At 45.9% G+C, this 288,358-nt stretch overlaps 2 protein-coding genes across 17 annotated transcripts in view; both read left to right on the forward strand.

The window, feature by feature from the left end:
- Window positions 1-13,190: 13,190 nt before the first annotated feature.
- NKAIN1 (sodium/potassium transporting ATPase interacting 1) lies at window positions 13,191-228,064 on the forward strand. 7 transcript variants are annotated; one of them, XM_073564399.1, is made up of 8 exons: window positions 13,191-13,624; window positions 29,329-29,354; window positions 129,175-129,312; window positions 178,657-178,737; window positions 182,691-182,888; window positions 191,541-191,601; window positions 204,307-204,388; window positions 224,990-228,064. In XM_073564399.1, the coding sequence occupies exons 3-8, from the start codon at window positions 129,253-129,255 to the stop codon at window positions 224,997-224,999; spliced, it is 492 nt and encodes a 163-aa protein (XP_073420500.1). In that variant the 5' UTR covers window positions 13,191-13,624; window positions 29,329-29,354; window positions 129,175-129,252; the 3' UTR covers window positions 225,000-228,064. The 7 variants fall into 7 exon arrangements, with proteins under 7 accessions (XP_073420500.1, XP_073420484.1, XP_073420504.1 ...); XM_073564383.1 differs by lacking the exon at window positions 29,329-29,354; XM_073564375.1 differs by lacking the exons at window positions 13,191-13,624; window positions 29,329-29,354 and adding an exon at window positions 71,442-71,613.
- A 34,214-nt stretch (window positions 228,065-262,278) lies between these two features.
- Window positions 262,279-288,358, forward strand: part of PUM1 (pumilio RNA binding family member 1) — a 224,883-nt gene continuing 198,803 nt past the window's right edge. For 3 of the 10 annotated variants that reach the window (XM_073564418.1, XM_073564462.1, XM_073564469.1), the window contains exon 1: window positions 262,531-262,683. The gene's annotated coding sequence lies outside the window, so the exon portion shown is untranslated. The other 7 variants (XM_073564477.1, XM_073564484.1, XM_073564492.1 and 4 more) reach the window with 5 other exon arrangements.

The following is a 288,358-nucleotide window of genomic DNA, read 5'->3' on the forward strand; positions in this document are numbered from 1 at the left end:
GGTCATCTGGACCAGGGTGTGAATCAGCTTGTGTCAGCAACTCCTTTACTAGACGAACAGCAGGGTCACTATCTTGCGTCTCTGCCCACTCGTGATGGGGTAATGGATTCAACGTTACCTCTCGTACGATATAGTACTTATTCCTCACCCCTTGGGAGCGCTGGGCTGCAACTGGACGGTGGAAGGCTGGTAACTCGATTTCTTTGAGTTCTTCTGGATCTTCTCCCCCGTCGGGTGAATTGGGCATCCTGGACAGCGCATCAGCATTAGCGTTCTTATGTCCTGCTCGGTACTTGATGGTAAACTCGTAGTTGGACAGCCGGGCTATCCATTGCTGCTCAAGTACACCTAGCTTTGCCGTTTCAAGGTGGGTTAGCGGATTATTGTCTGTGTAGATGGTGAACTTTGCTGAAGAAAAAGTAGTGCTTGAAGTGCTCTGTTACCGCCCAGATTATGGCTAGGAACTCCAGTTTATAGGAACTGTAGTTGTTGTGGTTCCTCTCAATGGGATGAAGCTTCCTGCTGGCGTAGGCAATCACTCTGTCGCTGCCTTTCTGCACTTGTGACAGCAATGCTCCCAATTCAACATTGCTGGCGTCAGTGTAAAGTACAAATGGTTGGTCATAGTCAGGGTATGCCAGGACCTCATCTCCCATGAGGGCCAATTTTAACCTGATGAAGGACTCTTCTATCCTTTTTTTCCTCTCGAATGGAAGACTCTTGTTCTTGGAGCTATTTTGGTGAAGTCCTTTATAAATCTTCGGTAGTAGCCTACTAACCTAAGAAACTGCCTTACTTCATGAATAGTGCTGGGGCTTTGCCAGTCCCGGATAACGATGACTTTGTCAGGGTCGGGTGCCACACCTTCTGCACTTACCATATGGCCTAGATACTGCACCTTGGGCTTCAAAAGGTGACATTTGGATGGCTTTACTTTCAAGCCAAAGTTGTACAGGGCTTCGAATACCTCGGCTAGGTGCTTCAAATGGTCTTCGTAGGTTTTAGAGAAGACAATGATGTCATCCAGGTACAGCAGAACGGTTTCAAAGTTTTTATGTTCAAGGCAGCATTCCATTAACTGCTGAAATGTTCCTGGCGCATTGCTGAGCCCGAACGGCATGTAGTTAAACTCGCAGACGCCCATTGGTGTCATAAACGCCGTCTACTCTTTGTCTGCCTCTGCCACGGGAACCTGCCAATACCCACTGGTGAGATCTAAAGTAGAGAAATAGTTAGCGGTTCTCAGTGCAGCTAGTGGTTCCTCAATTCTAGGTAATGGATAAGCGTCCTTATGTGTAATGCTGTTAATCCGCCTGTAGTCTACACACATTCTCATAGTACCATCTTTCTTTTTAACGAGGACTAATGGAGCTGCCCAGGGGCAACAACTATCTCTGATTACCCCAGCCTCCTTCATCTCCCGCCACATACCCTTGGAACATTGATAGTGTGCTGGGGGTACAGGCCGGTGCCTCTATTTAATGGGTGAATGATCTCCGGTGGGGATATAGTGTTGGACCCCTTTTGCCTGCCCAAAGTCGAGAGGATGTTTGCTGAAGACCCGTTCAAATTCTCAAGCCACCGGTAAGCCCCATGCTTTTGGTGCGAAGGGGTGGAGTCAGTGCCTACGTGTAGCTGCTGTCACCAATCCTCCTGCTGCCCTTGAGAGCCATTGTCTTCCACCTTGTCGCACGGAAGCAAGGGTTCTGCTGCCTCTATTGCATTGTTACTGACAGTGAACAGCTAAGCAAGGGTGGCATACCGGGGTAAATGGACCTCTCCCCACAATTTACGATGTGTATTGGTACTCTCCCCTTGCGGACATCAACTACCCCTCTGGCTGTCAGGATAGTGGGCCTACTATCAGAGTACATGGGTTCTACCAGGGCTTGGTAATCTTGACCCCTGAGGCCTGTTGCTGCCCAACACCAAATTAACATTTCACTTCTGTGAGGTACTGCAATGGGGAAACGATCACTCACTCTGACACTGCTGACTTCTCCACCAGACAGCTCTACCTGTTGTCTCGGCATCAGGGCTCTGATCTCCTTTTGCAGGACCCGCTGCTGACTGGAGCTGGTGGTCTCGGCTACCTCTTGCAATAAAAAATAAAATCTCCAAGACAATTTTGAATTACATTAGTGCCTAAAGTGATCATAGGATGGCATTCTCGTTTGTCAATATCAACTATAATCAAACCTTGCAACTGCAATTCTTCTCGGCCAATCTTGATGGTCACCTCTTTATATCCCATCTGAGGCAAGGGCTGACCATTGCTGGCAAGGATGGTAAGGTCTTTATCTGGGCTGTGAGTAATGTCTGAATCAGCCCAGTACTGCTTAAAGAGGACATATGGCATCTTTGTCACTTGGGAGCCGGTGTCCAGTAAAGTGTTCATCGGGAAGCCATCAATCACAACGGGCAGGACATGCCATCCTCCTACGTACTTGTCTCGCCAATTTGATGGGCCTGGTTGTCTTATTCCTGAGGGGTGGCTCTTTGCCCCAGGGGTTGCTTGTTTAAATGACAGAATCTTGCAATGTGTCCCGCCTTGTTGCAGCGACGTCAGATGGGCTGTCCATCCTCGTCGTAACGATCGCTATCTCTCCCTCTGGTCACTGGGATTCTCCTCTGCTGTTGCCACGGGACATCATCTGAATTGGAGGCCAGCTGGATCTTCTTCTTTGGAGCCACTTGTATGGACTGCACAGTTTTTGTAAGTGCAGCCACACTTTTGGTTAGTTCCTTGACCTGGAGACATAGGTCTGTGGCAGAGTCATCATCTTGGACCGGCGTGTCAGTCTCAATAGGGGTCTGGGGAAAGGATGCTGCCTTCTTCTGGTAAGTAATTGCTGGATGCCTAGAGGGCTCTGTGCCGCTAGGATTTGGTTCACGCAGCACTCGGATGGCTTTTTCCTTAAAGTGTGCAAAGTCCAATTCAGGGTTTTGTAGGGCGATTATGCGCAGCTGTGTCCTTTGATTGTTAGAATGGAGTCCCTCTATAAACTGCTCCATTAGTAATCTATCTTCATCTTGCACGTTCTCAGGGTCAACCTGCTTTACGGCCTGTAGCACCTCCTGAAGGTTAAGAGCATGGTCCCGTATACTGTCCTACACCCTTTGTTTGCACCCAAAGAATCTCATTTTTATCTCTGCTGCAGTACGGATGTCAAAAGTGTTCTTCAGTCTGGCTAAGATTTGTTTGACAGTTCCTTTATCAGTGTCCGGCCAGGACTTTACTTCTCTCTTGGCTGCACCAGTTAACTGGCCAATGAGGATGCTGACTTTTTGACTCTCAGACAGGGGGTACACATTGAACAAACTACATAGTCTTTCATTAAAATCGCTCAGGGTGTGCGACTCCCCTGAGTACTTTGGTAACCAGGCCGCTCCTGGTATATATGGCATTGATAGCGGCATTATGGAGGCTGAAGCTGCGACCGCCGCCAAATCTCCACCCAAGTTGGGCATTTTCTTTCTCCCTCAGTGAACCTCAGCCAAGCTCTGTTTACCTTTACCGTTGTCAACAGCTGCTCTCTGACGGGCTGGATTGAGCTCCTCCTGGTCTCCAAATTGGATCTTCCTGCTTTTCAATCGCTCACAATAGAGCACAGCTCCAGCTTCACTTTGCCCACTGACGTCAGAGCGTGGCAGGGCTTCGCGTCGTGCTCTATTTCTGGCTCCGCACATGATGGCATGCTCCTCTCTGCTCGCACGCACTGTGTGATGCAGTTATGGCGGTGATTTGAAAGCTTGTTAAAGTATCTAGCACACAATTTAATTAAGTCTCTAGCACACAGTACCCAGCTTTGCTAGGCTCAATGATCCTGTTCGTGATGCCAGTTGGAGCGCCACGCAGGGCCTTAGGTTACTCAGTACTGGGACGGTCAAGCTCTCAAAAGGAGATGTCATGGTGGCAGTGACCCGGTTCGTGGCCCTGGGGTCCAGTAATTAAATAGAGGATAGTTATGTGGTGTTTAATTGTGACGCCACCCGTGGTGTTCGGCAATGGGTGGCTGATGCTGCGGTTTTGGTCCTCTGGGGCTGATGGTAACATAGTAACATAGTTATTAAGGTTGAAGGAAGACTTTAAGGCTATGTGCACACGTTGCGGATTCCGATGCGGTTTTTCCGCGCGGAAACGCAGGTAAAACCGCAGGTAAAGTGACCTGTGGTTTTCCTGCGGTTTGGTCTGCGGTTTTGCCCTGCGGTTTCACACCTATGGTAGAGGTATGAAACCGCTGCGGAAACCGCACAAACAATTGACATGCTGCGGTTTGTAAACCGCAGCAAAACCGCGCGGAAAAAACCGCACCGTCAGCACAGCGTTTTTGAAACCCCATAGGGTTTCATTGTACTGTACTTTGTCAGCGGAACTGCTGCGTTTCCGCAGGGGCAAAACCGCTGCGGAAACGCAGCAGAAACCGCACCGTGTGCACACAGCCTAAGTCCATCTAGTTCAATCCATATCCTATCCTTACTTGCCCTAACATGTTGATCCAGAGGAAGGCAAAAAAACCCATGTGGCAAACAGTAAGCTTCACAATGGGGAAAAAATTCCTTCCCTACTCCACCTACGGCAATCAGACTAGCTCCCTGGATCAACGCAATATTAAGGAAACTAGTGTATATATCCTGTAATATTATACTTTTCAAGAAAGGCATCCAGACCCTTCTTAAATTTTAGTAGGGAATCACTCATTACAACCTCATATGGCAGAGAGTTCCATAGTCTCACTGCTCTTACAGTGAAGAATCCGCGTCTGTGAGTATGCTTAAACCTTCTTTCCTACAAACGTAGAGGATGCCCCCTTGTCCCCGTCACAGGTCTATGAGTAAAAAGATCATTAGAAAGGTTTTTGTACTGTCCCCGCATATATTTATACATTGTAATAAGATCACCCCTAAGTCTTCGATTTTCCAAACTAAATAACCCCAAGTGTAATAACCTGTCTAGGTATTGCAGACCCCCCAGTTCCCTAATAATCTTAGTCGCTCTTCTCTGCACCCGCTCCAGTTCAGCTATGTCTTTATTATACACTGGAAGCCAGAACTGTACGCAGTTTTCTAAGTGTGGTCGCACTAGTGACTTATATAGAGGTAAAATGATGTTCTCCTCATGAGCATCTATGCCTCTTCTAATGCATCCCATTATGTTATTTGCCTTTGCAGCAGCTGCCTGACACTGGCCACTAAATGTGAGTTTGTCGTCCCCCCCCATACACCCAGGTCTTTTTCAGTGAGTTTTGCCCAGTGTTTTACAATTATGCACATAATTATACATCTTGTTTGTTCTACCCAAGTGCATGACCTTACATTTATCCCCATTAAAGCTCATTTGCCATTTATCATCTCAAGCTTCTAGTTTACATAAATCCTCCTGTAATATAAAATTGTCCTCCTCTGTATTCATTACCCTGCAGAGTATAGTGTCATCTGCAAATATTGAAATTCTACTCTCTATGCCCCCTACAAGGTCATTAATAAATATGCTAAAAATAAATGGGCCCAATACTGACCCCTGTGGTACCCCACTGCTAACCGTGATCCAGTCCGAGTGTGCTCCATTAATAACCACCCTTTGTTTCCTATCCCTGAGCCAACTCTTAACCCAATTGCACATATTTTCCCCTTTCCCCATTGTTCTCATTTTATGTATCATCCTTTTGTGTGGCACCATATCAAAAGCTGTTGAAAAGTCCATGTACACCACGTCCACTGGTGACGCAGCAAAGCTGGTTCAGCTCCCCACGGGTAGAGCGGGGCCCCAGGGCAAATATATTTGATTGTTCAGATGGTGGCGAACGTTGGGGTGCAGAGAATAAGTGAAGGACACAGAGAGGTGCAGTTTTCTTTACTTTTTACTTGAAAGTAGTTGCAATCTGGGGTACCACATACAGATGATGGATTGAGTCTGGCTCACCTGGAGGCATTCAGGGGATCCACCCTGCCAGGTGGGGTTGGGGACCTTCCTTCTGCGCTCTGTTTTTGGGTCCCTGCTGCTGTAGCTAAGCTGCGGCCCTCTCCTGCGTAATGATCTCTAACCTGTACTGTATGACTGACAGCGTGAGCCTATATCACGGGTACTGTCCTTTTCACTGACAGCCCTGGACTCTTGGTCTGCTGCCGTGCCTTCAGGTATTCAGTGTGTCCAAGGAACTTGCAGTCCCCTGTACTCCAGATTCGGCTGTCAGGGTGTACAGCTCCTGCCCAGCCAAGGACTCTGGCATCCCTTTTTATATCAGTGCTTCACTCAGGGGTCGGCTATATGCCATTTAGTTCCCCTGAGCCCTTGTCTCTCCTCCTGTTCCTTCCCTCTCCACAGACCAACTTCAACTGTCCTATCTGTCTTGTCATGAGCTCCAGCTGCAATTGTCATGTAACCTGTGCTACCTGCATGGGGACCCCCCTCCTGCCTCCAGGCATGACCTCACCCCTTAGAGGAAGGAAATGTCACTATGGCAACCAGACTCTGGGGTGCACATATACATAGATTAGGCTATTTACCTTACAGAGACTGAGCATCTCCGCAAGGTAAACAGACATGCTGCGGTCTAAAAAGACGTACCGCACGTCCGGTTTCGTGGGTGTGTCACCCGCGTATTTGCACGCTAGGTGAAGACGGGATTTCATAAAATCCCCTCCACTATGCTGTAACATCTGGCCGCTGCCGATTGAACGCTGTGGCTGTACGCAGTGTCCAACCCGCAGGTAATCCGAATGTATTCCTGAACGTGGAAATGGGTCACCCTCCCAGGGCTGTGGGGTACTCGGTACCGGGCCGGTGTCAGGGGGGAAAGGTGTCACAGCGGCGGTGACCCAGTCCGTGGCCCTGGGCGCCCAAATCAATGGTGGTTTGTGATATAGTTTATGTGATAGTTCGTGACGCCACCTGTGGTGTTTGGCAAGCAAGATGTTAAGCCAACGCTGCGTGCACATCCTCTGGGGCTGATGGTGTGTTGCAGCATAGATGGTGTAGCTCCCCACAGGTGAAGCTGTAACCCCAGGGCAGTGTAATGGCAATAGATGAGAATAGGCGCAGGCGGTGTGAGGAATGTTGGTACCCAGATGTAGCGGTGCTGACGGTGTTAGCGCACTAATGAATGGAAGACACCTGGGCTTGCAGTTCCAAAGCTTTACTCAGTCCGTGGTACACACTGGTGCCTGCCTCCGTGCCGTGTCCTCCGGGGCAGAGACTCAATCAACCTCCCGGGCAAGTCAGGATTCTTCTCTCCAACACTCTGCCAACATGTACCTCTCCTGAATGACTCCTCTATTGCGCCTTAAGGTGTGAAGAGCTCCAGTACTGTAGTACTCTGGAGTTACTCCTGTCAGATGTTCCTAACAACTCTACTTGTATGACAGACAGCTGTAGCCTCTCTCGGGACTCCCTTCTCTGGAGTCCTGGCTCTCTATTCAGTTGCTGTTGGGCCCCAAGTCTTAGATGGGAGTAGTGCATTTACAGCCAACTACTCCACCGGTGTCTGCTGCAGAACCATAAGTGTCCATACAGCCTCGGGGACCGGGCCCCGGCCTTGCGCTGAGAACCTATAGGCAGGGTTCCTCTTCCAACCCACGTCTCCTCTCTGTTCTCCTACTCCTTCGTTCCGCACTGTTCCTTCTCTCTCTTATGGAAGCGTAGGTTGCAGTTCTACATCTTTCTCCTTCTGTTCCTCTCCCATGCCAGCTGGCTCAGATCACTGAGGCAACTGCAGCACTCCTTCTCTCCCTCTTCTAGGGATCTCCTTCCTCTCGGACCCGTCCTCAGACTCTCCTGACTGACTGTCCAGACTGATCTGTAATTCTAAAGCTTCCCAACCTTTTATATGGATCTCAACTCCACCCACCTCCCAGCAAATCCAGTGTTCCAAGCAGGGAACCACCAGAGGCACTCCTAATGTCTAGGAGGAGCGAGACACCTCAATGTGGTTATGCAGAACTACCCTGTTGTGTGGGGTGCGAGTGTTGAAGTGTGGAAAGGAGTTCCCAACTTACCTAGGTGGTGGGGCACTACACCTTAGGAGAAGGTGCAGTACCTCTGTGGTGACTGAGCCTCAGGGGCGCCACATACCCCCCTGTTAAACACAGCATGTTCGCGGGCTGCAAGACAAAAAAGTTGACAGTACAGGAACATACAAAAAATTTTATAATGCTGCATAAACAATTCTTATACTAAACTTCCTAGTATAGGAGGTACTTATTCTTGAACGTTACAAACAATTCTTAATTAACTATCTAAATGTCAAGTCAAAAAGTGCAATTTTTTTTTCTAAGTGCCATTATCTGTGACTCACTATCACTTCAGTATTATTCAGCTTTTCCTTCTCTAGTACACATTTCTTTATTATTGTTCTCTCTTCTAGACGCAAGACGCTGACCGCGAGTACCTGGTTCGTCACCTGTCTACTTTCAATTCTTTATTCTGCAAAACATTCTCAATTTTCTATAAAAGCCATTTCTCAGTTACTAATACTCTTAATAAAACACATTATCAAATACTTCACTGTAAAACATTCAACAATTATTCTTGTAAGTGCTGGACACCGCTCCCAGCCGGGATTTCTTGCAGTGTCCTTTGAGGTAGACATCATCTTCGAAAAGTGTCCATGCAAAACATCATCTTCGCAAAGTGTCTATGTAAAACCAAGAGAGAGCACCTAAAGAGGTGCAAACTATTTACAATAAAAGTTTTTGGATCACTCCAAGTTCATGATCGCTTAGTTCAGTAGGAAGGCTGCCAGTTGCTGGATGGTGGCTTGACATTGGGCCCATTTCTCCTCTTCCTCCCGCTCCTCCTGGGACCAATACAGGCTGGTATGGTACTGTGGCACCACCTTCAGGGGTTCCGGTGTTCCCCCCGGGGACTGATATCCCGGTCCCAGACCAGATCTAGCACGACCTGGCCAGCCGCTGCGACCGTGGTGCACCCCAGGGCCTTCCCAGTTGACGGGACATCAGACGTACCTGGGGCCTCCTGGTGGTGTGGTCTCTGCTCCGGTGCAGCGGCGGTAGTCACCGCAGGTGTAGGCCCCTCCTGGGCGCGTTGCCGGTTCAGTCTCTCCAAGGCCTCCTGTCTCAGCTGCAGCCGGATGGTCAGTTTGACTATTTCTTCTTCCAGCTGCCAGCGGTTCATCTCTGAGATCGAGTCGGAGCCTTCAGCCATGGCGCCAGGGAGATCCGTTTCCCCACGCTCCGCAGGCCTCCTTCCCTCACTCTCCAAAATGGCGTTCTCGCGTTCTTCCTGCCTCTGCCCCTTTCCCGCCTCTGGCTTCTGCCCCTCCTCCCGGGGGCGGCGTCTTCTTCCAGCGCCTCCATACCAAGCCAGTATACGAACCCCTCGGGGGGTGGGCCATGTCGCTGTCACATAGTAATTCAGGCAGGGAAGGCACAATACTCTTCGCGATCTTTTCCTAGGACCTCCCATCTCTTCACGCCCTTCTTCTCCGCGCCAGCGGCCATTTCTAATGTCCATTTTACAGTCTATTAAATTGGGTCTTCTGCACATTTTCAAAAGTTCAAAGTCTCACAAATTTCAGGCGCACAGAACCCGATGGTATCGGGTCTCGTCATCCTGTTCGTGACGCCAAAATTGGGTCGCCCTCCCAGGGCTGTGGGGTACTCGATACCAGGCCGGTGTCAGGGGGGAAAGGTGTTACAGTGGCGGTGACCCGGTCCGTGGCCCTGGGTGCCCAAATCAATGGTGGTTTGTGATATAGTTTATGTGATAGTTCATGACGCCACCTGTGGTGTTTGGCAAGCAAGATGTTAAGCCAACGCTGCTTGCAGATCCTCTGGGGCTGATGGTGTGTTGCATCATAGATGGGTAGCTCCCCACAGGTGAAGCTGTAACCCCAGGGCAGCATAATGGCATTAGATGAGAATAAGCACAGGCGGTGTGAGGAATGCTGGTACCCAGATGTTACGGTGCTGACGGTGTTAGCGCACAAATGAATGGAAGACACCAGGGCTTGCAGTTCCAAAGCTTTACTCACAGTCCATGGTACACACTGGTGCCTGCCTCCGTGCCGTGTCCTTCGGGGCAGAGACTCAATCAACCTCCTGGGCAAGTCAGGATTCTCCTCTCCAACACTCCGCCAACATGTACCTCTTCTGAACGACTCCTCTATTGCGCCTTAAGGTGTGAAGAGCTCCAGTACCATGGTACGCTGGAGTTCCTCCTGTCAGATGTTCCTAACAACTCTACTTGTATGGCAGACAGCTGTAGCTTCTCTCGGGGACTCCCTTCTCTGGAGTCCTGGCTCTCTATTCAGTTGCTGTTGGGCCCCAAGTCTTAGATGGGAGTAGTGCATTTACAGCCAACTACTCCACCGGTGTCTGCTGCAGAACCATAAGTGTCCATACAACCTCAGGGACCGGGCCCCGGCCTTGCGCTGAGAACCTATAGGCAGGGTTCCTCTTCCAACCCACAACTCCTCTCTGTTCTCCTACTCCTTCGTTCCGCACTGTTCTTTCTCTCTCTTACGGAAGCTTAGGTTGCAGTTCTACGTCTTTCTCCTTCTGTTCCTCTCCCGTGCCAGCTGGCTCAGATCACTGAGGCAGCTGCAGCACTCCTTCTTCTCTCCCTCTTCTAGGGATCTCCTTCCTTTCGGACCCGTCCTCAGACTCTCCTGACTGACTGTCCAGACTCCCCTCAGACTGACCTCCAGACTGATCTGTAATTCTAAACCTTCCCAACCTTTTATATGGATCTCAACTCCACCCACCTCCCAGCACATCCAGTGTTCCAAGCAGGGAACCACCAGAGGTGCTCTGCTACTCTCTAAGCACTGAGCCGCAATGTGGTTGTGCAGAACTACCCTGTTGTGTGGGGTGCGAGTGTTGGAGTGTGGAAAGGAGTTCCCAACTTACCTAGGTGGTGGGGCACCACACCTTAGGAGAAGGTGCAGTACCTCTGTGGTGACTGAGCCTCAGGGGCGCCACAGATATAGTTCCTCTATTGAAACCAACCTTTGCAGAAGCAGCTCTCTGGTGTTCAGTCAAGTCTGGTGTATGGAATCCTGTTGCTGTGCTATCTGTGGTGTGGAGTTAAGCAGCGGTGTGCACAAGCTAAGTGATGTATTTTTGTTACCTTGTCCCTTTGGTGTCTGTCAGTTCCCCCTGTGTGTTTTATCTGCAGAGGTGAGGCTAGAACTCCTTGCCAGCCAGTGCACTAGCCAGGACAGATCTAGGTGACAAATAGGGACGAGGTATCCTGACGTCGGCAGGGGGAAGGACCTGCGTAGGGTGTTAGGTGAGAACAGGGACAGGCTCAGGGTGGAGCTCAGGAGGTGACCGTCCCTAATTCCCTATTGTCAGGGCCTTCCTCTCCCCTATTCCATTGGTGTTGTGTTGTGCCATTTGGTGACCGATCAACCGTTAGGTCGTGTCACACTGGTCAGTCACTCGGTGACGATGCCCCATCAATAGAGCAGACTGGAAGCGGAAGAGCTACTCTGTAGATGAGATATAATATGAAGCAGGAGAATTGTGGGCTGAGATCCTCTCTGTCCAGAATAGGCAGGTACTTAGCCTCATATTATACTTACCAATATAGTGTACACTATAGTTTTTCAATGTAGATCATACAATTGTCCTGCACATATTCACTTCTTGCCCTTTTGCAGTATGGCGCCAGTCTGTGCTCTTGCCAACTCTGGTTCACTGTCCAGAGCATTGCTGACGGCATTTGTAGCTGACGTCACAGGGGATTTCTCGCTGAGCCGCCGTGTCATAATGGGTAAGATATTAATCCTAAATTACTGATAGTCTATTTACTGACCTTTTAAATGTATATTATCTATGTTTACTTCAGCCTATCGGCTTTGTAACCATATAACCGTCATACGTTTGTACTAATAGTGCCCCCTTATATTATATGTGGAGACCTTGTGCCTTTTTCACCAGAGTCTTCGTTACAGATTTTATTACTATTAAGTATGTTTTATGCCACTTTTTATATATGTTGAAGCCCAGTATCCAGCACAAACTTTCCCTCTCTCCTCTGCTTTCAATGGCTGCAAGCGTGCTCTAGATACTGGGCAGTGACATGCGGTGAAACGCCACCTGCAGCCCAGTCAATAAGGAGGGGAGTGCGCGACTGGGTCACGTCTGGTTAAATCAAGGAAGTCCGGAAGCTGACGTGGCATCAGCGGATTGCAGTGGCGGCTGCAGCCGGAGTCACGTGATGCGAGCAGAGATAGCGCCACTCACAGGCACATATGGCAACATACTGTAAGGTATTTACAAAAATACTTCTGTAAAAGGTGTAAATTGATAGGTGAATTATACACTGTAGTGGACTACCTATTTAAATAAAACAGGGTTATTTGTTATTTGGAATTATGAGGATATGACAGGGGACACCTAACACTGCACCCAGGTTAAGGTCTGTTGTAGACACAGAATTGGTAAAAGATGAAAGTCTGCAAGAAAAGTCTTGGTTGTCGAAAATAATTGCTGCTTTCTGATATAATAATATTGGACTAAACTGACCTGAACATAAAGGTAGTGTCACACTTAGCGATGCACCAGCGATCCCGACCAGCGATCTGACCCGGTCAGGATCGCTGGTGCATCGCTAAGAGGTCGCTAGTGAGCTGCCACACAGGCAGATCTCACCAGCGACATCGCAGGGGTCGGGGGTCGCTACTTACCTGTCAGACGAGGCGATCCTGCGTCCTCCCGCCCAGCTGCACGCTCGTCGCTCATCTCCACAGCAGGAAGCTGACGACGAGAAACAGTCCAGGACGTTCTCGCGCGATCAGCGATAACCAGCGGGGGAGCGGGTCGTAGGTAAGTATCAGACACAGCGATGTCGCTAACAATATCGCTATAACGTCACAAGTTATAGCGATATTGCTAGCGATATCACTTAGTGTGACAGTAACTTTACAGAAAAGCCTTGTAATAAGGCCAAGGGTTACTGAGCCCCTCCATTGTACAAGACAAAGCAATCCAAGGACACATCACATGCTCAGACCTTTCATCAAATGTGATGCCGTGAATTTGGGTTATCGGAGCGAGGTGAAGGACCAATGTCCATGTTCTGTACAACGCTGAGGATCTGCTTTTCTTCAGCACTGTAACAAAAGAGCTTTGCAGCTGGCACTCATTCTCTGGTGGGTATTAAAAAGGGGGGTGGCAAATGGTGCTTTCTAGTCTGGCTGTGGTTTCCCCCTCCTCCTGTCTCCACACCCAGGGACTGGCCAGGAAGGAATGAATAGCATGCATGCTCCCTACTACCCAAGAGGAGGGGAGGGTGCATCCTTGTTGGGTGGGTGTGTGGCTTGTCCTCTCTGCCTGCCACTCCTAGCCTCCCCCTCTGATACACAAAACACACAATAGACCAACACAAAGAGGACATAAGGGTGATTGCTCCTCCTCTCCTAGATGGCATGTCGATTTGTAGGGGAGCATTGCTAAACATGGTCCTGTAAGACATCAGGCCTTTTCTGTACAGGGACAATGCAGAATCTCCTAGGCTGAGGAGCTGACATTTGCAGGATCACCTTATCAGATCAGGATTGTCTACACCAAAGCCTGCTGTCTGTAGGATCACAAGCTGGCCACTATGGGCAGATGCACTGGGAGATGCACCTTGGTGGGGATCTGCTGCCTGCAGCTGGTGAGTTACCACAATCACAAGATGAACACATCATTCCTGAATGGTCACTAATGATGCCATCCAAATGGCTCCACATCATCCTATTCTATCCATATCCCCATTGTAAGATGGCAGCACTTCTAATTAATCTTGTCCAGGTAGAGTCTCCTTGTAAACCATCGTTCACATTTGCATTGTAGACACTTCTTAATATTAAGAAAATATCAGACTCATTTACACAAGTACTTCCATTCTATATACACATGGATGCCATTGTCACGTGTAACGCGATGCGTCTTTAAATATGATCCACCTTCAGACTGGTAGTATTTGTGCCATTTCTATTACTGTGTGTGTATAATATGTGTCCGCTCACATTTCATTATTAATGACTATTGCATTAAATTGTAGGTATTGGACAAAATGACATTGTCATATTCCAGGACTTCATCTGTGTGTCTCATTACCAATATTTATACAATATATGAGAGAAATGATTCCAGACTGACACATCTTCTATCCTGGTACTGATATGTGAAGTTTGCGTATTTCTTCATACCCCTTTACCCCTCCTTCTATACTGTACCTGATACTGTGTTTCCTATAATATAAACCTATATATTACAAAGTCCCTCAGCCTGGATCAGTGCGCACCTTTACTAATAATACCTGGAAAGTTCTATACAAATAATACCAACAATATACAAGAAAAACACAAAACGAGTTTATCACAAGTTGGTTAAAAATACAAAAGACCCCACCACAATTAATAAACTGACGGCCTGTGTATCCTAACCTGAATATATATACCATTCTATCTATTTTATTTCCTGTATTTCCCATATCCACATGTTAGGATTTTATGTGTAATAATAGAAATATTACAGGTAGCTTTATGATCCTGTGTAAGAAATAGAGATCATGATAAATTTCCAGTTTTGTGAACTAACAAATATTTTTCTTGTAGAGTCCAGTTTTCGTGCGATGCATAGAGTTTACATCTTTATTTTCCATGGCAGGCGATTGTCTTTATTTTCTTTACCAGAATATATCTACGGTATACATGTTTTACATGTGTGTCCCACGTTTGGAGCAGGAGCGACATTTCACTTTTGTGCCATTTGCTGTTGGCTTCATGATTGACACATTGGGTATCTGTCCCACCAAAACCCCCTGACCTTCACCACTGCCCCAGCCGTATAGACAGACATGCTGACATTTTGTTCAGATGTGAACTTTGCAAAAAGTTATTCTTCTCAAGCCAATAAATAATTCTAGGTTTTCACCTGGAATTTGAAGGCCAAGCCTGTACAACCACATAATCGGCTTGGAAATGCCATAATGTATGGGGCAACATGTTTGTTGGGTCAAGTTCATTCGGCCTCGTTGATACATGCAATAAATGTTACATTAATAGGTCTAAATATTGGATCCTAGCTTCCTAGGACATGTGGCACAAGTGTTAGTGGGTTATAGAAAAAGCGACTGTTTGTATCCCAGTTTAACAGAGATAGCTGTAGCTTATTCTAACCAGAAACAGGATTTTTGCTGAGTTGAGTGCATAATATTTCCAAAAGTAAAGGGAGTGACGAATGAAAAGTAATGGATGGTAGGGGCAGAATAGTGCCTCCTTAAGATGGGTCAAAACCTGCCTGAAATTCCCAGGAATCACCGTTACCTATGTCATTTGAGTGGTTTTAACCCAAAAACAGAATGAAGTCGTCAGGTTTCATATGTAAGTGGCTCCTGATAGCGGTGGCAGCATTAGGGCAGCTTTACACACTATGATTCTGGATGTGAATCTACACAGTTCTCCTAAAATCACTGTGTAGAAATACTGAAAGCATGTAACATAACATCTCTATATATAAAAATGAATGTGTGTGTCTCACAAACCAATCACAAAGCATCTATCATTTCACCAGAGCTGTATAAAAGAAGCTGAGCTGTGATTGGTTGCTATAAGCAACAGTTTTCCTTGCAACCAACCACTAACCATCTTTCATTTCACCAGAGCTGTTTAAAAGAAGCTGAGCTGTGCTAGGGTGCTATGAGCAACAGTTTTCCCACTCCAGAAAACACCTCAGCAGACACTGAAATGGTGAGAGAAATCTAGCATCCCCGGGAACATAAGCTCTCAGCCATTGTCTGACCCCAGAAAGGAGCAGAGAGCACATGACAGAAATGGATCCCCCCTCCCATGCCCATATACACATAACACATCCTCCATCCATAGGCACATCGTCCCTCTTAAAGGGATCATTGATATGGAAGTTAGGGCACATCCATCCAGCGCTTTGGTACTGACCCCATGCCTCTCTTAAAGGGATCCCCGGTATGGAAGTCCGGGAAAATCCCTCAGTGCTCTGATTCTGACCCCAGGCTTATATTAAAGGGATCATTGGTATGGAAGTCAGGGCAAATCCATCCAGCGCTTTGGTTCTAACCCCAAGCCTCTCTTAAAGGGATCCCCGGTATGGAAGTTAGGACAATTTCACTCAGCGTTCTGGTTCTGACACCATGCTCTCTTAAAGGGATCCCTGGTATGGAAGTCAGGGCAATAGCCTTCAAATGCTCTGGTACTGACCCCAGGCTCTCTTAAAGGGATCTCGTGTATGGAAGTTAGGGCAAATCCCTCAGCACTCTGAATCTGACCCCAGGATCCTATTAAAAGGATCATTGGTATGGAAGTCAGGACAAATCCACCCAGCGCTCTGGTTCTGATCCCAGGCTCTCTTAAAGGAATCCCCAGTATGGAAGTGAGGGCAAATCCACTCTGCGCTCTGATTCTGACCCCAGGCCCCTCTTAAAGGGATCCCCGGTAAGGAAGTGAGGGCAAATCCACTCTGCGCTTTGGTACAGATCCCAGGCCTCTCTTAAAGGGATCTCTGGTATGGAAGTTAGGGTAAATCCCTAAGCGCTCTGATTCTCACTCCACGCTTCTATTAAAGGGATCCCTGGTATGGAAGTTAGGGCCATTCCACTCAGCGCTATGGTTCTGACCCCAGGCTGATGGGATGATGTGGGATATTAGGGGGAGTAGTCCGGTGGCTCTGGCTGATGGGATGATGTGGGATATTAGGGGTAGTAGTCCGGCTGCTGTGACGGGATGATGTGGGATATTAGGAGTAGTTGTCTGATGGCTATGGCTGACGGGATGATGTGGGATATTAGGGGTAGTAGCCAGTGGCTTTGATGGGATGATGTGGGATATTAGTAGTCTGGTGGCTCTGGCTGACTGGTCGATGTGGGATATTAGGGGTAGTAGTCCAGTGGGTCTGGCTGATGGGATGATGTGGGATATTAGGGGTAGTAGTCCGGCAGCTGTGACGGGATGATGTGGGATATTAGGGGTAGTTGTCCGGTGGCTATGGCTGACGGGATGATGTGGGATGTTAGTAGTCCGGTGGCTCTGACTGTCGGGACGATGTGGGATATTAGGGGTAGTAGTCGGGCGGCTATGGCTGACGGGATGATGTAGGATATTAGAAGTAGTAGTCCGATAGCTCTGGCTGACAGGATGATGTGGGATATTATAGTGAATGTGGCTATGCGGTGTGGGCGGGGCTATACACTCAGCTTTATATATATATATATATATATATATATATAGATAGATAGATATAATCATTATAATTTGTTATAACTAACCGCAGTTAGTTACTATGCCCGGGCAGTGCCGGACTTTTCAGCTAGTCTCTATATATATAAAAATGATTTTGTGTTTGTGTATCACCAACCAATCACGAAGCATCTTTCATTTCACCAGAGCTGTTTAAAAGAAGCTGAGCTGTGATTGGTTGCTATGAGCAACTGTTTTCCCTCCCAAAAACACCTCAGCAGACACTGACATGGTGAGAGAAATCTAGCATCCCTGGGAACATAAGCTCCCAGCCATTGTCTGCCCCCCAGAAAGGAGCAGAGAGCACGACAGAAATGAATCCCCCCTCCCTGCCGATATACACATCACACATCCTCCATCCATAGGCACATATTCCCTCTTAGGCTACTTTCACACATCAGGTTTTCGGCGTCAGGCGCGATCCGGCGTCGTGACGGAACGCCGGATCCGGCAAATGTTTTGTAAAACCTGATGTGCCGGATCCGTTTTTCTGCCGGATCCGTCTTGTTCTTGACAGACAAAACCGGATCCGTCTCATCCGGTTCATCCGTTTTTCTATCCGTTTTTCGACGGATTACGCCGGCTCCGGTTTTTAAAATTGACCCTTGTGGCCTTCCGAACGGGATTGGCTACTGGAAAACTATATATAGCGTGTTCCTACAGCCCTTCTTTGACAGGTTGTAGAGGAGAAAGTGCAGGTTGGAGAGAAGAGCAAGTTACTGGCGAAGATGGATGTTGTGATTGGAAATATTTTGAAGAATTTGGCGGATTTTATAGCGGAGGCGAATTGTTTGAGGGTGATTGTTCTGGAGAAGGAGAGAGCGAGACAGCAGCGCATCAGGCATCGTAGACGACGTTTGTGGATCCACCCCATCACAGCCAAGAGAATGACGCGTGAGGTCTATTCTACACTCTGCATGGACCTTCGACGAAACCTGGATAAATTTTTTGGATATGTTCGGATGAAAATGGAGAATTTTGATTACTTGGTGGAGCGCATTGCACACCTCATAAGAAAAGCGGACACCTATTGCCGCTTCTCTGTTTCACCCGCAGAGCGTCTGATGGTGACTTTAAGGTAAGCCACATTTATTGGATGTGATCGCATCAGAGCACACTTTCACTGCAATCTTGTTGGTGGTAGTTTGTATCTCCAAGTGTTATAGCTGAGTTTTGGTATGTAATGCTGTGATTTAAAACTAATTGATTGTTTTTTAATTCCCCACAGATTTCTTGCAACTGGAGAATCCCTTTCGTCACTGCATTTCCAGTACAGACTCGGGATTTCCACCATATCTGGAATAGTGAAGTACACATGCCGTGCACTGTGGGACTCCTTAGCTGAAGAGTTTTTACCAGAGCCCACAACAGAGAGGTGGATTGAAATTGCTGACAAGTTTCAACAGATATGTCAGTTTCCCAACTGCTTGGGCGCTGTGGACGGGAAACATATCCGCATTGTAAAGCCAGCCAGATCGGGATCGGAATATTTCAATTACAAGAAATATTTTTCAATTGTCCTCATGGCCATCGCTGATGCGGAATACAAATTTATTGCTGTTGATATTGGGGCCTATGGCCGCTCCAATGACTCTCAAGTTTTCAAACTGTCTGCCATGGGGCGTAAACTGTATGGAAACACCTTCCAGTTCCCACCACCTAGACCGCTGCCGCAAACATCTGGTCCACCTATGCCATTTGTCTGTGTAGGGGATGAAGCCTTCCAGCTGTCAGAACACCTTTTGAAACCGTACTCTAGCAGAGGATTGACAAGACCAAAACGCATTTTTAATTACCGCCTCACAAGAGCAAGAAGAATGGTTGAATGTACCTTTGGTATTCTGACAGCCAAATGGCGGGTCCTATTGACTGCGATCAACCTCAAGACAGAAACTGTTGACGAGGTGATCAAAGCTTGCGTGGTACTCCACAATTTTGTTATCTGCAAGGAACCCATTTCCATTGAGGACACCTCTGAAGAAACCACCTTGCAAGATTACCATGACATTACCACTAGAAGTTCTGTGACGGTTTCAGTAATGAGGGACAATTTTGCACTATACTTTATGTCACCTCAAGGCAGAGTACACTGGCAGGATGACAGAGTGTGAAAGATTTGTGCCCTAACCAAACTTGTGTACCTTCTGTACCATCAGTATATACCTTTGCCAACCAAAGTTGGCTATCTTGTCATGGTCTCTATTTTTAGCTTTAGGCCACAGGTGTGTACCTGGTTGTGTTTTATGCAAAGTATTTCACTTTTTAACAAAAGTTGTGTACATTGTTAGGAAATCACCAACAATAAACACAACTTTTTAGGTGAAATACTTTGCTTCAAACACAACCAGGAACACAACTGTGGCAAAAAGCTAAAATTTACCCACAGTTATATACCTGGTTTTGAATACCTTTTTACCTTTTAAATACCCTGTATTTAACCTTTTTTTTTAAACATATTTCGCCGCAGAAAGAAATGACAGACAACCAGTGTAAACAATAATTTAACCTTTATTTAAAATATTTTTTTTTTGTAAACTGTTTTTAAAGTTAAAAAAACTTTTTTAATAAAGGTTTGAAACCAACTGGGTATTTTTATTACAAAACACATCATAAATCTGTGTAGTGTGGGGTGGAAATACTGCTGGAGGGGCTGCGGGACACTTCGACAATGGGAGTGTGGAGAGAGGACTGGGATCGTGGTGGGGAAGGAACAGTTAGAGGTGATGGTGTGGAAAAAGCTACAGAATGGGTGGACATGTGGGAGGCAGAAGAGGTGGTGGGCGGTGGAGTGGAGGGTTGGGCAGGGACTGTAGGAGCAGATGATGTTGATGGAAAGTTGTATGGGGAAGGAGTTTGGTACGGGGAAGGAGTTTGGTACGGGGAAGGAGTTTGGTACGGGGCAGGTTGCTGGAAGTGGGGAGATGTCTGGTACTGGGGAGGTTGCTGGTACTGGGGAGGTTGCTGGTTCTGGGCAGGTTGCTGGTATGTAATAGGAGGGGGAGGATGGAAAGTGGCTGGAGGGAGTGCAGATGTAATAGGAGGGGGAGGATGGAAAGTGGCTGGAGGGGGTGCAGGTGGAGGAACTACAGTGGTGGGAGGTGGAGGTTGGGAGGTAACCTGCTGTAGAGCACCGTGGCACGAATGCATTACATGCATCTGCTGGGTAGGAGATAGTGTTGCCATGCGCTCCACAACAGACCTGAAAAAGGTGTGGTTTGGCGAAGATCTTGCTTCTGAATGCATGGTTTGCAGAAGTGTCTTCACCTCCAAAATGCTGGAGTTGATCTGCTGAAAGCCTGTGGAGATTTGCTCTGACAAGACTTTTAGACAGTTCTGGAAAGATGCATTCAGATGCAAGAACTCTGGCGCATAACTCTTTTCCTGACCCCTCTGCCGCTGCCGCCCAGTACCCGCAGGTGTACTAGAGGTGGCAGGGGCAGAAGGGTGGGGTAAAGGGAAAGCGATCTCCTCACCAGCAGCTTCATGTAATGTAGGCGGCCACGATGCTCCTGTGCTGGTGGATGGGACAGATGGGTCGAATGTGTGGGAAGGCTGGGAAGGTGCAGATGTACCGGGGCGGTCGAAGTGTCCCTCGGTGCCGGTCTCCTCAGGGATCGCCTCAGAAGGGTCCAATCGTGCAGGCTCCCGAGTGCTGCTCACCGTGCTGTGGAATAAAGAGAAAAAAAAACAATTAAAATAGTGACATGGTATGGCCCTGGCTGAAAAAAAAAAGTTACATCTAAAAACATTTTTTTGTCACATGTGGTGTGTAATATTTACCTTCTGGTGAGCATTGTCTCCCGGAGGAACGACAGGGCTCGTGCGTACTTGTACTTGCTCCTGCGTCCTCCAGATCCACTCGGGGCCCGCATCTCTTTATTGAACTCCTTCTTGAAACGATCCCTCACAGACCGCCACCGCTTCACAATTCTCTCCCCTGAAACGAGAAAGGACAAAGTGGTTAGTATACAACATCAGTGTTTCCCAAACTCCAGTCCTCATGGTCCCCAGGGGTCATGTTTTCAGGATTTCCAAAGTAAATAGAAATCCTGAACACATGATCCATGGGGACCACGAGGACTGGAGTTCGGGAAACACTGGTTTAAATCAAGCAACCGGTACTGTATATACTTACGCTCTTTAATCTGGGCCCGAGCTTCGAGGTCCTCCCAGCGGTCCACAAGGAGTGAACAGATTTCCTCCCAGAGTCGTCGGGTAACGATAAGGTCAGCGTGGCGGCGGTCAGCCATATTCCAGAGCGGCTCCCTTTCTCTGACGAGATCGATGAGGTGGTCCACATCAATCCCTCCATCCTCACCGTCAGAGTCGGGAGCACGCTGTTAAAGAAAAAGACAAAAATAACATAATTAGCCTCCACAAAAGAAATGAAATAAAAAGTGCAAAAAAAACAAAGCAAAAATATTTATACTTACACGCTGGTGACCGCCGCGTTGCTGTCGCCGACTACCCCGGGAGGCACTGCGAGGACCTCTTGGCCGAGCACCAGATTGGGAAGACTAGAGAAGAAAACAAAAAATGTTATGTCTTTGGATGTAGGCATTTGTTTGCTGTGTGTGGTCTGCAGAACATTGTTTTCTATGTGTTGTGTGTAGTGTGATGTTGTGTTTCTGCGTTTGATGCAAAAAACTTACCAATTGTGAGCCCACTCCAAGTGTCTGTCCACCCCTTCCTTCTTCTTCTGGGAGCTCCTCTTCATCTTGTGATTCCTGTTTTGAAATAAAAGGCAATGAATAGACATATATTACAGAGATGATGGATTTTGGAAATAAAAACTTACCGTCAAACGCTGACGATGCGAGGGAGGGCTCCCAGAAGAAGATGTGCTGTCTTCCTCATGGCCAGACTCCATGGCTGTGGGTGGTGTTCCTGCTGCTGCCATTGCTGCTGCTGCTGCTGCATCTATTGGGCGGCTGTTGAATAAAGAGAAACAAAGGGCCAATGAATATCTTGATATTCCATAGCCCTAGTTTGGAGGAATGGGGGATTTGATAATTACCGTCTCTCATCTGCTGCTGGACTCCCCTCCCGTTGTTCAGCATGCTGCTCCATTTGGGGTGGTGCTGATGGTGCTGCTGCAGATGTCTGCTGCCTTCTCCTGCTCCTGGTTCTTGGCTTGGGTGTCATGTTGGGTGTGGCTGAGGGTCCCACTGTCTTGCTTTTATATATGTCTTGTGGGCAGAGCTACTGAGCATGCTCAGACCATAAAAACCGGATCCGGCCAACGGATCCGGCTGTCGCCGGATCAGGCGCATTGCGGCGCTCATAGGCTTTCATTGTATGAAAAAGCCGGACACGCCGGATCCGGCGTGTCCGGCTTTTTCGCCGGAGACAAAAAACGTTACAGTAGCCGTTTTTTCCAGACGCCGGATCGCGTCACATTGCCGGATCCGGCGAAAATCGGATGAAACGCATGGCCATCTGGCTCGATCCGGCTCTAATGCAAGTCAATGGGGGGGAAACCGGATCCGGCATTGCATTTCGCCGGATCCGGTTTTTGTCAAAAGCGCCGGATCGCGCCTGACGGCGAAAACCTGATGTGTGAAAGAGGCCTTAAAGGGGTCCCCAGTATGGAAGTCAGGGCAATTGCCTTCAAATGCTCTGGTACTGACCCCAGGCCTCTATTAAAGGCCTCTGTTAAAGGGATCATTGGTATGGAAGTCAGGCAGGTGCCTTCAAATTCTCTGGTACTGACCCCAGGCTCTCTTAAAGGGATCTACTGTATGAACGTTAGGGCAAATCCCTCAGCACTCTGAATCTGACCCCAGGATTCTTATAAAAGGATCATTGGTATGGAAGTGAGGGCAAATCCACTCAGCGCTCTGGTTCTGATCCCAGGCTCTCTTATAGGGGTGAGGGCAAATCCACTCTGCGCTCTGATTCTGACCCCAGGCCCCTCTAAAAGGGAACCCCGGTACGGAAGTGAGGGCAAATCCACTCTGCGCTTTGGTACAGACCCCAGGCCTCTCTTAAAGGGATCTCTGGTATGGAAGTTAGGGTAAATCCCTCAGCGCTCTGATTCTCACTCCAGGCTTCTTTTAAAGGGATCCCTGTTATGGAAGTTAGGGCTATTCCACTCAGCGCTCTGGTTCTGACCCCAGGCTGATGGGATGATGTGGGATATTAGGGGGAGTAGTCCGGTGGCTCTGGCTGATGGGATGATGTGGGATATTAGGGGTAGTAGTCCGGCGGCTGTGACGGGATGATGTGGGATATTAGGAGTAGTTGTCTGATGGCTATGGCTGACGGGATGATGTGGGATATTAGGGGTTGTAGTCCGGTGGCTTTGATGGGATGATGTGGGATATTAGTAGTCTGGTGGCTCTGGCTGACGGGTCGATGTGGGATATTAGGGGTAGTAGTCCAGTGGGTCTGGCTGATGGGATGATGTGGGATATTAGGGGTAGTAGTCTGGCAGCTGTGACGGGATGATGTGGGATATTAGGGGTAGTTGTCCGATAGCTCTGGCTGACGGGATGATGTGGGATATTATAGTGAATGTGGCTATGCGGTGTGGGCGGGGCTATACACTCAGCTTTATATATATAGATATAATCATTATAATTTGTTATAACTAACCGTAGTTAGTTACTATGCCCGGGCAGTGCCAGGCTTTTCAGCTAGTCTCTATATATATAAAAATGAATTTGTGTGTGTGTATCACCAACCAATCACGAAGCATCTTTCATTTCACCAGAGCTGTTTAAAAGAAGCTGAGCTGTGATTGGTTGCTATGAGCAACAGTTTTCCCTCCCGAAAACACCTCAGCAGACACTGACATGGTGAGAGAAATCTAGCATCGCTGGGAACATAAGCTCCCAGCCATTGTCTGCCCCCCAGAAAGGAGCAGAGAGCACTACAGAAATGAATCCCCCCTCCCTGCCGATATACACATCACACATCCTCCATCCATAGAGAAGGCTGGTAGTGCAATAAGAGACTGCGCTGCTGTGGTAGAATTCAAGGTATCTTTATTGTCAACGCGTTTCCTGAGCCAGTCCCAGCTCACTTCATCATGCCCTGATGAAGTGAGCTGGGGCTGGCTCAGGAAACGCGATGACAATAAAGATACCTTGAATTCTACCACAGCAGCACAGTCTCTTATTGCACTACCAGCCTTCTCTTTGTACCAAGTCCTTGGTCCTCGTGCAGACTGCTGCAGCTGTTTTATGCGATTATAGGTGTTGTGACTCTCACAACCCTATCAGGTGAGCCTAACACTTGCTGTGCACTCATCTACTTTCCATACAGACATACGCATTGGAAGCACCCTGTCTCCCCCTTTTCTCATCCTCCATCCATAGGCACATATTCCCTCTTAAAGGGATCCCCAGTATGTAAGTCAGGGCAATTGCCTTCAGTTGCTCTGGTACTGACCCCAGGCCTCTATTAAAGGCCTCTATTAAAGGGATCATTGGTATGGAAGTCAGGCAGATGCCTTCAAATTCTCTGGTACTGACCCCAGGCTCTCTTAAAGGGATCTACTGTATGAACGTTAGGGCAAATCCCTCAGCACTCTGAATCTGACCCCAGGATTCTTATAAAAGGATCATTGGTATGGAAGTGAGGGCAAATCCACTCAGCGCTCTGGTTCTGATCCCAGGCTCTCTTAAAGGGATCCCTGGTATGGAAGTGAGAGCAAATCCACTCTGCGCTTTGATTCTGACCCCAGGCCCCTCTTAAAGGGAACCCCGGTACGGAAGTGAGGGCAAATCCACTCTGCGCTTTGGTACAGACCCCAGGCCTCTCTTAAAGGGATCTCCGGTATGGAAGTTAGGGTAAATCCCTCAGTGCTCTGATTCTCACCCCAGGCTTCTATTAAAGGGATCCCTGGTTTGGAAGTTAGGGCCATTCCACTCAGCGCTCTGGTTCTGACCCCAAGCTGATGGGATGATGTGGGATATTAGGGGGAGTAGGGGGCAGTGGCTCTGACTGACAGGATGATGTGGTATATTAGGGGTAGTAGTCTGGTGGCTCTGGCTGATGGGATGATGTGGGATATTAGGGGTAGTAGTCCGGCAGCTGTGATGGGATGATGGGGATATTAGGGGTAGTAGTCCGGCGGCTGTGATGGGATGATGTGGGATATTAGGGGTAGTAGTCCGGTGGCTATGGCTGACAGGATGATGTGGGATATTTGTAGTCTGGTGGCTCTGGCTGACGGGACGATGTGGGATATTAGAGGTAGTAGTCCGGTAGCTCTGGCTGACGGGATGATGTGGGATATTATAGTGAATGTGGCTATGCGGCGTGGGCGGGGCTATATACTCAGCTATATATATATATATATATATATATATATATATATATATATAGATAGATAGAGATAGATATAGATATAATCATTATAATTTGTTATAACTAACCGTAGTTAGTTACTATGCCCGGGCAGCGCCGGGCTCTTCAGCTAGTCTCTATATATAAAAATAAATGTGTGCGTGTGTGTGTGTGTGTGTGTGTGTGTATCACCAACCAATCACAAAGCATCTTTCATTTCTTCAGTGCTGTTTGAAAGAAGCTGAGCTGTGATTGGTTGCTATGAGCAACAGTTTTCCCACTCCAGAAAACACCTTAGCAGACACTGACATGGTGAGAGACATCTAGCATCCCTGGGAACATAAGCTCCCAGCCATTGTCAGCCCCCCTGAAAGGAGCAGAGAGCATGACAGAAATAAATTCCCCCTCCCGTGCCCATATAAACATCAAACATCCTCTATCCTATAGGCACATCTTCCCTCTTAAAGGGATCATTGGTATGGAAGTCAGGGCAAATCCATCCAGTGCTTTGTTTCTAACCCCAGGCCTCTCTTAAAGGGATTCCCGGTATGGAAGTTAGGACCGTTCCACTCAGCTCTGTGGTTCTAACCCCAGGGTCTCTTAAAGGGATCCCCGGTATGGAAGTTAGGGCAATTCCACTCAGCGTTCTGGTTCTGACACAAGGCTCTCTTAAAGGGATCCCTGGTATGGAAGTTAGGGCAATTGCCTTCAAATGCTCTGGTACTGACCGCTCTCTTAAAGGGATCTCCTGTATGGAAGTTAGGGCAAATCCCTTAGCGCTCTGAATCTGACCCCAGGATTCTATTAAAAAGATCATTGGTGTGCAAGTCAGGGCAAATCCACTCAGTGCTCTGGTTCTGATCCCAGGCCCCTCTTAAAGGGATCCCCAGTACGGAAGTGAGGGCAAATCCACTCTGCGCTTTGGTACAGACCCCAGGCGTGTCTTAAAGGGATCTCCGGTATGGAAGTTAGGGTAAATCCCTCAGCGCTCTGATTCTCACCCCAGTCTTCTATTAAAGGGATCTCTGGTTTGGTAGTTAGGGCCATTCCCCTCAGCGATCTGGTTCTGACCACAGGTTGATGGGATGATGTGGAATATTAGGGGGAGTAGTCTGGTGGCTCTGGCTGACGGGATGATGTGGGAGTAGTTGTCCGGTGGCTATGGCTGACGGGATGATGTGGGATATTAGGGGTAGTAGTCCGGTGGCTTTGACGGGATGATGCGGGATATTAGTAGTCCGGTTGCTCTGGCTGATGGGACGATGTGGGATATTAGGGGTAGTAGTCCAGTGGCTCTGGCTGATGGGATGATGTGGGATATTAGGGGTAGTAGTCCAGCGGCTGTGACGGGATTACGTGGGATATTAGGGCTAGTTGTCCGGTGGCTATGGCTGACGGGACGATGTGGGATATTAGGGGTAGTAGTCCGGTGGCTTTGACGGGATGATGTGGGATATTAGTAGTCTTGTGGCTCTAACTGACGGGACGATATTGGATATTAGGGGTAGTAGTCCGGTAGCTCTGGCTGACGGGATGATGTGGGATATTATAGTGAATGTGGCTATGCGACGTTGTCGGGGCTATACCCTCAGCTTTATATATATATAGATATAGTCATTATAATTTGTTATAACTAACCGTAGTTAGTTACTATGCCCTGGCAGCGCCGGGCTCTTCAACTAGTTTAATATAAATGTCAAAAAATCATGTCAGCCATAGGAGACAAGGTGCGGCGGTACAGGGAACATGGAGATTGCTGGGTAAAGGCTATAAAGCTAAGTTTACAATTTTGTCAGAGTTTTATGGCATAGCATTTGTCTTAATAGCTCAACTCACATAGTTGGAAGTATAAACCTGGAATAAAAATAAAATGTATCTAGACTGTGCAGTAGCCACACGCTTCAAAGAGATATTTGAAAAGTGTTTCCTTTTGGCATTTGTGTTCCAGGGTTCCTAACAAAAACGTTACAATATACTGTACATTAGGGCAACATTCCCTAACTCCTATTATTAAGGCCCAGCAACAGGTAGTGTGTTCAGGATTTACTTAGTATTGCACAGGTGATAGAGTTATCCCTTGGGAAATACTAAGGAGATCCTAAATTCATGACACGTTGGTGGCTCTTAAACACTGGAGTTAGGGAACATTGCCGTAGGATGTATTTTTATAATGGTATTCAAAGGCCAGCTTATCTAAATGCCAATATGTACGGTATGTTTGTATTCATTTGCACATCATATATTTGGATTCATCACATTGTACAGTACTCACCCTTTAAAAAGAAAACAGATCCACCAAACAGCATACAACTGCAGGCCAACTTTTGTACCTTAATGTACGGATTTTTACAGATTTGGTATGAGCATATCGTAATCTCTTTTTTTTTTTCATGCCGGTTGTAATATTGGTGCATACATTTCCAGTTCTGATATTGGTGCATATATCTCCGGTTGTGTTATCATTGTATACATCTCCGGTTGTGTTATTGGTGCATACATTTCCAGTTCTGATATTGGTGCATATATCTCCGGTTGTGTTATCAGTGTATACATTTCTGGTTCTCATATCAGTGCATACATCTCCAGTTGTAACATAGTAACATAATATTTAAGGTTGAAGGGAGACTTTATGTCCATCTAGATCAACCCGTAGCCTAACAAGTTGATCCAGAGGAAGGCAAAAAAAAACCCATGCGGCAAACACTGAGCTCCACATTGGGGAAAAAAATCCTTCCGAACTCCACATACGGCAGTCAGAGTGAAACTCAGCAAGAAATTATGCACCATTATTAAACGAAGACCAAGCCGAAACGCGCGTTGGGGTGGGTGCAGGCGCAGCGGTTCTCGGGATTCAGTATCGGCTGGTAAGATTTATTATGTCTATTTCTACTTTTTCATACTCTCTATGAATTTATCAATGAGAGAGTTATGTTATTTACCTACCTTATTTTACCCTTACTGATCCTTTTGGATACTGGATCTGGATATGTATTAGCAGTGATATTTATGATTACTTTCATCTGGATATGTATTCCTGTGTACTTATACTGACCACTTGCTCCATGCATCCTTGGATGTTTTTTCTTGTTTGACACACATGTGCACTTTTGTTCCCCCTCTATCTGTTCTTTGTATATGGAAGATTTATAATAAAGTACATTTTTTTTAGAACTGCTGGATCTTTTGGTTGCTTTCTTCTCCTGTTTTCTATACGGCAATCAGACTAGCTCCCTGGATCAACACAATATCAAAGAAGCTAGTGTATATAACCTGTAATATTATACTTTTCTAGAAAGGCATCCAGTCCCTTCTTAAATTTTAGTAGGGAATCACTCATTACAACATCATAAGGCAGAGAGTTCCATAGGCTCACTGCTCTTACAGTAAAGAATCTGCATCTGTGATTATGATTAAACCTTCTTTCCTCCAGACGTAAAGGATGCCCCCTTGTCCCTGTCTCAGGTCTAAGAGTAAAAAGATCATTACAAAGGTCTTTGTATTGTCCCCGCATATATTTATACATTGTAATAAGATCACCTCTAAGCCTTCATTTTTCCAAACTAAATAACCCCAAGTGTAATAACCTGTCTTGGTATTGTAGACCCCCCCAGTTCCCTAATAACCTTGGTCGCTCTTTTCTGCACCCTCTCCAGTTCAGCTATGTCTTTCTTATACATCGGAGACCAGAAATGTACACAGTATTCTAAGTGTGGGCGCACTAGTGACTTGTATAGAGGTAAAATTATGTACTCCTCATGAGCATCTATGCCTCTTTTAATGATTCTCATTATTTTATTTGCCTTTGCAGCAGCTGCCTGACACTGGCCACCAAATGTGAGTTTGTCGTCCACCCATACACCCAGGTCTTTTTCAGTAACAGTTTTGTTCAGTGTTTTACAATTAAGCACATAATTATACATCTTGATCGTTCTACCCAAGTGCATGACCTTACATTTATCCCCATTAAAGCTCATTTGCCATTTATCAGCCCAGGCTTCTAGTTTACATTAATCCTCCTGTAATATAAAATTGTCCTCCTCTGTATTGATTACCCTGCAGAGTTTAGTGTCATCTACAAATATTGAAATTCTACTCTGTATGCCCCCTACAAGGTCATTAATAAATATGTTATAAAGAAGCAGGCCCAATATTGACCCCTGTGGTACCCCACTGCTAACCGTGACCCAGTCAGAGTGTGCTCCATTAATAACACCCTTTGTTTCCTATGCCTGAGCCAGCTCTTAACCCACCTACACATATTTCTCCCTATCTCCATTGTTCTCATTTTATGTATCAACCTTTTGTGTGGCACCGTATCAAAAGCTTTTGAAAAGTCCATGTACACCACGTCCACTGCATTCCCTTGGTCCAGTCCGGAATTTAATTCTTCATAAAAGCTTATCAGATTAGTCTGACAGGAACGGTCCCTCGTACACCCATGTTGATATTGGGTCATGAAGTTATTATTCTTCAGATACTCCAGTATAGTATCTCTAAGAAAACCCTCCAGGATTTTACCACAGTTGAGGTTAAGCTTACTGGCCTATAATTTCCAAGTTCAGTTTTTGTCTCATTTTTTGAATATTGGCACCACATTTGCTGTACGCCAGTCCTGTGGTACAGACCCTGTTATTATGGAATATTTAAAGATTAAAAATAATGGTCTATCTATGAGTGTACTTAATTCCTGCAGTACTCGGGGGTGTATCACATCCGGGCCCGAGGATTTGTCAATTTTAGTGATTTTTAGACGCCGCCGTACTTCCTGCTGGGTGGTGACATTTAATGGAGAATTGTTATCACTGATCATGTTATCCGTCATGGGATTTTCTTGTGTAAATACTGAAGAAAAAAGTCATTTAGCATATTGACTTTTTCCTCATCCACCATTTCACCCAGAATATTTTTAAGGGGTCCAACACTATCAATTTAAGTTTTTTATTATTTATGTAGTTAAAGGGAACCTATCACCACGTTTTTCAGCTATACGCTATGGCCACTGCCTTTCGGGGCTTATCTACAGCATTCTAGAATGGTGTAGATAAGCCCCCGATCTAACCTGAAAGATAAGAAAAACAAGTTTTATTATACTCACGCGGGGGCGATTCAGTCCAATGGGCGTCGCAGGTCAGAGTCCGGCGCGGCGGTGGCTCCCATCTTCATGCAGTGTCGTCATCTTCCTTGCTTCGTGTCGTGGTTCCTATGCAGGCATACTGATCTGCCCTGTTGAGGGCAGAGCCAAGTACTGCTGTGCGCAGGCGCTGGGAAAGGTCATGATGACACAAGACCTATTGCACCAACCCCACTTAACTCTAATATGAAATAAGACACACAACAACTGCTGTGGTGTCAAAATTGGCCGAGGTGCCTTTATTATCTGAAAATATTAGTATGAGTTTTATTTCATAAATCCATAAATGGGATAAATAATCATTAATTAAATAATGAACTTAATAAAATACCAGAACCAATCTGCCCAGATTACTGGGCGATTTTACCTGAAACCAACAACAAACCAGAAACTTGTCCACCTTAGATTATTATTATTTATTTATATAGCACCACTAATTCCATGGTGCTGTACATGAGAAGGGGTTACATGCAAAGTTATAGATATCATTAACAGTAAACAAGTTTCCACAACAAATTTACAATGACAGACTGGTACAGAGGGGAGAGGACCCTGTCCTTGCGGACTTACATTCTACGGGATAGGCAAGTTATTCTCACTAATGAAGGACCTCGACAGTATATAATAATAAAATCCATGAAAATCACGGAAAGCGGGCGGGAACTTTACCCCTTAGTGATGGAGCCAATTTGCAGCTCAATGACCAGGCCAATTTTTACAATTCTGACCACTGTCACTTTATGAGGTTATAACTCTGGAACGCTGTAACAGATCCTGCTGATTCTGAAAATGTTTTTTCGTGACATATATTAATTCATGTTAGTGGTTAAATTTCTACGATATGACTAGCGTTTATTTACGAAAAAAGCAGAAATATGGCGAAAATTTTTAAAATTTTGCAATTTTCAAACTTTTAATTTTTATGCCCTTAAATCAGAGAGATATGTCACACAAAAACTTAATAAATAACATTTCCAACATGTCTACTTTACATCAGAACAATTTTGGAGCCCAAATTTTTTGTATTAGGAAGATATAAGGGTTAAAAGTTGACCAGCGATTTCTCATTTTTACAACAAAATTTACAAAATCATTTTTTTTAGGGACTATTACATTTGAAGTCACTTTGAGAGGTCAACATGACAGAAAATACCCAAAAGTGACACCATTCTAAAAACTGCACCCCTCAAGTTGATCAAAGCCACATTCAAGAAGTTTAATAACCCTTTATGTGCTTCACAGGAACTGAAGCAATTTGGAAGGAAAAAATTAACATTTAATGTGACTTTTTTTTTTTTACAAACGTTTTACTTCAGAACCAATTTTATTATTTTCACAAGTGTAAAAAGAGAAAATGAACCAAAAACTGTTGAGCAATTTCTACTGAATATGCCGATACCCCATATGTGGGGGTAAACCACTGTTTGGGCGCACGGCAGAGCTTGGTACGGAAGAAGCGCCTTTTGATTTTTTCAATGCAGAAGTGGATAGAATTGAGATCGGACGTCATGTTGCGTTTGGAGAGCCCCTGATATGCCTAAACAGGAGAAATTGGACCACAAAAGTTGTTGTGCAATTTGTCCTGAGTACGCTGATACCCCATATGTGGGGGGAACCACTGTTTGGGCACATGGGAGAGCTCGGAAGGGAAGGAGCGCCATTTTGGAAAGCAGACTTTGATGGAATGTTCTGCGGGAGTCCTGTTGCGTTTGCAGAGCCCCTGATGTGCCTAAATAGTAGAACACCCCCCACAATTGACCCCATTTTGGAAACTAGACCCCCCTAAGGAGCTTATCTAGATGTGTGGTGAGCACTTTGAAGCCCCAAGTGCTTCATAGAAGTTTATAACGCAAAGCCGTGAAAATAAAAAAAAAAATTTTTCCTCAAAAATGATTTTTTTAGCCCTCTATTTTTTATTTTCACAAGGGTAACAGGAGAAATTAGACCCCCAAAGTTGGTGTGCAATTTGTCCTGAGTACGCTGATGCCCCATATGTGGGGGTAAACCACTGTTTGGGCGCATGACAGAGCTCGGAAGGGAGCACCATTTGACTTTTTGAACGCAAAATTGGCTGGAATCAATGGTGGTGCCATGTCGCAGTTGAAGACCCCCTCATGTGCCTAAATAGTGGAAATCCCTCAATTCTAGCGCCAACCCTAACCCCAACCAGGGCCGTATTTAGAGTTTATGCTGCCCTAGGCACTTTTAGTGCTGCCTCCCCCATTGGTGACTATGACTAATGCAGACACTTTGGCAAAAATCGCTGATGTGAAAGTAGCCTTTCTCCCTAGTGGAGTCATCTCCCCAGTGCAGCCATCTCCCCAGTGCAGCCATCTCCCCAGTGCAGCCATCTCCCTAGTGCAGCCATCTCCCCAGTGCAGCCATCTCCTCAGTGCAGCCATCTCCTCAGTGCACCAATCTCCCTAGTGCAGCCATCTCCTCAGTGTACCCATCTCCCCAGTGTACCCATCTCCCCAGTGCAGCCATCTCCCAGTGCACCCATCTCTGTTGTGAGTTCATTTTCCCCTTTGTCACTGAGGTCTGGTGAACTCCCTATTCTAGTAAAGGAAGGTAATGAGCCTGATTATCAGGCACCTGAGCCTAATGATGATGACTGGCTGAGTGGAGTCACGGACTGGATATAAGGCTGCGGGTGATTTCTCTGTGGACTTCTTTGAGACCAGTCTGATTCCTGCTCCTCTAAAGCTAAGTTTTCTGCTTTGCCTTTTAGCATTTGTGTTTTGTTTTTGTTTGCCTTGCTTTTCTGGATTCTGCCATTCCCTGCTGGGGTGAGCTGAATCTCCTTTTGAAGGTTGCTCTGTCTTCAGAATATTCCTGAGTACTGACATAGCTTTTTGAAGCTTAGCGTCTTCAGGGCCTTTTTTCACTGTCAGTTTGTTGGCTCTTGTTTTCATAGTGTTTTTTACGGATTGCAGACAGCAGCCTTCCTTTCCTTTCCTATCTAGTTAGCTTGGGCCCCGTCTTTGCTCAGTCTATCTTTCTGTCTGTGTTAGTGTTCTTTCTTCTTGCCTCACCGTCATTATTTGTTGGGGGCTGCCTTTTGCTTTGGGGTCTGCTCTGGGGCAGGTTAGATTTCCCTTTCTGTCTTTAGGCTATATAGTCCTCCGGCTGTGATCGAGGGGTCTAGGGCATCGTAGGAACCCCCAACGGCTACTGCTAGTTGTGTTGATAGGTTCAGGGGTCTGCAATCCGATAGCTGCCAACTTCTCTGGTTTTCTGGACTTAGCTAGCATTTCTGTTTTTGCCTCCTATGGTGACTCATTCATAACACATCTCCCTAGTGCAGCCATCTCCTCATTGCAGCCATCTCCTCAGTGCAGCCATCTCCCCTAGTGCAGCCGTCTCCCCAGTGCAGCCGTCTCCCCAGTGCAGCCGTCTCCCCAGTGCAGCCGTCTCCCCAGTGCAGCCATCTCCTCAGTGCAGCCATCTCCTCATTGCACCCATCTCTCTAGTGCAGCCATCTCCTCAGAATACCCATTTCCCCAGTGCAGCCATCTCCTCAGTGCTCCCATCTCCCTAGTGCAGCCTTCTCAGTGCATCCGTTTCCCCAGTGCAGCCATCTTCTCAGTGCATCCGTTTCTCCAGTGCACCCATCTCCCCAGTGCACCCATCTACCCCCTCCCTCCCCACTGGGCTCATTCTCATCTCCCCCCTCCCTCCCTCCCTGCTGGGCTCATTCTCATCACCTCCCACCCTGCTGGGCTCATACTCATCCGCCCCGCTCATACACATCGCCCCCCCAGGCTCATGCTCATCTCCCCCCTCCCTCCCCTCTGGGCTCATATTCATCTCCCCCCACTCATACTCATCTCCCCCTGGGCTCATACTCATCTCTCACCCCCCCCGCGCAAACTCATCTCGCCCCCCCTGGGCTCATACTGATCCCCCCCCGCTCATACTCATCTCCCCCCGCTGAGCTCATACTCATCCCCCCGGGCTCATACTCACCTCCCCCCTCTGGGCTCATACTCATCCCCCCCTGCTCATACTCACCTCCCCCTCCCTGTATGCATGGCTGGAATCACCTCGCACGGTCCCTGCATGTATCACATTTACCGCTCCAAGCACCGGCATTCTTCCTGTGTGTGAGCGGTCACGTGATACCGCTCATTAAGGTCATGGGACGCTACGCCTATGTAAGAGGAGTGGCGTCCATATTCATTACTGTAATGAGTGGTTTCACGTGACCGCTCACACACACAGGAAGAATGCCGGCGCCAGAGACCCTCGGAGCTGCAGGCACCGCTGGAGTCGATGAGGTGAGTATGATGTCTTCAGTAGGGGAGGGGAGGAGAGGGGAGCGGAGGGGAGGATCCAACTCGGACTTCTATTATAAAAAAAAACTTTTCCCAGGTGCCCCCTGCATCGTCCCGCCCTAGGTACGTGCCCGCGGGTGCCTAGTGGCAAATACGGCCCTGACCCCAACAAACCCCTAACCCTAATCCCAACCCTAACCCTAACCCTAAACCCAACCCTAATCCCAACCCTAACCTTAATCCTAAGCCTAATTCCAAGCCTAACCCTAATCCTAACCCGAACCCTAACCCTAATTCTAACACTAACTCTAATGGAAAAATGAAAATAAAAATATTTTCTTTATTTCATTATATTTCCCTACCTAAGGGGGTGATAAAGGAGGGGGTTATTTACCTTTTTTTTTTTTTATTTTGATCACTTTGATAGGATTTATCACAGTGATCAAAAGAATGAATGAATGGAATCTGCCGGCCGGCAGATCTTGGCGGGTGCACTGCGCATGCACCCGCCATTCTCTTCCATGGAGAGGAAGAGCATGGGCCGAGGGCCACAGGGAGGTACCAGGGGGGATTGGGGACCCTATTTCTCTCTCCTCTGATGTGCAATCACGTCAGAGGAGAGAGAAAGTAAATGCTAAATCGCGCCTTTTTTCGGTGGCCATTATACGGTTAATAACGGCGATCGTAAAAGCGGGGTCGGTAAAAACTGACCTGAATCATGTTCTCTGGGGTCTCGGCTACCCCCAGCAGCTGAGACCCCAGAGAAAATCCAACTCTGGGGGCGCTAAACACTTTTGGTACCCTTAACTGCCGCCGTTAAAAAACGTATCGGCGGTCGTTAAGGGGTTAAAGAATTCTTCAGCTGGACAACAGTCTTGACAGGAATGTAGGTCTATTTAGAGCTTTCATTTTGGCACCCTTTCTCTGGACCAATCATAACATACCTGCTCTGAGGAGAGAAAAGAACCAATCAAACTTATTTAAGCTGTTGCTGAGCCCACAGTTAGATTAACCCCTGATTAACTGAACTAAAATTAATACACTGCCAGGTCTGTGACATCATGCAACCACAAGCTTATGCAGCTGTGTGGTTTTCCATTATACTGTAGAATGCTGTAGATAAGCCCCGAAAGGCAGTGGCAGCAGCTAATAGCTGAAAAACGAGGTGACAGGTTCCCTTTAAAGAATATTTTGGGATTATTTTTACTTTCTCTAGCAATGAGTCTCTCTGTCTCAGGCCGTGTGCACATGTAGCGTTTTATTGCGTTTCCGCTGCGTTTTTAAACGCGCGATTTTGCAGCGAAAACGCATAAAAAAGCATTCCATGTGATCCTATTCAATTCTGCACATATGCTAATGCTGCGGATTTTACCGCTGCGGAATTGAATTGCGGTAAAATTCACAGCATGTTCAATAAATTTGCGGAATCGCGTGCAAATCCGCATACATAGACTTGTATTGAAACGCTTGAAAACCGCAAATATTAAAAACAGGACAGGAAGAACAGGAAGTGACATCTTGGCCATCCCATCATGCCATCCCATCATGCCATCCCATAATCCAGGAAGACGAGAATCCCATAATTCCTGTCTTCCTGGATCATGGCTGCCAGCATGGAGTGGTATCGCAGGATGGACCTGGATGTGCCTCTTATGATTAGTGTGGTAAGTGTCGGTGTGTGTGTCAGTGCGTGTGGTGTGTGTGTCGGGGTGTGCGGTGTATATGTGGTGTGTGTGCGGTGTATGTGTGCTGTCTGACATAGGCCGAAGAGACTACTACTCCCATCGGCCTATGTCTGTTCCCCGTACTGGCAGCAGGCTCAGCTTGATGGGAGCAGTATTTCCCATCGAACTGTTCCTGCTGTTAAAAAAAAACCCACTTTTTTTTCTTCTTTTTCCCCCTCCGTCCCTATAATTTTTATTTGCCCCCCCCCCCTTATATTTCTAATAAATATTTTTTTAATATTATTATTTATTAGGGCCCAATATAATTCCCCTTTTTTTCACCATAAATAAATTTTTTTTTTTTTTAAATATTTGTCCCAAAAATTTATTTTCATTGGTAGCCAGTGGTTACCTGTGGAAATAAGTTATAATTACCTGTCCCCGACAATCGCCACCTAAAATAAAATACTCACCTACACAGCTAATTCCCCGAAGCCCTTGATCAACCTAAAAAAAATATAAAATAGCAAACCACAAACAATACCTACCCTCCGCAGAATCCAAAAAAAAACCATGTGTCCCACGATGATCTAGAGTTTAGAGCAGGCACATAACATGTGGCTTCCCTAAACCACCAACGCCGCTACAATGAACGGGGCCATAAAGCGCCCTGGTTCATTGTATAACGATTACACCCAAAGGCAGCTCGCGCGGTGCTCACTGTGGCTGCGTGGACTCCCAGGCTGACCTGAGGTGACCTCAGGAGCGTGGGAAATTTTCCTACGTCAATCAGTTCATCTCTGGTCAGACAGGGCACCTGCGCAGAACAGAATGAACTCATTCTGCACTGGTTTACATCAGGGCTGGTCGCATTAGCACTGGTTCCTGATGTAAACTGTTTAACCCTTTGATGGATTACAGCGTGAGACCTGACTGTACTGTGGAGAGATACAGTATGTATATTTTATTTTTTATTTTTTTTCAGATTCATTTTTTTGGGGGATTAGCAGAAAAATAAAATATTGTCAAAAACTTGTTGTTATTATTTCATTAAAATATTTTTTTAATTAACATGTGTGTTTTTTTTAAACCTTATTGCAGGGTTAAAAATGGATAGGTGTCTTATTGACGCAGCTCCATTATTAACCCGGCTTAATGTCACCTGACAGAGGTGACATTAACCCTTTATTACCCCATATCCCACCACTACACGGGAGTGGAAAGAGAGGGGCTAAGTTCCAGAATTGGCGCATCTTATAGATGCGCCATTTCTGGGGCGGCTGCAGGCAGGTATTTGTAGCCGGGGAGGGCAAATATCCATGGTCCCTTCCTAGACTATGAATAACAGCCCACAGCTGTCTGCGTAGCCTTTCTGGCTATAAAATATAGGGGGACCCACGTCAATTTTTTGGGGGGGTTCCCCAATTTAAATAGCCAGTAAAGCCAATGCAGACAGCTGCGGGCTGATATTCATAGCCTGGGAAGGGGCCATGGGTATTATCCCCTTCCCAGGCTACAAATATTGTCCCCCAGCCATCTGCTTTCCCACTCTGGCGAAGAAATTTGCGTGGGAGACCACACATTTTTTTTTTGCCAACCACTTTTGTTAACCCACCCCCAAAAAAGTTTTAACCCTACCCTAACCCTAATCCCAACCTAACCCTAATCCCAACCCTAATCCTATTTTAAATTGTTATTGCCAATTTAAAATTAGGATTAAGGTTGGGATTAGGGTTAGGGTTGGGATTAGGGTTGAGATTAGGGTTAGGTTTGGGGTTAGGGTTGGGATTAGGGTTAGTGTTGGGGTTAGGGTTGGGATTAGGGTTAGGGTTGGGATTAGTGTTGGGATTAGGGTTAGGGTTGGGATTAGTGTTGGGATTAGGGTTAGGTTTAATTAGGTTTAGGATTAATTTCGCATCGGTCAAAAAAATTGTTGCTTTGTGTGTTGTGTTCGGCCGTTATGTGTTGCTTATGTGTTTATCAGTGTCTCCGGTTTGTGTCAAAAGTTTCATCACAAATCGAACCGGAGAGTAGGCTGAAAGAGCCGTGTTGGGGGGGTTGTGTGTGTGCGCACATGTGTACATGGATTCATACATATCTATATTGGTTTTGCAAGTGTGTTTCAGTCTGGATATATATGAATTCATGGGTGCAAATGTATATATTGATATAATATTTATATTTTTGAATACACAATTTTTTGGAGCAAATTTCTTGACTTTATTGTAGATTGAGAAGCATACGGCAGTTTGGGATCGTGCCAGCCAGGATTATAAAGGATCTAAGGCAATGTCTGGCCGGCAATTGTCACGGAACTTTATCCACAGGGGCCTCAGCTGCCTTAAGCTGGACAGAAACAGATTAGTAAGTATTTCATAATTTGAATTTGTGCAGTTTTTGGAAAAAAATTTTTTTGAAATCCTGTTTTTTTTATTGTTTCATTTCAGTGGACGATGTAAAGAAAAGATGTAGATCAGTCACCGATCGGTTCATAAAGTCCATGAAACCAGCAAGTCGGAGCTCGCCACCGAGGAGGGTGCAGTATGCGGATCAACTCCAGTTCATATTGACGAGCAGGAACTTGCGGAGGTAAATTATATATATATATTTTTTAATTTGTTAACATTTTTAAAGTAGTCTTTTATTAACATTGCTTTTTTCTTCCTTCTACAGAACGGACGGCAATACAAGGGCTGAAACGCCACCGTCCTATCAAAACAGCCCGGAGCAGGGTCTGGGAGAGGAGGTCGAGGACCATCTCATGTGCTCCTCACCAGATCCTTCGGAGGCCAGGACTTAATCCTTGGCGCCATCTGATGTCTCAGCTGCTAGGGCATCCTCCTCTGCGGCTGGGAGTTCGGCATCTGTGGTAGAGGTGGAGTCAGTGTCCAGTGTTGCTGCTCCTGCCTCGGGCACTGCCTGTAGCTCTGCTGGTGGCGTGTCAAGGCCCACTAGGATGGGGGCTGCTTCTGCCTGTCCTGTGGCATTGAGAAGGGCAGCACCCAAGAAGGTCCAAAATATTGAGACTGCGACTAGTGTGATAGAAAACCTCGCTAGTCGAACCCTCAAAATCCTCGACAGTTCGTCGAAGCAACATGAGCTGGACAAATTCGGCTCATTTTTAGCCATCCGCCTAAGATCCATGCCATGGGACCAGCAGAATCTGTTTATGTCAGCAGTCAATTTACTTTTAATGACTGTTGATGTCCCATCCCCAATTCCCCCGTCAGCAGCTATAATGACAGGGATTCTTAACATATTTAACCCCTTTACTCCCAAGGGTGGTTTGCATGTTAATGCCCGGGCCAATTTTTACATTTCTGACCACTGTCCCTTTATGAGGTAATAACTCTGGAACGCTTCCAAGGATCCCGGTGATTCTGACACATGTTTAAAAAAAATGAACATTTAACTTTTCACAAAAAAAATTACTTCAGGTTCAATTTTTTTATTTTACCCAGGGTATCAGAAGAAATTAGACTGGAAAAGTTATTTTGCAATTTGTCCTGAGTACTGTGATACCTGATATGTGGGGGGGAACCACTGTTTGGGCGCATGGCAGAGCTCAGAAGGTAAGGACCGCCGTTTGACTTTTTCACTGCAAAATTGGCTGGAATTCAGATCGGATGCCATGTCACGTTTGGAGAGCTCCTGATGTGCCTAAACAGTGGAAACCCCCCACAAGTGACCCCATTTTGGAAAATAGACCCCCCCAAGGAACTTATCTAGATATATGGTGAGCACTTTGAACCCCCAAGGGCTTCACAGAAGTTTATAATGTACAGCCGTACAATTAAAAGATTATATTTTTTCCACAAAAGTGATCTTTTCACCCCCAATTTTTATTTTCCCAAGGGTAACAGAACCTAATTTGTCCTGAGTACGCTGATACCCCATATGTGGGGCTAAACCACTATTTGGGCGCATGGCAGAGCTCGGAAGGGAAGCAGCGCCATTTGACTTTTTTGGTTGGAATTGAGATCAGACGCCATGTCGCGTTTGGAAAGCCGCTGATGTGCCAAAACAGTGGAAATCTCCCAATTCTAACTCCAACCCTAACCCCAACACACCCCTAACCCTAACCCTAGCCCTAATGGGAAAATGGAAATAAATGCATTTTTTTAATTTTATTATTTTTCCCTAACTAAGGGGGTGATAAAGGGGGTTTGATTTACTATATATGGCGAGTTTTTATGTTTGGCAGCTGTCATACACTAAGGCTAGTTTCACACTAGCGTTTCTGCTGTCTGCACACGGCCGCCGATAAGCCCCGCCCCCTCCTGACATCACCGCCTATTATCGCACATGGCCGCATGCAATCTGCGCACCCTATCTTTAATATAGGGTGCGCAGACTGTGCGATGACCGTGTGCTAGTAGGATTTTTTAGTGCGCTGCGCAGTTTTGAAGGTGCGCCGAGCGCGCCAAAATGCAACATGCTGCGTTCGGCGCACACCGGCGCACCTACAAAAGTGCGCAGCGCACTCAAACATCCTACTAGCGCACGGTCTGCGCACCCTATATTAAAGATAGGGTGCGCAGATCGCATGCGGCCATGTGCGATAATAGGCGGTGATGTCAGGAGGGGGGGGCTTATCGGTGGCAGTGCGCAGACGGCAGAAACGCTAGTGTGAAACTAGCCTAAAAGACGCTTTTTATTGTAAAAATAGTTTTTGCATCACCACATTTTGAGAGCTATAATTTTTCCGTATTTTTCTCCACCGAGTCATGTGAGGTCTTATTTTTTGCGGGACAAGTTGATGTTTTTATTGGTACCTTTTTCGGGCACGTGACATTTTTTGATCACTTTTTATTCTGATTTATTTGTACGCAGAACAAATGAACAAAAACCAGCATTTCATGAATTTCTTTTGGGGGGTGCGTTTACACCGTTCCGCGTGTGGTAAAATTGATAAGGCAGTTTTATTCTTCGGGTCAGTACGGTTACAGCGATACCTCATTTATGTCTTTTTTTTTTGTTTTGGCGCTTTTATGCAATGAAAACAATTTTATATAAAAAAATAATTATTTTTGCATCGCTTTATTCTGCGAGCTATAACTTTTTTATTTTTTCGCTGATGATGCTGTGTGGCAGCTCGTTTTTTGCGGGGCAAGATGACATTTTCAGCGGTACCAATGTTATTTATATCTGTCTTTTTGTTCGGCGGTATGATGATAAAGCATTATTTTTTGCTTCATTTTTTATTTTTATTTTTTAAGGGGTTCAATAAAGTGGTTAACTAGTGGGACCAAATATGATACCAAATATATGTACTTTTATTGTTTTCTTTTTTTTATTTTCAAAAAATTAATTTATTAGGGAATATTTTTTTTTTAATTTATTTAGCGATCTTTTTATAAATTATTTTTACACTTTTTTTTTTAAACTTTATTACACTGTCCCAGGGGGGACAACACTGTCATGTGACAGATCGCTGATCTGACACATCACAGATCGCTGTGACAGATCAGCGATCTGACACAGGCGCTGCACAGGCTTCCTCATGCCTGCGCTCTGCGGGCAGTGAGGAAACCGGCTCCTTGCAGGCCCCACCGCCATATTGAATCCGGGGACCTGCAGAGAAGGAGGCCCCCAGAGCAGCACATCGCGCTGCTCCGGGGGTCTCAGGGAAGCACGGAGGGAGCCCCCTCCCTGCACGCTTCTCTCCTATGCCCTGTTTGATGCTTGATTGCGGAGTGCCAGGGGTTAACGTGCCGGGGGCGGTCCGTGACTGCCCCTGACACATAGTGCCGCGTGTAAGCTGTGATAAGAAACTGACACCCGGCCGCGATCAGCGGAGCTCCCCACGGGGGGCGCCCCTGATCGCTATGACGTACTATTCCGTCCTTGGGACTTAGGTCCCCGGTCACATGGACGGATTAGTACGTCTAATGTAGGAAAGGGGTTAATCCCCAAAGTGGCCCTCCACCACTACCAGCAGCTGCATCGCAGCGTTTTGGGAAGGCGGCAGCATACAGGCCTGACGCTGCTGAAGCCTTCACTTATGGCCGCCCACCTGCACCTCCAACCTCAGGCCATCATGCAATTTCACCCAACTCTAGAATGTCATCACAAGACTTGTTTCCCACGTATGGCTACGATCCAGAATACCAACATTTTTGAAAAGTTTTGTGGTGTCAACACCAACCAGCCCTGCCGACCCAACCCCCCTCCTCCCATGTCCTGTTGACAGGGTGCTACTTTTTGGACAATGTTTGTCCTAATGGTTATAAGGGTATGTGCACACGCGGATTCTTCTGCGGATCCACAGACAGTGTGCAGTACCATGTAAGTCTATGGGATTTACAATCCGCAGTGCACATGCTGCAGTTTTTTCACTGCAGAAAAGCTGCGGTTTTAAATCATGTCAATTCTTTCTGCGGATTCCGCTGCGGTTTGACACATATTCCATTGTACAGGTGTCAAACCGCAGGGGAAAACCGCTGGCCAATCCGCAGGTAAAACCGCAGGTCACTTTACCTGCCGAACCGCACGGAAAAATCCGCTGGTGAATCCGCATCGTGTGCACATAGTCTAAGTCTTTTCATGACTTTTGTTTTATATGTTTAAAACATTATGTTTATATAAAAAAAATTTGGGGAAGAAACTGTGTGTGTGATCATTTAAAAAAAAAAAAAAAAAAGATTCCTGTGTGTGCACCACTGTCACCTCAGTTTAGGGGTAAAGACTGACCCACGGTGGAACCATTCATCCTACAATGACCAAACAATTTTTATTTTCTGCACTCCCCTTCTTCCAAAAGTTAAGGATGGGGTGCCATTACATATGGAAGGGTCCCAGGATGGGGGTCTTTACATCTTGATGGGAGTCATTTTAACAGTCTGGGGTCCAGGATGTGGATCATTATAGCAAAATTGGCTCATTACACCAGGAAGGTGCTCAAGATGGGGGACATTATACCAGGATAAGGAGCACTGTTTTACAGGAAGGGACAAGGATAGGGAACATTTTTACAGTAAAAGGCCCAGGACCGGGGATGATGTACCAGAAATTGCCCCAGGATGGGGGGGGAGACATTATTACTGGAAGAGGCCCAGCAGGAAGGTGGCCAAGATGGGGGACATTATACCAGGATGGGAAACATTGTTTCAGGAAGGTGCCAGGATTAGGGACGTTATTACAGCAAGGGGGCCAAGATGGGGCATATCTAAAGAAGAAGAGGGCCAAGATGGGGGACATTATAACAGGAAGGGGCTTAGGATGAGCGAAATTATTACATAAAGGGGCAAGGACGGTGGACATTATTACAGTAAGGTGTCATGATGTCGACACTACCTATGTGTTAATAGGATCTAGAGTGCTACTAAGGCCCTTACATTTGACCAACATGGAGTTTGACAAAATAATGGAGACCAGATTTTAATTTAAAAACAAAGTGAATTTTTATTAACTTTTTTTGGGTTTTCAAATTGTTCGAGAAAAACGGCCCTTGCTTACTTGGAGTTATTCATCAGATCTTCTCTGCTGCCCAGGCTGCTCAACACCGGCACAGGAGTTTTGCCAGTGCACGGCACCTTCAGGACTCATGAAGTAGTCAGTGAAGGTTACTCACACACGCGCACCCGAGTTGGATTGCCTTCCTTGACCCAAGTTTTCAACTGCAATTAATTCAGACAGCTGTGACTCCTCATCTACCTCTGTGCTGTATTCTCGAGCGTAGTTGTGGAGTACATAGCATGCCTTAATTACTGTGTCAACGGTCTCCGTATCAAACTGGTTGGCAGTGTGAAAGATCCTCCACTGACTACACATGATCCCGAAGGTGCATTCCACATATCTCCGTGCACGACTCAGCTGATAATTAAAAACCCTCTGCTGGTCATCCAGTGACCTTCATGGGTATGGGCGCAGCAGGTTGGTCTTTAAGGGAAACGCCTCATCCGATACCATCACAAAGGGAACTGGATGTGTGGAACCCGGCAAAGGTCTTGGGGCTGGGAGCGCTCCGTCATCTCGAAGAATTTGCAGTCCAATCTGTGATGATCGCAACGCCCGAGAGTCCCCAGTACTGCCATAAGCAACGTCGATGGCAACAAATTTGCAATGTGCATCAGCCACCGCCATCAGGACCACTGAAAAATACTTCTTAGGCTGGAGTCACACACAACGATTAAAAAATCTGTCCGATTTTTACGGTACGAAATCGTACAAAGGTTTCTTGTCCAGAGATCCGTCTGTCATCCCATTTTCCGGCGATGAACCAATTTTATTCACATCTAAGCATCAAATTGACATCCAATGCCAATGTCTGATTCTCTTTCCTGTTGACCTGGAGAAGTCTTGCGATTTAATCGCAAGTCACACGTGTGATCCGTTTTCAATGCGATTTTTAATCGCACCCATAGACTTGCATTGGGGAATCCGATCCGAAAATCGGTGACAATCGCAGCATGCTGCGATTGTCTCGGTCCGAGGAACGGATCTCATCAAAAATCGGATGATGGGAGCAGCACCATAGAATAACATTGGGACGAATGCAATGCGATTTTTTTATTGCATTTCATTCGTCCAATTTAATCGCTAGTGTGACTCCGGCCTTATAATTAAAGAAGCGTGATCCTTATCGTGGTGGCTTCAGCACTCTCAAATGTTTGCCATCGACATCACCTATGCAGTTTGGGAAATTGGCCACAGACTGAAAGCCTGCTACAACCTGCAGCCAAGTCTCCTCGGTTGGGGAAGGCATCACAATGGGTTGCAACTTCTGCCAGATGACATGTACACCTCACAATTTTAGAGATGGTGGTTTTACCAACCCTAAATTGGAGGTGCAGTGATGTGTAGCTCTCTCCTGTGGCCAAAAACCTGAAAAAAAAATTAGAAACGCAAATAAAAAAAATAAACCAAGTTTAAATGGCAAATTTGAAACATATGGAAACCTATATGGTTCTTTTAAGAAATAAGCTTCAAGCACTGAGTGAAATTTTTTTGGGGGCACTGTGCATGGCAGCATTATGGGCCACTGTGGCAGCATTATGGGGGCACTGGCTGACAGCATTATGGGGGCACTGGCTGGCAGCATTATGGGAGCACTGGCTGGCAGCATTATGGGGGCACTGGCTGACAGCATTATGCGGGCACTGGCTGGCAGCATTTTGGGGGCACTAGCGGGCAGCATTATGTGGGCACTGGCTGGCAGCATTATGGGGACACTGGCTGGCAGCATTTTGTGGGCACTGGCTGGCAGCATTATGTGGGCACTGGCTGGCAGTATTACGGGGCCACTGTGGCTGACAGTATTATGGGGGCCAAATGTGTTACCCCAAAAAAAAAATTTACACTTATCGCAAGGTGATGAGCAGCCTTTCCTCAGCAGAGATGGCTCTTCGCATGACCGTGTCCGCATAATTTAAATCTGGAGAAAGAAGGGCGAGTAGGCGATCGAATGCTTCAATTGTTAGCCTGCAAAACTGTACAAATTTATCCGGATGACTGAAAAAAAAAAAAAAAAAAAAGAAGAAGATTTATCACACAGATTACAATTTGACATACCAACAACAAAAAAAACCTTAACAATACATTAGGTGCACACGGCTGCCAATATACCTTTTTTCCATTATATATCTTACCTCCGTATATCCTGGTAAAGGAGATGGAAGTGGCCCTTTTCCGTACGCTCCTGAACAATCGGTGCCCCCACATTCTTGGTCTCCTCCTCTTCCTCCTAGAGCGCTTCTATGGGAGAATATAGTCTTTAGTAAAAAATACATTAAAATATTAAACAGATAAAAAATCGACTGACAGTATGTTACCTGCTCGTTGTAGTGGTGTAGCAGATTAATAAAGTCAGCAGCAAAATCTTCATGTTTTCTTCGCTGAGACGCCACTGGGGCTGCACTTGAGGCATCTTGAAAACAGCATGAAAACAAAATGGAGAAGAGGGGCTAGACTAGGAAATGACCTCATAGGAGCCTTTTTTTTGTCCCAACTTTATTTGGGCTCAAAGACGCTTAAAAAAACGCATAGAAAAACGCGTAAAAAACAGAATAAAATCCGCATGCGTTTTTTCTGCCAAGGGTGTGCGTTTCTGCTCAGGAAAAATCTGCTTCAAAACTGCAACGTGGGCACATACCCTCAATCTTTGCTGCCTTGGTTTGATTTTTACAGAATTTATTTAATCTTCTGTATTTATTTAATGCCTCATCACTACCTACTTGCTTTAATTCTCTAAATGCTTTATTTTTATCTCTTATTGCACCCCTTACAGCTCTATTTAGCCATAGTGGTCTCCTCCTATTTCTAGCATGTTTATTCCCATACGGTATATATTATGCACAGGTCCTATTCAGGATGTTAATAAACGTCTCCCATTTTCTTTGTGTATTTTTATGTCTCAGGATATCATCCCAGTTAATTACACCAAGATCATCTCTCATCCATTGGAAATTTGCCTTCCTGAAGTTTAGTGTCCTTGTAACCCCTCTACTACACATCTTATAAAAGGATACATGAAAACTTATTATATTGTGATCACTATTACCCAAGTGACCCTCAACCCTTATATTTGATATGCCGTCTGGCCTTTTGGTTAATATTAGGTCTAGCAGTGCCCCCCCTCTTGTTGGGTCCTGAACCAGTTGTGAAAGGTAATCGTCTCTCATAGTTATCAACCTTTGCTGGAACTGCAGGTTTCAATTCCCCAATGTATTTCAGGGTAGTTGAAGTCCCCCATAATAATGACTTCTCCATGAGTCGCAGCTTCATCTATTTGCTTTATGAGGATATTCTCTGTTGCTTCCATTATTTTTGGAGACTTATAACAAACCCCTATCAGCAGTGGCGGATTATAATGAGGTCAGTCTGGGCGGTAGCCCAGGGCCCAGTGGTGTGGGGGGGCCTGGAGCCCAGGGAAAATTGCCCCATTATAATCCGCCACCATAGCGCCACGCCCCCCCATGTACTGACCCTTTCCTCCCCCTCTCAGACCCACCGGCCACCGCAGCACCAGCCCCTCACTGATAAATCCATGCTCTGTGCGCACAGGACCTGCGATGAGGTCACAGGAGGGGAGGAGTCAGGGGTTACATGATCAGGGGTTTCAGTTGGAGGCCCCTGATCATGTGACCCCTGACTCCTCCCCTCCTGTGACCTCATCACAGGTCCTGTGCACACAGCCATCAATGTATTGTATGCGGGATTCTGCTGTACTCGTTTTAATGATGCTGGATGAGGGAAGTATGTGTGGGGTCAGGAGGGGTTTACAGGATGGATGTAGCTGCATGTGTGTGCGAGGTGTACGGAGCAGAGCTGCGAATGTGCGAGGTGTATGGAGTGGAGCCGTGTGTGTACGAGGTGTACGGAGCGGAGCTGCGAATGTGCGAAGTGTACGGAGCGGAGCCGCGAATGTGCGAGGTGTACAGAGCAGAGCCGCGAATGTGTGAGGTGTACAGAGCGGAGCCGTGTGTGTACGAGTTGTGTGGAGCGGAGCCGTGTGTGTACGAGGTGTACGGAGCGGAGCCGCGCGCGGTGTACGGAGCGGAGCCGCACGCACGAAATTTACGAGTTGTATGGAGCGGAGCCCAGTGTGTACAGAGCTGAGCTGTGCGTGTGCGAGGTATACGGAGCCGAGCCACGTGTGTGTACGAGGTATACAGCGTGGAGCTGCATGCGTGTACGGAGCGAAGCCGTGCGTGTGTGTACGAGGTGTACGGAACGGAGCCCTGTGTGTACAGAGCTGAGCTGCACGTGTGCGAGGTGTACGGAGCGGGGCTGCATGTGTGCGAGGTGTACGGAGCGAAGCCACGTGTGTGTACGAGGTGTACGGAGCGAAGCCGCGTGGGTGTACGAGGTGTACAGAATGGAGCACTGTGTGTACAGAGCAGAGCTGCACGTGTGCGAGGTGTACGGAGCGGAGCCGGGTGTGTGTACGAGGTGTACAGAGCGAAGCCGCGTGTGTGTACGGAGCCGCATATGTAAGAGGTGTACAGAACAGAGCCCTGTGTGTACAAAGCTGAGCCATGTGTTTACGGAGCGGAGCTGCGTGTGTACGAGGTGTATGGAGCAAAGCCGCATGTGTACAAGGTTTACAGAGTAGAGCCATGTGTGTACAAGGTGTACAGAGCGTGGCCGCGTGTGTATAAGGTGTACGGAGCAGAGCCGCATGTGTACGAGGTTTACGGATTGGAGCCATGTGTGTACTGAGTGGAGCCGTGTGTGTGCGAGGTGTACGGAGCGAAGCCGTGTGTACGAGGCATACAAAGCGGAACAGTGTGTGAATGAGGTGTCCGGAGCCATGCATGTACAAGGTGTATGATGTGGAGCATTCATACCTCCCAACCGTCCCAGATTTTGAGTGTCTGCCCGACTGCCCGACCGGGAGCTTACTTTTCCCACAGACACAGGAATATACGGCGGAGCCCCAAGTAGCACTAGAAAACTCGCATGTGATATTCCATCGGAAGTGACGTGCTGGAAGCTGACCAGAGGAGATTGTTATGGAACCATGGAGGCACTTCAGGGAATGCTTCAGATCATCACCATATCCTCCGACGACAGCGCGGACAGCGGGATCGCCTTGGACTCGGGGATGTCGGCCATGTGAGTGGATCATAATATGTCCTGCACCAGGAGGCTCAGGTGGGCACTACAATGTGAGCCGGGCTGCTATAGTATCTCTATAGAATCTTTCTTTCCCCTCTTTCCTTGTCTTTCTTTCTTTCACTTTCTATTCTTTCTTTCCCCTCTTTGTTTCTCTCTCCCTTTCTGTTCTTTCTTTCCCATTTCTTTCTTTTTTTCTCTCTTTGTTCTTTCTTTCACCTCTTTCTTTCTCTTTCTTTCTCTCTTTGTTCCTTCTTTCCCCTCTTTCTTTCTCTCTCCCTCGCTGTTCTCTTTCTTTCCCCTTTCTTTCTTTCTGTCTTTCTTTCTTTCTTTCTTTTTCTTTCTTTCTTTCCCTTTCTTTCTTTCTCTCTCTGCTCTTTATTTCCCCTCTTTTTTCTTTCTCCCTCTCTGTTCTTTCTTTCTTTCTTCTCTTTCTTTTTTTCTCTCTGTTCTTTTTTCCTTTCTCTCTCTGTTTCTTCTTTCTTTCTCTCTGTTCTTTCTTTCTCTCTCCTTTTTTTCTCTCTCTGTTGTTTCTTTCTTTTCTTCAGTACCAGTCAATGTGCCCACAGTACCAGCCACTGTGCCCATAATGCCAGCCACTGTGCCCTCAGTACCAGTCAGTACCAGTCAGTGTGATCAGCAGTGCTAAATGGGTGTGGTTGGGGCATGGACATGGGTGTGACTAGTTGTGAAATGGGTGTGGTCGGGTGGCCGGTAACCAATCATCATAGTGGCTGTCATCTGTTTCCATCAACTTTGTTATATGTGGGCAGTGGGCACCTCTAGTAAGGTGGGCACGAGATGGTGGGTCTTGTCGCCTCTGCCTCACACATAAGTTACTATGAGGTGTACTTTATTCCTGCCACATTTGTCTCTTGGCCTACTGAGAGAAATGTTTTGACCAGTTGAAAGTTATACAACCTGAGGATTGTGCATGTGTACGCTGCCCGCATGTAGTAATATGTGTCTGGATATATATATATATACTTACTCCGATCCCTATATAAACCCTGCCCCTCCGACCGCCATCCACTTTCCCATGCTCCTGTTCCAATCCTGGGGTCTTTTTTGTCCCCCCTTGGTCCTCCACATGCTGAACATCTGGGACATGACTAACATTGCACATTATGCGCTTGTTTGTCGCCAGATGCAGCGTCGTGTCCAGTGTGTGAGGAGACGGCGACTTGTCTGTGGCGTTAACCTCTCTGCTGCCATGTTGGGCACAGCCTGTGATGAGGAGCGTCTCTTCCACAGGCTGCACATTGGAGGCTGCTTCTTCTATCTGGGAAAGTTCATGAAGCAGAAGCCTCTGTGTGACTCATGTGAAGTAACTTGTCTGACAGGTCATGGGTCCAGGTCAGCAGGTGATTGCAGACTATTAGCTGGTTTCGATGTTAGGTACAGGTTAGTCAGGACTCCATGTTGGGTGGAAGCCTTCCAGTATTTGTAAGGCCTCGTGCACACGCTGAGTATTTGGTGAGTTTTTACCTCAGTATTTATAAGGCCTCGTGCACACGCTGAGTATTTGGTGAGTTTTTACTTCAATATTTATAAGGCCTTGTGCACATGCTGAGTATTTGATGATGTTTTACCTCAGTATTTATAATGCCTCGTGCACATGCTGAGTATTTGGTGAGTTTTTACCTCAGTGTTTATAAGGCCTCGTGCACACGCAGAGTATTTGTTGAATTTTTCACTCAGTATTTGTAAGGCCTCATGGACACACTGAGCATTTGGTGTTTTTTACCTCAGTATTTGTGAGGCCTCGTGCACACGTTGCGTATTTGCAGTTTTTTTACCTCAGTATTTAACCCCTTCCCGCCCCTTGACGCACCGTATGCGTCATGAAAACTAGTGACTTCCCGACCCTGTCACATGATCGGGGGGCCCACAGAGTCTGAACAGCCCGGGGCCCAGACTACCCTTAATCCACCCCTGCCTATCAGTAATTTATTATTTTTCCCCCACCCCTTATCTCCACCCACAGGGACTCTACATTTTCATTAGATTCACATATATTATCACGCAGAAGGGGTTTTAAGGATGATTTTACATATAAACACACGCCTCCCCCTCGTTTATTTGTACGGTCATTTCTGAACAGACTATAGCCCTGTAAATTAACCGCCCAGTCATGGCTCTCGTCCAGCCATGTCTCAGATATCCCCACCATGTCATAATTATGTTCCAAGAACATTAACTTCAATTCCTCCATCTTGTTGGCGAGGCTTCTGGCATTAGCATACATTCACTTTATACATTCACTTTATGTATCTCTCTGTACCTCTATTCTTTCTTAAATTTTTAACTGTTCTAACACCACCCCCAATTTCATTATTTGTGCCCAGGTCTCTATCTGCACTGTCTTTCCCTCCAATAAAATGAATACCTTCCCCCAGTCCCAGTTAAAACACTCCTCCAACCTTCTAGCCATTTTCTCCCCCAGCACAGCTGCACCCTCCCCATTGAGGTGCAGCCCGTCCCTAGCGTAGAACCTGTAGCCAACTGAGAAGTTGGCCCAGTTCTCCTGGAACCCAAACCCCTCCTTCCTACTCCAATTCCTGAGCCACTTATTAACCTCCCTAATCTCCCATTGCCTCTCTGGCGTGGCACGTGGTATAGGCAGTATTTCAGAGAATACCACTCTGATATGAGTGCATACATCTTCGATTGTGTTATCAGTGTATACATCTCCAGCTGTGATATCGGTGCATACATCTTCGGCTATGATATCGGTGCATATATCTCTGGTTGTGATATCGGTGCATACATCTCCGGCTGTGATATCGGTGCATACATCTTCGGCTATGATATCGGTGCATATATCTCTGGTTGTGATATCGGTGCATATATCTCCGGTTGTGATATCGGTGCATACATCTCCGGCTGTGATATCGGTGCATATATCTCTGGTTGTGATATCGGTGCATATATCTCTGGTTGTGATATCGGTGCATACATCTCCAGCTGTGATATCGGTGCATACATCTTCGGCTATGATATCGGTGCATATATCTCTGGTTGTGATATCGGTGCATACATCTCCGGCTGTGATATCGGTGCATACATCTTCGGCTATGATATCGGTGCATATATCTCTGGTTGTGATATCGGTGCATATATCTCCGGTTGTGATATCGGTGCATACATCTCCGGCTATGATATCGGTGCATATATCTCTGGTTGTGATATCGGTGCATATATCTCTGGTTGTGATATCGGTGCATACATCTCCAGCTGTGATATCGGTGCATACATCTTCGGCTATGATATCGGTGCATATATCTCTGGTTGTGATATCGGTGCATACATCTCCGGCTGTGATATCGGTGCATACATCTTCGGCTATGATATCGGTGCATATATCTCTGGTTGTGATATCGGTGCATATATCTCCGGTTGTGATATCGGTGCATACATCTCCGGCTATGATATCGGTGCATATATCTCTGGTTGTGATATCGGTGCATATATCTCCGGTTGTGATATCGGTGCATACATCTCCGACTGTGATATCGGTGCATATATCTCTGGTTGTGATATCGGTGCATATATCTCTGGTTGTGATATCGGTGCATACATCTCCAGCTGTGATATCGGTGCATACATCTTCGGCTATGATATCGGTGCATATATCTCTGGTTGTGATATCGGTGCATATATCTCCGGTTGTGATATCGGTGCATATATCTCCGGCTGAGATATCGGTGCATACATCTCCGGTTGTGATATCGGTGTATATATCTCTGGTTGTGTTATCAGTGCCAACATCTCCATTTGTGATATCGCTGCATACATCTCTATGATCACAGCCTAGCTGTTAGGATTTGTCTGTTAGCCCAGTGCTGACTGATCTTAACCCCTTAACGACCAAGCCATTTTGTAGGTTAAAGACCAGACCTTAATTTTGAAATTGGACCACTGTCACTTTATGTGGTTATATCTCTGGAACGCTTCAACGGATCCCGCTGATTCTGACTTTGTTTATTCGTGACATATTGTACTTCATGTTAGTGGTAAAATTTCTTCAATATGACTTGCGTTTATTTATGAAAAAAATGGGGATATGGCGAAAATTTTTAAAATTTTGCAATTTTCAAACTTTTAATTTTTATGCCCTTAAATCAGAGAGATATGTCACAAAAAAATAGTTAATAAATAACATTTCCCACATATCTACTTTACATCAGCACAATTTTGGAACCAAAATTTTTTTTTCTTAGGAAGTTATAAGGGTTAAAATTTGACCAGAGATTTCTCATTCTTCCAACAAAATTTACAAAACCATTTTTTTTAGGGACAACCTCACATTTGAAGTGAGTTTGGGGGGGTCAATATAACAGAAAATACCCAAAAGTGACACCATTCTAAAAATTGCACCCCTCAAGGTGTTCAAAACCACGTTCAAGAAATTTATTAACCGTTTAGGTACTTCACAAGAATTGAAGCAACGTGGAAGGAAAAAATGAACATTTAACTTTTTTTCCCCAAAATTATTGTTTGGACGCAATTTTTTTTATTTTGTTAAGGGTATCAGGAGAAAATGAATCACAATATTTGTTGTGCAATTTCTCCTTTGTACTCCGATTTTTTTCCACAAAAATGATCTTTTCACCCCCAATTTTTATTTTCCCAAGGGTAACAGGACCCCAAAAGTTATTGTGCAATATGTCCTGAGTACACTGATACCCCATATGTGGGGGTAAATTACATGTTATAGAAAGTCAAACCCCCCCCAACTGCTACATTCAGAAACCCCTCTAATCTTATTCATATTCCCTGCATGCCTTCTGTCTCTCTTAATTGTGCCCTTTGGAAATTCTCGCTTAGTGTGTAATAAACTCTCCTTAATCCATTACTTCTTTCTTTCAAATTCTCTTAACCACCTGGCTCTTACTGAAAGTTGGATCCAGCAGTCAGACACTACCGCTGCTACTGCTCTTTCATATGGGGGATTACACTTTTCTCATACCCTAAGATCAGACAAAAGAGCAGGTGGAGGCGTTGGTCTGCTTCTATCATCCAAATGTACCTTTCAGGTTATCCCTCAGGTACCCTCACTTGTCTTCCCTTCTTTTGAGGTCCATGCTGTCAGAATCTACACCCCCTTCTCCATGCGAGTGGCGATGGTGTATCATCTTCCCGGCCCCTCCCATCATTTTCTGGATCATTTTGCCACTTGGCTTCCACATTTTCTCTCCTTCTGACACCCCTAACCTCATCATGGGCGATTTCAACATCCCCATTGCTCTTCCCCTCTCCCCATCTGCTACCCACCTTTTATCTCTGACCTCCTCGTTTGGCCTTTCGCAGCTTACTAATTCTCCAACGCATGAAAACGGAAACTCCCTCGACTTGATCTTCTCCCGGCTTTGTGCAGTGGATGATTTCGCAAACTCCCCTCTATTTTCATTCTCTATCAAGAACTGCCAGGCCGCTCAGGTCACCCCCGCTGTCCATACTTATAGAAACATAAAGGCCATTAACACCCAGAAACTTATGAAGAACTTGCAGTCTTCATTGGCCCCTATCTTCTCCCTCTCATGTCCTGATTCTGCACTAAAGCATTACAATGAAACACTTCAATGTGCCTGGATGAATATACACCTCCTATACATAGAACAACATGACACAGACAGCGATAACCCTGGTACACCCTGCAAACACGTTTCCTGCAGTGGTGCTCCAGGTGTGCCGAACGTCTGTGGAGAAAATCCAGTCTACATGAAGATTTCATCCATTATAAGTTTATGCTTAGAACATACAACACTGCCCTTCACCTCTCCAAACAAACCTATTTCAACACCCTGTGGTGCAGTGACCACTATGTCCGCTACGGGGCGCTGTGTGGGTATACCAGGACGGGCCTACAGGCATATCCATTGTGGTAATGGGTATAGGATGCTGAATGACCGTTATGTATCTCAAGGTAGGTGGCCTTTGGATGGAAGCTTGAATATGTGTGTTGATCAGCAGAGGCACTGCTGAGCTGTTGTTACACTGTGTCAGCGAGAGCTACCTCCCTAAATCTGACATTTCCCTCTCTGTGGGTGGCACCATAATAACACCCCGACAGCAGGCACGCTGTCTGGGTGTTATGTTCGACTCCGATCTCTCCTTCACCTCCCATATACAATCTCTTGCCCGCTCATGCCGCTTACACCTAAAGAACATCTCTAGAATCCGCCCTTTTCTCACCATGGAAACAACAAAAACTCTCACTGTCGCCCTGATCCACTCCCGCCTGGACTACTGTAATGCTCTATTAATTGGCCTCCCTCTCACTCGACTCTCCCCTCTCCAGTCTATCCTTAATGCAGCAGCCAGGGTTGTCCATCTGGCTAATCGTTACTCAGACGCGTCCGCTCTTCGCCAGTCGTTACACTGGCTGCCAATTCATTACAGGGTACAATTCAAAGTACTTGTTCTCACCCACAAAGCTCTCCACAGTGCGGCACCCCCTTACATCTCCTCCCTCATTTCTGTCTATCGGCCTAACCGACCGCTGCGCTCTGCAAATGACTTTCGACTAACCTCTGCCCTAATCCGTACCTCCCACTCCCGACTCCAAGACTTGTCCCGTGCTGCGCCAATCCTCTGGAATGCTCTACCCCAAGATATTAGGATCATCCACAATTTGCATAGTTTTAGGCGCTCGCTCAAAGCGCATTTGTTCAGAGCGGCCTATCACATTCAGTAATCAAAGTCATGTTATGTTTGTGTGTGTGTAGCCCATTCACTATCTCCATCTAACCCCCACCCCCTGAAGATGGCTGGACCGTCATTGTAAATACATCATTGTAAATACAAACCTATGCTTTGTATCTCCCCCACCTCATTGTAGATTGTAAGCTCCACAAGCAGGGTCGTCTTATTTCGCTTTAATTATTGTATTGTTAACGTTGTTACTTATGACTGTTGTGTTTGAAACTGTTCAACTGTAAAGCGCTGCGGAATATGTTGGCGCTATATAAATAAAGATTATTATTATTATTACCTACAAACCCACCTAGAGGCGGCATCTAGAACGCCTTAATAGAGTGTATGAATGCTTGTAGGACCTGTGATGAGGTCATAGCCATGTGACCCGATGGGCGTGGCTATGGACCATATAAGGTAACCAGAGTAGGTCACATGAGAGAGAGCGCATGGATCTGATTGGGCCAAGTGGAAGGTCCCGGCAGGCCTATGTGGAGGAAGGTGTGCTACCTTCCTGAAGACCACGTGTTGAGGCTGCTGACCCGATGAGGCCTGTGGCTGTATGTGAGGACAGATAAGCCTCCTGTGTTTGCTGAGGCTCCAGGACTGAGCCTGAAATCATGGACACTTATGCTTGATTTCACCTGAGCTAAAGGCTATTCCTTGTGTAATGTGCTGCTTTATGGGTTATGAAGCAATAAACCCTGTGAACTTTTAAAAGGAACGTGCCTCCTGATTGAATCCCGTGGCTCCTGAGCGAGTTGAATCCCTACAATTGGTGACAGACTGCGGGCAGCGGTTCCAAGAAGCACATGTTGCCGTACTGGCGGCTCTGAGCCAGGAGAGCAGACAGTCTGGAAAATCATGAGTAATACTGACGGGGGTCAGAGAAAGTGACTGTATTGATATTCGTGGGATACCTCTGAGGAGAAGAGGTGTCCGAGAACCTGTGTGGCCGTCACCAACAGGTAACAGACAGGAGTCTGTGGCATGCTGACCTGGGTCAGTGGGAAAGACTGTGTACCTGGAGGGTTCAGTGAGCAAGGTCCTGGAGGGTCAGTGTTGGGAGGTTCTAGGAAAAGAGTCGGATCCCTGGAGCACATGTTATGACCTTTGACCTGGTGAGGCGTGAGTGTTGGGCAGTCTCAGGAGGAAATGAATGTCCTGAAGAGCAGCTGCTGAGCCCCTGGACCTGGTGAGGCCGGTGTGTTGGGAAACCCTGGGAGGAGGGTCGGCTCCCTGAATAGCACCCAGTGCGCCCTGTGTGTTGGACGGTCTCAGGCAGAGACGGAACGTCCTGAATAGCACACAGACAGGACACGTGAGTTTTGTGCGGTGTGGTTTTTTTTTCTTAACAGCCTGCGGTGGCTCAGTGGGAGTCAAGAAGGTGACAAGCGGCTTGCTGTAACTCGGCGGGGTTACGAAGGGGACAAGCGGCTTCCGGTAACTCGGCGGGGCTACAAAGGGGACAAGCGGCTTCCGGTGGTTCGGCGGGTCCACGAAGACGGCGCAGCAGGAGCTGCATTGACACCAGCAGCTGCTGGTCAGCGACAGCTGGAGGTGCCGGTGATTTGTGACAGCAGGAGCTGTGGCAGCGCCAGAAGGAACTGGTGTGGTGTCGTGCTTAAAGGGCCAGTACCAGCCCAAAAAGATATAAACTGTACTGTGTGAACTGTGGCATAAGAAGTTCTGCAGAACGGACATGGGGAAGTCCCGAAAGGGGTCGGTGGCCCAGAAAGGAGTGGAGTCCCAGAAGGGGGCGGTGACCCAAATTGGGGTGGTAGCCCAAAAGGGGGTGGAGTCCCAGAAGGGGCGGTGATCCAAATCAGAGTGGTAGCCCAAAAGGGGGTGGAGTCCCAGAAGGGGGCAGTGACCCAAATTGGGGTGGTAACTCAAAAGGGGTGGAGTCCCAGAGGGGGCGGTGACCCAAATTGGGGTGGTAACCCAAAAAGGGGTGGAGTCCCAGGAGGGGGCGGTGACCCAAATTGGGGTGGTTCAGGAAATGGCAACACTGGTTGCCTCAGTGGGTATGTCTGGGGAACTGCAGTGTGTGTATGAGTTTTGAGGAGTGCGGCATGTATTTTCCTGATACCGACGGGCCACAGGTGTGTACCGTGATGCTGCACCGGGAAGGAGTCCCTGGTAGGCTGGACTCAAAGAGTCAGGTGACTCTGACAGGAACTCCTCTCGTTTTATCTCTGACCGAAAAAAAGTCAGGGTTCGCTGCGACCATGGGGTCATTGTGAATTATACGAAGGACAGAATTATGATTGAGATGACAGAGGGGAAGTGTCAAGGTGGTAGTATGCCACCAAACTTAGTGCATACCTTTGAGAGGGGCCGAGACTTTGTCGTGTTTGATGACGTATGGTCAGACGATGAAGACGTTTCGACTGTGGGGCCAGCGGACACTGAGACGGTGACGCCTCCTAAAGTGGACAGGTCAGAGGTAGAACCGACCAGAAGAAAAGGTACATCTGCCCAACTTACGGACCTGACATCTCGTGACATGACGGATGGTGGGCTGGGAGAGGAGACTGATGGGACTGACCCAGTGGTACCCTTTGACAATATAATTAAAGAGGTAGTGCTGCGACACGTGCTGGCCAAAAGAGAACAAGATCATGAGATACAGTTAATAAAGGAGACAGTGGAAGAACATCTTGAACGAGAAAGAATCCTGAGACAAATGGCCGAGCACAGGGTGGAAGGGCTTGAGAAAGAAGTCTTGGAGCTCAGACGTCACCTGTCAACGTGGCAAAATGTGAACAAGACCATTAGGGATGAGATGGAAGAACTCAGAGGAGTAGTAAAAGGCCTTCTGTGGGAGAAGAGCTTGGATGGAGATGTACAGCGGCCGGGTCCGACTGGTGGTGGAACGGAGCTGCCGGGGCCCATCTTGGCAGAGGGTCGTGAAGAGATGAGATCTTGTGAAGTTGGGGAGCTAAGAGCTGAACAAGATATTCCCCCTGGTCGGGACAACTGTATTAAGGGAAGTGTCTGTGGGGAACCCAGAGCCATCTGTCCAGGATGAGAGCAAGTCCACGACCTTCAAGTGCATGATGGAGGTACCCGAAGACGTGCGAGAAGCATATGCCAGCGAGGGTGTGCAGTAAAGGCCTATAGTGTGAACTGGGCACCAGAGACAGACCAGTTGGTGATACATGCAGAAACAGAAGACACAGAGAGAAGGGTGGCTGTCCTGAAGGAGATGCACCTACAATGTCTCCGCATGAAACAGATGCTCGTGGTGCGTAATAGGAAAGCCGCTCGACGTCTGGAGCTTGTGAGGGAAGCTCAAAGTCGGCTGGGCTTTGTGGAAGACATAATTCCGTTACCCAGAAATCTGGTGTGGAAAGTCGTTGGCAGACTTGAAAGGTGATGCAGGAGATGATAAATCGATCCAGTGTGAAGAGAGTGAGGATCCCACCTGCTGGGGAAATCCAAGTTGCTGTTGAAGATGACATGGTTCCAGTCAATGTGGTTGGCTCGATGGAAAGCATTGGGAAGCATCGCATGCTCCTGGAATATCGGGTAGCGTACCTGAAGGAGATAGAGCAGCTTAGACAGGATCGACTGCAGATGAATAAGCAGATACAGAACGTCAGGTGGCATCCACCTCCAACCCAAGGTGTAAGGACCCAAAGGGATCCTCCAAATAATGAGAGGACAGGTAGTCGAAGGCAAGAATGCCGAGAGTCCACAAGTGGCAGTTCTAATCTTAGTAGCATAGGCATGAGACTCGGTGGTGGACTTAGCGACAGAGGGTCAGACTCAGACCAGCCAGTTTGCCCAACTGGACGTGGGACTCATGACCGTACGAACCGGGAGCGCCGGCCAGTGAGAGAAAGGTCATGTGACAGAGCGCACTGCAGACAGGTGGAGACTAAAGAGTGTCTGGTCATGCTGACGGACTTTGACGGGAAGGCCAAAGACCAAGGCCGAGATACTGACCGCTGGGGGCGGGGGAGGCCTAACGTAAATATGATGCAGTATGACTGCCGAAACAGATGGAGACGGTCCTCTCAACTTGTAGGGCAAGGTGACATGGGTGCCCGGTCTCGAGATCTCTGGGTGATGTCATGTGTTCAACCCCACAAGTTTGAACAGAGGGGGTTGGTATGTGTTGCATTGACCACTATGTCCGCTAGGGGGCGCTGTGTGGGTGTCCCAGGACGGGCTTACAGGCATATCCATTGTGGTAATGGGTATAGCATGCTGAATGACCGTTATGTATCCCAAGGAAAGTGGCCTTGGGATGGAAGCTTGAATATGTGTGCTGATCAGCAGAGGCACTGCTGAGCTGTTGTTACACTGTGTCAGCGAGAGCTACCTACAAACCCACCTAGGGGCGAGGTCTAGAAAGCCTTAATAGAGTGTATGAATGCTTGTAGGACCTGTGATGAGGTCATAGCCATGTGACCCAGTGGGCGTGGCTGTGGACCATATAAGGTAACCAGAGTAGGTCACATGAGAGAGCGCATGGATCTGATTAGGCCTATGTGGAGGAAGGTGTGCTACCTTCCTGAAGACCACGTGCTGAGGCTGCTGACCCGGTGAGGCCTGTGGATATTGGCTGTGTGTGAGGACAGATAAGCCTCCTGTGTTTGCTGAGGCTCCAGGACTGAGCCTGAAATCATGGACATTTATGCTTGCTTTCGCCTGAGCTAAAGGCTATTCCTTGTGTAATGTGCTGCTTTATGGGTTATGAAGCAATAAACCTTGTGAACTTTTAAAAGGAACGTGCCTCCTGATTAACTCCCGTGGCTCCTGAGCGAGTTGAATCCCTGCAACCCTCATCACCTCACTGTCCAATAACCCCAGTAGCGTAGCTACCTGGGGGGCAGAGGGGGCGGTCACCCCGGGGCCCCGAGCTCTGATGGGCCCACTGAGCTACGCTACTGTAACTGTATCGGCGTGCACAGCGCACCCATACAGTTACATTCTGTGGCAGAGCAGGGAGAATCAATCTCCCTACTCTGCCGCCCAGCCGCTATGGGCCCCTGAGAAGGTGGTGGGGGGCCCGGTGCCGGCAGTGGGCGCCCTACCTCACAGCCAGCAACGTCGTCCTGAGCTTTTCTGTGCGCACAGGATCTGTGATGAGGTCACGGGAGGGGCGGAGTCAGGGGGTCACATGATCAGGGGCTTCAGCACAGGGCTCTGCTGTGCTGGTTGTCATGGTGCTGGTGCTGGATGAGGTGAAGTAAGTTTCTGTGTGGGGTCAGGATTGGTTTACAGGGTGGATGTAGCAGAGCTGTGTGTGTATGAGGTGTACAGAGCAGAGCCATGTGTGTAGAAGGTGTACGGAGCAAAGATATGCATTTATGAGGTGTACAGAGGAGCAGAGCCGTGTGTATTGGGTGAGCAGAGCTGTTTGTGTACGGAGCGGAGCCAAGTGTGTACGGGGTGTACAGAGCAGAGCGGTGTGTGTACGGGGTGTACAGAGCAGAACCGTGTGTGTGCGGCGTGTATGGAGTGGAGCCGTGTGTACAAGGTGTACGGATTTGAGCCGTATGTGTACAAGGTGTATGGTGCGGAGCCGCGTGTGTACGGGGTGTGCGGAGCAGAGCCGTTTGTGTATAGGGGGTGTGGAGCAGAGCCGTGTGTGTATAGGGGGTATCAGGTGCAGTAATAGGGACACATACGGCAGCAGTGGCTCAGTATTGGGGCATCAGGTGCAGTAATAGGGACACATACGGCAGCAGAGGCACAGTATTGGGGAATCAGGTGCAGTAATGGGGACAGATACGGCTGCAGCGGCTCAGCACTGGGGTATCAGGTGCAGTAATAGGGACACATAAGGCAGCATCGGCTAAGTATTGGGGTATCAGCTGCAGTAATAGGGACACATACAGCAGCAGAGGCTCAGCATTGGGGTATCAGGTGCAGTAATAGGGACACATATGGCAGCAGCTCAGTATTGGGGTATCAGGTGCAGTAATAAGGACACATACGGCAGCAGAGGCTCGGTATTGGGGTATCAGGTGCAGTAATAGGGACACATACGGCAGCAGCGGCTCAGTATTGGGGTATCAGGTGCAGTAATAGGGGCACATACGGCAGCAGCGGCTCAGCATTGGGGTATCAGGTGCAGTAATAAGGACACATACAGCAGCAGAGGCTCAGTATTGGGGGTATCAGGTGCAGTAATAGGGGCACATACGGCAGCAGCGGCTCAGTATTGGGGTATCAGGTGCAGTAATAAGGACACATACGGCAGCAGTGGCTCAGCATTGGGGTATCAGGTGCAGTAATAGGGACACATACGGCAGCAGCGGCTCAGCATTGGGGTATCAGGTGCTGTAATAGGGACACATACGGCAGCAGCGGCTCAGCATTGGGGTATCAGGTGCTGTAATAGGGACACATACGGCAGCAGCGGCTCAGCATTGGGGTATCAGCAGGATGATGGGTTTGTGCAGGTTGGGGATACGTGGTGATGGGGCTGGAATATGAGAAGTGAAACGTGTCGTTGTTGTATTCTCTGTAGCCGAGTCCTGGCTGGAGGAGTTGTCATGTCGGTCTGGGCCAGATGGAAAAGACGTGAAAAGTGACCGATTCCATCAGAAAGAATGTCAGCGGTAAGACACCAACTATACCTGTGCAGTAATCACATATGTTTTGTAGGACTGGTATTTACCACTGACCACATTGCGGTAATATCCATGTTGGTCTTTATATAGGGATTATTTTCAGTAACGGCGCAGTCATCTCCTACATCCACTATTAGGGTGCGTCACCGAGTTGTAATCAAAGTTACCTAGTTAGGGGCCCACTCAGAAGTTTCGCCCCCCCTGAACCGAAACCCTAGCTACGCCTCTGAATAACCCTAAACGTCTCTTTGACACTTTTCATTCCCTGCTCAACCCAAGAGTGGAGGCCCCAACCACGGAGCTTCGAGCTGACGATCTGGCCAATTTCTTCAAAGAAAAATTTGACCAGATTCGACAGGAAATTATCTCCCAATCACCTCATACCATGCACTGTCCTCCCTCCCCCACTGCTTCTAGCTCACTCTCTGATTTTGAACCAGTCACAGAAGAAGTAAGCAGGCTGCTTGCATCTTCTCGCCCAACCACTTGCACCAGTAACCCATTTCCGTCACATCTCCTCCAGTCCCTTTCCCCTGCTGTCACCACTCACCTAACTAAAATATTTAACCTCTCTCTCTCTTCTGGTATCTTTCCCTCCTCATTTAAGCATGTCATCATACATCCACTACTTAAAAAACCATCCCTCAACCAAAATTGTGCCGCTAACTATAGACCTTTCTCTAATCTTCCCTTCATTTCTAAACTCCTGGAATGCCTGGTCCACTTCTGTCTGATCCGCTATCTCTCTCACAACTCTCTTTTCGACCCTCTCCAATCCGGTTTCCGCTCTTTACAATCTACTGAAACTGCCCTCACTAAAGTCTCTAATGATCTATTAACAGCTAAATCTAATGGTCCCTATTCCATGCTAATTCTCTTGGATCTCTCTGCAGCATTCGACATGGTGGATCATCAGCTCTTCCTCACTATGCTCTGATCCATCGGCATCAAGGACACTGTTCTCTCCTGGTTTTCCTCCTATCTCTCTGACCGCTCGTTTACTGTATCTTTTGCTGGCTCCTCCTCCTCATCTTCCACTTACTGTTGGGGTTCCTCAAGGATCGGTTCTAGGTCCCGTCCTCTTCTCTTTGTACAGTGCCCCATATTGGTCAAACAATCAGTAGATTTGGTTTCCAGTACCATCTCTATGCTGATGACACCCAATTATACGCTTCCTCTCCTGACATCACGTCTGCTTTTTTAGAAAACACCAGCGATTGTCTAAGCACTGTGTCTAACATCATGACCGCACTATATCTGAAACTGAACCTGTCAAAGACTGAACTCCTTGTGTTTTCTCCCTCTACTAATGTACCTATACCCGACACTGCCATTTCTGTGTGTGGTTCCACTATTACTCCACAGCAACATGCCCACTGTCTTGGGGTCATACTTGACTCTGAGCTTTCCTTTGCCCCCCCACATCTGATCACTGGCTCGCTCTTGTTATCTGCATCTCAAAAACATTTCTAGAATTCGACCTTTTCTTACCTTTGACTCCGCCAAAACTCTTACTGTTTCTCTTATTCATTCTCGTCTGGACTATTGTAACTCTCTTCTAATCGGTCTCCCTCTTACCAAACTTCCCCCCTCCAATCTGTCTTGAATGCTGCAGCCAGGATTATATTCCTAGCCAATCGTTACACTTATGCCTCTACCTTGTGCCAGTCCTTACAATGGCTACCCATCCACTCCAGAATCCAGTACAAACTTATTACCCTCACCCACAAAGCCCTCCATGGCACAGCACCACCCTACATCTCCTCCCTCATTTCAGTCTACCACCCTACCCGTGCCCTCCGTTCTGCTGATGACCTGAGGTTAGCATCCTCAATAATCAGAACCTCCCACTTCCGTCTCCAAGACTTTACACGTGCTGCGCCAATTCTTTGGAATGCACTTCCCAGGTCAATACGATTAGTCCCCAATCCCTACAATTTTAAGCGTGCCCTGAAAACGCATTTATTCAGATTGGCCTACCGCCTCAACACATGAACCTAACTTTCCCTGTGTGGTACAGTCAAAAGTTTTACCATAACTAGGTTCCCCGTATCATGTTTCCACATGCTTTATGCATCTATCAGCCCTCTGTGTCTGCACTGTTACACACTTAATATTATGGCTTATCCAAACAATCAGGGCAATTGTTACCACCCACTTTTCATCTCTACCTTTTTCCTCATAGATTGTAAGCTTGCGAGCAGAGCCCTCATTCCTCTTGGTATCTGTTATGATCTATGTGATTATTGTTATGCTGTAATGTCTATCGTCTGTACAAGTCCCCTCTGAAATGTAAAGTGCTGTGGAATAAAATTAAAATGTAGAAATAAAATTTATTATTATTATTATTTGGGTGCACGGCAGAGCTCCGAAGCGAACGAGCGCCATTTGACTTTTTTGGCTGGAATTGAGATCGGACGCCATGTCACATTTGGAGATCCCCTGATGTGCCTAAACAGTGGAAACCCCCTACAAGTAACCCCATTTTGGAAACTAGACCCCCCAAGGAGCTTATCTGGATGTGTGGTGAGCACTTTGAACCCCCAAGTGCTTCACAGAAGTTTATAACGTAGAGCCGTGAAAATAAAAAAATAATTTTTTTCCACAAAAATGATCTTTTTGCCCCCCAAATTTTTATTTTCACAAGGGTAACAGGAGAAATAGGACCCCAACAGTTGTGGTGCAATTTGTCCTAAGTACGCTGATACCCCATATGTGGGGTGGATCCACTGTTTGTGTGCATGGCAGAGCTCAGAAGGGAAGGAGCGCCATTTTGGAATGCAGACTTTGATGGAATGTTTTGCGGGCGTCATGTTGCGTTTGCAGAGCCCCTGATGTGCCAAAACAGTAGAAACCCCCCACAAGTGACCGCATTTTGGAAACTAGACCCCCCATGGAGCTTATCTAGATGTGTGGTGTGCACTTTGAACCCCCAAGTGCTTCACAGAAGTTTATAACGCAGACCTGTGAAAATTAAAAAATCATATTTTTTTCCACAAAAATGATCTTTAACCCCTTTCTGCCATCCGACGTACTATCCCGTCCATGGGACCTGGGCCCCTATGCCCATGGACGGGATAGTACATCGGCGCGTTCAGCGGCGCCCACGTGGTGAGCGCCGCTGATCGCGGCCGGGTGTCAGCTGATTATCACAGCTGACACCCGGCACAATGTGTCAGGGGCGGTCACGGACCGCCCCCGACACGTTAACCCCTTGCACACTGCGATCAAACACGATCGCGGTGTACCGGGGGTTAAAGGGAAGCATCGTCAGGGAGGGGGCTCCCTCCGTGCTTCCCTGAGCCCCCCACGGCAGCGCAATGTGCAGCGCTGCTGCGGGGGACTCCTTTCCTCCAGGCCCCCGAATCCAAGATGGCGACGGGGGCCTTCGGGGGCCTGCAGGAAGCTGGCTTCCTCAGTGCCTGCAAAGCGCAGGCATGAGGAAGCCTTCTGCAGTGCCTGTGACAGATTGCTGATCTGTCACAGTGATCTGTGATGTGACAGATCAGCGATCTGTCACAGGACAGTGATGTCCCACCTGGGACTATTTAATAAAGTAAAAAAAAAAATAAAAAAAAGTGTAAAAATAATTAAAAAAAAATCGCCAAATATATTAGAAAAAAAAAAATTCCCCCAATAAATCCATTTTTTGGAAATAATAAAAAAAACAAACAATAAAAGTACACATATTAGGTATCGCCGCGTCCGTAACGACCCGCCCTATAAAACTGTCCCATTAGTTAACCCCTTTAGCGAACCCCTTAAAAAATAAAAATAAAAAACGAAGCAAAAAATAATGATTTATTATCATACCGCCAAACAAAAAGTGTAATAACGTGCGATCAAAAAGACGCATATAAATATCCATGGTACCGCTGAAAACGTCATCTTGTCCCGCAAAAAACGAGCCACCACACAGCATCATCAGCGAAAAAATAAAAAAGTTATAGCTCGCTGAATAAAGCGATGCAAAAATAATTATTTTTTATATAAAATAGTTTTCATTGCATAAAACCAACAAAAACATAAAAAAACGACCTAAATGAGGTATCGCTGTAACCGTACTGACCCGAAGAATAAAACCGCTTTAACAATTTTACCGCACGTGGAACGGTGTAAACGCACCCCCCCCAAAAGAAATTCATGAAACGCTGGTTTTTGTTCATTCTGCGTCCCAAAAATCGGAATAAAAAGCGATCAAAAAATTTCACGTGCCCGAAAATGGTACCAATAAAAACGTCAACTCGTCCCGCAAAAAATAAGACCTCACATGACTCGGTGGGTCAAAATCCGGAAAAATTATAGCTCTCAATATGTGGTGATGCAAAAACTATTTTTGCAATAAAAAGCGTCTTTTAGCGTGCGACAGCCGCCAAACATAAAAACCGCCATAAATAGTAAATCAAACCCCCCATTATCACCCCCTTAGTTAGGGAAAAATAATAAAATAAAAAAATGTATTTATTTCCATTTTTCCATTAGGGTTAGGGCTAGGGTTAGGGCTAGGGGTGTGTTGGGGTAGGGTTAGGGCTAGGGTTAGGGTAGGGTTAGGGTTAGGGCTAGGGTTAGGGTTAGGGGCGTGTTGGGGTTCGGGTTGGAGTTAGAATTGGGGGTTTCCACTGTTTGAGCACATCAGGGGCTCTCCAAATGCAACATGGCGTCTGATCTCAATTCCAGCCAATTCTGCGTTGAAAAAGTCAAATGGTGCTCCTTCCCTTCCAAGCTCTGCTATGCGCCCAAACAGTGTTTTACCCCCACATGTAGGGTATCAGCCTACTCAGGACAAATTGCAAAACAATTTTTGGGGTCCAATTTCTCCTGTTACCCTTAGGAAAATAAAAAATTGGGGGCAAAAATATCATTTTTGTGGAAAAAAATGATTTTTTTATTTTCACTTCCGAGTGTTATAAACTTCTGTGAAGCACTTGGGGGTTCAAAGTGCTCACCACACATCTAGATAAGTTCCGTGGGGGGTCTAGTGTCCAAAATGGGGTCACTTGTGGGGAGTTTCAATAGTTTAGGTACATCAGGGGCTCTCCAAACGCACATGACACCCGCAGACCATTCCATCAAAGTCTGCATTCCAAAACGTCACTGCTTCCCTTCCGAGCCCCGACGTGTGTCCATACAGTAGTTTTCTCCCACATATGGGGTGTCAGCGTACTCAGGACAAATTGGACAACAACTTTTGGGGGTCCAAATTCTCCTGTTACCCTTGGGAAAATGAAAAAATTGGGGACTAATTGATCATGTTTCTGGAAAAAATACGATTTTTTTATTTTCATGCCCGGGCATTATAAACTTCTGTGAAGCCCTTGGGGGTTCAAAGCGCTCACCACACATCTAGATAAGTTCCTTAGGGGGTCTCGTTTCCAAAATGGGGTCACTTGTGGGGGTTTCCACTGTTTAGGTACATTAGGGGCTCTCCAAAGGCAACATGACACCCGCAGACCATTCCATCAAAGTCTGCATTCCAAAACGTCACTACTTCCCTTCCGAGCCCTGACGTGTGTCCATACAGTAGTTTTATCCCACATATGGGGTGTCAGCATACTCAGGACAAATTGGACAACAACTTTTGGGGTTCAATTTCTCCTGTTACCCTTGGGAAAATAAAAAAATTGGGGACTAATTGATCATGTTTGTGGAAAAAATACGATTTTTTTATTTTCATGCCCTGGCATTATAAATGTGAGTGAAGCCCTTGGGGGTTCAAAGTGCTCACCTCACATCTAGATAAGTTCCTTAGTGGGTCTAGTTTTCAAAATGGGGTCATTTGTGGGGGGTTTCCACTGTTTAGGTACATTAGGGGCTCTCCAAAGGCAACATGACACCCGCAGACCATTCCATCAAAGTCTGCATTCCAAAACGTCACTACTTCCCTTCCGAGCCCCGACGTGTGCCCATACAGTAGTTTTCTCCCACATATGGGGTATCAGCATACTCAGGACAAATTGGACAACAACTTTTGGGGTCCAATTTCTCCTGGTACCCTTGGGAAAATAAAAAAATGGTGACTAAAAGATCATGTTTGTGGAAAAAATACAAATTTTTTATTTTCACGCCCGGGCGTTATAAACTTCTGTGAAGCACTGGGGGGGGTCAAAGTGCTCACCACACATCTAGATAAGTTCCTTAGGGGGTCTAGTTTCCAAAATGGTGTCATTTGTGGGGGGTTCCACTGTTTTGGTACATCAGGGGCTTTCCAAACGCGACATGGTGTCCGATCTCAATTCCAGCTAAAAACGTCAAATGGCGCTGCTTCCCTTCCGAGCTCTGCCATGCGCCCAAATAGTGGTTTACCCCCACATGTGGGGTATCAGCGTACTCAGGACAAATTGCACAATAACTTTTAGGGTCCTGTTACCCTTGGAAAAATAAGAATTGAGGGTGAAAAGATCATTTTTGTGGAAAAAATATGATTTTTTAATTGTATGGCTTTATGTTATAAACTTCTGTGAAGCCCATGGGGGTTCAAAGTTCTCACCACACATCTAGATAAGTTCCTTAGGGGGTCTAGTTTCCAAAATGGTGTCATTTGTGGGGGGTTTCCACTGTTTTGGTACATCAGGAGTTTTCCAAACGCGACATGGTGTCCGATCTCAATTCCAGCCAAAAACGTCAAATGGCGCTGCTTCCCTTCCAAGCTCTGCCATGCGCCCAAATAGTGGTTTACCCCCACATGTGGGGTATCAGCGTACTCAGGACAAATTGCACAATAACTTTTAGGGTCCTGTTACCCTTGGAAAAATAAGAATTGAGGGTGAAAAGATCATTTTTGTGGAAAAAATATGATTTTTTAATTGTATGGCTTTATGTTATAAACTTCTGTGAAGCCCATGGGGGTTCAAAGTTCTCACCACACATCTAGATAAGTTCCTTAGGGGGTCTAGTTTCCAAAATGGTGTCATTTGTGGGGGGGTTCCACTGTTTTGGTACATCAGGAGTTTTCCAAACGCGACATGGTGTCTGATCTCAATTCCAGCCAAAAACGTCAAATGGCGCTGCTTCCCTTCCGAGCTCTGCCATGCGCCCAAATAGTGGTTTACCCCCACATGTGGGGTATCAGCGTACTCAGGACAAATTGCACAATAACTTTTAGGGTCCTGTTACCCTTGGAAAAATAAGAATTGAGGGTGAAAAGATCATTTTTGTGGAAAAAATATGATTTTTTAATTGTATGGCTTTATGTTATAAACTTCTGTGAAGCCCATGGGGGTTCAAAGTTCTCACCACACATCTAGATAAGTTCCTTAGGGGGTCTAGTTTCCAAAATGGTGTCATTTGTGGGGGGTTTCCACTGTTTTGGTACATCAGGAGTTTTCCAAACGCGACATGGTGTCCGATCTCAATTCCAGCCAAAAACGTCAAATGGCGCTGCTTCCCTTCCGAGCTCTGCCATGCGCCCAAATAGTGGTTTACCCCCACATGTGGGGTATCAGCGTACTCAGGACAAATTGCACAATAACTTTTAGGGTCCTGTTACCCTTGGAAAAATAAGAATTGAGGGTGAAAAGATCATTTTTGTGGAAAAAATATGATTTTTTAATTGTATGGCTTTATGTTATAAACTTCTGTGAAGCCCATGGGGGTTCAAAGTTCTCACCACACATCTAGATAAGTTCCTTAGGGGGTCTAGTTTCCAAAATGGTGTCATTTGTGGGGGTTTCCACTGTTTTGGTACATCAGGGGTTTTCCAAACGCGACATGGTGTCCGATCTCAATTCCAGCCAAAAACGTCAAATGGCGCCGCTTCCCTTCCGAGCTCTGCCATGCGCCCAAATAGTGGTTTACCCCCACATGTGGGGTATCAGCATACTCAGGACAAATTGCACAATAACTTTTAGGGTCCTGTTACCCTTGGGAAAATAAAAATTGGGGTGAAAAGATCATTTTTGTGGAAAAAATATGATTTTTTAATTGTACCGCTGTACGTTATAAACTTCTGTAAAGCCCTTGTGGGTTCAAAGTTCTCACCACATATCTAGATAAGTTCCTTGGGGGGTCTAGTTTCCAAAATGGGGTCACTTGTAGGGGGTTTCCACTGTTTAGGTACATCAGGGACTCTCCAAACGTGACATGGCGTCCAATCTGAATTCCAGCCAATTTTGCATTGAAAAAGTCAAACGGCGCTCCTTCCATTCTGAGCTCTGCCATGCGCCGAAACAGTCGTTTCCCCCCACATATCAGGTATCTGCGTACTCAGGACAAATTGCACAATAACTTTTGCAGTTCAATTTCTCCTGTTACCCTTGGTAAAATAAAAAAAATTGAACCTGAAGTATTTTTTTTATGAAAAAAAGTTAGATGTTCATTTTTTTTTTAAATATTCAAAAAAATTCCTGTGACGCACCTAAAGGGTTAATAAACTTCTTGAATGTGGTTTTGAGCACCTTAAGGGGTGCAGTTTTTAGAATTGTGTCACTTTTGGGTATTTTCTATCATATAGACCCCTCAAAGTGGCTTCAAATGTGATGTGGTCCTAAAAATAAAATGGTGTTGTAAAAATGAGAAATCGCTGGTCAACTTTTAACCCTTATAACTTCCTAACAAAAAAAAATTTTGGTTCCAAAATTGTGCTGATGTAAAGTAAACATGTGGGAAATGTTAGTTATCAAGTTTTTTGTGTGCCGTATCTCTGTGATTTAAGGGCATAAAAATTCAAAGTTGGAAAATTGCGAAATTTTCAAAATTTTCGCCAAATTTCCGTTTTTCTCACAAATAAACGCAAGTTATTTGAATGAAATTTTACCACTAACATGAAGTACAATATGTCACGAGAAAACAATGTCAGAATCACTGGGATCCATGGAAGCGTTCCAGAGTTATGACCTCATAAAGGTACAGTGGTCAGAATTGTAAAAATTGGCCCGGTCATGAACGTGCAAACCACCCTTGGGGGTGAAGGGGTTAACCTCTGCAGAAAAAGTAATACCCCAGTCATTCATGTTTAATGCCACAATAAATTCTTGAGCTTCAACTTCAGTGCCTTTCCAAAATACAATTAAATAATCAATAAAACGACGATAATATATTATGTTGTTACAGTAAGGTTGCTGACACAGGGGCGATGAGGACTCGAAGCACCCCATGAAAAGATTTGCGAAACTTGGCGCTACCCGAGTCCCCATTGCGGTGCCAAGCCGCTGTATATACAATTGCCCCTGGAAGGTAAAAAGGTTATGTTCTAATATGAATTTTAAACGCCTTATTAAAAATTGTCTCTGTTGTTCTGGCATATCTGCTATCCCATTCAAGTAATGTGAAACTGAATTAATTCCCAATATATGATCAATATTGGAGTAAAGGGCATGTACAGCTAAAGTTATAAACATGTACTTTTCTTCCCAAACGAAATTTTCGCATTCTTTTATTAATTGAATGGAGTCTAGGAGAAAAGAAGGTAATTTTCTGACTAGATCCTGTAAGTACAAGTCGATATAATGCGACAGCTGGCTGGTTAATGATCCGATACCCGAAATGATCGGTCTTCCGGGAGGTTTCACAGGATTTTTATGCACCTTGGGCAGGTGATAAAAGAGGGCTGTATTTGGATTTTTGTTAGTCAGGAAACGTTTTTCCCTTTTATTTAGAATGTTTTGGTTAAAGGCAGGGTCTATCAACCTATGGTATTCTTCAATATGTTTCTTGGAAGGATCAGCATCTAATTTTGTGTAGTATTTTGCATCCGATAGTATACTATATGCTTCCTCCAAATAGTCATCTCGGTCCTGAATGACAATACCCCCTCCTTTATCTGCCTCTCTAATTACAATTTTATCATTGTCCTTTAGTTTGTTTAAGGCTTCTTTTTCTTCCTTTGAAATGTTAGTTTTTTGAAAGGGTCCTTTATGCCTTATTGGTCCATTTCTTATTAAGCTTGTAGTTTCTGTTTTCCTTTTTTGTATAGTTTTACCCCCAGTTTTATTTAATTCCCGAAATTCCTCGGATACTAAAGCATAAAAAGTATCCAAATGGCTACCTCGATGGTGGGTGGGGTTAAAAGTGGATTTGGGACAAACATTTTTAATTATATTTTTGCTGAGTTGTATGGTATCCACTTTTACTTCATCCTTGTCTTTTCCTCTTCTAGCTCATCGAAACCATTTTGCCTACTTTCATGGGAAAAAGAACTAGGCATTTCATTATCAGACTCAGAAGTGCATAAGGTCCTGGCCAACTCAAATGGGTTCTCCAGATGCACCTTATTACAGGAAAACTCGAGATGGTATAGGACACCTGAATTTCTGCACCATCTTGGATTCATTGAATCCAAATTATGCTGGAGGTGCGGTCTGGGAATAGGCAACATCTCACACATCTTCTGGACCTGTCCCCTTCTAAAAGACTTTTGATCGGGGGTCAGCAAAATGCTTATAGATCTAAAGTTGATAACCAGGAACCTCTCCCCAAAAGAAGTGTTACTTTCTTCTCCCACTTCGGACTGCAGGCTAACAAAACATGGTCCTCTGGCTCTAATGTTGAGCGCGGCTAAGCATTTAATTTCATCCCACTGGAAGAGTCCATCTCCACCAACCCTTGCCGAATGGTTTGAAAAAAATCAAACACATTTACAGAATGGAGGAACTTTCCAGTTGGGAAACCCACTCGCACCCCTTTCTTTTAAAGGCTTGGGCCTCCTGGAGGCAAAAATGTGCTCCTACTTAATCTTCCAAAGCGGTGGGTAAGTTTCTGACTTTTTCCCACGCTCATTAGTTCACCTCAGGTCAGCCAGGGACTCCCCTCAGCCTCAGTGACGTCAGTGGGAGTCCCTGGCTGACCTAAAGAGAACTAATGAGCGTTGGAAAAGTCCGAAACTTTCCCACGGTAATTAGTTGATCTCCAGGCAGCCAGTGAGGCTGCACAGAGCTGAACTAATTCATTCTGTAGTAGATTACAGTGGGGCTGGTCGCATTAGCAACTGTCCACGTTGTAAACTATTTAACCCCTTGTGAAGGATTATAGCGTGGGACATCAATGAACGTTGGAGAGGTAAGGATACTGTTGCTTTTTTATGTTTTATTTTTTGCAGATCATGGTTTATTTTTGGATTAGCAGAGGAATAAAAATTAGTCAAAAACTTGTTGTCTTTATTTCATTAAAAGACTTTTTAATTAATGTCTGTGTGTTTTTTAACCATTTCGTAGTCTAGGGTTAATAATGGATCGGTGTCTTATTGACTCCTCTCCATTTTTAACCGGCTTAATGTCACCTTCCAATAGCAAGGTGATATTAACCCTTTGTTATATTAACCCATTAGCCACCCCTACAGGGCAATGGGAATAGAGAGGATAAGTGCCAGAAAAGGTACATCTAATAGATGCGCATTATCTGGGGTGTCTGGGGGCAGATGTTTGTAGCCAGGGGGGGGCAAAAACAATGGTCCCTCTCAAGGCTATTAAAATCTGCCCTCACTCACCTGCTTTACCTCTCTGGTTGACAAATTACCGCGGGAGCCCACGCAATTTTTAACAACGAATTAACCCCTTAAATTAACACCTACACCTCCCAAATTTTACACACATACCCTCATCTAATTACTAGTGAAAGACATATAAAAAAAATGTAACGAAATGGTTTACTATATGTAAACCATGTGTCATTTCATGTCGGGTTGGGGAATGATTTTACAAAAGCCGGCAAATGCTTCAGCGGCTATTCGGCTATGAAGAACTGTATGAATTACAGTTATATTGCATATATATATTGTAGGGATTTGCTCTGGTAGGTAATGGCAGGGCTGCAGTAACGAGGCAACACACAGGCTTAAAGTTTAATTTCAGTGGTTTAATGTCACTTTGCAAACAGCAGGTTAATAGAGAATCAGGAAAAACATAAATGTACTCCAGCTTGGAGAACCACTGGTCCCAGACTCACCCTTTGCAAGGGACGGGCTTAAATAAGCGGCTGCCAGGTCCTGCGGCATCCGCCAAGTGCCATTCCCAGGGTTGTTGAGAGTCTTGCTGCTATAGCCCTGCAGCACGGGGATCCTGTGTACAAGTTCAGGCTAAGTCCTGCCGAGTTCCTGTAACATCCAGACACACCTTCACCATGTGCCAAATACCAACCTCCATAACATAGCACATAACCCCTCCCACCGGTGAGGTAGACATCACATGGGCTGATCACGTGGCCATGACATCATCGCAGGTCCTGTTTTTAGGGAAAAACCCGGCCAAACATTAATCTGCTGGGAGAAATGTATCTCCCATCCAGTAAAACACCCTTTACTGTACCACAATATATATATATATATATGTGTCTCAATGACATATGTATGTATGTATGTATATATATATATATACACATGTATTCTATGTGTCTATATCTATTCTTTCGTTTCTTTATTAAACATGTCAGTGTGATTTTACTGTATTGGAAAATGAATTGCTGGCTTTTGTTAAAGGACACTGGGTGCGATTTTATCGCAAGTCACACTTGTGGTCCGTTTGTAATCCGATTTTAATCGCACCCATAGACTTGCATTGGCGAGTCCAATCCGAAAAACGAGGACAATCGCAGCATGCTGCGATTGTCTCGGTCCAAGGAAAAGATCTGAAAAAAAAAATCGGATGATGGGAGCTACACCATAGAATAACATTGGGACGATTGCAATGCAATTTTTTATCACATTGCATTAGTCCAATTTTTTTCGCTAGTGTGACTCCGGCCTTAATGTGTGATTGGTGAGAAGTGGAGTTTTTCTATGAGAGAGCAGTGGAACTGTAGACAGTTCGAAAGGTGGAGGCTGGGCTGGGGGTAAAGCCTGGGTGGAGTCTCAAGGGGGGCCCCGAAAATGTTGCCAGTATGGGGCCCCGAAATTCCTAGTGGCAGCCCTGAGTTTGATATCTGCATAGTAACATAGTAAAATAGTTATTAAGGTTGAAGGGAGACTTTAAGTCCATCTAGTTCAACCCATATCCTGTCCTAACCGGCCCTAACATGTTGATCCAGAGGAAGGCAAAAAAAAACCCATGTGGCAAACAGTAAGCTTCACATTGGGGAAAAAAATTCCTTCCCGACTCCACATACGGCAATCAGACTAGCTCCCTGGATCAACGCAATATTAAGGAAACTAGTGTATATACCCTCTAATATTATACTTTTCAAGAAAGGCATCCAGTCCCTTCTTAAATTTTAGTAGAGAGTCACTCATTACAACATCATATGGCAGAGAGTTCCATAGTCTCACTGCTCTTACAGTAAATAATCCGCGTCTGTGAGTATGCTTAAACCTTCTTTCCTCCAGACGTAGAGGATGCCCCCTTGTCCCCGTCACAGGTCTAAGAGTAAAAAGATCATTAGAAAGGTCTTTGTACTGTCCCCGCATATATTTATACATTGTAATAAGATCACCCCTAAGCCTTCGATTCTCCAAACTAAATAACCCCAAGTGTAATAACCTGTCTTGGTATTGCAGACCCCCTAGTTCCCTAATAACCTTGGTGGCTCTTCTTTGCACCCGCTCCAGTTCAGCTATGTCTTTCTTATACACCGGTGACCAGAACTGTACACAGTATTCTAAGTGTTCTAAGTGTGGTCGCACTAGTGACTTATATAGAGGTAAAATGATGTTCTCCTCATGAGCATCTATGCCTCTTTTAATGCATCCCTTTATTTTATTTGCCTTTGCAGCAGCTGCCTGACACTGGCCACTAAATGTGAGTTTGTCATCCACCCATACACCCAGGTCCTTTTCAGTTACAGTTTTGCCTAGTGTTTTACAATTAAGCACATAATTATACATCTTATTCGTTCTACCCAAGTGCATCACCTTATATTTATCCCCATTAAAGCTCATTTGCGATTTATCAGCCCAAACTTCTAGTTTACATAAATCCTCCTGTAATATAAAATTGTCCTCCTCTGTATTGATTACCCTGCAGAGTTTAGTGTCATCTGCAAATATTGAAATTCTACTCTCTATGCCCCCTACAAGGTCATTAATAAATATGTTAAAAAGAAGCGGGCCCAAAACTGACCCCTGTGGTACCCCACTGCTAACCGTGACCCAGTCCGAGTGTGCTCCATTAATAACCATCCTTTGTTTCCTATCCCTGAGTCAGCTCTTAACCCACCTACACATATTTTCCCCTATCCCCATTGTTCTCATTTTATGTATCAACCTTTTGTGTGGCACCATATCAAAAGCTTTTGAAAAGTCCATGTACACCACGTCCACTGCATTCCCTTGGTCCAGTCCGGAACTTACCTCTTCATAAAAGCTTATCAGATTAGTCTGATAGGAACGGTCCCTTGTAAACCCATGTTGATATTGGGTCATGAGGTTATTCTTCTCCAGATACTCCAGTATAGTATCTCTTAGAAAGCCCTCCAGGATTTTACCCACAGTTGAGGTTAAACTTACTGGCCTATAATTTCCAAGTTCAGTTTTTGTCCCCTTTTTGAATATTGGCACCACATTTGCTATACGCCAGTCTTGCGGTACAGACCCTGTTATTATGGAATCCTTAAAGATTAAAAATAATGGTCTATCTATGACTGTGCTTAATTCCTGCAGTACTCGGGGGTGTATCCCATCTGAGCCCGGGGATTTGTCAATTTTAGTGATTTTTAGACGCCGCCGTACTTCCTGCTGGGTTAGGCAGGTGACATTTAATGGAGAATTTTCATCCCGGATCATGTTATCCATCATGGGATTTTCTTGTGTAAATACTTGTACATATTGTTCAGTCAGTTTTACCATATAGTGAACATGGTAAATACCCCCCTCAAAAAAAACAGCTTTGTGGAATTGCACTTTTTTGCAATTTCACTGCACTTGGAACTTCCCCCCATTTCCATGTACAGTATGTCGCATAATGAATGGTGTCAGTCAAGAGTACAACTCCTCCTGCAAAAAACAAGCCCACATATGGCTATATGGCTGGAAAAATAAAAAAGTTATGGCTCTTGGAAGAAGGGAAGGAAAAAACAAAAGCGCAAAGCGGAAAATCGTGCCCAGTGTTGAAAAGGTTAAGTTGGGGGAAGAGGGTCTGCTTTAATTTCTTTATTATTTGACATTTTAAGATTATTTTCTTATTGTCTATTCCATGAAATTGACGTTCAAGAATAATGCCTGTCTGGATTTCTCACAATTCCCTGTGTCTGATTTTGTTTCTTGTACAATTCTCAGCTTTTTTCATTTTTTAGTCCAGTGAGTTTGCTCATCTGCTCTCTTTTCAATCTCAAACACTAGTTGTTTCGAATTTACAGTAAGGAGAGGAGCAAAGAGATTAGTGGGTGTAAAAAAGGTCAGTCCTTAAGATGGTTCAACTCTCTGAATTAAGTTGTATCTGCTTCTATGGTAACAGAGTCAATGTGGATTGTGTAGTCTGAATGTTATACATGCTGTTAATTAAAACAGTGGTAACCCTGCACAAAGTAATGGGTATTATACTCACCATAACTAGGAAATGCACTGAATTGCACTGGGACCTACAGTATTTCAAATAGGTTGTCACGACACAGCTGTCGGGTGACCGGAGACCAGGGGCTCCATCCCTGTCCCTAACACTAGGGGGAAACCTAGCTCGCCCTGCTCTCCGAGATACTTCAGATGGTGAAGATGCCGGGGCCTCCACCTTTGCCTTATCTCCTGAGTTAGTCCTCCATCTGTTCTCTTCCCCCACCCAGGGAAAAGGGGGCGCTACTGTGCACCGTAGTACACCAACCCAACAAACAAGGCAACTTGGACAAGGGTTAACAGAAGACTCCAGGCATACAAAATATGCACTCACATGTAACATAGGAATGCCATGGGGTGTGAAGGTAGGGGAATAAACTAAAATAGAGAAGGATAAGGAATTACCACGCATACAAACGAAGCAACAGTCACAGATTACTACTCCAACTCTCCTTGTCATATGTACTCCTCTCCCCCTCTCCCACCGATAAACATACAGCAAATGCTTGCTCTGACAAAGATTAGTAACAGTCCAGAGTATAAAGGGGAAAGGAGTGGCTAACTGAGCTCAGTTGTGAGCACAGGGATTTCCAACATGGCCGATTAACCCCTGTTCTGCCTGAAGGAATAAGCACATTTACACAATGAAGAAGTGCTTCTTCTCAGCCCTGGAGTAAGAGCAATCAGACGTTGTGGTCTTATGGCTCTACACTGTAACCCCATAACATAGGTTCAATAAACTAGTGAAGACATTTTTATTGTGCCTTATTTTCTTTTTAATCCCAAATTTTTAAATACAAACGACACCATATGGATAAAAGTATTTGAACAACTGACCATTCCACCTACAGTGGTGGCCAAAAGTATTGACACCCCTGCAATTTTGTCAGATAATACTCAGTTTCTTCCTGAAAATTATTGGAAACACAAATTCTTTGTTATTATCTTCATTTAATTTGTCTTAAATGAAAAAACGCAAAAAGAATTGTCCTAAAGCCAAATTGGATATAATTCCACACCAAACATAAAAAAGAGGGTGGACCAAAGTATTGGCACTGTTTGAAAAATCATTAGATGCGTCTCTAATTTGTGTAATTAACAGCACCTGTAACTTACCTGTGGCACCTAACAGGTGTTGCTAATAACTAAATCACACTTGCAGCCAGTTGACATGGATTAAAGTTGACTCAACCTCTGTCCTGTGTCCTTGTGTGTACCACATTGAGCATGGAGAAAAGAAAGAAGACCAAAGAACTGTCTGAGGACTTGAGAAACCAAATTGTGAGGAAGCATGAGCAATCTCAAGGCTACAATTCCATCTCCAAAGACCTGAATGCTCCTGTATCTACCGTGCGCAGTGTCATCAAGAAGTTTAAAGCCCATGGCACTGTGGCTAACCTCCCTAGATGTGGAGGGAAAAGAAAAATTGACAACAGATTTCAACGCAAGATTGTGCAGATGTTGGATAAAGAACCTCAACTAACATCCAAACAAGTTCATGCTGCCCTGCAGTCCGAAGGTACAACAGTGTCAACCCGTACTATATGTCGGCGTCTGAATGAAAAGGGACTGTATGGTAGGAGACCCAGGAAGACCCCACTTCTTACCCCGAGACATAAAAAAGCCAAGCTGGAGTTTGCCAAAACTTACCTGAAAAAGCCTAAAACGTTTTGGAAGAATGTTCTCTGGTCAGATGAGACAAAAGTAGAGCTTTTAGGGCAAAGGCATCAACATAGAGTTTACCAGAAAAAAAAGAGGCAAAGAAAAAAACACGGTCTCTACAGTCAAACATGGCAGAGGTTCCCTGATGTTTTGGGGTTGCTTAGCTGCCTCTGGCACTGGACTGCTTGACCGTGTGCATGGCATTATGAAGTCTGAAGACTACCAACAAATTTTGCAGCATAATGTAGGGCCCAGTGTGAGAAAGCTGGGTCTCCCTCAGAGGTCATGGGTCTTCCAGCAGGACAATGACCCAAAACACACTTCAAAAAGCACTAGAAAATGGTTTGAGAGAAAGCACTGGAGACTTCTAAGGTGGCCAGCAATGAGTCCAGACCTGAATCCCATAGAACACCTGTGGAGAGATCTAAAAATGGCAGTTTGGAGTAGGCACCCTTCAAATATCAGGGACCTGGAGCAGTTTGCCAAAGAAGAATGGTCTAAAATTCCAGCAGAGCATTGTAAGAAACTCATTGATGGTTACCGGAATCGGTTGATTGCAGTTATTTTGGCTAAAGGTTGTGCAACCAAGTATTAGGCTGAGGGTGCCAATACTTTTGTCTGGCCCATTTTTGGAGTTTTGTGTGAAATGATCAATGTTTTGCTTTTTGCTTCATTCTCTTTTGTGTTTTTTCATTTAGGACAAATTAAATGAAGATAATAAAACCAAAGAATTTGTGTTTGCAATCATTTTCAGGAAGAAACTGAGTATTATCTGACAAAATTGCAGGGGTGTCAAGACTTTTGGCCACAACTGTACACACAAACACACACACATTGAGCTTTACATATCTAATATATAAAGCTCAATGTGGGTGTGTATGTATGTATGTCCGGGATTGGCATCCGCACCGTCGCAGCTACAGCCACAAAATTTGGCACAGTCACACGTCTGGACCCCGAGAGCGTCATAGGCTATGTTGTGAGGCAAAATTTTAACGCCGTGCGTTACAATTCACCAAACAATTTTTCCCCTATCAACATAATGGGGAAAAAGTGTATGCATTGGCATCTGCACCGTCGTAGCTACAGCCACAAAATTTTGCACAGTCACATGTCTGGACCCCGAGAGCATCATAGGCTTTGTTATGAGGCAAAATTTTAACCCTGCGCCTTCCAATTCACCAAACAATTTTGCCCCTATCTACATAATGGGAAAAAGTGAAAGGAAAAGTGTTGGAGGCAAATTGACAGCTGCCAGATGTGAACAAGGGGGATTTAGGGCCCCGTCACACATAGCGATCTCGCTAGCGAGATCGCTGCTGAGTCACAAGTTTTGTGACACAACAACGATCTCACCAGCGAGATCGCTGTGTGTGACAGCGACCGGCCCCCCTGCCGGTATCGCTGATCGCTGCAGGAAAGCCCAGGACGTTTTTTGGTCGCTGATCTCCTGCTGGCCAGCACGCATCGCTGCGTGTGACAGGCGGGAGACCAGCGATCAGCTGGTAACTAACGTACACATCGGGTATCCAAGGGACGTGCGTCCCTTAGATACCCGATGTGTACCTTAGTTACCAGTGTGCTGATGCGTCCCTAGATACCCGATGTGTACGTTAGTTACCAGCTCCCTGCATCAGCGCGCTGGTTACTAACGAACACAGCGACGCCGCGCGCTCGGCGTCGCTGTGCTGATCGCTGGTGAAGCTGTCTGTTTGACAGCTCACCAGCGATCACATAGCGATTCACCAGTGATCCTGACACATTGATATCGTTGTCAGGATCGCTGGCGAGTCACTATGTGTGACTCCAGCTTTAAAGAATGAGAGCGATGGCGCCAAACAGTATATACCGTACAGTTGCTTAGGTGGGGCCCTGACATGGGATACTCACCACACACTGGGATATCAACACACACAAAATGCGCCACACACTACCACGTGCTTCAACACATATACCACCCTCAGCATACATTTCACCACACATACACCAAACTCGCCACATAAAAGTCGAAACACAAAAGTCGCAACTCAAAACTCACCACGCTGTCCCAGAGCTGTTTAAAAGATGAAAAATGAGCTGCGATTGGTTGCTATCAGCAACAGTTTTCTTTGTAGACAGTTGTGGTAACTGAGGCCTATTATTCTTATAATTTCTATGGTGTTATCGTCCTTCTGTAAAGCTGGAAATAACACAATTTATTACCGTGCCAACACAGACCACCCTCTGACACAGACTGCAGGGGGAGCCCAGTATCACACAGGATAGGATTAGATACACAGCTCAGCAGTCAGTATCACTCAGGATAGGATTAGATACACAGCTCAGCAGTCAGTATCACACAGGAGAGGATTAGACACATGGTTCACCAGGCAGTATCACACAGGATAGGATTAGATACACAGCTCAGCAGTCCGTATCACACAGGATAGGATTAGATACGCAGCTCAGCACACAGTATCACACAGAATAGTATTAGATACACGGCTCAGCAGACAGTATCACATAGAATAGGATTAGATACACGGCTCAGCAGTCAGTATCACACAGGATAGGATTAGATGCAAGGTTTTTATGTGCAATATAATCATTATAATTTGTTATAACTAACCACAGTTGGTTACTATGCCCAGGCAACGCTCTTCAGCTAGTATTATTTATATATATATATACACTCACTGGCCACTTTATTAGGTACACCATGCTAGTAAGGGGTTGGACCCCATTTTGCCTTCAGAACTGCCTCAATTCTTCGTGGCAGAGATTCAACAAGGTGCTGGAAGCATTCCTCAGAGATTTTGGACCATATTGACATGATGGCATCACACAGTTGGCGCAGATTTGTCGGCTGCACATCCCTGATGCGAATCTCCCGCTCCACCACATCCCAAAGATGCTCTATTGGATTGAGATCTGGTGACTGAGGAGGCCATTTGAGTACAGTAAACTCATTGTCATGTTCAAGAAACCAATCTGAGATGATTCGAGCTTTATGACATGGCGCATTATCCTGCTGAAAGTAGCCATCAGATGTTGGGTACATTGTGGTCATAAAGGGATGGACATGGTCAGCAACAATACTCAGGTAGGCTGTGGCGTTGCAACGATGCTCAATTGGTACCAAGGGGCCCAAAGAGTGCCCAGAAAAAATTCCCCACACCATGACACCACCACCACCAGCCTGAACCGTTGATACAAGGCAGGATGGATCCATGCTTTCATGTTGTTTACGCCAAATTCTGACCCTACCATCCGAATGTCGCAGCAGAAATCGAGACTCATCAGACCAGGCAACGTTTTTCCAATCTTCTACTGTCCAATTTCGATGAGCTTGTGCAAATTGTAGCCTCAGTTTCCTGTTCTTAGCTGAGAGGAGTGGTACCCAGTGTGGTCTTCTGCTGCTGTAGCCCATCTGCCTCAAAGTTCGACGCACTGTGCGTTCAGAGATGCTCTTCTGCCTACCTTGGTTGTAACGGGTGGCAATTTGAGTCACTGTTGCCTTTCTATCAGCTCCAACCAGTCTGCCCATTCTCCTCTGACCTCTGGCATCAACATGGCATTTCCGGCCACAGAACTGCCGCTCACTGGATTTTTTTTCTTTTTCGGACCATTCTCTGTAAACCCTAGAGATGGTTGTGCGTGAAAATCCCAGTAGATCAGCAGTTTCTGAAATTCTCAGACCAGCCCTTCTGGCACCAACAATCATGCCACGTTCAAAGGCACTCAAATCACCTTTCTTCCCCATACTGATGCTCGGTTTGAACTGCAGGAGATTGTCTTGACCATGTCTACATGCCTAAATGCACTGAGTTGCCGCCATGTGATTGGCTGATTAGAAATTAAGTCTTAACACACAGTTGGACAGGTGTACCTAATAAAGTGGCCAGTGAGTGTATATATATATATATATATATATATATATATATACACAGGGGTTGGACAAAATAATGGAAACACCTGGAAACATCAACAAGAGTTAGTTTAATATGGTGTAGGTCCACCTTTTGCGGCGATTACAGCCTAAATTCTCCGAGGTATGGATTCATACAAGGTGTGAATTGTTTTCAAAGGAATTGTAGCCCATTCTTCAGTTAAAACACCCTCCAGTTCTTTGAGCGACAATGGCAGCGGAAATCGACGTCTAACTTGAATCTCTAAAATCGGACATAAATCGTCAATAATGTAGAGGTCTGGGGATTGTGGGGGCCAGATGAGATGCTCAACTTCATTACAATGTTCCTCGTGCCATGCTTTAACGATTCTAGCTGTATGAATTGGTGCATTATCATCCTGAAAGATGGCGTTCCCCTCCGGGAACAGTGCTTGAACCATAGAATGCACTTGGTCGCCCAAAATGCCTAAATAATCGCGGCTGTTAATTCTTCCATGAAGGGATATCATTGACCCGCGGATCTCCACGAAATAGCACCCAAGATCATCACAGAACCTCCGCCATGTTTAACGGTTGGGAGAAGGCAGTCTGGATGGAATGCTTCTTTCGGCTGTCTCCAAACGTACACTCGGCCGGAGGTCGGAAATAGGGTAAACGATGGTTCGTCTGAGAATATCACATGTTTCCACTGCTTGAGGGACCAATTCTGGAGGTTTCTACACCACTCTAACCGCTTGGAAACATTTGTCATTGAGAGCAGCGGTTTTCAAATTGCAGCTCTTCCGTGAAATCCAGATTTGTGCAGCTCCCGACGAACAGTTTTCATGAAAACTGGGTTCTGTAGGTGTTCATTGAGCTCAGCACTGATTTTCGGAGCCGTGGTCTTGCGATTCTCTCTCACAATTTGCTTTAGAGTCCGACGGTCTCTCTCAGTCAACTTCAACTTTCGGCCGGACCTGTGCTTTGGTGCGGACGTTTTTCCTTCTCTTTCAAATGCAGTCATTACTTTGGAGACAGTATCTCTTGACACGCCAAGCATTCGGGCACTTTCTGTTACACTAGCGCCTGCCATACAAGCACCAACAATTTGGCCTCTTTGAAAATCCGAGAGGTCTGCCATTGGTATCAGGTTCTTATCAATGTTCTAACAATTCTGCAAAACAAACAGTTAATTTACATACACATCACATAACACAAATAATAAGATTATGATGCCAAAACGTTAGGTGTTTCCATTATTTTGTCCAACCTCTGTGCATATATATATATATATATATATATATATATATATATATATATATATATATATGGGAAAAAAAATTGGCAGCACTCAAATTAAATGTGAAAAAATTGGATACTTTACTGATCCTCAGATGGCAATGTTTCAACGGTGACCCGTCTTTGTCAAGCAATGTGCGCATACGCAATACAGACTTAAATAGTAGTAACACATGTGTATAAAATTCCAATGATTAATCCGTTTTACATATTCAAAATAGCCATTGTCATAGTAATGTTTACAAGTGCTCCATTAAACATATATACATATGACCAAAGATCTAGAATACAAAGTGCAACAGTGCATATACAGTGCTTTAAAAAGACTCAACTTGCCTATAAAACTGTTCATGACACAACCTATGAGGGTACTAAGGCTTATATAATTAAAAAAGTTAGTATACTTATATCTTTGCAGCTCTCTGTCAATGCTGGCTACTAGCTGTGGTCAGTGTTGTTCATTACCGCCCAGCTCCAACAAGTGACTCATCACTGCATGGCCGATCATTGCATTGTGCCTGAGCATGCTCACTAGACATACTGTTCAGAACTGCCATTTTACTTCAGGGTGTTACAGCCCTTAAGCCCCCGTTACACACTGCCATATCGCTAGCAATATCGCTGTAAAGTCACCGATTTTGTGACGTTGCAGCGATATTGCTAGCGATATCGCTGCATGTGATACTTACCTCCGACCGCTCCCCCGCTGTTTATCGCTCATCGTGCGAGAAGCTCCTGGATTATTCCTCGTCGGTCACTTCCTGCGGTGCTTCCTGCTGTGACGATGAGCGACGTGTGGAGCCGGGCGGGAGGACGCAGCATCGCCGCGTCTGACAGGTAAGTAGCGATCCCCGTCCCCAGCGATGTCGCTGGTGAGATCTGCCTGTGTGGCAGCTCACTAGCGATCACCTAGCGATGCACCAGCGATCCTGACCGCGTCATATCGCTGGTCGGGATCGCTGGTGAGTTGCTAGTTGTAACAGTACCCTTATGCTAAAATGCATATATTGATGCCTGGGGTTGTGGTTTTTACACCTGGAATGGTCACAAACCTTAGAGGCACCCATCAGGGTGACAATGTGGCTGTGTTGCTATTTTAACAAGAATGTTAAACAGTGAGTGGGAACTGCATAAAGAGTGACCTATGGTGGTGAAGGGTATTCAGGATTGGTTAATGCTGTAAAGAGAGACTGTGTGATTATTGAGGATTCAGTTCTGAACAGTATGTCTAGTGAGCATGCTCAGACACCCTGCAATGATCGGCCATGCAGTGATGAGTCACTTGTTGGAGCTGGGCGGTAATGAACAACACTGACCACAGCTAGTAGCCAGCATTGACAGAGAGCTGCAAAGATATAAGTAAAGTATACTAACTTTTTTAATTATATAAGCCTTAGTACCCTCATAGGTTGTGTCATGATCAGTTTTATAGGCAAGTTGAGTATTTTTAAAGCACTGTATATGCACTGTTGCACTTTGTATTCTAGATCTTTGGTCATATGTATATATGTTTAATGGAGCACTTGTAAACGTTACTATGACAATGACTATTTTGAATATGTAAAACAGATTAATCATTGGAATTTTATACACATGTGTTACTACTAATTAAGTCTGTATTGACTATGAGCACATTGCTTGACAAAGTCGGGTCACCATTGAAACGTTGCCATCTGAGGATCAGTAAAGTATCCACTTTTTTCACATTTAATTTGAGTGCTGCCTATTTTTTTTTTCCTTTTGTCATTTTGGCTGTTTGGACACTGCTGAATAGGTTTTGCACCTGCTGTATTATTTTGGTAGTGCTGCCCTTTCTTCTTGATTTATATATATATATATACTTATATATATATATATATATATATATATATATATATATATTGCAGGGTGATAGGCAGCAGATGAGACATCAAGCAGAGGTGTAGAGTTGTAGCATAAAAATATATTGCAGGGTGATAGGCAGCAGATGAGACAGCAAGCATAGGTGTAGCGTTGTACCTGTGTGAACAGAGGAGATGATGATAATAGATATTAGATGATAGATAATAGATAGAAAGATCGATAGATAGAAAGATAGGGAGATAGATAGATGATAGATAATAGATAGTTTATTATTATTATTTATGTATATAGCACCATTGGTTCCATGGTGCTGTACATGAGATGGGGTTACATACAAATTGCAGATATCACTTACAGGAAACAAGCTAAGGGCTCATCCTCATTTGCGATTAAAAAAACGGTGTGATTTCAGGACTGTAAAAAAGGGTGGAGTGGTATGCAAGTGCCATGCGATTTCTATGCGATTTTTAATCTTTCCAACTGTTTTCTATCCGTTTTGCATCCGTTTGCAATCCGTTTTCTTTCGCAACTATTTTTCTACAGTCATTTACAGGACCATTTACAGTGTTCTATGCCACAGAATGGTAATGTATCCGTTTAAAACGGATGGTCCGTTTTTGGTCCTTTTTTTAATCGCACCCATTGACTTGCATTGGCGAAAATCGCAGCATGCTGCGATTTTTTTCCCTGTCTGATTTTGGATGGGAAAAAAATCGCAAGTGAGATGTCACCCATTGACTAACATTGGTCAGAGTGCATTCCAATTTTAAATGGGATTGCAAACGTCCGATTTTATCGCCAGTGAGTATGAGCCCTAACAATCACAGACTGATACAGAGGGGAGATGACCCTGCCTTTGCGGGCTTAGATAGCTAGACAGATAATTTCAGAACTCCCCTACATATAATAAACTTGCACCCTTTAGTGCCTTTTATGCCAGGGGGGCAAAGTACCACGACGGCTGGAACCAGGTGGCCGGCTCACAGAAGACACGAGTGAGTGTGTCTAGCGAGGTGCAGCAGTGAATGTGCAGAAAACAAGAGTGTGCAAAGCGTGGACACAGTGGTACGCAAGGTATAGGACAGTACAGGATGTGAGCACGGAAGTACGGATCAGGACACTACAAGGTGTGTACACGAGAGCGCAGTGGGTCAGAGAAAAGCAGAACACGTGGGAGAGCACGCCAGGGTACAAGGCTAGGCAGTGCATGTGGTAGGAAGCACGCCTGGGTACACGGCAAGGCAGGGCGCGCACTTGGAAGCATGCCTGGGTACAAGACAAGGCGTAGGATGTGCTAAGAAGCGCGTCATGACACAAGGCAAGACCAGAGCGTATGCTAAGGAGCACAATAGGGCACAGTACAGAGGCTGAGCGCGTGCCAAGGAGCACGGCAGAGCGCAGTACAGAAACAGAGCTTGTGCTAAGGAGCACGACAAGACAGCGTGCATGGGCTGAGCGCGTGCTAAGCAGCATGGCAGAGTGCAAGGTAGGTGACCTGAGTCTGAGTACAGGAAGCATCACAAAACAATCACTGACCTCAGGGAGACCAGTCAAAGAAAACACTGCGGCAGCCGGTAAAGGCGCTCAATCAGTGAAATCCTAGGTGCAATGCTCCCACCCCTTGGCTGGGTCCTTCCCTGGAGGAAGATCTGGCTAGTCCCGTGTTTGAGACTCTTAAATGAGGCTCCACGGACTTTATTTGCATATGAGTACAGGAAGCGGCCGAGCAGGAACCAAACAGGCCTAGCAGGGAAGCACAACAATAATCAGACCCTCCCATAGGAAGAGGCAGCTTGATATAGGGCAAGAACACTGGGACTTCCGGGTTAGGTACTCCCGGACCAAAGCGATGGAGTGGCTGCGGCCAGAGCAGAGAGGAGCACGCATGCGCACTAGCAACAGCGTGCAGCCATAGGGCTAAGAGTGCAAGGTGCGCGTGAGCACCCGACGAGACCCCAGGGGCGGCCGCGGCACCGGAAGTGGTGATGTCAGGCACAGAGTCCCGACTTCGGGGGTCATGCGGCGAAAGCGGCATGACAGATAATAGAATAATAGACAGATTGATAATAGATTATTAAATTATATGTCTGATATCTGATAAGGGGTTATTCCCAAAATAAATCAAGTTATCCCCATTCCCGATGATGTGGTATAACGTACTGACTTTTGGGGGATGGCCCACTGGGACCCCCAGCAATCCTGAGAACAGGATTCTGCAGCTCAGCCATGAATGGATTGAGGGGGGCGCATACTTGACTTCTGCTCTATTCAGTTTATGGAACTGATGGAAATACATGCATAAACACATACACACATGCACACACATGCAAAAACACATGCACACATGTGTAATCGTACGCATGCACAGACAGACACACAGGGCTGGCTCCAGGTTTTTGTGGGCCCTGGACCAAAGAGTCTCAGTGGGCCCCTAAAAACATACCACAATTCATGATGCACAGATACGACAAAGATATATAGGTATAGTACAATGCCCAAAGATTTCACTTCTTACATTACTTAAGTGATATCTATTGTAAATTCTACAATACCATACAGCAGAGGGTACTCAGATGATCAAGGATCCACAGGTTTCAGGGTTTCAGTACCTGTAGTATTAGGGATATTGATAAATTAATTACTAAGTGCTGCGCTGAACACAAAGTGTAAGAATGAACGAAATAATCTACAAGATCTTAGTGAATAAAAACTATGTATAGAAATAATCTATATAAAAGTTAAACAAGTACCTTTTTCAGGGACCAGTGTAATATGGGATATAGATAAGGTACTAACAGCATGGCACAAAGGAGTAATTCCACATCTTCAGGTGTGAAGTCATATAGGAGAGATGAAAATTATATTAAAAATATGAGAAGTATGAAAAAGAGAGGGGCAAACTCAATACAGAAAATTTCCTTCAGGTTTCTAATCATTAGCGATCTAACAAAATGAATGCGACCATATCACTACTGTCATGCCACCACTGTATATGCACCCGGCCTCCGCGCCGCAGCCCCCCGCTGCCCGACAGCCACGGCGGTCCCTTCTGACAGGTCGGCGGCCGAAAGTGTCTCTGCATGCAATGCGCATGCGCCGTAGGCCGCAGCCGCGCCTCCCTCCTGTCACTTGTGTTCCGGCAATGCCCTGACCCGGAAGCACTGTCGGACCAATGGCAGACCAGACAGGGGCATATCAGGCCATCCTCCTTTGAGGGAGGCGCCTGATCGTTGTGTTTGCTAGCACACTGGGCCCCTGCTTCCTTGTGTACTCTCTTGTCTCTCACAGACCTGTATTCTGTGCTTCCTGCTGTCTATGCTCCAGTCCTGCAGTCCTACTCCAGTCCTGCCTCCCGAGTTCCTGCTCTGTCCCGCTCTCTATGCTCCAGTCCCGCAGTCCTACTCCGGTCCTATCTGCTGATGTCTTTGATAAGAAGGTTCTTCCTCCACACCGGCCTTTTGACTGCCAATTGAACTAATCCCTGGTTCGACTCATTCAAGGGGCAGAATCTACCCCCTGTCTCCCGCAGAGACCTTAGCCATGTCCGAATATGTCCGGGAGAACCTCGCCAAAGGCTTTATACGGAAGTCCTCTTCGCCTGCGGGAGCCGGGTTTTTCTCCGTCAAGAAAAAGGATGGATCTCTACGGCAATGCATTGACTATAGAGGCTTGAATGAGATCACCATCAAGAACAGGTATCCTCTTCCACTCATTTCGGAGTTGTTTGACTGTCTCAGAGGGGCTCGGGTCTTCTCCAAGTTACACCTTAGGGGAGTCTATAATCTGATCCGTATCTGCGTAGGTGACGAGTGGAAGATGACTTTCAACACTCGAGACTGCCATTACGAATACCTGGTCATGCCCTTTGGTCTCTGCAATGCTGCAGTGTTTCAAGAGTTCGTCAACGAGATCTTCTGGGACCGCTTGTACTCCTGTGTGGTCGTGTACTTGGATGACATCCTCGTCTTCTCGCCGCATCTCTCATCCCACAGAAAGAGCGTTCACCTGGTGTTACAGCGTCTTTGGGAGAATCGCTTGTACGCTAAGATAGAGAAATGTCTCTTTCAACAAACCTCTCTGCCGTTTCTTGGAAATGTTATCTCCAACGTTGGATTAAGGATGGATCCCGAGAAACTGACTGCCATTCTCAAATGGCCTCGCCCAGTTGGAGTAAGAGCGATACAACGGTTTCTCGGATTTGCCAATTATTACAGGCAATTCATTTCTCACTTTTCCGCAATAACCAAACCTATTTCCACTTTCACCTGAAAGGGGACAGCTCCCAATTCTTGGACTACTGAGGCGGAGGAGGCCTTTCAGACCCTAAAACGGGCTTTCTCCACGGCCCTGGTGTTGCACCATCCTGAAAGCAACCAACCCGTTGTACTCGAGGTGGACGCTTCTTCAACAGGTGCCGGGGCAGTACTGTCCCAGAGATCCACCTACGGTCGTCTGCATTCCTGTGGCTTCTTTTCGAAGGCCTTCTCTCCATCCGAGTGCAACTACTCAATCGGCGACCGTGAACTGTTGGCCATATAATTGGCACTGGAAGAATGGAGTCATCTCCTGGAGGGGGCTGTCCATCCCTTTTGTAATCTCTGACCACAAGAATTTGGCCTACCTAAGTCTGCCCAGAGACTCAATCCTCATCAGTCCAGATGGTCCTTATTTTTTGCCCGATTTAACTTCGAGAACCGCTCCGCTTTCGCCCTGGCAACAAGAACACCAAAGCCGATGCCCTATTCAGGGTCTTCCAGCCAATCGAAACAGTGGAGGAACCTTCACACATTATTGAGCCCACTAGAATCATCACGGAGGCTCCAGTGAACTAGCTCTCTCCACCTCCCAGCAAGACCCGTGTGCCTGAAAGTCTCAAGGTCCTTCTATGGGGACACTCTTCCAGATAGACCAGCCATGCCGGAATCAAGAAGGCGCTTGTGGGTCGCGCTCCCTGGGCTGTGGGGTACTCGGTACTGGGCCGGTAACTCAGGGGGAAGGTGTCACAGCAGCGGTGACCCGGTCCGTGGCCCTGGGCGCCCAAGTAAAAGGGAGATTGACTGGTGGAATGTAGTTGATTAGAGGAATAGTTTGTGACGCCACCTGTGGTGTTCGGCAAGGGGGGTGTTAAGCCGACGCTGCATGCAGATCCTCTGGGACTGATGGTATGGTGCAGCAAAGATGTAAAAGCTCCCCACAGGTAAAGCTGTAGTCCCAGGGCAGTGTAGATGTAATGGTGCAGTGATAGGCACAGGGATGTAGCGGTGCCGGAAAGGTAGCAGGAAGGAGGCAAGGACACAACAGGGTGCAGTTTCTTTACCTTTACTTGGCAAATGCAGTCCAGGGTCCTGATTACAGATGGTACAAGATAGAAAAAATACGGCACTCAGTGTGGAGGGAGGTGCACAAGTCGGGTATCCAGCCAACTAACAATGTAGTACAAAAACTTGGCACTCAAAAGAAAAATTGATTTGACAGTTCCTTTATTGTAAAAGGCATCCAGTTAAATATACTTCTTTTACTTCTTTAAACGTTTTCGGTCAAACAATTGACCTTCATCAGAAACAGAATTTTTTCACAGTTGGTTTTAATGAAATAGCGAATCCTGAGACAAGGTTCGAGTGAGCTTAGTGAAACTCCACCGGTTCCATGGGCAGTGATAGAGAGTCCGTGAGTGAGATTCGTGGTCGGCTGGTGCTACTGGATGTGCAATACCACATGAAAAGTAATAGCCGACTGGAATGAGTGCCAAGACAGGTACCTGAGAGGAACTGTAATGGAAAATTCCATTTATTATTATTGAAGAACCGCTGTCATAAGTAGGCACTATTCAGTACTGGGTATATTCATTAATAATGTGGAGAAACAGACGTCTGGGAAGCAGCAGCTACTGAGGATGAAAGGATACCATTCATGTAGGAAATCACCAGACCCGCGGTTTGACACCTTGGGTTATACAGGGACCGGTAGATCCAATAATTGGTGTGGGTGTCCAGAAATTTGTACTGTAATATATTCAGGAAACTATCCTGTATTGTTTGTGACAGGCATGAATGTCCACAACTGTGTGCTGTGATTCTCCAAATGGTATGTCCTGCCCAGGGAGGCAAGTGTGTCACAGGGAGAGTGAACGCGCTGTTCAGGAGAAGCAAAGAAGGTGCAGAGGAATAGCGCTTAGTCTGTGGCTGGACGCATGTGCTGCTGGTATGAGAGACGCTGTGACAGCGCTGTGTTCAGCTTCTCCTGAACAGCGCGTTCACTCTCCCTGTGACACACTTGCCTCCCTGGGCAGGACATACCATTTGGAGAATCACAGCACCCAGTTGTAGACATTCATGCCTGTCACAAACAATACAGGATAGTTTCCTGAATATATTACAGTACAAATTTCTGGACACCGACACCAATTATTGGATCTACCGGTCCCTGTATAACCCAAGGTGTCAAACCCGTGGGTCTGGTGATTTCCTACATGAATGGTGTCCTTTCATCCTCAGTAGCTGCTGCTTCCCAGACGTCTGTTTCTCCACATTATTAATGAATATACCCAGTACTGAATAGTGCCTACTTATGACAGCGGTTCTTTAATAATAATATATGGAATTTTCCATTACAGTTCCTCTCAGGTACCTGTCTTGGCACTCATTCCAGTCGGCTATTACTTTTCATGTGCTATTGCACATCCAGTAGCACCAGCCGACCACGAATCTCACTCACGGACTCTCTATCACTGCCCATGGAACCTGTAGAGTTTCACTAAGCTCACTTGAACCTTGTCTCAGGATTCGCTATTTCATTAAAACCAACTGTGAAAAAATTCTGTTTCTGATGAAGGTCAATTGTATGACCAAAAACGTTTAAAGAAGTAAAAGAAGTATATTTAACTGGATGCCTTTTACAATAAAGGAACTGTCAAATCAATTTTTCTTTTGAGTGCCAAGTTTTTGTACTATAGATGGTACAAGAGCAGGCTAGTCTGGAAGCAATTCAGGGATCTTGCTCTCAGCAGATGGGCTGTGTATTCTCCTTCCTATCACTCATTTGGGGTACGTCCAGTACCGAGTTACATTGACGTTCCTCCTTGTTATCATCTCTCAGAATTCCTCGTATGGCAGACAGCTGTAGCCGCTATTTCTCTCTTGGCTCACACCGTGCTGTTGTGCCTCCGAGTCTTAGGTGGGAGTCGGGTATTTACAACTTCCTACTCCTCTGGTGTCTGCTGCAGGACCATTAGTGTCCATACAACCATGGAGACCAGGCTCCAGTTCATGCGCCGTCGCTGGAGATGAGCCTTTCCTCTCTGCTCAATCTCCCAGCTCCTTCTCCACGTCTGCACACTTCACCCTCCTCACACTAACTAACTCTTCCCTTCCTGGTTCAGAGCTCCCTCTGTTGGTCTGGAGTGGGAACTGTGTTGCATGTATAGATAAACTGCTGGAGAGACCCTTCCTTGCTTCCAAGCCTGACATCACCCTCACTGGAGGAAGGCAATGCCACTGTGGCGACCATACCCCTGGGGGCGCCACATTCCCCCCTAGTGCAAGTCAGCACTCCTGGGCTGATGAAAACATATAAAACATATAAACATATAAACAATATGAAGGTTACAAGATTTGAAATATATGAAAACGTACAAAAACCAAGAGCTCCAAAAATAAGCCTGTGATGATAAGTCCAGCATCAACGTTCATGGTCCATTCCTGGGCAAATGGTGAACTATGTACAAAATAGATGACCACACATAGTCCTTTGGTTCAGTGTCCATGAAAACAGGGTAAAACTGGAAAATTCAAAGGAAACTCTTACAGATTATCTGTAGGCACAAGACTTAAACGTTACATATTTACATATTAACAGTTACTTCACTTTAACTTATTTTATATGTGGAATCTAATGGGTGGTATACCTTGGGTGGTACGGGTAGATCTGTTTAATACTGGTGTTGTTATGGACTGAACTGTTTGTCTGGTTCTAACTACTGGTGTTGCGTGTAAACTGGGTAGTAAGCGTCTGCTAGCTCTCAGTCACTGTGGGCATGACAGATTCACCACTGGCAGGGCGAGGGTTCTCTGGCTCCACTGCTGGTGCGGTATCTGCTACTTGAACTTCCTGATTTTCAGAGTTCTCTGGAATCACTTCTGCTTGTACTACCAGTTGGGGAAATGTTAACACTGGCACCACTATGGCATCATTTACTTTAGTCCAATTTGCAGGGAATTCTCCAAGTATAGTGCTGACCTTCCCTTCGTCCTCTAAGGGTTGGATGTTATTTTGTTCTTCCATTCTTTCCTTCAACAGGTCAGGGCACAGTTTCAGATGATCTCTTGATATGGCTGCTGAGATTTCTCCTCCATCTTTACTAATAAGGCATACTTTGATGTTGTCAAAGTTTGAGGGTAGAATGGTGTATGGTTCAGCTTCCCATTGGTCATCCAATTTATGCAATCTCCTTTTCCTTTTTAAGATTTGTTCTCCTGGTGACAAGGGAACAGCAGGTGCATGTTGATTATACAGCTTCTCTTGCTTTTGTCTTGCCTGAGCTAGACTCTTTTCCACACACTCTTGAATTCTGCAGTACTGTTGTTGTCTTTCTGTATCCCAGTCAGCATCTGGTGATGTTACGTCAGGTGTAAGGACTCCCATGTCCAACTCAATAGGAAGTTTACCAGGTCTTGCTCTCATTAAGTAGGCTGGAGTACAGTTGGTGGAATTTACCGGAATATGGTTGTAGAGGTCTACCAGATCTGGCAACTTTTCTGGCCACAGATTTCGCTCCTCCAAAGGCAAAGTCTTCAGTAGATCAATCACTACCTGGTTCATCTTCTCACACATGCCATTGGTCTGTGGATGGTAAGGTGTTGTCCGGATCTTCTTACAACCGTACAAGTTACAGAATTCCTGGAACACTTCTGCCTCAAAAGCGGGACCTTGATCAGTAAGCACTCGCTCAGGATATCCATGTGGTCTACAGAAGTGCTGTTGGAATGCTCTGGCTGATGTCCTGGCTGTTTGATATTTGACAGGCACAACTACCAGGAATCCTGAGTAGTGGTCCACGATGGTAAGAGCATAGATGTAACCTGAACGGCTTGGGATCAGCTTCACATGGTCCAGGGCAACCAACTCAAGTGGCTGTTTGGTGATTATTGGCTGTAGAGGAGCTCTCTGGCTGTTTCGATCTTTTCTGCGCAGGTTACATAATCCACAATCCCAGCACCACCTTTCAATGGCTTTCCTCATACCAGCCCAGTAGAATCTCTCCCGGAGCAAGGCTTCCAACTTCTTCCATCTGAAGTGTCCAGCTCCATTGTGGTATGCTTCCAGGACCATTGATGCCTCTCTCTTTGGGACTACCACCTGCCAGACCAACTCATGAGTGCGGGCATTGATACTCCTCCGACACAGCTTTGCTTCATAGATGAACAGCTGGCCTCTTTCCTTCCACAACTGCTGGGTTTCCTCAGGAGCATCCGACTCTGGGTGTGAGTCAGCTTGTGACAGTAGCTCCTTCAGCAGGTAGACTGCGGGGTCGCTATCCTGCGTTTCTGCCCAGTCATGATGGCGCAATGGATTCAGGGTGACTTCTTTGAAGCCAGACCATCTGTTTCTCACTCCTTAAGCACGTTGGGCTCCAATTGGCTGGTGGAAGGGAGGTAGCTCTATTTCTTCCAGAGCCCCAGGGTCTTCTCCTGCCTCTGGCAGATTAGGCATTCTGGACAGCGCATCAGCATTGGCATTCTTGTGCCCTGTTCGGTACTTGATGGTAAATTCATAGTTAGATAGCCGAGCCATCCATCGCTGCTCCAGTGCACCTAGGTTTGCAGTTTCCAGGTGAGTCAGCGTGTTGTTGTCCGTGAAGATGGTAAACTTGGCTGAAGCCAGGTAATGCTTAAATCTTTCAGTCACAGCCCAGACTATAGCCAGGAACTCCAGTTTGAAGGAACTGTAGTTATCTGGGTTCCTTTCAGTAGGACAAAGCTTCCTGCTGGCGTAAGAGATCACTCTTTCTTTGCCATTCTGTACCTGTGACAGTACTGCTTCAAGTCCCATGTTGCTGGCATCCATATACAACACAAAGGGTTTGTCATAATCTGGGTAGGCCAGAACTTCATCCCCTGTGAGAGCCATCTTCAGTCGAGTGAAGCACCTCTCCAATTCCTCAGTCCATTCAAAGGTGGAACTTTTCTGTTTGGCTTTCTTGGACTGTCTCACCAGAAGATTTTGCATAGGGGTGGCTATTTCAGTAAAGCCTTTGATGAATCTTTGGTAGTAGCCTACCAGTCCAAGGAACTGGCGTACTTCATGGAGGTTGCTGGGCTTCAGCCAGTCCCGGAAGACTGTGACTTTGTCAGGGTCTGGTGCCACACCTTCTGCACTCACTACATGACCGAGGTACTGTACCTTGGGCTTCAGGAGGAGGCATTTGGAAGGCTTCACCTTCAGGCCAAAATTGGACAAGCCTTCAAACACCTCAGCCAGGTGTTGCAGATGGTCTTCATAAGTCTTGGAGAAAACAATAATATCATCAAGGTACAGCAGGACTGTCTCAAAGTTCTTGTGTCCCAGGCAGCACTCCATCAGCAGTTGAAATGTTCCCGGGGCGGTGCAGAGCCCGAATGGCATATAGTTGAACTCACAGAGACCCATTGGAGTGGTAAATGCTGTTTTCTCCTTGTCTGCCTCTGCCACGGGAACCTGCCAATACCCACTAGTGAGATCCAAGGTGGAAAAGTAGTTAGCAGTTTTAAGTGCAGCTAATGATTCCTCAATTCTAGGTAATGGGTAGGCATCTTTATGTGTAATGCTGTTAATTTTCCTGTAATCAACACACATTCTCATGGTACCATCCTTTTTCTTTACAAAAACTATGGGAGCTGCCCATGGGCTACAACTGTCTCTGATAACCCCAGCTTCCTTCATCTCTCTTAGCATACATTTAGCACATTGGTATTGTGTTGGGGGTATAGGCCGGTACCTTTCTTTAATGGGTGGATGATCTCCAGTGGGGATATGGTGTTGAACCCCTTTTGCCTGCCCAAAATCTACTGGGTGTTTACTGAATACCTGCTCATACTCTTGTGTTACTCTGTAAACCCCATTTTTCTGGTATGAAGGTGTAGAGTCAGTTACCACCTGCAGTTGCTGGCACCACTCCTCCAGCTGCTTGACAGAGCCATTGTCCTCCACCTTGTCAGATGAGACCAAGGGCTCTGCTGCCTACCGGGCATTGTTACTGACAGTGAGCAGTTTAGCAACTGTGGAATACCGAGGTATTGTGGCCTCCTCCTCCCCACAATTCAAGAGGCGTACAGGTACTCTCCCTTTTCTGACATCAACCACCCCTCTGGCTGTCAGGGCAGTGGGCCTGCTATCAGAGTACACTGGTTCTACCAATGCCTGGTAATCTTTTCCTCTGAGACCTATGGCTGCCCGACACCAAATCAACATTTCACATCTGGGGGTATTGCAATGGGGAAAGCATCACTCACTCTGACGCTGCCAATTTCTCCGCCAGAGAGTTCTACCTGCTGTCTTTGCATCAGGGCCTTGATCTCCTTCTGCAGGACTCATTTTTCACTGGAACCAGCAGTCTCAGCCACCTGTTGCAACAAGACAATAACCTTGGAAAGACAATTTTCAATTACATTTGTACTAAAAGTCATCATGGGATTACATTCACGTTGATCAATATCCACAACTATCAGACCTTGGGACTTTAACTCTTCTCTACCCACTTTAACAGTGATTTGTTTACATCCTACTTGTGGTAAAGACTGACCATTACTGGCAACTACTGTCAGTTCATCAGTTGGGCCATGTGTGAGTTCAGAGTCAGCCCAGTACCTCTTGTCAAGAATGTATGGCATGGTAGTCACCTGGGAGCCAGTGTCCAGCAAAGCGTTCATGGTGATGCCGTCAATCACCACTGGAAGGATTGGTCTCCCTCCAACATACTTGGCTCTCCAGTTCTTTGGGCCTGGGGATCCTATTCCTGGGGGTTGGCCCTCTGCCCCAGGGGTTGCTCGTTTAAATGACAGAACCTGGCGATGTGGCCTGTCCGGCGGCAGTTACGACAGATGGGATGTCCATGCTGGTCATAGCGATCATTGTTCCTTCCTCGGAGTGGCGGAATCCTCTTCTTCCGGAGCCATGGGACATCCTCTGGACTGGAGGCAAGCTGGATCTTCTCTTTGGAGGACACCTGCAGGGACTGCACAGTTTTAGTAAGTGCAGCCATTCCTTTGGTCAACTCCTGGACCTGAAGACGTAGAGCTGCAGATGGGTCTTTATCCAGAGTCTGGGCATCAGCCTCCACAGGGATGGAAGGGAAAGATGTTGCTTCCTGGTGGTAGGTGATCGCTGGGCGCCTAGGGAGCGCTGGATGGCTGACAGTTGGCTCCTGCAGTACCCGAATAGCCCTGTCCTTGAAATCAGAAAAGTCCAGATCAGGGTTTTGCAAGGTTATGATGCACAGCTGTCCTCTGTGGGTACTGGATAGGAGTCCTTCAATGAACTGCTCCTTTAACAGTTTATCTTCCTCCACACTGTCAGGATCAGTTTGCTTAACTGCTCACAGCGCCTCCTGCAGGTTAAGAGCATAGTCCCTTATACTGTCCTGCGCCTTCTGTTTACATCCAAAGAACCACATCTTGATCTCAGCTGTGGTGCGTGTGTCAAAGGTGTTTCTCAGCTTGACCAGAATCTTTGTAACAGTCTCTGTCAGTGTCCTGTCAGGCTTTCACTTCTCTCTGTGCTGCACCTGTTAGCTGCCCAATCAGGATGTTCACTTTCTGGCTTTCAGACAGAGGGTATACTTCAAACAAACTGCACAGTCTCTCTTTGAATTCACTCAGGGTGTGTGACTCCCCTGAATACTGCGGTAGCCATGCTGCTCCCGGAATATAGGGCATAGACAGCGGCATTATGGGGACCGCTGCGGTGGGCGCTATTGGGGCCGCAGCCAGGTTGGGCCCGACAGCTTATGTGGCGCCCCTGAGGCTCAGTCGCCACAGAGGTACTGCACCTTCTCCTAAGGTGAAGTGCCCCACCGACTAGGTAAGTTAGGAACTCCTTTCCACACTCCAACACCTGCATCCCACACACAGGATAGTTCAGTAGATTCACCTAGCAGCTTCAGGCTGGGGGTAGCAGAGCACCCTTCGTGGAACCCTGCTTCGTAACTCGAGATGTGCTGGGAGGTGGGTGGAGTTAGTATAAAAGAGAAGGAAAGTTGAGAATAGTAGGTCAGTCTCAGGGCCGGCCCGAGAGATTACAGCGCCCTAGGCAAAACTATTATGTTGCGCCCCTACTATTCTTGGCAGTAGATGAAAACTTGGGATATAAATTTAGGAGCAAAATAAAAGACAACAACAATGATTAATTAACTCTCTCCTAACTCTTTAATCTTCTGAGAAGTTGTATAGGACAAATATATACAAAGTAATCAATAACACAAAACAAAAACGACCATAGGTAATTAAAATTTTTGTTTCCTTGCCTTTTTTTTTTAAAAGGATGACACTAAGTCACCGAGATTAATTTGTTTAGCATTTAGCATAATTTTTTCTATTTTTTCTCTGGCGCCCCCTTTGGGTCGGCGCCCTAGGCGTCCGCCTAGTTCGCCTATACATTCGGGCCGGCCCTGGTCAATCTGACAGAAGGTCAGTCTGGGGTGAGTCCCAGAGAAGTTCAGTTCTGAAGTTCAATTTTGAGTTCAGTTTGAGTTCAGTTTAGAAGGAGAGTGCTGCAGCTGCCTCAGTGATCTGAGTCAGCTGGCTTGGGAAAGAGAAGAGAAGGAGAAAGACGTAGACCTGCAACCTAAGCTTCCATAAGAGAGAGAAGGAACGGCGCAGAACGAAGGAGTAGGAGAACAGAGAGGAGTTGTGGGTTGAGAGAGTACCCTGCCTATAGGTTCTCAGCGCAAGGCCAGGGCCCGATCCCCATGGTTGTATGGACACTTATGGTTCTGCAGCAGACACCGGTGGAGTAGTTGGCTGTAAATGCACTACTCCCATCAAAGACTTGGGACACAACAGCAACCGATTTGCAAGCCAGGACTCTGAGAGGAGTCCCCGATAGAGGCTACAGCTGTCTGTCATACAAGTAAGGTTCTAGGAACATCTGACAGGAGGAATTCCAGAGAACTACGGTACTGGAGTTCTTCACACTAAAAGGCGCAATAGAGGAGTCGTTCAGGAAAGGCACATGTTGGCGGGGTGTTGGAGAGGAGAACCCTGACTTGCCCGGGAGGTTGATTGAGTCTCTACCCCGGAGGACACGGCACGGAGGCGGGCAGCAGTGGTTACCAAGAACTGTGAGTAAAGCTTTGAAACTGCAAGCCCTCTTGTCCTCCGTTCATTCATCGCTAACACCTTCAGCACCACTACATCTGGGTACCAGCATCTATACCATTCTGCGCCTCTCCTCATCCTTTGCACCTACACTGCCCTAGGACTACAGCTCCACCTGTGGGGAGCTACACCATCTTTGCTGCACCACACCATCAGTCCCAGCAGATCTGCATGCAGCGTTGGCTTACCATCTCCCTTGCCAAACACCACGGGTGGCGTCACGAACAGTTCAACTAAGCTGTAACACTAGTGACATCACCGCCATTGATATTGGGCGCCCAGGGCCACGGACCGGGTCACTGCTGCTGTGACACATCCCCATGACACCGGTCCAGTACCGAGTACCCCGCTGCCCTGGGTGTGAGGGGCGACCCAATTTTGGCGTCACAAACAGGATGACGAGACCCGATGCCATCGGGTTCTGTGTGCCTGAAATTTGTGAGACTTTGTGCTTTTGAAAATGTGCAGAAGACCAAATTTAATAGACAGTAAAATGGACATTAGAAATGGCCGCTGGCACGGAGAAGAAGGGTGTGGAGAGATGGGAGGTCCTAAGAAAAGACCACAAAGAGTATTGGGCCTTCCCTGCCTGAATTACTATGTGACTGATGCATGGCCCACACCCCGAGGGGTTCGTATACTGGCTTGGTATGGAGGCACTGGAAGAAGACGTCGCCCCCGGAAGGAGGGGCTGAGGAAGCCAGTGGCGGGAAAGGGGCCGAGGCAGGAAGAAGAACGCAAGAACACCATTTTGGAGAGTGAGGGAAGGAGGCCTGCGGAGCACGGGGAAATGAATCTCCCTGGCGCCATGGCTGAAGGCTCCAACCCGAACTCCGGAATGAACCGCCAGCAACTAGAAGCTGAAATAGCTGAATTGACAGCCAGTCTGCAGCTGAGGAAGGAAGCCTTGGAGAACCTGAGACAGCAGCGTGCCCCGGCGGGGCCTACACCAGCGGTACCCACGACACCGGTACCTGCCGCTGCCACACTGGACTGTCCCCGGGCAGCGCTGATCTACACCTCTACGCTGACTGTGCGGCTCAGTGCCGCTTGCCTGAAGGAGTTACCGGAGGACCCGGGAGTGGAAGCGGAGCTCCCGCCCGGACCCGACGTGGCTGCGCAGGTCCCCGCAGAGACCCCTGCGGATCCGGAGCCACCATCCGCTCCATCACCACCTGCACCGGAGCAGAGGCCGCGCCGCCAGGAGGCTCCAGGTATGTCGGATGTTCCTCCACCTGGGAAGGCCCTGGGGTGTACCGCAGTTGCAGCGGCTGGCCAGGTCGTCCTGGATCTGGTCTGGGACCGGGATGCTGGTGCCGTGGGTGAGAGGAGGTCCCGGGAACAGCGGGAGAAAGAAGAGAGTTGGGCAGGATGTCGGGACACCATTCGACAGCTGGCAGCGGAATATCGGGAGAGGGAGCAGAGAAAGCGGGCTGTGCTGGGCCCGGATCTGGCCCGGAAGGAGAGGGCCCGTGCTGGGCATCATGGTCCCCAGGATGCAGCTGGATGGGGGCAGGTGCTGAATGTAAACCGAGAGAAGGGGTTCGGATTTATTGCGGACCCCAAAAGAATCAGCGACCTGTTCTTTAACCGGCGGGACGTGGAGCCCCTTCTGAGGAGGGGGCATCCTGATAGAGATCTGCAGCCAGGGGAGTATGTGACCTTCACCCGGCATGAAGGACTCCGGGGGTGGTACGCCCTGAATATCCGCCATATTCCGGAAGAGTTTATTGAAAGGTACAAGCCAAAGAGACCTGTTGCTGCCCCTCCACCCACCTTTACCACTCAGGCTGCTCAGGTACCTGATTCTAGTAACCAGGCTGCTCTTGTATCACCTCCAGTCCAGCAGGCCAAACCAAAGATCCCTGGCTTAACACCGTGGGAAGAAGAGTACTTGAGGATTGCCAATGACTACTTGGAATCTGGTAGCCGTTAAAACACTTTTCAAATCTCGTTACCCAGGAGGGTTTGTTTGCACCAGTTGTGCCTTGTTTTGCTATCATGTTTTTCCGGTAGCACTTTTGTTGCCCTGCTTTTGATTGGCAGCGTTTTTCTACATTTGGAACTGAGGAGAGCATGAAAGCTGTATGATCCAAAACTTTTATTGTAAATAGTTTGCACCTCTTTAGGTGCCCTTTCTTGGTCTTACATATAGAGACACTTTTCGAAGATGATGTCTACCTCAAAGGACACTGCAAGAGATCCCGGCTGGGAGCGGTGTCCAGCACCTTACAAGAATAACTGTTGAATGTTTTACTGTAAAGTATTTGATAATGTGTTTTATAAGAGTATTAGTAACTGAGAAATGGCTTTTATAGAAATATCTGATCTAGAGATGAGAAACGTGAATAAAGAATTGAAAGTAGACAGGTGACGGACCAGGTACTTGCGGTCAGCGTCTTGCGTCTAGAAGAGACAGTGAAAGTAGAAAAATAAATGTGTACTAGAGAAGGAAAAACGAGAGAAAATGTGTTACAGAGAATAGCACTTTGAATTGAGAATTGCACTTAGAATTAAAAATTTTAGATAGAATCTTAGAATTGTTTGTAACGTTCAAGATGAGTACCTCCTATACTAGGAAGATTAGTATAAGAAAAGTTGTTATGCATTACAACATTTTTGTATGTTTCTTTGCTGTCTGCTTTGTTATCTTGCAGCCCGCGGACGTGCTGTGTTTAACAGGGGGTATGTGGCGCCCCTGAGGCTCAGTCGCCACAGAGGTACTGCACCTTCTCCTAAGGTGTAGTGCCCCACCGACTAGGTAAGTTGGGAACTCCTTTCCACACTCCAACACCTGCATCCCACACACAGGATAGTTCAGTAGGTTCACCTAGCAGCTTCAGGCTGGGGGTAGCAGAGCACCCTTCGTGGAACCCTGCTTCATAACACGAGATGTGCTGGGAGGTGGGTGGAGTTAGTATAAAAGAGAGGGAAAGTTGAGGATATTAGGTTAGTCTGACGGAAGGTCAGTCTGGGGTGAGTCCCAGAGAAGTTCAGTTCTGAAGTTCAGTTTTGAGTTTAGTTTGAGTTCAGTTTAGAAGGAGAGTGCTGCAGCTGCCTCAGTGATCTGAGCCAGCTGGCATGGGAAAGAGAAGAGAGGGAGAAAGACGTAGACCTGCAACCTAAGCTTCCATAAGAGAGAGAAGGAACAGCGCAGAACGAAGGAGTAGGAGAACAGAGAGGAGTTGTGGGTTGAGAGAGTACCTTGCCTATAGGTTCTCAGCGCAAGGCCGGGGCCCGGTCCCCGAGGTTGTATGGACAGTTATGGTTCTGCAGCAGACAGCGGTGGAGTAGTTGGCTGTAAATGCACTACTCCCATCAAAGACTTGAGACACAACAGCAACCGATTTGCGAGCCAGGACTCTGAGAGGAGTCCCCGATAGAGGCTACAGCTGTCTGTCATACAAGTAAGGTTCTAGGAACATCTGACAGGAGGAATTCCAGAGAACTACGGTACTGGAGTTCTTCACACTAAAAGGCGCAATAGAGGAGTCGTTCAGGAAAGGCACATGTTGGCGGAGTGTTAGAGAGGAGAACCCTGACTTGCCCGGGAGGTTGATTGAGTCTCTACCCCGGAAGACACGGCACGGAGGCGGCACCAGTGGTTACCAAGAACTGTGAGTAAAGCTTTGAAGCTACAAGCCCTGGTGTCCTCCATTCATTTGTCGCTAACACCTTCAGCACCGCTACATCTGGGTACCAGCATCTATACCATTCTGCACCTCTCCTCATCCATTGCACCTACACTGCCCTGGGACTACACCTGTGGGGAGCTACACCATCTTTGCTGCACCACACCATCAGTCTCAGCGGATCTGCATGCAGCGTTGGCTTACCATCTCCCTTGCCAAACACCACGGGTGGCGTCACGAACAGTTTAACTAAGCTATAACACTTCACCGCCATTGGTATTGGGCGCCCAGGGCCACGGACAGGGTCACCGCTGCTGTGAAACATCCCCCTGACACCGGCCCGGTCCCGAGTATCCCGCTGCCCTGGGTGTGAGTGGCGACCCACTTGCGGCGCAGAGCGGTTGGCGGCGGCGTCCGCCGCTGCATTGGTGCGTGGCTCAGACATCCCCTTCCCCCCTAGTTAACGTTAGCCAGGGCCGGGGTTGAGCAAGCTTACCCGCAGCCGCTTCGCAGGCTGGATGATCGGGCTGCAGGCCTCAGCTCCTCCCACTTCTCATGCACTTTTCCTCTTCCCATGCGGGACTTAACTGCTTCGCACTCTCAGACAGGCTCCGCCCACGAAGGCCCGCCTCTGTTGTTTCCCGCCCACGCCAAACAGCGGGGTAATGGCGGCAATGGCGCCAACACAGTCTTTAGCACAAACACAGTCTATGGCACACAGGACCCGGGGGTACTGGGCTCCTTAATCCTGTTCGTGACGCCAAGTTGGGTCACCCTCCCAGGGCTGTGGGGTACTCGGTACTAGGCCGGTAACTCAGGGGGAAGGTGTCACAGCAGCGGTGACCCGGTCCGTGGCCCTGGGCGCCCAAGTAAAAGGGAGATTGACTGGTGGAATGTAGTTGATTAGATGAATAGTTTGTGACGCCACCTGTGGTGTTCGTCAAGGGGGGTGTTAAGCCGACGCTGCATGCAGATCCTCTGGGACTGATGGTATGGTGCAGCAAAGATGTAAAAGCTCCCCACAGGTGAAGCTGTAGTCCCAGGGCAGTGTAGATGTAATGGTGCAGTGATAGGCACAGGGATGTAGCGGTGCCGAAAAGGTAGCAGGAAGGAGGCAAGGACACAATAGGGTGCAGTTTCTTTACCTTTACTTGGCAAATTCAGTCCAGAGTCCTGATTACAGATGGTACAAGGGCAGGCTAGCCTGGAAGCAATTCAGGGATCTCTCTCTCAGCAGATGGGCTGTGTAGTCTCCTTCCTAGCACTCATTTGGGGTACGTCCAGTACCGAGTTACACTGACGTTCCTCCTTGTTATCGTCTCTCAGAATTCCTCGTATGGCAGACAGCTGTAGCCGCTACTTCTCTCTTGGCTCACACCATGCTGTTGTGCCTCCGAGTCTTAGGTGGGAGTCGAGTATTTACAACTTCCTACTCCTCTGGTGTCTGCTGCAGGACCATTAGTGTCCATACAACCATGGAAACCAGGCTCCAGTTCATGCGCCGTCGCTGGAGATGAGCCTTTCCTCTCTGCTCAATCTCCCAGCTCCTTCTCCACGTCTGCACACTTCACCCTCCTCACGCTAACTAACTGTTCCCTTCCTGGCCCTCAGAGAGCACTCCTCCCCCAATCCTGGTTCAGAGCGCCCTCTGTTGGTCTGAAGTGGGAACTGTGTTGCATGTATTGATAAACTGCTGGAGAGACCCTTCCTTGCTTCCAAGCCTGACATCACCCTCCCTGGAGGAAGGCAATGCCACTGTGGTGACCATACCCCTGGGGGCACCACATTTGCCCTTATCACACGTCACTATGGGTGGCCTACGCTTCACCAAGATGTGCTTGATTTCGTGGCCTCTTGTCCCTCCTGTGCTAAAAACAAAGTGCCGCGACGACCTTGGGAACACATTGCCATGGATTTCATCACCGACCTACCCCGTTCTTCTGTACAGTCATCCTGGTGGTGGTGGACCGTTTCTCCAAGATGGCCCACTTCATCCCTCTGTCCGGTCTCCCCTTGGCTCCTGAGTTGGCCAAAGTTTATATCCATCATATCTTTAGACTCCCATGGACTACCGCAACGTATTGTGTCTGACCATGGGGTTCAGTTCACCTCCAAGTTCTGGTGGGCACTTTGTAAGCTCATGAACGTTTCCCTCGACTTCTCCTCTGCCTACCATCCACAGTCCAACGGGCAGGTGGTGCGTACCAAGGAGACGTTGACTGGCTACCTACACCATTTCTCCAACGCCCACCAGAACGACTGGGTTGACCTACTTCCCTGAGGAGAGTTCGTCTATAACAACCATACTGGCGAGTCCTTGGCCAAGTCTCCGTTTTTCAATGTGTTTGGCAGACATCCTGCTGTTCCCCTTCCAGTAACCCCTGCCTCCGAGGTACCTGCGGCCAACGTCTTGTCATCTGAATTTTCCAAACACGTCACTCAAGACGGCCGCTGACCGGATGAAAAATTATGCCGACAAGAAGAGATTGGATCCCCCACCGCATCATACTGGGGACAAAGTCTGGCTCTCGTCCAAATTTATCCGGTTGAAACTGCCCTCTTAAAAGTTGGGTCCGCGCTACATCTGTCCTTTTGAAATTCTTGGGCATGTCAATGAAGTCGCCTACAAATTGAGATTGGGACCCGGAGCGAAGCAGGCAAACACCTTCTACGTCTTTCTCCTGAAACCTGTGGTACTGAACCGCTTCCACTCCGTGTCTGATCCTGTTTCTCAGCCGGTTGGTACCAATAATATCTTTGAGGTGGAGGACATCATCGCCATGAAAAAGGTTAGAGGTAGGACTCTTTTTCTTATTGACTGGAGGGGCTTTGGTCCTGAGGAGAGATCCTGGGAACCTCGGGAGAATATCAATGCTCCCCATATCCTCGAGATTTTTTGCTAATCTCAGGGGAGGGCGGCTTAGGGGAGGGGTACTGTCATGCCGCCACTGTAAATGAAAATTTCCTTCAGGTTTCTAATCGTTAGCGATCTAACAAAATTAATGCGACCATATCGCTACTGTCATGCCGCCACTGTATACTCACCCGGCATACGCTCCCGCGCCGCAGCCCCCCGCCGCCCGACAGCCACGGCGGTCCCTTCTGACAGGTCCGCAGCTAACGGCGTCTCTGCATGCAACGCGCATGCACTGTAGGCTGTGGTTGCACCTCCCTGCTGTCACTTGTGCTCCGGCAATGCCCTGACTCGGAAGCACTTTCGGACCAATGACAGACCAGACATGGGCATATCAGGCCGTCCTCCTTTGAGGGAGGCACCTGATCGTCGTGTTTGCTAGCACACTGGGCCCCTGCTTCCTCGTGTACTCTCTTGTCTCTCGCAGTCCTGTATGCCATGCTTCCTGCTGTCTATGCTCCAGTCCCGCAGTCCTGCTCCAGTCCTGCAGTCCTACCCCAGTCCTGCCTCCCGTGTGCCTGCTCCGTCCCGCGGTCTATGCTCCAGTCCCGCAGTCCTACTCCAGTCCTGTCTCTCGTGTTCCTGCTCCGTCCTGCTGTCTATGCTCCAGGCCTGCAGTCCTACTCCGGTCCTGTCTCCAGTGATCCTGCTCTGTCCTGCTTTCTATGCCCCAGTCCTGCAGTCCTTCTCCAGTCCTGCCTCCAGGGATCCTGCTCTATCCTGCTGTCTATGCTCCAGTCCTGTAGTCCTACTCCAATCCTGCCTCCCGTGTTTCTGCTCCTTCCTGCTGTCTATGCTCCAGTTCCGCAGTCCTACTCTGGCCCTGTCTCCAGAGATACTGCTTCGTCCTGCTATCCGTGGTCCGGCCCTGCAATCCTACTCTGGTCTGACCTGCAGTCTCGTATTCCTACTCCAGTCCGTTCTGAGCCGCCCCTCTCGGTATCGGCTATCGTGGTACCCGAACCCCTGGGCCTGCTACTAGCGATCTCTGTATAGGGTCGGCTCAACCTGGCAGCTCGCCCAGGGCTCCTCGGTGCCACAATCCAGAGGGTCCACTCCTGGAGATTTTCCTCACCTGACCAGCCGCGGTAACAGCTACTTAGTCCACAGTACCTTCAGTAATAATCCAGCAAGGAGATGCGCGATTCCAAAAAATTGCAAAAAGTAATATCACTTAGCTTATAGTTGGTAGTCCTTTGTTGTTCGTTTTAGTTGATAGTTCCTTGTCCAGTAACGGTTTTATAATATATGGTGAGGAGCACTGTTCTGGCTGGTAACAGGCGCTCACTATGCTGGGAGCTGCGAGCATAAACGCCGGTAACAGAGCGTGCGCTTTCACAAGTTCACAGGACCTGCGTGACGTCAAAGGCACATGGCCCAACTGGTCACGTGACGCTACCCGGTAACGATATGGGGTGCAGTGAGAGCCACTTTCACCATATATTATAAAACCGTTACTGGACAAGGAATTATCTATCAACTAAAACGAACAACAACGGTCTACCAACTATAAGCTAAGTCAGTGTTTCTCAACTCCAGGCCTCAAGACCCACCAACAGGTCAAGTTTTCAGGATTTCCTTAGTATTGCACAGGTGATAATTTCATCACCTGCTCACCTGCTCAAGCATTAACAGCATCACCTGTGCAATACTAAGGAAATCCTGAAAACATGACCTGTTGGTGGGTTTTGAGGACTGGAGTTGAGAAACACTGAGCTAAGTGATAATAATTTTTGCAATTTTTTGGAAATGCGCATCTCCTTGCTGGATTGTTACTGAAGGTACTGAGGACTAATTAGCGATATGGTCGCATTCATTTTGTTAGATCGCTAACGATTAGATACCTGAAGGAAATTGACAACCAGTAAAGGTAAAGCAGACAGCTGTGGGCATTTATTATCAGGCTGGGAAGGTCTGTTATTTTTAGATAGATAGATAGATAATAGATTAATAAATTATATGTCTGGTATCTGATAAAGGGTTATATCCCAAATAAATTAAGTTATCCCCAATCCCGATGATATGGGATAACGTACTGACTTTTGGGGGACTGACCACTGGGACCCCCAGCAATCCTGAGAACAGGACTCTGCAGCTCAGCCATGAATGTATTGAGGGGGTGCATACTTGACTTCTGCTCTATTCAGTCTATGTAACTGATGGAAATACACTCATATACACATGCATACATACACACGTATGCATACACACATTCATAAACACATACACATACAGACACACAAGCATAAATACATACAGACACACATACACACACATGCATAAACAGATACATACACACACATACATATGTAAGAGGGGGCCAGGACGGTAAGCATAGTTGAGGACATCGGGGCTCTGGTGTCCTGACCTCCTCTCACAGACAAACCATCAGCTTCTACCGGCGTACCTGTTTGAGGTGCTGGTCCACCATCAGGGATTCCACAGCGGTGCGACCCAGCTCCTGCACTCTTCGTTCCAGTGCACAGGGTTTAAATAACGGACACAGATACCGGTTCTGCTGCCAAATCAACGGTTTTACTTTCTTCAACGGTCCCAGACACATCAGTTACATTACAGTTCACACAGCCTTCCTCCTGCACTTTCCCTTGATTACTTTCTACATCCTCACGCACAGTCTGGGGTAGTAGCGCCCTAGGCGGTACCGCAGCATCACTCCAGTGAGACCTCAATACATAGGGGATCCCGTTCATTCGCTTGGCCTAAGCCTTGCAGGCTTCAGCCCTATTTTAGATCTGACACATGGTGAATCCTCTGTGCCCTGCACAACTCTTGGACCACTTTTTCCTTTCCGTTCCTGCTGCTATCACAAACTGTAATTTCCACGGGTGCTCCGATCTTATACGGCACCCGTCTGACTGTGCCCGTGCTTTTCTGCTTCTCCACAAGGTTACACAGCTGCTGTGGCGTCCTGGGCTTAGATCCCTTGTGGACTTATTGGGCGTGCTTGCCCTTCTGAACTATTCCTGTAACTTACACTAACTTAACCCACAGCAGCTCCTCCTACAGATAACCCTTATGTGAACCATCTATCAACTATACCTAACAAGGCTCACTAGTATACCCCCATCTAGTGGCCCTTTGCAAAACTACACTTACCCAGTCTATGAATACTATATACTACAAGTGCCCTCCTCTAATGTTCCCAAAGGATGCACTAACTTTCCCTAATCTATACAGAAATATAGGGGACATAATACGGCATACAACACAATATAATATATCATGGTAACACATAATGTGGCTGTCATGGTTTGGACGGGGTTCTTGCCCTGCACTCACAGGGTTAAGTGTATGTGGTCTCTTTCTGGATCTGGGAGGGGTATTTATACTCACTCTTTACCAGGGTTCTCTGTCAGCTATACTTTTTGCCCTTGGCTTAGTTTTAGTGACCCCTGTGCATTTGTGCCTTGTGCAGTGTGCATTCTTATGTGTTTGATATCTTGGCTGCCGTTTCTGTACCGTCTATTGCCCGTTCTGGTTTACTGATCCCTCGCTAAGTCCTGACTATCCGTTCTGCCTGCTGATTCGGTACTGTGTGTCTATTTTCCTGGTCTCTGACTTCGGCTACGTCTCTGGTGATTCTCCTGTCTATGCCCCTGGTACTTCTGCTGTGACCCTTAGCCTATCCTTGACATCCCTCCTGTCTAGCGCGCATCGGCGCTTGTTTGTGCTATACCTGCTGGTAGGATCCTTATTTCTGGCTGGCATTTCTCTCTGCTCCTGCTCCCTCTGGGAGACCCGCAGCTGGCTCCGCCCCTTGGCAGTCACGTGCTTCAGGTCCTGTTTGCCTGAAGCACGCATCTCCACTACTGATACCCAGCTCCACAGATAGTTTAGCATAGTTTGTTCTACTCAGGACATGCGCACTGGCTCAGTGAGCAAGTGCAGTGCGGTGTTCCTGACATTATAGCAGACCCAAAACATTTAAACAAGGTTTTGCACTTTTTTTTCCTTTGGTCACTCAAATGATGCAAAAACTGTCTGTGGAGCAGCGAACTCTGGCTCAGTCACAGCAACAGGTTCAGAGGGAGGTTGCTGATGCCATGCAGGGTTCTTTTCTTTCTGGGGCCCGGGGTGAGGGTACCACAGATGTTCCTTAATCTCCCCCGATCCACCTGTTAAATTCCCTGACTTTTTCTCTGGGGTTAAAAAAACATTTAAATTTTTTATGGAGGGGTGCAAACGCTTCTTTTCGTTAAGGCCACGCTCCTCTGGGGATGAGAGTCACAGGGTTGGGGTCATTTTGTCTTTGTTAAGGGGCTCACCACAGGCTTGGGTTTTTCCCCTTCCCCCTACCTCCCCTGTGAGAATGTCAGTGAATGCATTCTTCGAGGCACTTGGGCACATCTACAAAGAACCCGATCGTGTGAGTCTAGCCGAGGATATGGTGATGAGTGTGTGCCATGGGAAACACTCGGCAGAGTGGTTCTGCTCTGAGTTCAGACGCTGGGCAGTGCAGGTTTCCTGGGATGATGCTCCCCTCCAGAGTTTGTTCTGTAGAGGCCTGTCCTAACGTTTGAAAGATGCCCTGGCCTTCATCCTCCACCGAATTCTTTGGAGGATGCTATGATCCAGGTTGTCCGCATGGACCATAGGCTGCGGGCGGGAGGGGTCATGCTGCAGGAGACCCCTTTATTCTCCAACCTGAGAGATTCTGCATCTAGTCCTGAGCCAATGGAGGTGGGTGCCACCTCGTTGAAGGAAAAAGAGAGGAGACGCCGTAGAAACAACCAACTGTGCTTTTACTGTGGATCCTCTGGACATTGGAGAAGCCGTCAGGAAAACGACTGAATCTGGGTAACAATCTAGGAGGTTGTCCAGACTCCCAGGTACCTTTTTCCTTGCTTACTAAAATTCTGCTTCAGGTGGAACAGGAACTTACAGGCGGTCCGGTTGTGACAACTGCCTTTGTTGACTGTGGTTCTTCTATTAATCTTATTGATGCCCAAGTTGTGACTTTTAATAAGATAGGGACAGTCAGGTTAAAAGATCCTGTTAAAGTTGTGGCAATTGATTTCTCTCCTCTCACCCGGGAGGGAATTTGTTTCATGACTGATACCTTTTCACTGAAAGTGGGTTCCACTCAAGTGGAAAAAGTAAGGTGTTTTGTTCTAAATAATTTGCCGGCTGGACTGGTACTGGGTATGCTTTGGCTTCAATGCCACAATCCTACCATTGACTGGGTCACGAGGGAGATCATTCAGTGGGGTTGTAAGGCTAACGGTCTATGTTGTAACTTGACAACTGTTTTCACCCCTGTAAAATCTGTGTCAGTGTCGTCTGTTGGTCTGGAAGGTATTCCGGAGTACCTGAAAGATTTTGAAGACGTATTTTCCAAAAGTGAGGCTGAGGCACTACCACCACATAGACCCTTTGATTGTGCCATTGATCTAGTCCCTGGAGCCAAGTTACCCAAGGCTCGCCTGTTCAATTTGTCCGGGCCCGAACGTCTAGCCATGAAGGAATGAATACATTACCGAGAGTCTCCACAAAGGGCATATTCGACCTTCTGCTTCACCTGTGGCAGCAGGCTTCATTTTTGTTAAGAAAAAAGAGGGTGGTTTGCAGCCGTGCCTCAACTGTCGGGAATTAAACAAAATTCCTGTGAAAAATACATACCCTCTTCCCCTAATTCCCAATCTATGTAACCTTACTCACCTGGGCCAAATGGTTCTCTAAACTGGATTTACGTGGTGCATATAACCTTGTAAGAGTCCGGGAAGGTGACGAATGGAAAACAGCATTCCTGACGACTGAAGGGCTGCTCAAAAACTTGGTTATGCCCTTTGGTCTCACCAACGCTCCTGCTGTTTTTCAGAATTTTATTAATGTAATTTTCTCTGATTTAATTGATCATTTTGTGGTTATCTATTTAGATGACATTTTGGTGTACTCGGTGGACAGTCAATCTCACTTGCACCATTTGCGGTTGGTTCTCATGAGACTGAGGGAGAATCATTTGTATGCCAAGTTGGAAAATGCTCATTCTTCGTGCAAGAATTATCCTTTCTGGGTTTGACTGTGTCAGGGGAGGGGTTCCGCATGGATCCTAAGAAGGTCCAGGCTGTTACGGATTGGGTGCAGCCTCATGACTTAAAAGGGTTGCAGCAATTTTTGGGCTTTGCTAACTTCTATAGGAAGTTTATTAAGGGCTTCTCGCAGGTGGTAAAGCCTCTAACGGACCTCACTCTCAAGGAAGCTGATGTAAAAAATTGGTCTGTAGCTGCAAAAAATTCTTTCATGATGTTAAAAAATTGCTTTTCTTCAGCCCCTGTATTAGTACAACCCGACCCGTCAAGACCTTTTGTCATGGAGATTGACGCCTCGGATGTAGGGGTGGGGGCAGTTTTGTCTCAGGGCCATTCTACCCTCTAAAAATTTTCCTCTTCAGAGAGAAATTACGATGTCGGCAATAGGGAATTGTTGGCGGTAAAGTTGGCTTCTGAAGAATGGAGGCATTTCCTGGAGGGGGCCGTTCATCCCATTACAGTCATCACTGATCACAAAAATTTGGCCTATATCGAGTCTGCCAAGAGATTGACCCCCAGACAGGCTTGGTGGGTGCTTTTTTTTTCTCGATTTCAGTTTACCATCACATTCCTCCCGGGATCTAAAAACATCAAGGCTGATGCCTTATCCCGAAGCTTTGATTCTGTGTCCCCTCCAGAACCTCCCTCCTCCATTCTTCAGCCAGTAGTAGTGGTGGCCGAAATCTGATCTGAGTTACAGAGAGGGATTTTGGAGGCTCAGGCTCAGGGTGGTAAACCCCGGGTAAATTGTTTGTACCGCAACGTTTCTGTCTCAGACTTATGTGGGAATTTCACAATTCTGTGTTGAGTGCGCATCCTGGGATTGCAGCTATCCGGGGGGCAATTGTGAGGGGTTTCTGGTGGCCCTCTATGGTAACAGACATTAAAAAGTTTGTGACTGCATGTGGGGTGTGGGCGAGAGGATTCCTCATCCAATGCTCCGCCAGTGCTGGTAGAGGGGCGTCTGGGAGGGGTATTTATACTCACTCTTTACCAGGGTTCTCTGTCAGCTATACTTTTGCCCTTTGCTTAGCTTTAGTGACCCCTGTGCGTATGTGCCTTGTGCAGTGTGCATGCTTCTGTGTTTGATATCTTGGCTTCTGACCCGGTCTGTCCCTGTTGTGCGCTTGCCTGCCATTTCTGTACCGTCTATTGCCCGTTCTGGTTTACTGATCCCTCGCTAAGTCCTGACTATCCGTTCTGCCTGCTGATTCGGTACTGTGTGTCTATTTTCCTGGTCTCTGACTTCGGCTACGTCTCTGTGGTGATCTGGTGGCTACGTCTCTGGAGTGAAGCTGCTGGCTGCCTGCCTTGTACCCATTTCCAGCATGCAGATGATCCCAGGATAGGAAACCTGGTGGAGTGTGCGGTGCTGGAGTTGTTCTGGAGATCTTGTGGTCCACATGGAGCTGTAGGGCTACAGGATTCGGCAGAGCTGGGAGTAGTGTGGAGACTGCGACCAGCTGGGACCGGTGTCTTTCTGTCCTCGTGGAGCTCCGTGCCTGGTTTCAGCTGGGAGAGAGTGAAGCTGCTGGCTACCTGCCTTGTACCCATTTCCAGCATGCAGATGATCCCGGGATAGGAAAGCTGGTGGAGTGTGCGGTGCTGGAGATGTTCTGGAGATCTTGTGATCCAGGTGGAGCTGAAAGGGTGAGCTGGGCAGGTTTGGACTGACTGTTGGCGTGTCCCCTGATGTCCCTGTCTTGTTGCACCCATGCCCTCCCCCCCAGCAGTGCTGGGAGCACCCTTTATGGAAAGTTGTACATTTAACTCTGCTAAGCTGTGACTGTTCAGTCTTTATAGCTACAAGCTGAGTGTAGTCATGGCCACTGCACTCTGTAAACCTACTCTTATGATTTCAAGGGACGATTTATTATTCTGGAATCATCCGCAATTTCTCATGGACTCCCCTTCTTGGAGCATGATTGCTAATTCAACAATTGAGTACATAAAATCCATTACTTCTGTGAAACCTGTGGAGGTGTACTGCAAGAGAGGTAGGAGAGGAGGAGTCCTGGCACGCCTTCGGAGGAGAGGGTTCAGAACAGCTCTTCCTTCACTCCACTTGGCTAATGTCCGTTCCTTATCTAACAAAATGGAGGAACTGAACTTACTTTGTAACATGAGATCTGATATGGCCAATTCAGCTGCTCTTTGTTTTACTGAGACCTGGTTGAATGACACCATCCCTGATTGTAGTCTGGATCTACCTGGTTTTGTTATCTACAGAGCTGACCATGATTGTGTAGCTTCAGGTAAACAAAGGGGGGGTGGGGTATGTCTCTACATCAACACTAGCTGGTGCTGTGATGTTAACATACTGGGAAAAGGTTGCTCTCCAGATCTAGAGTACCTTGCACTCAATTGTAGACCATTTTACGCTCCAAGAGAGTTTTCATCTATGGTTCTGGTTGCAGTATATATTCCCCCTCAAGCATCTGTTAAAGCTGCTATTGGTGAATTAGCTTGCAAAATATCAGAATGGGAGAAAGGATCTCCTGAAGCATTTGTGATCGTAATGGGGGACTTTAACAAAGGAAAACTCAACCTGGATCTCCCCAAATTTACTCAACATATACAGTCATGGCCAAAAGTATTGACACCCCTGCAATTCTGTCAGATAATACTCAGTTTCTTCCTGAAAATGATTGCAAACACAAATTCTTTGGTATTATTATCTTCATTTAATTTGTCTTAAATGAAAAAACACAAAAAGAATTGTCCTAAAGCAAAATTGGATATAATTCCACACCAAACATAAAAAAGAGGGTGGACAAAAGTATTGGCACTGTGCGAAAAATCATGTGATGCTTCTCTAATTTGTGTAATTAACAGCACCTGTAACTTACCTGTGGCACCTAACAGGTGTTGGCAATAAGTAAATCACACTTGCAGCCAGTTGACATGGATTAAAGTTGACTCAACCTCTGTCCTGTGTCCTTGTGTGTACCACATTGAGCATGGAGAAAAGAAAGAAGACCAAAGAACTGTCTGAGGACTTGAGAAACCAAATTGTGAGGAAGCATGAGCAATCTCAAGGCTACAAGTCCATCTCCAAAGACCTGAATGTTCCTGTGTCTACCGTGCGCAGTGTCATCAAGAAGTGTAAAGCCCATGGCACTGTGGCTAACCTCCCTAGATGTGGCCGGAAAAGAAAAATTGACAAGAGATTTCAACGCAAGATTGTGCGGCTGTTGGATAAAGAACCTCGACTAACATCCAAACAAGTTCAAGCTGCCCTGCAGTCCGAGGGGACAACAGTGTCAACCCGTACTATCCGTTGGCATCTGAAAGAAAAGGGACTGTATGGTAGGAGACCCAGGAAGACTCCACTTCTTACCCCGAGACATAAAAAAGCCAGGCTGGAGTTTGCCAAAACTTACCTGAAAAAGCCTAAAACATTTTGGAAGAATGTTCTTTGGTCAGATGAGACAAAAGTAGAGCTTTTAGGGCAAAAGCATCAACATAGAGTTTACAGGAGAAAAAAGAGGCATTCAAAGAAAAGTACATGGTCCCTACAGTCAAACATGGCAGAGGTTCCCTGATGTTTTGGGGTTGCTTTGCTGCCTCTGGCACTGGACTGCTTGACCGTGTGCATGGCATTATGAAGTCAGAAGACTACCAACAAATTTTGCAGCATAATTTAGGGCCCAGTGTGAGAAAGCTGGGTCTACCTCAGAGGTCATGGGTCTTTCAGCAGGACAATAACCCAATGTCATGGAATGCCTAGGTTACTTTAGGCAAAAACCCCGGGACCCCTGTGATGTCCCTCAGACTAGGGGAACCCTGTCTGTCCCTCTACCCAGGGTTTACACTGAAGGTGTGCCTGCCTGAGCCTCCACCCTGTCCCTGTCTCCTGTCCAGCCCTAAGCTGAACCCACCTCCCTCCACCCAGTGAGGGGACCAGACACCAGACCCCACAAATACGTATGGACAGGGGTAAAAGAAAACACCACACAGTAAATACACAAGGGAATACAATAATGTGCAAGGGCAACCAAATATATATATAACAGATTGGAGAAAGAACCACTGAGGGATATACTGCACCAGATATCAGACGCTCCAACACCACCACTGCTGACCGGTATTGCTAGCACTAGGCTAAAGCTATAGTCGGCGACGCCCATAGTCAGGACGAACTATTTAAAGACCTAGGGCGTGGCCCAGCCCTCAGCCAGCATGACAACCTGGTTAACCCTATCCCGACTGGAACAGAATACCCAACAGGGTATTACCGCTGTCTGCCGGACACCCTGGTGTGAACAGTGTCCGACATGACAGTACCCCGCCTTCTACGAGGGACCTCCGGAACCTCACCATGTCGAGGACCTGGCTTGTCCGGATGGCGACGATGGAACATAGTAACCAGTCGATCAGCATGAATGTCAGAGGCCGGCACCCATGTCCTCTCCTCAGGACCATAGCCACGCCAGTGGACCAGGTACTGTAGAGTGCGACGCACAACCCTAGAGTCCACCACTTTGGACACCTCAAATTCCAACTCGCCATCCACCAAGACGGGAGGTGGTGGCCCGGGGGAACCATCCACCAAACCCACGACCTTCTTTAGCAATGCTTTGTGAAATACATTATGAATCTTATACACAGCCGGCAACTCCAAACGAAATGCCACGGGGTTGATCACTGCGGAGATTCTAAATGGGCCAATGAACCTGGGACCCAACTTAAGTGACGGTATCTTGAGCTTAATGTTCCTAGTAGATAACCACACCCAATCACCCACACACAGGTCCGGACCTGGCACACGTCTGCAGTCAGCCACCCGTTTGTACCTGGAACCCACCTTCAACAAGCGCTGCTTGACTCTCCTCCAAACAGACGACAATTGAGCTCCCAACTGGTCCTCCTCAGGGACGCCAACTGAGCACCCCTGACGCAAGGTGCAAAATTGAGGATGTTGACCATACACACAAAAAAAAGGAGATTCCCCAGATGATTCCTGGCAATGGTTGTTTATTGCGAATTCTGCCAGAGGAAGAAACGCTGACCACTCTTCCTGATTGTCGGAAATAAAGCAGCGCAAGTATTGCTCCAGGTTTTGGTTCATCCGCTCAGTCTGTCCATTCGACTGAGGGTGGAAAGCCGATGAATGAGATAATTTGATTCCAAGGCGAGAACAAAAAGCTCTCCAAAACTTTGCCACAAACTGCGTACCTCGATCAGACACAATGTCAGACGGGACACCATGAAGTCTGACCACCTCACGAATAAATATCTGAGCAAGAGTCTTAGCATTGGGCAAAGACGGTAAAGCAACGAAATGTGACATTTTGGAGAACCTATCAACAATAACCAAAATGACCGAGTTCCCTGCCGAGGCGGGCAAGTCAGTAATAAAATCCATGGAAATCTCAGTCCATGGCTTACTGGGCACCCCGAGAGGCTGCAAGCTACCAGCGGGACGGGAACGAGGAGTCTTGGCCCGTGCGCACGTGTTACAGGCAGCCACATATGAGGCCACATCCTGCCGGATTTTAGGCCACCAAAAACGACGCGATACCAGTTCCAGAGTGCTCTTAACCCCTGGATGACCTGCCAGTACCGTGTCGTGATGTTCGCCCAACACTCTAGAGCGTAGATGTAGCGGCACAAAAGATTTATTAGCAGGCAACCCCGGCGGTACCACCTCCTGAGCCTCCGCAATCTCTGCCTCAATCTCTGTCGTGATGGCAGATACCACCACACCCTTTTGGAGAATAGGCACCGGCTCTTCACATAACTCTCCACCAGGAAAACACCTGGATCGTCATAGATCAAACCCAGAGCAGAGAAAAAAAAATCTACAGATTCAAATGCCGGTGAGTCTGAAGGGAGTGAAAAGGCCCAGGCCTGTGGGTCACCACTCAGCAAAGAAATCACCAAGCCCACGCGTTGAGCCTCATTACCTGAGGAATGTGGACGCATACGGAAATACAATTTGCATGATTCACGAAACACCGTGAACTTACCACGATCACCAGCAAATCGTTCAGGAAGGAGAAACTTGGGCTCAGCTGCCCTGGCTGCAGCCTCAGCAGGTACTGCAGGAGCTGACAGGCCTTGTTGCTGGACCGCCCCCCTGAGTTCAGTGACCTGTATGGATAGAGCCTCCAGCTGCTTGGTTAGGGAAAGTATAGGATCCATAGTAAGTAACCCCTATATTCCCTTTTTTTTTTTTTTTTTATTATTTGGGCCGACTATAATGTCATGGAATGCCTAGGTTACTTTAGGCAAAAACCCCGGGACCCCTGTGATGTCCCTCAGACTAGGGGAACCCTGTCTGTCCCTCTACCCAGGGTTTACACTGAAGGTGTGCCTGCCTGAGCCTCCACCCTGTCCCTGTCTCCTGTCCAGCCCTAAGCTGAACCCACCTCCCTCCACCCAGTGAGGGGACCAGACACCAGACCCCACAAATACGTATGGACAGGGGTAAAAGAAAACACCACACAGTAAATACACAAGGGAATACAATAATATGCAAGGGCAACCAAATATATATATATAACAGATTGGAGAAAGAACCACTGAGGGATATACTGCACAGATATCAGACGCTCCAACACCACCACTGCTGACCGGTATTGCTAGCACTAGGCTAAAGCTATAGTCGGCGACGCCCATAGTCAGGACGAACTATTTAAAGACCTAGGGCGTGGCCCAGCCCTCAGCCAGCATGACAACCTGGTTAACCCTATCCCGACTGGAACAGAATACCCAACAGGGTATTACCGCTGTCTGCCGGACACCCTGGTGTGAACAGTGTCCGACATGACACCCAAAACACACTTCAAAAAGCACTAGAAAATGGTTTGAGAGAAAGCACTGGAGACTTCTAAGGTGGCCAGCAATGAGTCCAGACCTGAATCCCATAGAACACCTGTGGAGAGATCTAAAAATGGCAGTTTGGAGAAGGCACCCTTCAAATATCAGGGACCTGGAGTAGTTTGCCAAAGAAGAATGGTCTAAAATTCCAGCAGAGCATTGTAAGAAACTCATTGATGGTTACCGGAAGCGGTTGGTCGCAGTTATTTTGGCTAAAGGTTGTGCAACCAAGTATTAGGCTGAGGGTGCCAATACTTTTGTCCGGCCCATTTTTGGAGTTTTGTGTGAAATGATCAATGTTTTGCTTTTTGCTTCATTCTCTTTTGTGTTTTTTCATTTAAGACAAATTAAATGAAGATAATAATACCAAAGAATTTGTGTTTGCAATCATTTTCAGGAAGAAACTGAATATTATCTGACAGAATTGCAGGGGTGTCAATACTTTTGGCCATGACTGTAAACTGCTTCACGAGAGAGAACAATACGCTTGATCACTGCTATACTGTCTTAAAAGGGGCCTACAGGGCAGTGAGGAGAGCAGCAGTGGGCTTTTCAGATCATTGTCTAATTCATTTAATTCCAGCCTACAGGCAAAGGTTGAAAACATCCAAACCTACAGTTTATACAAAGAAGACATGGTCTGAGGAGGCAAAATTGCAACTGCAAGCATGCTTTGAATGCACGGACTGGGAGGTATTTCAGGAAACATGCTCGGGTCTGGATGAATGGGTTGATGCAGTGTCCTCATATATCCGTTTTTGTGAAGACACGTTTATTCCATCCAAATCTGTCCACTTTCGGGGAAACAACAAGCCGTGGTTTACAAATAAAGTAAGGTTGATCCGTAAGAGAAAAGAGGAGGCTTATAAAGCAGGCGATATTACTGAATTCAAGAAACTTAGGAACTCGCTATCTAAAGAGATCAAGTTAGCCAAACACGAGTATGCAAAGATTCTGGAGGAAAGGTTCTCATCAAAAGATACTAGATCTGCATGGAGAGGATTAAGAGAGGTCACCAATTATAAAAGCCACCCCACTATAGTGAACCCCAGCAGAAGTCTGGCAGCAGAGTTAAATGAATTCTACTGCAGATTTGAGGCAAGCTCTACACACAGTGGCTATTCATCTCTAAGCTCCTCAGTCTGTTCATATAAAGATCATTCATTGTGCAACACCCAAGTAGTGATCTCCGAGGCAGAGGTGATACGCATCCTGAAGGGACTTAAGGTCAAAAAGGCACCTGGCCCTGATGGTGTATCTCCAATGTGTCTGAAAGTATGTGCTACCCAGCTTGCCCCTATACTGACAAATATATACAATGTGTCACTGAAAGAGTGCGTTGTACCTCAGTGTTGGAAAAATTCCACAATTATCCCTGTCCCCAAGAAAGTGGGATCCTCTGAGTTGAACGACTATAGACCAGTAGCACTCACATCTGTAGCTATGAAAGTCTTCGAAAGAATTATGATGTCCCACCTGATAAAATTCACGCAGAAGCTATGGGACCCGCTTCAGTTTGCCTATAAGGAGAATCGTTCGGCAAACGACACTGTCAATCTGGCACTGAAGTACATTTTGGATCATACAGATGAACGGCACTCATATGTCCGGATTCTTTTCATGGACTTTAGCTCAGCATTCAATACCATTGATCCGAATTTACTTCATAAGAAAATGGTAGCTCTTGGAGTCCCTCTCAACTTATGCTTGTGGATTTATAACTTCCTGACAGCCAGGATACAGAGTGTAAAAGTTGGACCATTCACTTCGGACACCTTGGTCACAAACATCGGGGCACCTCAGGGGTGTGTTTTGTCCCCGTTACTGTTTTCTCTCTATACGAATGATTGCATCTCTTCAGCAGACTCAGTAAAAATCTTGAAATTTGCCGATGATATGACACTGATTGGTCTCATCAGGGGAAATGCTGAAGACTTGTATCGGAGTGAGGTGGAAAGAATATGTGACTGGTGTAAAGCCAATAATCTTGTACTCAACACTAAAAAAACTGCTGAGATGGTTGTGGATTTTAGGAAAGATCAACATGAGATACTTCCAATCTACATCCATGACGAAGTGGTTCTTAGGGTCACAGAGACCAAATTCCTTGGTGTTATCATCTCTCATGATCTTAAATGGGGGAAAAACGTGGATGCTGTTATAAGAAAAGCACAACAGAGGATGTTCTTCCTGCGTCAGCTGAAAAGATATGGTTTGTCTAAGAATCTGCTGATCTTATTCTTTAATGCTGTCATCAGATCTGTGATTTGTTCCTCTCTGATAGTCTGGTATGGGGGAGCCACTGCGCATGACAAACTCCGCTTACAAAGGACTTTCAGAACAGCAGAGAGAATTATAGGCTCCCCCCTGCCTAAAATCCAGGATCTTTATGATAAGAGTATTCGATCCCACGCATTGAAAATTTCATCCGATCCCTCTCACCCGGGACACTCCTCATTCCAACTACTCCCTTCAGGACGTCGCTTCAGAGTCCCCAAATGCAGTACCAACCGCCATATGAACAGCTTCTATCCACTCTCTGTTCAACAATTAAATCGTCATGTGTAGACTATATACTGTATCTGTCTTGTTAGATGTTACTTGTTGTATCTGTTGTTATATATTATGTTGCCTCTTTGCCACAAAGAATTCCTTGTATATATGTAATATGTACTTGGCGATAATAAATTTGATTGATTGATTGGTGATTCTCCTGTCTATGCCCCTGGTACTTCTGCTGTCCGTACAGTTGTGACCCTTAGCCTGTCCTTGACATCCCTCCTGTCTTGCGCGCATCGGCGCTTCTGTTTGTGCTATACCTGCTGGTAGGATCCTTATTTCTGACTGGCATTTCTCTCTGCTCTTGCTCCCTCTGTGAGACCCGCAGCCGGCTCCGCCCCTTGGCAGTCACGTGCTTCCGGTCCTGTTTGCCTGAAGCACGCATCTCCGTCGCTGATGCCCAGCTCCACAGGTAGTTTAATATAGTTTGTTCTACTCAGGACACGCATACTGGCTCAGTGAGCAAGTGCAGTGCAGTGTTCCTGACAGTGGCAGTACTAATGAACAGGAGGTAATACACTGTAGTAAAGCAGTACCAAAACATCATAAGATCTGTACATTATTTACCATACATATTAACGTTAGAACTCCTTAAAGGGGAGGTAGCATTAAAGGGATATTCTACTCAATCCCTTACATTCTCCCTTTCCTAAATTTTGGTCGTCCCGACCAAACCGATTTCAATATTTACACTGTACGTCAAAAACATTTTAAAGTCTGAAAATGCAAACCCGGCTCACAGTTCTCCTGGTTATGTAAGGAGTAGCAAGAGTGGACCCTCTGGGTTGCGGTACCGGGATCCCTGTGGCGAGCTGGCCAGGCCAACCTGACCAGCAGCGTCGGCATGACAGGTTAAGTCCATTGATATATACTGTACATTAAATATAACATTTTCCACAAAATACGGCCCATTTTTCAAAGCCGCCAATCTTTCTGAGGTAGAGCTCCCCCCTTTCCTTAAGGAGAGCAAGTTTCTTGAAGGCACAGCTCTCCACATTGCTTAAGGGTGCATGCAGGCGGTCAAACAGGGGATAAATGGTAGAGGATACCTATTCTTGACCGTGATGTTATTTAAGCCTCGGTAGTCAATGCAGGGTCGAAGAGATCCATCCTTCTTCCGAACAAAGAAAAACCCGGCTCCTGCTGGAGAAGACGACTTCCGGATAAAGCCCCTGGCAAAGTTCTCCCGGATGTACTCCGTCATGGCTGAGGTTTCTGCAGTTGACAACGGGTATATTCTCACCCTGTGAGGAGTAGCTCCAGGAACTAGCTCGATTGGGCAATCGTAGGCTCGAAGCGGAGGAAGGGTCTCAGCTTCCTTCCATCTGCAAACGAATGGTAGGCCACGGGAAGCCCAGGAAGGTCCGTGGGCACTTGGTGCAGACTGGTACGGGTAATAGGCAGCAGACACTGTTCTTGGCAAGAGTGACCCCAGCAAAGCACTTCCTTGGAGCGTCAAGCAAGGACTTGCTCATGCGACCTGAGCCAGGGCAGGCCAAGGAGCAGGGCGTGAGACAAATTAGGCAAAACATAAAAAGCCATTTTCTCTCAGTGTAGGGCTCCGATTTGCGTCTCCAGCTCGGTCTTTCCTCTCACCCTCTTCATGGCCAAGATTTCCTCCACCTCAAAAACATCATTTGAGGCAGTTGGCATGGGCTTGGTACTGGGATCCTTGAAGAAAGGGCTCAGGATGACTGTCTTTAGCAGAGATACATGGAAAGAATTTGGAATCCGTAATGAAGGAGGCAACTTCAGTTTACAGGAGACCTCATTGATCTGCTTCAGCACTTCAAAAGGCCCGATAAAACGAGGACCCAGCTTGTAAGAGGGAACCTTCAGCTGGATGTACCTGGACGGGAGCCATACCTTGTCACCTGGGCGGAAGCACAGAGGATTCAGGCACCTTTTGTCTGCATTTCTCTTCATAAGGGCAGAGGAGGCTTCTAAAGTGGCTTTGGTGTCCTCTCACAACTTGAAGAGAAATCCAAGACGATATCCAGATGTTTACAGAGAGCTCACCAGAATCTGGAAGTGAACTGCGAACCTCGATCAGACACAATGTGACGAATAAATCCGTGCAGGCAGAAAATATGTTTGATGAAGCTGTCAGCCAGTTCAGGAGCAGACGGAAGACCAGACAACGGGGTAAAATGCGCCATTTTGGAGAAGCGATCCACGACTACCCAGATGACGGTGCAACCCTCGGATACTGGCAAATCTGTAATGAAGTCCATTGTTATGTGCTGCCATGGACCAGATGGCACAGGTAACGCCAGGAGAGAACCAGTAGGAAGTCATCTGGGGACTTTATAGCGGGCACAAATTGGACAGGCAGCAATGAAGCATAGATCTCCTTCCCCATGTATGGCCACCAGTAGTGGCGCAAAATCAATTGTAGTGGCTTCCTTTGTCCCGCGTGACCAGCCACTTTGACAAAACTCACTCCTTCTCGGATTCAGCCACAAGGGTTTTTCCTGGGGAAATTAGCTACAAGCTGACTGGAGCGACAGTAGCAATCATGGATGGTTCGATGATGAACTGAGGATCCTCCTCTTGGTCACTGGACAGAAATGAGTGAGAGAGGTCATCAGCTTGGATATTCTTGTCACTGGATCTGACCAACGGAAGCGCAGCAGCTGGACCCAGTAGGACAGATTCTATGGTGCAGCAGGCAGAGTTCGTATCAGAGTGCAGCAGGCAGAGTTTATATCAGAGTGAAGCAGGCAGGATCTGCAGCAGAGTGCAGCGGGCAGGATCTGCACCAGAGTACAGCAGGGAGGATTTGCACCAGAGTGCAGCAGGCAGGATCTGCGCTAGAAAGCAGCAGGGACTGGTACCCAACCTTACAAAACTTAGACAGCAGAACAGGAAGGTTGCTCAGGCACCTTTGCAGTGAGGAGAAAGCAATATATACATAATGTCCCACAGCGATTTGCTGGGGAGAATATAGCAAGTGCATGCACTGGCCCTTTAAGAGGGCGGGAAAGCATGCGCGCGTGCGTGCTCTAAGGTGCTGTAAGGACATGACTGGAGGCCCGGCTGAAAGCTCTGCTGGAAGCATGCAGAGCATGGAGAAGGGAAGAACTGACTGCAGCGCGAGTGAGTGAAGTGACATGTCGGAGACCCTGTGTTATGATTTGGTCACCGAGGAGGAAAACAAGACCAAGCTAAGCCACAGAAAACCAGAGAGGTTGGTAACCAAGCGGATTGCAGACCCCTGATCCTATCCACACAACTAGCAGTAGCCGTGGAGCGTACCTATGATGATTCTAGGCACCTCGACACAGCCGGAGGACTAAATAAGCCTAAAGCAAGAAAAGGGGAAATCTAAAATGCCCCAGAGCAGACCCCAAAGGAATAGATAGCCCCCAAACATATATTGTCGGTGAGACAAGATGAAAACACAAACACAGGTAGGAAAATAGGCTGTGCAAACGATGGGGCCCACACCAACTAGAAATGACAGGAAAGGAAAGATACTGTCTGCAATCATGCCAAAAAACCCTGCAAAAATGTCCAACACTTCTGAAGGCAAAAAAAACCCTGAAGTCACTAGACTTCACCCACTATATCAGCACTCTGGCATATTCTGAAAACAGAGCAAAAAAAAAAAGGCTAATCTAATAAGGGACAAAAAGCAAACTGGCACAAACAGTAACATAAGAATGGAAATTCAGCACAGCCCCAGCCGGGGCTGGCTGACCACACAAAACTGAATAGACAAAACCAAATCAAATGTGAACAATAGCAAAGAACACTTAGCTTGAGAATGCAGGGACTGAACTGGAAACCAAGACCTCAGGAGGCAGGAAAAATCACCAGCAGGGATAGAGAGAGTCGGCTGTCTTAAATCCAGTCAGAGACCCCAGATGTCCAATCGTCGTCCTCATTATCAGGTGGCAGGTCTCTGTTAATTAGATCAGCTTCACCACCTCCTGCAACCACCAGAGGGAGCCCGGAAAGAGAATGCACGACTCCTCTGTCAATACAACCAGCTCCAACACCCTCACCAGCAACCAAAGTCAGACCAGAAAGTGACTTCACAACACCCTGCCTGTCAGAGCAGGGATCCAGCGTGGTGCTAACAGCCCCATATAGTGCTCCATACAGAATGAGCCCCATATAATGATCAATACAGAATGGGCACAATATCATGCTTGATACACACCAAAAAATATACTCACCTCTCCCTCTTTCCCAACAGTGCTCAGGATAGAGGGCGAGTGCTAGTGACGTCATCGCGCCCCCTGCCCTGAGATGTCAGAGTCAGACAATGCAGAAGAGAGACAGGACCTGCAAAGGCCCCCCCCTCCTCCTTTGGGCCCTGATGCAGCTGCACTGGCGGTACGTCCGCCCCTGGTTCAGTAAAGGACAACCCATAAACCCAGAAATGTCTTTGATTGGAATACCCATTAAACATGACTCAACCTAAAACCTTTCTATATCAAGCAAGCAATATTTAACCCCTTAATGTCCAATGACGGACACAGTCCGTCATCAGACATTTCCCCTGCTTTGATGAGGGCTCCGGCGCTGAGCCCGCATCAAAGCCGGGACATGTCAGCTGTTATGAACAGCTGACATGTGCCCGCAATAGGTGCGAGCGGAATCGCCGTCCGCCCGCGCCTATTAACTAGTTAAATGCCGCTGTCAAAGCTGACAGCGTGCATTTAAATAGCATTTCCGGCCACCGGGCCGGAAATAACGTCACCGCCGACCCCCGTCACGTGATCGGGGGTCGGCGTCATGTTGCCTGGACAACCAGAGGTCTCTATGAGACCTCTATGGTTGTTCCAGGCATATGGCTTTCAGCGCCACCCGGTGGTCGGCGCTGAAAGCACAGCAGTAAATCTGCCACATATGGGCGATCTGCTCATCGCCCATATGTAGCAGAGCCGATCGGGTTGCGCAAGCTTCTAGCCTCCTATGGAGGCTATTGAAGCATGCCAAAAGTAAAAAAAAAAAAAAATGTTTAAAAATAAAAAAAAATTAAAAAAACCTAAAAGTTCAAATCACCCCCCTTTCGCCCCAATCAAAATAAAACCGTAAAAAAAAAATCCCACATACACATATTAGGTATCACCGCGTTCAGAATCGCCCGATCTATCAATAAAAAAAAGCATTAACCCGATCGCTAAACGGCGTAGCGAGAAAAAAATTAAAAACGCCAGAATTACGTTTTTTTGGTCACCAAGACATTGCATTAAAATGCAATAACGGGCAATCAAAAGAACGTATCTGCACAAATGTGGTATCATTAAAAATGTCAGTCCGGCACGGAAAAAATAAGCCCTCACCTGACCCCAGATCATGAAAAATGGAGACGCTACGGGTCTCGGAAAATTGCGCAAATTTTTTTTTTTTCTTTTTAGCAAACTTTAGAATTTTTTTTCACCACTTAGATAAAAGAGGACATAGACATGTTTGGTGTCTATGAATTCGTAATGACCTGGAGAATCATAATGTCAGGTGATATTTAGCATCTAGTGAACCTAACAAAAAAGCCAAGCAAAAAACAAGTGTGGGATTGCACTTTTTTTGCAATTTCACCGCACTTGGAATTTTTTTCCCGTTTTCGAGTACATGATATGGTAAAACCAATGATGTCATTTAAAAGTACAACTCGTCCCGCAAAAAATAATCCCTCACATGGCCATATAAACGGAAAAATAAAAAAGTTATGGCTCTGGAAAGAAGGGGAGGGAAAAATGAAAATGTAAAACCAAAAATACCCCTGGTCATTAAGGGGAGAGGAATTCAGAAAATAACAATGCTGTTACTCATAATTTTATAACACCCGCCGATATTATCCTTCGATATGTCAAATAACTATCTGATTTTGTATATACCGTGTAAATCTAAAATGAAATCCAATATTTCAGTGTATGATTATTAAGTGAAAGGAGAGAATTAAAGGGTATGAACAGTTTTGAAATGCATTTTATGCGTCTGTGTGCAATAATATGTGAGTGCATTCTAGTACTTGAATATTTTCTGTTCAATAATCCAATTTAAACTGCAAGCTTCTGAGGTTAAAAGCTTTTTAATTACCCTGTTCTTCTTCAATATCATTGATAGTATTTTTTTAACCCTCTTGTTCCCTGCTCCTTTTGCAGCATAATGTACAGGCTGTTCGGTGTATTCATGTGTTTCCCTCACTCAATGATATTTTTAAAGGCCCCATAAATATTGAATAGATTGCTAAGTTGTGAATCATCATTAGGTCACTTTGTTCCCTTTAGTCCATCAAATCATAATGTTTCGCCACTTTACAATCCTGGGAGACTGACCATTTATCTCATGAATTTTTGTATTAAATTATGACAGGCAGCTGCTCTACAGAGGCAAATATTTGACTTCCTTGGCTACCAGTGGGCTCCAATATTAGCCAATTTCCTGCACATCATGGCAGTCATCTTGGGGATATTCGGCACTTTACATTACAGATCTAGATACTTGATCTTGGTAAGTAAGATGGCTAATTATGAGAAGATTTTAGCCAAAGATCCAATACAATTGTAGAGGATACCGTAGATACAATGCTCATAGCGTGATCATAAACTTACTCTGTACCAATACATCCTATACTGTAAATGTTTATTTGCAGGCAGAAATCAACGTTCTAGTTTTTCAGCCAAAAAAGAGACGATTAAAAAGCTACATACAGTATAATAAATGCATGAGCAGAGTTTTCATATAGTCCTAAATATTCTGATTATAGGCCTTCCATAGCTTGTGTTGTAGAGTTTAAAGTCCTACACCACATTACTTGATGTCCTTATCCTTAAAGGGAATCTGTCACCCCTTTTTTGTGATATCATGTAAAGATATCATTCAATAGCGTGTCACATAAGGATTCTATTGGTACTTTTGATTCCCCCTGACCCCGCACCTTTGATGCATAAATACCTTTAATATCTCGGTTGAGATGTATGTAAATCGCCGTCGTCCGGTCCGATGGGCGGGGCTTATTCCCCTTCTTCCCCCTCCGCGTCTTGCTCTCCGCATTTCTTTGTTCTTCTTCCTGCGTTCACGTAGTGTTTCCGCGCTTGCGCATTGAAAGGGACTCCGGCGCTTGCGCAGTATGCTTTGCTCAACTGTGGGCAAAGCATATAATCAGTACTGCGCATGCGCCGGTATTTTTCAGTGCGGTCTATGCCCCGGAAGTCTTCACATGCAGGACACACTCTTCCTGGACGCCGGATGCATAGTAAAGCAGTGCGCATTACACCGGAAGTTGAGGAAGCCAAACATATATTGCCCAAATTTGGACTGGACAAAAAATAGCAAACGGGTAAATTGGGACATTTCAAGACACCTATCATTACTTTCTCAATCTATCTTTCTATGTATGTCACGTTCATTCTATCATGCTATCTATCTATATATCTCTCTCTCTGATTCTAACTCATTCTGTCTGATTCCTTCTATCTATTTATCTATCCATCTTTCTTCTTGTATCTATCTGATTCCTTCTATCTTTCTGCTTCCTTCTATCTATCTATCTATCTATCTATCTATCTATCTAAATAGGAAAAAATCAGGCAGCACTCCAGTTACAGGAAAAATGTGGACTTTAATCCAGCGCCAAGTGGTGCAACGTTTCAACCTCACAGTTGTGAGGTCGAAACATTGCACCACTTGGCGCTGGATTAAAGTCCACATTTTTCCTGTAACTGGAGTGTTGCCTGATTTTTTTCTATTTATATTTTTGCGTTGGACAACCGCATTATTCAGGAATATTGCACCCAAAATCTGCTCAAGTTTGTGCTGCTTTCTGTTTTTTCTATTTATCTATCAATCTATCTATCTATCTATCTATCTATCTTTCTTATGGTATCTATCTGATTCCTTCTATCGTCCTGCTTCCTTCTATCTATCTATCTATCTATCTTTTTCATTTTATCTATCTGATTCCTTCTATCTCTCTGATTCCTTCTATCTTTCTGCTTTCTTCTATCTTTCTTTCTATCTATGCTTCTCATTCTCTCTATCTGATTCCTTCTATCTCTCTGATTCCTTCTATCTTTGTTATTCTATCTATCTATCTATCTCATTCTGTCTATCTCATTCTATCCATCTTATTCCTTCTATCTATCTATCTGATTCCTTCTATCTTTCTGCTTCCTTCTATCTATCTATCTTTCTATCTATGCTTCTCATTCACTGTATCTGATTCCTTCTATCTAACTGATTCCGTCTATCTTTGTGATTCCTTCTCTATCTGATTCCTTCTATCTATCTGATTCCTTCTATCTTTGTGATTCCTTCTATCTATCTATCTATCTATTTCATGCTAGCTATCTGATTCCTTCTATCTATCTATCTATCTATATATCTTTCTTATTGTATCTATCTGATTCCTTCTATATATCTATCTAACTATCTTTCTTATTCTCTCTATCTAATTCCTTCTATCTATCTGATTCTTTCTATCTTTCTGCTTCCTTCTATATATCTATCTATCTCATTCTATCTTGTTCCTTCTATCTATCTATCTATCTATCTGATTCCTTCTATCTTTCTGCTTCCTTCTATCTATCTATCTATCTATCTATCTTTCTATCTGTGCTTCTCATACTCTCTATCTGATTCCTTCTATCTAACTGATTCCGTCTATCTTTGTGATTCTATCTATCTATCTCATGCTATCTATCTGATTCCCTCTTTCTTTCTAATAACTTCCATCTATCTAGCTTTCTTATTCTATCTCTCTGATTCCTTCTATCTTTGTGATTCCATCTATCTATCTATCTACATTATCTATCTCATGCTATCTATCTGATTCTATCTATCTCTATCTATCTATCTTTCTTATTCTATCTGATTCCTTCTATCTTTGTGATTCCTTCTATCTTTCTGTTTCCATCTATCTATCTATCTATCTATCTATCTATCTTTCTAAATAGGAAAAACATATAGCAGCACAAATTTGAGCAGATTTTGGGTGCAATAGTCCTGAATAATGCGGTTGTCCAACGCAAAAATATAAATAGAAAAAAAACAGGCAGCACTCCAGTTAAAAGGAAAAATGTGGACCTTAATCCATCACCAAGCAATGCAACTTCACGGTCTTTGTAAAGCACAGTGTTACCATAGAATAGTGCACTTTTTATACATATCTCTTCAATTTACCAATATACAAAAATTAGCATATATTAAATATAAATCATAATCAAAGTGTATGAAAATTACATTGCAGTAAATATAAGGACCATCAGGCTATGTGCCCACGTAGCATTTTATTCCGGACACTAAAAACCGGACTCCTTCCCAGAAATCGCGCGTTTTTTCTGCGCGATTTCACCGCGATTTTACCGCGATTATGATCGTGATTTTGCCGCGATTTTCGCGTGCGTTATTCAAGCACTTTCCAAGCGATTTGAAGCATCGCTTGGAAAGTGATTGACAGGTTGGTCACACTCGTCAAACATAGTGTTTGACACGTGTGAGCAGCTTTTTACTATTGAGGCCGCCTATGCAGCCTCAATAGTAAAAGATAGAATGTTAAAATGCTAAAATAAATAAAAAAATCGGTGTATATTTACCTTCCGGCGTCCCGCGCTGCCATCCCGGGCCTCAGCGTTCCCAGCGATGCCTTGCGAGACCTGTGATAACGTTGGTCTCGCGTTGCTATAGCGATCTCGCAAGACCGCTAGAGTCACGTGAGACTACTTCATTACAGGACCTTTCCGCAAGGCATTACTGGGAACGCTGAGGCCGGGAATGCAGCGCGTGACGCCGGAAGGTAAATATACCCCGATTTTTTATTCTTTTTTTTACGGGGGTATGGTGCCCAGGGCCTGGAGGACAGTCTCCTCTCCTCCACACCGTGGGTACCAACCGCACATGAGACGCTTAACTTCCCGCATGGTGGGCATAGCCATATGCGGGAAGTAAGCGATTCTCATGCATTCCTATGGGTGCGGAATCGCGGCAATTCTCTGCGATTCCGCACAAAAGAATGACCATGCTGCGATTTTTTCCGCGATGCGATTCCGCCGCGGAAAAAAGCGCATCATTAGCACAGCATGTACGGAATGCCATAGGAATGCATGGGGGGAGTTCTGTACACGATTTTTAAGCGTTTTTGCGCCGAAAATCGTGGTAGAAACGCTGTTTACATATATAAGGTGCATGTTAGAGTGCAAAAAATTATATCCAACCGTACCTACAATCATTGATAGAGCTAGATTAACAATGATTAAAAGATGTGAAACACCTATGTGATATTTAAAATGCATAAACATTATCAAAGTGTATCTATCTATCTATCTTTCTATCTATGCTTCTCATTCTCTCTATCTGATTCCTTCTATCTTTGTGATTACTTCTATCCATCTGATTCCTTCTATCTATCTCCAGTATCTATCTCTCTGATTCCTTCTATCTATCTAATCTACAGTATCTATCTATCTGATTCCTGCTATCGTTCTGCTTCCTTCTATCAATCTTTCTATCTATGCTTCTCATTCTCTTTATCTGATTTCTTCTCTCTCTCAGATTCCTTCTATCTATTTATCAATCTATTTATCTATCTGATTCCTTCGATCTATTTATCTATCTATCTGATTCCTTCTATCTGATTCCTTCTATCTATCTATCTATCTATCTAGCTTATTGTATTTATCTGATTCCTTCTATCTGATTCCTTCTATCTATCTAGCTTATTGTATTTATCTGATTCCTTCTATCTATCTATCTATCTACAGTTGTGGACAAAAGTATTGACACCCCTGCAATTCTGTCAGATAATACTCAGTTTCTTCCTGAAAATTATTGCAAACACAAATTCTGTGGTATTATTATCTTCATTTAATTTGTCTTAAATGAAAAAAACACAAAAAGAATTGTCCTAAAGCCAAATTGGATATAATTCCACACCAAACATAAAAAAGAGGGTGGACAAAAGTATTGGCACTGTTCGAAAAATCATGTGATGCTTCTCTAATTTGTGTAATTAACAACACCTGTAACTTACCTGTGGCACCTAACAGGTGTTGGCAATAACTAAATCACACTTGCAGCCAGTTGACATGGATTAAAGTTGACTCAACCTCTGTCCTGTGTCCTTGTGTGTACCACATTGAGCATGGAGAAAAGAAAGAAGACCAAAGAACTGTCTGAGGACTTGAGAAGCCAAATTGTGAGGAAGCAAGAGCAATCTCAAGGCTACAAGTCCATCTCCAAAGACCAGAATGTTCCTGTGTCTAGCGTGCGCAGTGTCATCAAGAAGTTTAAAGCCCATGGCACTGTGGCTAACCTCCCTAGATGTGGACGGAAAAGAAAAATTGACAAGAGATTTCAACGCAAGATTGTGCGGATGTTGGATAAAGAACCTCGACTAACATCCAAACAAGTTCAAGCTGCCCTGCAGTCCGAGGGTACAACAGTGTAAACCCGTACTATCCGTCGGCGTCTGAATGAAAAGGGACTGTATGGTAGGAGACCCAGGTAGACCCCACTTCTTACCCCAAGACATAAAAAAGCCAGGCTGGAGTTTGCCAAAACTTACCTGAAAAAGCCTAAAACGTTTTGGAAGAATGTTCTCTGGTCAGATGAGACAAAAGTAGAGCTTTTTGGGTAAAGGCATCAACATAGAGTTTACAGGAGAAAAAAAGAGGCATTCAAAGAAAAAGACATGGTCCCTACAGTCAAAAATGACGGAGGTTCCCTGATGTTTTGGGGTTGCTTTGCTGCCTCTGGCACTGGACTGCTTGACCGTGTGCATGGCATTATGAAGTCTGAAGACTACCAACAAATTTTTCATCATAATGTAGGGCCCAGTGTGAGGTCATGGGTCTTCCAGCAGGACAATGACCCAAAACACACTTCAAAAAGCATTAGAAAATGGTTTGAGAGAAAGCACTGGAGACTTCTAAGGTGGCCAGCAATGAGTCCAGACCTGAATCCCATAGAACACCTGTGGAGAGATTTAAAAATGGCAGTTTGGAGAAGGCACCCTTCTAATATCAGGGACCTGGAGCAGTTTGCCAAAGAAGAAAGGTCTAAAATTCCAGCAGAGCATTGTAAGAAACTCATTGATGGTTACCGGAAGCGGTTGGTCGCAGTTATTTTGGCTAAAGGTTGTGCAACCAAGTATTAGGCTGAGAGGGTGCCAATACTTTTGTCTGGCCCATTTTTGGAGTTTTGTGTGAAATGATCAATGTTTTGCTTTTTGCTTCATTCTCTTTTGTGTTTTTTCATTTAAGACAAATTAAATGAAGATAATAATACCAAAGAATTTGTGTTTGCAATAATTTTCAGGAAGAAACTGAGTATTATCTGACAAAATTGCAGGGGAGTCAATACTTTTGGCCACAACTGTATCTATCTATCTTATTGTATTTATCTGCTTCCTTCTATCTATCTGATTCCTTCTATCTTTATTTCTATCTATCTTTCTATCTATGCTTCTCATTCTCTCTTTATTATTCATTCAATCTCTCTGATTCCTTCTATCTATCTAATCTACAGTATCTATCTATCTGATTCCTTCTATCGTTCTGCTTCCTTCTATCAATCTTTCTATCTATGCTTCTCATTCTCCCTATCTGATTTCTTCTCTCTCTCAGATTCCTTCTATTTATCAATCTATTTATCTATCTGATTCCTTCTATCTGATTCCTTCTATCTATCTGATTCCTTCAATCTATCTATCTATCTAGCTTATTGTATTTATCTGATTCCTTCTATCTATCTATCTATCTATCTACAGTTGTGGCCAAAAGTATTGACACCCCTGCAATTCTGTCAGATAATACTCAGATTCTTCCTGAAAATTATTGCAAACACAAATTCTGTGGTATTATTATCTTCATTTAATTTGTCTTAAATGAAAAAACACAAAAAGAATTGTCCTAAAGCCAAATTGGATATAATTCCACACCAAACATAAAAAAGAGGGTGGACAAAAGTATTGGCACTGTTCGAAAAATCATGTGATGCTTCTCTAATTTGTGTAATTAACAACACCTGTAACTTACCTGTGGCACCTAACAGGTGTTGGCAATAACTAAATCACACTTGCAGCCAGTTGACATGGATTAAAGTTGACTCAACCTCTGTCCTGTGTCCTTGTGTGTACCACATTGAGCATGGAGAAAAGAAAGAAGACCAAAGAACTGTCTGAGGGCTTGAGAAACCAAATTGTGAGGAAGCATGAGCAATTTCAAGGCTACAAGTCCATCTCCAAAGACCAGAATGTTCCTGTGTCTAGCGTGCGCAGTGTCATCAAGAAGTTTACCCGTACTATCCGTCGGCGTCTGAATGAAAAGGGACTGTATGGTAGGAGACCCAGGTAGACCCCACTTCTTAGAATCATAGAATCGTAGAGTTGGAAGGGACCTCCTGGGCCATCTGGTCCAACCCCCTGCTCAAAGCAGGATTCGCTAAATCATCCCAGTCAGATGTCTGTCCAGCCTCTGTTTGAAGACTTCCATTGAAGGAGAACTCACCACTTCTCGTGGCAGCCTGTTCCACTCATTGATCACTCTAACTGTCAAAAAGTTTTTTCTAATATCTAATCTGTGTCTCCTCACATTCAGTTTCATCCCATTGCTTCTAGTCTTTCCTTGTGCAAATGAGAATAAAGTTGATCCTTCTACAATGTGACAGCCCTTTAGATATGTCAGAGACACCGCACTGAACTTACTCACTGAGCCAGTGCGCGTGTCCTGAGTAAAGCGAACAGTGCTCAAAGCTACCAGTGGAGCGGGCAGCAACCGAATAGATGCGTACTTCAGAGCTGCAGGGCCTGAAGCACGTGACTGCTAGAGGCGTGGCCTAAACTCCACAGAGCTAGGAGCTGCAAGACAATTCCTAGCAGAGTAACTGCGAGACAAAGTTACCAAGGGGCATAGACAGTGAGAATAGTCAGGACATAGCCAATGAGTCACACACAGAGATAGCTGTAGGGTACCAAAGGGGGCGAGCAGAGAGTAACCAGGTCACATGCAATGAGTCATACACAGATAGTTGCAAGGTACAAGAGGGGCGAGCAGAGAGTGGTCAGGTCACATGCAATGAGTCATACACAGATAATAACGCAGTACAAAATCAACAGGCAAACTCACAACGGGAAACAGAATCGGGTCAGAACCATATAAACAAGCTATAGCAACAAACAGGCACACGGGGGTCAGCACACTAGGCCAAAGGCAAAAGTATAACTGGCAGGGATTGAAGCTACCCAGGGGTTTATGAAGCTCTCCCAGAACCAGAAAGAGGCCACAATCATTAACCCCAAGTGTGCAGGTCAAAACCTGCACAGAGCTCCAGACATTAACCCCCGGTGTGCAGCTCAAAAACCCGCACTGGGATCATGACAAGATATTTGTAGACAGCTATTAAGTCTCCTCTCAGTCTTCTCTTTTGCAAACTAAACATTCCCAAATCCTGCAACCTTTCCTCATAAGACAGGGTTTGCAGACCGGTTACCATTCTGGTCACTCTTTTCTGAACTTGCTCCAGTTTGTTGATGTCTTTTTTAAAATGTGGTGCCCAAAACTGGACACAATATTCCAGATGAGGTCTGACCAAAGAGGAGTAGAGGGAAATAATGACTTCACGTGATCTAGACTGTATGCTTCTGTTAATACATCCTAGAATTGCATTTGCCTTTTTTGCTGCTGCATCACACTGTTGACTCATATTCAGTCTGTGATCTATTAGTATACCCAAGTCTTTTTCACATGTGCTGTCACTTAGCCCTATTCCTCCCATTCTATATCTGCTTTTTTCATTTTTATTGCCCAGATGTAGTACTTTGCATTTCTCCCTGTTAAAAACCATTCTGTTAGTTGCTGCCCACTTCTCCAGTTTATTTAAATCTTTTTGAATCCTCTCTCTGTCTTCTCTAGTATTAGCTATCCCTCCTAGCTTTGTGTCATCAGCAAATTTAATCAGTTTACCCTCAATTCCTTCATCTAAATCGTTGATAAAGATGTTGAACAATACAGGGCCCAGGACAGAGCCCTGTGGTACCCCACTTGAGACATTCTTCCAACTGGATGTGCAGCCATTTACGACCACTCTTTGGGTCCGATCACTAAGCCAGTTATGAATCCACCTAACAGTTGCCTTGTCCATTCCATACTTAGTCATTTTTTCAATAAGGATTGTATGAGAGACTTTGTCAAATGCTTTGCTGAAGTCAAGATATACTATATCTACAGCATTTCCTTGATCCACCCAATCAGTGATACCATCATAGAAGGAAATTAAGTTAGTCTGACATGACTTATTAGTTACAAACCCATGCTGACTCTGTTTAATCACTTCATTCTTATCCAGGTATTGACATACATGTTGTTTAATAATTTGTTCAAAGATCTTTCCTGGTATAGAAGTCAGACTCACCGGCCTATAGTTGCCTGGGTCCACCTTCTTCTCCTTTTTGAAGATAGGAACAACATTTGCTCTTCTCCAGTCTTCTGGCACTTCTCCTGTTCTCCAAGAATTTTCAAAGATTATGGAGAGGGGTTCAAAAATTTCTTCTGCTATCTCCTTCAGTACTCTGGGGTGTAATTCATCTGGACCTGGAGACTTGAATTCATTTAGGTTAGCTAAGTGTTTCCTCACTATCTTTCTGTTTATAGATATCCTGGATTCTTCCATTCCCTGAATAGGACAGTGAATAACAGTTGATGCTACATTTCCTTTCTGAGAGAAAACAGATGCAAAATAGGAATTTAAAAGTTCAGCCTTCTCAACATCCTGTCTTACCATTTCATCATTTTCATCCTGTAAAAATCCTATAGCATCTTTGACTTTTCTTTTACTTTTGACATATCCCCAAAATCCTTTAATATTGCTTTTGACATCTCTTGCAAGCCTCAATTCATTTTCAGCTTTAGATAATCTGATTTGTGCCCTGCAGGTTCTGCAGACAGCATTATATTCTTCTTTAGATATGCCTCCCTCTTTCCATTTTATAAACATTTTTTTCTTCCTTTTTAGCATGTGCTTAAGTTCTGTGTTCATCCATCCTGGTTTCCTTAAATGCTTCCTATTCTTCCCTCTTTTCGGAATTGTTAACAACTGTGCTTTGAGAATTTCATTTTTCAAGATTTCCCATCCTTCCTGGACATTTTTGTCTTTAAGGATATCCAGCCATTGGATCCCTCCAATTCTCTTTCTGAATCCCTTAAAATCTGCCTTTCTGAAATCTAACCTTGACGTCTGAGTCTTCACAGGTCTTCCGCCTCTAGTTATCCAAAATTCTAAAATAGCATGGTCGCTACCTCCTAGGGTCCCAGCCACTTTTACCTCCTCAACCATTTCCTCCCTGTTTATAAGGATTAGATCCAAGGTAGCAGTTCCCCTTGTTTTCTCCCTTACCTTTTGGAAGATAAAGTTGTCAGCAAGAGAGGATAAGAATTTCCTTGACCTGTTAGTTTTGCCTGAGAGAGATTCCCAACAAATGTCTGGATAGTTGAAATCTCCCATGACAACTATGTCATATTTTTGGGAGAACTTGGCCATTTGATGCATAAAGAGTTCATCCATATCTTCAGCTTGCACAGGTGGCCTGTAGTAAATGCCTACAATGGTGTCCTTTCCATTGTTCTGTCCTTGTATTCTTACCCAAACAGTTTCCACAGAACTCCCAGTCTCTGAAGCTTGGATCTCTGTGCAGATATACGCGTTTCTAACATACAATGCGACACCTCCTCCTCGTTTATCAAGTCTGTTTCTTGCAGATAAGTTGTATCCTTCTAGTCTTGTATTCCAATCATGTGTATTGTCCCACCAAGTTTCAGTGATTCCAATGACATCATATTTCTTTTCCTGTGTTAGTAGTTCCAATTCTCCTTGTTTGTTGCCCATGCTTTGTGCATTAGTATAGAAACATTTTAGTTTGTGATTGGTTTCTCTTTCTCCAATATTTTTATTAATTAGATTCTTTCGTCTTTGTTCTTCCTTTCCACTTCTAATAGCAGAGTTCTCAATAGCATTTGTCAGGTGTATGGCTTTTTCTGGTCTTTTGCTTCCCTTCCCATGTTGTTCTAGTTTAAAGCTCTCCTTACAAATGTAGCAAGGCGACTTCCAAATACATGCTTTCCAGTCTTCGTAAGGTGCACCCCATCTCTAGCAAGTAGTCCATCGTATAAGTAGTTCACTCCGTGATCCAGAAATCCAAATCGTTGCTGACGGCACCATCGACGTAGCCAGTTGTTCACCTGCAGAATCTTATTCCACCTCCTTGTTCCATGGCCATCCACTGGGAGGATGGAAGAGAAGACCACCTGCGCTCCCAGTTCTTTCACTTTCTTGCCTAAGTCTTCAAAGTCTCTGCAGATGGTTTCCAGGTCGTTTCTTGCGGTGTCATTTGTCCCCACATGTAGTAGCAGGAATGGGTAGTCATCTGTAGGTCTGAAGAGTCCTGATATCCTGTCAGACACATCTTTAATTTTTGCACCTGGAAGACAGCACATTTCTCTTGAAGTTATATCCGGTCTGCAGATAGCGGCCTCTGTTCCTCTCAACAGGGAATCCCCCATGACCACCACTCTCCGTTTCTTCTTTACAACATTTTTCTTTCTCCATCCAGGAGGACTCTGAAGGCGTACAAGGTTGCTGTTTCTTACCCCGAGACATAAAAAAGCCAGGCTGGAGTTTGCCAAAACTTACCTGAAAAAGCCTAAAACGTTTTGGAAGAATGTTCTCTGGTCAGATGAGACAAAAGTAGAGCTTTTTGGGCAAAGGCATCAACATAGAGTTTACAGGGGAAAAAAAGAGGCATTCAAAGAAAAAGACATGGTCCCTACAGTCAAACATGGCGGAGGTTCCCTGATGTTTTGGGGTTGCTTTGCTGCCTCTGGCACTGGACTGCTTGACCGTGTGCATGGCATTATGAAGTCTGAAGACTACCAACAAATTTTGCAGCATAATGCAGGACCCAGTGTGAGGTCATGGGTCTTCCAGCAGGACAATGACCCAAAACACACTTCAAAAAGCACTAGAAAATGGTTTGAGAGAAAGCACTGGAGACTTCTAAGGTGGCCAGCAATGAGTCCAGACCTGAATCCCATAGAACACCTGTGGAGAGATTTAAAAATGGCAGTTTGGAGAAGGCACCCTTCTAATATCAGGGACCTGGAGCAGTTTGCCAAAGAAGAAAGGTCTAAAATTCCAGCAGAGCATTGTAAGAAACTCATTGATGGTTACCGGAATCGGTTGGTCGCAGTTATTTTGGCTAAAGGTTGTGCAACCAAGCCAATACTTTTGTCTGGACCATTTTTGGAGTTTTGTGTGAAATGATCAATGTTTTGCTTTTTGCTTCATTCTCTTTTGTGTTTTTTCATTTAAGACAAATTAAATGAAGATAATAATACCAAAGAATTTGTGTTTGCAATAATTTTCAGGAAGAAACTGAGTATTATCTGACAAAATTGCAGGGGTGTCAATACTTTTGGCCACAACTGTATCTATCTATCTTATTGTATTTATCTGCTTCCTTCTATCTTTATTTCTATCTATCTTTCTATCTATGCTTCTCATTCTCTCTTTGTTATTCATTCTATCTCTCTGATTCCTTTTCTCTATCTATCTCATTTTATCTATCTGATTCCTTATATCTATCTGATTCCTTATATCTATATATCTATTTTGCTATCTATCTATGCTTCTCATTCTATCTATCTGATTCCTTGTATCTTTGATTCCTTCTATCTTTCTTATTCTATCTATCTATCTGCTTCCTTCTATCTTTCTGCTATCTTTCTCATTCTCTCTATCTGATTCCTTCTATCTATCTATCTCTGTCTATCTATCTCATTCTATCTTTCTGCTTCCTTCTATCTATCTTTTTATCTATCTCATTCTCTCTATCTGATTCCTTCTTTGTGATTCCTTTATCTATCTATCTCATTCCTTCTATCTTTCTAATAACTTCTATCTATCTCAGGGGTCCCCAACCGCCGGTCCGCGGCCCAGCACCGGGCCGCTGCAGTGCCCTTGCCGGACCGCGGACACAAGGGGAGCCAGGGGCGGTCAGTGGCGTAGCGGGGGCTGGGGCGGCGCGCAGCAGTTCTTAGCGGCGGCCAGGGAGCGATCAAGCAGCTCCGCTGCCTGCAAGAGGGAATAGCAGGAGCGGAGTTGCAAGGACCCGTCCACTGCGTCCAGCTTCCTGCCCGGCGCCTGCGCTTCCTGTCTCTGACTGACACAGAGAGGAGAGCGCGGCCGCTGCTGTGTCAGAGCGAGGAAGCGCGGGCGGCGGGCAGGTGAGAGGAGAGAGGTGGTGTGTGTGTGTATGTATAATGTGTGTGTGTGTGTATGTCTGTGTTTGTGTAGCCTGGCCCTGGAGGAGATGGGGACATGAGGAGAAGGCCATGAGGGGAGTGATGGAGAGACGGCAGTGATGGGGTGAAGGCAATGATGGGGAGACGGCAGTGATGGGGTGAAGGCAATGATGGGGAGAGGGGAGTGATGGGGTGAAGGCAATGATGGGGAGAGGGGAGTGATGGGGTGAAGGCAATGATGGGGAGAAGGGAGTGATGGGGTGAAGGCAATGATGGGGAGAGGGGAGTGATGGGGTGAAGGCAATGATGGAGAGACGGCAGTGATGGGGTGAAGGCAATGATGGAGAGACGGCAGTGATGGGGTGAAGGCAATGATGGGGAGAGGGGAGTGATGGGGTGAAGGCAATGATGGGGAGAGGGGAGTGATGGGGTGAAGGCAATGATGGGGAGAAGGGAGTGATGGGGTGAAGGCAATGATGGGGAGAAGGGAGTGATTGGGTGAAGGCAATGATGGGGAGAGGGGAGTGATGGGGTGAAGGCAATGATGGGGAGAGGGGAGTGATGGGGTGAAGGCAATGATGGGGAGAAGGGAGTGATGGGGTGAAGGCAATGATGGGGAGAGGGGAGTGATGGGGTGAAGGCAATGATGGGGAGACAGCAGTGATGGGGTGAAGGCAATGATGGGGAGAGGGGAGTGATGGGGTGAAGGCAATGATGGAGAGATGGCAGTGATGGGGTGAAGGCAATGATGGAGAGACAGCAGTGATGGGGTGAAGGCAATGATGGGGAGACAGCAGTGATGGGGTGAAGGCAATGATGGAGAGACGGCAGTGATGGGGTGAAGGCAATGATGGGGAGAAGGGAGTGATAGGGTGAAGGCAATGATGGGGAGAAGGGGGTGATGGAGCACTCATTCAAAACCTATGGTGAGTTGAGTCACATTATAAATGTTATTTAATTAAACGTATGCACTGCTACACTACAACCGTGTCCATAGCCCCGCCCCTTTATGACCAAAGCCCCGCCCCTGCCACACCTCCATCCCCGCCCTGCCGGGCCATGGAAGAATGGTCTTGCTTGAAACCGGTCCCTGGTGCAAAAAAGGTTGGGGACCACTGATCTATCTGATTCCTTCTATCTTTGTGATTCCTTCTATCTATAGTAATAAATAATCTTTATTTTTATATAGCGCTAACATATTCCGCAGCGCTTTACAGTTAGCACACATTATCATCATTATCCCCGATGGGGCTCACAATCTAAATTCCCTATCAGTACGTTTTTGGAATGTGGGAGGAAACCCACTCAAACACGGGGAGAGCATACAAACTCCTTGCAGATGTTGTCCTTGGTGGATTCGAACCCAGGACTACAGCGCTGCAAGGCTGCAGTGCTAACCACTGAGCCACCATGCTGCCCTGCTTATCACAGGAGGGAATGTTGCCGGACTACTCCAGCAATGTTAGTCTCTTACTGATTAATCCTTCAGTTAGTAAAAGGCATTTTGTTACGCTCACACTCAGGCTGTTAAGCGAGAGTGTGGATTAATGACCCACTGTGGCAGGACTTACCCCGAGAGGCACAACTAAATTAGCAGCTACCTTGGTGTTCGCTGGAACCTCTAGTGGTGAGGTCAAACTTGTGCAGCAGGTATCTGCCAGGTACCACTCCAGGGTGGCGTCTGGCAGTAGCAGCTGAACCCCAAAAGAACAGGAAGCTGTAACGACAGATACTTGGCAAGCCGGGCAGGCGCTGGGGAGTATGGCTGATATACAGAAACAGGTATGATCCAGTTCAGACTGAACAAACCGCTTCAGGAAGAACTGGGTCTCTGACAGGAGGGTACTGAACCGCAGGTGCAGACAAGCGAGACAGGACTTTATTCACATGGAACAAACAGGGTTAGGTTCGCACAAAACAATGACAAGGATAAGTTCACACAGGACCACATTCAGACAAGACCAATAGAATCATAGAATCATAGAATCATAGAATCGTAGAGTTGGAAGGGACCTCCTGGGCCATCTGGTCCAACCCCCTGCTCAAAGCAGGATTCGCTAAATCATCCCAGTCAGATGTCTGTCCAGCCTCTGTTTGAAGACATCCATTGAAGGAGAACTCACCACTTCTCGTGGCAGCTTGTTCCACTCATTGATCACTCTAACTGTCAAAAAGTTTTTTCTAATATCTAATCTGTGTCTCCTCCCATTCAGTTTCATCCCATTGCTTCTAGTCTTTCCTTGTGCAAATGAGAATAAAGATGATCCTTCTACAATGTGACAGCCCTTGAGATATTTGTAGACAGCTATTAAATCTCCTCTCAGTCTTCTCTTTTGCAAACTAAACAATCCCAAATCCTGCAACCTTTCCTCATAAGACAGGGTTTGCAGACCGGTCACCATTCTGGTTGCTCTTTTCTGAACTTGCTCCAGTTTGTTGATGTCTTTTTTAAAATGTGGTGCCCAAAACTGGACACAATATTCCAGATGAGGTCTGACCAAAGAGGAGTAGAGGGAAATAATGACTTCACGTGATCTAGACTGTATGCTTCTGTTAATACATCCTAGAATTGCATTTGCTTTTTTTGCTGCTGCATCACACTGTTGACTCATATTCAGTTTGTGATCTATTAGTATACCCAAGTCTTTTTCACATGTGCTGTTGCTTAGGCCTATTCCTCCCATTCTGTATATGCTTTTTTCATTTTTATTGCCCAGATGTAGTACTTTGCATTTTTCCCTGTTAAAAACCATTCTGTTAGTTGCTGCCCACTTCTCCAGTTTATTTATATCTTTTTGAATCCTCTCTCTCTCTTCTCTAGTATTAGCTATCCCTCCTAGCTTTGTGTCATCAGCAAATTTAATCAGTTTACCCTCAATTCCTTCATCTAAATCGTTGATAAAGATGTTGAACAATAAAGGGCCCAGGAGAGAGCCCTGTGGTACCCCACTTGAGACATTCTTCCAACTGGATGTGCAGCCATTTACGACCACTCTTTGGGTCCGATCACTAAGCCAGTTATGAATCCACCTAACAGTTGCCTTGTCCATTCCATACTTAGTCATTTTTTCAATAAGGATTGTATGAGATACTTTGTCAAATGCTTTGCTGAAGTCAAGATATACTATATCTACAGCATTTCCTTGATCCACCCAATCAGTGATTCCGTCATAGAAGGAAATTAAGTTAGTCTGACATGACTTATTAGTTACAAACCCATGCTGACTCTGTTTAATCACTTCATTCTTATCCAGGTACTGACATACATGTTGTTTAATAATTTGTTCAAAGATCTTTCCTGGTATAGAAGTCAGACTCACCGGCCTATAGTTGCCTGGGTCCACCTTCTTCCCCTTTTTGAAGATAGGAACAACATTTGCTCTTCTCCAGTCTTCTGGGACTTCTCCTGTTCTCCAAGAATTTTCAAATATTATGGAGAGGGGTTCAAAAATTTCTTCTGCTATCTCCTTCAGTACTCTGGGGTGTAATTCATCTGGACCTGGAGACTTGAATTCATTTAGGTTAGCTAAGTGTTTCCTCACTATCTTTCTGTTTATAGATATCCTGGATTCTTCTATTCCCTTAATAGGACAGTGAAGAACAGTTGATGTCACATTTCCTTTCTGAGAGAAAACAGATGCAAAATAGGAATTTAAAAGTTCGGCCTTCTCAACATCCTGTCTTACCATTTCATCATTTTCATCCTGTAAAAATCCTATAGCATCTTTGACTTTTCTTTTACTTTTGACATATCCCCAAAATCCTTTATTATTGGTTTTGACATCTCTTGCAAGCCTCAATTCATTGTCAGCTTTAGCTAATCTGATTTGTGCCCTGCAGGTTCTGCAGACAGCATTATATTCTTCTTTAGATATGCCTCCCTCTTTCCATTTTATAAACATTTTTTTCTTCCTTTTTAGCATGTGCTTAAGTTCTGTGTTCATCCATCCTGGCTTCCTTAAATGCTTCCTATTCTTCCCTCTTTTCGGAATTGTTAACAATTGTGCTTTGAGAATTTCATTTTTCAAGATTTCCCATCCTTCCTGGACATTTTTGTCTTTAAGGATATCCAGCCATTGGATCCCTCCAATTCTCTTTCTGAATCCCTTAAAATCTGCCTTTCTGAAATCTAACCTTGACGTCTGAGTCTTCACAGGTCTTCCTCCTCTAGTTATCCAAAATTCTAAAATAGCATGGTCGCTACCTCCTAGGGTCCCAGCCACTTTTACCTCCTCAACCATTTCCTCCCTGATTATAAGGATTAGATCCAAGGTAGCAGTTCCCCTTGTTTTCTCCCCTACATTTTGGAAGATAAAGTTGTCAGCAAGAGAGGATAAGAATTTCCTTGACCTGTTAGTTTTGCCTGAGAGAGATTCCCAACAAATATCTGGATAGTTGAAATCTCCCATGACAACTATGTCATATTTTTGGGAGAACTTGGCCATTTGATGCATAAAGAGTTCATCCATATCTTCAGCTTGCACAGGTGGCCTGTAGTAAATGCCTACAATGGTGTCCTTTCCATTGTTCTGTCCTTGTATTCTTACCCAAACAGTTTCCACAGAACTCCCAGTCTCTGAAGCTTCAATCTCTGTGCAGATATACGCGTTTCTAACATACAATGCGACACCTCCTCCTCGTTTATCAAGTCTGTTTCTTGCAAATAAGTTGTATCCTTCTAGTCTTGTATTCCAATCATGTGTATTGTCCCACCAAGTTTCAGTGATTCCAATGACATCATATTTCTTTTCCTGCGTTAGTAGTTCCAATTCTCCTTGTTTGTTGCCCATGCTTTGTGCATTAGTATAGAAACATTTTAGTTTGTGATTGGTTTCTCTTTCTCCAACATTTTTATTAATTAGATTCTTTTGTCTTTGTTCTTCCTGTTCTTCCTTTCCACTTCTAATAGCAGAGTTCTCAATAGCATTTGTCAGGTGTATGGCTTTTTCTAGTCTTTTGCTTCCCTTCCCATGTTGTTCTAGTTTAAAGCTCTCCTTACAAGTGTAGCAAGACGACTTCCAAATACATGTTTTCCAGTCTTCGTAAGGTGCACCCCATCTCTAGCAAGTAGTCCATCGTAAAGGTACCTCACTCCGTGATCCAGAAATCCAAATCGTTGCTGACGGCACCATCGACGTAGCCAGTTGTTCACCTGCAGAATCTTATTCCACCTCCTTGTTCCATGGCCATCCACTGGGAGGATGGAAGAGAAGACCACCTGCGCTCCCAGTTCTTTCACTTTCTTGCCTAAGTCTTCAAAGTCTCTGCAGATGGTTTCCAGGTCGTTTCTTGCGGTGTCATTTGTCCCCACATGTAGTAGCAGGAATGGGTAGTCATCTGTAGATCTGAAGAGTCCTGATATCCTGTCAGACACATCTTTAATTTTTGCACCTGGAAGACAGCACATTTCTCTTGAAGTTATATCCGGTCTGCAGATAGCGGCCTCTGTTCCTCTCAACAGGGAATCCCCCATGACCACCACTCTCCGTTTCTTCTTCACAACATTTTTCTTTCTCCATCCAGGAGGACTCTGAAGGCGTACAAGGTTGCTGTTTGTGGGCAAAGTCTTATCCTGATGTATTTCTTCATTGGTTTCCTGCGTGAGAGCCTGGTACTGGTTCCTGAGGAGTATGGGTGCTGACTGCCTCCTGATCCTCCTGCTTCTCTGGGTCACATGTCTCCATTCCTCTGTTTCTTCAGGTGCACTTCGAATTTCTTCTCTTTCTGTAACATGAAGAGATAATTCTGCTCTGTCCAAGAACTCTTCACCTTCCTTAATGATCTTCAACGTAGCTAACCTCTCTTCGAGACTTTGCAACTTTTCCTCCAACAGGGACACAAGCTTGCATTTGTGGCATGTGAAGTTTGGCTTTTCCACTTGTAAATCTGTGAACATGTAGCAAGAAATGCAGCTCACCAAATGGCTCCTGGCCTCTTCCATATTGAGATTTCTTAAAAACGATGAAAGATGAGTCAAAAATATGGGAATATGCAGATGATCTCCTCAAGACTCTTCCCCTGGTTTTCCGATTTCCTCTTTACAGCTGCAACAGCCAAAACCCAGTGATCGTTGAGCTCGCGGAGACTCTTCACTTATCCCAGAAGGCACTGGGAATATGCAGATGATCTCCTCAAGACTCTTCCCCTGGTTTTCCGATTTCCTCTTTTCAGCTGCAACAGCCAAAACCCAGTGATCGTTGAGCTCACGGAGACTCTTCACTTATCCCAGAAGGCACTGGGAATATGCAGATGATCTCCTCAAGACTCTTCCCCTGGTTTACAAGGACAGGTACACAAGACAGACAGAGCCAAGCTCATACTGGGTACTTACAAAGTAGTATCAAATGTACACACTATTCTCTAACATTGCACAGCGACAACAGACTGGAGATAGGTACTGACTCAGAATCAGAACCTGTACCTTTCCTAAACCAGATAGCTGCAGAATTAAAGATAGGTACAGATTTCGATACAGCAGCGTTAGGAAAGGGAGCTGCTATACCAGGTTTAGGGTAGGGACTAATTCAGACAACAGGTTTGGAGGAAGGAACTGAATCAGACACAGCTGGTGTGGAAACAGGTGCCGATTCAGACAGGTTCAGATACAGACATAGCAGGTACAGGGAAAGAGACTAGATACAAAACATCTCTGATTCCTTCTATCTTTGTGATTCCTTCTATCTATCTCATTCAATCTATCTGATTCCTTCTATCTTTCTGATAGCATCTATCTATCTGATAACTTCTATCTATCAAGTAATCTTTTCTTTTATATCAATGTACCAGGAATGTCAGTGAAATTGTCTCTACTGGAGTGTGCAGAAGGGAAGAGCAGAACAGAAGAGAATACAAGTTATATGTAAAATATTAAAAAGTAAAATAAAACAACCGATTTTTAAATAAGCAATAAATCTAAAAATACTTTTTTGCTTGTCTTTCATTTTTTAATTCTCTCATTCATTCTAACCATCATTACTATCGATAAATATCTCCTTTAGATAAAATTACAAGGATCATCTGGGAAAGTCTGACTACAAGAGCAGACAAGAAGAACAGAACAGAGTAAGGGTCCCGTTTCACATAGCGATGCACCAGCAATCCCGACAACGATACGACCTGATAGGGATCGCTGGTGCGTCGCTACATGGTCACTAGAAAGCTGCCAAACAGATCTCTTCAATGACGCATCAGCGATCCCGACAACGATGCGACCTGGTAAGGATCGCTGGTGTGTTGTCACACAGCAGCTATTCTGAACGATTCCAGCCTGCGTCCCTGAGTTCTGCGTCGCCAGCGAGGTCGCTCGTCTGCGTCAAACACAGCGATGCATGCTGGCCAGCAGGACGCCGAAGCTAAAAAAAATGGCCCAGGATATTCGAGCACGATCAGCAATATCCAGCAGGGGGGGGGGCGGTCAAGGCTATGTGTCACATGTAGCGAGATCGCTGGCGAGATCGCTGTTGCATCAAAAACAAATCGGTGACGCTTCAGTGATCTCGCTATGTGAGACGGGGCCGTAAAGCTGAAAGTAAAATATTAACCAGTTAAATAAATAAAAAGATTAGCACTGCACCGTACATCTATTAAAGTTAATCTGTCATCTATTGTTTCAACGAAGAGATGTGGCCACCACCATCAGGGGCTTATCTAAAGCCCTCTGTAATACTGTAGAAAAGCCCCCCCCCGATGAAACCTGAAAGATAACAAAACCGAGTTAGATTATACTCTCCGGGGGGGGGGGGGGGGGGGGGGCGTCTGGTCCGGTGCTGATGGGTGTCGCGAGCCGGGTATGGTGCCTCCCATCTTCTATCGATGAGGTCATCTTCCTTGCTTCTGTCATGGCTCCGGCGCAGGCGTACTTTATCTGCACCATTGAGCGCATAATAAAGTACTGCAGTGCGCAGGCGCCGGACCTCTCTGACCTTTTCCAGGCACTTGCGCACTGCAGCACTCTACTCTGCCCTGAACAGAGCAGATATAGTACGCCTGGTCATGAACTGCAACAGAAGCAAGTGTGGTAGGGGCCGGGATTGGGGGGTGGTCCACTGCTTACCACGTCCAGACGACACAGACACCAGACGATGCAAAGAAGAGACGGAGGCAGATTTCAGTTGTAACAGTTCCGGGTTTATTGGCCGTCCTCCTGACGACCATAGCCATGCACCGCAGTTCCTTTACAGCTCTCTGTTTAAAGGCCCGGGTACCTTCACCTTTCCTTCAGTCGTAGTGACGTTCCTCGCGGATCTTCCGCTGGGGCTATCCTAGACCAATCTACCGCCAGCGCTTCACCTGCCCGAGGTCGTCGTCCAATCAGTACCCCCGGGGCCTCATCTGTCCTGCGGTCCGTTGTGTCATGGTCACCCCCCTGACTGTCTCTTCCTGTTAGTCCCCTGGCCGAGCTCTACCACCGTTCTCAGTCTCCTGTCCTGAGTCTTCTCCTCCTGAGCTCCCGGGACTAAACTAGCCTGGAACCCTGTCCTGTCCTATTTATCCCCTCTCTCACTGGGAATTTCCCTCCTGGGTTCCTATCTCTCCGCCCCCATGACTAAGCAGTTTCTATAGTCATAAGCTGATGTCAAGTCCTGAACTACACTCCCCCTGCCATCTTGTGGTCAAATTACGGTACAGCACTCCCTTTTCTGTCTTTCCCTGCTGTTACCTTTCTGTCATTGCCAATCTCCAACAGTGCACAAACCGTCCCCTCTTCCTCCAGTCAAGTCTGTCCGTCAAGTCACCTTCCCCACACAAGGAAGTGGACCTCATCGCTAGTAGATGGGAGGCAACAGACCAGGACCGCAACACCCATCAGACCCGGGATGGACAGGACCGCCCCTGGGTGAGTATAATATAACTTGCTTTTCTTCTCTTTCAGGTTACATTGGGGGTTTATCTACAACATTACAGAATGCTGAAGATAAGCCTCTGATGGCGGTGGCCGCATCTCATAGTGTAAAAAGTAGGTGACAGATTCCCTTTAAACTTATTTTCAAGTATGACATTATTTTATTAGCTATATACTTATAGCTATCATAACAGATCTAAAGCTATAATTCATTCTATCATTAATGCCATCATTCCTTCTATCTCTCATTACCTCTATCTATCAATCTATCTTTTGCTCAATCTATATAATTCCTTTTATCTATCAATCAATTTCTCCTTTATATCAATGTACCAGGATCGTCATTGAAAGTCAGACTACAGGAGCTGAAGAGAAGAGCACAAGATAATAAAAGTAAAATATATAAAATTAAATTTAAACATAACACATTTACTATCAACCGTTAAAAAAAGAAAAAAAAAAAGAAAATTAGGACATTGTCTACACTTTGATATATCATTTCCTACTCAATACCTCTCATTACATTTATCTATCTATGTTAGTATCGATCTATTTTAAAGGGAATCTGTCACCCCATTTTTGGCCTATCGGCTGCGCCTTTTCTGGGCAGCTGTGGGCTGCTATTTTTAGGCTGTGGGGTGGCCAAGATCAATGGCCCCGTACCAGACTGAGAATACCAGCCCTCAGCTATGAGCTTTAGTCAGGTTGGTTGTCAAAAATGGGGAGGACCCCACGTTTTTTTTTCTTAAATAATATTGTCCAAAAATTTTTAAAAAACAGCGTGAAGACCACTCTATTCTTGAGAATCAATCTTGCTGAAGATGACAGCTGGGGGTTGCATCCCACATCTGTGAGTTTTGCCAGGGTTGGATCACAAACAGAGGGGGACCTCACGTCGGCTTTTCATTAATTCATTCACTCCTGCTTGCGGTGTTTCCGGCAGACCAGGAGAGAATGACAGCGGTGTTCAGCACTAGCCACTGTGGAACAGCGCTTACTGTAGAGCTACTTCCCCGGCGGCCGTCCATGTGCCTGATGCGTCACGTGGTTGCCACATGTGTGCCACACAGATTTACCACGTATACACACGGACACAGATAGCTCCGTTAACTATTTTTACGGTACCAGAAATATCTTCACGTGTGAAACTGGCCTTACATGATATTTTTAGTTGATAGGCCAAGAAAATAGTGAGACATTCACGATAATTCTATGTATCTAACATATTCAATCTGCATAATTCATTCTATCATTCCCTCAATAATTCATTGTATCTATCTTTCTATCATTTCTTTCCTGCTATATACCTATCTATCATTATAATTGCTTCAATCTATCTTTTATTACTTCTATTATTGTATTTAGCGATCATGCCTTCTATCCTTCCTTATGTCATGATCTAAGGTGGATCTAACAAGTAAATGGACAAAGTGAACTTTTTTCCTTTGGCTTGGTGCCAAAGTGGGTTGATTGCCCCCGGTGGCCATTAGAATTATTACACGTGGTGTCGTTTTTTCTAAGTTGCCCCGGTGGTGGTGAGTGGTATTACACTTTAGTTTTAATGTGCACATATTACAAATCAGGTGTGAGGCTCTATAAAAGAGTTTCAGGTGTGTTTGATGATCGTTGGTGATATTGATAGTTCGTCATTTGGGAAGCAAGCTTGGATGATGAAGGAGCTGAATGAGAGTCCTGGGCAGCCCAGCCAGAGGGGTTGAGTCAGCTATGGTATCTGCAGGGAGTGCTGGCATGGATTGGTGGAGTTCCACGTTGGTGTCTGCAGGAAGGGCTAGCATGGCATGCTGGAGTCGCAGTTTATGGTGTCAGCAGGAAGTGCTTGCATGGCTTGGTGGAGTGGCGACTATGGTGAGAGTTGCACTCAGCATGCTGGACTTGGTTGCTGAAAGCTGGACTCAAGCATGCTGGACTTCTTGGCAGAAAAGTTGGACTCGAGCATGCTGGACATTTTGGCAGAAGCTAGACTCATCTTTGGGACTCTGTTTACTGGGCAGCTGCAACTGGTGGTGGACTCTGCTCCAAGGCTGCACTAGGGTGATGGATCCGGTTATGGTGATGGATCTGGTTGGAGGAGAAGATGCACGCAGGTGGTGGGCTCTGTTGCTAGGAGCGTACGCAACATAGCAAAGCTAAGTGATGTTCCCCCTGTATTGTCATTTTTCCTTATGTGTGTTTAGTGCAGTGGTGGGATTAGTTTCCGCACAGACCAATTCCCTAGTGAGGGTTTAGGTGCAGGGCGAGTCAGGGTTTGAGGTACGTGTGCATCGCCCTCTGCGGAAGCGGCAAAGGGAACATTAGGAGTGCAGGGATACTGGCTCAGGGGAGTACAGGAGGTCTCCACGTCCCTATTCCCTATCGCAGGGCCCACCATTGTTATTGTTACCCAGGTTTCCCCTTTATTATTTAAATTCGCCTTACTGGAGGCGGGGTTTCCAGACTACTGTATATATAACGTGTATTACCTAAATTCGCCAGTTGGAGGCGGTGTATCCAGCTGCACGTTTTATTATTTAAATTCGCCCTACTGGAGGCGGTGTATCCAGGGTCACGCATGTCATGGGTTCCCTTGCGGTACTCGCTGCGTCCAGACACACGTGACCGTGACACCTTATATCTTTAACTGGAAACTGTCACCAAATTTTTCACATACAGTTAGGTCCATATATGTGTGGACAGAGACAGAGCATCAAAAAGGAGGAAACACAGCATCTGGTGTTGTCCATGAGTTCAAGACTTCAGGCAGTCATTGCCAAGAGAGGGTTTTCAACCAAGTACTAGAAATGAACATTTTATTTACAATTATTTAATCTGTCCAATTACTTTTGGTCCCTTTAAAAACAGGGTGGCACATGTTAAGGAGCTGAAACTCCTAAACCCTTCATCCAATTTTAATGTGGATACCCTCAAATGAAAGCTGAAAGTCTGAACTTCAACTGCATCTGAATTGTTTTGTTTAAAATTCATTGTGGTAATGTCTAGAACCAAAATTAAAAAATGTTGTCTCTGTCCAAATATACATGGACCTAACTGTATAAGCTGCGTCCACCACCACCACTAAGGGCTAGTCTCCAGCATTCTGTAATGCTGTAGATAAGACCCCAATGTAACCTGAAAGAGCATAAAAATAATTTTTATTATACTCTTCGGGGGGTGGTCATATTCGGTCCGCTACGATGGTCGTCACAGATCCGGGTCCTTTGCCAGCTCACTGCAGTATTTTAAAAAGAACACCGTGAACACAACTCAAGATGGTGCTAAGGTTAGGTTCCCAAACCGTTAAAGCAACAAATATGAACCTAGCACTCAACTTAAAGGTATTTGTAAGGCGGTTTATTGCAGTACACGAAAAAAGACATTTCGGTCAATGTGACCTTCTTCAGTTACGTGTGGTATATAGATTGTGTAAAGCTTATAGGCATCTATTAGAAAGGACGATGGTGCTTTAGGCATTGAGGAGAATGATCTCTCTAAGGTAATGAGCTTGTCAGTATATAGGAGAGGAGCAAACGTGCCTCAAGATGCGGTGTCCACCGGCCATCATGATGATGATGATGGACGGTGGACACCGCATCTTGAGGCACGTTTGCCCCTCTCCTATATACTGACAAGCTCATTCCCTTAAAGAGATCATTCTCCTCAATGCCTAAAGCACCATCGTCCTTTCTGATTGTGTAGAGCTTATAGGCATCTATCAGAAAGGACGATGGTGCTTTAGGCATTGAGGAGAATGATCTCTTTAAGGGAATGAGCTTGTCAGTATAGAGGAGAGGGGCAAACGTGCCTCAAGATGCGGTGTCCACCGTCCATCATCATCATCATGATGGCCGGTGGACACCGCATCTTGAGGCACGTTTGCTCCTCTCCTATATACTGACAAGCTCATTACCTTAGAGAGATCATTCTCCTCAATGCCTAAAGCACCATCGTCCTTTCTAATAGATGCCTATAAGCTTTACACAATCTATATACCACACGTAACTGAAGGTCACATTGACCGAAAAGTCTTTTTCCGTGTACTACAATAAACCTCCTTACAAATACTTTTAAGTTGAGTGCTAGGTTCATATTTGTTGTTCACTGCAGTATTTTGGCCTGCCCTCGACAGGGCAGATCATTACGCCTGCGCGGGAGCTATGACACTAAGCAAGGAGAAGGAAGTCATCGTAGGAAGATGGGAGGCGCCGTACCCAGAACTTCGACGCCCATCTTACCGGCCCGAATCGGATTGCACCCCCCGTGAGTATAATAAAACTTGTTTTTATGCTATTTCCGGTTACATCAGAGGGCTTAGGTACCGCATTACATAATGCTGTAGATAAACCACTAACGTTAGTGGACACAGTTTAAGGGGAATCTGTCACCTGAATTTGGCATGCTATTTAAGTGCCTTCTGTCTGGTCCGCGTGTGCGCAATGCAATCTTGCCTCCTGCACACGCAGTATGCTTTGCCCAAATGCGGGCAAAGCCGAAAAGCATTACTGCACATGCGCCGGTTAACTATGTCCCGGAAGTATTTTGCTGTGTTTGCATTGCGCACGCGCGGACAATGGATGACACCTACTCAAATTCCAGAAAATATTGCGGAGGGCGGCCAAGGATGGGGAGGAGGAATGTGATACTAAACACCGCCCATCAGATCGGACAGAAGGCATTTAAATAGCATGCCAAATTCAGGTGACAGATTCCCTTTAATGCTGGAAAATTAGATGACAGTTCCCCTTTTGATACTCCAATGAAGGAGAACCATCTCAATGAGGATCACAAATGGACAGCATGTGACTTAAATATGAGTGTCTGAGCAAAGGTTCTGAATACTTACGACCATGTAAGGTGGAGGACGTCATCGATGGAAGATGAGAGGCGCCGGACCGGAACGTGACACCCATCGTACCGGACCGGACTCCGGGGTGAGTATAATCTAACTTGTTTTTCTTATCTTTCAGGTTTCATCGGGGGAGTTATCTACAGCATTACAGAATGCTATAGATAAGCCCCTGATGGTGGTGGCCGCATCCGATAGGCCAAAAATGAGGTGACAGATTCCCTTTAAATTAGATAGATAGTAAGATAGATAGATTAATGTAATGAGAGGTATTGAGTAGGAAATGATATATCAAAGTGTAGACAATGTCCTAATTTTCTTTTTTTTTTTAATTTTTTCTTTTTTTTACGGTTGATAGTAAATGTGTTATGTTTAAATTTAATTTGATATATTTTACTTTTATTATTTTGTGCTCTTCTCTTCAGCTCCTGTAGTCTGACTTTCAATGATAATCCTGGTACATTGATATAAAGGAGATATTGATTGATAGATAAAAGGAATTATATAGATTGAACAAAAGATAGATTGATAGATATGAGAGAATGAATTATAGCTTTTATGATAGCTATAAGTGTAGTGACCAGAAAAACCATTACTAATATATGATTGCATTTGTGTCAACGGTTTTCTATTTTGCCTTGGGAGGAGGTAAATTACTTATTATGCTGCCCTCTCCTGCCTTGTTTTGGTATTACAACTTGTAGTACTATGCTGCCCTCTTCTGCCTTAGTTTGGTATTACAACTTGTTTTTCTGATTTGAAGATAAGTGGCAGTTGGAGGTGGTGTGACAGGCTGAAAACGGGTGGTTATGTGCGGTCTTGGTGGTGAGAGGAGGCAGGAAAATGAAACTCCTCGTCTAGGACAAGCGGGTAGTACAAATAGCACCCTTTTCGGAGTGCCCCGCGTTTACAGCAACAGAGTGCTGGGACAAGAGAAGGAACTGCACAACTGCGCAGCAGATTTTCTGGATACTCCGATCTGATAAAGGTCAGCTAATCCTCCCCCTTCACGCAGCACAGTGAGTTATATGAAAACTTACTGACATCCTCCCAAGGCCGGGACCGAGAAAAGGCTTTGACTAACACAATGTTTAAGGAAAATTTTATCTGTTATAAATGACTGTTTTATGGAAAAACATAAGAATTGTTTCAAGCCTTCAGTAAAATTCATCTTTCAAGTTTGCACGGGACCTCCGGTGTATGCTTCTTTCCTCCGCGGCCTCATACCATGCAGGCATCAACATAACCCTCAGTCTCATATATCCGTAAAACTCCCCCTTTTATAATTGCCACCTAACCTAGGGATTGTTAGAGCCAACGGAGTCACCGTGACTGAACCACCCTCTGAGATATTAGGCCTGAATCCCACAAGGCGGTGTGACATAAGTATATAGCTAATAAAATAATGTCATACTTGAAAATAAGTTTAAAGGGAATCTGTCACCTACTTTTTACACTATGAGATGCGGCCACCGCTATCAGGGGCTTATCTTCAGCATTCTGTAATGTTGTAGCCCCCGACGTAACCTGGTCTGTTGCCTCCCATCTACTAGCGATGAGGTCCTCTTCCTTCTGTCGCGGTTCATGACCAGGCGTACTATATCTACCCTGTTCAGGGCAGACCAGAGTGCTGCTGTCACGCTCGCGCCTTGGCTGACTGGCGTGAGCCGGGGGGGGTTTGTGGCCCCACTGTGCCACAAACCAGACTACCCTGGAAGGGGCGTGACTACGACAGCTACCTCGGTCTTCACTGGAGCCTCTGATGGTGAGGTCAGGCTTGTGCGGCAGGTAGCTGTCGGGTGCCACTCCAGGGTGGTGTCTGGCTGTGGCAGCTGATCCCACTCGGGGACAAGTCACTTGGACAGGTGTGACTAACAGGCAGGCTAAGACACAGGGCAAGCAGGCATGGCTTGGTTCCCATGGCAGGCAGGCACAGCTTGGAGGCATGGCTTGGAGACACTGGGCAAGCGGGCACGGCTTGGAGACACTGGGCAGGTAGGTGATGGCTTGGAGACACTGGGCAGGTAGGTGACGGCTTGGAGACACTGGGCAGGTAGGTGACGGCTTGGAGACACTGGGCAGGTAGGTGACGGCTTGGAGACACTGGGCAGGTAGGTGACGGCTTGGAGACACTGGGCAGGTAGGTGACGGCTTGGAGACACTGGGCAGGTAGGTGACGGCTTGGAGACACTGGGCAGGTAGGTGACGGCTTGGAGACACTGGGCAGGTAGGTGACGGCTTGGAGACACTGGGCAGGTAGGTGACGGCTTGGAGACACTGGGCAGGTAGGTGACGGCTTGGAGACACTGGGCAAGCAGGAGTGGTATATGAGAGAACAGGTTTGGACCTGTTCACACAGGAGTTGCAGGTATGGATATAGGCAGGAAGGAGTGGAATATGAAGGAACAGGTTTGGACCTGTTCACACAGGAGGTGCAGGTATGGATGCAGGCAGGCGTGGAATATGACGGAACAGGTTTGGACCTGTTCACACAGGAGGTGCAGGTATGGATGCAGGCGTGGAATATGAAGGAACAGGTTTGGACCTGTTCACACAGGAGGTGCAGGTATGGATGCTGGCAGGCGTGGAATATGAAGGAACAGGTTTGGACCTGTTCACACAGGAGGTGCAGGTATGGATGCAGGCAGGAGTGAAATAAGAAGGAACAGGTTTGGACCTGTTCACACAGGGGGTGCAGGTGAAGGCAGGAGTGGAGAGAGAAGCTGCAGAAAGAGGTTCTGCAGCGGCAGCAGGAATGGAGCAAAGCAGAACCACAAGGTCTGTGGAGAGAAGCTGCAGCAAGGGGTTCTGCAGCTGCAGCAGGAATGGAGCAAAGCAGAGCGGCTAAGGGGCCGTGCAGACAGAGCGGCTAAGGAGCCGTGCAGATAGGGAGGACACAAGGAAAGACACGGCAGAGAAGGAACCACAGACAAGGAGACTGACAGACAGAGGTAAGACTGAGTTCAGACAGAGACACAAAGACCAGGATATTCTGCCTCCTGGCAAGCGGACAGAAAACAGACAAGGCACTGGGAACAAGACACAAGGGCCAGGATATACAGCCTCCTGGCAGACAGACAAGGTACAAAGCAAGACTAGGAGTAAACCTCCAGAGAAGGCGATACACAGAACAGGGCCTGGCTTCCTCAGTAGCAAGATACTAACTGAGATTAGACATTGCACAGGCAATGTTTCAGTGGGAGTGGCGAAACTAAATAGTCAAGGGCTCCAGGTGATTGGTCAGGGACAGATTACCCAGGTGCACCCAGACTGCATAAGAACCAGAGAGTTCAGGCGCCGCCACCCTAGTCTGGAAACATGGAGAGCAGAGGCACAGAGCTGGCAACAGACAGAATTCACAGCATGGCTTGAAGTAGAAAGTAAGTTGGTGTGCGGGGGATGGGAGACCATGCAGTGATGCCAGCAGGGTTGTTACAGCTGCAGTGCGCAGGTGCCCGGAAATGGTCAGAGAGGTCCGGTGCCTGCACACTGCAGTACTTTACTATGCCCTCAACAGTGCAGATAAAGTACGCCTGCGCAGGAGCCATGACAGAAGCAAGGAAGATGACCACATCGATAGAAGATGGGAGTAACCGTACCCGGCTCGCGACACCCATCAGCACCGGGCCAGACGCCCCCCCGGAGAGTATAATCTAACTGGATTTTGTTATCTTTCAGGTTTCATGGGGGGGGCATTACAGAGAGCTTTAGATAAGCCCCTGATGGCGGTGGCCACATCACATAGTTGAAACAATAGATGACAGATTAACTTTAAGGCTGGGTTCACATGTAGCGGAACTCTCGCGGAAATTACCGCAAGAATTCCTGAATTCCATTCCGCGGAAAAATCGCATTTTAAATTCCCGTGATTTTCCCGCGGAAAAACTAGCATTTTGCAAGCGTAATTAGCTTGCAGAATTGCTAGCGTTTTACAAGCGATCTGTAGCATCGCTTGGAGAACTGATTGACAGGTTAGTCACACTCGTCAAACATAGTGTTTGACGAGTGTGACCAACTTTTTACTATTGAGGCCGCCTATGCAGCATCAGTAGTAAAAGAATGTAAAAAATAATATTAAAAAAATATATTGTTATTCTCACCTTCCGACGTCCCGCGCAGCCTTCCCGCCTCTCTCCACGCTCCCAGTCCCAGTAATCCTTTGCGACAATTACCGCGATGACGTCCGTTCTCGCGGGATCGCGACGTCTCGCAGTCATTCGCGATGACGTCACATGAATGACTGCGAGACTTCGCGATCCCGCGAGAACGGATGTCATCGCTCGCAAAGGCTTACTGGGACCGGGAGCGTGGAGAGAGGCGGGAAGGCTGCGCAGGACGTCGGAAGGTGAGAATAACAATATTTTTTATTTTAAATTCTATTTTTTTACAGGGATATGGTACCCAAAGCCCGGAGGACAGTCTCCTCTCCTCCGGACCGTGGGTACCATCCGCAAATGTTTTGCTTACTTTTCGCATGGTGTGCACAGCCACATGCAGAAAGTAAGCAGAACAATGCATTCCTATGGGTGCGGGATCGCCGCGGTTCCGCGAAATTAATGAGCATGCTGCGTTTTTTACCGCAAAGCAATTCCATCGCGGTAAAAACCGCAGCATTAGCACAGCATTGCGGAATCCCATAGGAATGCATGGGATGCTTATTTTCGAAGCAAAAATGCACGGAAAATACCGCCGCGGAAACGCGAAAAAAAACGGTACGTGTGAACGAGGCCTAATAGATGTACAGTGCAGTGCTAATCTTTTTATTTATTTAACTGGTTATTATTTTACTTTCAGCTTTACTCTGTTCTGCTCTTCTTGTCTGCTCCTGTAGTCAGACTTTCCCAGATGATCCTTGTAATTTTATCTAAAGGAGATATTTATCGATAGTAATGATAGTTAGAATGAATGAGAGAATTAAAAAATGAAAGACAAGCAAAAAAGTATTTTTTAGATTTATTGTTTATTTAAAAATTGGTTGTTTTATTTTACTTTTTAATATTTTACATATAACTTGTATTCTCTTCTGCTCTTCTCTTCTGCTCTGAGTATTATTATTATTATTATTTATTGTTATAGCGCCATTTATTCCATGGCGCTTTACATGTAAGGAGAGGTATACATAAAAACAAGTACAATAATGTTAAACAACACAAGTCATAACTGGTACAGGAGGAGAGAGGACCCTGCCCGCGAAGGCTCACAATCTACAAGTAGAGACAATTTCAATGACGTTCTTGGTACATTGATATAAAAGAAAAGATTAATTGATAGACGTTATCAGATAGATAGACGTTATCAGATAGATATAAGGAATCAGATAGAAGGAATCAGATAGAGAGAATGAGAAGCATAGATAGAAAGATAGATAGAAGGAAGCAGGAAGATACAAAGAATCTGATAGATAGAAGGAATCAGAGAGATAGAAGGAATCAGATACAATAATAATACAATAAAGATAAATAGATAGTATCAAATAGATAGAATGAATCAAAGAGATACAGTAGAAGGAATCAGATAGATAGAAGGAATTAGATAGATAGATGGATAGAAGGAATCTGAGTGATAGAAGATAGATAGATAGATAGATGGAATCATTCAGATACAAGGAATTAGATAGAATGAGAAGCATAGATAGATAGATAGATGTAATCTGATAGAAGGAATCAGATAGATATAATAAGAAAGATAGATAGATAGGAGGAATCATAAAGATACAAGGAATCAGATACATAGAATGAGAAGCATAGATAGATAGAAGGAATCACAAAGATAGAAGGAATCAGATAGAGAGAGTGAGAAGCATAGATAGAAAGCGAGAAGGAATCAGATAGATAAATAGATAGATAGAAGGAATCAGATAGATAGATTGTTAGAAGGAATCAGATAGATAGAATAAGAGAGATAGCTAGAAGGAATCATAAAGATACAAGGAATCAGATAGATATAATGCGAAGCATAGATAGATAGAAAGATAGATAGATAGAAGGAATCACAAAGATAGATAGAAGGCATCAGATAGAGAGAATGAGAAGCATAGATAGATAGATAGAAAGATAGAAGGAAGCAGATAGATAGAAGGAATCAGATAGATAGAATGAGAAGCATAGATATAGATAGTAAGATAGATAGAAAGATAGATGGAATCAAATAGAAGGAATCGTAAAGATACAAGGAATCAGATAGGATGAGAAGCATAGATACATAGATAGAAAGAATCACAAAGATAGAAGGAATCTGAGACACAGAAGGAATCAGAGAGAATGAGAAGTATAGATAGAAAGATAGATAGAAAGATAGATCGAAGGAAGCAGAAAGATAGAAGGAATCAGATAGATACAATAAGAAAGATAGATACTGTAGATAGAAAAAAACAGATAGCAGCACAAACTTGAGCAGATTTTGGGTGCAATACTTCCTGAGTAATGCGGTTGTCCAACGCAAAAAATATAAATAGAAAAAAACCAGGCAGAACTCCAGTTACAGGAAAAATGTGGACTTTAATCCAGCACCAAGTAGTGCAACGTTTCGACCTCACAGCACGGTGTTTGTCAAGCACAGTGTTACCATAGAATAGTGCACTTTTTATACATATCTCTTCAATTTACCAATAAACAAAAATTAGCATATCTAATATATATAGATCAATGTGTGTGTATGTATGTGTGTGTGTGTGTGTATGTCCGGGATTGGCATCCGCACCGTCGCAGCTACAGCCACAAAATTTGGCACAGTCACATGTCTGGACCCCGAGAGTGTCCTAGGCTATGTTGTGAGGCGAAATTTTAACCCCGCGCGTTCCAATTCACCAAACAATTTTGCCCCTATCTACATAATGGGGAAAAAGTGTGTGTGCATCAAGCCCCGCCCCTCATTATGTCATAATGGTTGCCATGGCGACTCTGATGTCATCATAGGTTGCAAGCCCCGCCGCTCATTATGATGTCATAATGGTTGACTATGGGATGGAGGATGTGTGATGGGTATATGGGCACTGGACTATGGGATGGAGGATATGTATGACGGGTATATGGGCACGGGACTATGGGATGGAGAATATGTATGATGGGTATATGGGCATGGGACTATGGGATGGAGGATATGTATGATGGGTATATGGGCACGGGCCTATGGGATGGAGAATATGTATGATGGGTATATGGGCACTGGACTATGGGATGGAAGATATGTATGATGGGTATATGGGCATGGGACTATGGGATGTAGAATATGTATGACGGGTATATGGGCATGGGACTATGGGATGTAGAATATGTATGATGGGTATATGGGCATGGGACTATGGGATGTAGAATATATATGATGGGTATATGGGCATGGGACTATGGGATGGAGGATATGTATGATGGGTATATGGGCATGGGACTATGGGATGTAGAATATGTATGATGGGTATATGGGCATGGGACTATGGGATGGAGGATATGTATGATGGGTATATGGGCATGGGACTATGGGATGTAGAATATGTATGATGGGTATATGGGCATGGGACTATGGGATGGAGGATGTGTGATGGGTATATGGGCAAGGGCCTATGGGATCTTGGATATGTATGATGGGTATATGGGCATGGGACTATGGGATGGAGGATATGTATGATGGGTATATGGGCATGGGACTATGGGATGTAGAATATATATGATGGGTATATGGGCATGGGACTATGGGATGGAGGATATGTATGATGGGTATATGGGCATGGGACTATGGGATGTAGAATATGTATGATGGGTATATGGGCATGGGACTATGGGATGGAGGATATGTATGATGGGTATATGGGCATGGGACTATGGGATGTAGAATATGTATGATGGGTATATGGGCATGGGACTATGGGATGGAGGATGTGTGATGGGTATATGGGCAAGGGCCTATGGGATCTTGGATATGTATGATGGGTATATGGGCATGGGACTATGGGATGGAGGATAATTATAATTTGCTATAACTATCCACAGTTAGGTACTATGCCCGGGCAGCGCCGGGCTCTTCAGCTAGTATTAAATATAAATCATAATCAAAGTGTATAAAAAATTACATTGCAGTAAATATAAGGACCATCATAGTGTTTACATATATAAGGTGCATGTTAGAGTGCAAAAAAAAATCTAACCGTACCTACAATCATTGATACAGCTAGATTAACAATGATTAAAAGATGTGAAACACCTATGTGATATTTAAAATGCATAAACATTATAAATCACCTGGAACACTGAGACCCATGTTGTAGTTCCAACATAACAGCATTCTCAGAGCACAACTGAGCATGCCAGTAATCAGAGACTCCCGATTGGCCACTCGACAGTGATATCAATGCACACGTTCACTTTATCTATGAACTGGTCCAATGTTTATATTTATGTTTCTCCCTCTCCTATATTGATAGTTCTGCTTCACGTCACTTGTCTTATCTATTGCATTTTTTCTAGGCTGTATTGTGCATAAATATGTGACTTCAGATTTTGTATTAGTCAAGCCTGATGAAGAGACCTGAGTAGTCTCGAAAGCTTGCAATGTGTTACCATCTTTTCAGTTAGCCATTAAAAGGTATCAACTACTGAGGACTCTCAATCCTGAATATTTTTCACACGTTCACTAGGCACTTACACGCCCTGCTCCACCATTACAAGTGCTGGCAACTATGCCCACACAGTATTTCATAAAAATAACAGCATTTGTTCACAAAAGAGATAAATCTCAATACTTAAATGGAACGGAGCACTTGTAGTGATCGTATTAAGTGATGAACTGGACACCCAAAACATTCAAACCAATGGCTGTGCATAAGCCACAAGCACTACGCCACATGCCCCCTAAAGGACAGAGGCGGAGTAACAGCACACAGCCAGCAACCACAGAGGGGATTAACCCCCTGCGTCACTAGTATGCACTATGGGCTAAATGCACATGCCAGCAAACATTCACCATATAAACTGGGTGCCAGATGTCACTAGCAAAATTCGGGCCTTAGGATAAATTTATCTCATATACTTTATACAATGTGCAAAAAACAAGAAGAACATACAACAATAATTGGGAAGAGTTTCTATCCAAGGATTCAACCTTTAAAAATAAAAAACAGTATTTAGTAATTAATAAAAAATTAACCAAAATTGGCTCAAAAAAATACAAATAAACCCATATCAAAGTACAATACAAGAGGAGAGATCTATAAGGGTTTAGATAAAACATATTTTATAAAGGATAACTTTTTCAAAAAAATCCATCAATATTAATTAACACATGTACTGCATATTAAGACAGAGAATGAATCTTAAAATCAACATTAAGGCCATGGTTTTACGGTAATTTTCCTCAAGTTCATCACATAACTTTGAAACGTGAAGAAACGTTCTCAGAAAAATTCTTCCAATCAGTGTCCTTTTTTATTTTTTTTTATATGTGGGAGGAAACCAGAGTGCCCGGAGGAAACCCACGCAAACACGGGGAGAACATACAAACTCCTTGCAGATGTTGTCTTTGGTGGGATTTGAACCCAGGACCCCAGTGCTGCAAGGCTGCAGCGCTAACCACTGAGCCACCGTGCTGCCCCTTTTTGTTTTAGTTCCAATTTTGTTAGAAATCTTACAAAACCTTGCACAAAATTCTGGAGAATTCATCATTAAATTAAACTCGGCCTCATATTCGAGCATAAGCCCCTAAGTATGATTTTCGCCTTATAATATTCACCCAGAGTCAATAAACACAGCTTAGTTGTAGTTATCCACTTCAGGTCATTCTTATATCTTCTCTTTGTTTCTGACACAGAAGGGTTATTCAAAAATGCAGCAGAACCACCTATAGCCCCTATGATCCTCTCCTCATCCTCCACACTGTGGGAAAAAAACACAGGCTCATCTGGATCCATATGCATAGTCCACAGACAAAAAAATAAATATCAAGCAAAACAACTTATTTAGTGCAAGCTATCAATGGACAAAAATAGCTAAATAGAAAAAACAGATAGCAGCACAAACTTGAGCAGATTTTGGGTGCAATAGTCCTGAATAAAACAGAAACTAAGAGAAGATATAAGAATGACCTGAAGTGGTTAACTACAATTGAGCTGCGTTTATTGACTCTGGGTGAATACTATAAGGCTGGAGTCACACTAAACGATAAAAAAATCTGTCCGATTTTTGCGTTCCGAAATCGCAACAAAGATTTCTTGACCAGTGATCCGTCTGTGATCCGATTTTTCATCGTTGATCTGATTTTATTTGCATGTAAGCATCCGTTTGACATCTGTCTGGCGATTTTTTTCGTAGCCTTACAAAATGGACAAATAACGTTTTTTAGGCCTGAAACTAATTTAAAAAATCATCCCGCCCTATATTTATAGGCTCTACAACAGGAGGGAGCCTGCTACCTTTGCCATACAGTCAGTGCTTGGATTTTGTTATCACTGCTTTGTGCTAAACATGACAGACAGGCTGACTTTTAACACCACTGAGCGTGTTATTTTCTATTGGGCTATATCCCGACGTTTTGGGGAGCAATACCCTGTGATTGTGGATCTGAGGAGGCGTAGACGAATGTGGGTCCATTCGCTTTTGGTACGCAGGATATCTAATGGCCATTTCCATCGTCTCTATACATCTCTGCGTAGCCATCCGGAGAAGTTCTTTCAATATTGTCGGATGAGCCTTGCTACATTTGATCTTTTGCTCGAGATTGTGCGCCCTGGGATCACGTTTTAGGACACCAGGATGCGCAAAGCTATTTCAGCAGAGGAGCGTCTACTCCTCACCTTACGGTATGTCTTAAAGCAATATGTTGTTGATGTGTGAAGCAGCATATTTCCTTACCAGACCTTGAACCTTATTTATTATTGCCATTTTTTATCACATTTTTTTTAGCACATTTCCAAATAAACATTATATGCTTGTGTATTACTGAACCAAGCCATGACATGTAATTTAATGTTGATCATGCCTACTTTAGAATTGATAGACTTTAAATGTGATTTAAGCTTTATCTGTTGTTTGTTGGGCTGTGTACTCATGTTTTTTTTTATTTTTTAGCTTCCTTTCAACTGGCCTTTCATATACTGGTCTGCATTTAGAATTTTTAATTGGGAAATCAACAATCTCTGGCATTGTCCGGTCTACATGCTCTGAAATCAGGTCCAGACTCCATCATGTGGTAATGCCGGAGCCCAAAATGGCAGACTGGTTGCGTATCTCCCATGGATATGAGGCCACGTGCCAGTTTCCACAATGTATTGGAGCCCTGGATGGGAAGCACATCCGTGTGTGTAAGCCGCCGGACTCAGGGTCCCAATTCTATAATTATAAACAATATTTTTCTGTAGTATTGTCGGCTCTGGTCGACACTCACTACAGGTTTATAATTGTAGATATTGGGGCCTATGGAAGAACTGGAGACTCCAGAGTCTTCAATTCTTCCACTATGGGTCAGCGGCTGCGTAATAATGAGCTTGACCTACCACCACCACGTCAGCTTCCAGACTCAAATCTGGAACCAGTGCCTTATGTTCTTGTAGCAGAGGCGTTTCAATTGACCAGACATGTCATGAGGCCATATCCATGACGAACCCTTGACCGCCGGTGTTGAATATTTAACTTGCACCTATCACGTGCTCGGCGACTGGTGGTGTGCGCCTTTGGTATTCTTTCGGCAAAATGGAGGGTCCTACAGTCCGCCATTCAGCTAAGTGAAGCAAATGTCAATGGAGTTATTAAAGCCTGTGTGGTCCTACATAACTTCACAAGAATTCATGACTGCCCCTCACATGATGATGCTGAAGTTGAGTCTGCAAATGTGTCTAGGCCTAGGACACATGTAATCCCACCCCGTCGTCCAATTTCCGGACTCAAAGTACGTGATGTGTTCACTACTTATTTTCTAACACCTCAGGGTGCTACTCCCTGGCAAGATGATGCTTTATCTATGTAGTGGTTTGGTTGTGTTGTGTTCTCAGAAAGATTTTTTGCTTGGCCTTTTGTGTTTTTTTCCACACTAATTTTTAGTAGATCTATCTAACACATTACAGAACATGTACGAACAGGAACAGGCACACATTGTGAATGTTAACAAGTTTATTACTTGTTTTTGTTTTTTGGGAATGCCGAAAGCAAATAACCATATTAATGCCATATTGCATAATGTTAGCAGTACATTAGTAGTTAACATTCAGACACAAAAAAGAAACATCATGTATAAAACAGTCAACCTCAATAAAAGGCCAAAAGGAAAACCTACAAGTCATGGTAGGTTGGGGGTGGTGAAGGTGGGGGTCCTGTTTGGACATTTGCCCTTGGTTGCTGGGCCACATCTCTGTCTCCCTGTGCCCTGCCAGTTGGCTGTGCCATCTGTTGCATCCTGGCAGGATCTATTTGGGGGTTTGGGTAGGGGTAATTTTGAAATTGGTGGGGGGTAGTCATGGTAGGGCTGCCCTAATTGCCCATATCCCCCAATATGGCCATGTCTGACATACCCATGTTGGTGCCACCCTCCAACATTGGGTACGTTAAAGTGGCCATATTGGGCTTGTGCGCCCTGGCCCATATATTGGACCTGTGGAGCCACATTGGGGATGTGTGCAGGCTGAGGCGGAGGTGTTGGCACCCGTGGCTGAGGAGGAGGAGGAGGAGGAACAGGTTCCAAGGATGGTTAACTTGTCACATCAAGTCCAACCAGCCTATCAATTTGATTTTCATCTGACAGCTGCCACCTTTCCAGAAACTGAAACACAGTGCGAGGATTATTGGGTGGTGTACTGGCATCCAAAACGATTTGGAGAGCCCCTCTGGTACACAGCCTGTACCCACGGGAAATTTCCCTCAAGTACTGTGCCAGACTGCGCCCATAAGCCTCCTCCCCATCATCATGAGCAGCTGTGGACAAGTAGTCAACCTCGGTCAACCTGCATCCTTGTTCCCAAAGGTGCTCCTTGTCTCCTGCGCCTGCCTTGTCGTGGTAGGGCAGAAAGCTGTGGAGAGGGATCCAGAGGCATGGTGGGGCTGCTACTGTTGCCCTGGTCATCATGCTGTGCTGCCTGGCTACCAGATTCTGGTGGTGGTGACCTTGATGGTGGTGGTGTGGCTATGGGAAGTCCTGCAGATGGGCCTGACCCTGCAGCAACATCCGACTCTGGATCAATCACCACCTCAGAGTCGGAACCCGTCTCCCTCTCTGTGAGGTTTGACTCGGGGGCTACAATTAAAAAAAAAAAAAAAATTTAGAGTTTGCATAGCGAAAATACAAAGTACTACATTAAACCCTGCACTTATGGTCTCAGATCCATCACAGGGGCAAGGAAATGTAGGCGGTCGAAGTAGAGGTATTTCCTCTTTGTGGTTCCGGCCGCTCCACTACGGGCCCTCAGCTGTCTCTCCCTCCTATATGTGTCCCTACAGCTGCGCCAACGAATTGTCACATCAGTCACTACAATGTGAAACAAAACACAGGATTTCCTAAGACCACACATATGGCTATCTTATCAACGGTTTACATATGCTTAGGCACACATTATAAAACTTATATGAATTATATTTCTAATGGCTTGATACCAATACTACCAAAATAAGTAACAGGTTGAGGCCTACTACAAAGGACCTTCTAAACAACCGAATTTCAAAGAAAATGTAGACAAACCTGTGGTAATGATGCGAACATCTAATATATTTTGAGTCAAAAAACAAAAGATATATACTGGCTAAGATACGGACAAAAAAACAAGGAGAGCACTGCATTTGGTAGCAGAACAATTAGCTAAGTATTTACATTTTTAGGACCAAAAATCGTCATGGGGCCACCAGTCAGGGAGGTGTAATTTAGATGTTGAAAATATGCACACATTAAATGGCGCAGGAATTTGGTACAGATATGTGAGCAATGATACCACATCTTGTAACTTACATTGAGCATATTACATTAGGGTTTTCGATTATGTGTACACATTATTTAACTTACTAATTTGCTCCTGCTCCTCCCGAGGTCTTGCCGCATATCCAGTGAACATCTGGGCACAGATTTTTCTCCACGCTGCCTCCTTGCGTGTCCGGTCAGCATAGTGGGGATCTCTCTGGTCCCATAGTTCTGGCCTCTCCTGGACCAGAACTATCAGCATTTCCACATTGACTGGCGTGGACATGATGGAGGAATCCGTAGAGGCGTTCTTCCTGGGTTTTTTTATGCTGCAAGTGAAATTTGCATCCCAAAGCTTCCTGCCAATGCCTGATGCTATTTTCTGTTGACCAGGAGAAGTGTTGCGATTTAATCGCAAGTCACACGTGTGGTCCGTTTTGAATCCGATTTTTAATCGCACCCATAGACTTGCACTGGCGAATCCGATCCGAAAATCGCTGACAATCGCAGCATGCTGCGATTGTCTCGGTCCGAGGAACAAATCCAATAAAAAATCGGATGATGGGAGCTAAACCATAGAATAATATTGGGATGAAAGCAATGCGATTTTTTAATCGCATTGCATTCGTCTGATTTATTCGATAGTGTGACTCCGGCCTAAGGCGAAAATCATACCTAGGGGCATATGCTCGAATATGAGGCAAAATTTAATTCAATTATGAATTCTCCAGAATTTTGTGCAAGGTTTTATAAGATTTCTAACAAAATTGGAACTAAAACGAAAAGGATGTATGTCAGACACTGATTGGAAGAATTTTTCTGAGAACGTTTCTTCAAATGTTTCAAAGTTATGTGATGAACTTGAGGAAAATTACTGTAAAACGATGGCCTTAATGTTGATGTTAAGATTCATTCTCTGTCTTAATATGCAGTACATGTGTTAATTAATATTGATGGATTTTTTTGAAAAAGTTATCCTTTATAAAATATGTTTTATCTAAACCCTTATAGATCTCTCCTCTTGTATTGTACTTTGATATGGGTTTATTTGTATTTATTTGAGCCAATTTTGGTTAATTTTTTATTAATTACTAAACACTGTTTTTTTATTTTTAAAGGTTGAATCCCTGAATAGAAACTCTTCCCAATTATTGTTGTATGTTCTTCTAGTTTTTTGCACATTGTATAAAGTATATGAGATAAATTTATCCTAAGGCCCGAATTTTGCTAGTGACATCTGGCACCCAGTTTATATGGTGGCGTAGTGCTTGTGGCTTATGCACAGCCATTGGTTTGAATGTTTTGGGTGTCCAGTTCACCACTTAATACGATCACTACAAGTGCTCCGTTCCATTTAAGTTTTGAGATTTATCTCTTTTGTGAACAAATGCTGTTATTTTTATGAAATACTGTGTGGGCGTAGTTGCCAGCACTTGTAATGGTGGAGCAGGGCGTGTAAGTGCCTAGTGAACGTGTGCATTGACATCACTGTCGAGTGGCCAATCGGGAGTGTCTGATTACTGGCATGCTCAGTTGTGCTCTGAGAATGCTGTTATGTTGGAACTACAACATGGGTCTGAGTGTTCCAGGTGATTTATAATGTTTATGCATTTTAAATATCACATAGGTGTTTCACATCTTTTAATCATTGTTAATCTAGCTGTATCAATGATTGTAGGTACGGTTAGATATATTTTTTTGCACTCTAACATGCACCTTATATATGTAAACACTATGATGGTCCTTATATTTACTGCAATGTAATTTTTTATACACTTTGATTATGATTTATATTTAATACTAGCTGAAGAGCCCGGCGCTGCCCGGGCATAGTAACTAACTGTGGATAGTTATAACAAATTATAATTTCCTCCATCTCATAGTCCCGTGTCCATATACCCAACATACCTATCCTCCATCCCATAGTCGAGTGCCCATATACCCAACATACCTATCCTCCATCCCATAGTCAAGTGCCCATATACCCATCACACATCCTCTATCCCATAGTCCCATGCCCATATACCCATCATACATATTCGCCATCCAATAGTCGAGTGCCCATATACCCATCATACATATCCGCCATCCAATAGTCGAGTGCCCATATACCCATCATACATATCCGCCATCCCATAGTCCCATGCCCATGCACCCATCATACATATCCACGATCCCATAGTCCCATGCCCATATACCCATCATACATATTCTCCATCCCATAGTCCCATGCCCATGTACCCATCACACATCCTCCATCCCATAGTCCCATGCCCATATACCCAACATACATATTCTCCATCCCATAGTCCCATGCCCATGTACCCATCACACATCCTCCATCCCATAGTCCCGTGCCCATATACCCATCATACATATCCACGATCCCATAGTCCCATGCCCATATACCCATCATACATATTCTCCATCCCATAGTCCCATGCCCATGTACCCATCACACATCCTCCATCCCATAGTCCCATGCCCATATACCCATCATACATATCCACGATCCCATAGTCCCATGCCCATGTACCCATCACACATCCTCCATCCCATAGTCCCGTGCCCATATACCCATCATACATATCCACGATCCCATAGTCCCATGCCCATATACCCATCATACATATTCTCCATCCCATAGTCGAGTGCCCATATACCCATCACACATCCTTCATCTCATTGTCCCATGCCCATATACCCATCATACATATCCTCCATCCCATAGTCCCGTGCCCATATACCCATCATACATATCCGCCATCCCATAGTCCCGTGCCCATATACCCATCATACATATTCTCCATCCCATAGTCCAGTGCCCATATACCCATCACACATCCTCCATCCCATAGTCAACCATTATAACATCATAATGAGCGGCGGGGCATGCAACCTATGTTGACATCAGGGTCGCCATGGCAACCATTATGACATTATAATGAGGGGCGGGGCTTGATACACACACTTTTTCCCCATTATGTAGATAGGGGCAAAATTGTTTGGTGAATTGGAACACGCAGGGTTAAAATTTCACCTCACAACATAGCCTAGGACACTCTCGCGGTCCAGACGTGTGACTGTGCCAAATTTTGTGGCTGTAACTGCGACGGTGCGGATGACAATCCCGGACATACACACATACATACATACACACACACACATTGATCTATATTTATTAGATATGCTAATTTTTGTTTATTGGTAAATTGAAGAGATATGTATAAAAAGTGCACTATTCTATGGTAACACTGTGCTTTACAAACACCGTGCTGTGAGGTCGAAACGTTGCACCACTTGGCGCTGGATTAAAGTCCACATTTTTCCTTTTATTTAACTGGAGTTCTGCCTGGTTTTTTCCTAGATAGATAGATAGATAGATAGAAGGAAGCAGAAAAATAGAAGGAATCAGATGCAATAAGAAAGATGGATAGATAAATAGATAGAAGGAATCAGACAGAATGAGTTAGAATCAGAGAGAGAGATATATAGATAGATAGCATGATAGAATGAACGTGACATACATAGAAAGATAGATTGAGAAAGTAATGATAGGTGTCTTGAAATGTCCCAATTTACCCGTTTGCTATTTTTCCTTTTGTCCAGTTCAAATTTGGGCAATATATGTTTGGCTTCTTCAACTTCCGGTGTAATGCGCACTGCTTTACTATGCATCCAGCGTCCAGGAAGAGTGTGTCCTGCATGTGAAGACTTCCGGGGCATAGACCGCACTGAAAAATACCGGCGCATGCGCAGTACCGATTATATGCTTTGCCCACAGTTGAGCAAAGCATACTGCGCAAGCGCCGGAGTCCCTTTCAATGCGCAAGCGCGGAAAAACTACGGCTTCTGTGATATTCACAGATGAAGTTACGTTCTGCAAGCCGAGGAGGGGGAGGGAATAAGCCCCGCCCATCGGACTGGACCGCGGCGATTTACATACATCTCAACCGAGATAAAAAGGCATTTATGCATCAAAGGTGCGGGGTCAGGGGGAATCAAAATTACCAATAGAATCCTGAAACTGACAAATGGGGACAAGAGTGCATTGGTTAGCCACGGGCTGCTGCAGTGCCATTGCTTTATGTGGCATGTGACCACAGCATAGCCACTGTATATTGTATGTGACCACAGCATAACCACTGTGTATCGCATGTGACCACAGCATACCCACTGTTATCACATGTGACCACAACATACCCACTGTCTATCGCATGTGACCATAGCATAGCCACTGTCTATCGCATGTGATAACAGCATAGCCACTGTCTATTGTATGTGACCACAGCATAGCCATTGTATATTGCATGTGACCACAGCATAGCCACTGTATATTGTATGTGACCAAAGCATAACTACTGTCTATCGCATGTGACCACAGCATAGCCACTATCACATGTGATGACAGCATACCCACTGTCTATTGCATGTGACCACAGCATAGTCACTGTCTATCGCATGTGACCATAGCATAGCCACTGTCTATCGCATGTGATGACAGCATAGCCACTGTCTATTGTATGTGACCACAGCATAGCCATTGTCTATTGCATGTGACCACAGCATAGCCACTGTATATTGTATGTGACCAAAGCATAACTACTGTCTATCGCATGTGACCACAGCATAGCCACTGTCTATCGCATGTGACCACAGCATAGCAACTGTCTATCGAATTTGATGACAGCATAGCCACTGTCTATCGCATGTGACCACAGCATAGCCACTGTCTATCGCATGTGACCACAGCATAGCAACTGTCTATCGAATTTGATGACAGCATAGCCACTGTCTATCGCGTGTGACCATAGCATTGCCACTGTCTATTGTATGTGACTACAGCATAACCACTGTCTATCGCATGTGTCCACAGCATAGCCACTGTCTATCACATGTGATGACAGCATAGCCACTGCCTATCGCATGTGACCACAGCATAGCCACTGTATCGCATGTGACCACAGCATAGCCACTGTCTATCACATGTGACCACAGCATAGCCACTGTCTACCACATGTGACCACAACATAGCCACTGTCTATCTTATGGGATCACAGCATAGCCACTGTATCTCATGTGACCACAGCATATCCACTGTCTATTGCATGTGACCACAACATAGTCACTGTCTGTCGCATGTGACCACAGCATAGTCACTGTCTATCACATGTGACCACAGCATAGCCACTGTCTATCACATGTGACCATAGCATAGCCACTGTATTGCATGTGATAACAGCATAGCCACTGTCTATTGTATGTGACCACAGCATAGCCACTGTCTATCGCATGTGATGACAGCATAGCCACTGTCTATTGCATGTGACCACAGCATAGCCACTGTCTATCGCATGTGACCACAGCATAGCCAATGTCTATCTCATGCAATGACAGCATAGCCACTGTCTATCGCATGTGACCATAGCATAGCCACTGTCTATTGTATGTGACCACAGCATAACCACTGTCTATCTATTAGCCACTGTCACATGTGATAACATGTGATGACAGCATAGCCACTTCACATGTGACCATAGCATAACCACTGTATCGCATGTGACCACAGCATACCCACTGTCTATCACATGTGACCACAGCATACCCACTGTCTATCGCATGTGACCATAGCATAGCCACTGTCTATCGCATGTGATAACAGCATAGCCACTGTCTATTGTATGTGACCACAGCATAGCCATTGTATATTGCATGTGACCACAGCATAACTACTGTCTATCGCATGTGACCACAGCATAGCCACTATCACATGTGATGACAACATAGCCACTGTCTATCGCATGTGATGACAGCATACCCACTGTCTATTGCATGTGACCACAGCATAGTCACTCGCATATGACCACAGCATAGCCACTGTCTATCACGTGACCACAGCATAGCCACTGTCTATCATGTGACCACAGCATAGCCATTGTCTATTGTATGTGACCACAGCATAGCCAATGTCTATTGCATGTGACCACAGCATAGCCACTGTCTATCACATGTGACCACAGAATAGCCACTGTCTATCTCATGCGATGACAGCATAGCCACTGTCTATCACATGTGATGACAGCATAGCCACTGTCTATCGCATGTGACCACAGCATAGCCACTGTCTATTGCATGTGATGACAGCATAGCCACTGTCTATTGCATGTGACCACAGCATAGCCACTGTCTATCACATGTGATGACAGCATAGCCACTTCGCATGTGACCATAGCATAGCCACTATATCGCATGTGACCACAGCATAGCCACTGTCTATCACGTGACCACAGCATAGCCACTGTCTATCATATGTGACCACAGCATAGCCACTGTATCGCATGTGACCACAGCATAGCCACTGTCTATCGCATGTGACCATAGCATAGCCACTGTGCATTGCGTGTGACCACAGCATAGCCACTGTCTGTCGCATGTGACCACAGCATAGCCACTGTCTATCGCATGTGACCACAGCATAGCCACTGTCTATCGTGACCACAGCATAGCCACTGTGTATTGCATGTGACCACAGCATAGCCACTGTCTGTCGCATGTGACCACAGCATAGCCACTGTCTATCATATGTGACCACAGCATAGCCACTGTCTATCATGTGACCACAGCATAGCCACTGTCTATCATATGTGACCACAGCATAGCCACTGTATCGCATGTGACCACAGCATAGCCACTGTCTATTGCATGTGACCACAGCATAGCCACTGTCTATCGCATGTGACCATAGCATAGCCACTGTGCATTGCATGTGACCACAGCATAGCCACTGTCTGTCGCATGTGACCACAGCATAGCCACTGTCTATCGCATGTGACCACAGCATAGCCACTGTCTATCATGTGACCACAGCATAGCCACTGTGTATTGCATGTGACCACAGCATAGCCACTGTCTGTCGCATGTGACCACAGCATAGCCACTGTCTATCATATGTGACCACAGCATAGCCACTGTCTATCATGTGACCACAGCATAGCCACTGTATCGCATGTGACCACAGCATAGCCACTGTCTATCACATGTGACCACAGCATAGCCACTGTCTATTGCATGTGACCACAGCATAGTCACTGTCTATCGCATGTGACCACAGCATAGCCACTGTGTATTGCATGTGACCACAGCTTAGTCACTGTCTGTCGCATGTGACCACAGCATAGCCACTGTCTATCGCATGTGACCACAGCATAGCTGTCACATTTCTGCTCGTATCCTAACTTATGGGCAGTTTAGTAGAAGTGCCGCATCCCTGATATACAGTGCCTTGCGAAAGTATTCGGCCCCCTGGAACTTTTTCAACTTTTTCCCACATATCATGCTTCAAACATAAAGATACCTAACGTAAATTTTTGGTGAAGAATCAACAACAAGTGGGACATAATTGTGAAGTAGAACAAAATTTATTGGTTAGTTTAAATTTTTGTGGAAATTCAAAAACTGAAAAGTGGGGCGTGCAATATTATTTGGCCCCTTTAACTTGATACTTTGTTGCACCACCTTTTGTTGTGATTACAGCTGCAAGTCGCTTGGGGTATGTCTCTATCAGTTTTGTACATCGAGAGACTGAAATTCTTGCCCATTCTACCTTGGCAAACAGCTCGAGCTCAGTGAGGTTTGATGGAGATCGCTTGTGAACAGCAGTTTTCAGCTCTTTCTACAGATTCTCGATTGGATTCAGGTCTGGACTTTGACTTGGCCATTCTAACACCTGGATACGTTTATTTGTGAACCATTCTATTGTAGATTTTGCTTTATGTTTGGGATCATTGTCGTGTTGGAAGACAAATCTCCATCCCAGTCTCAGGTCTTTTGCAGACTCCAACAGGTTTTCTTCAAGAATGGTCTTGTATTTGGCTCCATTCATCTTGCCATCAATTTTAACCATCTTCCCTGTCCCTGCTGAAGAAAAGCAGCCCAAACCATGATGCTGCCACCACCATGTTTGACAGTGGGGATGGTGTGTTCAGGGTGATGAGTTGTGTTGCCTTGACGCCAAACACATCGTTTGGCATTGTTGCCAAAAAGTTAGATTGTGATTTCATCTGACCAGAGCACCTTCTTCCACATGTTTGGTGTGTCTCCCAGGTGGCTTGTTGCAACCCTTAAACTACACTTTTTATGGATATCTTTGAGAAATGGCTTTCTTCTTGCCACTCTTCCATAAAGGCCAGATTTGTGCAGTGTACGACTGATTGTTGTCCTATGGACAGACTGTCCCATTTCAGCTGTAGATATCTGCAGTTCATCCAGAGTGATCATGGGCCTCTTGGCTGCATCTGTGATCAGTCTTATCCTTGTTTGAGATGAAAGTTTAGAGGGACGGCCGGGTCTTGGTAGATTTGCAGTGGTATGATACGCCTTCCATTTCAATATGATCACTTGCACAGTGCTCCTTGGGATGTTTAAAGTTTTGGAAAACATTTTGTATCCAAATCCGGCTTTAAACTTCTCCATAGCAGTATCACGGACCTGCCTATTGTGTTCCTTGGTCTTCATGCTGCTCTCTGTGCTTCAAACAGAACCCTGAGACTATCACAGAGCAGGTGTATTTATACAGAGACTTGATTATACACAGGTGGATTATACTTATCATCAATAGTCATTTAGGACAACATTGGATCATTCAGAGATCCACAATGAACTTCTGGAGTGAGTTTGCTGCACTGAAAGTAAAGGGGCCGAATAATATTGCACACCCCACTTTCAGTTTTTGAATTTCCCAAAATATTTTAAATAACTAATAAATTTCATTCAACTTCACAATTGTGTCCCACTTGTTGTTAATTCTTCACCAAAAATTTTCATTTGGTATCTTTATGTTTGGAGCATGATATGTGGGAAAAAGTTGAAAAGTTCCAGGGGGCCGAATACTTTCGCAAGGCATTGTACGTAGGTAAGAGGTTTACATAGGTCAGATTATGGTAGATAACAGGAGAAAAATGTGGAATAGATGGTTCGAATTATTACATTTCCATTTATATTCTGTCTGTTCTATTTTCATTCAGTATTCTGTGTGGCTGGCATTATGGGTGGCATGGAATGCCTTTATAATCTGTTTTTACCTGGAAGTGGGGCATTTATCACAGGTAAGACATTATCTAACATGACATTACTTGCCATATACTATAGAGTATGTCTAAATTTGATGTAACTTGGTTAACTACTAGTGATGAGCGATCATGCTTGGATAAGGTGTTATCAGAACATGCTCGGGTGTTATCTGAGTATCTTGGACGTGCACAAAAAATATGTTCAGGGCAGCATGATTCGCAGCTATCATACAGCCTCAACATGTGACGGGTGTTACAGAACCCCCAAGCACACCGAATAGGAGATGTATGCCCTTATTGCAGCAACCGACCGGCTGCGACCCCCTTGGCAGAGGTAAACAAGATATCCCACTGCTGCCACCAGTGTAACGGGGTCTTCTGGGCTGTAATACCTCTTACATTACCACCCCGTGTTTCAGGAGGTCCACTCTGCTTTTCCTCGCTTTTGAATGAAGGACGCTGGCTCGAAAGGCTTTGTAACATGGAAACATATAAAAGACACTGTGTCATGATCCAGGTTGGATCTGACAGATTAAATGCACAAAGTAACCTTTTTTTTTCCCTTGGCTGTATGCCAAAGGTGGTTTTGCCCCCGGTGGCCATTAGGGTCATAGCACTGTGGTGTGGTGTGAGTTCATTTTTCCCTTCACCATTGAGGTCTGATGAACTCCCTCTTCTGGTGAAGGAAGGTAGTGAGGCTGATTACCAAGCACCTGGGCAGGATGATGATGACTGGGTGACGGGAATTACTGACTGGATATAAGGCAGCCGACGCCCTTCTGCCTTGCTGGTGATCTCTCTGTGGGATTCTAGGAGACCAGTCTGATTTCTGCTCCTCAAAAGCTAAGTTTTCTGTTCTACTTTTTGCATTTGTGTTTTGCTTTTGTTTTGCATTGTTTTCCTTGATTTCTGCCATTCCCTGTTGGGGTGAGCTGAATTCCTTTTTGCTCTGTCTTCAGAAAATACCTGAGTACTGATATAGTCTTTTTGAAGCCTAGCGTCTTCAGGGCTTTTTTCCCTATCAGCTGTTGGCTCTTGTTTTGATAGGGTTTTGGCGGATTACAGACAGCAGCTTTTCTATCCTGTCCTATCTAGTTAGCTTGGGCCCCATCATTTGCTCAGCCTATCTTTCTATCTGTGTGAGTGTTTTTTCATCTTGCTTCACTGTCATTATATGTTGGGGGCTGCCTATTGCTTTGGGGTCTGCTCTGGGGCAGTTTAGATTTCCCTTTCTGTCTTTAGGCTATGTAGTTCTCCGGCTGTGATCGAGGGGTCTAGGTCACCGTAGGAACCCCCCACGGCTACTGCTAGTTGTTGTTGATAGGTTCAGGGGTCTGCAATCCGATAGCTGCCAACTTCTCTGGTTTTCTGGACTTAGCTAGTATTTCTGTTTTTGCCTCCTACGGTGAATCATTCATAACAGTGGTGATTTCAATTGTAGTTTTCCCCCCGGTGGCCATTAGGGTCTTTGCACTTTGGTTACTTTAGTTTGTGCACGTGATTATAAAACAGGTGTGATTGCTCTATAAAAGATTATCAGGTGTGTCAATCACTGTTGGTGATAGTTCCTCATTTGCAAGCAAGCCTGGGTGAAGGATGGAGATAAAGGAGAGTCACGGGCCACTCAGTGAGATTCCTGGAGTAGCAGCTATGGTGTCTGCAAGGAGGGCTGGCATGGCGTGGTGGAGTCGCAGCTATGGTGTCAGCAAGGAGTTCTTGCATGGATTGGTGGAGTGGAAGCTATGGTGTAGAGCTGCATTCAAAATGCTTGACGTTGTTGCTGAGAGCTGGACTCAAGCATGCTGGACATTTTGGCCGAAAAGCTGGACTCATTTGCGGGACTCTGTGTAGTGAAAGCTCCACCAGGGGGAGCTGGTGAGGGAAGAGAGGTTACACACTAAGAGCAGCAACCCTCATCAACAGCACAGGTGCCACAGGTAATGAGAGAGAATAGTCAGGCGAACCGAGTCAGAAACTAGCAGGAGCAGACGTACCAGAAGGAGCAGCAATACACGTAGTCAAAATACCAAGCCGAGAGTCAGAAAGCCAGAACAAGAGCACGGGGTCCAAAACGTGAGACGAAATACATTGTCGGGGTACAAGCCGGGGGGTCAGATGCTAGAGAGGGAGCGAAACGGCAGAGACAAATACCAAGAGACGGGGTCAGAGATCAGTCCGGGTCATACACGTGAATATCAGTCAAAGGCAGGAGGATCACCAAGGTACAAGGGGCAGAGGCTCTAAACTGAAAGCTTGAGCTATCACTAACACTGGTCAGCAGGCTGTGAGAGACTGAAATAGCCCAGCTAGCTCCAGAAAGAGGCTGAGGATATTAACCCCCGCATGACCAGTCCGGAGTGAAGACAGCAGAAGAACTCCGGACTGGACCATGACACTCTGTTTCTGGACAGCTGCACGCAGGTGGTGGACTCTGTTTGCTCCAAGGCTGCACTATGGTCGGAGGAAAAGATGCACGCAGGTGGTGGGCTCTGTTGCTGGGAGCGTAAGCAACAGAGCAAAGCTAAGTGGTGTTTCCCCTGTTTTGTCACTTTTCCTTATGTGTGTTTAGTGCAGTGGTGGGATTAGTTTCCGCACCGACCATTTCCCTAGTGAGAGTTTAGGTGCAGGGCGAGTCAGGGTTTTTAGGCTCCTGATCGTCGCCTGGTGCGGAACCGGCCTAGGGAACGTTAGGAGTGTAGAGACACTGACTCAGGGGTGTGCAGGAGGTCTCCACTTCCCCGTTCCCTATCGCAGGGCCGCCATTGTTATTGTTACCCAGGTTTCCCCTTTATTCTGTTAATACGTGTATTACCTAAATTTGCCTGTTGGAGGCGGCGTATCCAGCTGCATGTCTTATTATTTAAATTCGCCCCACTGGAGGCGCTGTATCCAGGGTCACGCGTGTCATCTAAATCCGCCCTGCTGGAGGTGCTGTGTCCAGCCACGCGTGACGGTGATACACTGCTACTCCGTGTATTTCCAGTATGACAACATTTTACTCATCGGTCTCAGAATATATATACATACAGAGGGCAGGACAATCAATGTGTGTCGTGCCAGTAGATAAAAGGCTCCAATTAAGACGCCAGACATACATTACAATAGCCGTGGGATTTACAACTTGTTTACCTCTGCCCAGGGGGTCGCAGCCAGTTGGTTGCTGCAATAAGGGCATACATCTCCTATTCGGTGTGCTAGGGGATTCTGTAACAACGGGATTGCCTATTTGTTAGTGAATCTCCCCACATTTGTTGAGGTTGTCTAACAGCCACAAAACATGCAGCCCAGGGAACACAAACATATTATTCGTGAACGCCCAACATACTCGGATAACACCCGAGAATGTCCTGATAACACCTTATCTGAGCATGTTCGCTCATCACTATTAAAGGGAATCTGTCACCCCTTTGTTGAGATATCATATAATGATATCATTCAATTGTGTGTCACATAAGGATTCTCTTAGTACTTTTGCTTCCCCCCTGACCCCGCATCTTTCATGCATAAATACCTTTTTTATATCGGTTCAGATGTATGTAAACTGCCACAGTCCGGTCCGATGGGCGGGGCTTATTCAACTGCTCCTCCCCCTCCCTGTCTTGCTCTACACAAGAAATGCGTAGAGCAAGACAGGGAGGGGGGGAGCAGGTGAATACGTCCCGCCCATCTGAACCGATATAAAAAAGGTATTTATGCATGAAAGGTGCGTTGTCATGGGGAAGCAAAAGTACTAAGAGAATCCTTGTGACACACAATTGAATGATATCATTATATGATATCTCAAAAAAGGGGTGACAGATTCCCTTTAAGTACCAATGGATCCCATCCCCTGAGATCATAAAAACCTTTTTGAAGAGTCATCTTTATGAAAGGCTTACCCAGCACGGCATCAGATATCATAATTGACTTTATATACTTTATCAGGCTCTGCTATAACAACATTAAACTGTGTAAATTAGCATAGAAATTGTTGTTTTTGATGTTTCCAGCACAGGGACCTGATAATGAATTTTAACACCTCTCTGCATCGGTCATGGTGGATGGAGAATGGACCAGGCTGCCTAGTGACACCTGTTCGCACACCGCTGCTGTCACTGGCTGATCACCACCTGGTCACAGTGACTGGCTGCCTCCTTGACTATCCATACATTGAAGCTCTGAGCAGTGCACTACAGATCTTTCTGGCGGTGAGCATGAATGAAAACAGGAGAGCTCTAGCTTGGAAGGTCAACATTATTAATTATGGACTTGACTAAAATTGCTGCTGATTTCCCAACCCTTATAATTATCCTTCTGTAGTATCTGCTGTGTCCAAGACAGATGTAAAGGAGAGGAAATTTACCGCTGCATTACCATTTCTTGATTCCTGCACCCTGTCAAACAAGAGTGGCAAAGACAAAAGCTGACGACATGAACTCTCATTTCTTTTGTATAAAAATCAGACTTAAATGATACCGAGGGTTATAATTGTGTATCCAATGAAAGCCTATAAAAGATAATTAAGAGTTCAATTCATTTGAATAAAACCATAAAATAGTTATTATCTGTGGTGAAGAGAACAGCTAACTGTGCATGAGATCAATATGTGAGACGCAAGCCGCAAATAAAAAGAATTACAAGTACAAAAATACTGGTATTAGTATAAATTACAATACTAAGGGAATAGCTATAAAGTATCTGTCATTGATAGATAGTACATGCCTATGAAATGCTAGTGACTCTGCAGACAGTTCTCAGCCTTGGTGGTCTGCCAGATGCCAATATGGCAATATGTGCATGCACAATTGGATGCATACGAGGGCGCCTGTGCTTTGTCATGACAATGGGCTTTAGGTTGGCTATAGAGAAGCACATTCACTGGTCAGACTGGCATTAGTCATGTGTAGGGAAAGCCATGGTGCTATATCGGCTATTCTGCCGCTACAGAGTCTGTGCTTACAGCTGTCGAGCAGGAAATACAACTATTCACAAATGTGTCAGTGGTTGTCGGTGCCATTATATAGTATATACATATAGCTTATAGTTATTCTATTATTGTGATAGTAAATATCTAAAATATGCAATAATATTTAAAACAAATTTATCATTATAAAGAGGTATCTGTTAGATGAATTAATGTAGCTAGGGATTATTGCACCCACTAAATGCTTTCACCCAATTTCTACATTAAGACGTCACAGAATTTCATGTTTGTCAGTAAATCTTCCATGTAGGGTATAATGGAAATTCATGATGTCTGAATCACGCACAGCATGAATCAGACACTTTGTGGCATCTCAAAGATAGCATTCTTTGGAAAGCTGTGCGGGGTCTATGTCTCACATGACTAGTCCAGGAGGCTTGTTCCTGGTGGCTCTTCCTCTATATGTTTGGCTACACTGACAGGTCTCTCCTGATGCTCTGATCCCTTATTCAACCTACTTTTTGAATGACAGGTCAGTGACCTGCCTCCTATTGTAAATTTCGTGCTGTCACAATAATTGCTGTGGTATCTAAAAAAAACCATTGTCTTCAACAAAATGGCTCCAGTGGTGCATGCACAGTAGGATCTCCAAGTTATCCACCTTGATCTTAATATGTACAAGCATCACCCATTGCCTTCACTAGCAAGATGTTTTGAGTAGCGGTGATATATGTGTTCTCTTTGGCACACTCCTGCTCTGGTCCTCTGCAAACAGTGTGCGCTCTGAAGAGAAGACATAGAGCAGCAGTGATATATGTGTTCTCTTCAATACACACTCCTGCTCTGGTCCTCTGCACACAGTGTGCGCTCCGAAGAGAAGACATAGAGCAGCAGTGATATATGTGTTCTCTTAGGCACACTCCTGCTCTGTTCCTCTGCACACAGTGTGCACTCCGAAGAGAGGACATAGAGCAGCGGTGATACATGTGTTCTCTTAGGCACACTCCTGCTCTGGTCCTCTACACACAGTGTGCACTCCGAAGAGAAGACATAGAGCAGCAGTGATATGTGTTCTCTTAGGCACACTCCTGTTCTGGTCCTTTCCCACAGTGTGCACTCCGAAGAGAAGACATAGAGCAGCAGTGATATATGTGTTCTCTTAGGCACACTGCTGCTCTGGTCCTCTGCACACAGTGTGCGCTCCGAAGAGAAGACATAGAGCAGCGGTGATATATGTGTTCTCTTCAGCACACTCCTGCTGTAGTCCTCTGCACATAGTGTGCGCTCCGAAGAGAAGACATAGAGCAGCAGTGATATATGTGTTCTCTTAGGCACACTCCTGCTCTGGTCTTCTGCACACAGTGTGCGCTCCGAAGAGAAGACATAGAGCAGCGGTGATATATATGGACTCTTCAGCACACTCCTGCTGTAGTCCTCTGCACACAGTGTGCGCTCCGAAGAGAAGACATAGAGCAGCGGTGATATATGTGTTCTCTTCAGCACACTCCTGCTGTAGTCCTCTGCACACAGTGTGCACTCCGAAGAGAAGACATAGAGCAGCGGTGATATGTGTTCTCTTCAGCACACTCCTGCTGTAGTCCTCTGCACACAGTGTGCGCTCCGAAGAAAAGACATAGAGCAGCGGTGATATATGTGGACTCTTCAGCACACTCCTGCTGTAGTCCTCTGCACACAGTGTGCACTCCGAAGAGAAGACATAGAGCAGCGGTGATATATGTGTTCTCTTCAGCACACTCCTGCTGTAGTCCTCTGCACATAGTGTGCGCTCCGAAGAGAAGACATAGAGCAGCGGTGATATATGTGTTCTCTTCAGCACACTCCTGCTGTAGTCCTCTGCACACAGTGTGCGCTCCGAAGAGAAGACCTAGAGCAGCAGTGATATATGTGTTCTCTTCAGCACACTCCTGCTCTGGTCCTCTACACACAGTGTGCACTCCGAAGAGACGACATAGAGCAGCAGTGATATATGTGTTCTCTTAGGCACACTCCTGCTCTGGTCCTCTACACACAGTGTGCACTCCGAAGAGACGACATAGAGCAGCAGTGATATATGTGTTCTCTTAGGCACACTCCTGCTCTGGTCCTCTGCACACAGTGTGCGCCCCGAAGAGAAGACATAGAGCAGCGGTGATATATATGTTCTCTTCAGCACACTCCTGCTGTAGTCCTCTGCACACAGTGTGCGCTCCAAAGAGAAGACATAGAGCAGCGGTGATATATGTGTTCTCTGCGGCACTCTTCTGCTCTGGTCCTTTGCACACAGTGTACGCTACCTAGAGAAGTTATAGAACAGAGGTGATATATGTGTTCTCTTAAGCACACTCCTGCTGTAGTCCTCTGCACACAGTGTGCGCTCCGAAGAGAAGACCTAGAGCAGCAGTGATATATGTGTTCTCTTAGGCACACTCCTGCTCTGGTCCTCTACACACAGTGTGCACTCCGAAGAGACGACATAGAGCAGCAGTGATATATGTGTTCTCGTAGGCACACTCCTGCTCTGGTCCTCTGCACACAGTGTGCGCCCCGAAGAGAAGACATAGAGCAGCGGTGATATATATGTTCTCTTCAGCACACTCCTGCTGTAGTCCTCTGCACACAGTGTGCGCTCCAAAGAGAAGACATAGAGCAGCGGTGATATATGTGTTCTCTGCGGCACTCTCCTGCTCTGGTCCTTTGCACACAGTGTACGCTACCTAGAGAAGATATAGAACAGAGGTGATATATGTGTTCTCTTAAGCACACTCCTGCTCTGGTCCTCTGCACACAGTGTGCTCTCCGAAGAGAACACATATATCGACGATGCTCAAAACGTCTTGCTAGTGAAGGCAGTGGCTAGCGCATGTATATACAGGTGCATCTCACAAAATTAGAATATCATTAAAAAGCTAATTTAGGCTATGTGCCCACATTGCGTGTTAAAACGCACACCAAAAACCGGACTCCTTCCCAGAAATCGCGCGTTTTTTTCCGCACGATTTCACCGCGATTTTACCGCGATTATGATCGCGATTTTGCCGCGATTTTCGTGTGCGATATTCAAGCACTTTCCAAGCGATTTGAAGCATCGCTTGGAAAGTGATTGACAGGTTGATCACACTTGTCAAACATAGTGTTTGACAAGTGTGACCAGGTTTTTACTATTGAGGCCGCCTATGCGGCATCAATAGTAAAAGATAGAATGTTAAAATGATAAAAAAATCGGTGTATATTTACCTTCCGGCATCCCGCGCTGCCATCCCGGGCCTCAGCGTTCCCAGTAATGCCTTGCGAGACCTGTGATGACGTAGTCTCGCGTTGCTATAGCGATCTCGCGAGACTACGTCTCACAGGACCGTGCTGCAAGGCATTACTGGGAACGCTTAGGCCGGGAATGCAGCGCGGGACGCCGGAAGATAAATATACCCCGATTTTTTATTCTTTTTTTTACAGGGGTATGGTACCCAGGGCCTGGAGGACAGTCTCCTCTCCTCCACACCGTGGGTACCAACTGCACATGAGATGCTTAACTTCCCGCATGGTGGACATAGCCACATGCGGGAAGTAAGCGATTCTCATGCATTCCTATGGGTGCGGAATCGCGGCTATTCTTTGCGATTCCGCACAAAAGAATGAGCATGCTGCGATTTTTTCCACGATGCGATTCCGCCGCGGAAAAAAGCGCAGCATTAGCACAGCATGTGCGGAATGCTATAGGAATGCATGGGGGGGCGTTCTGTACATGATTTTTAAACGTTTTCGCTGCGTTTTCGCACCGAAAATCACGGCAAAAACGCTTAAAAATCGCTACGTGGGCACACAGCCTAATTTCAGTTCTTCAATACAAAAAGTGAAACTCATATATTATAGAGTCATTACAAACAGAGGGATCTATTTCAAGTGTTTAATTCTGTTAATGTTGATGATTATGGCTTACAGCCAATGAAAACCAAGGTAGCAACAAGAATAATGACCCCTAAAACTTCACTTTTAATCAATATTTAAAATCTGGACAATCCCAGTTCATAGGGACTAGGGTAATATTTAAACAGACACCAGACAAAGAATAATAATAAATGCTCTGGGCCACTATACTCGCCCTAATAGGCCCTAGCAGAGGGCCACTATACTCGCCCTAACCGCGGAGGATGGCACCCTAATTGTAGATGATAGTGGCGCCCCCGCTCAACGTCGGTGACCCTAATACACCCTAAGAGACCCTAGTCCACGGCGAGGATACACAGAAAAACACAAACACAATAAACACCCAAAAAAAAACCTGGTGGAGAGATTGTATACCGTCTATAAGATATTTGACTTATCTCGTACTGGAATCATGGGCATATAAACCCACCCTGAATAATATCTCGTAGTAAAAAATACTGATATGTAGCAGCTTTTGATGACTTATCTCGTAATAAAAAAGGCTTATGCTGCAAAAAATGACAGACCAGATATAGCCCCCCCAAAAAAAGGGAAAGAAAAAACGTTTATACAGTAAACCATAAAAAGTGCAGCCACAATAATGCACAATCCAAGCACTTCAGGTTAAATAACCACAGAAAATATCCACCAGATGGAGATTAGTGGCATGAAAATAATGTACAAAACGCTTATTAAGTCATGAATAGTGGACATAATAGTCCTACATGTAAACAATGACGGCAATAAAAAGCAATCCCTGATTAACAGGTTGCCCTAATACAAAAACACTTTGCCATCCATCAAACAATAAGTCTGTCAGCGTTATGAAATTGTTAATACTTATCAGCCATCAGAAGATATGAGGCCTCTATTGTGTGTTTGTGTTTTTCTGTGTATCCTCGCCGTGGACTAGGGTCTCTTAGGGTGTATTAGGGTCACCGACGGTGAGCGGGGGCGCCACTATCGTCTACAATTAGGGTGCCAACCTCCGCGGTTAGGCAGGGACTGCTAGGGCCTTTTAGGGCGAGTATAGTGGCCCAGAGCATTTATTATTATTCTTTGTCTGGTGTCTGTTTAAATATTACCCTAGTCCCTATGAACTGGGATTGTCCAGATTTTAAATATTGATTAAAAGTGAAGTTTTAGGGGTCATTATTCTTGTTGCTACCTTGGTTTTCTTTTTGTCTTTGATCCTAAAAATATTTTTTGGAGGTTTTTTAGCCACTGAAAACCCCAAAGTCATTATTTCAGTAAATTAGAATACGTTATAACACCAGCTTGAAAAATGATTTTAAAATCCAAAATGTTGGCCTACTGAAATGTAAGTTCAGTAAACGCACTCAATACTTGGTCGGGGCTCCTTTGGCATCAGTTACTGCATCAATCAGTGATGGTTTGGGGAGCTATGTCATTTTCTGGTATAGGTACACTGTGTTTTATCAAGACCAAAGTCAATGCAGCTGTCTTCCAGGAAATATTAGAGCACTTCATGCTTTCCTCTGCAGACAAGCTTTTTGGAGACTGAAATTTCATTCTCCAGCAGGACTTGGCACCTGCCCACACTGCCAGAAGTACCAATACCTGGTTTAAAAACAACAGTATCACTGTGCTTTATTGGCCAGAAAACTCACCTGACCTTAACCCCATAGAGAATCTATGGGGCATTGTCAAGAGGAAGATGAGTGACTCCAGACCCGACAATGCAGAAGAGCTGAAGGCTACTATCAAAGCAACCTGAGCTTCCATAACGCCTCAGCAGTGCCACAGGCAGATCGCTTCCATGCCATACCGCATTGATGCAGTAATTGATTGGCCAATATATGGGAGCCCAACTACCAACGTCAAGGCGTCCTTCAAATTTAGGTCCCTGTCCTGATGTGTCACCTCTCCTGGGCCAAAAAGCCAACAATTTATGAGGCAGAAATGGACTAGCTATCTACTTAAAATCACCTGTGACTGGAGCAATGCCCACAATCAGTGCTAGCACCGATCGTTTAATTCCTGTGATAACAATGTCAATAGTGACATCTAGTTAAGCTCCCTGAGGGGTCTAGTTTCCAAAATGGTGTCATTTATGAGTGGTTTCCACTGTTTAAGTACATCAAGGGCTCTCCAAAAATGCGACATAATAATCCCAACAAATTTTACATACTAAAAGTAAAACGGCACTCCTTCCCTTTTCCCTTCCGAGCTCTGCCGTGCGCCAAAACAGTAGTTTTCCTCAACATATGGGGTAAAGGCATACTCAGGAAAAATTGCATAATAAATTTTGGGGTCCATTTTTTCCTTACCCTTTGACAATAAAAAAAATTGAGTTAAATGTCAGTTTTTTTCTTCTATATTCCATTAATTCTTGTGAAGCACCTGAAGTGTTAATAAATGTCTTTAATGTTATTTTGAACACCTTGAGGGGCCCAGTTTTTAGAATTGTGTCGCTTGTGGGTGTTTTCTGCTGTCTAGACCCCTCAACGTCACTTCAAATGTGAGGTGGTCCCTAAAAAAATGGTTTAGGCTGTGTGCTCACGATGCGATTTTTAAGCGTTTTTGCTGCGATTTTCGGCGCGAAAACGTTTAAAAAACTCGTACAGAACGCACCCCATGCATTCCTATGGCATTCCGCACATGCTGTGCTAATGCTGCACTTTTTTCCGCGGTGGAATCGCTGCGCGGAAAAAAACGCAGCATGCTCATTCTTTTTTGCGGAATCGCAAAGAATTGCCACGATTCCGCACCCATAGGAATGCATGAGAATCGCTTACTTCCCGCATGTGGCTATGCCCACCATGCGGGAAGTTAAGCATCTCATGTGCGGTTGGTACCCACGGTGTGGAGAAGAGGAGACTGTCCTCCAGGCCCTGGGCACCATACCCCTGTAATAAAAAGAATAAAAAATAAAAAATCGGGGTATATTTACCTTCCAGCGTCACGCGCAGCCTTCCCGGGCCTCAGCGTTCCCAGTAATGCCTTGCGGCAAGGTCCTGTGATGACGTAGTCTCGCGTTACTCTAGTGGTCTCGTGAGATCGCTATAGCAATGCGAGACCAAGGTCATCACAGGTCTCGCAAGGCATCGCTGGGAACGGGAGCGTCGCTGAGACTGCGCGGGATGTCAGAAGGTAAATATACCCCGTTTTTTAAATTTTTTTATCATTTTTAACATTCTATCTTTTTACTATTGATGCCGCATAGGCGGCCTCAATAGTAAAAAGCTGGTCACACTTGTCAAACACTATGTTTGACGAGTGTGACCAACCTGTCAATCACTTTCCAAGCGATGTTTCAAATCGCTTGGAAAGTGCTTGAATTTCGCACGCGAAAGTCTCAGCAAAATCGAGAACATAATCGCGGTAAAATCGCGCTGAAAAAAACGCGCGATTTCTGGGAAGGAGTCCAGTTTTGAGTGTCCGGATTAAAACGCAACGTGGGCACATAGCCTTAGTAAGTTTTGTTGGAAAAATTTGAAATCGCTGGTCAACTTTTAACACTTATACTGTAACTTTCTAAAAAAAAATTATGTTTCAAAAAATGTTGGTGATGTAAAGTAGACATGTGGGAAATGTTATTTATTAACTATTTTGTGTGACATAACTTTCTAATTTAAGGGCATAAAAACTAAAAGTTTGAAAATTGCTAAATTTTCAAAGTTTTTGCCAAATTTCCAATATTTTCACAATTAAATGGTAGGCATAGTGAACAAATTTTACCACTATCATGAAGAACAATATGTTACGAGAAAAGAAGCTCGTGGGATTCATTGAAGCGTTCCAGAGTTATTGCGATATAAAGTGACAGTGTAAAGAATTGTAAAATTTGGCCTGGTCAGGAAGGTGAAAACAGGCTTCGGGGTAATAGGGTTAATATAGCAGATACTTAGATTACAAACTGCACTTTATAATGTTCACAAGTAGCTGTTTAGTTCATGAATTTTATATTTAGTACACAATTCTACATCTGAAAATATTTGTCCACTATATTTATATTCCATAACTTTTCTTCCTTTTTTCTGCCCACTCACAGCTCTTTGGCTTTGTGTATGCCTGTTATGTCAGCAAAGTTTTTATGGATGAAGAAGACAGCTGTGAGTATTAATTACAAGGTTCCTTCATAATAAATAAGATGTGTCCATTTGTCGATCTGGAACAGAGGGAGAAAATGTTAGAATGTGATAATTTCATACTCAAAAAAGCCAAGCAGTGTATATCATGTATATCAGTAAAGAGATTGGGATTCTCGGAAATGTGATCTCAGACAACAATGAATAGTGGTTACATTTGTGCTCAAAAGCCATCTTGTGCCTAAATAAAACCATCATAAAATGCATAGACTGTACAGCAATACAGTGTATAGATGATAGCACCTTTTATGAGGCTTGAATTGGCCCACTATGAACAAGTGAATCCCCAGGTTGGCCCACGTGCAGGAGTGTGCCCCCATGCAACTATATGAGCAGTCGTTGACACAATATACTTGAATCACTATATAAAGGCAGATACATCATCTAATCATCCATTTGTCAAAATATCCCATTGATTAATCTATAGAAACAGGTAAATCTGAGAAAGAGGACAATGTAATATTTGTATGTAGTTGAACAGTGGGCCCCCAGAGTCAATGTTATTGTTGGGCCCTTGTCCCCCAAGTCCAACACTGCCATATTATAATTAAATAATACTCTATACAGTGCATTCAAAATTCTGTCATATTGCTCAAAAATTATACTTACATTAAGTGAACAAATGAAGCTTCATTACATATATACAGGCTCGGTCTGGCCTGGCGAGGTACCGAGTAAATGCACGGTGGGCCCCGAGGGTCACTGGGGGCCCTTTAAAAATGCTGCCCCTTTAAGTGCGTGGGCCCTTTAAAAGCGTGTCCCATGATTTGAAGGGAGGCGCGCGTGCACATACCATAGCGCGAGGCGGCGCGGGCCCAGCATACCCCCGTCTGAGGAGCTGACGCGGCGTCGGGCGACCCCCTTGCTGGCTCTGGGTCTCTCTGATGACTCACCCAGCCCCAGGACCTTGCCACGTGACGTCAGCGCTGGTCTTGATGGGCGGTGAAACGTCCCGCGCTCTGCTTTCCAGCTCTGTTGCTGGCTGACTAATAGCATAGCAGCCAGCGTGTGATAGAAGAGGATGCCGCAGAGCTCCACTCTCCCTGCTGCTGCTCCAGCTCCTACTCTGCTCTGGTCCGGTGAGTAGAGTCTAGAGTGAGTGGGTGACGGGTGGTCTGTGTCCCTGGAGAGGAGGGGAAACAAAGTCTCCATGGTAGAGGCCAGAGGCAGGGTCGGACTGGGGTGCCTAGGGCCCACCAGGGGAATTGACTCTAGGGGCCCACCCCATGGCTACCATAAAAGGTTTTATTATGTGTTCATTTTTTGGCCTCTCCCACTAAAACGTGTGCCTTTTAGCAAGCTGTACAGTGTGCAAAAGAGAACGCTCTCAGCCTCCTATATATCGTACACACTGTACTCTTGGCATCCTATATCACATACAGACCGCACTCTCGGTCTCCTATAACAGATACTTTCTATAAGAGGCTGAGAGTGTGGTATGTACAGTATAGAGGATGCCGATATTGCGGTATGTACGGCATATTGGCCTCGTATATGACATGCAGACTGTCGGACTCCTATTACGTCCCCTATAATACAGAGTGTCGTCCTCCTATTAGGCCCCCTATAAGACATACAGACTGTCAGCCTCCTATTAAGCCTCCTATGAGACATGCAGACTGTTAGTCTCCTATTAGGCCCCCTATAAGACATACAGACTATCGGCCTCCTATTAGGCCCCCTATAAAACATACTGAGTATCGGCCTCCTGTTAGGCCACCTATAAGACATACTGAGTGTTGGCCTCCTATTAGGCCCCCTATAAGACTTACAGACTGTTGGCCTCCTATTAGGCCCCCTATAAGACATACTGAGTGTCGGCCTCCTATTAGGCCCCCTATAAGACATACAGAGTGTTGCCTCTGTACAGACCGCACTCTCTGCCTATGTACGGCATACAGGAGGATGATAGTGCGGTCTGTATGGTCGGTATATTGGCCTCATATGACATATTAGGCCATAGAAGAGTGTGGTGCGTGTGTATCTTATCTAGGAGGCACTGGCAGAGATTGTGATCTGTGATGCTGCATCATGTCATGTGTATGACCAGGGCCAGATTTGGGATTTGGATGTTTCGCCCCCAGCAGTTTGCCCCCAGCAGTTCGCCCCCAGATATTTCGCCCCTAGCAGTTGGCCCCCGGATGTTTCGCCCCCAGCAGTTGGCCCCCGGATGTTTCGCCCCCAGCAGGTCGCCCCCGGGTGTTTCGCCCCCAGCAGGTCGCCCCCGGATGTTTCGCCCCTGGATTTTTCGCCCCCGGATTTTTCGCCCCCAGCAGTTCACCCCTGGATATTTCGCCCCAGATTTTTAACCCCGGGCAGTTCACCCCCGGATTTTTCGCCCCAGCAGTTCATCCCCGGATGTGTGTACCCTGTTTTGCCATGTTTTGCCTATATTGCGAAATATCCGGGGGCGAACTGCTGGGGGGTGAAACACCCAGGGGCAAACTGCTGGGGGCGAAAAATCCTGGGGCGAACTGCTGGGGGCGAAATGTGCGGGGGCGAAATGTACCTGGGGCGAACTGCTGGGGGCGAACTGCTGGGTACGAAGCTTCCTAAATCCGCCAGATTTAGGCAAAATGGGGCCCTAGGCCAATTTTAAAATGGGGCCCCAAATGCTAACATATTGCACATCACACAGAAGCATTTCGGTTGTAGTTACATGCGCTGAGTTCAGGACGCTGAATCAGTGTGATCGACAATATTGAAGTCGTTCAACACTTGTTTCCCGGCCTCTTTCCACCGTCTGAGAAAGAATGATGGGGACAGAACAATCACTAATGGATTAATCTGTCCCCATACAGTATCATGTTATCAACAGCACATCTACAGTTTCCATATAATATAATGTCCCCCATAGTCCTCCATATAATATATTCTGCCCCATAGTCCTCCATATAGTATAATACACTCCTCAGTCCTTCATATATTAAAATACACTGCTCAGTCCTCCATATAGTTTAATACACTCCTCATAGTGCTCCATATAGTATAATAGACCACCAGTCATCCATGTAGTACAATTCACTTCCCATAGTATAATGCACCCCATAGTTCTTCATATAGTATAATGTATTCCCCATAGTCCTCGATACAGTTTAATGCAGCCCACATATAACATAATGCAGCCACCCCATAGAACATAATGCAGCCACCCCACAGACTATAATGCAGCCCTGCCATACAATATAATGTAACCCCCATAGAATATAATGCAGCCCCCCTCTTATAGTATAATGCAGCCACCCCTTAGAGCATAATGTAGCCACCCCACAGAATACAATGTAACCCCGCATAGAATATAATGCAGCCCCCTCATATAGTATAATGCAGCCCCTCCATAGAATATATGGCAGCCCCTTATATAGTGTAATGTAGCCCCTCCATAGAATACAATGTAGCCCTCCTCATATAGTATAATGCAGCCCCAATAGAATATAATGTAGCCTCCTCATGAAGTATAATAAAGCCCCCCTACAATATAATCTAGCCCCCCATAAAATATAATGCAGCCCCCCGTAGAATACAATGTAGCCTCCTCATATAGTATAATGTAGCCCCTTCATAGAAAGATGCGATCACCACCATAGAATATAGTAAAGATAATACAGCCCCCCCACAGAATATAATGTAGCCCCGAATAGAATATAATACAGCCCACCTCCCCATAGAATATAATGTAGCCCCTCCATATTATATAACACAGCCTCCCCCATAGAATATAATGTACCCCCATGGTATATAACACAGCCTCATAGTATATACAGCTCCACATGGTATATAGCACAGCCCCACATGGTATATAGCACAGCACCATGGCATACAGCACAGCCCCCCATTGGTATACAGCACAGCCCCTCATTGGTATACAGCACAGTGCCATGGTATACAGCACGGCCCACATGGTATTAAGCACAGCCCCACATGGTATAAAGCACAGCCCCACATGGTATATATCACATTATCACATGGTTTACAGCACAGCCCCCCATTGGTATACAGCACAGCCCCACATGGTATAAAGCACAGGCCCACATGATATAAAGCACAGCATCACATGGTATGCAGCACAGCAGCACATGGTATACAGCACCATGGTATACAGCACAGCCCAACATGATATACAGCACAGGCCTCTTCCTCCTCTGGACCCCTCTTCCCTTCTCTTTCTCCTCCTGACCTCTCTGGCCTCCTCTTACTTCTCCAGACCCCTCTTCCCGCCTCTGGACCCCTCTGGCCTCCTCTTCCTCCTCCGGACCCCTCTGGCCCCCTCCGGACCCCTCTTCCCTCCTCCTGACCCCTCTGGCCTCCTCTTCCTCCTCCGGACCCCTCTTCCCTCCTCTTCCTCCTCTGGACCCCTCTGGCCTCCTCTTCCTCCTCTGTACCCCCCTGGCCTCCTCTTCCTCTTCCCTCCTCTTCCTCCTCCAGACCCCTCTGGCCTCCTCTTCCTCCTCCGGACCCCTCTTCCTCCTCTGTACCCCTCTGGCCTCCTCTTCCTCTTCCCTCCTCTTCCTCCTCCAGACCCCTCTGGCCTCCTCTTCCTCCTCTGGACCCCTCTGGCCTCCTCTCCCTCCTCTGGACCCCTCTGGCTTCCTCTTCCTCCTCCGGACCCCTCTGGCCTCCTCCGGACCCCTCTTCCCTCCTCCTGACCCCTCTGGCCTCCTCTTCCTCCTCCGGACCCCTCTTCCCTCCTCTTCCTGCTCCAAACCCCTCTGGCCTCCTCTTCCTCCTCTGGACCCCTCTGGCCTCCTCTTCCTCCTCTGGACCCCTCTGGCCTCCTCTTCCTCTTCCCTCCTCTTCCTCCTCTGGACCCCTCTGGCCTCCTCTTCCTCTGGACCCCTCTGGCCTCCTCTTCCTCCTCTGGACCCCTCTGGCCTCCTCTTCCTCTTCCTCCTCCAGACCCCTCTGGCCTCCTCTTCCTCCTCTGGACCCCTCTGGCCTCCTCTTCCTCCTCTGGACCCCTCTGGCCTCCTCTTCCTCCTCTGGACCCCTCTGGCCTCCTCTTCCTCCTCTGGACCCCTCTGGCCTCCTCTTCCTCCTCTGGACCCCTCTGGCCTCCTCTTCCTCCTCTGGACCCCTCTTGCCTCCTCTTCCTCCTCCGGACCCCTCTGGCCTCTACCATGGAGACTTTGTTTCCCCTCCTCTCCAGGGACACAAACCACCCGTTATCCACTCACTCTAGACTCTACTCACCGGACCAGAGCAGAGTAGGAGCTGGAGCAGCAGAAGGGAGAGCGGAGCTCGGCGGCGTCCTCTTCTCTCGCACACTGGCTGCTATGCTATTAGTCAGCCAGCTACAGAGCCGGAAAGCAGAGCGCGGGGCGTTTCACCGCCCATCAAGAACAGCGCTGACGTCACGTGGCAAGGTCCTGGGGCTGGGTGAGTCATCAGAGAGACCCAGAGCCAGCAAGGGGGTCGCCCGACGCCGCGTCAGCTCCTCAGACGGGGGTATGCTGGGCCCGCGCCGCCTCGCGCTATGGTATGTGCACGCGCGCCTCCCTTCAAATCATGGGACACGCTTTTAAAGCGCCCACGCACTTAAAGGGGCAGCATTTTTAAAGGGCCCCCAGCGACCCTCGGGGCCCACCGTGCATTTACTCGGTACCTCGCCAGGCCAGACCGAGCCTGGCCAGAGAGGTCCGGAGGAGGAAGCGGAGGAGGAAGAGGAGGGAAGAGGGGTCCGGAGGAGGAAGAGGAGGCAAGAGGGGTCCAGAGGAGGAAGAGGAGGCCAGAGGGCTCCAGAGGAGGAAGAGGAGGCCAGAGGGGTCCAGAGGAGGAAGAGGAGGCCAGAGGGGTCCAGAGGAGGAAGAGGAGGCCAGAGGGGTCCAGAGGAGGAAGAGGAGACCAGAGGGGTCCAGAGGAGGAAGAGGAAGGAAGAGGAAGAGGAGGCCAGAGGGGTCCAGAGGAGGAAGAGGAGGCCAGAGGGGTTTGGAGCAGGAAGAGGAGGGAAGAGGAGTCCGGAGGAGGAAGAGGAGGCCAGAGGGGTCAGGAGGAGGGAAGAGGGGTCCGGAGGAGGCCAGAGGAGTCTGGAGGAGGAAGAGGAGGCCAGAGGGGTCCAGAGGAGGGAGAGGAGGCCAGAGGGGTCCAGAGGAGGAAGAGGAGGCCAGAGGGGTCAGGAGGAGGGAAGAGGGGTCCGGAGGAGGCCAGAGGAGTCTGGATGAGGAAGAGGAGGCCAGAGGGGTCAGGAGGAGGGAAGAGGGGTCCGGAGGAGGCCAGAGGAGTCTGGAGGAGGAAGAGGAGGCCAGAGGGGTCCAGAGGAGGGAGAGGAGGCCAGAGGGGTCCAGAGGAGGAAGAGGAGGCCAGAGGGGTCTGGAGGAGGAAGAGGAGGGAAGAGGAAGAGGAGGCCAGAGGGGTACAGAGGAGGAAGAGGAGGCCAGAGGGGTCCAGAGGAGGAAGAGGAGGGAAGAGGGGTCCGGAGGAGGCCAGAGGGGTCAGGAGGAGGGAAGAGGGGTCCGGAGGAGACCAGAGGGGTCCGGAGGAGGAAGAGGAGGCCAGAGGGGTCCAGAGGCGGGAAGAGGGGTCTGGAGAAGTAAGAGGAGGCCAGAGAGGTCCGGAGGAGGAAGAGAAGGGAAGAGGGGTCCAGAGGAGGAAGAGGCCTGTGCTGTATATCATGTGGGGCTGTGCTATATACCATGGTGCTGTATACCATGTGCTGCTGTGCTGAATACCATGTGATGCTGTGCTTTATATCATGTGGGCCTGTGCTTTATACCTTGTGGGGCTGTGCTGTATACCATGGGGCTGTGCTGTATACCAATGGGGGGCTGTGCTGTATACCAATGGGGGGCTGTGCTGTAAACCATGTGATGATGTGATATATACCATGTGGGGCTGTGCTTTATACCATGTGGGGCTGTGCTTAATACCATGTGGGCCGTGCTGTATACCATGGCGCTGTGCTGTATACCAATGAGGGGCTGTGCTGTATACCAATGGGGGGCTGTGCTATATACCATGTGGGGCTGTGCTATATACCACGTGGAGCTGTGTTATATACTATGAGGCTGTGTTATATACCATGGGGGGTACATTATACATTATATTCTATGGGGGAGGCTGTGTTATATAATATGGGGGGGCTACATTATATTCTATGGGGAGGTGGGCTGTATTATATTCTATTCGGGGCTACATTATATTCTGTGGGGGGGCTGTATTATCTTTACTATATTCTATGGTGGTGATCGCATCTTTCTATGAAGGGGCTACATTATACTATATGAGGAGGCAATGGCGGATCTTAATAGGGGCGGATGGGGCGGTCGCCCCGGGCCCAAGGTTTTTTGGGGGCCCAGGGCACTGGCGTAGCATGGTGGGGGGGGCGGTCCGCCCCAGGCGGCATGTGTGTGGGGGCGGTGCGGCAGCAGCAATTCCACCCTGCAGTGCAGTGCAGCGGCGGGCAGGGAGCGATGCGATCACGGCAGCTCCGCTGCCTTCAAGAGTGAATAGCAGGAGCGGAGCGGCAAGGGTCCGTCCTGCTTCCTGCCCGGAGGCCGCGCTTCCTGTTTCACACAGAGGAGCGCCGCTGAATGACGTCATCATTCAGCGGCCGCTGCTGTGTGAGGGAGGAAGCTCGGGCGATGCTGCGGACAGGTGAGAGGAGAGAGGTGGTGTCTTGTGTGTATGTATGTATGTCTGTCTGTGTGTGTGTATGTCTGTGTGTATGATGGAGCAGGCAATGATGGGAGTGATGGTCTAGAAGGCAGTGATGGGGTGAAGGAGCAGACAATGATGGGGTGATGGAGCAGGCAATGATGGGGGTGATGGAGCAGGCAGTGATGGGGTGATGGAGCAGGCAATGAGGGGAGTGATGGGGTGATGGAGCAGGCAATGAGGGGAGTGATGGGGTGATGGAGCAGGCAATTATGGGGGTGATGGAGCAGGCAGTGATGGGGTGATGGAGCAGGCAATGATGGGAGTGATGGGGGTGATGGAGCAGGCAATTATGGGGTGATGGAGCAGACAATGATGGGGGTGATGGAGCAGGCAGTGATGGGGTGATGGAGCAGGCAATGATGGGGTGATGGAGCGTGATTTTGTGCGTATTGGCCGTAGGCCTACAGCTTATGTGCAACGTCTTTTTATGCCATGTCCACACGTGGTGGAATGGTGGCGGGTTTTCCGTATGGACCCGCAGCAAACCAAGTGCTGCGGTCCGTACGGCTGTCAATTCCCGCACGGGGACCGCAGCGCTCAGGTGGGAAGGGGGGTACAGGGGCCCAGGTTTTATGAACAGCCCCGGGCCCATAGTCCACTTAATCCGCCACTGTGAGGAGGCTACATTGTATTCTACGGGGGGCTGCATTATATTTTATGGGGGGCTAGATTATATTGTAGGGGGGCTTTATTATACTTCATGAGGAGGTTACATTATATTCTATTGGGGCTGCATTATACTATATGAGGAGGGCTACATTGTATTCTATGGAGGGGCTACATTACACTATATAAGGGGCTGCCATATATTCTATGGAGGGGCTGCATTATACTATATGAGGGGGCTGCATTATATTCTATGCGGGGTTACATTGTATTCTGTGGGGTGGCTACATTATGCTCTAAGGGGTGGCTGCATTATACTATAAGAGGGGGGCTGCATTATATTCTATGGGGGTTACATTATATTGTATGGCAGGGCTGCATTATACTCTGTGGGGTGGCTGCATTATGTTCTATGGGGTGGCTGCATTATGTTATATGTGGGCTGCATTAAACTGTATCGAGGACTATGGGGAATACATTATACTATATGAAGAACTATGGGGTGCATTATACTATGGGAAGTGAATTGTACTACATGGATGACTAGCGGTCTATTATACTATATGGAGCACTATGAGGAGTGTATTAAACTATATGGAGGACTGAGCAGTGTATTTTAATATATGAAGGACTGAGGAGTGTATTATACTATATGGAGGACTATGGGGCAGAATATATTATATGGAGGACTATGGGGGACATTATATTATATGGAAACTGTAGATGTGCTGCTGATAACATGATACTGTATGGGGACAGATTAATCCATTAGTGATTGTTCTGTCCCCATCATTCTTTCTCAGACGGTGGAAAGAGGCCGGGAAACAAGTGTTGAACGACTTCAATATTGTCGATCACACTGATTCAGCGTCCTGAACTCAGCGCATGTAACTACAACCGAAATGCTTCTGTGTGATGTGCAATATGTTAGCATTTGGGGCCCCATTTTAAAATTGGCCTAGGGCCCCACTTTGCCTAAATCTGGCGGTTTTAGGAAGCTTCGTCCCCAGCAGTTCGCCCCCAGCAATTTGCCCCCAGCAGTTCGCCCCAGGTACATTTCGCCCCCGCACATTTCGCCCCCAGCAGTTCGCCCCCGGATTTTTCGCCCCCCGCAGTTTGCCCCTGGGTGTTTCACCCCCCAGCAGTTCGCCCCTGCATTTTTCGCCCCAGCAGTTCGCCCCCGGATATTTCGCAATATAGGCAAAACATGGCAAAACAGGGTACACACATCCGGGGGTGAACTGCTGGGGCGAAAAATCCAGGGGTGAACTGCCCGGGGTTAAAAATCTGGGGGCGAAATATCCGGGGGTGAACTGCTGGGGGCGAAACACCCGGGGGCGACCTGCTGGGGGCGAAACATCCGGGGGCCAACTGCTGGGGGCGAAATATCCGGGGGCGAACTGCTGGGGGCAAACATCCGGGGGGGGGAACTGCTGGGGGCAAACTGCTGGGGGCGAAACATCCAAATCCCAAATCTGGCCCTGGTCATACACATGACATGGTGCAGCATCACAGATCACAATCTCTGCCAGTGCCTCCTAGATAAGATACACACGCACCACACTCTTATATGGCCTAATATGTCATATGAGGCCAATATACCGACCGTACAGACCGCACTATCATCCTCCTGTATGCCGTACATAGGCAGAGAGTGCGGTCTGTACAGAGGCAACACTCTGTATGTCTTATAGGGGGCCTAATAGGAGGCCGACACTCATTATGTCTTATAGGGGGCCTAATAGGAGGCCGACACTCAGTATGTCTTATAGGGGGCCTAATAGGAGGCCAACACTCAGTATGTCTTATAGGTGGCCTAACTGGAGGCCGATACTCAGTATGTTTTATAGGGGACCTAATAGGAGGCCGATAGTCTGTATGTATTATAGGGGGCCTAATAGGAGACTAACAGTCTGCATGTCTCATAGGAGGCTTAATAGGAGGCTGACAGTCTGTATGTCTTATAGGGGGCCTAATAGGAGGACGACACTCTGTCTTATAGGGGGCGTAATAGGAGGCCGACAGTCTGCATGTCATATACGAGGCCAATATGCCGTACATACGCAATATCGGCATCCTATATACTGTACATACCACACTCTCAGCCTCTTATAGAAAGTATCTGTTATAGGAGACCGAGAGTGCGGTCTGTATGTGATATAGGATGCCAAGAGTACAGTGTGTACGATATATAGGAGGCTGAGAGCGTTCTCTTTTGCACACTGTACAGCTTGCTAAAAGGCACACGTTTTAGTGGGAGAGGCCAAAAAATGAACACATAATAAAACCATTTATGGTAGCCATGGGGTGGGCCCCTAGAGTCAATTCCCCTGGTGGGCCCTAGACACCTCAGTCCAACCCTGCATATATATTGTCATGCCGCCGCTGTATACTCACCTGGCCTCCGCTCCTGCGCCGCAGCCCCCCGCCGTTCGACAGCCGCGGCGGCCCCTTCTGGCAGGTCCGCGGCCGACGGCATCTCTGCATGCGATGCGCATGCGCTGTAGGCCGCGGCCGCGCCTCCCTCCTGTCACTTGTGTTCCGGCGGTGCCCTGACCCGGAAGCACCGCCAGACCAATGGCAGACCAGGCAGGGGTATATCAGGCCGCCCCTCCTTTGATGGAGGTCCCTGATCTTCGTGTTTGTTAGCACACTGGGCCCCTGTTCCATCGTACACTCGCTTGTCTCCTGCAGTCCTGCCTTCCGTGTTCCTGCTCCATCCTGCTGTCTGCACCCCAGTCACGCAGTCCTACTCCAGTGTTCCTGTCCCATCCTGCCGTCTGTAATCCAGTCCTGCAGTCCTACTCCAGTCCTGCCTTCCGTGTTCCTGATCCGTCCTGCTGTCTGTGCTCCAGTCCCGCAGTCCTACTGCGGTGTTCCTGCCCCGTCCTGCCATCTGTACTCCAGTCCTGCAGTCCTACTCCAGTCCTGCCTTCCATGGTCCTGCTCCGTTTTGCTGTCTGTGCTCCAGTCCCGAGGTCCTACTCTGGTGTTCCTGTCCCATCCTACCATCTGTACTCCAGTCCTGCAGTCCTACTCCAGTCCTGCCTTCCGTGTTCCTGCTCCGTCCTGCTGTCTGTGCTCTACTCCCGCAGTCCTACTCCGGTGTCCCTGCTCTGACCTGCCATCTGTGCTCCAGTCCTACAATCCTACTCTGGTCCTGTCTTCTACAGTCCCGTGGTCCTACTCCAGTCCATTCTGAGCCGCCCCTCTCGGTACAGGCTATCGTGGTACCCAAACCCCTGGGCCTGCTCCTAACGATCCCTGTATAGGGGTCGGCTCCACCTGGCGGCTCACCCGGGGTCCCCTCAGTGCCACGATCCAGAGGGTCCACTCCTGGAGTTTTTCCTCACCTGACCGTCCGTGGTAACACATATCACACATATGACACACACTCATTATCATATTATTATATCTGAACAGGATGAGGGTTTGAATTGCAGTCAATAAGGTTGCGGCTACTGTGGGACAACAAGAATATGATCACTAGTCCAGGTTGACCTACCAGTCTGCACTATAGCAGGGCCCACAATAGGTCTTTCCTATAGAGCAAGAACCACGTTGCCCGTAGTCCCATCTGAGTGTGCAGGTACCTGAGGATCCAGCAGGATGTGGGTGGCATTGGTCCCCTTCTCACGGTAGTCACACTATACACAATCTGATTTCTGGTTCACTGAGGAGAACTTAGTTGTATCCTTGGAGCTAACAATACAAGACACTAAAGGCCCCTTTACATTTAGCGATGCACCAGCGATCCCGACCACGATACGACCCGGTCAGGATCGCTGGTGCATCGCTAAGTGGTCGCTAGTGAGCTGCCACACAGGGAGATCTCACAGTGATGCAGCAGCGATACAGCGGTCGTTACTTACCTTTCAGACGCGGCGATCCTGACGTCCTCCCGTCCGCGTCCACGCGTTGCTCGTCGGCGCCAGCAGGAAGCCCAGCAGGAAGCGCCCGACGAGAAATGGAGCTGCGCGATCTCGCGCGATCAGCGACAAACAGCGGGGGAGCCGGTCGGAGGTAAGTATCACACATAGCGATATTGCTAGCAATATCGCTGCTGCGTCACCAAATCGGTGATGCTTTAGCGATATTGCTAGTGATATCGCTATGTTTAAAACCCCCTAAAGGCACATTATTAACTGTATATAAAAATATAGGAACCAAAAAGATCTTTGGCTATAAATATTGAAGACAATCTGCCCTAAAAAATAAATAAATAAAAAATACAAAAAGATGAAACGCTCCAAGCAAAACAGAAGAGAATGTGTGAAGTACAGTTAGGAAATCTTACAGGTTTAAAATGCTTATTACATTAGTTACATAACAATACCATTATGTTACCTGTACTTAATAAAATTATTGTAATATGCTGTTATGTAAAATACATATTCCGTTTCTATTCAGTTGATTTCATTGGCTCCTATGATTCCTACGGATATCAGGCTCCCATGAAGACATCACATCTCCAGTTGCAACCCCTGTACAAGTACGTTTGTCACTTATGCTTCATCTAATATATAAAGCTCAATGTGGGTGTGTATGTATGTACTGTATGTATGTCCGGGATTGGCATCAGCACTGTCGCAGCTACAGCCATAAAATTTGGCACAGTCACACGTCTGGACCCCGAGAGTGTCATAGGCTATGTTGTGAGGCGAAATTTTAACCCCGCGTGTTCCAATTCACCTAACAATTTTGCCCCTATCTACATAATGGGGAAAAAGTGAAAGGAAAAGTGTTGGAGGCAAATTGACAGCTGCCAGATGTGAACAAGGGGGACTTAAAGAATGAGAGCGATGGCGCCAAAGAGTATATACCGTACAGTTGCTAAGGTGGGGCCCTGACATGGGACACTCACCACACACGGGTTATGAACATACACACAAAATGCGCCACACACTAGCACGTGCTTAAACACATATACCACCCTCAGCACACATTTCACCACACATACACCAACCTCACTACATAAAAGTTGAAACACAAAAGTCGCCACTCAAAACTCGCCACGCTGTCCCAGAGCTGTTTAAAAGATGAAAAATGAGCTGTGATTGGTTGCTATCAGCAACAGTTTTCTTTGTAGACAGTTGTGGTAACTGAGGCCTATTATTCTTATCATTTCTATGGTGTTATCGTCCTTCTGTAAAGCTGGAAATAACACAATTTATTACCGTACCAACACAGACCACCCTCTGACACAGACTGCAGGGGGAGCTCAGTATCACACAGGATAGGATTAGATACACAGCTCAGCAGTCAGTATCACACAGGAGAGGATTAGACACATGGCTGAGCAGTCCGTATCACACAGGATAGGAATAGATACACGGCTCAGCAGACAGTATCACACAGGATAGGATTAGATACACGACTCAGCAGTCAATATCACACAGGATAGGATTAGATGCACGTTTTTTATGTGCAATATAATCATTATAATTTGTTATAACTAACCACAGTTGGTTTCCAGGCAACGCAGGGCTCTTCAGCTAGTATAAAAATATTTAGAGAGATGTTTTCTTAGTTAATAATCATCCAATAAGCCTTGCTCCAGCACTGACGTGCAACACTCGTGTTCACCAGCAAATCAAGGGGAGAAGCCACACAGCAGCATTATAGAAAGTGATGTGGGTGTCCTAAGAGTGTGACTACTCCACTCCCATAGTGACATTTATTGATATTCTACTTGACAGGCTGTAATCAGACTTCACTATGGTCAATCATTTGAACACAAGTTTGGTAAAGTACAGCCATAGTAATGAAAAAAGTTTCCTTCCTGTATCTCCACCATGCATCAGTCTTCATGAGGGGGCATGGTGGAGTCAGATGCTCCTGATCCATCGAAAAGTGTCCACCTCTTCATGTATCAGGAGCATCTGACGAGTGGCACGTACCTCTGTGCACTGTGTTAGAAATTTCACACTAGTCCCTGACTGTTTTAAGATTTCTGATATAAGTAATGCCTAAGCTTGTCATGAATTAGATGAGCCATGGCGTCATCGTGCCCTAGACTCGTCCATTTTGGCGTAGCTGTGAGAAGCTGGCGTGAAAACGCCAAAAGGCAAGACATTTTTGCGTCAGTCCGATTTTTTTTTTTCAAAGAAATATACACCAGAATTCTATGGAAAATACTTTGATGAATCGGGGCCTATGTTTTGTTTGACTGCCAGAAATATTCAGTCATGCCTTAGATCCTGTCACAGTCCTGCCTCAGATCTTGCCACAGATCCTGCCTCACTCCTGCCTCATGTCATGGTTAGGACATGGTTAATGTCCTGTTCTCACAGGGTTAACTTTTGCTGGCCTCTCTTTGGCTCTGGGAGGGGTATTTATACTCACTCCAAACTAGCATTCTCTGTCAGTTAGGCCTCTTTCACACTTCCGTTTTTTACAATCAGTCACAATCCGCTTGGTTTTGAAAAAAAACGGATCCTCAATTTTTTTTGAGGATCCATTTTTTTCCCCATTGACTTGCATTAATGGCGGATTGTGACGGATTGCTGTCCGTTGCATCCGTTTCTTTTGAGGATCCGCCAAAAGTTGCTGTCCGTGACCATCCTCAAAGATTTCAAAACGGAGCTTGTAACGTTTTTTTCTGTGGCGGATCCTCCAGACACTGATTTAACCCGAAATTCTTTCTGGGTGCCGGACAAAAAAAAATTCTCTCTCTCTCTCTCTCTCTCTCTCTCTCTCTTTCCTAGCCAGCGATTCCTTTAAATTTCGTCATTTTCAGGATCCGTCTCAAAACGGATCCTGTGCCATCCGTTCACATCAGTTGACAACGGATCCGCTTGTCCGCCTTTTTGGCGGATTATAACTGATGCAAAAAACTGAAGTGTGAAAGAGGCCTTATACTGTTGTTCTGGTGTGTCTGACCCCTGGTGTGCGTGTACTCTGCGTTGTTTGTTTGCTTCCCGTGTATGACCCGGCTTGTTCCTTCACTCTGTACTCCGTCTCTCGTTTTGGTACTATTGTCTTTTCTGATTCTGACCTCCTGGCTTGGCTATCGTTACTCCGTTACAGTTTACCCCTATTGTACCGTCTATTGCCCTTTCTGGTTTTCTGATCAATTGCTACGTCCTGACTATCCATTCTGTCTAATCCTTTGGTACTGTATTGCTATCTCGTGCTTTGACCTCGGCTTGATCTGGTTTCTGTCTCTGTCTATGCCCCTTGGTAACATTGTCCTGTAGTTACCTTTCTAGGAGTTTCCCTGCAGCTCCTAGCTCTGTGGAGCTTAGGCCACGCCCCCAGCAGTCACGTGCTTCAGGTCCGGGAGCATGCATTGTCACCACTGCTGCCCGCTCCGCAGGTATCTTTGTGCACCGTCTTTGTACTCAGGACACGCGCACTGGCTCAGTGAGAGTGCAGTGCGGTGTTCCTGACATTATAACTGACCGTTTCAGTTTTTTTTCCTCTGAAGAGAAAAAAAAAAGTGTGTGTTATCCTCATGGATCCCATACAAGCTTTGGCTGATCAGGTCAAGCACCTGACCCAAATGTTCCATAAACTCAATGTGGAACAGCGCACGAAGGCCCATACCCAGCAATAGTTGGTGGTTACTGTGCAGGGGGCTGTCGATGCAGGGGCTTCTAGTTCTGGGGGTAGAGATGTGTCATTAGTGTCCCTCGAATCTCCGGTCAAATTGCCCGACCCTTTCTCAGGGGATATAAAGGAGTTCAGGTCTTTCAGAGAAGGATGCAAGCTTTTTTTTTTCTCTAAGGCCCCGCTCCTCCCGGGATGAGTTCCAGAGGGTGGGGGTCATTATTTCCCAACTTCGGGGGGCTCCGCAAGCATGGGCTTTCTCTCTGTCTTCCTCTGCTCCTGAACGTATGTCAGTGAACTTGTTCTTTGAGGCTCTGGGGCACATATATGATGAGCCTGATAGAGTGCGTCTGGCCGAGGATATGGTGATGAGTGTGACACAGGGGAGGCACTCTGCTGAATGGTTCTGCTCCGAGTTTAGACGTTGGACGTCCGAAGTATCCTGGAACGCCGCCGCCCTGAGGGGGTTGTTTCGCAGGGGCCTTTCAGACCGTCTGCAGGACGCTCTGGCACTACATCCGCCTCCTGATACCCTGATGCAGGCGGTCTGTATGGACCGGAGACTCCGTGCTAGAGGAATGATGCAACAAGAGTCTCCCTTGTACCCCAAATTGTGTGACACTGAACCTGTATCTGAGCCCATGAAGGTTGGGTCAGTCTCGGTTAAGGAGAAAGAGAGAAGGCACCGTAGAGACAACCTACTATGCTTTTACTGTGGAGCCTCTGGACATTGGAAAAGGAATTGCCCCTCCTGCCCTTCTTCAGAGAAACCATCAGAGAAACGACTGAGTCTGGGCAACAATCGAGGAGGTTGTCCAGACTCCCAGGTACATTTTTTCTCAAGTACAAAAATGATGCTCCAGGTTGAATTGGAAATTGCTGGCGGTCCTGTTATGACCACAGCCTTTGTTGACTGTGGTTCCTCCATTAATCTGATTGATGTCCAAGTTGTGACTCTTAATAAGATAGGGACAGTCAGGTTAAAAGACCCTGTTAAAATTGTGGCTGTGGATTCATCCCCTTACCCGGGATGGAATTTGTTTTATGTCTGAAGTTTTTCCTATGAAAGTGGGTTCCACTCATGTGGAAAATTTAACTTGTTTAATTATGAATAATCTGCCTGCAGGACTGGTATTGGGAATGCCCTGGTTGCAACGCTACAATCCTCTTATTGATTGGGTGAAGGGGGAGATCACCCGATGGGGATGTAATGATAATGGTCTGTGTTGTAACCCGGTTCCTTTTGTCAATCCGATAAAACCCGTATCTGTGTCATCTGTCGGTCTGGAGGGTATTCCGGAGTACCTGAGAGACTTTAAAGATGTGTTTTCCGAAAGCGAGGCTGAGGCGATCCCACCACATAGACCATATGATTGTGCTATCGATTTAGTACCTGGAGCCAAATTACCCAAGACTTGTTTGTTTAATTTGTCCGGGCCTGAGCGCCAAGCTATGAAAGAGTACATTAAAGAAAGCCTTCGCAAGGGGCATATTCAGCCCTCGGTCTCACCCGTGGCAGCGGGGTTTTTCTTTGTAAAGAAAAAAGATGGTGGCTTGCGACCGTGCCTCGACTTTCGAGAACTGAACAAAATTGCTGTTAAGAACACGTACCCTCTCTCGTTGATTCCTGATCTATGCAATCAACTCATGGGGGCCTGTTGTGAGCTCATTTTCTCGTTCACCTTTGTTGTCCGATGAACTCCCTCTGCTGGTGAAAGGAGGTGGTGAAACTGATTTGGATGGGAGAAACCAGTCACCTGAACAGGTGGATTGCGATTGGACATCCGGAATCTCTGAGTGGATATAAGGCAGCCGACGCCCTGTAGGGTTGCTGGTGATTTCTCTGCTCTGAGCTCTGGCCTCCAGTTCAGTTCCTGTCTTCTAAAGCTAAGTTTTGCTCTGTTATTGTTCCATGAGATTTTGTCTGATTTTCTTAGTTTTGTGTTCTGCCAGCCCCGGCTGGGGCTCTGCTGAATCTCCATTTTTGTCCCTGATCGGTTAAATCTCTTTTGCTCTGTCTTCAGAATATATCGGAGTGCTGATATAGGGATTTTGAAGTCTAGTGACTTCAGGGCCGTTTTTACTTTTTTTTTTTTTTTATTCCAATCAATTTTTATTGTAGGAAGTTACATTAGAAAAGGGAAAAAATTCAGGTATCAATGGCATTAATACACAAAGAGAACAACGCTGTAACACGTGGTAGTATATCTTTTGATTATGATTCACATTTCCCATCACACCACCAACAATCATGTCTGATACAAGTTACAACTTTTTTTTTTTTTGGTTAATCAACACCTAATACGTATAAAGTCAACCTACCATTTAATCTTTAATCCTCAAAACGAGGGTTTCAAACAACCAGAACCAGAGAGTAAGAAAGGAAGATAAGAAAGGGGAAGGGAGGAAGAGGTGGGGGGGGTGAACCATGGATGGTTGCAAAGAGGCAACCAGGGAGGGGGGGGGAGCTAGGGAATTAGATGGCGTTCAGGGTAGCCCGAGCAGTAACAACAACATAGATATAAACACCTTGAATATTGACATGTGGTACGGATGAACTCCCTGCGTAACACTCTCTTTGACCCTATTTGACCCATTTTATTAATCTCAGACAGTTTGCCCTGGAAACAGATGCCTGACAGGGGATGCATATACAGAGTTTAGCCACGTGTCCCAAGTCTGAAGTATTTTGTTTTTGGCGCGGATGGAGTGAGCCAGACAGAACTCGTATTGGCAATGGAGATTAATTCGGTTATATAGTTCAGCTAATGTAGGTGTCTTTGGGGATTTCCAATAGCTACTTATGCAATATCTGGCAGCAACTAGAATGTGAACCAATAATCCCCTGGATTCCCAAGAGAATTCCAGACCCACGTTTAGCACTGCCAGACCCGGATTCGGATTAATAGTATTGCCTGTCAGCTTACCCATCAGGCCAAACACCTCCAGCCAGAACGAGAAAACCTTGGGACAAGCCCACCAGCAGTGACCAAGAGTACCCCTTTGGAGGCAGCCCTTCCAACAATGTGGCGAATAATTTGGGAGGAACTGTGCTAAGTTGGCTGGGGACCGATACCATCGCAGGTGTACTTTTTTCAGTTGCTCCAGATGATTTATGCACTTGGAATATTTTTGGATATTTGCTGAAGCCGAGTGCCAGTTTGAAGGAGAGGTAGAAACATTCAACTCCACGTCCCATTTATTCATATAAGGAGATTTTTGCTCTTCGGGGGGGTTATTGAGCCATTTGTATGTTGAGGAGATACCTTTGGATTTAATTATCTTTTTAAATACCAAAGCCTTTGTTGTAGGTAACAGAGGATTCGACTTTAGAGGAAATTTAGAGGCCAGAAAATGACTAATTTGGATGTGTTGATAGAAACAACCCTTTAAAGAGGGGTGTTTCTGTACTATTTCATTAAAGGGGTTAACACCCAAATCAGAGAATAGATCCGCCAGCACTGTAATGCCTGATCCCTCCCACCTGGCTAGATTCAAAAAGGGGATTTGAGATTCCAACGACTTGAGGGAAATCTCTGAAAGAGGAATCTGAATCTTATGAATCAAGTCATTTCGCCAGACCTCCAGGGAAGCTGACATGGTGGGAACACACGGGGAGAACCGTGAACGGCTCAAATATTCTGCTTCCATCATTCTTCTGACCGAGCCCTGGCGGGACAGGAAATTTTCAATCTGAGCCCATCTATGTGAATTACCTGGACGCCACCATTCCTTTAGTGATTCAATTAGTAAGGCTTTATAATATGCCGATATGTTTGGGGTGCCCAGTCCCCCTGAGTCATATGGGGGATATAACACTTTACCTGCGACCCTGGCCCTTTTATTACCCCAGACAAATTTGTTAGTCAACGATTGAAGTTTCATCAGGGTTTTGTGAGAAATTTTGATGGGTAAGCATCTGAGTACATACAATATTTTGGGTAAGAAAACCATTTTAAAGGACTGTATTCTGGCCATCCAGGACAACGATATTTTTTCATACCTTCCCAATTCCTTTTCTAAATTTTGGATCAGAGGTTCCAAATTTTCTTTAATTAACATCTGCGATGGTGTCAGCTTAATACCTAAATAAGGTATCCCCCTGTCGCACCATTTGAATTGAAAGGCCCCCTCCAGCACACTCCTGGCTTCCACCGGTACATTAAACGGCAATATCAAAGACTTTGCCGCATTAAGCTTATAATACGACACTTTAGAAAAGTTCGATAATGTATTCACCACTGCTGGAATCGAAACTACAGGGTTAGAACAGGAAATTATCACATCATCTGCATATAAACCAAGTTTATGTTCAAATTCCCCAACTCTTATACCAGAAATGGCTATATTTTTTCGTATAGCTTCCGCCAGAGGTTCTACCACTAAAGCAAAAGTAGCGGGAGACAATGGACACCCCTGGCGAGTGCCATTACTTATTTGAAATTTAGATGACAGAAACCCCGATGCCAACACTGACGCATTTGGGTAAGAGTAGAGAGCTAGAATGGATGACTTAATTTTTCCCAAGAACCCGAATTTTGTTAGAACTCTCTCCAGGTATCCCCAGTGCACCCTGTCAAAGGCTTTTTCAGCATCAAGAGACAGGAATGCACTGGGTTCACCCGATATCTCCACCAGTCCAATCAAGTCAAGCATCCGTCTGGTGCCATCCTTAGATTGCCTGCCTGTCACAAAACCAACTTGGTCTGGGGCCACTAAGGCCGGGATCACTTTATGAAGTCTATCCGCCACTAGTTTGGCATAAATTTTAACATCACAATTTAGGAGTGAAATGGGCCTAAAATTACCCGGGGTGTCTGCAGGTTTCCCTGGCTTGGGTAGCGTGATAATAATCGCTTCCAAGTTGTCTGGGGAAATTGACCCTTTATTTTGCCAAAAATTGAAGGTTTTTAACATAAAGGGGGACAGAGTGGATGTAAATTGTTTGTAATATTCGTATGGCAGCCCATCGGGGCCCGGGGCAGAGTTAGACTTAGTCATTTTGATGGCACCTAGGATTTCATGTGTAGTAAAGGGAAGATTAAGTTCCTCTAATTGCTCATCTGAGACCCGGGGAAGATCCAGGGTGTCTAGAAAGCCCTGTATATCCACTTGAGTCGGCTGTGACGTGTTGGAATCATTTTTTAGATTATACAGGGCCTCATAATATTTCGCAAATGCTTCTGCTATTTCAATGGGATGTCTAGTGATTGTTCCATTTGGGTCCCTCAGGAATTCTATTTTAGATTGAATCTCACGTTTTTTCGTCCTTCTTGCCAATAAGGACCCCGCTCTATCCCCCATAGCATAAAATGTCGATCTATTTTTTTTTAGATTATGTTCGTAATTTTGCAGGAGTAGGGATCTTAGTTGAAATCTATGGGTTACAATTTCTTTAGTCAAGTTAGGGGTTGCTTTGGCTTTATTCAGGGATTCAAGGTGATGAATACGGGTTAATATATATATATAATATCTGCGTCTTTTTGCCGTTTTTGGATGGAGGCCAGTTTTATGAACTGCCCCCTGACTACTGCTTTATGAGCAGCCCACAGGGTCTCGTCAGAAATTTCCCCATTATTATTAAGTTTGAAATATTCTGTTAACACTGACTCTACTTCATCATGTACCTTCTGCCTACCAAGCAAGCTAGTATTCAATCTCCACCTGGGGGAATTTAGAACATTAAAGCCACCCTGAACAGACAAAGAGATCGGCGCATGATCTGTCCAAGTGATTAAACCAATATCAGCTGCAACACAATTACTTATAGATTTGCTGTCGACCAAAAAGAAATCAATTCTACTGTATGAGCGATGCCTGGAAGAGAAGAATGTATAGTCTCTTTCTGATGCATGTAAATATCTCCAGATGTCATGAAAATGGAATTCATTGATGAGATGCTTAAGTTCCTTAGCATGTGAGATGTTGATGTTGGAGCAATCCATGGAGCGTATAACAGGTATATTAAAATCTCCACAGATGATTTCTGCCCCTGTGGCAGTATCCTTGAATGCTTGGAAAAATTTCCTAGCAAAGGTCAATTGCGATGAATTTGGGGAGTAGACCGTTGCCAAGGTATAAGGGACACTGTTAATATAACAAGACAAAATAATATATCTTCCATCCGCTCCATAACTGACATTTATCAATTTAAAGGCCACTGAGTTCTTTATTAAAATGGCCACTCCTCCTCTTTTTTTTAAGTCATTAGCAAAAAAGGCGTGTTGAAACCTGGGATGAAGTAGCCGTTTATTATCTGTGGAAAGAAGGTGGGTCTCCTGAATGCACGCTATATCACAGTTAGATGCCATCACCTCTCTCCACATCATTGACCTTTTTGCTGGGGAGTTGAGTCCGTTCACATTAATAGACAATATCTTAATTTTCATATTGGAGCCGCAGGGGGGGTTGAATTCCTAGGAACGCCATCAGGGATGAGAAGGGTTAGACCAACAAGGAATTGAAAGAAATTTCTGAAAAAAATTAAAGAACATTTTTGAGAAGAAGAACAAAAACAAAAAAGTTCCATCAACACCGGTTTGCCCCGAGTAGGGTGACCGGAGTATAACCGCTCGCCATAGGCGAGAACATCAGGGGGGCTACGTGACATCCCGTGTCACAGGAGCAAGGACAGCAGGTGCCATAAGCAGGAAGGAGTCCCAGCTAAGTTGCTGACCATTCAGGGTTAATCTTGTCTGGAGATCTTCTTTGATTCTCCCGCCCGCCAGGGTTTGGTGGGTGGGCTATTCCCCAGTCATCCAGCAATTTGCCCAGCTGAGAAGGAGTATGACATATGCAAGTGCCTCCATCTTTGAAAATTATCATCCTCACCGGAAAACCCCACTTGTACTTAATGTCTTGATCTCTAAGGAGTTTAGAAAGGTGGGCGAATTCTCTTCTTTTATTAAGAGTTGTAGCAGAAAGATCTGGGAAGATTTTTAGTCCCATGAAAGTGTCTGGCAGGGCTGGACTTTCCCTCAGTGTGTACAGCACAGCTTCTTTTGTTTTATAGAAATGAAGTCTAGCCAGGACATCTTTAGGCAGAGCTGGATCTATGCCTTTGGATTTAGGGACTCTATGAATTCTGTCCACTATCAGGTCTCTGGCGTCCCATCCAGGAAGTATAAGCTGCAGAAACTTGTGGAAGTATTCATGGAGCTCTTTATCTGCTACAGATGAGGGAATCCCTCTGATTTTTAGGTTATTTCTTCGGGATCTGTCCTCTATATCACTGATTTTAAGTTTTAATGCCTCCACCTCCTTTTCCAAAGCTGTGTTAGCATCTATCAGATTGTTATGTGATGTTGCAAATTCAGCCATTTTAGTTTCTACATGCCCTGTGCGATCACCCAGAGACCTGATTTCTTCCTTCAGCTCTCTGACTATTTCTCTGAGATCACCCTGTAGGGAAGCCCTCAGCGTCTTCAGCAGAGATTGCATTGTTTCCTCTGTCAGAGGAATGCCTGTATTGCCTCTCACGCAGCCTGTATCTCCTTGTGAGGAGTGGGAAGACGCTGAGTGGGAAGCCAGCACCATCTTGCTAGGTGAGGAGACTTCCCTATCCCGGGGGTAAAAGTCTGTCAGCTTGGCTGGAGTGCCAGTTTTTTTAGGTCTCAACTTAGGCATCGCTAAGGGCTGGGGTTACTCACACCTCCTGTAGCTGGTAATCCTGTTATCTGTGAGCTGATAAGAGCTGGTTTATCCTGCTGAAGCACAGAGCTCTCCTTTCAAGTAGCCGTCGCCATCAGCGTGCAGGCCACGCCCCCCAGGGCCGTTTTTACTATCAGACGTGTTGGGACATTTTTGGTAGGGTTTTTGCGGATTGCAGCCAGCATCTTTTCTGTCCTTTCCTATCTAGTTAGTTGGGCCCCATCATTTGCTCTGCCTGTCTTTCTCTCTGTGTTTGTGTTTTCATCTGTTTTCACCGACAATACATGTTGGGGGCTGTCTATTGCTTTGGGGTCTGCTCTGGGGCAGTTTAGATTTCCCCTTTCTTTCTTTAGGCTTATTTAGTTCTCCGGCTGTGAAGAGGCGTCTAGGACCACCGTAGGAACGCTCCACAGCTACTGTTAGTTGCTGTGAATAGGATCAGGGGTCTGCAATCCGCTAGCTACCAACCTCTCCGGTTTTCTGGACTTAGCTTGCATTTTTGTTTTTTCCTCCTCCGGTGACTCATTCATAACAGAATCACCAGCCATACTGCAGATTCTAGGGTACTCAATAGCAGGAAAGAATTTAAAAAAAAAGTGTCAGATTTTTATTTTTTTTTTTAATGTATATTTTTTCCTCTTTTTCTCTGGGGCTGTAGGAGGAATTTTTTCCTAATGGAGATTAAGCAATTGTCTGATCGTGTGGAGCAGCTCGCTGCTGAAGTGCGGGGAATTTCCGCCTATCTTGCTCATTCACATGCTGCTGAACCAAAGATCCCTACTCCTGATGTGTTTTTTGGGGATCAGTCTAAATTTTTGAATTTTAAGAATAATTGTAAATTATTTCTTGCCTTGAAGCCTAGCTCATCGGGGAGCTCTGCGCAGCAGGTTAAAATTGTCATCTCTTTGCTGCGCGGCAATCCCCAGGATTGGGCGTTTTCTTTGACACCAGATGATCCTATTCTAATTAATGTGGATGCATTTTTTCAAGCCTTGGGGTTGTTGTATGATGAACCTAATGCTATTGATCAAGCTGAAAAAGCCCTGTTGGCATTGAGGCAGGGTAAGGATTCTGCAGAGTTGTACTGTCAAAAATTCCGAAAGTGGGCGGTCCTTACTACCTGGAATGATGGTGCCCTGGCAGCTCTCTTTCGGAAGGGTTTGTCAGAAACCGTAAAAGATACGATGGTGGGATTTCCTGTTCCCTCTGGTCTTGACGATTCTATGTCATTAGCATTCAGGTTGATCGGCGTTTACGTGAACGTAAAATTACACGAGAAATGTTGTCACCTGTTGAACAAATGTCTGAACCTATGCAATGTGATAGAGTTTTGTCTAGGGCGCAACGTCAGGAGTTCAGAAGGCGTAATAAGCTGTGTTTTTTCTGTGGAGATGCCTGTCATAATATTTCTGTCTGTCCTAAACGAGAGAAACGTTTTGCACACACATTTGCTGTGGGTGGTGTACAACCTAAGTTTCTTCTGGCAATTACTCTGATCTGCTCCCTGTCCACATTTTCCGCTAAGGCTTTTGTGGATTCAGTAGCGGCTCTGAACCTGATGGACTTGGATTTTGCTAAACGTTGTGGGTTTCCTATGACACCTCTGCGGACGCCTATTCCTTTGAGGGGTATTGATGCTACTCCTTTGGCAAAGAATAAACCTCATGTCATGATCTGAAGTGATCTGATAGTTTTAAAAGCACTGTGTGAACTTTTTTTTCATTTTGGCAAGTTGCCAAGGTGACTTGACTGTCCCCGGTGGTGGTTAGTGGTATCGCACCTTAGGTTTCAGTTTAATGTGCACGTAATTAGGAATCAGGTGTGGAGCTCTATAAAGGAGTCTCAGGGTGTGCAATCACTGCTGGTGATATTCATTGATTCTGAGTTTGTGAGAGCCTGGTGGAAGGATGGAGCTGAGGAGGAGTCCTGTGCAGCTTAGCCAGGGGGGACGTGTGTCAGCTATGGTGTCTGGACGAAGGGCTGGCATGGCGTGGTGGGGTCGCAGTGATGGTGTCAGCGGGAAGTGTCTGCATGGACTGGTGGAGTGGCTACTATGGAGAGTGGCACTCACCATGTGGGACTTGGCTGCTGAGCTGGACTCAAGCATGCTTGACTTCGTGGCAGAAGCTGAACTCATCCTTGGGACTCTGTTACTAAGCAGCAGCAACTGGTGGTGGACTCTGCTCCAGGGCTGCACTGTGGTGAAGGATCCTGTTTATGGTGAAGGATCCGGATGGAGGAGAAGACGCACGCAGGTGGAGGGCTCTGTGGCAGGAGCATAAGCACAGAGCATAAAGCTAAGTGGTGTCCCCCTGTATTGTCTCTTTCCCTCATGTGTGTTATTAGTGCAGTGGTGGGATTAGTTTCCGCACCGGCCTACTCCCTAGTGAGGGTTTAGGTTCAGGGCGAGCAAGGGCTTTGAGGTACGCGTGCGGCGCCCGGTGCGGAACCGGCATAGGGAACGTTAGGAGTGCAGGGACACTGGCTCAGGGGAGCTCAGGAGGTCTCCACTTCCCTTTTCCCTATCGCAGGGCCCACCACTGTTAATGTTTCCCAGGTCCCCCTTATTATTTAAGTTCGCCCCACTGGAGGCGCTGTATCCAGGGTCACGTGTGTTATGGGTCCGCCTTGCGGTATCATCTGCGTCCTGACACGCGTGACCATGACACCTCAGTTTTGGACCCAGGTGGTAATGCGGGTTGCCCCAGACCATCAAGAAAATTGCAGATTTTTGGTGTTGCATAATTTGCATGATACCATTGTTCTGGGGTTTCCCTGGTTGCAAATCCATAATCCAGTTTTGGATTGGAAATCTGTGTCTGTGGTGAGTTGGGGTTGTCAGTGTGCTCTTAGTGACACTCCTGTTTTCTCCACCTCTCCCCAGTCGCATGATGTTCCTGACTATTTGGCTGATTTTTATGATGTATTTAGTGAGAATAAGTCTGCGTCTTTGCCTCCTCATAGGAGTTATGACTGTGCAATTGAGCTGAGCCCTGGGTGTAAATTTCCCAAGGGTCGACTTTTCAATTTATCTGTACCCGAGCAAGAGGCTATGCGATCTTATATTAAGGAGTCGTTGGAGAAGGGTCATATTAGACCATCCTCTTCACCCTTGGGTGCCGATTTTTTTTTTGTGGCCAAGAAAGATGGTTCATTAAGGCCTTGTATTGACTATCGTTCCTTCAACAAAATTACTGTTAAATATCAGTCTCCGTTACCCCTGATTTCTGATCTATTCTCCAGAGTTAAAGGTGCTTGCTGGTTTACCAAGCTTGACCTCAGGGGGGCGTATAATATTATTCGCATTAAGCATGGGGATGAATGGAAGACGGCGTTTAATACTCCGAAGGGACATTTTGAGTACCTGGTGATGCCTTTTGGGCTCACTAATGCCCCTTCTGTCTTCCAGTGCTTCATGAATGATATTTTCCGGGACTTTGTGGATAAATTTTTGATCATCTATCTGGATGATATTTTGATCTTTTCCAGGGATTGGTACTCTCATGTGAAACATGTTCGGACTGTGTTCCGGATTTTGAGGGAGAATTCCCTGTATGTTAAGGGGTCCAAAATGCCATTTTGGTGTACAGAGGATTTCATTTTTGGGATTTATTTTGTCTCCGTCAACTATTGAAATGGACCCGGCCAAGGTGCAGGCCATTTATGATTGGGTTCAGCCCACTTCTTTGAAGGCCCTCCAGAAGTTTTTGGGTTTTGCTAATTTTTATCGTAAATTTATAGCTCATTTTTCTGGTATTGCCAAACCATTGACTGATTTGACTAAGAAGGGTGCTGATGTGCTGATTTGGTCTCCAGAGGCTGTTTCTTCCTTTCAGGAGCTGAAGCGGAGGTTCACTTCTGCTCCGGTTTTGCGGCAACCTGATGTCTCACTCCCATTTCAGGTAGAGGTGGACGCTTCTGAGATTGGTGCAGGAGCTGTTTTGTCCCAAAAAGATCCAGTAACATCTAAAATGAATCCCTGTGCTTTCTTTTCCCGAAAGTTCTCCCCATCTGAACGCAACTATGATGTGGGGAATCGGGAACTGTTAGCCATGAAATGGGCATTTGAGGAGTGGAGACATTGGTTGGAGGGAGCTAGACATCAATTTGTGGTCCTCACTGATCTGCCTGTCTCTCAGAGAATGACTGTTATCTGGGTGATTTGTAATAGATTCTCTAAGATGGTCCATCTTGTACCACTCCCTAAGTTGCCATCTTCCTCAGAGTTGGTGCCCTTGTTTTTGCAACAGGTGGTTCGCTTGCATGGGATTCCTGAGAACATTGTATCTGACAGAGGAGTTCAGTTTGTCTCTAGATTTTGGAGGACTTTTTGTTCCAAGCTGGGAATTCATTTGTCCTACTCCTCTGCGTTTCACCCTCAGACCAATGGGCAGACGGAGAGAACAAACCAGACTTTGGAGTCTTATTTGAGATGTTTTATCTCTGCTGATCAGGATGATTGGGTCTCATTTTTGCCCTTGGCCGAATTTGCTTTAAATAATAGAGCTTATCTGCCACTTTGATGTCACCTTTTTTTGTAACTTTGGGTTTCATCCTCAATTCTCTTCAGGGCAGGTGGAGTCTTCTGCCTGCCCAGGTGTTGACACTGTGGTGGAGAGAATGGATAAGTTGGATAAGTTGTCTCTCTCCCAGGAAAAGGCCCAGCGGTTTTCCAACCGGCATAGGACCATTGGTCCCCGGTTTAAGGTGGGTGATATGGTTTGGTTGTCATCAAAGAATATCTCTGTGAAGGTGGCTTCTCCAAAGTTTAAACCTAGATTTATTGGACCTTACAAGATTTTGGAGATTCTTAATCCGGTCTCTTTTCGATTGGCTCTTCCTGTTACATTTAAGATCCATAACGTGTTTCATAAGTCTCTGTTGAAGAGGTTTTTTGAGCCAGTAGTTCCTGTGGTGGCACCTCCTGACAATGTATTGGTTGAAGGTAATGTGGAATATGAGGTTGAGAAGATACTGGATTCTCATCTGGCTAGACGGAGACTCCAGTATTTGGTTAAGTGGAAGGGTTATGGCCAGGAGGATAATTCTTGGGTCTCTGCATCTGATATTCATGCCGAAAGATTGGTTTGTGCTTTTCATCGGGCCCATCCTGATCGGCCTGGTGGCGTGGATGATGGTTCGGTGACCCCTCCTCAAGGGGGAGGTACTGTTGTGAGCTCATTTTCTCGTTCACCTTTGTTGTCCGATGAACTCCCTCTGCTGTTGAAAGGAGGTGGTGAAACTGATTTGGATGGGAGAAACCAGTCACCTGAACAGGTGGATTGCGATTGGACATCCGGAATCTCTGAGTGGGTATAAGGCAGCCGACGCCCTGTAGGGTTGCTGGTGATTTCTCTGCTCTGATCTCTGGCCTCCAGGTCAGTTCCTGTCTTCGAAAACTAAGTTTTGCTCTGTTATTGTTCCATGAGATTATGTCTGATTTTCTTAGATTTGTGTTCTGCCAGCCCCGGCTGGGGCTCTGCTGAATTTCCATTTTTGTCCCTGATCTGTTAAATCTCTTTTGCTCTGTCTTCAGAATATATCGGAGTGCTGATATAGGGATTTTGAAGTCTAGTGACTTCAGGGCCGCTTTTACTATCAGACGTGTTGGGACATTTTTGGTAGGGTTTTTGCAGATTGCAGCCAGCATCTTTTCTGTCCTTTCCTATCTAGTTAGTTGGGCCCCATCGTTTGCTCTGCCTGTCTTTCTGTCTGTGTTTGTGTTTTCATCTGTTTTCACCGACAATACATGTTGGGGGCTGTCTATTGCTTTAGGGTCTGCTCTGGGGCAGTTTAGATTTCCCCTTTCTTTCTTTAGGCTTATTTAGTTCTCCGGCTATGAAGAGGCGTCTAGGACCACCGTAGGAACGCTTCACGGCTACTGTTAGTTGTTGTGAATAGGATCAGGGGTCTGCAATCCGCTAGCTACCAACCTCTCCGGTTTTCTGGACTTAGCTTGCATTTTTGCTTTTTCCTCCTCCGGTGACTCATTCATAACAGGGGCCAAATGGTTTTCTAAGCTCGATCTACGAGGGGCTTATAACCTTATAAGGATCCGGGAGGGGGACGAATGGAAAACAGCGTTCCTGACAACTGAGGGGCTGTTTGTAAACCTGGTTATGCCCTTTGGCTTCACTAACGCTCCTGCGGTTTTTCAGAACTTTATTAATGTTGTTTTTTCTGACTTGATTGGACGTTATGTAGTCATTTACCTGGATGACATCTTGATTTACTCTGAGGACAGTCAGTCACACTTGCATCCTCTGCATATGGTGCTTATGAGACTCCGGGAGAACCATTTGTATGCTAAGCTGGAGAAGTGCTCATTTTTTATGCAAGAACTATCTTTTCTGGATGTAATTGTATCCGGGGAGGTATTCCGCATGGATCCAGGGAAGGTTCAGGCCATTACAGATTGGGTGCAGCCTCATGACCTGAAGGGGTTGCAGCGATTTCTGGGCTTCGCTAATTATTATAGGAAGTTCATTAAAGGGTTCTCGCAGGTGGTAAAACCATTGACGGACCTCACTCTTAAAGGGGCAGATGTAAAAAATTGGTCCGTGGCCGCAAAAAATTCCTTCCTGGCCTTAAAGAAGTGTTTTACTACAGCCCCTGTGTTGGTACAACCCGATTCGTCAAGACCTTTTATCATCGAGGTCGAGGCTTCAGAGGTGAGGGGGGGGACAGTATTGTCACAGGGACCCTCTACCCTGACTAACCTCAAACCCTGTGCCTTTTTCTCTAAGAAGTTCTCTTCTGCCGAGAGAAACTATGGGTACCGTTACAGTAAGCGATGCACCAGCGATCCCGACAACGATATGGATCGCTGGAGCATCGCTAAGTGGTCGCTAGTGAGCTGCCACACAGGCAGATCTCACCAGCGACATAGCAGTGGTCGGGGTCGCTACTTACCTGTCAGACGCGGCGATTATGACGTCCTCCCGCCCGCGTCCACGCGTCGCTCGTCGGCGCAACAGGAAGCCCAGCAGGAAGCGCCCGACGAGAAATGGTCCAGGACGTTCTCGCGTGATCAGCGATAGCCAGCGGGGGAGCCGGTCGGAGGTAAGTATCAGCCATAGCGATATCGATAGCAATATCGCTGCTGCGTCACAAAACCAGTGACGTTACAGCGATATAACTAGCGATATCGCTATGTGTAACGGGCCCTTATGATGTCGGTAACAGGGAATTGTTAGCAGTTAAATTGGCCTTCGAAGAATGGAGGCATTTTTTGGAGGGGGCCACTCATCCCATTACGGTCATCACTGATCATAAAAACCTGGCCTATATCGAGTCTGCTAAGAGATTGACCCCCAGACAGGCTCGGTGGGCACTTTTTTTTTCTCGATTTCATTTTACAGTCACGTTCCGACCAGGGTCTAAAAATGTAAAGGCAGATGCCTTATCCCGAAGTTTTGATTCTGTGTCCCCTCCAGAACCTCCTTCCTCCATTCTTCAACCGGGAGTGGTTGTAGCCGAAATCTCCTCTGAGTTACAGAGAGAGATTCTGGAAGCACAAGCACAAGCTCCCAGGAATAAACCCCCAGGTAAATTGTTTGTACCCGAACAATTCCGTCCCACACTCCTTCAAGAATTTCATGACTCTGTGTTAAGTGCACACCCTGGTATTGCAGCTACCCGGGGGGCAGTAGCTAGGGGTTTTTGGTGGCCCTCTATGGGTACTGATATAAAAAGGTTTGTGAATACTTGTGGGGTGTGCGCGCGCTGTAAAAACTCTCAGGTCCGTCCGGCCGGGGAATTGGTGCCTTTGCCAATTCCGGATAAACCATGGACACACCTGTCCATGGACTTTATCACTAACCTTCCACCTTCCAAGGGCAACTCAGTGGTATGGATAGTGGTTGATAGATTTTCGAAGCAAGCCCACTTTGTGCCATTACCTGCATTACCATCCGCTGAAACCTTGGCCCGCTTGTTTATACAGCACATTGTTCGACTGCATGGAGTGCCTATGAACGTGGTGTTTGACAGGGGTGTGCAATTTGTAGCCAGGTTTTGGAGAGCATTTTGTATGACGTTCGGGGTCACGTTGTCATTCTCCTCTGCCTATCACCCGGAATCCAACGGACAAACGGAACGCACCAACAGATTCTGAGATGCCTGGCCTCCTCCAGACAGGAAGACTGGTGTGAGGTATTACCCATGGCAGAATTTGCATTCAACTGTCGGATTAATCAGTCTACCGGAAAGTCTCCCTTTCTGGTCAATTATGGGTTTGTTCCGCAGTTTGGGGAATTTTCCCGTATGGATTCGGATTGCCCTGGTGCCGAGGGGATGGTACAACAATTAAAAACCTCCTGGAAGGAGGTACAGGAGAACATCTCCAAAGCCCAGAAGAAGTTCAAACATTTTGCAGACAGGAGGAGGGGGGTGGTTCCTGCTTTGACAGTGGGGGGAAAAAGTCTGGTTGTCCACCCGTAACATCAAACTTAAAATACCCTCTATGAAGTTGGGCCCCAAATTTATTGGCCCATACAAGATTGTAGAGGTGATCAACCCAGTGGCATACAGATTACAGTTGCCCACCTCCTTCAAAATCTCTAACGTCTTCCACAGGTCCCTATTAAAACCTGTGGGGACAGTTAGAGAAGATCCTTCATCTGTGGCTCCACCAGTGTTGGTAGAGGGTCAACTGGAGTACGAGGTAGGGCGCATCGTTGATTCGTGGTGGGTGCACCGGAGACTTCAGTACCTTATCCATCGGAAGGGATATTCTGTTGAGGATCGGTCGTGGGTTCCGGCCAGTTCGGTGCACGCTAATCGACTGGTGCGGGCTTTTCATGCCAGGTACCCTGAGAAACCTGGGGGTCCAGTGGCCCCCCATTAAGAGGGGGGTACTGTCAACTTTTGCCAGCCTCTCTTTGGATCTGGGAGGGGTATTTATACTCACTCCAAACTAGCATTCTCTGTCAGTTATACTGTTGTTCTGGTGTGTCTGACCCCTGGTGTGCGTGTACTCTGCGTTGTTTGTTTGCTTCCCGTGTATGACCCGGCTGGCTCCTTCACTCTGTACTCCGTCTCTCGTTTTGGTACTATTATCTTTTCTGGTTCTGACCTCCTGGCTTGGCTATCGTTACTCCGTTACAGTTTACCCCTATTGTACCTTCTATTGCCCTTTCTGGTTTTCTGATCTATTGCTACGTCCTGACTATCTATTCTGTCTAATCCTTTGGTACTGTATTGCTATCTCGTGCTTTGACCTCGGCTTGATCTGGTTTCTGTCTCTGTCTATGCCCCTTGGTAACATTGTCCTGTAGTTACCTTTCTAGGAGTTTCCCTGCAGCTCCTAGCTCTGTGGAGCTTAGGCCACGCCCCCAGCAGTCACGTGCTTCAGGTCCGGGAGCATGCATTGTCACCACTGCTGCCCGCTCCGCAGGTATCTTTGTTCACAGTCTTTGTACTCAGGACACGTGCACTGGCTCAATGAGCAATTGCAGTGCGGTGTTCCTGACACCTCAGATCTTGCCTCAGATCCTGCCTCAGATCTTGCCTCATATCTTGCCTCAGATCCTGCCTCAGATCCTGCCTCAGATTCTTCCTCAGATTCTGCTTCAGATGCTTTTCATCTCATGCATTTTACTATACAGGTTCCTACAATGGAGTACTGAACCTGTATGGCTCAATATTTTTTCTGTTGGATTAATTTGTATGGCGTCAGGATAAACCTCTGTATTTAGGTGACAGCAGAAAATGGTGCACAAGGTGGCTGTTATATAAAGCAGAGTCATGCCTGTGTGAATGAACGCCAAGACAAAGCTCAGCCACCACTCTCTTTTCTACTCATGTGATATAACTCATTCTAGTAATTGTATGCTGATATGGTGAACATTTTATTTCCACTAAAAACGTTTCTTTTGTTTTTCTTTTGCAGGCCTGGCTAGACCTACTCCATCAGTCTTCATTCACCACCCGTTACCCAGTCGAAGCCCTTTTCGTGTCTCTTCACATTTATTCCCCCCTTATATTCTTGATCAGTGGTTGAAATGCCTTAAAACACCATAACGCAGCAGTAGTAATGTTCAGGTGTCTGGACTGGTTGCCTGCATTTTAGCACTGCAACTGTGTTTTTAATTATGGATGGCACAATCTGCCGGTACAGTGGTATGACCCCATCATAACTGATCACTGGAGAGTAAAGGTAGTGATGTGTGCCCCACAGATTAGGTAGATAATACAAGATTATTTGTTAGTAAAAACCACAACCACTCTTAGGTTAGAATGAAGAGGGGTTTTGATTTTTAGGTTTTTGGATTTTTTTCCATTCTGAAGGAACAAAAGACCTCCCAAGCAAGACAATAATAAGGGATTGTCATATTTTAAGTCTCCATCAGCACATTGAAATCATTTAAGTATACCAAGTGTCACTTAACTTCATAATAGGTGTAGTATTGTCTAGAACAGGAGACTTTAGATGAAAACATATGTAGTTATAGCACTTATATGAGAATCAATTGAGAAGCTCCTAGGAATGTTTCTGAAGCACGAATAATGAATTTGATTCACTGCTGACTATTTGGCTGTATTCCTTTATATACAAACTGTCTTATCCCCAATTGCTCTTTATTGTATATGTTCAGTGTGTACAACCATCTGATGCACCGATTGTAGAACTGTGTGAGCTATCGAAAGCATTTCTGCACTTTTACATTCATTGGAATTGCTCAGATCCATCTAAAATGCTAACAGGCTTTGTATTTAAAAAATCCTACCTTTTTGTATATTCTCTTCCTATGTAGACCTGTGTGTCTCCTCTAATACTTTTTGAAACAAGAAAAGGAGCAGATGGAGGAATGTGACATACAACTGTAAGGGGAAACAACAAACAGAATTAATGGAAGTCTGTTAGCACAAAATGACTTGTCAAACCAAGCACAGATGTTCGGTGCACCCTTGATATGGCCAAACAATTCAGTGCGCCTTCCCACCTACTTGTCTAACATCAACCATCACCATACTCTGGTTCCTGTAAAGTCAGAGCTGTCAGTCATGGAAGTAGGGCAGAGAAAACAACAGGTTGATGGGATCGTGCACCGAGCTCCTGTGTTTGGTAGATGGGATGGTGCACCGAGCTCTTGTGTTTGGTTTGAACAGTCATTTGGTGTTGACATTTTTCCTTTAGTTTGTAGTATGTAGCCATATAAACAAATATGTCTGCCTAAAAGCTGTATACTCAAAAAGGTAGGATTCAGTTTACATTCAAAGTATTTGCAAAATTGCTTACATTTTTTAGAAGCAATGGAGCAAAAAAATGGATGGAGAAGTGCAGTTAGCCATGAATAGTAATAAAAGATACAGGTTGATCCCAAAGACGTGGTTGTAGAAGGCTATTTTCCTAATGAGTATGGGAAATAACTGTAACAAGGCAAGACATCATTAGAGGGATGGTTGGAAAACTGTAGAAAGGTCTTGGACTTTGTCTTTCCAGACATATTCTATCCCCGGATTCAGACAAGGATATTCAGAACATCTGCCATGTTGGCACTTTGTACAGAGAGGGTTTTGCATTAGCGATTTGTAGAGGTGGAATACATCGCTGAGACCTGTGGCTACAAGGTTATATTAAATACGTGCCCAGTGCTACATTTATCTACATAGCAAAAATGAAGAAATATCATTAGTCACAGGAATGGCATCCGTTTAAGATGCCATTAACATTGGCAAGGAAATGTCTTGGTAAGCTGCTACAAATATAGTGAGCTCGGAAAGGAAAGTTAATATGAGGATGCACTTATCGTGACCAAGATAAAGTCAAAAGCATTTTTGCAAGGAAATAAATCTGCTAAAGGAGGTAAAGGGAATAAAATAGCTTGTTTTACATGGGGGTGTAAATGGTTAAATTCTGCAAACTCAGGTGATAGGAAGGAAACACAGACAATGAAACAAAACATGGCAATACCCTCAGAGGGCACTATGTCTGACACTGGGAGGAAATTGGTGGGAATATTTTCTTTACTTCCTGTCTTTTTATCTGTTTGATACATATATAAATATATATACTGTATATATATATATATATATATATATATATATATATATATATATATATAGTGCAAACCTCCTATTGTACAGTTTGGATCAGATATGTCATTTTTAGCCTTAATGGTCTGTATGTGATTCCATTGTCACAGTTGGAACACTTCAGGAAAGTAACAATTTTAACGTTAACTACGAACAGTTTGTATCGATTTCTACAAGAAAGCAATAGCACATACTCAGTTTACAAATCCATTCATTTCTACCAATGTGTTCTTATTTTCTACCATTGTATGAAGAGAAATTTAGCATGGCACGCATGGTAGCCATGTTGTCATAATGTATTAGTGTGTGCACTGTCGATGATACAGGGGTGGAAATAAGGGATGACAAGAAGGAAACTATAATCAGTGGAACTGGTCTGTAAAGTAATGTTGAAATGAGCGGATAACAGAGCACAATAGTTGAGCTTCCTTACCATTAATGATGGGGAATATTGGCACTGGTGTTGCACCTGTACTGTGAATGCAATAGGATTGTAATAGTATGTAATGGCCCGAGCGGCCACGCCATGGTAGGAGCACTATCACGTACATATATAAGCACAATATGGGCATGAAGTGGTGCTAATGTCTTTACTGTGCTTCTGTATGTTATGTGTACAAGTTTGAAGGAGATGTTTGTGTCATTTTAGTATAATTGAAGTTTAAACACACTCTCACATCAGATACATGATGAGTGTGGAGATTGAAGGTGTGCTATAATTCCATAGGTCTCGGTACACAGGATCATAGAGATTATCATCGGAAAGAAATGTTACCTTATAGAACACTTACACAGGTCCTTCTGACTCCCTGGAATGAGAGAAAATGCACCCTGGTCTAATTTAATGTATGTATGGGATTTCTTTTATAATGTACCTCAGATTATGTCCATTTTTGTATATTTGAATTAAACAGTGTTTTGATTCTTCCTCTGGTTTTAATTACTTTATATATTTTGACATACATGTCGGTCACAATGTTAGCTTGGCTCACATTGAAACAACAAATGGATCGGTCAAAAAAGTATACAGCCCAATCCAGTTAGCACAATTGAATGTGTTAAAAAATGTTCCTGTGCTAAGATAAATGTGCCCCTGCTATGTGCTGTGTTAACTGCTGTTTCCAACCATGCAGAGCGGATCCAGTTCATGGGCCAGATATACCACAGATCCTGGCTAGAGAAGGAAGCATAAATCACTTATGATAAGAGAGTATATAGACGACACAGCAGGGGCTCGCAGCTGCTGCATTCTGAGGAAACAAATTTTCCTGCCTATTTTATCACAGGAGCAATTGTTTCTGCTGCGACTCCAGCCCTCTGAGCTCATCATATATCAAGTAAGTGACACAGGAGTTCAGTGGCTGCTGGAGCTGCTACATCACTGACTTGATTTATGATCAAGCCCAGGTGCAGAATTGGTCGTCCGTGGGCCATATCAGCCTGCAATGCTTAACAATAACAGCGCTGATACTGTTGACAGCTGTAGTGGAGTAGAAAGCCATCTGATTCCTGCTCCACCACTTAAGCCTCCATCACACATAGCGATCTCGCTAGCGAGATCACTGCTGAGTCACAAGTTTTGTGACGCAACAGCGATCTCACCAGCGAGATCGCTGTGTGTGACACTGAGCAGCAACCGGTCCCCCTGCCGGTTATCGCTGATCGTCCTGGAATAGCCAGGACATTTTTTTGATCGCTGGTTTCCCGCTAGCCAGCACGCATCGCTGCCTGTGGCAGGCGGGAGACCAGCGATCAGCGCGCTGGTAACTTAGGTAAATGCAGGGTTTCTAAGCACCGCGCGGTGCTTAGCAACCCGATGTGTACCTTAGTTACCAGCGCGCTGATGCAGGGAGCTGGTAACCAAGGTACACATCGGGTTTCTAAGTGACGCACGCCGCTTAGAAACCCGATGTGTACCTTAGCTACCAGCTCTCTGCATCAGCGCGCTGGTAACTAACGTACACAGCGATGCCGCGTGCTCGGTGTCGCTGGTGCTGATCGCTAGTGAAGCTACCTGTTTGACAGCTCACCAGCGATCATGTAGCGACTTCAGCGATACTGACACGTTGATATCGTTGTCGGGATCGCTGGTGAGTCGCTATGTGTGACGGGGCCCTTACTCTCGCAGAAAGCAGACTACTTCTGACCTATGTACAAAAAGCTAGAAGTTAAACCGCACCTCAAATCCGTCATAGACTTTAAGACAAGTTTTCAAAGCGCACACCAAAACCAGGGAGTCCATCCTGGAAAGGATTCCATATCAATAGACAAAAAGACAGCGCCACAAACGATGATGAAGAAAAATCTTACATTTTATTCTGCCTCCTTTGGCGCTGTCTTTTTGTCTGTCAAAGTTAAGTGGAAAAAACATGAGAAAGCAAAGAGTACGCATACAAATAGGGAACACCTTAAAGAGTAAATTTAATTTAATTACAGTGCCTTGCGAAAGTATTCGACCCCCTGGAACTTTTCAACCTTTTCCCACATATCATGCTTAAAACATGAAGATACCAAATGTAATTTTTTTGGTGTAGAATCAACAACAAGTGGGACACAATTGTGAAGTTCAACGAAATTTATTGGTTATTTTAAATTTTTGTGGAAAGTCAAAAACTGAAAAGTGTGGCGTACAATATTATTCGGCCCCTTTACTTTCAGTGAGCAAACTCACTCCAGAAGTTCATTGTGGATCTTTGAATGATCCAATGTTGTCCTAAATGACTAATGATGATAAATATAATCCACCAGTATGTAATCAAGTCTCTGTATAAATGCACCTGCTCTGTGATAGTCTCAGGGTTCTGTTTGAAGCACATAGAGCATCATGAAGACCAAGGAACACAACAGGCAGGTCCGTGATACTGCTGTGGAGAAGTTTAAAGCCGGATTTGGATACAAAATGATTTCCAAAACATTAAACATCCCAAGGAGCAATGTGCAAGCGATCATATTGAAATGGAAGGAGTATCATACCACTGCAAATCTATCAAGACCCGGCCGTCCCTTTAAACTTTCATCTCAAACAAGAAGAAGACTGATCAGAGATGCAGCCAAGAGGCCCATGATCACTCTGGATGAACTGCAAAGAGCTACAGCTGAGGTGGGACAGTCTGTCCATAGGACACAATCAGTTGCACTCTGCACAAATCTAGCCTTTATGGAAGAGTGGCAAGATGAAAGCCATTTCTAAAAGATATCCACAAAAATTGTTGTGTAAAGTTTGCAACAAGTCACCTGGGAGACACACCAAACATGTGGAAGAAGGTGCTCGGGTCAGATGAAACCAAAATCGAACTTTTTAGCAACAATGCCAAACGATATGTTTGGCGTAAAGGCAACACAGCTCATCAACCTGAACACACCATCCCCACTGTCAAACATGGTGGTGGCAGCATCATGGTTTGGGCCTGCTTTTCTTCAGCAGGGACAGAGAAGATGGTTAAAATTGATGGGAAGATGGATGGAGCCAAATACAGGACCATTCTTGAAGAAAACCTGTTGGAATCTGCAAAAGACCTGAGACTGGGACGGAGATTTATCTTCCAACAAGACAATGATCCAAACATAAAGCAAAATCTACAATGGAATGGTTCTCAAATAAACGTATCCAAGTGTTAGAATGGTCAAGTCAAAGTCCAGATCTGAATCCAATCGAGAATCTGTGGAAAAAGTGAAAGCTGCTGTTCACAAACGATCTTCATCAGACCTCACTGAGCTTAAGCTGTTTGCCAAGGAAGAATGGGCAAGAATTTCAGTCTCACGATGTACAAAACTGATAGAGACATACCCCAAGCGAATTGCAGCTGTAATCGCAGCAAAAGGTGGCGCAACAAAGTATTAAGTTAAAGGGGCCAAATAATATTACACGCCCCACTTTTCAGTTTTTGAAATTTCACAAAAATTTAAAATAACCAATACATTTTATTCAACTTCACAATTGTGTTCCGCTTGTTCTTGATTCTTCACCAAAAATTTACATTTGTTATCTTTATGTTTGAAGCATGATACTGTACGTGGGAAAAGGTTGAAAAGTTCCAGGGAGCCGAATACTTTCGCAAGGCCCTGTAAGCAGTTTCTTTGATCCATGCAAAAACAAGACAGAAGATGGCACTCACCGTTCCTTAACGGCCATTTCACGCATCTGTGCCTCTTCTGAGGGCCTGCTGAAGATGTTTTAATGTCGTTCTAATAAAGCCTGGATTTTAAGGAACGGTGAGTGCCACCTTCTGTCTTGTTTTTGCACTTATCTAAGGTACGGCAAAAAAGAACAAGGATAAGGGTAAGAAACTCTCCTCGGTTACCTTTCACTTTCTTCTATATCACAACAGTTGCAGTAAAAGTCTTTGGGTCATGGACCTTGAAAGAGTTAGGACTGACATTAGGGGTAGGAATGTCATCATGGAGCTTCTCAGACGTGAATCAAAGTGGATTTTTAATCTTAAATTTTTAAATAGTCTAGCGCCCTCAGGTCTGCAGGAGAAACTTTTATGTATGGGCTTCTACAAGCTTCCTACCTGCTTCGCCCATCCACCCTCAGTGTGGACGCTCACTCTCCCCATCAGCAATGGCTATCTGGGGTCTATGATACACTACAGAAGGTTCAGCCTTAGATTCTTTTTTTATGCATACATTATTCAGTACCTTAAGTAATACATATATTAGCGTTTTTACGGCTACATAAAACAATAAGCAAAACAACAAAATTTGCATACAAGTCTGTACAATGCCAAAAATCCATCCTGCTACGCCATTAAACCAATTAGCTGGATTTAAAAAAAAAAGAATGTGTTACCTCACCAGGAGTCTCTGTTTTCACTGTGTTGTTTTAACCATTGGTCTCTAAGTTCACTTAATTTGTCCATACTTCTATATCAAACAGAACCCTGAGGCTATCACAGAGCAGGTGCATTTATATGTAGACTTGATGACACACAGGTGGATTATATTTATCATCAATAGTCATTTAGGACAACATTGGATCATTCAGAGATCCACAATGAACTTCTGGAGTGAGTTTGCTGCACTGAAAGTAAAGGGGCCGAATAATATTTCAGTTTTTGAATTTCCACAAAAATTTAAAATAACCAATAAATTTCGTTCATCTTCACAATTGTGTTCCACTTGTTGTTGATTCTTCACCAAAAATGTAAATTTTTTTTATGTTTGAAGCATGATATGTGGGAAAAGGTTGAAAAGTTCCAGGGAGCCGAATACTTTCGCAACGCACTGTATATTGGATTGGCACCCGTGTATCCGTATGACTGTGTTCTTAGCAAGGTGGTCTTATTATGTGGACACTTTGGCTCAGGTACGAAAGCGGTGCGCATTTCTTTCTTTATAGTGTTGACTATATTAGATAGGTGCTGTTGCACCCGGTGTCTGAGCTCCTGGGTGGCTTGGCCCACATAGAGCTTCTGGCAGCCACAGATGAGAGCATAAACAAGATTCCTCGTCCGGCAATTGAAGTAGGAGTGAGACTTAACCTGTTGGGAAAAGTTTGGAAGAAAAATGATAATTACTTACCGGTAATTTGATTTTCCAGAGTCATGACAGCACCGCAGACATGAGAGATGGTATCCGCCCCCAGGAAACGGGAAACCTGTAGCAGAGACATAAGAAGGGGGCGGCACCTCTCTTCCTCAGTTTGTTTCAGAGTATGCAAAGGTAATCGCCTTATTAGTTCACATACATGTTATATAACAGTGTCACTAATATTCACCTTCTTTTTCCTTTATTATTTTTTTTTTTTTTTAATTTTTTCACATAGATTTACATATCCAGATACAACTTTAAATTTTCTGGTGCACCACACAACCATCACCAAGGTAGGGCGGGAACAATGCGGTGCTGTCATGGCTCTGGAAAATCAAATTACTCGTAAGTAATTATCATTTTTTCCCTTCCCCATGACAGCACTGCAGACATGAGAGGAAAGATAGACTATACTCCTAGGGTGGGACAACAGCAGACAACACTTTTCTCCGAAAGGTCAGATTTGAGGGCCCTAGGTCTAGTCTATAGTGTCGGAAGAAAGTGGATGGTGAGGACCATATGTGCTGCTTTACAGATCTGCTCAACCGAAGCATTTGCCCCTTCAGCCCAGGACGTGGCTATGGCTCTCGTAGAGTGAGCTGTTACACCCAGTGGGGGAGTCTGATCTAAAGAAGAATAAGCCAGTGAAATACCCATATGTAGCCATCGTGCAATTGTTGATTTTGAAGCTTTCTTACCCCTGTTTGTCCCCTGAAAGGGGACAAAAAGGGCTGAAGACTGCCGCCATGATTTTGAGGCTTCTATATATTGAAGCAGGCAACGTCTGACATCTAGGCAATGGAAGGTTTTCTCTCCCTGGGATTTGGGGTTTGGACAAAACAAGGGCAAAATTATCTCCTGCTCCCTGTGGAATTTGGAATTTACCTTCGGTAGGAAGGCCGGAGCAGTTTTTATGATCACTCTATCATCCAAAAAGGTGGTATATGGTGGATTTACAGATATTGCCTGCAGCTCGCAGACACGACGAGCTGAGGTTAGGGCCACCAGGAGTACTGTGTTTAGCGTTAGCGCCTTTATTGAGATGGAAGCAATAGGCTCAAATGGAGACCCTGTCAGTGCCCTTAATGCTAAATTTAGATCCCAGGGAGCTACCTTAGATGTTAATTTTGTGGGCCCGGATGTAAAGGAGGCCAGAATGAATCTATAGATCCATGGGTAATCAGCCAGTTCTTGATCAAACAACTCACCCAGGGCCGATACCTGCACTTTTAGGGTGCTTGTGGACAGTCCTTTTTCCAGTCCTATCTGGAGGAACTCTAGGATCTCTTTTATTGGTATTTTCTGGGCTGTCCCAGTCCATTGTCGGCTCGTGAACTGCAAGAATTTTTCCCAATTTTTTTGGTATTTACGTGAAGTTACCTCCTTTCTGCTAGCGAGCAGGGTGGTTACTAACGGGTCTGAGAACCCTTTTGCTAAAAGGAGTCCCCTCTCAAGTTCCATGCAGTGAGGTGCAGCCTGTGAACCTTGGGGTGTTCTACTTGGCCCTGGTATAGCAGATTCAGGGTATCTGGGAGGATCCATGGCTCCGAGATAGACATGCATCTGAGCCATGTGAACCATGCCCTTTTCGGCCAGAAGGGCGCAACCAGGATTATTCGAGCTTTGTCCTGTCGGATCTTTTTCAAGACTACCGGAATCAATGGAAACGAGGGGAACGAAATTTCCACTGGTGTAGTAGCGAATCCACCCCCTCTGGTTGCTCTCTTGGATTTAGGGAGTAGAACCTATCCACTTTTCGATTTTCCTTGGTAGCAAACAGGTCTACTTCTGGTGTGCTCCAGGCAGCGCAGATTTCCCCAAATATTTTTTGACTTGGGGACCATTCTCCCTGGTGTAGTACATGATGGCTTAAATAATCGGCCAGATAATTGTCTGCCCCCTTTAAATGTGTACCCGATAAGGACAGAAGATTGTTTTCCGCCCATGCGAATAATTCCCTGGCCTCTGCCATAAGGGTTGCCGACCTTGTACCCCCTTGTCTGTTTATGTATGCTATGACCGTGTTGTTGTCGGATACTATGGTGACATGTCTCCCTTGCACTTCTCGCTTTACTAGGGGAAGGGCTCGCCTCACAGCCGCCAGTTCTTTTAGATTTGAGGATGCATCCCTCATTCTGGGTTCCCACTGGCCCTGTAGGGTTCGTTTCTCTATGTTTGCCCTCCCAACCACTCGGACTTGCGTCCGTGGTCAGTGCCACCGAGTTTTGAGTAGTCCAGGGCACTGATCTGTTTAAGTTTTCGGTGCTCAGCCACCATTTTAATGACTCCTGCACTTGAGGTGAGAGAATGATCTCCCGATTTAAATTGGAAGGACCCTTCTCCTGCTCGGATAGGATCTGCCACTGTAGTTCTCTCCTATAGGCTTGTGCCCACCGGACTGCTGGGATTGTTGCTGTTAACGTGCCCAGGAGCGACATTGCCTCTGTATTTTTTGTTGGATAGCCCCAACTTTCCTTTCTGGAAGAATGCACTGCTGTTTTAATGAGTCCAACTGAATTCCAAGGAATTCTTGTGACTGCACTGGAGTTAATTTGGATTTTTTTTAGATTGATCATCCAGCCTAACCTGGTTAATATTTCCAGGACCTATGTAACTGCATTTTTGCAATTTTTCTTGTCGTTTGCTATGACGAGGAAATTGTCTAGATAGGATACCAACAGGATATTTTCCCTTCTTATAAAGGATGCTACTTTCCCGATGATTTTTGTAAATATTCGAGGGGCTACTGATACCTCGAAGGGTAGGCACTGGTACTGTAGATGAGTGGGGACTTGAGCAATCTCTACTACCAATCTTAGATATTGTTGGTGTTCCCCCCATATTGGGACATGGTAATAGGCGTCGGTAAGATCTATTACTGCCATGTAGCAACCCGGGTCGAGTAGCTTCACTGCTGACCCCAAGGTCTCCATTTTGAATTTCTCTGTTCTGATGTATTGGATCAGGGCTTTGAGATTGAATATTGTTCTTAGTGACCCATCTGGTTTTGGCGTGAGGAACAGAGTGCTGTAAAACGCTTTCCCTACTTGATGACACGGTACTATTATTAGTACCTCCTTTTGCATGAGGAGTTGAATCTCCTTTTCTAGCGTGGCCTGATTCTTTTAGGCTACCCGGGTCACTTTTACTCTTTGAGGTGGAAGGCTTAGAAAACTTAGTCGTAGGCCCTCGGCTAACAGGTCGGTTACCCACATTGAGGCGGGCAATGCTACCCATTGATGGACAAAGAACCGACGCCTTCCCCCAACCGCCCTGGTGTCATTGCTTAATATCGGGTCTCGGGGTGGCTTTACTAAAGAGGAATCCTTTCTCTTTTCCCCTCCAGGGTCTGCCCCGCGTGGCTCTATCGTCTGGCCGCTCTCGGCTCCCTCTATTCCCTACTCCACGAAAGGACGAGCGAGCTTCAGTCCACCGACGCCTAGGGAAGGGGGGTGGAAACCGTTTTTTCTTATCTGGCGCTTTTTCTAAAATTTCGTCCAATGCTTTCCCAAACAGGTATTGACCCTCACACGGGACGACGCAGAGTTTAACCTTTGACTGGAAGTCTGACGACCAGTTTTTTAACCAAAGTGCTCTGCGGCCTGAATTTGAAAGGGTGCATGCACGGGCGGCACCTCGGACGGAATCTACTGCGGCTTCAGCCAGGAATCCCGCTGCCTTCTGTAGGGAAGGTATTGCCTCCAGCAGTGTCTCCCTTGGGCATTTATTCTTAATTTGGTCACTTAATTCGTCTAACCACTTGACAATAGCACGCGCTGTACAAGTGGCGGCCACCTACGGCTTAAATGACCAAGCCGATGCTTCCCAAGCAGATTTTAGAAAAGCGTCTGCTTTCTTGTCAAGGGGATCTTTAAAGGCGCCTATGTCATCAAATGGCAATGCTATTCCCCTGGATGTACTAGCAGTGGCGGAATCTAGTCTGGGAGCTTTTTCCCATTTATCGCATACCTCCTCATCAAATGGGTATTTACGTTTGAGCGCCTGCGGTATGGACATTTTTTTGTTGAGTTTCTTCCATTCCCTCTTGATTAAATTTAACAGGTTATCATGGAAGGGAAAAACCCTTAGTTTCTTCCCCTCAAGATTGCTAAACATAGCATCTTGAATTGATTTTGGCTCTTTTGGTGTTTCAAGTCCCATTGTGGACCTTACAAGCTTTAATAATTTCCCAATGTCCTCAGATAGGAAATATGGACGACCCTTTTCCGCATCTGAGGAGTCCAGGTCCGAGTCCGAGGGTCCTATCTCTTGTTCTTCCTCAGACTCTGTCAGTAGTTATTTCTGTGGGAGGGAGAGGAGGAGGTGGGGGTGAAGCAGGAGTTATATCGGAGCCAAGTGTAGTCTGCTCCTTTAATTCATCTTTTACCGTCGACTTTACTTGATCCCGGATCATAGTTTTAATGCTCTGGAGCAGGGATGGAGACTCTTCGGCCACTGTTTTTTTAATGCACGAGCGACAAAGTCGCTTCTCATAAAATTTAGCTAGGGCCTTTTTGCATAGTGCACATTTCTTGTTCTTTCACTTTGATGTGGCCTTTCCCTACAGAAGACATACATAGGGAAGTTGTTAATATATTGTGCTGCCTTACAAAGGCACTCACCCGGCCCTCTGGGTACCCCGGTAGCCGGTGGTTCTTCCTCCAGTGCGCGCATCTCGCCTTCAGGATCCATTTGCGCTCCGCTGCTGATCTGGCTCTACAACTCCGGAGCCTGTGTGCAGCCTCTCAGGGACCAGTGGCACCTGCCTTGCCTCCCTTTTTATGGAGGAGCGGTGCTCGCTTCTGGGACCGTTCCCGCCCAGAAGTGCCCAGTACACCGCTCCCCCGGCGTGTGACGTCACTTACGGTGCGACCCCGGAAGCCGTCGCCACTCAGTCGGCGCCAGCGTCGTTGTGGCCACGCCTCCCCCGGCCCAGCCTCCCACTGGAGTGGCCGCCGGCGAGTCTCACGAGGAGGACACCGCTCACAGCGCCCACCGAGCTGGGCTGACAGGCGCGCGCCACTGCGCCTCGCTGCCATCCTCTCCCCGCGGACCTCGGCCTCCTGACCGGACGACATCAGAGGGGGATCCCTCCGGAGGTACGTACTCTGCCCCAGGCATCCGCCTGCGGGAAACTGGAATCCAAACTGAGGAAGAGAGGTGCCACCCCCTTCTTATGTCCCTGCTACATGTTTCCTGTTTCCTGGGGGCAGATACCATCTCTCATGTCTGCTGTGCTGTCATGGGGAAGGGAAAAGACACCTTGGTCAGCAATCATAAAGCAACAAATGTTGCACTCACCACAAGGATAGGAGCCACAAGTGGAACTGCCGGAACTTAATTTGATAATTGCCCGTCTATAGTGACTGGAAGTTAGATTATTCTTGAGATTCGTGATCTCTTAACCACCATTTTTGGAGTCTGGGAAAGCCATGGTTTAAGCTTCGGTTCACTTAATAAGATGTCCCAATTCTTTCTTAGTTTACCATATACATCATTCCATTGATTATGGTATGTGGTTACCAAATTGATTGTATGGATAGAGTCCCTTAGAACAGGTTTCAAGATTCAGATTGTTGCGAATGTTTGAAGGCCTTTGAGATAATCCTGCATGGATAACCCCTGACCTTGAATCTCTGTGTAAGCTTGTAGGCTACGCTGTTGAAATCATCAAGAGCGCTGCAGTTGCATTTTAGGCGTAAAAATTGTCCCTTTGGGATACCATTACATAGGTGTGCCAGGTGAGCGCTTGAACAGTACAACAAGCTATTAGCCGCTGTTTCGCACCGATAGACACAAATACGTAAACGCTTTCCTTGAATGGAAATCTTGAGGTCCAGAAAATTGACCGTAGTTGTGGAGGTACAGGATGACAATTTGATGTTCCAAGGGTTGGTATTTAGATTATCAGCAAAAAGATTACAGTCCTCCAAAGTGCCAGTCCAGAATAAGAGTATGTATATCAATAAGACTATGTCATCTGTCTGGAATGACTTAGTGAATCCTGCTCTGAGCAGGGGGTTGGACAAGATGACCCAGGAGGTCCCTTCCAACTCTACCATTCTGATTCTATTATATACCTGTACCATTTCAGCACATGGGGCTTAAAGGGAACCAGTGGCGCCTGTGGGTATCCTCCCACCATTCCATAAAGAGATTTGCATACAAAGGCGCACATCTTGCTCCCATGGCTGTACCAGAAGCCTGTGATGCGCCCCAGGGGCCGTGAGATACTCAGTACCAGGCCGGTCGTCTTAAGGGGATGTGTCACAGTGGCAGTGACACGGTCCGTGGCCCCAGGCTGTCATGTAAAAGGGGAGTATTGATTAGGGATAAAGTATATGTAGCGATTTGTGACGCCAGTTGGAGTGTTCGACTGTAGTATAGCCGGCACTGCAGATGATCCCTGGGGGAGTAGATGGTGATGGCAGTGCAGATGTTTAACCCTTTCCAACCAGGGCTAACCCCCAGAGATTGTGATGGAAGTAGAAGGCACGGAGTAATAAGGCAGGAGACAAGGGAAGTCACTTTACCATTTACTGTAGTTCAGGTGCAGTTGAGAGGAGATATTCCAACTCTCACCAGGTTACAGTCTGCTCTGCAGAATGGGAGTTATCCTTCACTCTGCTGTGACTCGGTGTAAGTTTACTGCTATTCTAATCCCTTCTGGGACCAAGGCTTCCTGGGGTCTAGAACTTTCCTGTATAGCCACTACTCACTGTGTTTTCCTCCTCTTGAAACTTGCAGCTTGGATCCTGTGTGAAGCTCACGTTCCTTCTTGCACAATCCTCACTGATCCTAGTTCGCTTCTGTCTTCTTGGGGAAAACACTCCACTCTTGGTTGTATAAACTCACACAGTCTCTCAGCTTACCACCCAGCTCTAAAAACATGGATGAACTAGGGGCTGATTCCCTGATGCTTCTTAGCTTTGCTCCTGAAGGAAGCGCATGGCATGGCTTCAAAGAGCGTTCTCCATCTTTCCTTCTTCACCGAAAACAACAACTCTCAACTCCTCCCCCTCCCAGTTAGGGTGTGTCTGCAAAGCTCTAAGCTTCAGACAAGTAAAGGAGTGAGGTGAATTGTGTGTGCTTTGTGGTCTCTATCAGAGAAAGCATAACTCCCATTGCTCACAAAACACATACAAAACAGTACATATTTAACCCTTATGTGGTGGTAAAGATGCAGGGCGCCACACCTGTCTATAAAAAACCACTCAATGATGAAGTATTTTTTTTCTGGAATCATTTTGAAGAGATCCAAAATAAAAGAATTGTGCTTTCTGTCTCTGCTGGAACTCTTGTCCAAAAAATGTGCAACCACAAGAACACCCAAGTGGTGTTCAATAATGGGTTACAGTGATTCTACGTCAAGAGATAAAATAATAGTGCCGGCTAGTATGATAAGCTCTTCCAGTTGTTGAATGAGATGCACCGAATTCATGACCAAGGAACCTAGAGAACAAAGGGTTGTAAGAAGTAATCTAGATAGATGCATGGTGGCTCAAATAATCCACCAATCCCAGAGATAATCGGCCTACATGGTGGATTCTCTAGAGATTTGTTAATTTTTGGTAGCATGTACAGCATTAGTACCCTTGGATAATCCGTGGAGAGAAAGTCCCTTTCTTTTTGTCAATAATACCATGGCGATAAGCAGCAGAGATGAGTCGATCAACCTGTGTCTTGAAGACTATTGTTGGGTCAGAGGGCAGAACCTGGTAATGAGAAGGGTTTTCTAATTGCCGTTTAGCCTCCTTGGTATACATCTCTTTAGGCCAAATGGCTATATTCCCCCCTATATCCACCTCCTTAATGACGAAGGAAGGAGTCATGTTGTTTGAGTTGCCGCAGGGTCCTGGTCTCCTCTCTAGTCAGACTTTTTGGACCACCTCTGTTTAACTTGAGTTTGTGGATATCCTTACTCACAGTGTCAAAAAATATTTGTACTGTTGGGAAGAGGGAAAAAGTGGGGGTGGCCTGGGAAGGTAATGCGGATAACCCTGGGGTCGTCACAATCGGCTACATTATAGGTTGTGTCGGCTATTTTCCCCACTACCTGGTAGGGCCCCTGCCATGCAGCTTGAAACTTATTCTGCTTAGTGGGCTCTAACACCAGGACCTTCTGTCCTATTTCCAAAGTGCGCTCTCTGGCCCTCCGATCATACCATACGCGCTGGCGCCACTGTGTCGCCTGCAGGTTCTCACCTACAACCTGGGTCAGCTCCTGTAGGCGGTCCCGGAATTCCAGCACATAGGGTACAATAGGTACCCCTTCTATGAGGCCCTCCCCTTCCCAGTGTTCCAGCACTAAGTCTAGGGGTCACCTTACCCGTCTTCCGTATACCAGCTCGAACGGGGAGAACCCCTTGGATTCTTGGGGCACCTCCCGATAGGCAAACAGGAGGTGTGGCAACAATTTCTCCCAGTCCCTGTAGGTCCTGGTAAGAGTTCCAATGAGCTGTTTTAATGTCCCGTTAAAGCGTTCACACAACCCATTGGTTTGTGGATGGTACGGGGCACTTCTAATGGACTTTACGCCGCACAGCTTCCACAGTTGGTTGGTCACCTCTGCTGTAAACTGGGTACCCTGGTCCGAGATAATCACCCGGGGAAATCCAACCCGTGAGAAAACCTGGAGCAGGGCGGCCGCCACCGTCTCTGCCAGTATGTTAGGTAACGCAACCACCTCTGGATACCGTGTGGCATAATCTACCACTGTCAATATATACTTTTTCCAGGACGGACTGGGTTTGGCTAACGGCCGCTACTCGGCTAAATGGTTCCTCCACAATAGGGAGGGGGCGTAATTTGGCCTTGCATCGATCCCCCTCTTGCCAATGCGCTGACAACTGCCACAGGTCTGGCAGTACTGACGAACATCATAGGTTACCCCCGGCCAAAAGAAGTTTTGTGTCAGACGATGCCTGGTGCGACTGACGCCGAAGTGCCCGGCCAAGGGTATATCATGAGAGATTCGCAGTAACTCCTGCCTATATTTCTTGGGAACTACCAGCTGTTGTTTTATAGTGGGGCTCGTCCCTGTGTGGTGCTGCTCTGTGATCCGGTAGAGGAGTCCCTGCTTCCATACAAACTGTTCCCCTTCCAGTACTCCTCTCCCCTCCTGTGCCTTCCCACGATATCCCTCTAATGAAGGATCCTCAAGTAACTCCCTCTTAAATTCATCTGGGGTGGCCCAAGAAATGTGTCTGGCTATGGGAATACGTGCAGGGCTGGGATGTCTTACCTGGGCCTCCTCTGAGTGTGATTCCGCCTCCGCAGCTCAAGCTTGTCTCCGGGTGGTCACAGGATAGGTCTCAGCCAGAGGGGCCACCGAGAATGCAGACAACATGGGCCCCAAGTCATTTCCTAGCAAGACGTCTGCAGGCAAATCCTCCATCAACCCGACCTCAACAAGGTCATCCCCGACTCCCCAGTTCTGCCAGTCCTGGCAGTGGGTAGTCTATGTGTAGCTCCCCCTGCTACACGGACTGCCACTGTCCGGTCCGTCTTCTCTTGGTCCCGGACGAGATGAGGCTTCACAAGGGTCAAAGTTGCCCCGGAATCCCTTAGTCCCTGCATACGTTTCCCATTAACCCACACGACCTGTCGATGCTGTTGTCGATTATCTGCCCGGGCTGCCTGCACGGGGTCTACTTCATGCAGCACTTCCTCCATCTCTTCCACCCCTTGGTTAATCGTAACCCCCAATGCCGGGTCAGCTTCGCCTTGGTATCAGTGTACAGCAGCCCGGCTGAAGGTAGCTGTTCCCGCATTTTGGCCACTGGGTATGCTGAGTCCGGTTGGGGCATTGTCTTTGCAGGTGGCCCAGCTGACGACAGGTGTGGCATTGCGTCCCAGGGGGACTGTGGTAGGCCGGGTTTCTAGCTGGTCCCCCTACAATCTTCGGTAGTTTGGGGCCCTCCAGGTCCATGGGCGGGCCCCTAGTGACCACCTTTGATCTGGACAACTGCAGCCTCCTGGCATCATGATGTTCATTGGCCAGACGAGCGGCTTCCTCAAGAGTCGTTGGCCGCCTGTCCCGAAGCCATTCCTGTGTCTCGGGGTTTAGTCCATTAAAGAATCGTTCTAACAGGAAGAGCTGGAGGACGTCCTCCTTAGTGGTTGCTTGGTTCCCTTGTAACTACTGTAGCAGTGACCACCGTAATTTACAGGCTCATTCAGCGTGGGTATCGGTTACGCGTTTTATAAGTCCGCGGAACTTTTGGCGGTAGGCTTCTGGTGTCAGCGCATATCGGGCCAAGATCACTTCTTTGATCCACTCATAGTCCATACAGTCCTCATCAGGTACCGTGCGATAGGCGTACGCTGCCCGGCCTGTCAGCTTGCTGGCCAGAATCTGAACCCGTTCCTCCGGCTTCACTTGATGAAGGGCACACTGCCGCTCAAAGTCCTGCAGAAAGTCATCAATGTCTTCCTCTGCCTCCCCCAACTGTCGGAAGGCATTATACTGGATCTTTTTGTGGCTTACTGTTGAAGGTACCTGGTCGAAGGCCAGAGCTCCCCCTGCTCGCTGACTCTCCTCTCTCCGCTCTGCCATCTCCATCTTGGCCAGCTCCACTTTGGTCTGCTCTGCCATCTCCATCTTGGCTAGCTTTATCCTGGTCTGCTCGGCCATCTTTTCCTTCAGATCAGTACGCACATCAGCCATCACCTCTCGTATGATCTCTACTGCAGGGTTTAGGCCATAGAACGCCAGTCTGTTCTTTACCTCCCTCTGGAATTCGGTCTCCTCCACATTCACATTGGGGGGCGCTGCACTGTCGTGTTCCATGATGGCTGCTATCAAATCTGCTTTTGTTTTGTTGCTGGCGATCAACCCTCGGGCTTCCACCAGATCTTTTAATGTAGTCCTCTTTAACTTCTGGTAGTTATTTTCCATTCATTCCTTTCCTCCTGTAGAAGGGGTATCAAATCCCGCTGTCTGCCACCAGTGTAACGGGGTCTACCCAGGCTGGGGTACCTCTTTCAGTACCACCCCGTGTTTTCGGAGGTCCGCTCTGCGTTGGCTGGAGTCTGAAGGAATGACACTGGCTGGAATTCCTTGGTTACATGGGCGCATATAAAAGATCACTGCTTCTCCACGTATTTCCAGTCTGACAACACTTTACTCACAGGACACAGAATATATCACACAGATACACAGGGCAGGCCAATAGAAAAGCGGCAGGCCAGACATGCATTACAAAAGCCGCAGGTGGCCGGAGCCTGCCGATGTTTACTGTGGGAATTACAAAGGTGGGTGGAGGGCTTACAAAAGGAGAATATCGTGTCCCCTCTGCCCAGGGGCGCAGCTTGTAGGCTGATGCATTAGGGACATGCATCTCACATAGAACCTATTATACATACATATACCTGCACAACATATTCTGGGTACTGAGTGGTTCTGTAACACGTAACAGGTGTACTGAAGGACACTGTGTAATTTTAAAAATAGCTTACCTGCCTTGGGCATAAAAAGACCCTGAGACAGAGAGATGAGATCTCTCATTTCATCACACAGAGAGCTACCAGTCTGAACAACACTCAATAAACGAAAGAGAGAGGACTGCAGCCAATTCATCATGGCACCATCACGATGGACACGGATCTAAGATTCTAAGGTAAATAACCTAGGAGTGATCGGCTCCGGTTGGAAGGACACAGATCTGATCCAGTGACCATCTCTGAAGCATGGAGATGTTTGGAGAAAGCCAGGTTTTGGGACCCGCTGGTCGCCTGGTTCCATGGAGATGGTCGGATAAGCCAGGTGGTGACTCTTGTGTCAACTGGTTATGGACCTTGTATGGACAGTATGGACTGTCAGCTCCGTACGCTTGTCATTATCTCTTCTCTGTGTGTATATCACAGGTGGAATAGCGACCCTGAGAGCTGTGATGTTGTGTCAACTGGCTTTGGACCTTCTATGGACTGTTCTCGGTCATCTCCCTATGCTTGTCAATATGTCGTCTCTGTGTGTATCGACCCTGGGAGCTCCACACTTGGTGGCAGCAGTGGGATACTACTCAGTCCGGCGGAACCGGGGGAGCTGCAGGGGGCTTGTGTTCTCACACACCGTCCAGGGCTCCACAACCAGGGAGGCATACAGACAGACCCAGAAGACCATTGATGAGGCATGCACAGCATGTTTCGGCCGCTACTATGTCCAACCCTCATCAACTCGGCTTTGGGAAGAAGATCAGAGTGGATATATGACCTCAACAAGAAACTGAAACTACAGGAGATGTTCCAGCTTCAACGGATTGAATGGGATTTAATCCAGGAACTATGGAATGTGGGTGAAGCCATGCGTGGACCCAATGGATACCAGTTGCTACTGGTGTGGAGTTTATTTTCGTAAGGAGGACAAGGAATATGCTCTGAGGAAACTGGACGAAAGAATGTTTTGTGCCATAAAGGTGAGACCTCTTACATTTGTGACTGTGCATAAAGACATGTTGTGGACTGTTCCCATAAGTGGAGAAATATGATCAGAATCCTATCACGTCTGGCTAATTAAGATGGGGGAGCAATGTGAAGAAACCAGATTATATCTTAATTACCCAGACGACTGTGTTTTTGCAGGCCAAGGGGAGTTGGTTTTTCTATCTGTATATTGGCTTGTGGATTTAAGTGTTTATGTCTGGTGGGTCAAAAAGCCAGTCTTGCAAGCTGATACACTAATTAACATGCTGTGTAAAGGGGGCTTTACACATAGCGATATTGCTAGCAATATCGCTAAAGCGTCACCGATTTTGTGACGCAGTATTTATATTGCTAGCGATATCGCTATGTGTGATACTTACCTCTGACCGGCTCCCCCGCTGGCTATCGCTGATCGCGCGAGATCGTCCACGTCCATTTCTCGTCGGCTGCTTCCTGCTGGGCTTCCTGCTGGCGCCGACGAGCGACGCGTGGACGCGGGCGGGAGAACGTCTTCATCGCCGCGTCTGAAAGGTAAGTAACGACCGCTGCTGCGTTGCTACATCGCTGGTGAGTCTGCCTATTTGGCAGCTCACTAGCGACCATTTAGCGATGCACCAGCGATCCTGACAGGGTCATATCGTGGTCGGGATCGCTGGTGCATCGCTAAATGTATAGGGCGTTTAAGTCTGTAATAGTGACTGTACATAGTTGTCACGATCCCACCGCTGACACGGGTATGTCAGCGGACAGAGGGACTGCGACACACTGCAGACACATGACTATCACAGGCACAGTGGGGGTTTATATTAGTTATCCCACCCCTGGCACCATGTGGCAAAAATACAGCAAGCTAGTCTTGCCCTAACAATATATCGCAGGGGGGTTATTTTGGATGCCCCACCACTGCTAACAACCTTCCAAGAACTGCGGGGATTTATGTATATTCCACTTTCTCAGTTCCACTTTCTAACTCGCAGCTCTCTGGCGCCCCCTTATCCTCAGGTCAGTCAGGGAACTACACCTAGGATAATTCGTCACTGGCTGGCTGCTTCAATGAGGTCTGAACCTGGCACGCTGCAGTGAGGGAAATATCAAGGCTCTGGCCGCAGCCACCCAATTAGCTTATCAAATCCCTTTCTGTCACAGCCAGCAGTACCCGGGGCCCAAATCACATTTCACCGCCACCAGCTACGATTCACTTAATCAATGAGTTAACATAGTAACATAGTTAGTAAGGCCCAAAAAAGACATTAGTCCATCCAGTTCAGCCTATAAAATTCTGTCAGAATAAATCCCTAGATCTACGTCCTTCTAAAGAACCTAACAATAACTGTAAGATACAATATTGTTACGCTCCAGGAAGAACATCCAGGCCTCTCTTGAACCCTTCGACTGAGTTCGCCATCACCACCTCCTCAGGCAGGGAATTCCAGATTCTCACTGCCCTAACAGTAAAGAATCCTCTTCTATGTTGGTGGAAAAACGTTTTATCCTTCAGACGCAGAGAATGCCCCCTTGTGACCGTCACCTTCCTTGGTATAAACAGATCCTTTGAGAGATATTTGTATTGTCATCTTATATACTTATACATGGTTATTAGATCGCCCCTCAGTCGTCTTTTTTCTAGACTAAATAATCCTAATTTTGCTAATCTCTCTGGGTATTGTAGTTCCCCCATCCCCTTCATTAATTTTGTTGCCCTCCATTGTACCCGTTCTAGTTCCATTATATCCTTCCTGAGCACCGGTGCCCAAAACTGTACACAGTACTCCATGTGCGGTCTAACCAGAGATTTGTACAGAGGCAGTATAATGCTCTCATCATGTGTATCCAGACCTCTTTTAATGCACCCCATGAGCCTGTTTGCCTTGGCAGCCGCTGCCTGTCACTGGCTGCTCCAGGTAAGTTTATCATTAACTAGTATCCCCAAGTCCTTCTCCATGTCAGATTTACCCAGTGGTTTACCGTTCAGTGTGTAATGGTGATATTGATTCCTTCTTTCCATGTGTATAACCTTACATTTATCATTGTTAAACTGCATCTGCCACCTTTCGGCACACGTTCCCAACTTATCCAGATCCATCTGTATCAGAATACTATCTTCTCTTGTATTGACTGCTTTACATAGTTTTGTATAATTTGCAAATATCGATATTTTACTGTGCAAACCTTCTACCAGATCGTTAATAAATATGTTGAAGAGAATAGGTCCCAACACCGACCCCTGCGGTACCCCACTGGTCACAGCGACCCAGTTAGAGAATATACCATTTATAACCACCCTCTGCTTTCTATCACTAAACCAGTTACTTACCCATTTACACACATGTTCCCCCAGACCCAGCATTCTCATTTTGTGTACGAACCTCTTGTGTGGCACGGTATCAAACGCTTTGGAAAAATCAAGATATACCACATCCAATGACTCACCTTGGTCCAGTCTATAGCTTACCTCTTCATAAAAACTGATTAGATTGGTTTGACAAGAGCGATTCCTCATAAACCCATGCTGATATGGTGTTAAACAGAAATTCTCATTGAGATAATCCAGAACATCCCTCAGAAACCCTTCAAATATTTTACCAACAATAGAGGTTAGACTTACTGGCCTATAATTTCCAGGTTCACTTTTAGAGCCCTTTTTGAATATTGGTACCACATTTGCTATGCGCCAGTCCTGTGGAACAGACCCCATCGCTATAGAGTCTCTAAATATAAGAAATAATGGTTTGTCTAATACATTACTTAGTTCTCTTAGTACTCATGGGTATATGCCATCCGGACCCAGAGATTTATCTAATTTAATCTTATTTAGCCGATTTTGCACCTCTTCTTGGGTTAGATTGGTGACCCTTAATATAGGGTTTTCTTTTTCTCTCGGCATTTCACCTAGCATTTAATTTTCCACCGTGAATACCGTGAAGAAGAAGGTGTTTAATATATTAGCTTTTTCCTCATCATCTACAACCATACTTTCCTCACAATTTTTTAATGGGCCTACACTTTCACTTTTGATTCTTTTACTATTGATATAGTTGAAGAACAGCTTGGGATTAGTTTTACTCTCCTTAGCAATGTGCTTCTCTGTTTCCTTTTTGGCAACTTTAATTATTTTTTTAGATAAAGAAATTTTCTGCTTATACAAATGTATATCTTTGTACTGTGTTAGCCAGTAGATAGAAAAATATTCAGAATTGAGTCATCAGTGGTTGATACCTTTTAATGGCTAACTGAAAAGATGGTAACACATTGCAAGCTTTCGAGACTACTCAGGTCTCTTCATCAGGCATTGACTAATACAAAATCTGAAGGGTCACATATTTATGCACAATACAGCACAGAAAAAATGCAATAGATAAGACAAGTGAAGTGAAGCAGAATTATGGTTATGGGAGAGGGAGAAACATAAATATTGGACCAGTTCATAGATAAGGAGTCCGGATGTTTCATTGTCCTCTGATTGGGGTCTCCTAATGTGTTGTGATGCCCTCACAAGGTCTTAGGAGCAAATTTCTTAATTGATGTAAAAAGACATAAATCCATGCGGCACATTCATTCCAGCATTGAGAGTGTCAAAGGTCGTCATAAACTTAAACTCCCTTACCCTCCTGTCTCTCTGAGATGTGAAGTTACCTTTCAATACCAGTAATTTTATATCCATGTTGCTGTGATCAGGGATACAAAAATGTTTTGCCACAGGTAGATCCATTCTTTTTTCTCTTATTGTGTAACGATGAGCATTCATATGTGGGGGAGACAGGGCAAAAGCTTAGAACAGATAGATAAGAATAACACGTCACTCCTTGTTTTTTTAAAGGTGCTCAGATAAGGGTTACCACTCCCTTATAATAAATATAAAAAATAAAAAATAATCTGGCACTCAAATGATTGCTACAGCGAAATAATTTTTTATTTCTCACAATCCAAAATATAACGTTTCGGTCTATTCAGCGACCTTCATCAGACTGGAATAAGCAAACAAAATAGAATCATAAAGTCAATACATGACCTATACCCAAGGAATATACAAGAAAAAAACCATAGGAATATAAATAAATAGTATACAATTATGGCTGTATATGTAAATATCGTGCAAAAATGCACTAAAAAATAAATAAACATAGTTCAAAATTAAATCCATCACATAATATTAATATGACCCTTATAGAGATTCAATGTATATTAGAATATTCAGAATTTACATAAGCACATTATAGTATAAATTTCACTGCGAACCTGTTATCAAAACTGGAATATCAAAGAAATAGCCTCGCTTACCAGTTTATGCTAATGTGAGTGAGCCCCATAGACATAAAAAGCTGGAGCATCTGAAAACAATGAGACCGCCTGTGAGATTGCCATCAAATATAAGTAACTAACCACGAGAAAAAGCCCAGAAAGCGTCTTACCAGTGAAGAATCATGTGAAGGAAACCCTGAAAACGGAGCGCTGTATGGTAGCGGTAGGAGCCGGTGAGAAATGCGCCCTGTGATAACGGTAACGGGGACGCTCTCAAATAGCGGTATACCCGGAAGTGCGATACCGGAAGACACGTGCACAATGTTAGTAAGACGCTGTGTAAAGCGCCGATGGACAAGTCGGAAGTGCGTCACTGGGACCTCTCTGGAAGGAAGTGTTCAGTGGAATACACTGGTGTAACGCAAACAGGAAGAAGGTAGTGCAGGAGGCAGTCCAGGAATCTCAATGAAAGATGAGGAAAATGTGTATACAGGAATAACAGAGAAACAAAGGATTTCAAGACGGGACCTAGAAAACATCAAAAAGGATCACATTAAATGAAGACATATTACAATGAAGTATTGTTTTGATCTGTCTAAAAGTAAAACAATAAGAGCCTAGGATAATAACCTTACAAGCGGCAAATAAAACGCCATATTAATAGAACAACGTATTACATCGATTGTAGATCAAATCATAACAAATAATCATTTGTACACAATGTTGTTACATTTATTTTTACATATGTCTCCAAGGTCAAAGTTAGTTCAGAATAAACCTGTGACGTCGTATTCTCTATTTAGTCCCATGGGTTCGAGACTCTGTAAGTAATGAATCCAATATGCTTCTCTTAGTTGAAGCTTTTTTACTAGGTCTCCGCCTCTTCTGTTAATATTGACTTGCTCTAACACCTAGAAACGTAACTGTGCTACTGTATGTCGTGTAGTGTTAAAATGATATGGTACTGGAAGGTGATTTCGTTTACAACGTATGTCCGATTTATGGTGTGATATCCGATCTTTGATTGCCTGGGTAGTCTCCCCTACGTAGATTTTGCCACAAGGGCATTTTATGGCATATATAACAGATTTAGACTCACAAGTGTGGAAACCCAGTATCGGGATATCCAAGCCTGTGAGTGGATGGGAAACTTTTGGACCTTTAAGAACGTTTGCGCATTGAGCGCATTGAAGGCATGGGAACGTGCCCCTTCGTTGGGTTTGAAGGAAAGTTTGTGTAGGAACTATAAGAGTGGAACCAATATCAGCCCTAATAATCTTATTCCTCAAGTTACTCGGTCGACGAAAGCAAGGAAGAAATGGAACTTGAAATTCTTCAATATTTGGAAAACTATCCCGCAAAATGTGCCAATTGGGCTTGGATATCCCGATACAGGGTTTCCACACTTGTGAGTCTAAATCTGTTATATATGCCATAAAATGCCCTTGTGGCAAAATCTACGTAGGGGAGACTACCCAGACAATCAAAGATCGGATATCACAGCATAAATCGGACATACGTTGTAAACGAAATCACCTTCCGGTGCCATATCATTTTAACACTACAGGACATACAGTAGCACAGTTACGTTTCTTGGTGTTAGAGCAAGTCAATATTAACAGAAGAGGCGGGGACCTAGTAAAAAAGCTTCAACTAAGAGAAGCATATTGGATTCATTACTTACAGAGTCTCGAACCCATGGGACTAAATAGAGAATACGACGTCACAGGTTTATGCTGAACTAACTTTGACTTTGGAGATATATGTAATAATAAATGTAACAACATTGTGTACAAATGATTATTATGATTTGATCTGCAATCGCTGTAATACATTGTTCTATTAATATGGAGTTTTATTTGCCGCTTGTAAGGTTATTATCCTAGGCTCTTACTGTTTTACTTTTAGACAGATCAAAACAATACTTCTTTGTAATATGTCTTAATTTAATGTGATCCTTTTTGATGTTTCCTAGGTCCCGTCTTGATATCCTTTGTTTCTCTGTTATTCCTGTATACACATTTTCCAGCGATGAGTCATCTTTCATTGAGATTCCTGGACTGCCTCCTGCACTACCTTCTTCCTGTTTGCGTTTCACCAGTGTATTCCACTGAACACTTCCTTCCAGAGAGGTCCCAGTGACGCACTTCCGACTTGTCCATCGGCGCTTTACACAGCGTCTTACTAACATTGTGCACGTGTCTTCCGGTATCGCACTTCCGGGTATACCGCTATTTGAGAGCGTCCCCGTTACCGTTATCACAGGGCGCATTTCTCACCGGCTCCTACCGCTACCATACAGCGCTCCGTTTTCAGGGTTTCCTTCACATGATTCTTCACTGGTAAGACGCTTTCTGGGCTTTTTCTCGTGGTTAGTTACTTATATTTGATGGCAATCTCACAGGCGGTCTCATTGTTTTCAGATGCTCCAGCTTTTTATGTCTATGGGGCTCACTCACATTAGCATAAACTGGTAAACGAGGCTATTTCTTTGATATTCCAGTTTTGATAACAGGTTCTCAGTGAAATTTATATTATAATGTGCTTATGTAGATTCTGAATATTCTAATATACATTGAATCTCTATAAGGGTCATATTAATATTATGTGATGGATTTATTTTTGAACTATGTTTATTTATTTTTTAGTGCATTTTTGCACGATATTTACATATACAGCCATAATTGTATACTGTTTATTTATATTCCTATGGTTTATTTCTTGTATATTCCTTGGATATAGGTCATGTATTGACTTTATGATTCTATTTTGTTTGCTCATTCCAGTCTGATGAAGGTCGCTGAATAGACCGAAAAGCTTAGAACAAGGATGAATGCTCATCGTCACACAATAAGAGAAAAAAGAATGGATCTACCTGTGGTAAAACATTTTTGTATCCCTGATCACAGCAACATGGATATGAAATTACTGGTATTGAAAGGTAACTTCACATCTCAGAGAGACAGGAGGGTCTGGGAGTTTAAATTTATGACGACCTTTGACACTCTCAATGCTGGAATGAATGTGCCGCATGGATTTATGTCTTTTTACATCAATTAAGAAATTTGCTCCTAAGACCTTGTGAGGGCATCACAACACATTAGGAGACCCCAATCAGAGGACAATGAAACATCCGGACTCCTTATCTATGAACTGGTCCAATATTTATGTTTCTCCCTCTCCCATAACCATAATTCTGCTTCACTTCACTTGTCTTATCTATTGCATTTTTTCTGTGCTGTATTGTGCATAAATATGTGACCCTTCAGATTTTGTATTAGTCAATGCCTGATGAAGAGACCTGAGTAGTCTCGAAAGCTTGCAATGTGTTACCATCTTTTCAGTTAGCGTTTTCTCCTTATAGTTTTTTAGAGTTTCAACGGTGCCATCCTGCTTTAGTAGTTTAAATGCTTTTGTCATGATCCAGGACGGGGTTTCGCTTTGCCCGTCCTGGTCAGACAGGGGGTTGTTTCTGCCTCTCTCTGGCAGGGGGTGGCTATTTAATGCTCACTGGACCTAGGTCCGGTGTCAGTTATACTCTTGCCCTCGGCTGAGTTAGTTGACCTCTTGTGTACGTGTGCCTTGTGCCTGATAACTTGTTGCTTGTTTGGTTTTGATCTGGTTCTGTCCCTGTTACGAGTTCTGCCTGTCCCTCTTGTACCGCACCGCCCTCTCGTGTATGACTCTCTGCTTGTGACTTGACTATTCTCTGCTCATCCCTTTTGTACCGCACCGCCATCTTGTGTTTGACCTCTGCTTGTCTGACCTGCGTTTTCCTCTCCTCTACTACAGTACTCCTGCAATAGGTACATTACATCATCTGCAGTAGTAGGACGCTAAGCCCCACCCCCTGCAGTCATATGATCGTAGGTCCTGGTACTCCTTACTATTTTCCGTGCCTCAGGTCCTGTCTGCTTAAACCTGCACTACCGTATTGGGCCCCGTGCTCTCCTGCAGTGTGGGTAAGTCACCCTGCTCAGCCGTGGCAGTTGCCGACGCTGACAGGATCCTGACAGCTTTCTTTTTACTGTTAATTGCCCCTCTTACTTTTTTGTTTAGCCACATTGGGTTTTTCCTATTTCTTGTCCTTTTATTCCCACAAGGTATAAACCGCTTACAGTGCCTATTAAGGATGTTCTTAAACATTTCCCATTTATTTTCTGTATTCTTATTTCTGAGGACATTGTCCCAGTCAACCAGATTAAGGGCATCTCTAAGCTGGTCAAACTTTGCCTTCCTAAAGTTCAGTGTTTTTGTGACTCTATGACATGTCCCCCTAGCGAAAGACAAGTGAAACTGTACAATATTGTGGTCGCTATTTCCTAGATGCCCAACAACCTGCAGATTTGTTATTCTGTCAGGTCTGTTAGATAGTGTTAGGTCTAAAAGTGCTGCTCCTCTGGTTGGATTCTGCACCAATTGTGAAAGATAATTATTCTTGGCTATTAGCAGAAACCTGTTGCCTTTATGGGTTTCGCAGGTCTCTGTTTCCCAGTTAATATCCGGGTAGTTAAAGTCCCCCATAACAAGAATCTCATTATGGGTTGCAGCTTCATCTATCTGCCTTAGTAGTAAACTTTCCATGATTTCTGTTATATTTGGGGGTTTGTAACAGACCCCAAAGAGAATTTTGTTACTATTTTTCCCTCCATGTATTTCGACCCATATGGACTCGACATCCTCATTCCCTTCGCTAATATCTTCCCTTAAAGTGGACTTTAGACAAGACTTTACATAAAGACAAACCCCTCCTCTTCTCCGATTTTTATGATCCTTTCTAAACAGACTGTAACCCTGTAAGTTAACTGCCCAGTCATAGCTTTCATCTAACCATGTCTCGGTTATTCCCACTATGTCATAGTTACCTGTAGATATTTCTGCTTCTAGTTCTTCCATCTTGTTTGTCAGGCTTCTGGCGTTTGCGAGCATGCATTTTAGAGAATTTTGCTTTGTTCCAATCTCCTCCCTGTTGATTGTTTTAGAAATTTTCTTACCTCCCTTCTGAGTATGTTGTCTTGGATCTTCTTTGCCACACCTCATATCATTCATCAGTATAATATCTGGTTTCATGTTCGTGTCTAACGTTTTTCTTCCCATCCCCTCTTCTTCTAGTTTAACGTTCTCCTGATGAGTGTAGCGAGTCTTCTGGAGAATGTGTGTTTCCCAGGTTTGTTGAGGTGTAGTCCGTCTCTGGCGAGGAGTCCATCGTACAGGTAATTCACACCGTGGTCCAGGAATCCGAATCCTTGTTGTCTGCACCATCGTCTTAGCCAGTTGTTCGCATCAAGGATCCTGTTCCATCTCCTGGTGCCATGCCCGTCTACTGGAAGGATAGAAGAAAAAACTTCCTGTGCATCCAGTTCCTTTACTTTCTTCCCCAACTCTTCAAAGTCCTTGCAGATTGTCGGTAAGTCATTCCTTGTCGTGTCATTGGTGCCAACATGTATCAGAAGAAATGGGTGGATGTCCTTGGAACTGATGAGCTTTGGTATCCTCTCGGTCACATCCTTGATCTTCGCACCTGGGAGGCAGCATACTTCTTTTGCGGTTATATCCGGTCTGCAGATGGCTGCTTCTGTGCCTCTCAGTAGTGAGTCTCCCACCACTACCACTCTTCTTCGCTTCTTGGCTGTACTTTTTGTTGTCACTTCTGGGTGTTGCTGTGTGCCCTTTTCTTCTTTGCTTGCTGGTTGTGCCTCATCCTTAGGTGTACCATCGTCATCCTCCGCAAGGCCTTGGTATCGGTTTGTCAGTTGTGTGGTTGGTGATGTCTCTATGGTCTTCTTGCTTCTTTTGGTCACATGCTTCCACTCGTCTGCTTTTGGAGGTTCTCTGACATTTTCTTCACCTTCTGTGACCAGTAGAGATGCTTCTGTTCTGTCTAGGAAGTCATTTTCTTTGATGAGTTTCAAAGTTGCAATTTTTTTTTCCAGACCACGCACCTTTTCTTCTAAAAGGGCCACTAATCTACACTTCTGGCAGGTGAAGTTGGATTCTTCTTCTGGTCGATCTGTGAACATGTAGCACATGTTGCAGCTCACCATGTCGGTTGTCACATCTGCCATGTTGCTCCTAGATCCTGCTGACTTGCTGCGTGTCTTCCTTCTTGTGTAATCTACTCAATCAAGCAATCTTTCTTGCAATAATGTCCTAGAGGCAAAAAATTGCGTGCCGTAAGGCACGAGGTTCAACGATGCTTTCCAAGCAGCTGGTCCCGGCTGAATCCAACGATCCTTTTGCTTAGGGAGACTCTTCGCCTTTCCTATAAGGCACCTGGAATATGCAAATTATCTTCCTCAAGCTTCAATCCCTGGTTAATTAAGAGGGTCCATAGCAACCCCCCAAATTAGTAGCAATTATCTTAAAGGCACGTGTTCGTTTCTTAGAGCATGAAGACAGACTGATAATTTTATGATTTATTCCCCAAAGGCGGGCAGTGATTACATACTGTAGATAAAAAGTTGTTACAAAGTTGAGACATTAGATATGTACATTGCAAATATAAAATAACAGGGGGGAAAATCAGAAATTAAAACTTACAGTTGCTTAATGATCTCTATGCAAGCCATGTGGTGGGGGGAGGGGCAGCCAGCCAGTCAGACATCTCCCGATATCTGGTAGGTCCTTTCAGCATGAAAACTCCAGCTTAACTGTACGGTTTGTACACTGACATCCCTTATGGCCTCTGCTGTGTGACATCACAGAAGGGGTTGGCTGGAGAGGTTCAGCCCCCCTTTTCTCTAAGGTGCAATCTAACTAAAAGCTTATAGATCATTATATCTCTGTGGTGTATGGTTCTTGTGATAGAGCTTCTTTTAATATTAGTCATACTGGTCCAAGCACATGTCTAGAGAACAAAAGAAATCCTTTTACTGGCTGTGCAGGGAGGGGGGAAGAGAAGGGGGAGAGAAGAATCTACACTGAAGTTTCACGTTTCAAGCAGGCAGGCAGATAGCTGTGACAGGCAGATTTTCTCATCAGTACAGTAGCAATGGGAGATTCTAGAATGTTCCAGCAAAATCAAATCTACTTAGCATTACAATAGTGTGTGTTTATCTTTGTCTATTGATGTGTACTGATATGCTAATTGTGCATTGTATTATGAAACTAGATTGTTGACTTCTAAAGTAAAGAGGCAACAGAATGTAAGTGTCATGATCCCAGTGCAGGTTTTGACCTGCACGTCAGGGGTTAATGTCTTGAGCTCAGTGCAGGCTTTGACCTGCACACCTGGGGTTAATTATTGTGGCCGCTCTTTGGTTCAGGCAGAGCTTTTTATTGCCCTGAGATACTCCAATCCTTGTCTGACAGAGGTGTGCAGTTTGTGGCCAAATTTTGGAGGGCATTCTTTATGAAATTGGACATCTCACTCTCCTTCTCGTCGGCATATCACCCGGAGAGTAATGGTCAGACGGAACGCACCAATCAATCCCTGGAGCAAATTCTCAGGTGTCTGACCTCCGCCAGACAGGAGGATTGGTGTGATGCGTTACCATTGGCGGAATTCGCTTTTAACAACTGGGTGAGTCAGTCCACTAACATGTCCCCATTCCTAATCAATTAGGGGTTTAATCCTCATTTTGGGGAGTTTTCACAGGTGGATTCTGGTTGTCCAGCGGCAGAGGGGTCCGTCCAACGGTTAAAAAACCTCTGGGTTGAAGTCCAGCGTAATATCTCTCGGGCCCAGGAGAGGTACAAATATTTTGCTGACAAAAAGAGGGCCCCGGGACACATGTTTCAGGTGGGGGACGTTTGGCTTTCCACACGTAACATCAACTTGAAGGTACCGTCAGCTAAATTGGGACCAAAGTTCATTGGTCCGTACGAGATTGTGGAGATAGTCAATCCGGTGGCATATAGGTTGCGTTTCCCCGCTTCCTTAAAGATATCCAATGTGTTCCATAAATCTCTGTTGAAACCCGTGGGGTCTGTCAAGGAGGACTCCGAGCCTGTTGTTCCTCCAGTGTTGGTGGAGGGTCACTTGGAGTATGAGGTTGGACATATTGTGGACTCTCGGTGGGTGCGCCACTCTTTGCAGTACCTGGTCCACTGGAAGGGATATGGACCAGAGGATCGCTCGTGGGTCCCTGCTCACTCTGTACATGCAGATCTCCTGGTTCGGGCTTTCCATGCCAAGTACCCGGGGAAGCCTGGGGGTCCAGAGGCCCCCCCGTTGAGAGGGGGGTACTGACATGATCCCAGTGCAGGTTTTGACCTGCACGTCAGGGGTTAATGTCTTGAGCTCAGTGCAGGCTTTGACCTGCACACCTGGGGTTAATTATTGTGGCCTCTCTTTGGTTCAGGCAGAACTTTTTATTGCCCTGAGATACTCCAATCCCTGTCAGTTATACTTTTGCCTTTGGCCGAGTATTGTGACCCCTGTGTGCCTGTTTGTTGTCTTATAGCTTGCTTATATGGTTTTGATCTGGTTCTGTCCCCCGTTGTGAGTTTGCCTGTTGATTCTGTACTGTATATCTGCTTCTCTGGTTTCTGACGTCTTGGCTACGTCTTGACTATCCGTTCTGTCTTGCCCTTTGGTAATTGTCGTACTATCTCGTGCTTTGACCCCGGCCTGATCTGGTTTATTTCCTTGTCTATGCCTATTAGTAACTTTGTTCCGTAGTTACCATTCTAGGAGTTTTCCTGCAGCTCCTAACTCTCTGGAGTTTAGGCCACGCCCCCAGCAGTCACATGCTTCAGGTCCTGTGGGTCTGAAGCACGCATCTTCTCTGCTGCTGCCCGCTCCACAGGTATCTGTGAGCACAGGTTGTCTTACTTAGGACACGTGCACTGGCTCAGTGAGCAAGTGCAGTGCGGTGTTCCTGACAGTAAGGGTGTACTGAAGGACTCTTTAATTCTAAAAAAAGCTTACCTGCCTGGGGTATAAAAAGATCCTGAGGAGAGACCAGATCTCATCTCATCTCATGACACAGAGAGCTACCAGTCTGCACAATACTCAACGGACGAGAGAGAGGACTGCAGCCAAATCATCATGGCACCATCACGAGGGACACGGATCTATGATTCTAAGGGAAACAACCTAGGAGTGATGAGCTCCGGTCGGAAGGACACAGATCTGATCCTGTGACCATCTCTGAAGCATGGATATTTGGAGAAAGCCAGGTTTTGTGACCCGCTGATCGCCTGGTTCCAGGGAGATGGTCAGATAAGCCAGGTGGTGACTCTCGTGTCAACTGGCTTTGGACCTTGTATGTACAGTATGGACTGTCACCTCCCTACGCTTATTGTTATCTCTTCTCTGTGTGTATATCACAGGTGGAATATCGACCCTGGGAGCTCTGACGTAACATCTACTGTTATCCAGGTGTCAGCGGAAGAGATGGGGCCTGTAATGTGCACCATGTTGGGGGTAATTGCTGGGACTGTTCTGTTTTCTATTGGGTGTTGTGGTTCAATAAAGTATTTCCACACTGTTTTGTTTTACCCTAACCCTGTGTTGTCTGTGTAGTATGTTGCCCATGGGGAGATAGAGTGGGTGTTCAGTGGTATGAGCCCTGGTCCATGCAGTCTTGCTAAAGGCAGCCGGGCCAGCAGACGAGAGCTCACTGACCCCGTTTTTCCACAGCCACGCAGAGGGAGCAGACGAGTGTAAGCGCAGAGGGAGTGGACGAGTGTCAGCCACGCAGAGGGAGCTGACGAGTGTCAGCCACGCAGAGGGAGCGGACGAGTGTCAGCCACGCAGAGGGAGCGGACGAGTGTCAGCCACGCAGAGGGAGCGGACGAGTGTCAGCCACGCAGAGGGAGCGGACGAGTGTCAGCCACGCAGAGGGAGCGGACGAGTGTCAGTCACGCAGAGGGAGCGGACGAGTGTCAGCCACGCAGAGGGAGCGGACGAGTGTCAGCCACGCAGAGGGAGCGGACGAGTGTCAGCCACGCAGAGGGAGCGGTCGAATGTAAGCGTAGAGGGAACGGACAAGTGTAATTGCAGAGGGAGCGGACAAGTGTAAGCGCAGAGGGAGCGGACGAGTGTAAGCGCAGAGGAAGCGGACAAGTGTAAGCGCAGAGGGAGCGGATGAGTGTCAGCCACGCAGAGGGAGCAGACGAGTGTAAGCGCAGAGGGAGGGGACGAGTGTAAGCCATGCAAGAGCAAGCGGACGAGTGTCAGCCACGCAGAGGGAGCGGACGAGTGTCAGCCACGCAGAGGGAGCGGACGAGTGTCAGCCACGCAGAGGGAGCGGACGAGTGTCAGCCACGCAGAGGGAGCGGACGAGTGTCAGCCACGCAGAGGGAGCGGACGAGTGTCAGCCACGCAGAGGGAGCGGACGAGTGTCAGCCACGCAGAGGGAGCGGACGAGTGTCAGCCACGCAGAGGGAGCGGACGAGTGTCAGCCACGCAGAGGGAGCGGACGAGTGTCAGCCACGCAGAGGGAGCGGACGAGTGTCAGCCACGCAGAGGGAACGGATGAGTGTCAGCTACGCAGAGGGAGCAGACGAATGTAAGCGCAGAGGGAACGGACGAGTGTAAGCGCAGAGGGAGCGGACGAGTGTAAGAGTAGAGGGAGCGTACGAGTGTAAGCGCAGAGGGAGCGAACAAGTGTAAACGGTGAGGGAGCGGACGAGTGTCAGCCACGCTGAGGGAGCGGACGAGTGTCAGCCACGCAGAGGGAGCGGACGAGTGTCAACCACGCAGAGGGAGCGGATGAGTGTCAGCCACGCAGAGGGAGCGGACGAGTGTCAGCCACGCAGAGGGAGCGGACGAGTGTCAGCCACGCAGAGGGAGCGGACGAGTGTCAGCCACCTAGAGGGAGTGGACGTATGTAAGCGTAGAGGGAACGGACAAGTGTAATTGCAGAGGGAGCGGACGAGTGTAAGCGCAGAGGGAGCGGACGAGTGTAAGCGCAGAGGGAGCGGACAAGTGTAAGCGCAGAGGGAGCGGACGAGTGTCAGCCACGCAGAGGGAGCGGACGAGTGTCAGCCACGCAGAGGGAGCGGACGAGTGTCAGCCACGCAGAGGGAGCGGACGAGTGTCAGCCACGCAGAGGGAGCGGACGAGTGTCAGCCACGCAGAGGGAGCGGACGAGTGTCAGCCACGCAGAGGGAGCGGACGAGTGTCAGCCACGCAGAGGGAGCGGACGAGTGTCAGCCACGCAGAGGGAGCGGACGAGTGTCAGCCACGCAGAGGGAGAAAACGAGTGTCAGCCACGCAGAGGGAACGGATGAGTGTCAGCTACGCAGAGGGAGCAGACGAATGTAAGCGCAGAGGGAACGGACGAGTGTAAGAGTAGAGGGAGCGTACGAGTGTAAGCGCAGAGGGAGCGAACAAGTGTAAGCGCAGAGGGAGCGGGCGAGTGTAAGCGCAGAGGGAGCGGGCGAGTGTAAGCGCAGAGGGAGCGGACGAGTGTAAGCTGTTGTGAATTCTCTTTCTAGCCTCCCTCTGGTTATTACTGAAGGTAGTGGAGCTGGTCAGATTGACAGAGGGGTTGCGAGTTCTCTTTCTGGGCTCCCTCTGGTGGTTACTGGAGGTAGTGGAGCTGATCTGATGGACAGAGGCCGGCCACCTGATAATGAGGATGACGATTGGAGATCTGGGGTTTTAGATTGGGATTTTAGACAGCCGACTCCCTCTATCCCTGGTGATTTTCTTCCTGTGCCTTCTGAGGTCTGATGTCTCCTGCTCTTTCCCTGCATGGTTCAGCTAAGTGATTCATTTGCTATTCTGTTTGCACTTAATCTGGTTTTGTCTATCTCTGCTTTGTGCGGGTCAGTCAGCTCCGGCTTGTGCTGTGCTGAATCACCGCCCATATGTTACTGCTTGTGCCAGTTTGTTTTGTCCCCTGTTATATTGGTCTCATTTTGCTTTGCTTTCAGAATATACCAGAGTGCTGATATAGTGGGGGCGAAGTCGTGCGACTTCAGTGTTTTTCTGCATCAGACGTGTTTGACTTTTTGCAGGGTCTTTTGCGTGATTGCAGACAGTGTCTTTCTTTTCCTGTCTTGTCAGTGTGGGCCCCATCGTTTGCTCAGTCTATTTTTAAGCCTGCGTTTGTGTTTTCATCTTGTCTCACCGACAATATATGTTTGGGGGCTATCTATTCCTTTGGGGTCTGCTCTGGGGCAGTTTAGATTTCCCCTTTCTTGCTTTAGGCTTAGTTAGTTCTCCGGCTGTGCCGAGGCGTCTAGGATCATCGTAGGTACGCTCCACGGCTACTGCTAGTTGTGTGGACAGGATCAGGGATCTGCATCCGCTTAGTTACCAACCTCTCTGGTTTTCTGTGGCTTGGCCTGGGCCTGCTGTCCTTCTCGGTGACCCATTCATAACAGTAAGAGGGAGCAGACGAGTGTAAGCGCAGTGGGAGTGGATGAGTGTCAGCCACGCAGAGGGAGCAGCCGAGTGTAAGCGCAGAGGGAGTGGATGAGTGTAAGCCACACAAGAGGGAGCGGATGACTGTAAGCCACACAGAGGGAGAGGACGAGTGTAAGCGCAGAGGGAGCAGACGAGAGTAAGCCACGCAGAGGGAGAAGACGAAAGTAAGCACAGAGGGCATGGACGAGCATCAGCCACACATGAGGGAGAGGACGAGTGTAAGCGCAGAGGGAGTGGACGAGAGTAAGCCACGCAGAGGGAGCGGACGAGTGTAAGCCACGCAGAGGGAGTGGACGAGTGTAAGCACAGAGGGAGTGGACGAGTGTCAGCCACGCAGAGGGAGTGGACGAGTGTCAGCCACGCAGAGGGAGCGGACGAGCGTCAGACACTCAAGAGGGAGCGGACGAGTGTCAGCCACACAGAGGGAGTAGATGAGTGTAAGCGCAGAGGGAGAGGTCAAGTGTCAGTCACACAAGAGGGAGCGGACAAGTGTAAGCGCAGAGGGAGCGGTCAAGTGTCAGCCACACAAGAGGGAGCCGACGAGTGTCAGTCAAGCAGAGGGAGTGGATGAGCGTCAGCCACGCAGAGGGAGCTCTTTGGAAGCGACTGGAAAATCATATTCACCTTCCTATAGCAAACTGGTAAAGAAATCTAAGTGATGTCTACAGAAAGCACTGCCATATATAACGTGATCCTATTACTGAGATTAACACAGATGGGCACAACCTGCACGGCCCTCGTAGCACAACCTATGGCGACGAGGGCCGTGCAGGTTGTGTGAGAAAGGAGCACCGACTCTACAGACATAGCGGACAATAAGGAACCACCGAGGCTTTCCCAGCAGTCCCCGGGGTCGCCTAGGTAACACAACTCCCAGTTCTCCCTCCTCCTCCCATGATGCACCGAGGCGTCTCAGAGTCCCCCCAGTGCGCCGCCATGTTGTCGGAGTGATAGGCAGCGGCAGGGAGACGGCTCCGGGGGCAGAGAGAAGCACTGACACAATCCGACTCCATCTTTCCGCTCCGCCCGTGAGTATTGCACCGACGGTAGCACCACAAGGTGCCGTGAATTCCCAGCTTTCTCCACACCACGATATTGTGGCCATTTCCAGCTCCGGAAGCGAAGACGGGTGTTAGGAAAGGGGCCGGTCTCCGCTGGTAGAGTCCTCCCCCTGTCCATGTTTTGAGGCCTCTATTGTTACGGGAGTCGCCGGGAGGGGGCCGCGAATTCACGTGAGTACGTGGAATAGAACGCCTGGGCTTGTCTGCTGCCGTGAGCCGATGCCCTGTGCGGCTCCCCGTGGAAGGCGGTGAGTATGCAAGCACGGCCCGTGTAGGCCCCGGCGCTCCGTGCAGCAGGGGTCCCTGGTGCTGCTGCTCCCGTGCATGGCTGCTGCCCCGCTGGAGACCTTTGTTGTGGTCGGGCTGCATTGTGTGCATGGCAGGGCTGCCCAAACCTAGGAGCCCCTCCAACTAGTGGCCTAAGCTGCCGCAGCCCGGAGACAATGGACCTCCACACAGGCTGGTGGTGTGGTCTGGATCCCCAGCCTTGCCTCCCCCTCTGTCCAGGCTTCTCACTTCTTCTCTGGCAGGATCTGCAGGCCTGGTTCTGTCAGTCATGGCCTTAGTCTTCCCCAGAAGCCTGGGCGGCAGTTGTAGAGAAATGAGTGGGCATTATTGCCTGTGCCGTGTCATGGCGCCAGAGACTGGTGGTTCCTTTTGTCGTTGTATCTCAGCGCCACTATTACCATTGGATGTATGTAGATGTCTTTCTAGCATGTGTACCCTTTCTACACATCGCCTCGCTTGTACCTGTTGGCAAATGTCCTTTACCTTCCAAGAGCCATGCTGAGTTTCCAGCTACTGTGGCCATCCATCCTTCCTGGCTGTCAGGTGTCTTCTTATGGAGTGACATATTTCCCTGTCCTCATCACATGCCTCCGCGCATAATGGCCATGACTCGACTGCCATGTTGCATTGTTTTTCTCAGGCCACTGGCATATTAGCACCAATCCTTTCTGAGCTTGTTTATGTAAGGCCAGGTTCAGATTGCGTTAGAGCAGTCCGTTCAACGCATGTGTTAAATGGACTGCGCTAAAGCAACTCCTTATTTCTGATCGCGTTATGTGATCGCTAGCGCAGCTGCTCCATCTGCACTAGCCGTGACGGACCCCCGAACGCTGCAGACCGTGTCCAAAGGGCCGTCACAGAATGACGGCACATCGCTAACGCATGCCGATTATGACATGCTTTAGCGATGCGCTACATTATGGCAGTCTATGGGTGTGTTAACGGATCCGTTACATAGCGTTAGTGTTGCTATGTAATGGATGCGTTAAACGCAGCGCCATAACACAATAGGAACCCAGCCTAAGTCTCTGAGTTCTTTTATGGCATCAGAAGTATTTCCCAATGGGGTCCTATATTTGTGCTGAAAACCAGTGTTATTTGGGGGATTGTAACTTTAGTAATTCTTCTTTAGTTGTTTGGCTGACTTTATTATGGCAAACTCTGAGGGCACTTAAGGAATTGATGGAAGACATGCAAGTGGTTTAGGCCAGGTTCACACTAATATTTTGCCCCACACAGAGCACGGTGCTGTCAAGAGCCCTGATGGAGCCATTCACTTGAATGGAGCTAGAGTCACGGTGACATTTTTATATTTTATTTTCTGGGATTCCAAAGAAAACCCTGACATAGAAGACTGTATTATAGTGATCTTAGCCTGATCTGTACATGCTTAAAGCTGTGGAACACATGAAAATGGCTGTGTTGTAAGAAGAAAGTCGTTCCTGAACATGCAAGATGGTTTCACATGCCACTGTGTGGAGATGTCCTACTTGTCCTTATACTAAGCCTATGCAGTATGCTTAATACATGTAGTACATGGCAGGTCTGGACAGATCTCGGGACCTTAATGGCTTCCTGGTACTTCACTTTTTGAGTCGTCTGTGCAGTTCATGCATATTCTTATTTTCAGGGAACACTAAAACTCAAGGCGAGACACACATATAAATCACAATAAAGGGGGCGCCATCACCACCATATGTGCACCAATTGGCAATGAACAAATTGGAGATTAGAATAAAACGAAAGTGTGTCCAATCTAATATATAAAGCTCAATGTGTGTGTTTGTATGTACGTGTGTGTGTGTATGTCCGGGATTGGCATCTGCACCGTCGCAGCTACAGCCACAAAAGTTTGCACAGTCACACGTCTGGACCCCAAGAGTGTCATAGGCTATGTTGTGAGGTGAAATTTTAACACAGTGTGTTCCAAGTCACCAAACAATTTTGCCTATTCTTATTTCTATGGTGTTATCGTCCTTCTGTAAAGCTGGAAATAACACAATTTATTACCGTGCCAACACAGACCACCCTCTGACACAGACTGCAGGGGGATCCCAGTATCACAAAGGATACGATTAGATACACGGCTCAGGAGTCAGTATCACACAGGATATGATTAGATACACATGGCTCAGCAGTTAGTATCACACAGGATATGATTAGATACACACGGCTCTGCAGTCAGTATCACACAGGATAGGATTAGATACACACGGCTCTGCAGTCAGTATCACACAGGATAGGATTAGATACACACGGCTCTGCAGTCAGTATCACACAGGATAGGATTAGATACACACGGCTCTGCAGTCAGTATCACACAGGATAGGATTAGATACACACGGCTCTGCAGTCAGTATCACACAGGATAGGATTAGATACACACGGCTCTGCAGTCAGTATCACACAGGATAGGATTAGATACACAGATACACATGTTGTTTATCAAAAGGCTCTTGAATAAGTTGAAAATAAAATACTTTCTATACTTGGGTAATCGTTTAGTTCATTTGTGTTGCAAATCTGTAGTGTTGAATATATGATGTGAAATGTTTTTATGTGCAATATAATAATTATAATTTGTTCTAACTAACCACAGTTGGTTACTATGCCCAGGCAGCGCCGGGCTCTTCAGCTAGTAGTAAAATATATAACAATGTTTATTAAGGGATGTACAATAACATGAGCTAGAGTGGGGAACAAAATACCAAAGAGGGGGCACTACACAGGCAACGAAGTAGATTATATAGGGATGTGTCAATATGCAAAAAAAAATAAGTACAAAAATTATCACTAAAATGGTCACAAATAGCATATATAAGTGCCACAGATTGTCAAACCTGGTAATTGCAATTTTTCCTCTATGTGCAAAGATAAAATTCCACATAGAAGATAAAGTGCAAATGCAGGACACGTAAAGGTAGCTAAGGCAGAAATCCAAGAATTGGGTAAGTGATAGAAAAGTTATAACATGAATGCTGCTGATTTAAATAGGTCAAATAAATAGCCAACCGTTATTTACCTTATGCATATATAGGAGAAATCTCCATGATGCGCCCTGCCCGACACACGTTTTGGCATCTGCCTTTTATGTGGTATTTTATCTTTGCACATTGACAAACCTGCTGATTGCAATTTTTTCCCTATCTGTGGCACATATATATGCTATTTGTGACCATTTTAGTGATAACAATTTTGGTATTTATTATTTTTTGCATATTGCCACATCACTATGTAATCTATGTCGTCCTCTTTATAGTGTTCCCCTCTTTGGTATTTTGTTCCCCACTCTACCTCATGTTGTTGTACATCCCTTAATAAATCTTGTTATATATTTTACTATTGTACACTCTTTCGGTTTTATCTTCATTATTTTCAGGGAGCCTAAAGGTACTGTCACACTTAGCGATGTACCAGCGATCCCGACCAGCGATATGACGCGGTCAGGATCGCTGGTACATCGCTAAGTGGTCGCTAGTGAGCTGCCACGTAGGCAGATCTCACCAGCGACATCGCTGGGGACGGGGGTCGCTACTTACCTGTCAGACACGGCGATCCTGCGTCCTCCCGCCCGGCTCCAGAAACAGTCCTGAACGTTCTCGCGCGATCAGCGATAACCAGCGGGGGAGCCGGTCGGAGGTAAGTATCAGACACAGATATCGCTAGCAATATCGCTATAACGTCACTAGTTATAGCGATATTGTTAGCGATATCTCTTAGTGTGACTGGCCCTTAAGGCTAAGTGCACACGTAGCAGAAAATTTCTGCTCAAAAACCTGACTCCCTTCCCAGAAACCCTGCCTTTTTTGTTTTCGCGTTTTCTGCGCGTGTTCGTCGCGGTTTTTGTGCATTGTTTGCGCGGTTTTGATGCGTTTTTTTTTTCCGGCGCATTTTCAAAATGCATTGAACTAGCCAGAAACGCGGAAAAATCCGCAAAATTAATGAGCATGCAGCGTTTTTTACTGCAATTCGTTTTTTCGCGGTAAAAAGCGCATCAATATGCACAAAAAGTGCAAAATGCATAGAAATTAATGGGAAGCTTATTTTTAGCGGTTTTATTGGCAAAACCGCTAAAAATACCGCTAAAAAATGCTGTGTGAATACAGCCTTATATGGTGCCTGAAGTGCTCTTGCTCTTACATTTTAACCTTTTAACGACCGGCGATATGCCTTTTAACTTGGGTAGTTAAGGGTACTTAAACCACAGCTGTGGAAAAAGTGTATAGCGCCCCCCAGAGTGACTTTCTCCAGGGTCTCAGTTGCCGGTGGTAGCTGAGACGCCAGAGAACATGATTCAGGTTGGTTTTACTGACCCCGATTTTGCGATCGCCGTTAACGGCGACTGGAAAAAAAGCCGAGATGTTGCATTTACTTTCTCCTCTGATGTGATCGCCCCTCAGAGGAGAGAGATAAGGTCTCCGATTACCCCCCCCCGTACCTCCTGGTGGTCCTCGGGCCATCCTGCATCCTCCGGTGGGCGCAGCCATCTTTGTCCGGGAAGAAAATGGTGGGCGCACTGCGAATCGGCCGGCAGATTCCATTCATTCATTCATTCATTCATTCATTCATTCATTCATTCATTCATTCATTCAATGTACACTGTGATAAATCCTATCACAGTGTTCAAAATAAAAAAAAATAGTAACTAACTCCCCCCTTTATCACCCCCTTAGTTAGGGAAATATAATGAAATAAAGAAAATATATTTATTTTCATTTTTCGGTAAGGGTTGGAATTAGGGTTGGGGATGAGGGTTAGGGGGGATGGAGTTAGGGGGGGGGTGAGGGTTAGGGATGGAGTTGGGGGGGTGAGGGTTAGGGATGGAGTTGGGGGGGTGAGGTTTAGGGAATGAAGTTAGGGGGGTGAGGGTTAGAATTGAGGGGTTTCCACTATTTAGGCACATCAGGGGGTCTCCAAACGCGACATGGCGCCACCATTGATTCCAGACAATTTTGCGTTCAAGAAGTTAAATGGTGCTCCCTTCCTTCCGAGCCCAGACATGTGCCAAAATAGTAGTTTACCCCAACATATGGGGCATCAGCGTACTCAGGACAAATTGCACACCAACTTTGGAGGTCTAATTTCTCCTGTTACCCTTGGGAAAATAAAAAAAATGGGGGCTAAATAATCACTTTTGTGGAAAAAAAGATTTTTTATTTTCACGGCTCTGCGTTCTAAACTTCTGTGAAGCACTTGGGGGTTCAAAGTGCTCACCACACATCTATATAAGCTCCTTGGGAGGGGTCTAGTTTCCAAAATGGTGTCACTTGTGGGGGGTTTCCGCTGTTTAGGCACATCAGGGGCTCTGCAGACGCAACATGATGCCCGCAGAACATTCCATCAAAGTCTGCATTCCAAAATAGTGCTCCTTCCCTTCCGAGTTCTCCCATGCGCCCAAACAGTGGTTCCCCCTACATACAGGGTATCAGCGTACTCAGGACAAATAGCACAACAACTTTTGTGGTCTAATTTCTCTTGTTAGCCTTGTGAAAATAAAAAATAGTGTGCTAAAAATCATTTTTGAGGAAAAAAAAGATGGTTTATTTTCACGGCTCTACGTTATAAACTTCTGTGAAGCACTTGGAGGTTCAAAGTGCTCACCACACATATAGATAAGTTCCTTATGGGGTCTAGTTTCCAAAATGGGGTCACTTGTTGGGGGTTTCCACTGTTTAGGCACATCAGCAGCTCTCCAAACGCAACATGGTGTCCGATCTCAATTCCAGCCAATTCTGCATTGAAAAAAATTAAATGGTGCTCCTTCCGTTCCAAGCCCTGCCGTGCGCCCAAACAGTGGTTTACCCTTAGGCTATTTTCCCACCATGAGCTTTTGATGTTGCAGATTTTCTGTACCTGTTAAGTAACTGTTTTTTCAATGCATTTTTAATACGTTTTTATCGCATGTCTGTCATGTTTTAAATACTTCCTGGTGTTTGACTTTGACAGAACTTTATTGATAGTGATGTGCGGATTACATGCATTATTAATGATTTTCCTCTGTGGAAACTTGCTAAAAATGCATGTGCGTTTTTTTTTTTTGTTTTTTTTTTACCTGTGGATTTTCTCACATCTAATGCAAATCTGTAAGAAAAATCTGCACATAAAAGTCGTTTTACCCGCAAGAGAAATTGATATGTGGGTTTTAAACACGCACCGCAGGTCAGTTTACACTAACTAAAAGGCACGGTTGGCATTAGATTTCTGTAAATCCCATCCACTTTGCTGGAATTGTAAGATGATGAACCAGCAAAAATATGCAGCTTCAGAAACGCGTGGTGGGCACACAGCACTACAGTGCTATTTCCAACATCATAACACTGGCAAATAGACGACTTGTCTGCCTGAATGTCCAATGACCTTTCCCCCCCCCCCCCAACAAAGTATAAGGCTGTGCACACGTATGCAGAAAATTTCTGCATAAAAACCGGACTCCTTCCCAGAAAATGCGCGTTTTTACCGCGATTTTTGCGTGTTTTTACAGCAATTTTTTTTTTCAGAGAGTCCCCAGACACACAGAAAATAGCCAGAAATGCGGGATTTACCGCGAAATTAATGAGCATGCTGCGTTTTTTTACCGCAAAGTGTTTTTTCGCGGTAAAAACCGCATCAATATGCACAAAAAGTGCAAAATGCATTAAAATGAATGGGAAGCTTCTTTCAGGCGGTTTTTGAGCAGACTTTTTGGTAAATTCACAGGAAAAACGCAAAAAAACCCGCAACTTTTAATGCAGTGTTGGAGGAAGCAATATGTGGTCACTTAATTGGGCTATGTTCTCATGCAGCTTTTTTTATAGTATTTTGAGGCTTTTTTTTACCATTATTTTTATCTGCATTTGTTTGCTGCGGCTTGCATGTGTGCTTTATCTACAGTGCATGTTTAATAAAGGTAGTTTTATTCGCCAAAAACTCAGCAAGGGTAACATGCACTTCCTCATTGCTTTTTATGGTTGAGAAACCTGGAAAAATGCTGAAAGAATTGACATGCTGTAGATTAAAAAAAATGCACTTCTCGGATTCAATCAGGAAAAAGAGCCAGCCTGTGCATGAGATTACTAAAATCTGTCTTTTGCTGTTACTGTAAGGGTACTGTCACACTTAGCGATGTACCAGCGATGTGACGCGGTCAGGATCGCTGGTACATCGCTAAGTGGTCGCTAGTGAGCTGCCACACAGGCAGATCTCACTAGCGACATCGCTGGGGTCGGGGGTCGCTACTTACCTGGCACAACAGGCGATTCTGCGTCCTCCCGCCCGGCTCCACGTGTCGCTCGTCGTTACAGCAGGAAGTGCCGCAGGAAGCTGACGACGAGAAACAGTCCAGCCTGTTCTCGCGCGATAAGCAGCGGGGGAGCGGGTTGTAGGTAAGTATCACACACAGCGATATCGCTAGCAATATCGCTATCAGGGCTGTGGAGTCGGAGTTAGTTTTGGCTGGAGTCGGTAGAAATGTACCGACCGACTCCAGCTTTAAAAAAAATGTATTAATATTTCATAATTTAATTTTCATATGAATTTTATAAATGTTACTCAAATATATATGTTCTATCAAACTATGAACAGTGATAAGCAGTTCTGCTGGAGATAGAGACATTTCTTACTTCTTGTGTGTCACTGTTCTCCACTGCCCTTATCTAATCTTATACTTGGTTAACCTCATGCTGCCCCAACCCCCCTACTTACAATGTATGAAACTGAAAGTGAAAATGTGTTGCAAATTCTTAGTAGTAAAGCTCCTCCTCTAGACTAGATCATACTAGGTGTGCATCTTCCAAGCATCTCACAGCTGCCTGCTACTCAGAAGAGGAAGACTGTAAGAAGTATTATCCTTTCAACAAACTTTGCATCAGTTAACTGTGAGTACATGAGGAATAATAACAGTATTACTGACCACTATATCAGTTGTACGACCTGGCAATAATTTTGTACAATTGTTTTTAGGAAAAACAATTGTCATTTGGAATGTGAATGCAGAATTAAAAACCTGAGAATGTCAAAGAAGCATCACATTAAATCAGCTGTATTTGAACATTTCACCATCACTCAAGATAGAAAACATTATGTCTGTCAGTGTATGACAAATGATCCAGACGAAAACAAATGCTGTGAAGCCAAGATGAGTGCATATTCAGGCAAAGATAAAAATGCTCCTACCAGAGCTTCTAATCTAAAGAGACATTTACAGCGCTTTCATCCAGAAGTACTGAAAGCAGTGGATGAGAAAGACTGCATCCAAACCAATGAACCAGTGCCCAGCTCTTCCAGCCAAACAAAGGAGCAGAGAACTTTGCAGCCATCAGTTGCAAGATATTTTGTCAGTGACAAAGTTACTGTGACAATGACAGTAGATACATTTAAAAAACAGATCATAGAGCTTGTTGTAAAGGATAGTGTGCCTATTTCATTATTTTCACGACCAGCTTTTATGTGTCTGAATGGGGAAATGGCCCGCAAGCTTGGTGTTTCTCTGGAGAGAGAGAGTATTAGAAAATTAGTAATCGAAGAAGCTTTTAAACAAAAGGAAGAACTTAAAAAAACTCTCAAGGGACGCTTTCTGTTTCTTAAAATGGATGCCTGCACACGTCACAGAGTGAACTATTTTGCCATCAATGTCCGATTTGTTTGTGACAAAAATGAAATAGTTACCAAGACATTGGCAGTAAAAGACACCAAAGCTCATCACACCAGTGAGTTTCTCCAGGTCTTGGTGGAAAAGGTTCTGCAAGACTATGAACTTAAAAAAGAGCAAGTTCTTTCTGTCGTAACTGACAATGCTTCAAATATGATAAGTACTATTAAGCTAATGAATGAGAGTAATGATGGTGACCAGCAGCTAGAAGAACATTCTGGGTCCACAGACACAGAAATGTTTGAAATAGAGGAACTCAGTATTGTATCTGAGGAGCAAACTGAAGTTGCTTCAGATGTGACAGCAACATGATAGTTTAGATGATCTTGTAGAAACTGTGTCAATATGTTCTTTCATTCATCATATGCACTGTGTAGTGCATACGCTACAGCTGGCTATAAGAGACAGTCTGCCAGAACGACATGCTGCTGCACTGATTGGCAAGGTGAGAAAATTGGCTACTGTTGCCAGAACCCCTAAAGTTGACTCAATTTTGAAGAGACGTGCTGGAAAAGGGGCAGTTATTGATCAAGCCACACGATGGGGCAGTACTTACTTAATGATTCAGCGCTTGGTTGAACTGAAAACCTTTCTTGTAGACATGGCTAACCCTCAACTGACGCTAAATGAAAGTCAGTGGAATCAGGTGACTGAGCTGGAAAAATTGCTAGAGCACCCATTTACAGTGACTAAAAAATTACAAGCAGAGGACTTAACTCCAGGTATTTTCTTAAAGGAGTGGAAGAACCTGATGTTTCGCCTGTCCCAAAGAGGAGGGTTAATTGCAAGTGGCATTGCTACATCAATGAAACGAGAGAGGAGCTACTATTACAAAATAACATTCTTTTGGCAGCTGTTTATGTAGACCCAATGCATCGGATTCTTCTAGATGATCAACAGCTAAGTAAAGGAAAAGAAGCTCTGTTTGAAATAGCAGTAAGGATGAGAGGGTTGCAGTCAGGAGGAACAAGAAGAATTTGGTCTTCCTGCCACATCTTCACCCTCATCATCAACTGATGAATTTAATTTCGAAAAATATTTGGATCACAAGGACCGTGCAAAGCGTTCCCGCATAGAAGAAGAGTCATCCCCATCAAGGAACACAGCCAGTACATTTCAGCAGAATTTTTCATGTGCATTAAAAGAAATTGAGAAATTTGACCGTTCATCAAAAATAACAGTGCAACAAGCGATTCCTCTGTATCCTGACATTGTCAGAGATATTGCCCGAGTGGTTACTGCTTTGCCACCAACACAAGTTAGTGTAGAGAGGTTGTTCTCTGCTCTCAAAATAATTAGATCAGATTTGAGGGCATCCATGAAGGAGGATCTGACAGAGGCAATACTTTTTCTGAGGACAAATTTATAGATTTCTTATTAACTGCATAAAAGTGTTTATTGCATATTTACTTAGTTTAGAAAAGTTTATAAAAGTTATTTGCTATATTCTAATTGTATTCTAATAAATGTAGTTTTTGCTCTAAGTGGTCTGATTACTTATATGATGGTGAGAAACTGAATAAGCACGATGTTTAATATTTTACAACAGTAAATTTGTTATGAATTGGCCATTTATGAAGGAGCCGGAGTCGGAGCCTGATAAAATCCAGGAGTCGGAGTCGCAACTGTGGCTTACCGACTCCACAGCCCTGATCGCTATAACGTCACAAGTTATAGCGATATTGCTAGCGATATCGCTTAGTGTGACAGGCCCTTAAAACACATCTTTGCTTAAAAGAAATGCTGCATGTGAACATAGTCTTTGGCTGATGTGCTGGCGTAAAGACAGTAGCAAAGCCGTAGGGGTCCACAGCTAGTGTATAATAGCAATATGTAGGTGTATATGGAAGATTGAAAGTGCCATTGGATGTTGGGCCAACCCCTCTAAGGGTATGTGCACACGTTGCAGAAAATTTCTGCACAAAAACCTGAATCCCTTCCCAGAAACCGCACCTATTTTTCCGTGGCGGTTTTTGCGCGTTTTTGATGCGTTTTTTACCGCAGTGGTTTCTAAAAGCATGGGAGAAGCCTAAACCGCGGAAAAAAACGCAAAATTAATGTGCATGCTGCGTTTTTTTACCGCGATGTGTTTTTTTCGCGGTAAAAAAACGCATCAATGTGCACACAAAGTGCAAAATGCATAGAAATGACTGTGCAGCTTATTTTTAGCGGTTTTATAGTGAAAACCGCTGTAAAAACCGCTAAAAAAACGCTGTGTGTGAACACAGCCTCACAGAATCCTACATTAGTAGTGGTGCAATAACGTGCGCAAAGTACCGACGAACAAGACAGGGGGTCATTTATCAGTACTGCTGCCCATGAGAATAGTCACGTCTTCTACGTGCCCAGTTCACCAGTCTAACCTGTTCATTGTGAAGGCTGAATATTACACAACTGTCCCAACTTTTTCCCATCCCAATGTCAGAAAATCGCCCCATTTGGGCACAATATTTTTTTTATATGTTTAACACATATACAGCTCTTGCAGAAATTAAGAGACCACTTTCAAATGTTCAGTTTGTCTGATTTTCTCTTTATAGATATAGTTTTTTAGTAAAATGTAAATTGTTCTTTTATTATATAAACTATTGACAACATGTCTCTGAATTTTCAAGCAATAAATTGTTTTTTTTCTGAAAAAGAGAGATGGTCAAAATAAAAAAAAAAAAAAAAACGAACAAAAAAGAAAACCCAGTGCTTTCAGACATCAAATAATGCAAGGAAAACAAGTTAATTATCATTTAGAAACAACAAGACTAAAGTTTTAATTCAGGAAGAGTTCAGAAATCAATATTTTGTGGAACAGCCATATTTATTCACAGCTATTCATGCGTCTTGGCATGCTTTCCACCAGTCTTTCACACTGCTTCTGGTGAAAAAATGTAAGTAGTTCTTCTTTGTTTGATGGCTTGTGAATATCCATCATCCTCGTGATTGCAGAGGTTTTCAACGGGGTCCAGGTCCGGAGAATGGGCTTCCCATGACAGGGTTTTGATGAGGTGGTCCCTTAATTTTTGCCAGAGCTGTATATCCCTTATCGTATTCATAGTGTTGACCAAAAACAACCACAGAAAATGATCTGATGTTTAAACCGCTTCATGACCAAGCCTATTTTGACCCTAATGACCTGGTCATTTTTTTTGCAATTCTGACCAGTGTCCCTTTATGAGGTAATAACTCAGGAACACTTCAACGCATCCTAGCGATTCTGAGACTGTTTTTTCATGACATATTGGGCTTCATGTTAGTGGTAAATTTAGGTAGATAATTTTTGCGTTTATTTTGTGAAAAGAAATGGAAATTTGGGGAAAATGTTGAAAATTTCGCAATTTTCAAATTTTGAATTTTTATTCTGTTAAACCAGAGAGTTATGTGACACAAAATAGTTAATAAATAACATTTCCCACATGTCCACTTTACATCAGCACAATTTTGGAAACAAAATTTTGCTTTTGTTAGGAAGTTATTAGGGTTAAAAGTTGACCAGCGATTTCTCATTTTTACAACAAAATTTACAAAACCATTTTTTTAGGGACCACCTGACATTTGAAGTCACTTTGAGGGGTCTATATGGCAGAAAATACCCAAAAGTGACACCATTCTAAAAACTGCACCCCCTCAAGCTACTCAAAACTACATTCAAGAAGATTATTAACCCTTCAGGTGCTTCACAGGAACTAAAGCAACGTGGAAGGAAAAAATGGACATTTTAATTTTATTCGGTCGTCCATGACAGCACCACCTGAGAGAGGGGATCCGCCCTTTAGGAACAGGAAACCTACAGATACAAAAGGGTGGCACCTCTCCCACGCATCAGTTGGTTTCCTGTTCCTAGAGGACAGGACTCTCTACAGATCGTCCGTCATGGAATCTTCATTGAATACCCAGGCTGGCTGACCGACCCAGGTAGCGAGGGGGTCTCCTACCTCGGTCAGTGCGGGGTCCCTGGAAGCGCCACGGTGGGGCCGGGTAGGTCACCACGGCAGTGGACGAAGCAGGTGGAGCAGGGGTCCGGTGGATGCCGTCTCCAAAGCCAGCGCCTGGTATGTATGCCCCGGTGCGCTTCCCCAGGCCCGGTCCTTCCGGTCGGTGCTGTCCCCTGGCCGGGCTCATGGCGGGGGGGGGGGCTGGCACTCCGGGCAGGGCTGCGCGGCTCCTTCGCGCGCGCTCCCGCAGGGCTCTGTGAGCGGCGGAAGTGACGCGGCGGAAGGGGCGGAGCGATAGCGCCGATACCGGAAGTCGGGTGCCGGCCGACCTCCGGCGCGCGCCGCGGGTGCATGCCGGTCCGGGGGTCGCGCGGCGACCCGGCGCAAGGGGGGCCGGAGCATGGGGGAGGGAACGCAAAGCCGGGTGGGTGGTGCTATGGCAGGTTGCCTGCTGACCCGGACAGGAGGCGCCGCTGGGGTGCTTCTGAAGGCCCCAGCAATGGATACGTCGGAAGCCCCCTTAGTCCAGCAGGACGAAGCGCAGGAGCGGCCGCAGAAACAGGCTAATTCGAGTAGCCAGCAGAAGAAACAGAGACGAACTAGCGACCAGAGCCGCGAAAGTTCCTCCAGAAAGGACCCCCCTGCCTCCCTCCGTGATCCGGTACCTGCCTCATCTGCATGGGTAAGAGATCTCCGTGAATGTACCCTGATGCAGTGTTCCCTTATGTTCTTTTTCAAGGGAAGAAGGTTACGGGAAAACAGAAACACAGGGAATGTGCCCTCTGTAGTTCCCCCCTACCAGATGGCCACCCTAAAAAGTTATGCCAGCCATTTATACGGCAGACGGTAGAAGTTAAGGACAGGGAGTCCAGGGGTAGATTGTCAGGCCCTTATACTCTCCCCCGTTTATGCAGGTAGCGGAAGAGACACCTGACTTCACTTCAAACCTGAGAGACATGATCAGGGCAGAAATGAAAGCTTTACCTCAAAGAGAACCTTCTAGGAGAAGAGAGGCTAGTGGTTCAGGCTCGGAGGCCTCAGTCTCCCCTGGGAAGGGGGACAATTCCTCGGACTCCTCGGCCTCCTCGTCGTCTTCCTCGGATGAAGACTCTAGCCGGTTCTGCTTCCCCTTAGATCAAATGGACAGATTAGTGAAAGCTATACGGTCCACCATGGGGGTAGCGGAAAAAAAACGGGAACTCTCAGCACAGGACATAATGTTCGGGGGGTTGGGCCCCAAAAAACGTAAAGCTTTTCCATTGAACGAAAAGGTTCAGAGCCTAATTGATAGAGAATGGAAGAGACCGGAGAAAAGGGGCTCCATGCCACCAGCCTTTAAGCGGAGATACCCCTTTGATAACCCGGTAGTAAACAGATGGGATAAAGCCCCGAAACTAGATGCAGCAGTAGCCAAAGCATCTAAAAAATCCGCCATACCGTTTGACGATATGGCCTCCCTGAAGGATCCGTTAGATAAAAAAGCGGATTCTTTCCTTAAAGGGACATGGGAGATGTCAGCAGGCGCGTTAAGACCAGCGGTAGCTGCCACCTGTACAGCCAGATCTATGATGGTCTGGCTAGATCAGCTAGATTCCGAACTAAGAGATGGAGCTTCAAGATCATCTATTCGGAAAAATTTGCCCATCATTCAAAATGCCGCGGCGTTTTTAGCCGATGCCTCTGCAGACTCTGCAAGAATGGCGGCTAAAGCCGCAGGTCTGTCTAATGCAGCGCGAAGAGCGCTCTGGTTAAAATGCTGGCCAGGAGATATTCAAGCCCGGTCCCGTCTGTTCCATTCCCTGCGAGGGGGAGTACCTATTCGGCCCCGTCTTGGACGAATTGTTGGAGAAAGCTGGAGATGACAAAAAGAAATTTCCCAGTCTCCCGAACCCCTCTTACAGACGTCCCTTTGCCAGGAAAGGATTTTTCCGGAGAAGGCCGTCCAGAGATCAGGGCAGATGGGATGACAAAAAAAGGAAAGGTACAGGATTCATGTTTGGGGGAGGGCGCCAGGAAGGTCCAGCTCGGGATACGAAGAAGCCGCCCCAATGACTAGTTGCCCCAGTAGGAGGGAGACTAGCTGCCTTCTACCCATCCTGGTCTCTGATCTCCAATAGCAGCTGGATATTGGGGATAATAGCCGTGGGACTACGACTAGAGTTTTCTAGGGTTCCCCTTGATCAATTTAAAATCACCCCACTCAGGTCGTCTGCTGCAGAACAAGCTGCCCTGGAAGCCGAGGTTCATAACCTGTGCGCTAAGAAAGTCCTGATAGAGGTTCCAGAGGAAGAATGGGGGAAGGGATTCTACTCCCCTCTGTTCCTGGTCCGCAAACCGGACAGCTCCTTTAGGACAATAATTAACCTTAAGGCCCTCAACAAGTTTTTGGTCATACGTCCCTTTAAAATGGAAACGATTAAGCCTGCAATAAAATTGCTGTTCCAAAACTGCTTCATGGTGGTGTTAGATCTAAAAGACGCATACTACCATATACCCATCCATGCAGGCCATCAGCGGTTCCTCAGAGTGGTGGTTCAGTTGGATGGGTCAATTCGACATTTCCAATATGCGGCCCTCCCTTTTGGAGTGGCAGTCGCTCCCCGAGTATTTACTAAAGTAATAGCGGAGGTCATGGCCCATCTACGTGAATCGAACATTCTGGTGATTCCCTACCTGGACGATTTTCTTATTGTAGGTAAAACGGCGAACCATTGTTTACAACAGCTACAAAAGGCAATGTCTGCCCTAGAACGGTTAGGATGGTTGCTGAACGTCAAAAAGTCCCGGTTGCAGCCAATGAAAGTCCAACAATTTCTGGGCCTAACCCTGGATTCTGAAAAACAGGAATGCCGTCTGCCTCCGGACAAGCTTGTTCGCCTCCATTATCAGATCCTGAACGCCTCCAATAACCCCACCATGTCCCTCAGAAAAGCCATGTCCCTTCTAGGCTCTCTTTCAGCCTGTATCCCGGCAGTCCAGTGGGCCCAGTTTCATGCAAGGAAACTACAGAGCGAGGTCTTATTACATCAAAAAGTCCTTGGAGGTTACTTGGAGGGTCAGCTAACCTTATCCCGTGACACAAGGGAGTCCCTAGAGTGGTGGTTAGACAAAGATAACTTATCAAAAGGGGTACCCTGGGAGTATAACGTAACCCGCATAGTCACCACGGATGCTAGTCCTTACGGTTGGGGAGCTCATATGGGTGAAATTTTAGTCCAGGACCAATGGCAACCTCATCAGTTAAGAATGTCATCTAACCTAAAAGAATTGACAGCGGTAGAACAGGCGGCTAAAAAGCTCCTTGTGTACCTACAGGGCCATCACGTGCGAGTGTTCTCCGACAATCGGGTCACCGCGGCATACATCAATCACCAAGGCGGGACCCGTTCCAGACCCCTGATGTTTGTAGCAGAGCGGTTGTTCCAGCTAGCAGAACAATACTTCCTATCTTTAACAGCATTGCATATAAAAGGAAAAGACAACATCACGGCAGACTTTTTAAGCCGCAATCGGCTAAAGCAAGGGGAATGGTCTTTAAACACCTCCATATTCAATCTGATTGTTCAAAAGTGGGGATATCCAGAGGTAGACCTATTCGCCACCAGAGACAACACGCAATTGAAACAATTCTGCTCCCTGAATCCCAGAGAAAATCCTCTGGCGGAAGATGCCTTCCTGATAAACTGGGACTTCAAACTAGCCTACGCCTTCCCTCCCCTATCTCTTCTACCCCTGGTGATGAGGAAAATCAGGAAAGACAGAGCGAGGGTTATAGTCATCGCTCCATTTTGGCCCAGGAGAGCATGGTTCTCATGCCTCAGGACCATGTCGGTGTCCGATCCTTGGGTTCTGCCGGACATCCCGGATCTCCTGTCCCAGGGCCCAGTCTTCCATCCTCAGGTGGCTGGCCTTCATCTGACGGCGTGGAGTTTGAACGGTCATTATTAGAAGAGAAGGGTTTCTCCGCAGACCTAATTAACACCCTACTTAAGAGTAGGAAAATCATTACCACCAAAATTTACGTTAGAATTTGGAAAAAATTCCTTCAAAACTCAGAAGTAATCGCTGGGGATTCAGCACCTATAATGCAGATATTAGAGTTCCTACAAAAAGGTCTAGACATGGGACTCTCTACCAGTACCCTTAAAGTACAAGTGTCAGCCTTGGGGGCTCTGTTTAGCTGTAACATTGCTGGTAATTATTGGATAAGCAGATTCATTAAGGCAGCAGGTAGATCCAGGCCAATAATGAAGGATAGGTTTATGCCGTGGGACTTGAACCTAGTCCTCACTGCTATGACAGAGACTCCATTCGAACCTATCTCGTCGGCTTCCCTAAAAAACCTGTCCCTCAAGGTAGCCTTCCTGGTAGCTCTAACATCAGCTCGCAGAATAAGCGATATTCAGGCCTTATCTAGGTGTCCTCCTTATTTACAGTTTAAAGAGGATAGGGTAATACTTAGACCTGATCCAGCGTACTTGCCAAAGGTAGTTTCTAGTTTCCATAGGACACAGGAGATAGTTCTGCCATCCTTCCTCCCTAATCCAACTAACGAAAAAGAAAGGAAACTACACACCCTGGATCTCAGGAGAGGCCTCATAGAATATCTGTCAGTCACCGATCCCTGGAAGAAAGATAATGCCCTAGTTATCTCTCATCAAGGCCCCAGGAAAGGTTGTAGAGCATCAAAAAATACACTAGCCAGATGGATTAGAGAGGCGATTGCAATAGCATACACATCAAAGGGCAGGTCGCCACCCGCAAAGCTGAGGGCGCATTCCACCAGGGCAATGGCAACCTCATGGGCCGAAAGATCAGAAGTCTCCATCGACCAGATATGTAAGGCGGCCACTTGGTCCTCTCCGAGCACCTTTTTATAGTCATTATAGGCTAGACCTGGGTGCTTCCACAGACCTTTCTTTTGGTATAAGGGTGCTGCAGGCTGTAGTCCCTCCCTAAAGCTGATATTACTCTCTGTAAATCTCTCAGGTGGTGCTGTCATGGACGACCGAATAAAGTCTTAGTTACTCACCGGTTAACGGTATTTTTCGGAGTCCATGACAGCACCCGTATATTCCCTCCCTTATAGTTTAATTGGGGTGTGCACGTCTTTTTTCTTGCATATGCTCACTGGTGATAAAAGTTATAATTGTAAAGAATACTGTACATAAATCATGCATTAACCTTGGAAGTCCTCTTGTGCTCTGTAATCCAACTGATGCGTGGGAGAGGTGCCACCCTTTTGTATCTGTAGGTTTCCTGTTCCTAAAGGGCGGATCCCCTCTCTCAGGTGGTGCTGTCATGGACTCCGAAAAATACCGTTAACCGGTGAGTAACTAAGACTTTTCCAACAAAAATTTTCTTTTAGCATCAATTTTTTCATTTTCACATGGGCAACAGGTTAAAATGGATTCTAAAATTTGTTGGGCAATTTCTCCTGAGTACACCGATACCTCATATGTGGTCATAAATCACTGTTTGGGCGCACGGCAGGGCTCAGAAGGGAAGGAGCGCCATTTGACTTTTTGAATGGAAAATTAGCACCCCCAAGTGCTTCACAGAAGTTTATAACGCAGAGCAGTGAAAATAAAAATTTTTTTTCCTCAAAAATGATTTTTTAGGCTATGTGCCCATGTCGAGTTTTTCATGTGATTTTTTTCCTGAGCAGGAATGCATGCCCCTGCCAGGGAAATCGCATGCGGTTTTTGACGCGCGTTTTTGACGCGATTGTCAAGTGTTTTTGCATGCGTTTTTGCTCATATAATGGATGGTATGCGGAATCGCGGGCGATTCCGCAAAATTAATGAACATGCTGCGTTTTGTACCACTAAGCGATTCCGCAGCTATAAAAAAGCATCATTGGCACAACATGTGCGCTTTGTATTAAAAATGAATGGAATGCTTTTTTTAAGCGTTTCCGCAGCAGAATCGCGCATTTAAAAACGCTGCGGAAACGCTTAAAAATCGCATCGTGAGCACACAGCCTTAGCCCGCTATTTTTTATTTTCACAAGGCTAACAGGAGAAATTAGACCACAAAAGTTGTTGTGCAATTTGTCCTGCGTACGCTGGTACCCCATATGTGGGGGGGGGGACCACTGTTTGGGCGCACGGCAGGGCTCATAAGGGAAGGAGCGTCATTTGACTTTTTGAATGGAAAATTAGCTCCAATCGTTAGCGGACACCATGTGGTGTTTGGAGAGCCCCTGTGTGCCTAAACTTTGGAGCTCCCCCAAAAATGACCCCATTTTGGAAACTAGACCCCCTAAGGAACTTATCTAGATGCATAGTGAGCACTTTGAACCCTCAGATGCTTCACAGAAGTTTATAACGCAGAGCCGTGAAAACAAAAATATTTTTTTTTTATTCCTCAAAAAATGATTTTTTTAGACCGCTATTTTTTATTTTCACAATGGTAACCGGAGAAATTGGCCCCCGAAAGTTGTTGCCCAGTTTGTCCTGAGTACGCTGTTACCCCATATGTGGAGGGGAACCACTGTTTGGGCACACGTCGGGGATCGGAATAGAAGTAGTGAAATGCCTACTTGATGGAATGGTCTGCAGGCGTCATGTTACGTTTGCAGAGCCCCTGATGTACCTAAACAGTGGAAACCCCCCACAAGTGACCCCATTTTGGAAACTAGACCACCCAAGGAACTAATCTAGATGTGTGGTTAGCACTTTGAAGAACCCCCAAGTGCTTCACAGAAGTTTATAACGCAGAGCCGTGAAAATAAAAAAAAAAATTTTTTTCCACAAAAATAATTTTTTTTAGCCCCCAATTTTTTATTTTCCCAAGGGTAACAGGAGAAATTAGACCCCCAAAGTTGTTGTACTATTTTTCCTGAGTACGCTGATACCCCATATGTGGGGGTAAACCACTGTTTGGGCACACGTCGGGGCTCAGAATGGAGGGAGCACTGTTTGACTTTTTGAACGCAAACTTGGCTGGAATAAATGGTGGCGCCATGTCGCGTTTGGAGACACCGTGATGTGCCTAAACAGTGGAAACCCCTCAATTCTATCTCAAACCCTAACCCTAAACCCAACATTAATCATAACCCTAACCCCAACACACCCTTAACCCTAATCCCAACCCTAACCACAAGATTAACCCTAATTCCAACCCTAACCCTAATTCCAACCCTAATTCTAGCCCTAACCATAACCCCTTCACGACCAATGACACCACATAGGCGTCATGAAAACTGGTGCCAATCTGACCAGTGACGCCTATGTGGCATCATGACTTTAAAGCCCCCCTGCGGGTCGGGTGACCTAGGTCACTGAAAGGTCACCCGACCCGCAGATACAGGGGACTTTGTTCTTCACCATAGGGGGCGTGGCTTCGCCCCCACGTGACTACGATCGCTCTGATTGGCTGTTAAGTGAAACAGCCAATCAGAGCGATAGTAATATTTCATCAATGAAAATTGATGAAATATTACAATCCAGCCATGTCTGACGCTGCTGTAGCATCGGACATGGCTGGTGACAGCGATCCGACCCCCCCCCACCCGTTATCGGGGGAGATCTGCCCCCCCCGCCATTGAATGACAGCGGCGATGTGCCGCCCCTGTCTTCTCCCCCCGCCTTCCCTCCGCTCCCCCGGCTTCCGATCGCCCCTCCCACCCCCCGGTACTCACCGAGTGCCGTTATGACTCCCGGTGTCCCGCGGTCACAGACCATGGGCAGTGCGCCCGCCGGCTGCAATTTCCATTCATTCATTTTGATAACTGTGATAAACTCTCAGAGTGATCAAAATAGAATGAAAAGTAAATAAACCCCCTGTTTATCACCCCCATAGGCAGGATCAACTAATAAAATAAAGAAATTATTTTTATTTTTCCATTAGGGTTGGAAAGAGGGTTAGGGTTGGAATTGGGGTTAGGGTTGGAATTGGGGTTAGGGTTGGAATTGGGGTTAGGGTTGGAATTGGGGTTAGGGCTGGGGTTGGGGTTAGGGATGTGTTGGGGTTAGGGGTGTGTTGGGGTTAGGGTTGAAGTTAGAATTGTGAGGTTTACACTGTTTAGGCACATCAGGGGGTCTCCAAACGCGACATGGTGCAACCATTGATTCCAGCCAAACAGTTAAACTGTGCTCCCTCCCTTCCAAGCCCCGACGTGTGCCCAAACAGTGGTTTACCCCAACATATGGGGTATCAGCGTACTCAGGAAAAATTGCACAACAACTATGGGGGTCTAATTTCTCCTGGTACCCTTGGGGAAAATAAAAAATTGGGGTTAAAAAATATTTTTGTGGAAATTATTTTTTTTTAAATTTTCACATCTCTGCGTTATAAACTTCTGTGAAGCACTTGGTGGTTCAAAGTGCTCACCAGGCATCTAGATAAGTTCCTTGGGAGGTCTAGTTTCCAAAATGGGGTCACTTGTGGGGGGTTTCTATTGTTTAGGCACATCAGGGGTTCTGCAAACGTTACGACGACCGCAGACCATTCCATCAAAGTCTGCATTTCAAAACGTCACTTCCATTCCGAGCCCTTACGTGTGCCCAAACAATGGTTCCCCCCCATATATGGGGCACCAGCATACTCAGGACAAACTGTACAACAACTTTTGGGGTCCAATTTATCCTGCTACCCCTGTGAAAATAAAAAATTGCTGGCTGAAAGTCATTTTTTTGAGGAAAAAAAACTGCTGTGACACGCTTGGGGGTTCAAGGTGCTCATCACACATCTAGATAAGTTCCTTGGGGGGTCTAGTTTCCAGAATGGGGTCACTTGTGGGGGGGTTCCACAGTTTAGGTACATCAGGGGCTCTGCAAATGTTACATGATGCCCGCAGACCATTCCATCAAAGTCAGCATTTCATAATGTCACTACTTCCCTTCCGAGCCCCCGACGTGTACCCAAACAGTGGTACCCACCCACATATGGGGTACCAGCGTACTCAGAACAAACTGGACAACAACTTTTGGGGTCTAGTTTATCCTGGTACCCTTGTGAAAATAAAAAATTGCGCACTAAAAACTAACTTTTTGAGGAAAAAAAATATTTTTTTATTTTCGCGGCTCTGCGTTATAAACTTTTGTGAAGCACTTGGGGGTTCAAAGTGCTCACTAGATTAGTTCCTTAGGGGGTCTAGTTTCCAAAATGGGGTCATTTGTGGGGGAGCTCAAAAGTTTAGGCACACAGGGGCTCTCTAAACACGACATGGTGTCCGCTAGCGATTAGAAGTAATGTGCATTTCAAAAAGTCAAATGGCGCTCCTTCCCTTCTGAGCCCTGCCGTGTGCCCAAACAGTGGTTCCCCCCGCGTATGGGGTACCAGCGTACTCAGGACAAACTGGACTTTTGTGGTCCAATTTCTCCTGTTAGCCTTGTGAAAATTAAAAATAGTGGGCTAAAAATCATTTTTGAGGAAAAAAAATAATTTTTATTTTCACTGTTATAAACTTTTGTGAAGCACTTGGGGGTTCAAAGTGCTCACTACACATCTAGATAAGTTCCTTAGGTGGTTTAGTTTCCAAAATGGGGTCACTTGTGGGGGATCTCCAATGTTTAGGTACACAGGGGCACTCCAAACGCGACATCGTTTCCGATAACGATTGGAGCTAATTTTCCATTCAAAAAGTCAAATGGTGCTCCTTCCCTTCCGTACCCTGCCGTGCACCCAAACAGTGGTTTATGACCACATATAAGGTATCGGTGTACTCAGGAGAAATTGTTCAAAGATAAGTTCCTCGGGGGGGTCTAGTTTCCAAAATGGAGTCACTTGTGGAGGAGCTCCAATGATTAGGCACACAGGGGCTCTCCAAACGTGACATGGCAACCGCTAAATATTCCAGCATATTTTCCACTCAAAAAGTCTAATGGTGCTCCTTCCCTTCTGAGCCCTGCCGTACGCCCAAACAGTGGTTTATGACCACATATGAGGTATCGGTGTACTCAGGAGAAATTGCCCAACAAATTTTATGATCCATTTTATCCTGTTGCCCATGTGAAAATGAAAAAATTGATGCTAAAAGAAAATTTTTGTTGGAAAAATTAAAATGTCCATTTTTTCTTTCCACGTTGCTTTAGTTCCTGTGAAACATCTGAAGGGTTAATAATCTTCTTGAATGTAGTTTTGAGTAGCTTGAGGGGTGCAGTTTTTAGAATGGTGTCACTTTTGGGTATTTTCTGCCATATACAGTGCCTACAAGTAGTATTCAACCCCCTGCAGATTTAGCAGGTTTGATAAGATGCAAATAAGTTAGAGCCTTCAAACTTCACACAAGAGCAGGATTTATTAACAGATGCATAAATCTTACAAACCAAAAAGTTATGTTGCTCAGTTAAATTTTAATAAATTTTAAACATAAAAGTGTGGGTCAATTATTATTCAACCCCTAGGTTTAATATTTTGTGGAATAACCCTTGTTTGCAATTACAGCTAATAATCGTCTTTTATAAGACCTGATCAGGCCGGCACAGGTCTCTGGAGTTATCTTGGCCCACTCCTCCATGCAGATCTTCTCCAAGTTATCTAGGTTCGTTGGGTGTCTCATGTGGACTTTAATCTTGAGCTCCTTCCACAAGTTTTCAATTGGGTTAAGGTCAGGAGACTGACTAGGCCACTCCAACACCTTGATTTTTTGCCTCTTGAACCAGGCCTTGGTTGTGTTGGCTGTGTGCTTTGGGTCGTTGTCTTGTTGGAAGATGAAATGACGACCCATCTTAAGATACTTGATGGAGGAGCGGAGGTTCTTGGCCAAAATCTCCAGGTAGGCCGTGCTATCCATCTTCCCATGGATGCGGACCAGATGGCCAGGCCCCTTGGATGAGAAACAGCCCCACAGCATGATGCTGCCACCACCATGCTTGACTGTAGGGATGGTATTCTTGGGGTCGTATGCAGTGCCATCCAGTCTCCAAACGTCACGTGTGTGGTTGGCACCAAAGATCTCGATCTTGGTCTCATCAGACCAGAGAACCTTGAACCAGTCTGTCTCAGAGTCCTCCAAGTGATCATGAGCAAACTGTAGACGAGCCTTGACATGACGCTTTGAAAGTAAAGGTACCTTACGGGCTCGTCTGGAACGGAGACCATTGCGGTGGAGTACGTTACTTATGGTATTGACTGAAACCAATGTCCCCACTGCCATGAGATCTTCCCGGAGCTCCTTCCTTGTTGTCCTTGGGTTAGCCTTGACTCTTCGGACAAGCCTGGCCTCGGCACGGGAGGAAACTTTCAAAGGCTGTCCAGGCCGTGGAAGGCTAACAGTAGTTCCATAAGCCTTCCACTTCCGGATGATGCTCCCAACAGTGGAGACAGGTAGGCCCAACTCCTTGGAAAGGGTTTTGTACCCCTTGCCAGCCTTGTGACCCTCCACGATCTTGTCTCTGATGGCCTTGGAATGCTCCTTTGTCTTTCCCATGTTGACCACGTATGAATGCTGTTCACAAGTTTGGGGAGGGTCTTAAATAGTCAGAAAAGGCTGGAAAAAGAGATAATTAATCCAAACATGTGAAGCTCATTGTTCTTTGTGCCTGAAATACTTCTTAATACTTTAGGGGAACCAAACAGAATTCTGGTGGTTTGAGGGGTTGAATAATAAATGACCCTCTGAATAAACTTTTCACAATTTTAAAAAAAATTAAACAAAGAAATAACATTCTTTTTTTGCTGCAGTGCATTTCACACTTCCAGGCTGATCTACAGTCCAAATGTCACAATGCCAAATTAATTCCGAATGTGTAAACCTGCAAAATCTGCAGGGGGTTGAATACTACTTGTAGGCACTGTAGACCCCTCAAAGTGACTTCAAATGTGAGGTGGTCCCTAAAAAAAAAATGGTTTTGTAAATTTTATTGTAAATAATGAGAAATCGGTGGTCAACTTTTAACCCTTATAACTTCCTAACAAAAAAAATTGTTTCCAAAATTCTGCTGATGTAAAGTAGACATGTGGGAAATGTTATTTATTAACTATTTTGTGTCACATAACTCTGTGGTTTAACAGAATAAAAATTCAAAATGTGAAAATTGCAACATTTTCGCCAAATTTCTGATTTTTTTCACAAATAAACGCAAAAATTATCGACCTAAATTTACCACTAACATGAAGCCCAATATGTCACGAAAAAACAATCTCAGAATCGCTAGGATCCGTTGAAACGTTCCTGAGTTATTAGCTCATAAAGGGACACTGGTCAGAATTGCAAAAAATGGCCAGGTCATTAAGGTCAAAATAGACTTGGTCATGAAGGGGTTAACCCTAATGGAAAAATAAAAATATTTTCTTTTATTATTTTCCCTACATATGGGGGTGATAAGGGGGACGGTGATTTCCTTTTTTTATTTTGATCACAGTGAGTTTATCACAGTGGTCAAAATAAATGAATGAATCTGCAGCGTTGGAGATTCGAGCGGGCGTACTGCGCATGCGCCCGCCATTTCCCAAGATGGCGACGCCCATGGACAGAGACGGCGGGACACCGGGACTGCCAGAAGGACGTCGAAGGCACCGTGGAGGGTGAGGGGGGGCAGATTATGACGGCGGCTGCCGATCGTTGCTGTCTGTTTCTGTGGGCAGGGGGGGGGGGTTGTTTTGGGCGGGCTGATTGGTGTCTCCAGCCAAGGCAGATGCTATTTCAGCATCGGCCATGGCTGGATTGTAATATTTCACCAAATTTCACGTAGGCACGTGGGGGCTAAGCCACGCCCCCTGGGGTTAGCTTTGAAGGGTCCTCTGTGTGCTGGTCGGGTGACCTTTCAGTGACCCCGGTCACCCGACCCGCAGGGGGGCTGTAAAGTCATAAGGCCACATAGGTGTCACTGGTCATAAAGGCGCAGGCTGTCAT

Source organism: Dendrobates tinctorius, unplaced genomic scaffold, assembly GCF_039654945.1.
Source record: "Dendrobates tinctorius isolate UK_male_01 unplaced genomic scaffold, ASM3965494v1 ptg000015l, whole genome shotgun sequence".
NCBI classification, from domain to species: Eukaryota; Metazoa; Chordata; class Amphibia; order Anura; family Dendrobatidae; genus Dendrobates; species Dendrobates tinctorius.

Excerpts from the sequence above, each read along its gene's own strand:
- NKAIN1 (XM_073564365.1), top strand. The coding sequence starts at position 127,105 with ATGTCAGAGTCAGACAATGCAGAAGAGAGACAGGACCTGCAAAGGCCC. Across the intron at positions 178,738-182,690 it reads AAGTGGGGCATTTATCACAG|CACAGGGACCTGATAATGAA; the intron begins GTAAGACATTAT and ends TGATGTTTCCAG. Across the intron at positions 182,889-191,540 it reads CACTACAGATCTTTCTGGCG|CTCTTTGGCTTTGTGTATGC; the intron begins GTGAGCATGAAT and ends GCCCACTCACAG.